General features: G+C 44.5%; 6 protein-coding genes, 3 long non-coding RNA genes and 1 other non-coding gene across 13 annotated transcripts; 6 read left to right on the forward strand and 4 right to left on the reverse strand.

Moving 5' to 3' along the window:
* The first annotated feature begins 23451 nt into the window (after positions 1-23451).
* SUSD5 (sushi domain containing 5) lies at positions 23452-61847 on the forward strand. The gene is made up of 5 exons (XM_033405536.2): positions 23452-23669; positions 32259-32436; positions 37534-37652; positions 47557-47745; positions 59030-61847. Exons 1-5 carry the CDS (start codon positions 23564-23566, stop codon positions 60322-60324), a joined length of 1887 nt encoding a protein of 628 aa, XP_033261427.1. The 5' UTR covers positions 23452-23563; the 3' UTR covers positions 60325-61847.
* Position 61848: 1 nt separating this feature from the next.
* Positions 61849-191755, reverse strand: LOC125965618 (uncharacterized). Its single transcript, XR_007479709.1, has 2 exons — positions 191552-191755; positions 61849-61981 (listed from the first exon to the last, which is right to left on the reverse strand). It is a non-coding gene; the product is annotated as an uncharacterized LOC125965618 (long non-coding RNA).
* On the reverse strand, positions 68166-101293 carry CRTAP (cartilage associated protein). Of its 2 annotated transcripts, XM_004279699.4 has the most exons (7): positions 100562-101287; positions 95149-95298; positions 88023-88194; positions 82931-83059; positions 76757-76902; positions 75502-75585; positions 68166-69067 (listed from the first exon to the last, which is right to left on the reverse strand). In XM_004279699.4, the coding sequence occupies exons 1-7, from the start codon at positions 101030-101032 to the stop codon at positions 69014-69016; spliced, it is 1206 nt and encodes a 401-aa protein (XP_004279747.1). In that variant the 5' UTR covers positions 101033-101287; the 3' UTR covers positions 68166-69013. The 2 variants fall into 2 exon arrangements, with proteins under 2 accessions (XP_004279747.1, XP_033261375.1); XM_033405484.2 differs by lacking the exons at positions 68166-69067; positions 75502-75585; positions 76757-76902 and adding an exon at positions 82061-82396 and having other exon boundaries at positions 100562-101293.
* Positions 108764-113153, reverse strand: LOC117196531 (uncharacterized). Of its 2 annotated transcripts, none has more exons than XR_007479694.1 (4): positions 112955-113153; positions 109938-110110; positions 109430-109499; positions 108764-109075 (listed from the first exon to the last, which is right to left on the reverse strand). It is a non-coding gene; the product is annotated as an uncharacterized LOC117196531 (long non-coding RNA). The 2 variants fall into 2 exon arrangements; XR_004476761.2 differs by having other exon boundaries at positions 109430-109588.
* On the forward strand, positions 112610-202467 carry GLB1 (galactosidase beta 1). 2 transcript variants are annotated; one of them, XM_033405480.2, is made up of 17 exons: positions 112612-112751; positions 123273-123414; positions 135051-135220; positions 137448-137598; positions 138137-138197; positions 139679-139773; positions 144644-144824; positions 147209-147267; positions 148691-148812; positions 148899-148939; positions 154337-154449; positions 170206-170280; positions 173003-173092; positions 176387-176500; positions 178116-178247; positions 180151-180390; positions 201895-202467. In XM_033405480.2, the coding sequence occupies exons 3-17, from the start codon at positions 135189-135191 to the stop codon at positions 202135-202137; spliced, it is 1749 nt and encodes a 582-aa protein (XP_033261371.1). In that variant the 5' UTR covers positions 112612-112751; positions 123273-123414; positions 135051-135188; the 3' UTR covers positions 202138-202467. The 2 variants fall into 2 exon arrangements, with proteins under 2 accessions (XP_004279745.1, XP_033261371.1); XM_004279697.3 differs by lacking the exon at positions 123273-123414 and having other exon boundaries at positions 112610-112751.
* On the forward strand, positions 112612-122673 carry TMPPE (transmembrane protein with metallophosphoesterase domain). Its single transcript, XM_004279698.3, has 2 exons — positions 112612-112751; positions 115141-122673. Exon 2 carries the CDS (start codon positions 115250-115252, stop codon positions 116591-116593), a length of 1344 nt encoding a protein of 447 aa, XP_004279746.1. The 5' UTR covers positions 112612-112751; positions 115141-115249; the 3' UTR covers positions 116594-122673.
* Positions 180399-187729, forward strand: LOC125965613 (uncharacterized). Its single transcript, XR_007479702.1, has 2 exons — positions 180399-181190; positions 185007-187729. It is a non-coding gene; the product is annotated as an uncharacterized LOC125965613 (long non-coding RNA).
* Positions 202468-219172: 16705 nt separating the features above from the next.
* LOC117196536 (U11 spliceosomal RNA) lies at positions 219173-219306 on the forward strand. Its single transcript, XR_004476773.1, has one exon. It is a non-coding gene; the product is annotated as a U11 spliceosomal RNA (small nuclear RNA).
* Positions 219307-220362: 1056 nt separating this feature from the next.
* On the reverse strand, positions 220363-222750 carry CCR4 (C-C motif chemokine receptor 4). The gene has a single exon (XM_004279695.3). It carries the CDS (start codon positions 222748-222750, stop codon positions 221671-221673), a length of 1080 nt encoding a protein of 359 aa, XP_004279743.1. The 3' UTR covers positions 220363-221670.
* Positions 222751-228789: 6039 nt separating this feature from the next.
* LOC101278351 (transcription elongation factor A protein-like 4) lies at positions 228790-229742 on the forward strand. The gene has a single exon (XM_033405478.2). It carries the CDS (start codon positions 228974-228976, stop codon positions 229535-229537), a length of 564 nt encoding a protein of 187 aa, XP_033261369.1. The 5' UTR covers positions 228790-228973; the 3' UTR covers positions 229538-229742.
* The last annotated feature ends 30376 nt before the right edge of the window (positions 229743-260118 follow it).

Below are 260118 nucleotides of genomic sequence, written 5' to 3' on the forward strand. Positions count from 1 at the left end.
AGTATCCTCAAGGTTCATCTATGTCACAAACAGCAGGACTTTCTTCTTTTTAAACACTGAATAACACTCCATTGTATAATATATAGATTTCCCTTTCTAAAAGTTTATATGAATGTATTCATACAATAATTAGAATTTTGAAACTGGCTTCTTTTACTTAGCACATTTTTAAGATTCATCCAAGTTGTAGCACGTACCAGTACTTCATTACTTTTTATGGTCAAATAATATTCCTTGAAAGGATATACCACAGTTTTGCTTATCCATTTGTTCACTGATGGTCATTTCCATCTTTTTGGCTGTCATGAATAATGCTGCTATGAATATTTATGAACACTTTTTTTTGACCGTGCCATGTGGCATACAGGATCTTCCCTGACCAGGGATCAAACCCATGCCCCCTTCATTGGGAGCACAGAGTCTTAACTACTGGACCTCCAGGGAAGTCCTGAATACATTTTCATACAGACACGTGTTCCTGTTTCTCTTGGGTGTATATCTAGGGTATATATCTAGAAGTAAAATTTCTGGGTCATAAGGTAACTCTGTTTCAGCATTTGAGGTACTGCCAGAGTGCTTTCCAAAGTGGCTGCACCATTTTATATTCCCACCAACAGTGTGTAAGGATACCAATTTCTCCACAGCCGTGTCATATGTTGAAGAAAAAAGTAGTAAAAATGAAGGCAGTTTAATTAAGACAATTAAAAAATAAGCCACAGATTGGGAGAATGTATCTGCAAAACACATATCTGATAAAGAACTTGTATCCAGAATATACAAAGCACTTTTAAAACTCAACAATAAGAAAACAAACAACCCAACTTAAAAATGATCAAAAGATCTGAACAGACACGTCATCAAAGAAGATATACAGATGGCAAATAGCATATGAAAAGATAATCAAGGGTGGCCAAGATGGCAAAGTAGGAAGACCCTGAGCTCACCTCCTCCCATGGGCAAACCAAAATCACAACTATTTACAGAGCAACTATCTATGAGAACTAAAGACCAGCAGAAAAGATTTTTCACAACTAAAGGTATGAAAAAAGAACCATAATGAGATGGATAGGAGGGGCAAAGATGCAATATAGCCAAGACCCATACCCTCAGGTAGGTAACCCACAAATGAGAGGATAATCATAATTACAGAGGTTCTCCCCAAGGAGTTAGGGATCCGAGCCTCAGATTGAGCTCACCAGCCTGGGGTCCTGCACCAGGAAAACGAGTTCCCAGAACATCTGGCTTTGAAGGCCAGTGGAGCTTGCGTAGGAGAGCCAGAGGGCTGTAGGAAACAAAGACTGTGCTCTTAAAGGGCACACACAAAATCTCACATACTCCAAGACTCAGCTGAGAGGCAGGAATTTCAAAGGAGCCTGGTTCAGATCCATTTGCTGACTTTGGAGAACCTCCCAAAGAGGCAGAAAGCAATTGAGACACCTCCTGGGGACACAGATGCTGCTAGTAGCCATTTGGGGGAGCTTGTCCTACCACAACGACACTGATGCAAGCACCATTCTGGAGTCCTCCCTCCAGCCCAGGGGTCCCTAACCCCTGGGCCACAGAACCGTAACAGTCCATGGCCTGTTAGGAATGGGGCCATGCAGCAGGAGGTGAGCGGCGGGTGAGCAAGCAAACCTTCATTTGTATTTACAGCTGCTCCCCATTGCTTGCATTACCACCTGAGCTCCACCTCCTGTCAGATCATCGGCAGCATTAGATTCTCATAGGAGCACGAACCCTGCGGTTAAATGCGCATGTGAGGGATGCAAACCCTACTGTGAAATGTGCATTCAAGGGATCTAGGTTGCACGCTCCTTATGAGAATCTAATGCCTGATGATCTGAGGTGGAGCTGAGGCAGTGATGCTAGCGCTGGGGAGCGGCTGCAAATACAGATTATCATTAGCAGAGAGGTTTGACTGCGTGTACATTAAAGTACATGCCCTTAACTCACATCTGTTTGTACAGCTCTGTGAGGAGATGGACGCAGAGCACACACATCTTCTCTTAAACACAGAAGTGAGATGGCTTTCTAAATGTAGACCACTGGCCAGAGTTTTTGAGTTATGAGAGCCGCTCCAGAGATTTCTTTTAGAAAAACAGTCACCACTGGCAGCACATTTCAGTGACACAGAATGGGTCACAAAACTTGCTTACTTATGTAACAAGTAAGGTTGGGGACCCTATTATCTCCAGGGGCTAACCCACCCACCAGCAGGCTGGCAACAGAGCCGGGGCCCCCTGGACTCCAAATAGCCAAAACAATCTTGAGAAAGAAGAACAAAGCTGTAGGAATCACGCTCCCTGATTTCAAACTACACTACAAAGCTACAGTGATCAAAACAGTATGGTACCAGAACAAATACAGACACATAGATCAATGGAACACAACAGAGAGCCCAGAAATGAACCCACACTTATACGGGAAATTAATAACTTGCCCTACAACAAAGGAGTCAAGAATATACAATGAGAAAATGAGAACTTCTTCAATAAATGGTGGTGGGGAAACTGGACAGATACATACAAAAGAATCAAACTGGACTACTCTCTCACATCATACAAAAAAAAAAAAACTCAAAATGGATTAAAGACTTAAGGGAATTCCCTAGCAGTCCAGTGGTTAGGACTCCATGCTCTCACTGCCAAGGGCCCGGGTTCAGTCCCTGGTTGGGAAACTAAAATCACACAAGCCACGCAGTGTGGCAAAGATAATTAATTAATTTTAAAAAAATTTTAAAAAGAACTTAAATATAAGACCTGAAACCATAAAACTCCTAGAGGAAAACATGGGCTGTAAGCTCTTAGTCATTGGTCTTAGTAATGGTTTTTTGGATATGTCTCCCTAGGCAAAGGAAACAAAGGCAAAAATAAACAAATGGGACTACATTAAACTGAAAAGCACACAGCAAAGGAGACTATCAACAAAATGAAAAGACCACCTATTGAATGGCAGAAGAGTTTCCAAAACATATATCTGATAAGGGGTTAATATCCAAAATATGCAAAGAACTTATACGACTCAACATCAACAAAACAAACAACCGAATTAAGACAAAACAAAACAAAACAAAAAAAACGGGCAGAGCACCTGAATAGACATTTTTCCAAATAACATATACAGACAGCCAACATGCACAGGAAAAGATGCTCAACATCACTACTCATCAGGAAAATATAAAGCAAAACCACAATGAGATATCACCTCACACCTGTCAGAATGGCTATTATCAAAAAGACAACAAATAACAAGTGCTGGCAAGGATGTGGAGAAAAGGGAACCCTTGTGCACTGTTAATGGGAATGTAAATTGGTACAGACACTGTGGAAAACAGTATGGAGGTTCCTCAAAAAATTAAAAATAGAACTACTATATGATCCAGCAATCCTACTTCTGGGTATTCTTCTGAAGGAAACAAAAACACTAATTTGAAAAGATATATGCACTCTTATGTTCACTGAAACATTATTTACAATAGCCAAGATATGGAAGCAATCTAAGTGTCCATCAACAGATGAACGGATAAAGAACATGTAGTATATAGAGAGAATAGAATATTACTCAGCTATTAAAAAAAAAAGAATGAAATCTTGCCATTTGGGACAACATGGATAGACCTGCAGAGTATTATGCTAAGTGAAACAATAAGTCAGACAGAAAAAGACAAATACTGTATGATATCACTTATATGAGGAATCTAATAAAACAGATTACCATAACCAAACAGAAGCAGAGTCATAGATACAGAGAACAAACTAGTGACTGCCAGAGGGGAGTGGTGTGGGGGGATGAGTGAAATAGGTGAGGGACATTAAGAGATACAAACTTCAAAAAAAAAAAAAAAAAGAGGTACAAACTTCAAGCTGTAAAATAAATAAATCACAGGAATATAATGTACAGCTTGGGGAATATAGTAACATTGTAATAACTTTGTATGGTAAGAGTAACTAGACTTATCATGGTGATTGCTTTGTAATATACAAAAAATATCGAATCACTATGTTGTACACCTGAGAACATAATATGGTAAGTAAGTTATACTTCAATAAAAAAGAAAAGAACAAACTCCACACAGTCAGGTAGCTGCCCACCCCTTAGAGAAGCCTGGAGATTTATTACCTGGAGAAGGTAAAACAGGATGGGGAGGAGTAGGAGGTAAGATAAAACAGGTAGGGATTCCTGAAAACAGAGGGATTAGATAAATGCTTACATGTTGAACAGTAAGTAATCACCTCTTTTTTTTTAATTTTTATTGGAGTATAGTTGATTTACAATGTTGTATTAGTTTCAGGTGTACAGCAAAGTGAATCTGTTATACATATACATATATCCACCCTTTTTTAAGATTCTTTTCCTATATAGCCCATTACAGAGTATTTAGTAGAGTCCCTGTGCTATACAGTAGGTCCTTATTAGTTATCTATTTTATATACAGTAGTGTGTATATGTCAATCTCAATCTTCCAATTTATCCCTCCTCCTCCCTTTACCCCCTGGTAACCATAAGTTTATTTTCTACATCTTTATTTCTGTTTTGTAGATAAGGTCATCTGTACCTTTTTTTTTTAATTCCACATATAAGTGATATCATATGATATTTGTCTTTCTCTGTCTGACTTACTTCTCTCAGTATGACAATCTCTAGGTCCATCCAGGTTGCTGCAAATGGCATTATTTCATTCTTTTCTATAGCTGAGTAATAGTCCCTTGTATATCTGTACCACATCTCCTTTATCCATTCCTCTGTTGATGGACATTTAGGTTGCTTCCACGTCCTGGCTATTGTAAACAGTGCTGCAATGAACATTGGGGTGTGTATATGCCTTTTTGTATTATATAAAATAATTATATCTTTTCGAATTATGGCTTTCTCTAGATATATGCCCAGGAGTGGGATTGCTGGATCATATGCTAACCCTACAAGACGACTACTAGAGCTCATCAATGAATTTGGTAAAGTTGCAAGATACAAAATTAATACACAGAAATCTCTTACATTCCTATACACTAACAATGAAAAATCAGAAAGAGAAATCAAGGAAACAATCCCATTTACCATCTCATCAAAAAGAATAAAATACCTAGGAATATACCTACCTAAGGAGGCAAAAGACCTGTACTCAGAAAACTATAAGATTCCGATGAAAGAAATAAAAGATAACACAAACAGATAGAGAGATATAAGATGTTCTTAGATTGGAAGAACCAATATTGTGAAAATGACTATACTACCCAAAGCAATATACAGATTCAATGCAATCCCTATCAAATTACCAATGGCATTTTTCACAGAATTAGAACAAAAAACTTCACAATTTGTATGGAAACACAAAAGACCCTGAATAGCCAAAGCAATCTTGAGAAAGAAAAACGGAGCTGGAGAAATCAGGCTCCTGGACTTAAGACTATACTACAAAGCTACAGTAATCAAGACAGTATGGTACTGGCACAAAAACAGAAATATAGATCAATGGAACAAGATAGAAAGCCCAGAGATAAACCCACGCACCTATGGTCACCTAATCTATGACAAAGGAGGCAAGAATATACAATGGAGAAAAGACAGTCTCTTCAATAAGTGGTTCTGGGAAAACTGGACAGCTACATGTAAAAGAATGAAATTAGAATGCTCCCTAATACCATACGTAAAAATAAACTCAAAATGGATTAAAGACCTAAATGTAAGGCCAGATACTATAAAACTCTTAGAGGAAAACATAGGCTGAACACTCTCTGATGTAAATCTCAGCAAGATCTTTTTTGATCCACTTCCTAGAGTAATGAAAATTAAAACAAAAATAAACAAATGGGACCTAATTAAACTTAAAAGCTTTTGCATAGCAAAGGAGACCATAAACAAAACGAAAAGACAACTCTTAGAATGGGAGAAAATATTTGCAAACAGAGCAACCGACAAGGGATTAATCTCCAAAATATACATCAACTCATTCAGCTCAATATCAAAACAAACAACCCAATCAAAAAATGGGTGAGAATCTAAATACACATTTCTCCAAAGACATACAGATGGTTAAAAAGCCCATGAAAAGAAGCTCAACATCACTAACTATTAGAGAAATGCAAATCAAAACTACGATGAGGTATCACCTCACACTGGTCAGAATGGCCATCATCAAAAAATCTACATACAAACAATAAATGCTTGAGAGGGTGTGGAGAAAAGGACATCCCCCTACACTTTTGGTGGGAATGTAAACTGGTACAGACACTATGGAGAACTGTATGGAGGTTCCTTAAATCACCTCTTAATTTATATTTTTTTAGATATGAATTTTCATATGTGAAGTTTGTTAACTATAACTAAACTAATACTTTTTGGAATTCAGAAAGTGTGTCTATGTTTATTTTTTTGTTTGTTGAAAGTATACTGTATGTATATATACATTCTGAGTGGGGTCTGCGGCAGCCCCCTGTAATTAAACAAATTAATATTTCTGCAGTGAAATATATGAATGGTCACAGTAAGTGTGATAAATGAGGAGTAAAATTACCCTGTCTGTCTGGGTCAAGTTTTGCTGCCAACTTAGTTTTCATGCTAAACATTTAAAAAACAAAAGTAAAGAAAAACAACATTTGGTTTTCAGAGCTTTTGGTATTTCAGAAATCTAGAAATGGAATTATGAATACATACTTGGATATAGGGGCTACTACCCTTCTATCATGATGAAATTTTAAACATAAGCTACTCAAGTTTTCTGTGCCTCATTTGCTTCTATAGACCAAGTTAAAGTATGGCAAACATCTCCGGAATTAGATAATAAAATGCTCAAGTTATTTTTTAAAAAAAGAAAGAAGAGCTGCTCAACATCATATATCATACAGGAATTGCAAATTAAAATAACAATGAAATAGGGACTTCCCTGGTGGCACAGTGGTGAAGAGTCCACCTGCCAATGCAGGGGACACGGCTTTGATCCCTGGTCTGGGAAGATCCCACATGCCACGGAGCAGCTAAGCCCGTGTGCCACAACTACTGAGCCTGCACTCTAGAGCCCACGAGCCACAAATACTGAGCCCGTGTGCCGCAACCACTGAAGCCTGCGCGCCTAGAGCTCTGCAACAAGAGAAGCCATCGCAATGAGAAGCCCGTGCATCGCAAGGAAGAGCAGCCCCCACTCGTCACAACTAGAGAAAGCCCATATGCAGCAATGAAGACCTAACACAGCCAAAAATAAATATAATTAATTAATTAATTTTTAAAAATAACAGTGAAATAACATTACATACCTATTAGAATGGCTAAAATCCGAAACACTGACAGTACCAAACACTGGTGAATTTGTAAAGCAAGAGGAACTGTTATTTTTTTGCTGGTGGGAATGCAAAATAGTAAAGCCACTTTGGAAGACAGGTTAGTAGTTTTTTATAAAACTAAACACACTCTTACCATATGACCCAGCATTTTGTGCTCCTTGGTATTTACTCAAATGAGTCAAGAACTTATGTCCACAGAAAAACCTGCATACAAAGTTTATAGCAGCTTTATTCATAATTGCCCAAATTTGGAAGCAAACAAGATGTACTTCAGTAGGTCAACAGATAAGCTGTGGTACATCCATTCAATGGAATATTGTTAGCATAAAAATAAATGAGTTAAAAATCATGAAAAGACATGGAGAAGCCTTAAATATCTATTCTAAGTAAAAGAAGCCAATCTGAAAAAGTTACATGCTATATTACTCCAGGTATACAACATTTTGCAAAAGGTAGAGACAGTAAAAAGATCAGTGGTTGCCAGGGACTCAAGAGGTGAAGGGAGAGAGAGGGGGGAGCACAGGGAATTATTAAAACAGTAACTATTCTGTATGATACTGTAATGGTGGATACATGACATACATTTGTCAAACCCATAGAACTATACAACACAAAGAGTGAACCCTAATGTAAGCTATGGACTTTAGTTAATAATAATACATTGGTTAATCAAGTGTAACAAATGAAGTGAATATTGAAATAGAGTCACATGAATTTTTTGGTTTCCCAATGTATATAAAAGTTATTTTTATGCTATACTGTAGTCTAAGTGTGCAATAGCAGTATGTCTAAAGAAACAATGTACATGCCTTAGTTTAAAAGTACTTTGTCATTAACAAATGCTAACCATAAGTTGAGCCTTCAGTGAGTCATAATCTTTTTGTTGGAGGGTTTGAGATATTTCGAGAATTACCAAAATGTAACACAGAAACATGAAGTGAGCAACTAGCTCAATGCAGGGTTGCCACAAAACTTCAATTGGTAAAAAATGCAGTATTTGTGAACACCTTCACAATAAAGCGAAGTGAAAATGAGGTATGTCTGTGTGTGTGCTAACCCATGTACTCTGTGTTACCTCTCTGTATATGTATAAAAAGAAACCGTGAGTTTATACTGATGCTTTGGATTTCAGTCTAGCACCACAGACATTCTTCCTTGGCATACAGTAAATACTTTCTCCAGCAGTGAGAAACTTGGTTATCATTATCTACAAGACATGTACTTATTTTTTTAACTCTAGTATACATGTAAAATAGTTTCAGGATTATGAATACACATCCCTGTAAGAAACAAATTTACCAACTAGAGTATAGTTTTTCCTACAGTTCTTTTTGTCTTTGAGTATTTCAGTATTCATTCAAAACACTGTTTTCCAAAGTTACGCAGGTAAGCAACTTTTTTTACCCACCCAATTCAGTGTGGTTATGTCGAATATAATAATTATGTTATACAGAATTAGATTCATTTGTCATACTCTGAATTCCATGTTGGTGGTTGACTTAAAATAATTGCCCACAGTAAAATTTTCTCCTCTTTGATTTCTAGTTCTATGGCTTTTGGCAAATACATAAAATTGTATATCTACCACAGAACCATATAAAACAGTTCCATCATCCCCCAAATTCCCTCGTTATACCCCTTTATAGTCAACCTCTTCTCCCACATCCACCCCCTAGCAACTACTGATCTATTTTCCATCCCTATAGTCTTGCCGTTTTAAGAATGTCATATAAATGGAATCATACAGTATATAGCCTTTTGGATTTTTCACTTAGCAGAGTGCATTTAAGATTCATCCACGTCATTATGTGAATCAATAATCCATTCCTTTTACTGCTGAGTAGTATTCCATTGTGTGGACATACCCCAGTTTTGTTTATCCATTCACCTGTTGGAGGACATCTGGGTTATTTCCAGTCTTTGACAATTCCGAATAAAGCTGCTAAAAGCATTCACATACAGATTTTTGTGTGAACATTAGTTTTCAACTCACTTGGACAGATAATCAGGACTGGGATTTCTGAGTTATAGGGAAAAGTATTCAATATCTCATCATTAAGCATGATGTTAGCTGTAGAGATTTTATAGCTTTATTTAGTTAATGAACTTTCCTTCTATTCCTAATTTGCTGGGAGGTTTTGGGGGTTTTTGTTTTGTCTTGTTTTACTAAATGTGTATTGAATTTTGTCCAGTGCTTTCCCAGAGTTCTCTGATACTTGCTTTTTCTATTCTGTCCACAGTATTTTTTTTTAGTTCTTATTTATTTATTTATTTGGCTGCGTTGGGTCTTAGTTGCAGCACACAGGATCTTTGCTACAGTGCGAGGGCTTCTCTCTAGCTATGGCATGGGGGTTTTCTCTCTCTCGTTGTGGCGCATGGGCTCCAGAGCGCGTGGGCTCTGTAGTTGCGGCGTGTGGGTTCCAGAGCACATGGGCTCTGTAGTTTTTGCCACACCCGGGCTCTGGTGTTGAGGCGCATGGGCTTAGTTGCCCCGCAGCATGTGGGTTCCCTGACCAGGGATCGAACCCGCATCCCTTGCATTGGAAGCCAGATTCTTTACCACTGGACCACTGGGGAAGTCCCTGTCCACAGTATTTTACTGCAATAAAACACAGGTAGACTGTAGGAGGCATACTCCATCTTGGTCAGCATCAGAAGTCCTCAAAGTCTTTGGACTTCCCTGGCAACACTCAGTGCAGGCAAAATAATAAGAAGAAGACAGAAAAGAAAGTAGTCCTCAAAGTCTAATTTTAGCTGATAGTTCCTCCTCCCCTCTGTCTTCTTCATCAGTTTGGGTGCGCTACAACAAAGTACTATAGACTGACTGGCTTATAAACAACAAAAATTTATTTCTCACAATTTATTTCTACTTATTCTAGTTGTGGAGGCTAGAAATCTGAGATCAGGGTGCCAGCACAGTCATGTTCTAGTGAGGGCTGTCTTCCAGGCTGCAGACTTCTGTCTTCTCACTGTATCCTCACATGGTGGGTAGAGGGTGAGAAAGCTCTCTGAGGTCCCTTTTATAAGGGCACTAATCCCACTAACACCATCACATTAGGAGTTAGGGTTAGGTTATAGCTTTCTTTGTGTTTATCCTGCATGGCTTTGTTTGTCCTCTAGGATCTGTGGCTTGATATCTTTTTTTTTTTTATTTCTTGGCCATGCCACACAGCATGTGGGACCTTAGTTCCCTGACCAGGGTTTGAACCCATGTCCTCTGCAGTGGAAGTGCAGAGTCTTAACCACTGGACTGCCAGGGAACTCCCCTTGATATCTTATCAACTGAGAAAAACTCTCAGCCATAATCTCTCTTTTTTTTTTTTTTATTTGGTTGTGCTGGGTCTTAGTTGCAGCAGGCAAGCTCCTTAGTTGCAGCTCACAGGCTTCTTAGTTGCAGCATGAGTGCTCCTTAGTTGTGGCATGCACACTCTTAGTTGTGGCATGCATGTGGGATCTAGTTCCCTGGCCAGGGATCGAACCTGGGCCCCCTGTATTGGGAGCTCGGAGTCTTAACCACTGCATCACCAGGCAAGTTCCCCATAATCTCTTAAAATATTTTTCTGCCCCATTCTTCCTCTCTTTTCCTTCTCTCACTTAAGGTATCATATGATTGATCTTCACACAGAATTCTCTGTATCTATTATTTTCTTTTTTATCTTATATTTTCTTCCTTTTGTCTCTTTATGCTTCATTCTAGATATTTTCTTCCAACATATCTTCCAGTTCACTAAATCTTTGTTCAGCAATGTTTACTCTTCTGTTGAAAATATTCATTATTTTTTTTTCAATTATAATTTTTAGTTGGAGACTTTACATTTTTATAGTTTCTAGTACTCTGCCATATTTCTCAGACTTGTCTTTTATCTCCCTGAATACAATGAATAGGTTTTTTAAAGTCTGAATCTGATAGCTCCAATATCTGGTTTCTCTGGGGGTCTCTTCTCATCATCTGTTGTTTCTGCTGGTTTTGTTTTTTTTTTCCTTTTTGTCTCTCATGTGCCTGTTTTAATTGTAGATCAGATATCTACTTGCAAAATTGTTTGTAGACTAATTTGTTCCCCAGAATGAAGTATTCTTCCTCCAGAGAACATATATTTATTTCTGGTAGGCACATGCATGCCCAAGTAACATGAGTTCACTTTAAACCAAATTCATGACTGAGATTATTCAAAGCTGAGTTGCAATTTCTGCAAGAACCAGCCTTTTTTTTTGTATAACCTTATCACTAATGTGAAGCATTGAGGTCCCAACACAAAGCAAAGAAACACCCCTTCATGGTTGCAGTGTGTCATTTTCCAGTTTCCTTAGCCTGACAAGGCTATGAAAACAACAATTCAGTTTCTCATCCTCTCAGCAGCCCCCTCTAAAATGAGTAAATAATTCCCCAGGGGGAAAAAGGTCTTAATCTCTATGATATCTCTGAGCACCTGCCCTTCCACAGATCAGAGTCTAACAATTATTCACTATCTTATTGGGTGCTTAATGCCTTTAAGTACATGTTATCAAATTTTGCACAGGTTTTTAAATGTCCCTTATCCTCAAGAAGAAACTAATCTATTTCACCATGACTAGAAGAGAAAATTCCTTTAAACCTTTTCTACTCACTAGATGTAGAGATTTAGATTTAGATTTAGATATAGATATAGATAGTATAGACATAAATAGAGAGAACTACATAGATATGTTGTAGATATATAGATACAATATAGTATTGTCTCGAGTGTATTTTATTTTTTACAAGAACAGTATAATGTATACTCAGTAACTTTGTTTTCTCAACAGTACGTTGAGACTTCTATATTAATAGAACATATAGATCTGCCTCATTCTTTTCTGAATAGTATCCACTGAACTCATAACAGAGAACTACATAGATATGTTGTAGATATATAGATACAATATAGTATTGTCTCGAGTGTATTTTATTTTTTACAAGAACAGTATAATGTATACTCAGTAACTTTGTTTTCTCAACAGTACGTTGAGACTTCTATATTAATAGAACATATAGATCTGCCTCATTCTTTTCTGAATAGTATCCACTGAACTCATAACAGTGGATATCTCTGGTTAGGGTGAGGGTTTGTCTTTCACAGAGTTGGCAGTCAAAGGATACTTTGGCTTTTATATAATGTTTTGATTTTTCATAAGTGAATGAACTTGTTTTGACTCGTGTAATCTTAAATTTCAAGAATTATCAGAGTTATACTGATGAAAAGGACATTTTGGAGTAAGAACAGAAGACCTCTGGATAAGCGCGTATCATTTTGCTAGACAACTTCTTTGGCATTTAGGGATTAGTTTTAACATACTGTGTTGATACGTAGCTTTTCCTCTGCAGTATTTCAAAAGATCCTACTACTACTCCATTTTTTTCCCTAATAATTTGGTCAATATCACCACCTAATCAATCCATACAATGCCCTCTATTCACATAACAGAACCTTTTCCCCTGAATACTGAGTCATTCTTTCCATCTTTTTCCCCTTTTTGCTTCTGCAGGCACACATTGTGCATTTTTGTTGAATCTGGAGAAGCTGAAGTTAAGAATTTATTTTTTCATCTGAAGGAAGATAAAGTTCCTTAAAAACCAAGTCCAAATAGCTACAGAGCAATCCTTTTATTTGTTCATTTACTCTTACACAGACTATTTGGCAGGGCCCTCTTAAAAGTCAGTAGACAGGAAAATATGCTGACAAATAACAGTGGGATTCTAATTATTCTCCCAAGGCTATTCCTACTTTTTAAAAATAAATTAAAGCAAGCTTGACCACCTTTTTTATGGATGACATAAAAAGTAAACAGGCACTAAGACAGCAGATGGCATGCCTAGCAACACAAGATGCAGATACTGCAAGTCTTCCCAGAGCAGGGATGCCCTTCTGGCATTAATTCAATGTCTGGTGGGTCCCTTAGTGGCTATATGGCTATATAGTATCTCCCATGTGCTCTGGCTGCCCTCTCTTGATCACAACCCAGCATCATCCCTAGATTTCAGCTGTCAACCTCCTCCAACTTGAATTTTCCTTGAGACTGCTTCTCAACTTCTTGTTTCCCCATCACTTGTCTGTTGAATGAATGAGAGCTAAGCAATTTGCCCACGTTCACAGTACTACCAAGTGGCAGAACCCACTTGTTTTTCTGTTCACCACCCGGATACCCACTGTAGGGAATGGAGGAGAAAGACTTAATATAACTCTCCCCTTTTCCCCACTACCTATCTGGGTCCAAGTCAATTCTAGTTAAGTGCCTGGAAAGTTGTCCTGTGTACATTCCTACTGTTATTTGTAGATGACTTAACCTAATTGCTGTTGATTTGCTAACTCTGCAGTGAGTGGTTTTAGCTTCCAGTACATAATATTAAAAAGGGAAAATATTTGCACACAGCTTGATATATATCTTCAGACAGTAAACTGAGGCTCCAGATGAATAAAAAAAATATATTTAAAGCATATGAGTCGGCATGTTGAACAAAGGTGATACATGGATTGCGATCAAAGCACAAGTTTGTTTTTACCTTCCACTGTTCCTTTGAACATTATTTCATGGGGATAATCATCCCTTTCCCCAAACTCCTAGTAGGTCCATGGATTTTCTTCCCACTTCAAGGTAATGGTCCCACTACCACTTAAATTTGCAAACACAGTTTTGTTTCAGAAATTGGCACTAGACACTTAGCAATCAAAATGCACAAATTTGCTTGGCATTAAGTCTTCTCCCCTCCACCTGTTTGAGCTCCCGTGTCCCTTGTGGATGCATTTCTATTTGGGGACCCTATATAGCTCTTTTCACAGCCCTTGGGCAGCTTACATAAACCTCTTTCCTCTTCCTGCTGGTGTCTCTTGCCCTTTCCAGAGAGCCTCATGTGGCAGGACCAAGACAACCCCATCCAACCCTCTTTCCAGCAGGGCCCACATTTGGTCCCATGCTCTGGCAAATTTGGAGTGTGAGGTAGAGACTCCAGTTTGGTCAACAGAAGGCATTCTAAACACAGAAAACAGCCATGCATGAGGAAAGGGGCCACTGGAGCCAAAGAGAATAATGGAAGTCTCCTTAGAAGCCATCTCTTCATTGCTGGGCTTTACTGAATGAGAAATGGAGGGCAAAGGAATGATTAGTCCAATAGGCTGATGACAGACTAAGAGAAGAAGCCAAGCATCTCGGGCCCTTCTATCACACTACTCCTCAAAGTAAATTTTTAAACGTCTGTGTCTTTGTTATACTTCAGTAAAAAGCAAAATCAACATATGGGCTAAGATGAGGGATATTTAACATGTCACATCATTGCGTTGGGTTTTTGTGCCTTCTCACCATGTCTCATGTACATGATGACCATTCTTCTGGAAATGAAGTTTTGGGTACATTGCCTGACAAGTACAAGTATACCAATGGGCACAACAGGACTGCCTACTATTAATACATGGGCTACCTGAGCAAGATCTAGGATGAACAGTCCCTGGAATAGCAGTCATCATGTTTAAGGGCTGAGAGTTCCACAGGGAATTCAGCAGAGATGGTCAGTTTGCCCTGCTTTCCCAAAGCAAAGGACAGAGTTCAGTGGTTACTCTGTGAGGTTTAAAGAAGTGAGGATCTTAAGGTTAGACATGATAGAAGACTGCAGTACACTTATCCCAAAAGCTGCAAGGTGTGGCCAAAAAAAAAACAAAAACAAAAAGAAAACAAAGTAATTCCAATCTCAAAAACCCGGTATGTTAGGTAGCACTTTCATCTGTATTTTATAGGTAAAGAAACCGAGGCCCAGAGATGTAAAGTGATGTATTCATAGGGTTATTAGTTGCAAAAGTCAGACTTAAACTCAGACTCCTTTCCAGAGTTGTCCCTCTCTGTGCATTTGCATCTCAACAAGGACCAAAGACTTCAGTGAATGATGCAGAATTCAAATCAGGGATTGCAGGAGATATCTGAGAGACTGGAGCCCTGGGGCCCTCCCAGGGTCCCTGAAAAGCCAGCACAGAAGGAAGCTGTGGATAACACCCACCTGGAAATCAGTCTTGTCCTGAGGGGTAGCACTGCAGCGCCACTCCTTGGCTGCCCTGAACTGCCTCCCAACCAAGTCCAAAGCCTGTCTTCCTTCAGAACCAGGTCTTCTGAATTGCTTTCTGAGGGCTCATTCCTACTCTTCAATAGATTAGGTGCAAACACTCTGAGTAAACAAAATAAAATTTCTCTACCACTGGCAGCCCACTGCTAACTGCTACACTGGATGGTTTTCTTTTAGTTAATAATTCAATTGCCGAAAAGAGGGGGGTACTTGGTAGAGACTTGGCTCCAGCTGCAAATCAAGTTCAGAACCCAGAGGAACTTGAAAGAACTCCCAGAGCCCACAGTGGCTTTTCAGTGTAGGCTGTGTTTACTCAGGACCCAGCCCACAACCTCCGTAGCCCTGAAGGCAGCCTGTGTGTAAATGCTACACTATGCAGTGACTTTTCAGTTATGTGGCTTCGGACTGGAGGCAGATGATTTGTGAGACTGCTTTGGATCCATCAGTGTTAAACCTACATTAGCTGGCATATATTGCTTTTGAGGCTCACTTATTCATCCTTCTGCTCATCGAAGCTTAATTAAATGCCCCCTATATGCTAGGCACTGTACCAGCTACCAAAGATAGAACATAAATGGACATGGTTGCCCTGAAAAGATGTTAAGAAGAGAACCATGCAATCCCTTGGCAAGTTCCTTATTTTACTGAGACCATCTCCATGGCCCTTGACACGCTCTCTACTTGGGGTCCTTGGATGAGCTAACCCCACAGGTCTGGTGTATGCTGAACTCATCAAACAGAGGTTGGGAACCTACCATGAACCAGGCACTTCTCAAGGCACCAGAGATAAAAACACAGAAAATACAAGGTCTTTGTCCTCAAGGACATTCAGACAAGTGGGAGAGACAGATCTGTAGAACAACTGTTCCATTAAAGAGCCATGATTACTGAGGCAACTCTTCAGGGTACATGGGGAGCACAAAGGAGAGAATCGTCAGTGGAGAGACTGGACTAGTCACAAAAAAGACTTCTCAGAGGGAGATGATGCTAGTATTGAGTCAAGAAAGATGAGTAAGCATTCAAGTACGTGGGCTGAGGGAAACAGAGTGCCCACAATACCATGGAAAGTATGCACTCATTCATTTATCAGACATTCATTGAGGACTTATTATGTGCCAGGCACTGGGATAGGGGCTGTGGTAGACGCTGGGATAAAGAGATGGTGAGACACTGCCCCTGCCCTCTGGAAACTTATTCTCCAGGAAAAGGAAAGAACCCATAAATATAATCACAACACAGTGACCTACACTGTATAGTCACAAGGTGTTCGAGAGGTTACTTATAGTTTCTTTCTCATACCCAGACATATAATGTAGCAAAAGCACTCAAACTACCTACTAAGTGCTCACTTTTCTCCCTGACCTGCTGACTGTTGGCCTCATGGATCTTACAGGCCACTGAAAAACTGCCTAGTAAATTGAGTGGTTGGCAAGGCTTTGAATACTTTTCCCACCAAGACCAGAGACCATAAGGAGTGAGCTGTCCCTAGCTCCTTGTGTCTGAGCACACTTGATTTATGTCACTGATCATTCTGCATACTGTCCTTCAAAGGGAGAAGTTGGTTACGTGGCATCAGAAAACGATCAGGGAAAATGAGATGGGTCACTGCTTATCGTTCATGTTTAATCATGTTTTCAAGCGAGAATTGCACATGCATCTCACCCACTACTAAATGAAAACATGCAGAAGCTAGGAGTGCAAAATTGAGGACCACCATTCTGGCTTATGTTAATTCTAGTGTTAAAAACACTTCTTTAGAAAATGAAAAATCTGAGTCAGGTATGAAAATGGATGGGACCCTGGGACAACAGGTGTAAACAGGAAGTATAAAACAGGATTTTTGGTCATTCAATGTTTCTTTCCTGTTTGCCAGAGCAAAAGCTGGAAAATATTATGGAATTATTGGAAAATATTAGTAGCTTATCTTCAAATTAATCAGGTGGTGATGCCAGTTGCAACTGCTCTTCCAGGTATATTGTCATTACTAGAATACATAAATACAGGCTTTGGCACCTGTTATGTTATTAACCCAGTAAATGGTTCATTTTTAATTCCTTCAGCCAGCAAGAATAGTAGCACATTTTCACTGTTTTATGTCAGGACTTTATCTAGAGAGAAACTGATAGCCACGTACTACCACCATGGATAAGAAGATACAACAGTTGTACAGCAAAGGAAACCATAAACAAAACAAAAAGACAACCTACCACCTGGGAGAAAATATTTGCAAATGATGCAACAAGGACTTAATTTCCAAAATAAACAAACAGCTCATCAACAAAAAACCCAATCGAAAAATGGGCAGAAGATTTAAATAGATATTTCTCCAAAGAAGATATACAGATGGCCAACAGGCATATGAAAAGATGCTCAACATCACTAATCATTAGAGAAATGAGGTACCACCTCGCATCAGTCAGAATGGCCATCATTAAAAAAGTCTACAAATGACAAATGCTAGAGAGGGTGTGGAGAAAAAGGAACCCTCCTACACTGTTGGTGGGAACGTAAGTTGGTACAGCCACTATGGAGAACAGTATGGAGGTTCCACATAAAACTAAAAATAGAGTTGCCATATGATCCAGCAATCCCACTCCTGGGCATACACTCAGAGAAAACTATAATTCAAAAAAGATACATGCATCCCTATGTTCATAGCAGCACTATACACAATAGTTAAGACATGGAAACAACCTAAATGTCCATCGACAGATGAATGGATAAAGAAGATATGGTACGGACTTCCCTGGTGGCCCAGTGGTTAAGACCCTGTGCTTTCACTACAGGGGGCAAGAGCTTGACCCCTGATGGGGAAAGTTTCACATGCTGTGCAGCGTGGCCCAAAAAAAAAAGGAACATGTGGTATATATACACAATGGAATACTACTCAGCCATAAAAAAGAATGAAATAATGCCATTTGCAGCAACATGGATGGCCTAGAGATTATCATACTAAGTGAATAAGTCAGAAAGAGAAAGACAAATATCATATGATATCACTTACAGGTGGAATCTAAAATATGACACTAACAAACTTATCTATGAAACAGACTCACAGACATAGAGAAAAGACTTGTGGCTGCTGGGGTGGGGGGTTGGGGGAGGGATGGAGTGGGAGGCTGGGATTAGCTGATGGAAACTATTATATATAGAATGGATAAACAACAAGGTCCTACTGCATAGCACCAGGAACTATATTCAATATCCTGTGATAAATCATAATGGAAAAGAATATTAAAAAGAATATATATATATATACGTATAACTGAATCCCTTTGCTATACACCAGAAACTAACACAACATTGTAAATCAACTATACTTCAGTAAAATAAATTTTGCAAAAAGAAGATACAATGGTTTAGGGACCATTTACTATGTGGAAACTCATAAGGCTTACAGTTTTGAAAGCAGTCCATAGCAATAGGGAACTCTGCAGTATCCAGGCTGCAGAGCAAACTGTGTTGCCACTTTGGCCTCATGCCATAAAAGACACAATACTTTAAATGTAGGTAGGGATGCCTTATGAAGCATGGGCAAACCACATAGTAGAATGGTGACATAGACCCCTAGAGTTTTAGAGTATAATCATCTATTCTCCATTTGATAAGCAGTTCCTACCTCGCAATTGGGCCCTGGCAGAGACTGACTGTTTGACCATGTGAGTATGAGACCTTACCTGAATGGGGCATTTTGAACTACAGAGCGGAATTCCACTGTCAAATGGAAATGGAGTATACAAGAGCAGGCCTGAAAGGAACAAGTAAATTACATGAGCAGGTGGCTCAGATTCCAGGGCACTTGCTTCTACTGCTTTGCTACCTGTACCTCAACCCACATCTATGGACTCATGGGGAGTTTTACTTAACACAGGAGGGAAAAACTTGGGCCTGCTCTGTACTTGAGTGTCCATGGCGTGGCACTAGCCATCTCCACTCTGGTATAGAACTAAAAAACTGTCGTGACATAAAAGGAGGAACACTGTATGATTCCACTTATATGAGGTACCTAGAATAGTCAAATTCATAGAGACAGAAGGTTGAACAGAAGTTACCAGGAGCTGGAGGGAGGGAACGGAGGAATGGGAGTTAGTGTTTAATGGGGGCAAAGTTTCCGTTGGGGATGATGAAAAAGTTCTGGAGACGGACAGGAGTGAAGGTTGCACAACAATGTGAATGTACTTAATGCCACAGAACCATACACTTACACATGGTTAAAGTGGTAAGTTTTATGTTATGTATATTTTACCACAATGAAAAAACCAGGAGCAAAAGAAAATCTTCCCAATGTGTGGAACTTTGGTTTACATGAAAGGAGAGATGGCCTTATTCATGGATCTGTACTAATTTATGGATAATGCCTAAAATAGCTGGTCAGAGACAGCTATTTCAACACTGAAAAACTGAGAATAAGATGTCAGTATGGGGGGACTTCCCTGGAGGTCCAGTGGTTAAGACTCCACGCTTCCACTGCAGGGGGCGCAGGTTCAATCCCTGGTCGGGGAACTAAGATCCCACATGCCACCCCGCAGCCAAAAAAAAAGTCAGTCTGGACATCTTGGAATGAGCAGCCTGGCAATGTGTATGTAGCCTACGCCACCCCCCCACAAGAGGAATTCAATGAAGAAGTTACCCCTAATAATCAGGTGGCACCTTGGAGGACTGGACCCATTCTCTGGCTGTCAGGTACCTCTGTCTCCAGCCACATCTGCACTTGTGTAATGGAACCATGTACGTAGGGGTCATGGTGGCAGAGATGGAGGCCATGCAGGAATGCAATAACACAAACTTCTCTTCTTCCTCAGAGTTGACCTGGTTACCACCACTGCTGAGCATCCAATGTGCCAACAGCAGAGGCCACCATGAGTCCCCAAGACATCATTCCCTAGCTGGCCCTTCCTGTTATGTGGGGGGAAGTTGTTTATATGGGATCCCTTTTTTTTCACAGGGGTCACAATTATTTGTCCTCATTGGAATAGATCCTTACTTTAGATATGATTTTGCCTTCTTTGCCTGCCTTGCTTCTACCAGCATGATATCGTGGACTCATAGAATGCCTCATCTATGGCCATGGAATCGCACATTACATCATCTATAACCAAGAAACTGATTTTGCAGCAAAGGCAGTATGGCAATGGCATCATGCCCATGAGTTTTACTCTATGCCCCATCACCCAGAAGCAGATGGCTTGATAGAAAGGTGAGGTCACAGGGTACTAGCTGAGCCAATACCCTGAGAGGTTAGGGCACTCGTCCAGGATACAGTATATGCCTTAAGCCAGCAGCCAATATATGGTGTCATTTCTCTTATAGACAGAATACACCGTCTAAGAACCAACGAGTGGAAGTGGGAATGACCTTCCTTCTATTACATATAATAACCCACCTACCAAAGTTTTGCATGCCATCCCTACAACCTTTAGATTGGTGAATTGGAAGGTTTGGGTGGGCAAGGGAGACACACTTCCACCAGTAAACACACAGGCATCTGCCAGTAAATTGGAAGCTAATATTGCTCTCCAACAGAAGAGAAGGTCACTCTACTGGCTGGTGACTGATCCTGATTTCCAAGGGGAAAGTGGGTTGCTTCTACAAAATGCACGTATGGATGACTATGTCTAGATCCCAGGAATCTGTCCAATAGCAACAGTCAATGAGAAACCATGGCAAACTAATAAAGATAGGTCCTCAGAAGGAATGAACGTTTGGATCCCTCGCACCCGTTAAAAAAAGTCATGTCGGCCAAGGTGCTCTGAGGGTGGAAGGGAAATATTGCAATGATTATCAAAAAATACCTCTTGGCCAGTTACGGGAGCAAGGATTGTGGTTTCTATATTTTATGATAAGGGTTTACTTTTCGCCGTTTCTCTTTATGTGAAACAGCACTTAAGTGAAAATAACCAGTGATAGTGGTTAATATTACTGTTTTAGCTCCAAGTGAGACTTTGAATTGACATATTCCCAGATCATACAGAAACTGACAGAACTTTGTGCTTCCCCTGTTTTGTTCCACATTATGTTCATCCAAATGAAAGAAGAGAATAAATGGACTGTGCTGGTTGTTTTCCAACTGCCTCTCCAGATCCACTCTCTACCCTCCCCTGCCTGACTCTGCGCCCTGGGAGAATGACCTCTGAGGACTGTGGCACCTGTGCTCCTTTGCCGTCCAGCTGTCAAATGGTTCAGCCACCAGGAGGCATCAGGAGGAATCTAAAGGGCAGAAGGAGAGAGAGACTGGGGTATTTCTTCCTCACTCCCTCCCTACCATACCACTGGCAGCAACTGTGTTCCTCTACCTGTGGTTAACCTCTCCTTTCAGGCAGCCCCTTTCATGACCATGCTCCGGCTGGATTTTGATAACACCTCCAACTCCCCTCATACCTTCAGGCCTCACAGTGGTAACCCTTCCTGCTGTTGACAGTCCCAAGGGCTTTACCATCCCTTATTGGTTCTCTCAACCCTGCCCGTGTTTCTGTCTGTGGTCCTTTCATTAAACTCTTTTCTGTTAAACTTATTTACTCTTCAGGGCAAGAACTGAACTCATTACTCTTGAAATATTTGTTATTAAGGTATAAATAGCATTCAACAAAATGCACAGATTTTAAGTGTACAGTTTAGTGAGGTCTGAGAAGTGTATACACTCGGGTGATGGCCATCCTCATCAAGATACAGAATGTTCTCATTATATCAGAAGTGTGTTCCCACCTCCTCAAAGGCAACCACGGTATGGTTTCCACCACAGATTAGTTCTGCCCCTTTGTGAACTTCATATAAAAATGGAATCATACAGGGACTTCCCTGGCACTTCCACTGCAGGGGGAGCGGGTTCCATCCCTGGTCAGGGAAGTTCTGCATGCCACGAGGTGTGGCAAAAAAAAAGAGAGAGAGAGAGAGAGAGAGAGAAAGGAAATCATACAGTATGAACTCTTTTACTAAAGCTTCTTTCACTCATCATATTTTTGAGATTCATCCACGTTATTGAGTGCATCAGTATTTCCTTCCTCTTATTGATGAAGAGTATTCTATTGCATAAACATGACAGCGTTTGTTTTTCTGTTCGTTGGTTGATGACATTTGGGTTGCTTCCAGTTTTTAATTATTGTGAATAAAGCTGCTATGAAAAAAAAAATTTGGGTATAAATCTTTTTGTGCACATATGTTTTCATTTCTTTTGGATATACACCCAGGAGCGGAATTCTGTGTCTTCAAGGAGGTGTATTTTAACTTTATATGAAACAGACAAACAGTTCTCTAAAACAATTGTACCAAATAAACCTTTAGAGCGTGCCATCTCCCCAAATCAGGACAGGGCAGGACGGGTCTGAATAAAGACAAACTTTAACATTTCATTAGAATTCGGTAGTAATATCCAATTGACTATTCTGAAAGCGATAGTAGGCACAGCTCCTGAAGGAATCAATGCATAGTTCCTGCAGGTGCCTTCTGCCCCCTCCCCTCCATTCTCAGCAATAACCAGGCTTTCAAAGGTCCCCTCCAGCCCAGACATGTGAATTCTCACTCCTCAGGTTACCAGCTAGCTGTTGCAAGATGAATAGTTAAGTAAATTAATTTACACTCACATGTGAATGATTGTCAGGCCTTTTAGGGAAGGGGAGTCTCGCTATTCCGTGCATTTCACTCCTCAGAGTGAGGCTGGCAAGTTAGAGCTTTCTTTTTCGTAAAAATGTTCTTCCTCTACAGGAGGACGCCAGCTGCAAAGTCAAGAGGCAGAGTACAGAGTTAGGCATCAGTTTTTCACGGTCCTCCCGGGGCGAGAGGGTGTGGGGTGGGTTGGCCTCTCAGACTGCGTCACCCTTTCGCAGAGGGTCCCCAGGCAGGCGGGGGTTCCCTGCAGCGGGCTCTCCGCTCTCCCCGCCTCCACGCGCCCTTCCGCTCTGCCCCGGAGGCACCCAGGGAGCTCGCCGTTCGTTCGGCTCAGCCTCTTTTGGCACCGAGGCCCCCAGGTGCCCAGCACGAAGGCGGAGCCCGGCTACAGCCGCCTCCCCGGCGCCGAGTACTGGACCCCCTGGGAGCTCGGGGCCCCAGCGTTGTGGATCTGGCATCCCCAGCCTCCCTGGCTCCCCGCGCTCCTCCCTGTCTGCGCTCCGGGCGCGAAGCCTGCGACGCGCGAACAGAGCACAGCACGCGGAGCTGAGTGGCGTGCGCGGCGCAGTGGCGCGGGCACCCCCGATTGCGGCACAGCCAGAGCCCGCGCTCCAGCCAGCGGCCCATGGACGTCCGGACCATGTCTGCCAAGGGACCCGGCTCCCGCACCCGGCTCTGGGCGGCGGCGCTGCTCCTGCTCGGCCTGCCAGGGCTCTCCGTGCGGGCGGAGGGTGAGTGTCTGGGGAGTGCCCGCGAGGCGGCGGGCCCGGGGTGGCGCGTGGGGAAAGTGAAGCTCGCCGGGGCTGCCCCCTCGGACGAGCCCGGAACACTACCAGCCTTGGAGGAAACAAGGAGCGCAGCTGTCCTGCGATCCCGCCTCCCTCTTGCAGCTCACCGAGTCCCCGCGCGCCCAAACGCCCCCACAGGGCCCCTGAACCACTCCTTAATGCACAAGAGAAAGCCTGTGCTTTGGTCCTGCAGGCCCACCTCTAGCTTTCCAAGATCTCCTTGAAAGGTCTTTAAAATGAAATCACGTCTAGGGTGCCCTGGAACCTCCTCTGCCGAGACATAATTTCCCACGTCTATTAAATGTGCTCCGAATGGCAAGGCCAGTGATTACAAGATTCCCTTGGCGTTTTGGCTTGGTCCGGGAAGATCTGAAAGATGAGTGGAAATCAGCTAGGCAAAAGAGAGAGGAGAGGGTCTTGGGGAGAGGAAATAGCACGTGCAAAGGTCCTGTGAGTCACAGGGGAAATGGGATAAATGACAGAGTGGCTGGAGCGGAAAGTTCAAGGTGAGGCTCTCCTTTGACAAGAAGCTAGACAGGGCTTCTCTGGTGGCGCAGTGGTTAAGAATCCGCCTGCCAATGCAGGGGACAGGGGTTCAAGCCCCGGTCCAGGGAGATCCCACATGTTGCGGAGCAACAAAGCCTGTGTGCCACAGCTACTGAGCCTGCGTTTTAGAGCCCGCAGGCCACAACTACTGAGCCCACGTGCCACAACTACTGAAGCCCACATGCCTAGAGCCCCGTGCTCTGTGACAAAGAGAATCCACCGCAATGAGAAGCCCGCGCACCACAACGAAGAGTAGCCCAGTAGCCCCCACTCGCAGCAACCAGAGAAAGCCCACGCACAGCAACGAAGACCCAACACAGCCAAATATAAATAAATGAAATAAATACATTTAAAATATAATAAAAATAAAAAACATTTTTAAAAAGCTAGAGGAAATAGGTAAGGACCAGATTTTTGTGGGTTCTGAGAACTGACCCATCTTTCGTTTGTTTTTTCAACCTGAATTCAGCTTTCAATACTTCCCTAAACTTAGCAGGATCACAGCCTTAGATCAGTTCAGTTTCAAAAAGCTAATTCAGCTGTGTTTTGATTTTGGAACAAAACCCCGTTGACTTGGTGCAGAAGGATGTAAAAGAAAAGAAGCTAGCATGTTCTCACATCCATGAGGGGTTACTAGTAAATCCAAGCTTGGGACAAATTAGATTGATGAAGGAGAAAAACCCTCAGCTGATTTAGGATGCTTTGTATATTTTAAAATGTCATCGCTATTTAGCAAACAATATTGGGTGCAGAGAGAAGATTTGACAAAAAGAACCATGATGGTTAGGGAAAGGAGAAAGCAAGGGAAAAACCTCCAGATAGTAGCTTAGAATTTTGGGTTCTCTTTGTTCTAAGTGCTAGCTTGTAGAACTCTTTGCTCCTAATTAAGGATGACTGTCTTATTGCTCCATATGCTCAGAGAGAGTGTTAGAGGGGAAAACACTGTTAACTTTAAAGGCTCCTAGTGATCACTGTTAATTTTTAATTGAGATAAAATTCATGTAAAATTTACCATTTTAAAATGCACGATCCAAGTGTTTTTAGTACAGTCATCAACCATCACCACTCTCTCATTTCTGAAAATTTTCATCACCCAAAAAGAAATCCCATACCTAGTAACAGCCAATCCACTGTTAATTCTTTTTGTTTTAATTCACTTATTTATTTATTTTTTGGCTGCACTGGGTCTTCGTTGATGTGCGAGGGCTTCCTCCAGTTGAGGCTAGCGGGGGCTACTTCGTCGTTGAGGTGCACAGGCTTCTCATTGCGGTGGCTTCTCTTTGTCGCGGAGCACTGGGCTCTAGGCGCACGGGCTTCAGTAGTAGTGGCACTCAGGCTCAGTAGTTGTGGCTCGCAGGCTCTAGAGCGCGGGCTCAGTAGTTGTGGCTCACGGGCTTAGCTGCTCCGCAGCATGCGGGATCTTCCCGGACCAGGGCTCGAACCCGTGTCCCCTACATTGGCAGGCAGATTCTTAACCACTGCACCACCAGGGAAGTCCCTGTTAATTCTTTACTGTAGTACTTTTTGGCCTGACATTGAGTCATGAAAATTAAGCTGATTTTAAAGAATGCAAGTAGAATAAATTGGAGCTAGTATTAACCTTTGAACAATGTATACTATTGTACCAATTTTAATTCCTTTTAAAGAAATATCTCTGCAACCCATGAGGCTTTAGAGTTTCACCCCACTATAACTGCTGAAGTGGAATGTCAGATGGGTATGGATCAATATTTTGTGCCTATCTGGCTTGATGTGGGTCATAGAAAATTTAAGACAGAAATATCATTGGATAAGGAGAAAGGAACGACAGCACCAGGCATATTTTCTTGTTAACACTTGCCAGAAGTGCCTCCGTTTCTCCCTTCTCCTTTCCTTCTCCCTTCTTCCGCAATGGAGAACTATAGGTAAATTTGCTTTCAAGAAATTCCATTTGCTGAGCTCCAACTTTTATAATAGAGCCATTGAAAAATTAGAACCTATTTATGAAAGGATTCTTTTCTTTACTAAATATATGCTTAACTACCACTTTTCACATTTACGTATTTATGTGCTACAGTGATGGAAGGAGGAAGAAGAAATGTGCAGCTAAACTAATGTGTTAAGACATTTGAAGAGAGAGAATTTGGAGTTATTAAAAATTCCATAGACTTATTCAAAAATAAGTCAAACTCAAATGAAAAACATTTAGTTTTACATTGGACTAATCAGATGTGTATCTTATACATAAAAGAGACCTGCTATTGTAATTTTAAAACGCTTTTGAAACAGAAAAATCTTCACATTAACTGAATGCAAATTAACTGTTTGAGTAAAGACTGCAGGAAAAGATTCATTAATTCAACAGATAATTTGAGTGTCTACCATATACTAGGTACTGTCCTTGCTGTTGAGGATAGAGCGGTGAGGAGAAACAGGTCCTTGCTATCAGGGAGCTTAAAATCCAATGGGGGAGAGAGTCATTAAGCAAATAATTATATGAATGAAAATGTGAACTTGCGATTTTGATAAGTGATAAGATTAAAGGATGGAGGTATTATGAGGGCATACATTAGGAGATTTTTGACTTGGCATAGGAGGATCTGAAAGATAAGAATAAACTAGGCAAAGGGGGGAAGACAGAGGATCTGGATAGAGAATAACATGTACAGAGAAACTATGAGTGGCAGAGAAAGTGGGACATGTGTTAAGAAACAGAGTGACTGGAGCCCAGAGTCCAAGGTAGAAGTAGTTTGAGATGATGCTGGGGAAACTGATATGGGGCCAAGTTTTGTTTTAATCAAAAAAAGAGAGACTGATCAGGTTTGCATTTTGAGAAGCTCACGCTGAGAGTAGGAAGAATGGATGGCACCAGGGCAGGATTGGATATGGAGAGACCACGTAGGGTGCTATTTCACTTGTGCAGGTGAGAGAGGGTGGGGGTGGAGAGGAGGATGGGGTGAATGGAAAGGGTCTGGACTGAAGAGAAAAATGTGAGTCATCCATGTCAAGATGGCCTTTGAAACCATGTGTGTAAATGGAATCCTAGGGAAAAGTTTTACAATGAGATGACCTACTTAATTTCTGTACAGATTTTTGTCACTTAAGTTAAAATGTTTTACTGCAACCTTGCTGAACTGTTCTAGTAGTTTTTCTAGTGGATTTCTTAGGATTTTCTATATGCAAGATCACGTCATTTGCAAATATAGTTTTACTTCTTTCCAATCTGGATGGATTTTATTTCATCTTCTTGCCTACTTGCCTTGGAGAGAATTGCCAGTACAATGTTGAACAGAAGTGGCAAGAGCAGACATCCTTGATCTTAGGGGAAGGTATTCAGTCTTTCACCACCAAGTGTGATGTTAGCTGTGGGATTTTTGTAGATGCTCTTTATCAGGTTGAAGATATTCCCCTCCCTTCTTAGTTTGTTGAATGTTTTTTTTATCATGAAAGGGTACTGAATTTTGTCAAGTGCCTTTCTGCATCTATTGAGATGATCATGTAGTTTTTGTCCTTTATTCTATTGATAAGTTGTATTATATTAATTGATTTTGGGATATAAACCAACCTTGTATTCCTGGGATAGATCCCACTTGGTCATGGTATATAATTTTTTTTTTATGCTGCTGGATTTAGTTTGCTAGTATTTTGTTGAGGGCTTTTGTGTCTATATTTATAAGAGATAATGGCCTGTAGTTTTCTTTTCTTGTGGTGTCTTTTGTCTGGTTTTGGCATTAGGGAAATGGTGGCCTCATAGAAAAAGCTGGGAGGTGTTGTTCCCTCCTGTTCTATTTTTTAGATGAGTTTATAGAGAATTGTTATCAAGTTCTTTTTAGCTATTTGGTAGAATTCATCAGTGAAGCCATCTGAACATGTGCGTTTCTTTGTGGGTAATTTTAAGTTACTAATTCAATCTCTTTACTTGTTAAAGGTCTATTCAGATTTTCTATTTCTTCTTGAGTCAATTTCAGTAGTTTGTGTCTTTTTAGGAATTTTTCCATTTCATACGAGTTACCTAATTTTTGGCATACAGTTATTTGGGGGTTTGGGGGAGGATTTTTGGCCATGCTATGCGGCATGTGGGATCCTAGTTCCCCAACCAGGGATGGAACCTGCGTCCCCTGCACCGTAAGCACGGAGTCCCAACCATTGGACTGCCAGGGAAGTCTGGCATACAGTTGCTTATAGTAGTCCTTTATAATCTTTGTATTTCCATAAGGTTGGAGTAATAACTGCCCTCTTATTCCTGTTTTAGTAATTCAAGTCTTCTTTTTTTTTCTTGGTCATTTTAGCTAAACGTTTGTCAATTCTGTTGACCTTCCCAAAAACCAACTTTTGGTTTTACTGATTTTCTTTATTGTTTTTCCTTCTCTATTTCATTAATTTTTGCTTTAATTCTTATTATTTCCTTCTTCTGCTTGCTTTGGGTTTAGTTTGCTCTTCTTTTCCGTGTTTTCCAACAGGTTAGGATTTTTTTTTTTTACATTTTTATTGGAGTATAATTGCTTTACAATGGTGTGTTAGTTTCTGCTTTATAACAAAGTGAATCAGTTATACATATACGTATATCCCCATATCTCTTCTCTCTTGCATCTCCCCCCCTCCCAACCTCCCTATCCCACCCTTCTAGCTGGTCACAAAGCACCGAGCTGATCTCCCTGTGCTATGCGACTGCTTCCCACTAGCTATCTATTTTACATTTGGTAGCGTATATATGTCCATATATACACTACCACTCTCTCACTTTGTCCCAGCTTACCCTTCCCCCTCCCTGTGTCCTCAAGTCCATTCTCTAGTAGGTCTGCATCTTTATTCCCGTCTTACCTCTAGGTTCTTCATGACCTTTTTTTTTTTTTTAGATTCCATATATATGTGTTAGCATACGGTATTTGTTTTTCTCTTTCTGACTGACTTCACTCTGTATGACAGACTCTAGGTCCACCCACCTCACTACAAGTAACTCAATTTCGTTTCTTTTTATGGCTGAGTAATATTCCATTGTATATATGTGCCACATCCTCTTTATCGATTCATTGTTGATAGACACTTAGGTTGCTTCCATGTCCTGGCTATTGTAAATACAGCTGCAGTGAACATTGTGGTACATGACTCTTTTTGAATTATGGTTTTCTCAGAGTATATGCCCAGTAGTGGGATTGCTGGGTCATATGGTAGTTCTATTTTTAGTTTTTTAAGGAACCTCCATACAGTTCTCCATAGTGGCTGTATCAATTTACATTCCAACCAACAGTGTATGAGGGTTCCCTTTTCTCCACACCCTCTCCAGCATTTATTGTTTGTAGATTTTTTGATGATGGCCATTCTGACTGGTGTGATAGGATTTTTGAGATAATTTTTCTTATTTTAATGTGGGCATTTATAGTTATAAATTCCCCTCTATGCAGTGTATTAACTGCATCCCATAAGGTTTAGCATGTTTTGCCTTCATTCATCTCAAAATATTTTCTAATTTTGTGATTTCTCCTTGTCTCATCAGTTATTTAGAAGTGCTTGGTTTCATTTCTATTTATTTATGAATTTCCCAATTTATGTTATTAATTTCTAATTCTACCCCATAGTAATTAGAGAAAATACTTTGTACAATTATAATCCTTTTAAATTTATTATGGCTTATTTTATTGCCTAGCATATGGTCTACCCTGAAGAGTGTTCCACGCGCACTTGAGAAGAATGTGTATTCTGCTGCTGTTGGGTGCCATTTTATGCAATCAATGTTCACTTTTATTTAACTGTGTATTGATTTTTTTCCCCCTTTCCATTCCATCTTGCCTCTCAAATAATTTTCTTTCTGCCTGAAATACTTCTTTTACTATTTCCTACAAGGAGGATCTGGTGGTGGCAAACCACCTTGATTTTGGCTTATCTGAAAAAATACATTTGTTTCATCTTTGTTCTTTGAAATATATTTTCAGCGAGTACAGAATTCTAAATTTGCAGCTATTTTTTGCTAGTAATTGTATTCTTGCTTCCATTGCTATTGTTTTAGAAGACAGCAGTCAAACTGCTGCTACTTTGAAAGTATTCTCTCCCTTCTCTCTATCTGCTTTGACAATATTTTCTTTGTCTTTTCCATTTTGCAGCATCACTGGTATATATGTATTTATAGATATTTTTCATATTGGGATTTGTTGTTGAACTTATTCAATCTATGTATTGGAATATTTATCAGTTCTATAAAACTCACAGGCATTTTGTCTTCAGATATCACTTCCACCTCATTTTTTTCTCTCCTCTCTGGGAATTCTGATTAAAATATATGTTAATCCTTATTCTTGGGACTCCCTGGTGGTGCAGTGGTTAAGAATCCACCTGCCAATGCAGGGGACATGGGTTTGAGCCCTGGTCTGGGAAGATCCCACATGCTGCAGAGCAACTAAGCCCATGCGTCACACTACTGAGCCTGTGCTCTACAGCCCACAAGCCTCAACTGCTGAGCCCACGTGCGACAACTAGTGACACCCGTGCGCCTAGAGCCCGTCTCCACAACACGAGAAGCTACTGCAATGAGAAGCCCATGCACTGCAACAAAGAGTAGCCCCTGCTCGCCACAACTAGAGAAAGCCCACACGCAGCAACAAAGACCCAACGTGGCCAAAAATTAATTAATTTTTTAAAAATCCTTATTCTTTCCTTCATGTCTCTTTATTATCTTAATATGTTCCATCTTTTCTTGTTTCTTTACTACATTTTGGATGATGTCTTCTGATTTCTTTTTTTTTTAAATATTTACTTATTTGGTTGCACTGGGTCTTAGTTGAGGCAAGTGGGCTCCTTAGTTGCAGCAGGTGGGCTCCTTAGTTGCAGCTCACAAGTTGCGGCTTGCCAGCTCCTTAGTTGCAGCACGCGGGCTCCTTAGTTGTGGCATGTGAACTCTTAGCTGCGGCATATGCATGTGGGATCTAGTTCCCTGACCAGTCATCGAACCTGGGCCCCCTGCATAGAGAGCATGGAGCCTTAACCACTGTACCACCAGGGAAGTCCCCTTCTGCTTTCTTTTTCAAGGTTAAGTTCTTTGTTTAAATGTGTCTGACATTCAGCCAAAAACATTTATTGCATTTTAAATTTATCATTGTATTTTTAATTTCTAGAAGTCCTATTTTGTGCTTTTTCACATCAGCTAAGCACTTTTTATCATTTCCTATTCTTCGCAGATATTTTCAAACTTGTCTTTTATTTCTTTAAATATAGTAATCATGACTGTTCTATAATCTGTGCCTGTTAATACCAGTATTGGACTTATTTTTAGGTCAGTTTCTGCTACATGTGGTATCTGTTGCTTCTCACTCATGGTGCCTTGTTTCCTTGTATACTTCACTGTTTTTTACATCAGTGGTCATAGCCTTTGAATAAGTATTTGTATGGGATTTCCTGAAGCATAAAATGGAAGGGTTTTTTTTCTCCAGAGAGGAGTTAGTTACAATTTTTCCTATCAGGTGTCTGGATAAATGTCAGTCTCAGGCCACTTTAAGCTAAATCCATGGCTTGAAGTGTCTTAGACATAAATTTTTGTTAGAACTACAATTCCAAATCAGGATTAGCACTTGGCCTCCTAACACCAAGACAGCTCATCCAACAGTTCTTGAGAATGAGGGAAGGGGATATTTTTTATCCTTGTTCACTCTTATCTTGAGACTATATATGTATACCGTATCTTCTTTATCCATTCATCTGTTGATGGACACTGAGGATGTTTCTATGTCTTGGCAATTGTAAATAATGCTGCTAAACATCTTTTTAAAAGGAAGATTTGACAGGCTTATCCAGATAAACATGCCAGAACAGGCAGTTAACAGGTAAAAATAGATTCAAACACCAGTGTAACTGTCATCACAGTCCGGGGACGAATGCAGTGAGGTAGTTGCTGCACTTGGATCTTTAGGCAAGTGGGAAACTACAGCTCTGATGGGCATCTGCCAGAGGGTGAGTTTGCTGAGACTAAATTCCCGTGGATCCTAGAGTCAGCCTGTGTCCATGCTTGTCCTCACACAGGGAAGCTCTTTGTGCTGGAGTCTCAGAATGGCTCTCAGGGCCTGGAACTAGAGGCCGCTCGGCTTTCCTGCAAGAGCAGAGGCGCTCACCTGGTGTCTGCGGACGAGCTGCGGAAGGTGGTGCGGGACTGTGCCTTCTCCGTGTGCACCACGGGCTGGCTGGCGGATGGCAGCCTGGGGTAAGTCAGGCCAGCTGGGGGCTCTCCTGCCAACTCACCCCACCTTGCCATCAGGGCTGATACGGGGCTCAATAGAGGTGCCAGGATAGACAGAGTGCAATGGGCTGTGGCTTCCAGTATATTCTTGTTTTGAGTTAAATATAAAAACAAAATGTTAAACAAAATATAAAAACAAAAATGTTAATAAAAACATTTTTCTGGGGTTCTGTCACAGTTTTTTCCTCTTTGTTATTCTGAATTTCCTTTTAAGTTACAAAAGAAAAAAATGCTTGTAAAAATTTCAAATAATACAGATATATATAAAGTGCAAAGTGAGTTTCTCTCTTCTTCCCCACCTCAGAGGTAATGATTCCTATTTGATATATATTCTTTATCTCTTTTTCTCTGTGGATATTCATCTGCATCCATAGGAAGAGGAAGACGGTATTGAGGTTTTAAAATATAACCACGAGGGACTTCCCTGGCAGTCCAGTGGTTAAGACTCCGCGCTTCCACTGCAGGGGGTACGGGTTCGATCCCTGGTCAGGAAACTAAGATCCTACATGCCCTGTGGCGCAGCCAAATAAATAAAAGTTGAGAGTCATCAGATCAATTTTAAAAAATGATAAATTTAAATAAATTTTAAAAAATAAAATAAAATATGGCCACAAATTCTTTCACATTGCTCCCATTGAGAAGTGGGGTTTATGTCCTCTCCCTGTGAATCAGGGACAGCATAGTCCTGCCTCGACCAGTAGAATACAGCAGGAGTGATACTGGGTGACTTCTGAGGGTAGGTCGGAAAAACCCATGGTCAGATTTCCGGGGACACTTACTTTTGAGATGCTATCTGTGAAGTCCTAGGAAGCCCAGGCCACATGGAAATGCCTTATGTATGTACTCTCACCAATAGCCCCAACTGATGTCCCAGCCAATAGCTAGCATTAACTACCAGAAATGTGAGCGCAGATGCCTCCAGGTGATTCTAGCCCCCAGCTATTGACTTAGGCAGCCTGTGAGTCTTTCCAGCTCAGCCTTAGACATTACAGAGCAGAGACAAGCCTTTCCCCGTTGTGCCCTATCTGAATTCCTGACCCATGGAATCCTTGTGGAGAAGTAATTCTGTGGCCAGCTAGGAGAAAACATCCCATTAGTGCTGTTAACTACTCCATCAGTCATAAACAGAGAAGGCAGGAGCCATTCCACGTTTTCCTTCATGCCACAGGAATGTGAAAGAACAAATGGGCTCCGAAAACTACTTTGCTTGATAATGACCCTGAAGGTGTCTGGCTGGGAGATGGCCATAGAAAACACATGCAACCATGTTGATTCACATCTCCAAAGGTGCCACATGTAAAGCAGCAATTGAATAAAGAGAACAAATGAGGTTACTTCCAAAGCGTTTCAGTGAATCTGGAATTGTAGCCTCTCTGCTTTATATTTCACATCCAAGTTCCTAAATAGACAAAGTATGTCCCACGTATGCATGTTTCCATAACGTAGTCAAGTGTGGATATTTTTCATAACTCTGTCACTATCATTATATCAGATAACCAGGGTATTCTAAAGATTCTAAAGAGCCAGCTTGGAGCCAGGCTTAGGTCTCCCAGGCATTACAAATTGAAACTGAGTCATTGGAAAGGTTTGTCCTCTCTGGGTTTCCTGTAAGGTGTTAAGACATGTTAGTGGATCTCTAACTTGCTTAGATGCTATTTTTGTTGTTGTTGTTGGCCACGCCGCACAGCTTATGGGATCTCAGTTCCCTGACCAGGGGTGGAAACCCAGCCCTCAGTAGTAAGAGCGTGGAGTCTCTAATTCCCTTAGATGCTATTTCTTTAAAGTAAACACACTTACTTGATATATTTACTACATGACATATTAAAATAGTTTTCCATGTTAATGTTTCTGGAACCAAGAAGTATCTGACCATTAGTATGGACAATTCACTGTGCATCTTTCCTGCACAGCCATCTCCCCTCCCCACCAAAAACTAATTATTAAATGCATGGCGCACCTTGCAATTGATGGCATAGTAGCTACATAGATCTGATCTGTATCTCCATGAATTTATATTCAGTCTATACATATATCTAGAAGATGGAGATCTAGAATGGTGAATCTAGAATTTGGGGCTATTTGTCTTCTGGGAGCTTTTACAGATTTCATAAAGCGTGTCTGAAAAGCTGAGAAGCGACTTATATAGCCTCATAGGACTAGGAGAACAGAGATTTGAATTCAGGTTTTATGTATGTGGGGACCAAGGGAATCCTTTTGCTTAGGGTTGGAACATTGAAGGGCTGTACCCTAGGAGTCATAGTAAACTGGAACAAGTACACAGGCCCTCAAAGGAGCTGCAGCATAGCGTCGAATCCTCTGAAGCCATGAGTTTGGATTGAGATGATACTAGAGTTCCAGTGTTCCAGATAGGTAGCAGAACTGATTTTAAAAATCTTCTCTGGAGGAAAATAATATTATCCTAGACAATTTATTTCCACAAACTATTTTAGCAAATATAGGATTTGTCAAGCAAAACAAAATAACCAGTCACGTGAGGAGACAAGGCAACAAGATAAAAATAGCCAATAGAAACTCTAGATGTTAACACTGGTAGATGCAAACTTTAAAAGAACTCTTTAAAATGTTCAAAGATACAAAAGACAAAAAGGAGAATTTTGGCAGAAGACTGAAAAGTATAAAAATAACCAAATGAAAACTCTAGAAATGAAAAATACAGTAGCTGAAATTAAGAACTTAATGGATGGATCTAACAGCTGATTTTAAGAGTCAAAGACAAAATTAATGAACTGGAAGGTATTTCAGAGGAAGATGTCCAGAATAAAGAACAGAAGAAAAAAGGATGAAAATATAGAAGAAAGAGTACAAGGCAAAGATGATGCATGTAACTGGAATTCCAAAAGGAAAAGAGAAAGAAGACGAAGCAAAAGCAATATGAGACTTAGCTACAACTGTGGAAAAACATCCACGCACAGATTCAAGAAGCCCTACAAAGCCCGAATACGATACATAAAATAATTTCACGACTTGGAACGACATGGTAAAACTGGTAAAAATCAAATATGAAGAAAAACTATTAAAAGTAATAATAAGAAAGAGTACCTTCAAAGGAGCAACAATAAACTGACAATGAAAGCCCCAAGACGACTGAATGAGGCCCTCAAAGTGCTGAAAGGTAATTACTGCCAACCTAGAATTCTATACCCAGCGAAAATATCTTCCAAGAATAAAGGTAAAATAAAGAATTTTCAGACAGACAAAAGGTGAGAGAATTCATCATACATGATCTGCAATTAAAAAAACCCAACACTGAAGGGTGTTCTTCAGGCAGGAGGAAAATAATTGCAGGTGGATGGCTGGAGATGCCAAAAGGGATGAGTGGAAAAAGTAAATGGGGGGGTGAATGTACAGATGGTCCCTGACTTATGGTGGTTCAACTTACATTTTTTTTTTAACTTTATGATGGTGCAAAAACATTATGCATTCAACAGAAACTGTTCTTCAAATTGTGAATTTTGATCTCTTCCCAGGCTAGTGATATACTGTCTGATACTCTCTCATGATGCTGGGCAGTGAAGTAAGCTGCAGCCCCCAGTCAGCCATGTGATCACGAGAGTAAACAACCGATACACTTATAACCATTCTGTACCAAGACAACCATTCTGCTTTTTCACTTTCAGTATAGCATTCAATAAATTACATGAGATATTCAATGCTTTATTGTAAAATAGACTTTGTGTTAGATGATTTTACCCAGCTGTAGGCTAAAGTAAGTGTTTTGAGCACATTTAAGGTAGGCTAGGCTAAGCTCTGGTGTTCAGTAGGTTTTGTGTGTTATGTGCATTTTTGACTTACCATATTTTCAACTTACAATGAGCTTTGGGAGATATAACCCCACTGTAAGTCGAGGAAGATCTATAATTATATAAAGCAGTAACAGTAATACTAAACACTAAAAAATGGTATATCAGTCAGGAAGTGTTTTAAGTATGTTAATACATAGTATTTTAAACTGTATTGTTGGGAAAGAGAGTAAAAGTAACATTAGGGCTTCCCTGGTGGCGCAGTGGTTGAGAGTCCGCCTGCCGATTCAGGGGACACGGGTTCGTGCCCCGGTCCGGGAAGATCCCACATGCCGCGGAGCAGCTGGGCCCGTGAGCCATGGCCGCTGAGCCTGCGCGTCCGGAGCCTGTGCTCCGCAACAGGAGAGGCCACAACAGTGAGAGGCCCATGTACCGCAAAAAAAAAAAAAGTAACATTAAATTTTAATAAGTCAAGGAAGAGTGTTATAACCTCTGTGGTAACCACTAAAAGAATAGTAAAAGAACATATAACTTCCAAACCAATACAGAAGAAAAAGAGATTGTCAAAAAGGAATTCAAACAATCAAAATACGGGAAAGAAAAGAGAGGAAGAAAGGAAGAAGAATGGGCAGAACTAATAGAAATATGGCAGATTTAAAATCAAAGAGGTCTGTTACTAAATTAAGCAGATGTGATGCTCTAATTAGAAAACAAGGACCATCAGGTGGATTTTTTAAAGTTCTACTATTTGCTGTTTACAAAAGATATCCTTAAATCATGGGGCGAAAATAAATTATAATGGAAAGTCACATATATGTAGAAATGAATGATATTAAAATATAACATACTCAAACTCATGGGATACCACTAGTGCTATACCTGGAGGAAAATGTAAAGTGTTAAATGCTTGTGTTAGAAAAGCAAAGAGGCTGAAGGTTCATGAACCAATGATCCATCTTAAGAAATCCAAAAATAACAGCAAAACAAACCCCCCAAAAAGAAGAGAACTAATAAAGAGAAGAGAATTTTATGAAATAAAAACCAAGCATATACTAAAAGAGATCAACAATGTATTGCCCCTTAATCTTTAATTGATATATGTGACCTCAACTCAAGCACCACCTATAACTTCCTGCTTTTAGACTTCTGGGGAGAGTATTGATACTTTATCATATTGGTACTTTCAGCCAAAACTCCTGAATCAGGAAAATCTCTGCTGATTCAGAGCTGACAGCAGAAAAGAATTCTTTCCCAGTTTTGGTTAGTTCTCCTAACCCAGTGTCTTCTTTGTCTGTTTTAGGACAACCATGTGTAGCAAGGGGAGTGGTGAACAGCAAATCATGAGAGCTGTCGATGTGCGAATTGAAAGCAACCCAGTTCCTGGTGGCACATACAATGCCCTGTGTATTAAGGATGAAGGTCAGTGCCAGAGCCTTTGTAAAGGTTTCAGAGGGTGTGCTCGTGGGGGTTGACCTCTTAGGTTGTGTTCTCTAGAAACTGACCTTAAGATGAGGATTCACTGAACATCATGAATCAGGAAGACTTCCAAAGAAAAGCCAACATGGCAGTGGGGAAGTGGACAGGGAAAGGAAGGGGGAAGGCAATGGTGCAGCACTAAGCAAAGTCCACAGTGGCTGTGAGGTGGGGGGGTAACTTTGGCTCAATCCTGCAGGGAATCTCTGGAGACAGTGACCACAGGTCACCACGGTTTCCTGATCAGGGGTGAGAGAACAGGGGTATTGATACCACTGAACTTGTCAGTCATTGTTTAAGGGCTTGCTTCAGGGAGATATAAATTCCCAGACTCTTCTGGTTTTCAGTGTGCTCAGACAAAGAGTTATGATAGCTGAGTCACCCTCCAACAAAGATGCACAGATGCTCACCCAGAGCCCCTGTGCATGGGAATGGTAAAGGGATCTAGGAAATATGGACAGACCCCTGACAGCATGTGCTGCAGCTGCTGATACCACTTACCCTTTGGTCTGTCTTCATGGTGGAAATTTTTCTAAAAAGAAAAAAAAATCCTTTTTTCCCGAAAGGAAATTTATAGGATTTAGGAAACTGCTCCTAGAAAGAAAAATACAACTTCCTTCTGGGAAATCAGCTGAGTAGTGAGGAGAAAACCATAAAGGAGTCTCCAGGGCAGCGTTTCATGTGCACTGGAAAAAGTACACCTTCATTATCAGAAATATATGCTGCTGAAAGGGAATGTCCGTGAAAATGGGGAGAAAGCGAGCTGCTTACTCATCAGTCATAGAAATCAGCACAGGTACTGCCAGGCTGCACACTGGTCTCATCTGGGAAGTTTTAAGAACTACTGATACCTGGGTGCCAACCCTAGAGATTCGGATATAAATGTTCTGGACATTGGGGTTTTTTTAAGCTGCTCAGTGACTATAACATGTAGCCCAGTTTGAGAATTAGTTCTCTAATGCAGAGTTTCCCAAAGCTCTCTGATGATGAGAAATACCAGATGAACTTATTAGAAATGCAAACCCTCAGGCTACATCCCAGAGGCACCAAATCCCAATCTCCAGGGAAGGGGTCAGAGGAGTTGGCAAATCAAAGAGCCACAGTGAACCCCACAGCCCTGGCTGGTGCTTGTTAGATGTTTATTGGCGGTAGGCTTCTCTGCTGCCATGGCATCTCCCTCCAGGAAGGGTTCTACATTTGCTGACTGCAGTCAAGCAACTGAAAGATGTGGCCATGGAAAGCCCTGGGGAGAACAACATCCATGGTTTGTTTTTTAAAAAAACCACATAAGTAAATGAAAACGATCCTTTGAATCTCAAACATAGGCAAAGGTTCAGATCCCTGAGGGAGACAGGACAGAGCCAGAGGAAAACCAGCATGACCTTCTTTCTTTAGTGATCTCAAATGGATACGTGGATCTTCTGAGTCTGATCTCTTTCCTCCCATGAACAAGAGGTAGCAGCTAGCTTTTGCTGTGTAACATACCACCCCCAAATGTAGTGGCTTAAAACAACTGTTTGTTTAGTTCACTATTTTGGGGGGAGGGCAAAAATTTGTGTTATTCTTCTGGCCTCAGCTGGGCTCATTCACGAGTCCGCAGTCAGCTGCTGGGTAGGGGCCTTGCTTCTGGGCATTGGCTGGATGTTGACTGGGGTGATGGGTGGGGGGCAGGCACTGAGCCATGTGTTCCTCATCATACAACAGGAGATCCTGGGCTTTCCACCTCACAGGCTTCAAACAGGTTGTTGTGTATGCAAGTGTGTGCCCCTTTGCCCACAACTGTAGTGCATGAAGCCAGAGGTTGGAAACATCTGTTCACATCCTATAGGGCACCAAGTTTAAAACCATGACAGTGACTCCAAAACTGAGTTATTGCCAAACCAATAAGAGGTGCCTCCTGATATACTGCACTCAGAGGAGCACAACTTCAGTTCAGTAGTATTCCTGCCAAAGATGTGCAACCTGAATCTAATCATGAGGAAGCTTTAGCCAAACTCAAGTTGAGAAACATCGTACAAAATGACTGGCCTATACTCTTAAAAATGTCAAGGAGGGCTTCCCTGGTGGTGCAGTGGTTAAGAATCCACTTGCCAGTGCAGGGGACAAAGGTTTGAGCCCTGGTCCGGGAAGATCCCACATGCCGTGGAGCAACTAAGCCCGCATGCCACAACTACTGAGCCTGCGCTCTAGAGCCCGCGAGCCACAACTACTGAAGCCCGTGCGCCTAGAGTCCATGCTCCGCAACAAGAGAAGCCACTACAATGAGAAGCCTGCATACCATAAGGAAGAAGAGCCCCCACTCACCGCAACTAGAGAAAGCCTGCATGCAGCAACGAAGACCCAATGCAGTCAAAAATAAATTAAATTAAAAAAAGAAAAGAAAAATGTCAAGGATAAGAAAGAGAAAGAGGGAATTCCCTGGCTGTCCAATGGTTAGGACTCCGCAATTCCACTGCAGGGGGCGCAGGTTCGATCCCTGGTTGGGGAACTAAGATCCTGTAAGCCTCGTGGTGCAGCAAAAAAAAACAAAGACAAAGAAAGGCAAGGCAACTGTTTTGGATTAAAATAGACTAAAAAGACTTGACAACTAAATGTAATTTGTGATCCTAGATTGTATTTTGGACCAGGAGAAAACAGCTATAATTGATGAAATCTGAATATGGATTTAAATTAGATAATAGTATTGTATCAATGCTTAAATTCCCTGATTTTGGTAACTACTGCAGTTATGTAAGACAATATCCTTGTTCTTGGAAATATATACCAAGGTTCTTAGGGACAAAGTGACATCATATCTACAACTCATTCTCAACTGGTTCAGAAAGGAATTACAGGGACTTCCCTGGTGGTCCAGTGGTTAAGAATCCACCTTCTAATGCAGGGGACATGGGTTTGATCCGTGGTTGGGGAACTAAGATCCCACATGCCGTGGGACAACTAAGCCCACACGCCGCAGCTAGAGAAGCCCGTGTGCCGCAATGAAGAGCCTGTGTGTTGCAATGAAGCAAAGACCCAGAGCAGACAAAATTAAAAAGAATTACAGATATAGATACACATATGTACATATTCGTATATGTATACATATACATGTGTTTATGTATGATATATATTTTCTCTCTATATATATACATATCTATATCTATCTAGAGAGAGAAAATGATAAAGCAAATGGGGCAAAATGAAAACACATTAGTAAATCTGGATAAAGGGTTTATGGGAGTTCCTTGTTTTTTAAATTTTTCTGTAACTTTGAAATTATATGAAAATGAAAATTTCCCCCCAAATGATCTACATACTCCTCCCAAAACAACAATAACAACAGGAAAGCACAAAACAAAACAAAGCAAAAACAAAAACATGAAGCAAATCCGTGATGCCTATCAGCTTATGTAAGGACTGATGCCATTTTAGCAAGTGAGCCCTGTGTGGGTGTCTTTGAGTCAAAGCGCTCAAGAGCCCCGCATCCAGGGCAATTTGCCTGAGCCTAGCTTGCCCCCCTCCCCTCCCCTCCAGGTCAACACGGAGAGGCTTGCGTGGGGAAAACTGGAGTCTTGGTCCAACAGGGCCTGACTTGTGAGGAGGCTTCAGATGGGTGATGAAGGGGCTCAGGAATGCATGCTGAGGTGGGATTAGGGTCAGAGGGCTGCTCTCTCTCTGACTTTCCAGAAAAGCAGGATGGATTCCCCATGATCCCTCAGAGAGAGAGCCCTGTCCCTGTTCCTCTGCCTTTCCTTCTTTAGAAAGAGCATGTAAATGGCTCCCAAATGGCTCTTCACTTTTCCTCAGGGGAGCCTTGTAGACAGTCAACAAGGGATTATCACAGTAAGTGAAGTAAGTCAGACAGAGAAAGACAAATACCATATGATATCACTTATATGTGGAATCTAAGATATGATATAAATGAACTAATTTACAAAAATAAAAACAGACTCACAGACTTAGGAAACAAACTTATGGTTACCAAACGGGAAGGGGGGTGGGGGAGGAGTAAATTAGAGATTATTAGCATATACAAACTACCATATATAAAATAGCAGATAAAAACTACTACATATAGGGATTTCCCTGGTGGTCCAATGGTTAAGAATCCGCCTTCCAATACAGGGGACTTGGGTTCGATCCCTGGTCAGGGAACTAAGACCCCCACATGCCGTGGGGCAACTTAAGCCCGCACGCTGCACCTACTGAGCCCACGTGCTCTGGAGCCCACACGCCACTAGAGAGAAGCCCACGCGCCACAATGAAAGATCCTGCATGCCGCAACTAAGGCCCAACACAACCAAATAAATAAATAAATATTTTTTAAAAACCTACTACATATAAAGTAGATAAACAACAAGGTCCTACTGTATGTGTATGTGTGTGTGTGTGTGTGTGTGTGTGTGTGTGTGTGTGTGTGTGTATACATGAATCACTTTGCTGTACACCAGAAACTAACATAACACTGTAAAGCAACTATACTTCACCAAGGGAAATCTGTGTGCCAAAGGAAGGTTAAGAAGCCAAGAAGAGGCTCCTGGGGAGTGCACGTGAGGTCTGGTTCAGTAGACACCCAGGTGCAGTATCACCTCTAAAGGTTGCCTTTTTCCTGATGATGCTTCATTGCACCTAGCCCTGGGCTGCTGCTTCTCTTTGGCAAGACAGGAAGAATGAAGGGTGCTAACTCCAAAAATGGCAGACATGTGCCTCATAAAGAGCCCAGAAGGAAAACAGTCTGTGGAATGTTCAGGAAGCTGCCTCCTGTGTTTCTCTTTTGAAATAAAGTTCATCGTGAATGCAGACGTTTCTCTGTTTCCTTTCAGTATTTTTGTTTCACTGACCGTGAATTTCCAGCCCTGTGGTGACCTCACTTTAATAAGTGAAATTCTTTTTAACCAACTGGATGCTGATGAAATGAGCTGCCTCCACTTGGGTTCTCTGGCTCTGCTTCTCTTGGCATCTTGTCTGTGGAGTCAACAGCGTGGGGTCTGGAGGCTTCAGGTGTCCTCTCACCTTCTCCCTGTAGCACCCAAGGCTCACTAAGGGTGTGCTTCTGTTTCCCCCCCCAAGCCAGGGCTGGCCTGGCTGCTCTCCCCGCCAGCCCACCTCACCTTCTTAGCACTGTATTTCACCTCCCCTGCATACGTTACTCCTACCTGTATCTACCTTAAAAATAGAAATGGAATGATTCCCTTCCTTTATGTCTTCAAGAAGAGAGCTGAGGGTCTTCCCTGGTGGTCCAGTGGTTAAGACCACACACTTCCACTGCAGGGGGCACAGGTTCGATCCCTGGTCAGGGAACTAAGATCCCCCAAGCTGCAGTGTGGCCAAAAATTAAAAGAGAACTGAATGCTCACCTCTCAGGTGAGCAGGAATTTTTGAGAATAGCCACCTCCCAGATCTGCTTGAGGAGGCGCTGTGCCTCAAGATCAGGTTTGGGGAAATTCCAGCAACGATGGGAGACTGGAACCAATGAACTGCAATGCTTTGAGCAGCTGATAGAACTTATCCAGTTCAGGGTCTCCCGAGGGAGTGTGGAAGAGTCTGCACTCATTACCATTGACCTGGCACTGGCCAATTTTTCATTTATTTGTCCAGGGTAATGCAAAGCAGGTCTCAGACTTGTGGGTGCTTCAGATAGAGAGAGAGAGAGAGAGAGAGAGAGAGAGAGAGAGAGAAGACTCCTCTCCACCCTCAAAGAGTTGACGGTGTATAAGGACAAGTAAGAGATGGGTGAGTTTCCATGGCACAGAGGAGGAAGGTAATTAGGGAGACTTCCTGAGGCAGTGGCAGCTGAGGTGGAATTTGAAGGATTTTGTTCTGTGGGGATAATGGTTAGAGAAAGGAGAAGAGGACACTGCAGAGAAAACAGCTGGAGCACGGGCTACAAATCTGAGATACCAGTGGTTCTGGGGAGACTAGCTCTGGGTGAGCCCTTGTCCTAGTGCTTCAGAGAATGAGTTGGGTTTGGAACATCCCTGGGGGCTCGAGTGGCTGCTGGGCAGCCCAGATAATCCCACTGCAGTTATTCCTAACTTGATCTATAGATTCAATGCAATCTCAGTCATAATTCCAGCAAGTGATTTTGTGGATATGAACTAATTCTATAGTTTATATGGAGAGACAAAGACCCAGAATAGCTAACTCATAATTCAAGAAGAACAAAGTTGGAGGACTGACATGACTCAACTTCAAGACTTACCTAGAGGGAGGGATAGATTGGGAGTTTGGGATCGACACATACACATATTTAAATTAGATAACCAACAAGGACCTACTGTGTAGCACAGGGAACTCTGCTCAATAATCTGTAATAACCTAAATGGGAAAAAAATCTGAAAAGGAATAGATACATGTACATGTATAACTGAGTCACTTTGCTGTACACCTGAAACTAACACAACATTGTTCATCAACTATGCTCCAATATAAAATAAAATCTTTTTAAAATTAAATTTTAAAAGACATAAAGATGCAAAAATCAATACAGTGTGGTATTGGTGAAAGTACAGACAAACATCAATGGAATCGAGTAGAGAGCCCAGAAATAGACACACATAAATATAGTTAACTGATCTTTGACAAAGGAGCAAAAGCAATACAATGGAGCAAAAATAGTCTTTTTAATATAGGTGCTGGGACAACTGAACATCCACATGCAAAAGAAAAGAATCTAGACACAGCCCTTACACCCCTCACAAAATTTAACTCAAAACGGATCACAGACCTAAATGTAAAATGCGAAACTACAAAAATCCTAGAAGATAATACAGGTGAAAACCTAGATGACCTTGTTTATGGTGATGACTTTCTTGATACAACACCAAAGGCACAATACATGAAAGAAGTAATTGTTAAGCTGGACTTACTTAAGATTGAAAACTTCTGCTCTGCAAAAGACAGTGTCAAGAGAATGAAAAGGCAAGCCCCGGACTGGCGAAAATATCTGCAAAAGACATATCTACTAAAGGACTATTATTCAAAATATACAAAGAACTCTTGAAATTCAACATTATGAAAATGAACAGCTCAATTTAAAAATAGGCAAAAGACCTGAACAGACACCTCACCAAAGATACACAGATGGCAAGTAAGCATACGAAAAAATGCTCCACATCATATGTCGTCAGGGAAATGCAAATTAAAACAACAATGAGGGACTTCCCTGGTGGTGCAGTGGTTAAGAATCTGCCTGCCAATGCCAGGGACACGGGTTCGAGCCCTGGCCCAGGAAGATCCCACATGCTGCGGAACAACTAAGCCCGTGCGCCACAGCTACTGATCCTATGCTCTAGGGCCCGCAAGCCACAACTACTGAAGCCCGCACACCTAGAGCCCGTGCTCCACAACAAGAGAAACCACCGTAGTGAAAAGCCCGTGCACCGCAACGAAGAGTAACTTCTGCTCGCCGCAACTAGAGAAAACCCACGTGCAGCAACAAAGACACAGCACAGCCAAATAAATTAATTAATTCAAAACAAAAAACAATGATTTACCACTACACATCTAGTAGAATGGCCAAAATCCAGAACACTGATGACACCAAATGCTGACAAGCATGTGGAACAGCAGGAACTCCCATTCATTGCTGGTGGGAGTGCAAAATGGTACAGCCACTTTGGAACACAGTCTGGCAGTTTCTTACCAAACTAAACATACTTTTACCATGCGATCCAGCAATCACAGTTCTTGATATTTACCCAAATTAGCTGAAAACTTAAGTTCACACAAAAACCTGTACATGAATGTTTATTAGCAGCTTATTTTCCTAATTGCCAAAACTTGGAAGCAACCATGATGTCTTTCAGTAGGTGAATGGATAAATAAACTGTAGCACTTCCAGACAATAGAATATTATTCAGTGCTAAAAAGAAATAAGCTATCAAGCCTTGAAAACACATGGAGGAAACAAATGCTTATTACTAAGTAAAAGAAGCCAGTCTGAGAAGGCTATGTACTGTATGATTCCAACTATATGACATTCTATAAAAAGCAAAACTATGGGACAGTAAAAGGATTAATGGTTGCCAGGAGTTAGGAGGAATGAATAAGTGTAGCACAAAGGATTTTTAGGGCAGTGAAACTATTTTGTATGATACTACAATGGCGGATGGATGTAATTATATATTCAAAACCCATAGATTGGGTTTATACAATCAAAACCCATAGACTGTAGAACATGAAGAGTGAACCCAAATGTAAACTGTGGCCTTTGAGAGATAATGACATGTCAATGTAGGCTCATGGATTGTAACAAATGTACCACTGTGGTACAGGATAGTGAGAAGGCTGTGCCTGGGTAGACACGGGAACATGGGAAATCTCTGTACCTTCCACTCAATTCTTCTGTGAACCTGAACCTGCTCCAAAACTTAGTTTATTAGTTTTTTAAAAAGCAGGTACTCGGTAATAAATATGATATAATCCTCTTTACGTTAACACACACACACAATATCATATATTATCGCTTATATGTGGAATCTAGAGAAATGGTAGAGATGAACTTATTTGCAAAGCAAAAACAGAGTCACAGATGTAGAGAACAAACTTACGGTTACCAAGGGGGGAAGAAGAGGGTGGGATAAGTTGGGAGATTGGGATTGACATATATACACTACTATGTATAAAACAGATAACTAATGAGAACCTACTGTAAGCACAGGGAACTCTACTGAATGCTCTGTGGTGACCTAAATGGGAAAGAAATCTAAAAAAGAGTGGATATATGTATATGTATGACCGATTCACCTTTCTGTACAGCAAGAAACTAACATATCATTGTAAAGCAACTCTACTCCAATAAAAAATAACACACACACACACACACACAGCTACATATGTAGTATACCTATGTGCATCTCCATCAGTATTTATTTGTAAATACCAAACCGGTAACAGTGTTACCATCAGGGTCGAGGTTGGGGGAGGGGAGAGGCATCCTCTACTCTACAGTCTGTAATTTTTCAGCATTTCACAAAGAGTACCACTTGCTGCTGGGCAGTGTCTCTGGGTCCGCCTTTCAAGGAGACATTAGAGGATAATATTGCCTGGCCATTTAAAAATACAAAGTTGTGGGACTTCCCTGGTGGTCCAGTGGTTAAGAATCCATCTTCCAATGCAGGGGACGTGGGTTCGATCCCTGGTCGGGGAACTAAGATCCCACATGCCGCAGGGCAACTAAGCCTGTGGGCCACAGCTAGAGAGCCTGTGTGCCGCAACTACTGAGCCCACACGCTCTGGAGCCCACATGCCACAACTAGAGAGAAACCCGAGCGCTGCAACGAAGGCCAATGCAGCTAAATAAATAAATAAATCTTTTTAAAAAATAAAAATAAAAACACAAAGTTGTAGCACTTTGTAGCACTTTTATTCATTCAACAAGTATTTTTTGAGTGCTTCATCTGCACCAGGCATTCTGCCAGGTCCTGGGGATGCCAGCGTGAAGGAGATCTCAGTTTAAGGTGCAGGCAACACCCATGGGGGAGAGGGGGTTGCTTTTTGTTTTTCGTCTTCTATTGTTCCGTTCCTTTTGGATTAACCCAATATTTTATATTATTCCATTTTACTTCCTCTACTGGCTTCTTTTTTTTCAGTATTTATTTACTTGGCTACAGCCGGTCTTAGTTGCAGCATGCAGGATCTTTGCAGTGCGTGGGCTCTAGAGCGCATGGGCTTAGTTGCCCCAAAACATGTGTGATGTTAGTTCCCCGACCAGGGATCGAACCCACGTCCCCTGCATTGGAAGGCGTATTCTTAACCACTGGACCACCAGGGAAGTCTCAAGGGGTTGTTTTTTAAGTTTGTTTTTTCCTCCCAGGCTGAAAAAGTTCTGCAGAGTTTGGGAAAACTTATTGTGATTCCTTGTCCTCAGAGAAGCCGTGTGGAGACCCACCTTCCTTCCCACACACCATCCTGCAGGGCCACACGGGCTTGGAGATGGGGGATGAGCTGCTGTACCTTTGTGCCCCCGGCCACGTGACGGGCCGGCGCGAAACAGCCTTCACCTTGCTGTGCAACAGCTGCGGGGAGTGGTATGGCCTGGTCCAGGCCTGCGGGAAAGGTAAGCAGGAAAATAACTCCAGGACAGCTGTATGGACTGCTCCTCCTGATGGGAATTTTCTGCTGCTGCCCTGCTGTCTTGCTCTACTCCTTGGGCTGCCCCGTGAGTCTGAATAAAATTATAGCTGAGGTTAAAAAGACTCCTGTTGGGCATTTAGCTCCCGAAACTTGATCTGATTCCCCCAGATGTCCCCATTCCATCATCATCGTATGCCTGGGGGCGAGGCTTCTGCATCCCACCCCTGCCCAGCCCCCTTGGGAATTCTCCCAATGGCAGAAATCACTCTCTCCTATGACTCCTACACCATGGACCTCATGCCAGACCCTGAATTGTTCCCTGACCTCACAGGGTTCCTTTCTCCCCAAGACTCCTTCAGAGCCCACCTTCCTGATCCCCCATGACCTCTGGGTCCCAAGTGGAGGTTGCCGCTATAGAGGGGGATGACTCCAGCACCACAATGTTACTGAATTTATAGGACGGTTGGTCCCCAGAATGTCCGGCAGATCCTATGGGAGAACCATGATGAGACTAGGGTGCTGTCTTGTCTGTGAGCTTCATCCATGTTGTTGCCTGAGCTGTGGTTTTTTGGGTTCATTGCAGTTTACTATCTATAGTGTGAATACACCACCCATTATTTCTGCTGGTGGTCATTTGGCTTGTTCTTGTGTTGTGACTGTCGAAAATTTACGCTGCGGTGATCGTTCTCCACATCATTCGTTTCACATGTGAACACATTTCTTTTGGTTCCTGGCAGTGGAGTTGCTGCCCATGGGGTAGGTGTGTGTCCAGCTTATGTGGAGAGTTTTCTAAAGTGTTTTGACCAGTTTACTCTCCCACCAGCTGTGTATAAGAGCTCTGTTCCAGCATCCTCACCAACCTTCAGGATTGTGAGACTTTTTATCTTTTCACCAATCTGGTGACTACTCCATGGTGACCTGTAAAACCCATGTCTCTACCCAAGCACTTATCTAATCAGATACTATTAGCATTTACTCAGTAAGTGTCTGTCCAAGATTTTTGCCCATTTCTCTAATTGATTTGATTATTTACGTTAATGTTGGATTTCTTTTTTACGAAAACTTTCTTAATGTGTTGAAATTTTCTCTCTCATTCTGTGGCTTATTTTTTCCTCTTGGAGTGTTTTTTGATGAATAGTGAGATTTTGTTGTCTCAAACTCTCTGTGCACAATTAAAAATTTGTTTTCTTGTTATTGATAGACTGACACGTTAGTAAAAATGCAATAAAAATGAGTTAGCATAAAACTAAAGGAAAGATATTCTAGATATAAATAAAAATTTTCCTTAAATAGACATAAAATTCCCCTGTCAAATTGTTACAAAAGCTTCTAAAAACTTCCTACTTGCTTGTCACATACTAATAACAAAGTTACAGAGTGGGACAAGTCCCTGAAACACAATTTGAGCCGTTTTCTAGAACTTTCCTCTGTTGCTGCCGCTTTGTGGCAGGCAGGAGCTGCTGCCAGTTCCGATGGATTCACCTGCCTGAGAAAAGAGGCATAAGACCTGACTTGCTGCTTGTGGCATGTGTCGCCTCAAAGCAGACCCAGGCTCACCCTGAGGTGTCAGTGGGCTGGCTGTGTTTCTGGCGAGGCACCGAGGCTGCACCATCCCACGAGGCACGTCCACCACTCAAAGGGGTTGTTTACTGGCCCCAGTAGAATGAGAACTAAATGAAGGTTTTGTGTGTCTGAAATGGTGTTTACTTTCTCACCGCAAAGCAGAGTCATTGGAGCTTTCAGCTGCTGGGCAGAAATTCTGGTTTCTACACTTAGCTGAATATACAGACTGTTATAGTTTTCATTACTCTATAGATTTAACGTTTAAAGTATCTGTGTTATTATAAATGTGTGTGTGTGTGTGTTACAAGAATATTGTCACCAGGTGTTTGATTCCACCTTACATGTATTTTTCCAGTGAACACCAACTTGTTTTGATTAAGGAACTGCTTCAGTTGGAGAAAAGTCATCTTGAGAGGGTGGGCCGAACAAGGGTTTTGGAGTTGGACCCATCTTGGTTTGGACAACAACATTCCTTCTACGGCCTATTGGCCATTCATTCATTCACTCTATCCCCCTCCCTTCATCTGGCAGGGTCCCAGGTACTGTGTAATCAACGTTGAGCAAAACTGTCCCAACCCTAAAGGAAACTAGTAAACTGAATACCTTAGGAGAGACAGAGAAGCAGTAGATGATGAGGTAAAAGGGAAAGCTGGAAAACGAGGTGTCCCAGGTGAAATTTTAAAGGAAGTGTGTGTTCCCAGGTGGGAAAAGTGCTCAAAGGCTGCACAGGTCCAGTCAATGGAAGCTAAAAAGTGTGCACTAGTTTCACAGCCTACGAAGGTTCTGGTAGCCTCATGTTTTCAGTGTGTAGCTGGGGAGTGGGATGCACCTGGGAGGAACTGCAGCGAGCACAGCAATGAGCTGGAGCTTAGGAGCTCAGGGCCACTAGGAAGACTGTTTCACTCAAATTTGTCACTGTTTGGGCATCTTGAAGACTGGCTAGATGACTTGGGTTAGATTCTCTAAAAGCGGAGCCTGTTCAGATGTCCATGGCTTGTTGGGGGAGAAAGGGAATAAGGGAGGCAGGGAAGGTGAGAGGGAGGAGTTAAGGATGTGGCCTTGGCTGGATCCTTGCTTTGCCTGATCCCTTGGGGAGCTGGGGAGCATGAATTGCACCACAGGGTTGGTCCCACTTGGAAGCAAGGGGACCGGCCTGAGTTCCTCCATATTAGTCTGTCGTTGGCTGCAGGCTGCTGTGCACGGAGGGCAAGGCGGGTTGCAACCGCCCTGAGGCTCCCATTCCTCCAAGGGCAGTCCTCCAGAGGAGTGGCAGCTGTGAACCCTCAGCTGCCGTCGCTCATAGCAGCTGGGGGATGGGTGCGCTGGTCTGGGAAAGGGGACATGAGCACTGACAGCATCCACTACAGTGGAGAACTTAGTTGCTTATTAAAGCATCAGTTCAGGAGAGCAGTGGTTTAAAGAAAAATTAGTAAAGTGGGAACTGCCTGAATGAGCATGATGAAATTTAAACTTTGAATGGTGAGCGGGCATGAATGCACAGGGGCACGCCCACCTGGGTGGTCAGTGAGTGGCCAGTGCAGGAGGGTGCCTCAGGCACGCACTGCCCACCCAGGTTGTATGTTCACCTTGACCTTATGGTCCAGCCTCAAGTGGTGCTGGTGAAATCTCTCACTTAGCACAGGGACTTTAGCCTTGACCATCAACCTGAATGGGTGGGGACTTCTTAAACTGCCATTTTCTCCCCTCTGCGTGTTGGTATTTCTCTAGCTTTGGTTCCTAGAGTCCAGGTCTGGGTCTGGCCATTTTGTTTTCCATTCTCCTACCTGAATCCACAGTTGGTTTCCATTCCCAGTTGGGTAGCACGAAACGTTTGTCATACCTCTCTAATGTTCTTGGTATCCAACTATGGTTGGTTGTTGCCCTAATTATAGAAAAGTCCTGGTGCTTTGCTCCTTACGCATGTGCACAGATTTCCATGCTATATTTGGTTTTCTTTGGGCTTCTTATTATACCAAGTCCCATATCTTCAAGGCCATATCCATCTCTGGCCACTTGTACCCTAGATAGTCTCTGACCTCCCAGCACTCCGAGTGGCCACCCCTGGCCACGTGACCATGGTGCCACACATGCTCCCCTGGGCACACTGACCATTCCCCTACTTGCTGTCCTGGGTGCTCACTGCCTTCAACAGCTCTGCCCTCTCCTGACTCAGCACCCAGTGGTCCTATGGCCTCTACCCTGGTCTGCAATTACCCCAGGAAGGGAGAGACTCATAGACCCTTGCTCTCTGATTTGCCCCTTGATCCTCCTTTAAAACTTGCCCTGGGGACTTCCCTGGCAGTCCAGTGGTTAAGATTCTGAGCTTCGACTGCAGGCGGCACAGGTTCAATCCCTGGTCAGGGAACTAACATCCCACATGCCACATGGCGTGGCCAAAAAAAAGACAACTTGCCCTGACAAAGGGTATCTGCTAAGACAGGCTCTGAAAAGCCGTTAAGATTTTCCACTCCAAGCTCCATGGTTCTGTTTGTGCTTTCTGGTCTGTAGTATCAGGAAAGTGAGTGACACCAAGCTTGACCTCGCTCTACCAGCCCTGCCACCTCTGAGTCCAACAACACATGGACAGCTACTCCTTTTCCCTTCCCTGGTCTGTTGCAGCTATGGAAACAAGACCCATTCCCCATTTGGGCACCGAGAAAAGAGCTGTCGTAAACCATGCCAAACCTGTTCCATGTCATCTCTGTTTTGGGAGTTGTTTTTTGTTCTTGTTTTGTTTTTTTAAACAACTTTCCTGAGGTTTAATTTGCATACAATAAACAGTAACCATTTAAAATATAAAAGTCTCTGAGTTGTCACAGATCTGTACACCCATGAAACCACCACCAGAACCAAAATACAGAACATTTTCATCTTCCCCAAGTCTCCTCATGTTCCTTTCTGTAAGAGGAGTTTTATATACTTTATTTCATTTCATCTTCACAAGTCTGAAAGTAGAAATGGCCAGCTCCAATTGATAGATGGGAAAACTGAGGGACAGAGAGGTTCAGTAACTTCCTGCGTCAGGCAGCCAGAAAGAAGCAGAGCCAAGGGACTTCCCTGGTGGCACAGCGGTTAATAATCTGCCTGCCAATGCAGGGGACACGGGTTCGAGCCCTGGTCCAGGAAGATCCCACATGCCGCAGAGCAACTAAGCCTGTGCGCCACAACTACTGAGCCTGCGCTCTAGAGCCCACGAGCCACAACTACTGAGCCCGCGTGCCACATCTACTAAAGCCCGCGCACCTAGAGCTTGTGCTCCACAACAAGAGAAGCCACCGCAATGAGAAGCCTGCGCACCAGGGCAAAGAGTAGCCCCCGCTCACTTCAACTAGAGAAAGCCCGCGCACAGCAACAAAGACTCAAGGCAGCCAAAAAAAAAAAAAAGAATTATTAAAAAAAAAAAAAAGCAGAGCCAAGATTAAAACCAGGCATGTCTCATTCCAACATCTTTATGATGGCTGTGTGCTTCTCCAGGGGCCTCTAAAAAGCATCAGGGCTTGCTTTGTAAACTAGCTGTTCCCTCACTAAGTTCCTTTGCTATTTTCCCTCATTTCTAAAGCCCATCTTTTGTTTTCTTAAATTAACTTCCATTTCTGTTTTTCTCCATCTTCTAGACTTCCTTCATAGAGTAAAAGCCAGAGACTGGACTGAATTTAGAATCTCTTTGTCAATATTGCCATATTTGTTCAGAGGTTCATTGAACCAGTGGTTATTTCTGGCTTGTCTGGTTGTCTTTTTCAAAATTACTATTTTTAAAGGCTGTGTAGCCAAGACCAGAGGGAAAAAGAAGGCATGCGTGGGCTTCCATTAATGCAACAACATGAAAAATGGCAGCCCTGGGAAAGCCCAGGGTTCTGGGCCCCGGCCTGTGTACTTCTGCCCCTGATAAAGGCACGACCTGGGCGACTCTTTTCTTTTTACTCCTGATTTCTATTGATGTGTAGTCTTTGGTTTTCCTAAAGTAACAATTAAATCTAAACACACAGGGAATGACTTGGTTTTTGCCAAGAGAGCCCATGGAGTTTACATTTCCTGGACCCGTTGGTCTAAATCAGGAGGCCCAGTGTTGTGCCAGCCCAGCTTTCAGGAGAGCGTGGGGGAGGGGAGGGCTGGAGGGTTGGTTAAGGAGAGCGCAGACTCAGGGGAGCAGAGGGAGGGGAGAGAAATTACACCTCAGCAGGCAAAGGGCTGATGTTCCCCACCTTGAGGCAGAGTGTAATTTTGGGTTGACGTTCAGTGAGCAACAAACTTTACTGTTACTCAAGAAGGGAAAAACAGGCTTGGGATATTTTGTCATGAGTAGACTCTTTGTAAACAGTTGGTGTGTGTGTCTTCATTTGAGGTTTTGGCGAAACTGTGACACAGTGAGAGCCTGTTTCTGAGCCAGACCTTGACCTGAGAACCTGGGCAGACAGGAAGAGCTTGGCTCTGGGCCCTGGGCTGCCATCCAGGGATGCTCTAGGCTCAGGGAGCTCTGAAGGCAGAACCTCCAGACACACACACACACACACACACACACACACACACACACACACACAGCTCAGACTGGCCATAAGGGTCCTGGTCAAGGCAGGCCCACCAGGCAAGAGTGGGCTGACCTAGCCCAAATCCCCAGCTCTAACATTATACGCTAGGCGAGTATCTCCTGCACAAGAAGGTATGGGGGAGGAGAAAATGGCTCACGTCCTGCCCATATTCCAGGTGCCTTTTGACTTCTGAAGCTCATGGGCTGGGTTACGTGGGAGAAGGAATTTAGCCCACATTGATTATGCTCAGTACTAGGACTAAGAGGTTGTTTACCATTCTTTGCTACTGTCATGCACCAAATAATGCCCTGGCTGACGGACTTCCAGACTGAACCAAGCTTGATCAAAACGGGCTTCCATCACTCACTTGTTCACCTCTTCATTCACGCGGTTATTCATTCAACAAATATTTCCAGAGTGTCTACTATGTGCCAAGCACCACGCTGAGTGCTGGGGACACAAAGGCAGAGAGGACTTGTCCACACACCAGAAGACAGAACTGTCACAAATACCCTGAGAGGATGACCAATATGGAGTCCCAAACAAACACTTCCCAACACAGACGGTCCTCAACCTCAGACACACGTCAGAACCAATTGGCAAAATGCCCAAATAGCACTTGGTGCTCAAAAGAGAAGCTTGCCGGGTGCGCACCAGTGAACTTACCTCGGTCTTGGAGCTCGTCAGCTCTTCCAGAGGCATCTTTCCATTCCACCAAGGGAAAGCGTACGCTGGCAGCCAATGCCAAGCTGGGAAGAAACAGGGAGAATCCCCGAAACAAATAGTTTCGACAGCTGCTATGAACGTCCCCGCAAACCCCCTCTCAGGGCCAGCGAGTCACGAGCAACCAGCTCCTCGCAGCCATCCCGGCGAGTCTTCATGGCGGCGGCTCTGGTCGGGAAAACCCGGGAGCCAGATATCGCGAGAGCCCAGCCTCAGGTTGGGCGCCAAATACTTAACCTAAAGTGGGTCCAGCTGCTCGCCGCTCAAAAGCCAATAAAGAGGCAAGGTTGACGGAAAGGAAAGTTTGCTTTATTTCAAAGGCCAGCAACCGACAGGGGAGGCCAGTCTCCTGTCCAAAGACCGACTCCCCCCACTGACAATCAGTGGGCAAGAGCTTTTATAGGCAGAGGGTGGGGACTACATGCAGGAACAGCACAGTCAGCTCTGACCGTCATCTTGAAATTGGTCAGGTGGTGGTCTGATCACCATCATCTTGATTGTTTTAGGTTCAGTTAATCTTCAGTTCCAGGGTCGGTTTGTTCCCATTTCTTTGAGGCCAGTTCTCAGAATTGTGGCAGCTTATGTCATGGCTACAGCCTGGTCACCATATAGTTAACTTCTTCCACCTGCTGGGGGTTTTAGTATCTACAAAGTAGCCTTCATCGAGTCATAGTAGTAACATCAAAGATCACAAATATAATAATGAGAAGTAAAATGAATGGGCTTAGCTTTTAGGAGCAGATCAGAAAGGATTTTTAAATGTGTTTATAACTCTGCAAGTCATTAAATAAGCAAGATAAGGAGACTTATTAGAAATAAACCAAATGCCCACTAATCCAGTTTCAGAGCCCAGGAACACACCACACCTCAGCATTCCATGCAGACCTTGGTGCTGGAGATCTTTGCATTTTGCCCTTTTTAAGGTGCAGAGTGAAGTAGGGGGAAACTCCTGAGCTTTGTTTCCACCTGCAGAACACGTCTGGCTCCAAATGTGGTGAGGTGGGGGGCAGTGGAGGGGGATCCCTCACACCAACAACCAATTTTGCAAATCTCTGGACACCAGCTGGGAGTCCTACAGTTCAATTCCATTCTAACATTACCTACCTGGAGTTAGTGCAGAACCCATGGATTACGGGCTCAGTCCCACAAGACTGCCTCTGCTTTACATGCCAATCACAAATCCAGATCACCTGGACTTGTGACCAACTGGCTATAAATTGGGGGTTTTTACGACCCCCTCCTCAGGTTTGACAATTTACTAGAACAGCTCACAGAACTCAGGAAAGGACTTTACTTATAGTTACCAGTTTATTATAAAGGATATTACAAGGATACAGGTTGAATAACCAGATGAAGAGGTACATAGGACAAGGTCTGGAAAGATCCCGAGGACGGGAGCTTCTGTCCCTTGAACCTGGGGTGTATTCCTCCCCAGCACGTTGGACACATTCACCAACCTGGAAGTTCTTGAAACCCTGTAGTTTAAGGGTTTTTATAGAGGTTTCATTATGTTGGTATGGTTGGTTACACCATTGGCCTTGGCGATCAGCTCAATCTCCAGCCCCTCTCCCTAGGTGGGGGTGGGGCTGAAAGGTCCAACCCTCTAATCACGTGGTTGGTTCCTCTGACAACCAGCCCCCAACCTGAAGCTCTCTAGGGGCCCACAGAGTCACCTCATTAACATAACTCAGGTATGGTCAAAGAAACTTGTTATGCATAACAAAAAATATTCCTGTCACCCCTATCACGCAGGAAATTCCAAGAGTTTTAGGAGCTCTGTGCCAGGAACCAAAGACCAAATATGTATGTTATTATATCACAAGAGCCTAAGAAACCTTTCTATTTAATAATTGTGTCTTGGACTTCCCTGGTGGCGCAGTGGTTAAGAATCTGCCTGCCAATGCAGGGGACACAGGTTTGAGACCTGGTCCGGGAAGATCCCAAATGCCGCAGAGCAACAAAGCCTGTGCGCCACAACTACTGAGCCCGAGCTTTGCCGCAACTACTGAAGCCCATGCGCTCTAGAGCCCGTGCTCTGCAACGAGAAGCCGCCGCAATGAGAAGCTCACACACCGCAACGAAGAGTAGCCCCTGCTCACCGCAACTTGAGAAAGCCCACGCACAGCAACGAAGACCCATTGTAGCCAAAAAATTTTAAAATAAATTTAAAATAAAATAATTGTGTCTTGTAGTAGGATGTAACTTTCAAAGACCATTGAGAGGGGCAAGCTCAGCGGGCTGCTCTCTTCTGAGGACACAGCTACTTGAGACCTTCCTAACCAGCATGGTTCCTACCTCACCAAGCTGTCCTTACATTCGGGGCTCCTGCCTGTGGGGCCCGTCTTCCTTCTCACTCAGCTGGATTCAGGATACTTCACAGCACATCTCACAACTCAGAAGTCTTACAAAGAGCAAATCAGAGTTTCAAAAGATACTTTTTTATTTAATTAAAACATACATTCAATGATATCACTTATATGTGGAATCTAAAAAATAAAACAAACTAGTGAATAAAACAAAAAAGAAGCTGACTCACAGATATCAAGAATAAACTAGTGGTTACCAGTGGGGAGAGGGAAGGGGGAGGGGCAACATAGGGGTAGGAGATAAAAATAAAAGGGTTATTATGAGATTATATGGAATCGTGTGTGAAACTGTTGAAAATTGTAAACCACTATAGAATTTAAAGATCTTTCATTCAATTTTTAGAAAGTTTGAAAAAACATACATATAAATCATAAGGGAACAGATTAATAAATTATCAAAAAATAAAGAAATTTGGCCACCACACAGGCCAAGAAGTAGAATGCTGCCAGTACCCCCAAAAGAATGTGCTCTTTTGTGCTCGGATTCTTTTGCACAATTTTTTATGGCTGTGAGATTCCATGTCGTGGGAAGCAGGGGTTGGTTCATTTTTATTGATGTCCAGATTTTCATTGTATGAATGTACAACAGTGTATGTGTCATTTCTGCAATTAATGGCCATTTGAAGTGTATCTAGTTTCTGGTTATTATAAACATGCTCGTGCATGTCTTTTGGTGACCGTGTCCACACGTTGCTGTTGGGTACATACTTAGGAGTGGAATTGCTGTGCTTTGCATCCTTGTTTACACTAGGGATTTTCGGTCTGTTTAATTTTAGCCATTCTGGTGCTATGTAAATGGCATTTCATTATGGCTGTAATTAGCATTTCTCTATTACTAATGAGGTTGAGCCTCTTTACACGTGTTAAATGACTATTTAGATATCCTTTTTGTGATGTTCTGATTCAAGTATCTTGCCAACTTTTCTATGGTTTGTCTGCCTATTTATTTATTTATTTTAAACTTATTTATTTATTTTTGGCTGCGTTGGGTCTCCGTTGCTGCGCGCGGGCTTTCTCTAGTTGTGGAGAGCAGGGGCTACTCCTCGTTGCAGTGCGCAGTCTTCTCATTGAGGTGGCTTCTCTTGTTGCGGAGCATGGTCTCTAGGTACACAGACTTCAGTAGTGGTGGCACGCGGGCTCAGTATTTGTGGCTCACGGGCTTAGTTGCTCCACAGCATGTGGGATCTTTCCAGACCAGGGATCGAACCCGTGTCCCCTGAATTGGCAAGTAGATTCTTAACCACTATGCCACCTGGGAAGTCCCTGCCTATTTATTATTGATTTGTAGGAGTTCTTTATAAATTCTGGAACCCTTTGGAGGCTATATGTGTTGCAATTATCTTCAACTCTGTGGCTTGCCTTTTAACTCTCTTCATGGTCGCTTTTGATGAACAGAAGTTCTTAAAGTTAATGTAATTCCATTGTCTGTCTTTGCGCCAATACCACACACAGTCTTAAAAAGTACTCCAGTTTTATAGTTAATCTTGAAATCTTGTAGTTTGCATGCTCCAGCTTTTCTTTTTCCTTGTCTATTCTTGGCCCTCTGCATTTCCATAAATTTTAGCATCAGCTTGTCAATGTCTGAGATATTTATTAGGATTGTATTAAATCTACATAGATCAATTTGGGCAGTATTGACAGCTTAACAATTACACTTCCATTGTACTAACATAGGATAGCCTTCACTACTTAAGTCTTCTTTAATTTTGCTCAGAAATACTTTGTACCATTCTATGTAGAAATCTTACCCATCTTTTGTTAGATTTATTCCTAGGAGTCTGGGGTTTTTTTATGCTATGGCAAATGGTATCTTTTAAATTTTTTGTTTTCTGTTTATTGCTGGTATATAGAGATACAGTTGATGTTTTATGTGGACTGTAGACCCAGTTTCCTTGATAAACTTGCCTGTTAATTTGTTTAACACTTTGTATATAGGTTCTTTGGGTTTATCTGTGATACAGTCATAGCATCTGAGAATAACAGTTTTATTTCATTTGTTCTAGTCCTTATGCTTTTGGTTTCCCTTTCTGTGTTCCACGCTGGTTCTGTGACCTCGGACTTAATGAGGCCTTTCCCTCTTTCCTTCCAGATGAGGGTGAGGTACATATTGACTATGAAGATAATTTTCCTGATGACAGATCTGTGTCATTCAGAGAGCTCATGGAGGATTCCCGGACAAAGGCAGAAGAGGACAGGGGTCAGGGAGAAGCCTCTGAGGAGGCTCCAAAGCAGGACCATCTGGTCTCTATTTCTGTGGGGAAAGAAGACACAGCCCAGGATACAGCTTTTGCGCCAACCACAGGTTTGCCCAGCACTGGGAGCGGTGTCCCCACAGACCTGCCAGGATCCCGACAAAACCAGAAGTACATGTTCTGGTTTCCTGATGAGACCTTCCACAAGCCTGAGTTGGAAAAGGAGATGGACGAGGACACCAAAAAGCAGTTTCCTGCTGGAGACAACCACAGTGGCACCACATCGGCCCCAGGTGAGCCAGAAACTAGGGTCATCTACAGCAGCACTGATGGTCCCTTGGGGCCATTTGTGGGCAGGAATGACAGGAAGGCAGGTGACCCAATGGTGAGCAGCAGCGATGAGTCCTGGTTAGATGGCTACCCTGTGACCAATGGGGCTTGGAGGAAGACAGAGGCAGAAGAGGAGGAAGAGAAGGACGAGGGCAATCGATCAGTAGGGCTGGAAGAAACCGTCCTAGTTACACCCAATCAGCCTGCTCTTGTGGAAGTTAAGAAGCCCAGGAGTACCACCCTCACACTCAGTGAGGACACAACCAACCGTTCAGTTCTTCCAACTCAAACTCTAGATGTAGAAGCTTTGGCTCTCAGACCCATGAGTGTGTCTGAAACTGAGAGTCCCAGCAAGGGGGATGGTGACTTGACCAGGGACCAGTCAACTGTTCCTTGGAGATATGCCACAGAGAAGCCTCCCATGTCCACCCTACCCTATGAGCTCACCAGCTCTATCCTGGAGACGGTGACAACCGCCATCCACAAGACGTCGAACCTCATTCCCTCAACTGTCACGGCGGCCACCCGGACTCCAGTGGAAATCACTGCCCCTGAGGTCCAGGATACCTTTCCATACCTGCTGTCTGAGGACTTCCTGGGACAGGAAGTCCCCGGCCCAGGTGCAAGCGAGGAGCTTCTTCCAACCTTGAAGTCCTGCGTAGGGGATAAGTGTCGCAGCCTCAGCAGAGGCCCCATCATTGCCACCATTGTCACGGTCCTGTGCCTGCTGCTGTTCCTGGCAGGCATGGGGGCCGTGTGGGGTTACCGCAGGTGCTGGCACAAGAGCTCCGTGTACAAGCTGAATGTTGGCCAGCGGCAGGTTGGTCACTACCACCAGCAGATTGAGATGGAGAAGGTCTAGCCACCTTGGGGGGCTCGCCTGAAGCCCCTTGGGAGGAAGATAAACTGTGACATATCACATTGAGAAACCCTGACAATTCACTAGCACACGAAACAAGTGGAGTAGGGCTCGTCTTCTTTTTCTCAGGTCTTTGTTTTCTAGGCTGAGAAGCATCTCTGGAGGCACCTGGCAGGGCAGGGAGGCTTTGGTGGCATCTTCACACACCTCAGCATCCCCTTGACCATCTGCCCTGGAACCTGTTGCACTAATCCCAGACCTGTGCTTCCTAATTCCAGTGAGAGGTCAAAACTCACCTCTTCATCATACAGTTGTCTTTTCTTTTTTTTTTAAGAAAGAAAATGACTGAGATTGCAACATGAAATTTTCGAAATAGATGTGATGTACAAAGCATTTGAGAGCGGTGTTATTTCGGATATAGATATTTAATTGCTGGGAGTGGGATATGGAAGAATAATGGGTTATTTCCTTTTAATGCTGTGACGTTGCTGAGGGCATATGAGCCAAGAACCAGGACATAGTCTAGAAGCGTTGAGATTTTTTAAAAATTGTTTGTTGAAATTGGAAAGAATTTATGACAGATGTTTGGTTGGGTGGGGAGGGGAGGAGTGGTGGGACACACATCCACCCTGTTCCCTCCATCCTGTGGGACAGCCCATCGTTTTTTTAAAAAACAAGATTTGTTTTGTACCGGTAAGCACCATTTCGTCTCAGAAGCAGTGGCCTGGTTGTCCTTGACCAGTCTGTGCCTAGGAATGTCTTAGAGTTTTTGCCAGGACTAACAAAACTCAGTCCTCGGTTTCCTTTCTCAGGATTAACCATTCCTCTGAACTCCAGGAAGAGAGAATGAGCTAGGAGGAAAAAAATGTTTCAAGAGGGCCAAGGGCTAGGATATCAAGCATGGGTACCTACCTGATAGAGAAGCAGAGGAATTGAAAAGGAATATGAAATGACCTGTGACAATCCGTACCTTACCCTGTTGTGGCGATTTTGAGCCCTCTAGAAACAGCCTGAGTGCAGGATGGACTCCGCATGGCTGCTGTGCACCCAGTTCACGGCATCTCGATCATCTTATGGTGACTCAGCACATCTCGCTTATGATGACAGAGCATGCGCCTCAGACCAGTGGCATCGACATCACCTGGGAACTTGCTAGAGGTGCAAATTCTCTGGTTCCACCCCAGATGAAGTGGAGACCCTGGGGGTGGGGCCCAGCTATCTGTGCTTTAACCAGCCCTCCAGGTGATTCTGATGCACGCTCAAGACTGAACCACAGGCTTACAAGCACATAAATTTTGAGCTTTGAGGCCAGCTGAGGCTCTGGAGGCACCGATGAGGAACACCTGAGGTCTGTCTTGCACGGAGGTCAGGCATCACTGTGCCCCTGGATAGCATTTGAGGCTGCCAAAACATCACTTCCAACTCAAAAATAGGTAATATTAATACAAATGTATTAATAAATTTATCACAAATAAATAATACATGCAAATGTATTATTTGATAGAACTGCAAAATAAAACCAACACATCAGTTTTTAAGTTTTTATTGATTTGGTGTCATCTAAATTAATGTTATAGGATCTAATAATGCACGTAGAAACGGAATGCTTAAAAACACTGTAAACCGGGCTTCCCTGGTGGTGCAGTGGTTGAGAGTCTGCCTGCCGATGCAGGGGACACGGGTTCGTGCCCCGGTCCAGGAAGATCCCACATGCTGCGGAGCGGCTGGGCCCGTGAGCCATGGCCACTGAGCCTGCGCGTCTGGAGCCTGTGCTCCGCAACGGGAGAGGCCACAACAGTGAGAGGCCCGTGTACCGCAAAAAACACACACACAAAAAAACAAAAATAAAAAACACTGTAAACCTAAATTGTATGTCATCATGTGTGTTTTGAGACTGGTAAATGTTTACTGCTCACAAAAATTTGGGGGTGGGGATCCATTAACACAAAGCTTCTGACATTTTTTAAATAAATAATTATTTCCCCAAACAGTTACTTAGTGTATTTTATATCTGCGTTACATCACAGTGGTTTTTTATAAAGGATTCCCTAGTAGTCTTGAAAGTAATGTCTTAATACTTGTTGGATCTAAGACCACCCTTTCTAAGCCTAACTCTCAGCCATGTGACCTCCCACAGCAGGATTCTGGGGAGTCTGCAGAGCTCCTGCCCCCTCCCTCCTCCTTCCATCTTCCTCACCCCAACCAGAGACCATGCCTCTCACTACAGCAAAAAGCCCAGGGCCTTGCTACTCAAAGTGTGGTTCCCAGGCCAGCAGCACAGACACCACTTAGGAGCTTGTTAGAAATGCAGCATCTCAAGCCCCTCCCCAGACCTGCTGACTCAGACTCTGTGTTTAACAAGATGCTCAGGTGATGGGTGTGCGCGGTCAAGTTTGAGAAGCACTGGCCTAAGAGACCAGAACCAATGGCCTCCCTTCTCCTAACTGATGGGACAGTCAAAGGAATCAATAGAGAGAGTTAGGAGTAGGTGGTCAGGAAAGCCTGGGGAGGGTTAAGAGAACCATCAAGGTGTGGTGGAGGGCTGTTAGAGGCCCAGATGAGAGCTTCAGCAACAGAAAAGCCCCCGAGGGACAAGGGCTCTGGCCTCAAGAAGAATACAGCCCCTGTCCAGCCGTGGCCCGGAGAGGCAGGCTTTTTAAAGACCTGGACCTCTTCTCTCAGCCTGCAGTCCCTTGCCAAGTCCCAGCTGCGGTCAGCGGCAGTCGAGGGTGAGGGAGCCCAGGCAATGTCTACCCAGGGGCACAGGGCAAGGTGGGCAACAGATCTGGAGGTGTGAGTGGAGTAACCCAGCTCAGAGACCATCAGCACCACTCCCATCTGCCTCACGTCCCTCTTCACCTCTGCGAACACCGGGTATGACCCCTCCCAAGCCACCCAACGTTGTGGACACTGTTGGTGCCCACCCAGATCCCCTTCACTGGGCAGGTGAACCCTCCTCCTCCTGCCCTGTTGGCTGCTAAAATGCTCATAAATGCATACGCGTACCCTTCTCACCCAGAGAACTGTCCTCAGCCTAATGGGAGTTCCCTCACCCAGGAATTAGCCCCTCACACCCCTCCACCCATGCGGCAGCCTGCACACAGCCAGTGAGTTATGGACACAAGCACACAGAAGGCCGGCCTCCTCGCCTCAAGGTGGGAGAGCTCCCATGGGATCATGCTGAGGCTGGTCTCCGAGACCACACCCTTTCCAGCTCCTTCCTGCTTCCCTTCTCCTGAGAGCACCCCATCACTCGCACAAGGCTTTACTTCAAGGGATCAGGACTTAAGACGTCCATTGATGGGTAAACTCTTACTGCCTACACCGCCACTCCTGCTCCGTCCAAACTTTTCCACTGTATCCTCCAGAATTCCCGGGCTGACATCAACAGAATCCGTGTCCTCCACCACCTCTTCCAATAGCCGATGTGTGTGAACTCTCTGGCCCATAGGTCTAGTTTTGCCCTGGCTGGTTCCTCACTCTTTCCACCTGCCTCCTTCTACACTTTTCTTTCTCCTTCCTGGTCCTTGGGTGATAGGCCTGGAGCACAGTAGCTATTGGCTGTCATGCCTGGAGGCTTTTGGTCCTCATTAAACAGTAAATACTTTATCACTTCTCAGACCTTGGCAGCCAGAGACCAGCTCATCAGATCCAAAGCAAGCCCTGGATTCCCAGTGTTTTCCTAGTGAGATCCCAGTTCTCTGAAAGAGAGTCTTCCTGGGGAGAGGAATGAGCCTGCATCTCCTGAAGGCTCTGGGCCCACCCATGGCTGGCAAGGACTCCCCCTCTGCGTGACAGCCAACAGTCCTTGGGGTGAGGGCTCTGCTTCACTAGATGCGCATCAGAAACCTCACAGACCTGAGAAAACAGCTCATTACAACACGCGTCCTAGAATGTCTGGGTCCGGTTAAGACAGCCCCACCACCAGACTGAGAAAGAAAGCAGTAAAGAACAAGCAAAGGGGCTTCCCTGGTGGCGCAGTTGTTGAGAGTCCGCCTGCCGATGCAGGGGACACGGGTTCATGCCCCGATCCGGGAAGATCCCACATGCCGCGGAGCGGCTGGGCCCGTGAGCCATGGCTGCTAAGCCTGTGAGTCCGGAGCACGGGAGAGGCCACAACAGTGAGAAGCCCACGTACTGCAAAAAAAAAAGAACAAGCAAAGTAAGGGACTTCCCTGCTGGTCCAGTGGTTAAGACCCCACGCTTCCACTGCAGGGGGCACGGGTTGGATCCCTGGTCAGGGAACTAAGATCCCGCATGCTGTGCGGTCAAAAAAAAAAAAAGCAGCAGCAAAGTAAAACATTTAATGTGATTCTAATTTCCCACAGAGTGAAATTGTACCCACTGCCCTGACCCAAGGAGAGGAGGTGGAAAAGATATCGGCAACAACCTTTGTAGTGTGGCCTGCTGACCACGACCCTAAAGTGGGCCCATCTTGTTTCTGTGGGTACAGTTAAGAAATTGCTTCATTTCTTCCCACTCTTTTTCTTGTAAAAGGAGGCACCATTAATCTTACGCTATCAGCTCCAAGAGGATGGCCAGTCGACTCACTCATTCAACAAGCCACCAAGGCCAGATTTGAGGTGGGGCGCAGTTTAGGCCTAGGGTATGCTCACTGTGCCCACCTCCGAGAGAGAACATTCTGCTACGGCACATTCCACGGCTGCTCCTGACTTGTTTCTGGGGTAGGAGTGGGTCAGTGAAGGCGAGGCTGGGCCATCCCGGTGAATTCCCTCTCAGGGAGATGCCCCGGGGACGGGCTGCAGGCACAGGAAGTCCTATGCACAAAACCTTTGGTTGAGGCTGACTTAAGGTCCCTTCCCTTCCCACCCCGCTCCTTGTATATAGTTTAAACTCTCCACACTAGGTCATTCAAGCCTGGAGTCACCAGAAAAAAGAAGTCGCTGTTTGGGAGATGGCAGATGGTCAAGAGTTCGGACAGCTGCGATGAAGGATTAGTTGTGGGTTTTTCTCAGAGCCTCGCTACAAACTGTGCTGCCGTTCCATGTGCAAACACTATTAAATGAGAATGTTTTCTCTGGCTCCAATCCACCTTCTCCCCACAGTTTAAGTATTGAATTTTTTTTAAAAAAACTGAAGTAGTTTAGGTTTACATCTCACATTTAAAACTTAAAAACGTTATTTCCATCAATGTTGGCAGAAACGGGCCACTGTTGATTCCACCAGCAGTCATAATAAACTCTTGCCCACTGACAATCTAACAAATCATTTTCTGTTTGCCACTGAGTTTGGTTCAATAAAATTTTTGTGCTCTTAACATTCCCTTAGTAAGAACTCCTAAAAGCAACGTTTCCGAAGGCGGCATTTGTGGGCAACGGACACGGTGGTTCTGGATCCCAGAGGTGAGTACAACAGGTTAGTGGCAGTAATTAGAAAGCCTCAAACTCAGAAAAATATTAGTACATTGAATAGCGTGGCATGTGCAACATTTCGGTCCATTAGTGGCTTTTAATCCTTTATGTACACACAAACCTGCCCCCAGCCCTTCCCTGCTAAGGTAAAGTGTGAACATTAACAGAGGCGCAGGGGGTGCCTTTAGACCCTCCCCAGTGTAGGCCCCTGCCTGGGCTGCCCGAGAGGCACTGGGGCTGGAGAGAACCCCCTGCCCCATGGTGGGCAGCCTCCCTGGGTGGAAACCTAACAGTACCCGTGGGGCTGCGTGCAGGTGGGTCAGAGGACAAGCAAGGCATCCTAGTCTCGGTCTGGAAGCTCCCACAAAGCTTACAAATGTGTTTTGTTTTGTTTTTCAAAAGACCCACGACGTCTCAATCCAGGATTCTTCTAGGTTCTTCCAAGAAAACCCGCTCAGGGAGGTACTGGGCTGAGGTCGCTGAATGCAGCCTGCGAGCTGGGGATTTTTCATGGTGGGTTTGGAAGAATCGCCCCACTTTTTTTTTTTTTCATTTAATTGGTTTGGCTTCTTTCGAAGTAAAAACTTAGTAATTTGGTTCCACAGCCTTCAAGCAAAGCAAAGTGCTGACAGTGTTGATCCTACTGTCCCCAGGGTTTATTTCCCAGGGGACACTGCTAGGATGGGGGTGGAGGCGCTCTCAGTCCCCAGTGAAAAGAGGCCAACCTCAGGCAGTGAAGGAGAACCTCTGCCCACCACCAGGCAACCCCGTGGGGAACATCCTCACCCACAGAAAGCTCTCCTGGGCTCCAAGGAGGAGGACCAGAGGGAAGCTCTGTGGGCACAGAGAGGTGGACAGGGTCAGGCCTCCTTGCATGTCCTCGTACAGCCGGGAAGAGCCGCAGCCTGGAGCTTCAAGGAGGCTCAGGTGTGTGCGGGTCCAGAGCCTCCACTGATGGGGTCCTGGGGCAGGGCACCCACGCACGGGCCCCGCCTGCCTTGCAGTCCCGCCCTGGGACCCACTCCCCACTGGATCCCTGACTTAGGCTCTGCTAATGACCTCACCTGAGAAAACGCTCCAATTCTATTTGCAGCCTGAACCTGGCATCCCAGCCTCAGACAGCTGCTTGGCACCGAATGCCTTACTTACCCACCCAGCCATCTTCCCCATCTCAGGAAATGGCAACTCCATCCTTTCCGTGCTTCCGGCCCAAAACCTCGAGGTCACCTCGAGCCTCTCTCTTTTTTCCTCTTACGCTCTACGGCCAATCTGTTAGCAAATCCTATTGGCCCCACTTTCAAAAAAATCCACAATCTGACCACTCCTCACCATGTCTCTCCTGCTACCGCCCGGGGACAAGCCCGCATCCCCCTTGCCTGGATTTTTGCAGCCATCCCCTAATTGGTATTCCTGCTTCTACCCTTGCTCGCTTCCAGGTTTCTCACAGGATGGCAGCTGGCGTGCTCCCTGTAAAACGCAAGTCAGCCCAGGCTCCGCTCTGCTCCACAGCTCCCACCCCACTCAGGGCAGAAGCCAGTGGCCTTACACTGGGCGGCAAGGCTGAGCCATCCACCCTCCCACCCACACACTTATCCTCACCTCCTTCCATTCTGCCCCTGGCCCACGCCTCCCCTGGGCCTCCTCACTGTTCCCGGACCACACAAGCGCATCCCCACTGTCGGGCACTGCACATGCTGCCCCCTCTGGCCTGGAATGCTCTGCCCTGAGACCCACTTCCCTAGGTCTCTGCTCTGCTGTCACCTTGCTGAGGCTTTCCCTGACCACGCTATTTAAAACTGCAGCCTTGGAACTTCCCTGGTGGTCCAGTGGTTAAGACTCCATGCTTCCACTGCAGGGGGCCCGGGTTTGATCCCTGGTCTGGGAACTATGATCCCACATGCGCCATGGCCAAAAAATTCAAAAAACAAAACAAAAACTGAAGCATCTCCAGGCCTCCTTACCGCCTTCCCTGCTTAATTTTTCTCCATAGCAATGATCACCCTCTGATGCCTTGTACATATTTATTTTTGTTTATCTGTTGTCTGTCTTTCCCTGAGGAATGTAGGCTCCATGAGGGCAGGGACTTTTTTTTTTCTGTTTTTCTGTGCAGCATCTCCAGTGCCCAGGTCAAAGCCTAGCACGTAGTAGGTGCTCAGTAAATATTTGTTGAAAGAGTGAATGAAACTAGCTTCCCTCTGCTTCCTTCCATTCCCAACTCTGAGAGTAATGGCTGAGCACTGTCCTCAGATGGGATCTACCAACCATTGTAAGACTTTGGACATGTGAAAGTGTTGGGCAAAAGCCACATTTCTGTACTCGACCCTGTCTACCCAACTTCTTTTTTCAATGGGCACCAGAAAAAATGCTGGTCAGACCGTGTACAGAGCATCATGAGAAGTTTAGCCTTTGTCCTCACCATTTTTGCTGGATCAGGGGATGGGGAGAAACAAAACCAAAATGTGGAAAAGCAGAAAGGCTAGAGTAGGTTTTTATAATTACCACCTTTTAGGAGTATTTTTCTTATTTAAAAAATAATACTGATTTTCTGGGAAAAGAAAAAAACTATCCATGGAAAAGTGTCCTTCTAACCAAAATGGTGAGAAGGCAGGTATAAAAATGGAGAAGGCAGGTGTGAAGATGAGGGCAGGTGTGAAGATGGGGAGACAGGTGTGAAGGGGGGAGACAGATGTGAAGAGGGGGAGACAGGTGTGAAGGGGGCAGGTGTGAAGATGGGAAGCAGGTGTGAAGGGGGGCAGGTGTGAAGATGGGAAGCAGGTGTGAAGGGGGCAGGTGTGAAGATGGGGGGCAAGTGTGGGGGTGTAGGTGTGAAGCTGGGGAGGCAGGTGTGAAGGGGAGGCAGGTGTGAAGATGGGGGGCAAGTGGGGGGGGCAGGTGTGAAGCTGGGGAGGCAGGTGTGAAGGGGGCAGGTGTGAAGATGGGGGCAGCTGTGAAGATGTGGAGGCAGGTGTGAAGGGGGGCAGGTGTGAAGATGGGGGCAAGTGTGGGGGGGCAGGTGTGAAGCTGGGGAGGCAGGTGTGAAGGGGCAGATGTGAAGATGGGGAGGCAGGTGTGAAGGGGGCAGGTGTGAAGATGGGGGGTAGGTGTGAAGAGCAGGGGCAGGTGTGAAGGGGGGGCAGGTGTGGACACGTGGAAACCAGGCTCAGCCCTGGTTAGCTGTAGTGAGAGATGGGGGCTTCCCTTTCACTTCACAGAGTAAAGAGAAGGCTCTGAGGTATCAACAACTTGTACTATTGGGAAAAGGAAGACAAAGAATCTGTGTTTCCTGAACATCGAGAGGAGGTCTCTCTGGCTGCTGGGGGCTATCTGGTCTCCTCCAGCTCCAAGAGGTCATCCACGTACTCCACAACCTCTCCCTGTAAGAGACAATAAGACACCCTGTTAAGCAGGTACCTGACCTTCAAAGTGCTGGTGAGCAGAGACTGTTTCCAAGAGGCAATTGCCAGCCACCCCTAGGCTGGAGCAGCCTTTCTTCCCTCGAGCCCAAAGGATCTGACTTCTCCCTGGGAGGGACCTGGCTTCCACACCATGTGAACTTGAAGTCAAGTGCTCCAAGACCCCCAGATAGCCTGTGTGAACTGAGCAGTCCAGCCCCTTCTGAAAGACCCTGTTTAGTGCCCTTCTTCTGTGCATCCCTCCCCCAGCCCTACTCCCCTCCCATTAGCAGTTACCCCACAGGAAGACTTTCTGTCTGTTCCCTTTCTGCCTTGATACCAGACCACGAGCTTTTCAAGGACCAGGACCTTCTTCTGCAGGCACACTGGTCTCAGTAAACCTGCTAGGGGATGGCTGACTGCGTGTAGGCGTGTTACTGCTGGTGCAACTGAAGCAATCAGGCCACTCAAACAAGAGATGCTTGGGTAGTACAGGAGCCCACCTGCTCCCTCCTTTTGCAATGAGCCTTAAGCCTCTACCTGAAACAGCCCAGCATACTTTCTGATTTCCTTCTCTGCGTTGATTCCACTCCCATGACACACCTGACCCACCAGCTGATGACACCCATTCCCTTTACTGCAGAGAATGAGTGAATCACCAAGAAGGCCAAGCCCCTTCCCCTGAGGTCAGTACAGGCAGCCCCACCGATGGTGACCACCCCCTGCTAAAGCCTGGCCCCCCTCACGGAGGCCTCCCTCCCAGGCCAAGAGCCAATTCGCTCCTTTTGATATTTTAACACAGACAGAGTCATAAGATCTCTCAGCATTTGAGAATAGTTAGAAAATCTATCAAGTACATGAGACACAAAAGGGATCTTATTATTTTTAACAAATGCTTCTACACATCATGCCTGCAATTAGGAACTCAAATGATGGGAGTGGAAGACCGCTGCTTGAATAAACAACATTCTTCAGTTGCTTTCTGGACCCCGAAAGGAAAACAGGGTATTGCAGAGGATTATATATATGTGGCCATGACATCTGTTCCCAGGGTTACTGTTTCCTGCTGTGGGGCTACTGTGAGGTGGGGATGATAGTATTGTTTGCTTTTAGCTCACTACTAAGTGACCCCGGCAATAGAGATGAAAGAAACACATCCTCCTATAAGGTCACTGGTGTCGCGCTCAGATCTATCGATATTTTCCAGGCACCCATCCGCCAGCTGCTGGGAGTGTCGTTGCTAATGGCTTATACCTATCCCTTCTCTGCATGACTGATCTTGGCCAAAATGAGCAGCCCTGCCAGGGAGCTTATACACCACCCGCTCCGGGCTGCCAACAACTAGTGAGGGACTGAGAAAGGGGATGACAAAAGGCAGAAGGAGCTCTGTGATACAATGCATGCCCTGGAGCTCCCCGCAGGATCAGGATAACCTGACTGCAGGCGAGACCACATGCGTGCGTAGCTCCTTCCCCTGCCCCTCACCTCCTTTCCTACCCAAGAGCATCTATTTCAGCTTGCTTTATAAACGTTCTGAAACTGTAACAGGGCCTCTGCAAAATTTTTAACCAGTGTGCAAACTCTCAGGAGTTCTTACACATATTTCAAGCCCAGAAAGATATAAAGAAGAATACCACAAATATCAGGAGACTATATTGACACTTTGTTTCGAAGTAGCATTTTGTCCTTTGGAAATTTTTAAGGATTAACTAAGAACTTTATTGTGTTGGTTACAGTTTATTTCAAATTATTACTTGCCATAATTTGATATATAATTTTAAAAATAGCTCATTCTTTAGAAATTCTTTTATAATTCTAAAGCTTTGATTAATAACCTAACTACTCTGGGAACTTCAATGGAGTCCTGTTATCTTGACAGGTCCAAGTCTAAGAATCCTAGGAATTTTAAAGCCTGGAATAAGCCTGGTCTATTCACTAGATGATTACTAAGCAGCTGTGTGACTTTGGGTAAGTCACTCTACCTTTCTTGAGTTTGTTTCCTCATCTGTGACATGAGACAGCTTTACTGAATCTCATAAAGGGTCTCTTCTTGTTCTAATATTTATGATTTTTTTTTCTAAATGCATTGTTCTTGTATGTTAAAAGTCTTCAAAGGGTTCATAGCCAGGAATTCCACCTCTGGGAATTTATCCTAAGGAAATGATCAGAGAAGAGGTAAAAGATTTAGTAACTGCTGTGTTATTGATAAAAGCAAAAAGTGGGAAGCAACCGAAACGCGTATAAAAAGCGCTTTACTTAAAAAATCCACACCATGGAATATTAGTCATTAAAAAATTGTCTTTAGGGCTTCCCTGGTGGCACAGTGGTTGAGAGTCTGCCTGCCGATGCAGGGGACACGGGTTCGTGCCTCGGTCTGGGAAGATCCCACATGCCGCGGAGCGGCTGGGCCCATGAGCCATGGCCACTGAGCCTACGTGTCCGGAGCCTGTGCTCCGCAACGGGAGAGGCCACGGCAGTGAGAGGCCCGTGTACCGCAAAAAAAAAAAAATTGTCTTTATAATGAACATTAACTAACAAGATTAACAAAAACCACAAAATCATCTCAACAGGTTCAGAAAAAACATTTGGCAAAATTCAACACCAAAACATTTGAAAACATTCCTCGTTTGTCAAACGATAAAAAACATTCAACTAACTAGGAATAGAAGAGGAACTTCCTCAACCTGATAAAGGGCCCTACCACAGCTAAGAATGTACTTAATGCTGAAACAGAAGGCTTTCCTTCTAAGATTAGGAACAAGACAAGGATTTCCACTCTCTCCATTTCTATTCAACATTGTACTAGAGGTTTTAGCCAGAAAAATAAACAAAAGACATCCAGACTGGAAAAGAAATAAAACCATGTCTATTCACAGATAACATGATCTTGTATACAGAGACTCCTTAGGAATCCATACACATCAAAAAAAAGTTTAGAACTGATAAACAAGTTCAATAAGTTTGCGAGATTACAGTATCAACATACAAAAATCAGCTGTATTTCTACACACCAGCAACGCACAACTAGAAAATCAAAATAAGAAAAACAATTCCATTTCCAATAGCACCAAGAATAACAAAACTTGGGGAAATATTATTGAAGGAAATTAAAGAAGACCTAAATAAGTAGAAAGGTATCCCATATTCATGGATTGGAATATTTAATATTGTTGAGATGTCAGTCAATCTTCAGATTCAGCACAATTCCTATAAAAATCCCAGCTGCCTTTTGCAGAATTTGGCAAGTTGATCCCATATTTCATATGGAAAGGCAAGGGGCCCAGAATAGCCAAAACAATCTAGAAGAAGAAGAAAGAAGTTGGAAGACTCACACTTCCCAATCTCAAAATGTAGTACAAAGCTACAGTATTCAAGACAATGCAGTACTGGCATAAGGATAGAAATCTAGATCAATGGAATAGAATTGAGAGTCCAGAGATAAACCTTCACATTTAAGGTCAATTGATTTCTTATAAGGGTACCCAGACAACTGAATAGGGAAAGAAAGTCTTTTCAACGAATGATGCTGGACAACAGTATTTCCACACACAAAAGAATGAAATTGGACCACTACCTTACATCATATGTTAAATTAACAAAAAAAAAGATTGTAGACCTAAATGTAAGTGTATAACACTATAAAAACCTTAGAAAAAACAGTAAATTTTAGTGATCTTGGATTAGACAATATTTTCTTTGATATGACAGCAAAAACACAAGCAACAAAAGAAAAAATAGATAAGTTGGATTTCATCAAATTTTAAAAGTTTTGAGCTTCAAGACACCGTTAACAAAGTGAAAAGATAATGCACAGATTGGGGGAAAAATTTTTAGAATTCATATATCTGACAGGGGACTTATAACCATAATATATAAAGAACTCTTACAACTCAACAATGAAAAGACAAGCAACCCAATTTAAAAATGGGCAAAGGACTTGAATAGAATCAACATTTCTCCAAAGAAGATATACAAATGGCTAATAGCCATGTGAAAAGATGCTCAACACCATTAGTCAATAGGGAAATGCAAGTCAAAACCATAATTAGGTACCACTTCACACCCACTAGGATAGCTATAATAAAAAAGACAGACACACACACACACCCAAAGAAAGACAGACACTATAAGTGTTGAGGAAGATGTAACAGATTAGAACTCTCATACATTGCTGGTGGGACTGTAAAATGATTCAGCCAGTTTGGAAAACAGTCTGGCAGCTCTTTAACAAGTTAAATATAGAGTAATAGGACCCAGAAATTCTACTCCTAAATATATACTCCTAGGTATAAGAGAATTGAAAATTTTTGCCCAAACAAAAATTTGTACCCAAACGTCCATAGTATCATTATTCAAAGTAGCCAAAAAGTGGAAACAACCCAAATGTCCATCAACCAAGGAATAAACAACAGGTGGTATATCCATACAGTAGAATATTATTCAGCAATGAGAAGGACTTTTTACATGTAACGTGATGCACGTTACAACATGGCTAAACCTGGAAAACATTACGCTCAGTGAAAGAAACTAGTCACAAAGACCAAAAACCATGATTCCTTTCACATGAAACATCCAGAACAGGTAAATCCAGAGACAGAAAGTAGGTCAGTGGTTGCCAGGGGCTGGGGGAAAGGGTCGGGGTGGGCAGAGGGGAAGGAATGGAAAGTGACTACTAATAGGTTTGGGCTTTCGTTTGGTTTTGTTTTTTTTTTTTTGGCTGCACTGTGCAGCTCGCGGGATCTTAGTTCCCCGACCAGGGACGGAACCCCGGCCCTCGGCAGTGAGAGCGCGGAGTTCTAACCACCAGACTGCCGGGGAAGTCCCTGGGCTTTCATTTGGGTGATGAAAATGTTCTCAAATTTGAATGCATAACTTTATGAATATACTAAAAAACCCCACTGAATTGTATACTTTAGAAAGGAGAATTGTACAATATGTGAATAATATCTCAATCAAACTGTTCTAGAAAAACATAACCAGGGAAATTGCTCAAACTACAGTGTTACAATGGAAAAGCCATGATATATAATTACAGTCAAGTTTATAGTGAATATATATTGGAAATATATAGAAAAAACTGGAGACATAAATACCAAAATATCAATAGTAGCTTGCCTCTAGATAATCAGGAACTCTACTGTCCCATTTTTCCTAAATACTTTTTTCTCAGGAATTCCCTGGCGGTCCAGTGGTTAAGACTCCATGCTTCCACTGCCTGGGACATGGGTTCGATCCCTGGTCAGGGAACTAAGATCCCGCATGCCGTGCTGTGCAGCCAATAAATAAGTAAATAAATATATTTTTCTCCACTTTACAAACCATAGCGGTCAACCTTGTTTGTGTCTGGTCAGCATTCCTTCCTGGTCAGCATTCTTGTAGTCATATCACAGGCTCTGCTTCAAGAGAACCCAAGCCAAGACATATGGCACATGGGTCACTTCCTAGTCTGTAAAGCACTTCGATGTGCAAAGTGGTATTTCATTCTTCCAACCCTGTGAGGTCAATGTCATTAGCTCCATTTTACAGACGAAGTACTGAGGCTCAGGGGAGCTAAATGCATGCTAGTGGTCGATCCATCTCATGCAAATTCATGCACAGAAAACAGATTCCACAATGATGTCTTATTTACAGGTGCTTCACTGAAAACTGGGGCAGTGGAAAGAGCAGACATGGAGGCTCAGGGCTCCCGGGTCTGGCCTAGCAGCTCCCGGAACCTTCCTGTCCAAGCTCCTCAGCTGTAAAGTGAGGGGTCAGACGAGAACAAACCCGCAGCTCTCTCCCAGCTCCGATGGCTGGCAAGTCCACAGCTGTCTTAGAAAGAGTTTGGTGGTTTGTTCCAAACGCATCTCTCTAAACGCTACCCCTAATGATGGCTTTTCTGTGACTAGGCCGCCCCACCACAGAATGACGGCTCCATAACCGGCAGTCTCCGCCGTCAATAAAGAAGTCAGCTAAGTAAGACTTAATCAGGAATTTCAAGCAACCCCAGAGAAGGATAAAATGCCTAATTTACAGAAAACAAAACAAACAAACGGACAGAAAAATTGGGATGTGGGCTTCCCAGTGTCTTCAGAGTGCTAAAATTCAGTGTGTTTTTATAATGTTAAAAAATGATGCTTGATGCCACACGGTGCAGGAAAAGGAAAAAAAAAAGACGCTCGGACGGCTCCTGTGATGGGTTCCTGGAGGATGGCTCTGTACTCTGTCAGGAAACGTGGTGCTTCAGCCTGGGTTTCCTAGAAAACCCTTCTTGCCCAGGCCAGTGCTCTGACACATAAAAACGCCCACAGAAACTCTGTTTCCCAAGGCCCCTTCTGTTTCTCATTTCGGGGGCGACTCGGCCTTCCAATGATTTTTAACAAAGCTGTGAGTAATATTTTCTCTTAGCCAGACGTGTGCTAAACAGGAAAACTTACCTCATCATCATCCATTATGTTTTCCTTAGCAAAGTCATGCAGCTCTTTCTGGAGTGTCGTCACGTTGAAGAACTGAACGGCTTCCTGTTCAGACACAAACAGAGAACAGTTTATATGACCAACCTTTTAAGGGGAGAACTGGGCTGGTGGCAGGCGGGGGAAGGGTATGAGCTTTCTTTGGGGGGTGATGAAAATGTTTAAAATTAAATAGTGGTAACGGTCGCACAGCTCTGTGACTATAATAAGACCACTGAATTGTGCACTTGCAAAGCATGAATTTGACAGTATATGAATTATATCTCAATTTGAAAAAAAGAGTGGCCAATCCTGAGTGAATGAAAGAGAAAGTGTGTGTGTGTGTGTGTGTGTGTGTGTGTGTGTGTGTGTTGGCTGGACAGTGAAGTTGAAGGAAGATGTATGTATGGCAAACCAGGACAGCATGCACAAATCTCAATGAAAATACAAGTTAAGGGCAAATTAGAAAAGATCTTCTGAAAGTGATATATAATCCATAGGTTTCCCTGAACACATGCAAAGCTGAGTGCACCCATCAAGGGAATTAAATGATGATTCATCCATAAACAAGCCTGCCACGGAGCTGTTAAAAAAAAAAAAAAAGTAGGTGGTATGGGTGCGACATGGGAAGTGTTCATGATGAAATTGTTAGAAAGACAAAGCAAGTTGCAAAACAGTAGGTAAGATCCCATTTTTGTAAAACTTAATAGTTACATGCTGCGTATACAGTAAATGCATAGCTATAGGGCAGGATGAGAAAGAGAAAATATGGGATTAAGAAGCAGTCTCGGGCTTCCCTGGTGGCGCAGTGGTTGAGAGTCCGCCTGCCGATGCAGGGGACATGGGTTCGTGCCCCGGTCCAGGAAGATCCCACATGCCGCGGAGCGGCTGGGCCCGTGAGCCGTGGCCGCTGAGCCTGCGCGTCCGGAGCCTGTGCTCCGCAGCGGAGAGGGCACAGCAGAGAGAGGCACGCGTACCGCAAAAAAAAAAAGAAAAAGAAAAAAAAGAAGCAGTCTCAATTCCTAAGTGAATCATTTCTGTAATGTTTAAAATTTGTAGAGTGCTTACTGATTTAGAAATGAGAACAAAGATGTAAAATGTTAAAAGATAAAAAAGCTACAAAATAACTGAGTTTCCCTTCATTTCTGAAATAACCCGTCTCTTAAGATGCAAAGCTGCTTCCTGAAAGTGGGATAAAGAAGAGAACAGGAAACGTGATGCCTGGTGCACTGGCACGTACTGGTCTGGGCTGGAAATGCTCCTCCAAGAGCCCCCACTTGTCCCTGTGGTACTGATAATACACCAGGTTCTGCTGCATGACCTTATCGTCCTGGTCAAAGAGCAGGTAGCTGACTGCACAGGGGGCTGCGTTCTTCAAGTCGTTCACTGAAGGCAAAGGAAACAAAAACAGGAAATCAGCCAACCTCTCCCGACCCACCCTCCATTGAATAACACCTTCAAAAAGAGAAAGATCACCAACAAGCCCCTTCTCCACAGACCCTCCTTCGGAATACCTGCAAAGACAAAAGAAATCTTCCCCGGGTGAAAAGGTCACAGATAGGGTATCCATGGGAACGTGGAGGCCAGTTTGGAAAACAGAAGAAGTTCCTCTTTAGGCAGAGACCTATGCAGAAATGCCTACTATATTCCCCTCAGGCCTTGGAGGCCTGGGCTGGTGTCACAGCCCTGGAACCTAAGCAGGCTTGGGTCCCAAGGCTGGACTGTCCTGAAGCTGAGGGAGCTGGGGAGAATGTACCAGCAAATGAGCCCTCCTTGGACTTGCAGTGCCTGGTCTCCTCTGGATGGGACCCATAATCTCCAGATCCAGGCAGGCCCTTCAAATGCTAAACCAAGCCTAGTTCACCCAAAAAAGGGTCCACCCTCTGGGCTGGAAGAGTTTTGAAAAGTCACCTGGTCTCCACGTCTCCTGGTGGGGAGGTTCCCACCTCCATCCTCCTTCCTTAGAATCGCCCCACCCAGGGATGACAGCGCCCTCAGTGCAGCGGTTTTGCTGGGGCTGCGATTCCTCCGTGGGGTGAAGGGTAAGGGGGAAGAAGGAATGAGACACAAGCCCTTGGGCCTTTCTTCTGGCACACTCCGCTCTCCTTGACAACCCAGGAACACGACTTTCCTAAGGCTCTGACTGCCCGAGTATCCAAGTTGGGCATGAAGAAATGCTGCCGCCTTGTGGCAGTTTCCCATAACAACAACTTTAAAACCGCTGTGTATGGGCACTTCCGAGTCACAAGGCCTGTGGGGTTGGAAATGACACCCGTCCTCAAGAAATGTCCTGGGGTGATTGAAAAAGATTTCAAAACAAGGCCGACTTTCAAGAAACCAATGTCAAGAGATAAATTTCACTCACACTGTTTTTAAAAATAAAAAAGAAGCACTGGAAAAGATGCTCCACATCGCTGGGACTTCCCTGTTGGTCCAGTGGTTAAGAATCCACCTTCCAGGACTTCCCTGGTGGTGCAGTGGTTAAGAATCTGCCTGCCAATGCAGGGGACACGGGTTCGAGCCCTGGTCTGGGAAGATCTCACATGCTGCAGAGCAACTAAGCCCATGTGCCACAACTACCAAGCCTGCACTCTACAGCCCCCGAGCCACAACTGCTGAAGCCCACGTGCCTAGAGCCCGTGCTCTGCAACAAGAGAAGCCACTGCAATGAGAAGCCCGCACACCACAACGAAGAGTAGCCCCCGCTCGCCACAAGTAGAGAAAGCCCATGCGCAGCAACGAAGACCCAACGCAGACAAAAATTTAAAATAAATAAATAAATTTATTTTTAAAAAAAGAATCTGCCTTCCAATTAAGGGGACGCAGGTTCAATCCCCGGTCGGAGAACTAAGATCCCACATGCCGCGGGGCAACTAAGCCCCTGAGCCACAACTACAGAGCCCACACACTCTGGAGCCCACACTGCCACAACTAGGGAGAAGCCCACACACCGCAACAAAGAGCCCGCATGCTGCAACTAAGATCCAACACAGCCAAAAATAAAATAAATATTTTTTAAAAAGATGCTCCACATCATTATTATTAGAGAAATGCAAATCAGAACTACAACGAGGTATCACCTCGCACCATTCAGAATGGCTATCATCGAAACATCTACAAACAATAAATGTGGAGACGGCGTGGAGAAAAGGGAACCCTCCTATGCTGTTGGTGGGATTATAAATTGGGAACAGCCACTACAGTGAACGGTGTGGAGGTTCCTTAAAAAACTAAAAACAGAGCTAGCATATGATCCGGCCATCCCACTCCTGGGTGTATATCTAGAGAAAACCAGAATTCGAAAAGACCCAGGAACCCCAACGTTCACTGCACCACTATTTACAACAGCCAAGACATGGAAGCCATCACAATGTCCATCAACAGACAAACGGAAAAGGAAGATGTGGTGCGTTTATACAATGGAATATTACTCAGCCATAAAAAAGAATGAAATGATGCCATTGGCAGCAACATGGATGGACCTAGAGTTGATCATACCAAGTGAAGTGAGTCAGACTGAAAAAGACAAATATCATATGATATCACTTACAGTTGGAATCTAAAAATTGATACAAATGAACTAATTTATAAAACAGAAAGACACTCACAGACTTAGAAAACAAACTTATGATTCCCAAAGGGGAAATTAGGGGGGGTAGAGATGAATTAGAAAGTTGTGATGAACAGATACACCCTCATATATATAAAATAGATAATCAAGAAGGACCTACTGTGTAGCACGGGGAACTCTACTTAACACTCTGTAATAACCTATATGGGAAAAAGATCCAAAAAAGAATAGCTCTATATGTTTGTATAACTGAATCAAGCTGCTGTACACCTAAAACAAACACAACATTGTAAATCAACTATAGTCCTTATAAAAGAAAAATTCAATTAAAAAAAGTAGTACCTGCCGTATTTCCCTCAGGGCTTGGTAACTGGGGCTGGGGTCACAGCCCTGAAGCCTAAGGAGGCTTGGGTCCCAAGGCTGCACTCTCGTGGGGCTGAGGGAGCTGGGGAGGATATGCCATCAAACGAGCCCCCCTTGGACCTGTAGTGCCGGGTCCCCTCTGGATGAGACTGCCATCTCCAGATCCAGGTGAGCCCTTCCAAAGCTAAGCCAAGCCTAGTGCACCCAAGAAAGGGTGGACCTCTGGTCTGGAGAAGCTCTGAAAAGTCACCTGGTCTCCACGTCTCCTGGTGGTGGGGTTCCCACCTCCATCCTCCTTCCTTAGAATCGCCCCACCCAGGGACGACAGCACCCTCAGTGCAGCGGTGTTGCTGGGGCTGCGATTTCTCTGTGGGGTGAAGGGTAAGGGGGAAGAAGGAATGAGACACAAGCCCTTGGGCCTTTCTTCTGGCACATTACACCCTCCTTGACAACCCAGGAACATGATTTTCCTAAGGTTCCGGTTACCCAAGTATCCAAGTTAGGCATGAAGAAATGCTGCCGCCTTGTGGCCGTTTCCCATAACAACAACTTTAAAACCACTGCTGATGGGCACTTCCTAGTCACAAGGCCTGTGGGGTTGGAAATGACACCTGTCCTCAAGAAACGTCCTGGGGTAGGTGATTGAAAAAGAATTCAAAACAGGGCCAAGAGGATTCAAGAGGCCAATTTCAAGATGTAAATTTTACTCACACTATTTACCTGTAATCCAGAAAGCAAAGATTTCTTGGGGAGCAGCAAGAAAAGCTGAAAATTTTGGTGTTTTATCCATTATGTCTTTGCCACATTTTCTGATATTCTGGTTGGTTTTTAGAGTTAGTCAGGATTTCAGAGGATTGACCAGTGAGCTTCCAGGGCCTGGAAGTGTCCGGAACACCTCTAAACTCCAGTGTCCTCGCGTGTTCCCACTGAACCAAGCCTACTTAGTGGCTGGAAGATCCATGTTTCAATGTCCATTCACGGGGTAGTTTAGTGAAGTGTCAGCACAGCTTCTCATGAAAATGAAAGAAAAACACGGGCTATATTTTCTTCCAACAGAACATCTGTAAACTGAATCCAAGATGAGCAATGTGTTGATAAAAGTTGAAACTGGGTGATGGGCACCCTAGAGGTCATTATACCAACCTCTCCAACATACGTTGTTGTTTTTATTAATTACCTTGGTTTTTCTTTTTTCTTTTCTTTTTTTTGGCTGTGTTGGATCTTCGCTGCTGCACACACGCTTTTTTCTACTTGTGGTCAACCGGGGGCTACTTTTCGTTGAGGTGCGCAGGCTCATCATTGCAGTGGCTTCTCTTGTTGCAGAGCACGGGCTCTAGGCACGTGGGCTTCAGTAGTTGTGGCACGCGGGTTCTGTAGTCGTGGCTCGTGGGCTCTAGAGCGCAGGCTCAGTAGTTGTGGTGCCCAGGCTTAGCTGCTCCGGGGATCTTCCCAGACCAGGGCTTGAACCCATGTCCCCTGCATTGGCAGGCAGATTCTTAACCACGACGCCACCAGGGAAGCCCCCAATATATGTTTTGAAATTTCCAGAAGTTAAATAAAACATGTACATAATTTTTTCATAATTCTCATTAAAAAAGGGTCCTTCCAAGTGTGGCTGAATATAAGCCAACAGTTAACACTGGGGTTGGGGGAGAGCAGGGAGGGGGATGGAGATGGGCTGTTGGCTTTTTTTTTGCGGTACGCGGGCCTCTCACCGCCGCGGCCTCTCCCGCCGCGGAGCACAGGCTCCAGACGCGCAGGCCCAGCGGCCACGGCCCACGGGCCCAGCCACTCCGCGGCACGCGGGATCCTCCCGGACCGGGGCACGTACCCGCGTCCCCTGCATCAGCAGGCGGACTCCCAACCACTGCGCCACCAGGGAAGCCCGGGTTGTTTGCTTTTGATGTTTCTCTGTACATCTCTGCGATGTTTGGTTCACTGCAATAAGCTTCTCTTATAAGCCTTTTTGAAAAAAAGCACTTACATTAAATCAGCTATTTATATTAGAAAAGAGGGCTCTTCATAAGCAAAGACACTGCCTAGTGGAAAACTGTCCCCTCCACACCAGAATGTGGTCAATAAATATTTGCTGGCATCATGCTGTGAGCTCAGTGCTGCCTCATAGGAAAGCATGTTCACACATAATATAAAACTAGACTCTCGTCCTCTATGCTAAATAATCCTTTACCAGACAGCTCACGCTGGAGTGACAGTAGCAAATAAAATCTCATCTTTCCTTCCATGAAAGGAGACTTCTGGGAAGGACACCTGTTAAAAACACACCTCAACCTCCTCTTGATCTCAGAAATGTCCCAACCAAGGGACATTTCAGTACATTTCATTGCATCCTTAGATGAGGTTCAGGCCGCTCTAGGATCAGGTTCACTGCTGAGAGAGGCCAGTTACCTTCCTCAGAAAAACATGGTATAAATGTCAGTATCTGAGACTTTTCAGGAACAAAGAAGCCATCTTGATTAACGGCAAAAGTTTAAATATTTTTCATTTAAAAACTAAAAAGAGAGAGAGAGAGGGAGAGAAGGAAAATATTTTTATTTTCTTTTTTTCCCTTTTTTAACCTTCAGCAGGCAAGGCTTTCAGTGTGTCCTGGAGAGGAGATGAGATGGGATTAAAAGGTAGGCAGGTTAGGTGGCTGCTGAGGCAGAGGGAACCCAACAAAGAACAGGATGGACACAGCGGGGAAGGGGGGCTGTGGAAGACAAGGTCACCTGGCACTCCTCCAGGACATCCCTGAGTCCCCAAGACCAGCCGCCCCTGAGTTTGAAGGGCAGCCTTGGGGAGGCTAGCCAGACACCTGCCAGCAGACCCAGACATTTCATCAGGAGGGTAGAGTTGTCGCTGCTGCAAATGACCCTAGTAACTTCCCGTGCTTGTCACCGAACTGCCAAGGTACACGCTGCTCACGCGAGTGGCACCCAGCAATCTTGGCTACAGAGAGAGGGGGGAAAGCCAGGAAATTCAGGCTCTGAAGTCTGAACTCCAAGTTCCTTTCTTTCTCCCATGTGTCCCCTTTGTCCACTTGGAAGGTTCTGATTGATAAGCTCCAATTTCAGGCCAAGGCAGGACCAACTGCAATGACCTTCTAAGAGTCTGAAAAGTAAAGCCAATGATGTGGAAGAAGGGAAATAATGATATTTTTTAAAAAAAGAAAAGAAAAAAGGGACTTGCCTGGCGGTCCATTGGTTAGTACTCTGCGCCTCCACTGCAAGGGGGCATGGGTTTGATCCCTGGTCGGGGAACTAAGATCACGCATGCCACACAGAGCGGCCAAAACAACAACAACAACCACCAAAAAAACGGTTATATAGAGTTTGCCATGTGCCAGTGCGTGAATTTCCTAAGCATTCCACGTCTATCAACTCATTTAATCCTCACAACGATCTTAGGAGGTTAGTACTCTCTGCAGATGTGGAAGCTAAGTCTTCGTACCTTGCTCAGATCTCCTAGAAGATGATTACTTACATTTATAATAAGCAAACTGCAAATAATGATACATGGTAGCCACAAATTTCTCGACTGGATATCCTCCTATGACTGGGGTGAGGTTCTCTTCACACTGTATTTTGCATTCCAGAACTTCCACATAATGATCTGAAAGAACACACAAATTTTCAGGCAGTGTATCCATTATCTTCTTTTTTTTTTTTTAACATCTTTATTGGGGTATAATTGCTTTACAATGGTGTGTTAGTTTCTGATTTATAACAAAGTGAATCAGTCATATATAAACATATGTTCCCATATGTCTTCCCTCTTGCATCTCCCTCCCTCCCACCCTCCCTATCCCACCCCTCCAGGCTGTCACAAAGCACCGAGCCAATATCCCTGTGCCATGCGGCTGCTTCCCACTAGCTATCTACCTTACTACGTTTGTTAGTGTGTATATGTCCATGACTCTCTCTCGCCCTGTCACAGCTCACCCTTCCCCCTCCCCATAACCTCAAGTCCGTTCTCTAGGAGGTCTGCATCGTATCCATTATTTTCTTAATGCCGCTTCTGCCCCACTGCCCCAAAAGATCAAGGTAAAAATGATAAATGATAAAATGATAAAAGTAAAATATTCACAACACTTATGATAAAGGGCTAAAATCTTTCACGCACAAAGTTTCCTAAATCAATAAGAAAAAGACGAATGTCCACTATAAAAATAGCCAAAAGGATGTTAATAGAAATTATAAAAAGGGCTAATAAACACTGTGAAAAGATCTAAACCACATTTGAAATTAAGAAATACAATTCTACCTAAAATAATGTAAGCTATTACATTGGCAAAATGTTTAAAATTTGATGATGTCCCGTGATAGGAAGAGAATAGTGAGACTCATGCTCTCATGTTCTGTTGGTAGGAGCAAAATAGGAACAAATGTTTTGGAGTACAATTTGGTAAAATTTATCAAAGGTTAAAATACACATATTCTCGGTGATTCCCTGGCAGTCCAGTGGTTAGGACTCTGCGCTTCCACTGCAGGGGACACAGGTTCGATCCCTTGTCAGGGAACTAGATCCCATATGCATGCCGCAACTAAGAGTTCTCATGCCACAACTAAAGATCCCAAGTGCCGCAACTAAGACCTGGTGCAGCCAAATAAATAAATAAAATAAAATAAAATTTTAAAAATACCTAAATATAGTCACATAGAAAGATGTCAAAGACTACATTTCCCAGCCTCCTTTGCAGTTAGGTTGGGGCCATGTGACTAAGTGAGCCATAAAATGTGGACAGTAACAACTGATGAATACTACTTCTGGGGCTGGTCCCTAACAACCTTCCAGGTGCCCCTTGGCCCCTCCCTTTTCTCCTTTCATTCAGCCAGAAGCGAAAGACTCCAGCATGATGATACACATTTTGCCAGCAAGACTGTAGGAACAGGCACTCTCCTACGTTACTGGTAGGAATGCAAAATGGTACCTTAAAATACCAAATAATTTATGTAAACCTTTACTCTGAACTATCAATCCCACTGATGTTGACTTTGCAAACACACTTCCATACTTAGCAAACAACAACAGCCCACTAAAATTCCCCATTGCAGTATTAGATGTAACAGCAAAAGATTGGAACAGCCCAAATATCTATCAGATAGTTGAATAAACTGGGGTACATCACTCCCCCAACCCTCAGTGGAGCACTTGGCAGTAATAAAAAGAATGACACAATCTCTACACACTAGTTAGGATATATTGTTAAGTGGAAAAAGCATAACATAGAATAGTGTTTAACGTATGGTACCTATTCTGTATGAAAGAAGCAGACACAAAAATAAAGGGAAAGTTGGGCTTCCCTGGTGGCGTAGTGGTTAAGAGTCCGCCTGTCGATACAGGGGACACGGTCCTGGTCCGGGAAGATCCCACATGCCGCGGAGCGGCTGGGCCCGTAAGCCATGGCCGCTGAGCCTGCGCGTCCGGAGCCTATGCTCCGCAACGGGAGAGGCCCCAACAGTGAGAGGCCCGTGTACCGCAAAATAAATAAATAAATAAAGGGAAAGTAGTTTTTTTTTCTTTTTTTTGCCTGCATTGCACAGCATGTGGGATCTTAGTTCCCCAATGAGGGATCAAACCCCTGCCCAGTGCAGTGGAAGTGTGAAGTCTTAACCACTGGACCACCAGGGAAATCCCTAGGGAAAGTAGTTTTATATTCACACAACCTTTATAGAAAAAAATGCTTCAGGCAAGAATTCTCAACAGTGTGCCAAATCAGTGGGGGTAGGGTGGGGAGGGTTTGATGGACAGCAAGTTGTCCTAGTCTCGAAGCACCTGTCCACAAATTATTAATTTAAAAAGGAAAAACAGTAATTATATTGTGGAGAAACTGGAAAGCACCTCAACCAAATGTTTAAAACTTAGTGTCACCACTTCCCTGGTGGTCCAATGGTAAAAAATCCGCCTTCCAATGCAGGGGACGTGGGTTTGATCCCTGGTCGGGGAAGTAAGATCCCGCGTGCCGCGGGGCAACTAAGCCCGTGAGCCACAGCTACTGAGCTCGTGCACCTCAACAAGAGAGCCCGTGTGCTGCAACTAGGTGCTCTAGAGCCCGGGTGCCACAACTAGCGAGGGAAAACCCTCACGCCACAACTAGAGAGAAGCCCGCGTGCCACAACGAAGAGTAGCCCCTACTCGCTGCAACTAGAGAAAGCCCACACGAAGCAACGAAGACCCAACACAGCCAAAAATAAATAAATAGATAATTTTTTAAAAATTAAAAAAATAAAAGATAACCAATTTGCTAGAATATGGATGAACCTTGAGGACATTACGCTAAGTGAAATAGGCCAGTCATAAGAGGACTAATACTGTATGATTCTGCTTATATGAGGTACCCAGAGTAATCAAATTCATAGACACAGAAGAAGAATGGTGGTTGCTAGGGACTGGGAAGGAGGAAGATGGAGAGTTAGTGTTTAATGGGTACAGAGTTTCAGTTTGGGAAGATGAAAAAGTTCTGGAGATGGATGGTGGTGAGGGCTGCACAACAATGTGAATGTACTTACTGCCAATGAACTGTACACTTACACACGGTTAAAATAGTAAAGTTTTGTTCAAAATAAAAATTTAAGAAGATAACCAAATGCGATGTGTGGAACTTATTTTGAACATGATTCAAACCAATAAATTGGGAATTCCCTGGCAGTGGTTAGGACTCCATACTTTCACTGCTGGGGACCCGGGTTCAATCCCTGGTCGGGTAACTAAGATCCCACAAGTCGCACAGTGGGGCCAAGAAGAAAAAAAAAAAAAAGAAAACACACAAAACCCCAACAAATTGTAAATTTAAGGAACACACATGTATGACATTTCTGAGATGACTGGGACACTGGATATTTGATGATGAGATCAAGGAACTGTTGTTAAAATTCTTTTAGGTGTGATGGTTCAGTGGTTGAAAAAAACGAGTTCTTATCTTTTAGAGGTACCTACTGAAACATTACAAATGAAGTGATAACAACATCTGGGATTTGCTTCAAAATAACATGAGGGATTTCCCTGGTGGTCCAGTGCTTAAGACTCCGAGCTCCTGATGCAGGTGCCCCGGATTCAATCCCTGGTCAGGGAACTAAATCCCGCATGCTGCAGCGAAGATCCCACCTGCCACAACTAAGACCTGGCACAGCCAAATAAATAAATAAATATATTTTTAAAATAATAGTAATAATATAAGAGGTAAGTGGGTGGGAATTAGATGACACCCAGGTGACCCTGAGTTGACAATAGTGAAGCTGCATCATGGTGACATGGGGTTTCTTTACACTCTTCTATTCTTCGTATATGTTTGAAATTTTCCACAATAAAAAGGTTTTGTTAAGAAAAATAAAGGTACTCTGTGGAAAAAGAGATCCATGAGCAAAACAGTGATTCAAAAACAAAAACAGGGCTTCCCTGGTGGTGCAGTGGTTGAGAATCTGCCTGCCAATGCAGGGGACACGGGTTGGAGCACTGGTCTGGGAAGATCCCACATGCTGCGGAGCAACTAGGCCCGTGAGCCACAACTACTGAGCCTGCGCGTCTGGAGCCTGTGCTCCACAACAAGAGAGGCCGCAATAGTGAGAGGCCCGCACACCACGATGAAGAGCGGCCCCCGCTTGCCGCAACTGGAGAAAGCCCTCGCACAGAAACGAAGACCCAACACAGCCAAAAATAAATTAATAAGTAAAAAACAAAAACAAAAACCATCCTGGATTCAATAACTGTAAAAGAGCTGCCTACCCCAGGGTTTCTGAGAGCCATTAACCATCACAGGGCACAGAGACTCCAAGAGGCAGACGGTGCTCAGGCCAATCTCAGACCTATCTGACCTGGGTCCCCTTCCTGCAAGGTGCAGTTTGAGCATCCGTGTTCCCAAACCACTTAGGGACATCTCTTGGCCATTTCCCATTCTCTGGAGCATTGCTGCCCACTACTGGTTAAGGAGAAACCCTAGGGCTATTTATGTGTTTTCAATTGTTTTTCTTTCTTTCTTTTTTTTTGGCTGCACCGTGAAGCATGTGGGAATCTTTGTTCCCCGACCAGGGATCGAACCCACGACCCCTGCAGTGGAAGCACAGAGTCTTAACCACTGGACTGCCAGGGAAGTCCTCAATTTTCTTCATTCTTTCCTGTGTTTTCTAGACTTCCTATAATAAGCATGAATTATTTTATAGTCAGAAAATTTTTTTCCCAAAAGTTATCTTAGTGATGACTAATTAGAGGTTCATTATACTCTTCATTTTACCTTGATGTGTGCTGAAAAACTGCCATAATCAAAGTTATCTCCCTAAGGTGAGGCATGAGTTGCTTTGGGGCCCAGTTTTATTTTTCCAAAAGCCTATGGGAATCTGTAATCAAGTAGGGCTGATTAGGCAGACCTTCTCTGCTGGCCTGTATCTAGACACCATACTCACTGTTTCTCCAGAAGCTCCCGCCAAATCAGAGGCTGATCCATACATGTGTCAGCCACCCCGGTTACCCTTTCTTATGTAAGCTCAAAAGTTCCTCAGAGGCCACTCAAGTACCCAGAAGGCATGTAGAACCCACAGGGGCAGCTATGCCATTTATGTCGAGGACACAACCCACCACTAACCTGCTATGGAAAGATAGAAATCCTTGAAGTCCTTGATCTCCCGGGAGCCCTCGCAGGCAGCAAGACACTCATAAAAGGCCTTGAAGAAGTCAGGAAGGGCCAGCTCCATGTCTGTGATGCACGTTCTCCAGTTCTCACCGTTGTACCCCCGCACGGCTCGGATGAACAGGCTCTGGAATCATCAGAAAGTCTACAAATAATAAATGATGGAGAGGATGTGGAGAAAAGGGAATCCTCCTACACTGTCGGTGGGAATGTAAATTTGTACAGCCACTATGGAGAACCGTAATGACGTTCCTCAAAAAACTACAACTAGAGCTACCATATGACCCAGCAACTCCACTCCTGGGCATATATCCAGAGAAAACTCTAAATTCAAAAAGATACATGCATCCCTATGTTCATAGCAGCACTATTTACAATAGCCAAGACATGGAAGCAACCTAAGTGTCCATCAACAGGTTGCATGGATAAAGAAGATGGAATATTACTCAGCCATAAAAAGAGTGAAATAATGCCATTTGCAGCAACATAGATGGACCTAGAGATTATCATACTAAGTGAAGTAAGCCAGACAGAGAAAGACAAATACCATATGATATCACTTATATGTGGAATCTAAAAAATGATGCAAATGAACTTGTATACAAAACAGAAATAGGCTCACAAAGTAGGAAAACAAACTTATGGTTATCAAAGGGGAAAGGGGTAGGGGAGGGATAAACTGGGAATTTGGGATTAACAGATACACACTACTATATATAAAATAGGTAAACAACAAGGACCTACTGCATAGCACAGGGAACTATATTCAATAGCTTGTAATAACTATAATAGAAAAGAATCTGAAAAATAATACATATATATATATTCTATGCGTAACTGAATCACTCTGCTATACACCTGAAACACTGTAAATCCACTATACTTCAATTTAAAAAAAACAAAAACAAACAAACAAACCAAAAGCAGGCTCTGGAAAGCAGAGAGAAGCCAAGGAAGGTCCAGACGTGAAGGGAGAGAGATCTGTCCTCCTGAAAGGAATCAGACCATCATCAAGCTCTACTCTCATTAGCTCTGGAGAAACCATGCTCACTCTTAATTATAAATAGGAAACCAATCAGTAACTTACCTATATCTAGACTTTTCTACCCTGTTCACAGTGGTACACTTATTTTATTTAATTCAAAAACTAGCAGGTGCAATCCACCAGAGGGCAGACAGCAGAAGCAAGAACTACAATCCTGCAACCTGCAGAGCGAAAACCACATTCACAGAAAGATAGACAAAATGAAAAGGCAGAGGGCTATGTACCAGATGAAGGAACAAGATAAAACCTCAGAAAAACAATTAAATGAAGTGGAGATAGGCAACATCCCAGAAAAAGAATTCAGAATAATAATAGTGAAGATGACCCAGGACCTCGGAAAAAAGAATGGAGACAAAGATCAAGATGTCATAAATGTTTAACAAAAACCTAGAAGAATTAAATAACAAACAAACAGAGATGAACAATACAATAACTGAAATGAAAAATACACCAGAAGGAATCAATAGCAGAATAACTGAGGCAGAACGGATAAGTGACCTGGAAGACAGAATGGTGGAATTCACTGCTGCGGAACAGAATAAAGAAAAAAGAATGAAAAGAAATGAAGACAGCCTAAGAGACCTCTGGGACAACATTAAACGCACCAACATTCACGTTATAGGGATCCCAGAAGGAGAAGAGAGAGAGAAAGGACCTGAGAAAATGTTTGAAGAGATTATAGTCGAAAACTTCCCTAACATGGGAAAGGAAATAGCCACCCAAGTCCAGGAAGCGCAAAGAGTCCCAGGCAGGATAAACCCAGGGAGAAACACACCAAGACACATAGCAACAAAACTGACAAAGAAAAATTATTAAAGGTAGCAAGTGAAAATGACAAATAACATTCAAGGAAACTCCCATAAGGTTAACAGCTGATTTCTCAGCAGAAACTCTACAAGCCAGAAGGGAGTGACATGATATATTTAAAGTGATGAAAGGGAAGAACCTACAACCAAGATTACTCTACCTAGCAAGGATCTCATTCAGATTCGATGGAGAAATCAGAAGTTTTACAGACAAGCGAAAGCTAAGAGAATTCAGCACCACCAAACCAGCTCTACAACAAATGCTAAAGGAACTTCTCTAAGTGGGAAACACAAGAGAAGAAAAGGCCCTATGAAAACAAACCCAAAACAATTAAGAAAATGGTAATAGGAACATACATATTGATAATTACCTTAAATGTGACTGGATTAAATGCTCCAATCAAAAAGACAAAGGCTCGCTGAATGGATACAAAAACAAGACCCATATATATGCTGTCTATAAGAGACCCACTTCAGACCTAAGGACACATACAGACTGAAAGTGAGGGGATGGAAAAAGATATTCCATGCAACTGGAAGTCAAAAGAAAGCTGGAGTAGTAATACTCATATCAGATAAAATAGACTTTAAAATAAAGAATGTTACAAGAGACAAGGAAGGACACTACATAATGATCAAGGGATCAATCCAAGAAGAAGATATAACAATTATAAATATATAGGCACCCAACATAGGAGCACCTCAATACATAAGGCAAATGCTAACAGCTATAAAAGAGGAAATCAACAGTAACACAATAATTGTTGCGGACTTTAACACCTCACTTACACCAGTGGACAGATCATCCAGAGAGAAAATTAATAAGGAAACACAAGCTTTAAATGACACAATAGACTAGATAGATTTAATTGATACTCATAGGACATTCCATCCAAAAACAGCAGATTACACTTTCTTCTCAAGTGCACATGGGACATTCTCCAGGATAGATCACATCTTGGGTCACACATCAAGCCTCAGTAAATTTAAGAAAATTGAAATCATATCAAGGATCTTTTCCAACCACAATGCTATGAGATTAGAAAAATTTACAGGGGAAAAAATGTAAAAACCACAAACACATGGAGGCTAAACAGTATGTTACTAAATAACCAAGAGATCACTGAAGAAATCAAAGAGGAAATCAAAAAATACCTAGAGACAAATGACAACGAAAACACGATCTAAAACCTATGGAATGTTTCTAGCAATACAATCCTACCTTAAGAAACATGAAAAATCTCAAATAAACAATCTAACCTTATACCTAAAGGAACTAGAGAAAGAAGAACAAACAAAACCCAAAGTTAGCTGAAGGAAGGAAATCATAAAGATCAGAGCAGAAATAAATGAAATAGAAACAAAGAAAACAATAGCAAAGATCAATAAAACTAAAAGGTGATTCTTTGAGAAGATAAATGAGATTGATAAACCTTTAGCCAGACTCATCAAGAAAAAGAGAGGACTCAAATCAATAAAATTAGAAATGAAACAGGAGAAGTTACAATGGACACCGCAGAAATACAAAGCATCATAAGAGACTACTACAAGCAACTCTATGCCAATAAAATAGACAAGCTGGAAGAAATGGACAAATTCTTAAAAAGATATAACCTTCCAAGACTGAACCGGGAAGAAATAGAAAATATGAACAGACCAATCACAAGTAATGAAATTGAAATTGTGATTAAAACTCTTCAAACAAACAAAAGTCCAGGACCAGGTGGCTTCACAGGTGAATTCTATCAAACATTTAGAGAAGAGCTAACACCCCATCCTTCTCAAACTCTTCCAAAATATTGCAGAGGAAGGAACACTCCCAAACTCATTCCACGAGGCCACCATCACCCTGATACAAAAACCAGACAAAGATACTACAAAAAAAGAAAATTACAGACCAATATCACTGATGAATACAGATGCAAAAATCCCCAACAAAACACTAGCAGACAGAATCCAACAACACATTAAAAGGATCATACCAGGCTTCCCTGGTGGCGCAGTGGTTGAGAGTCCGCCTGCCGATGCAGGGGACACGGGTTCGTGCCCCGGTCCGGGAAGATCCCACATGCCGCGGAGCGGCTGGGCCCGTGAGCCACGGCCGCTGAGCCTGCGTGTCCGGAGTCTGTGCTCCGCAACGGGAGAGGCCACAACAGTGAGAGGCCCGCGTACCACAACAACAACAACAAAAAAGGATTTACCATGATCAAGTGGGATTTATCCCAGGGATGCAAGGATTCTTCAATATATGCAAATCAATCAATGTGATACACCATATTAACAAACTGAAGAATAAAAACCATATGATCATCTCAATAGATGCAGAAAAAGCTTTTGACAAAATTCAACACCAATTTATGATAAAAACTCTCCAGAAAGTGGGCATAGAGGGAACCTACCTCAACATAATAAAGGCCATATACGACAACCCACAGCCAACATCATTCTCAATGGTGAAAAACTGAAAGCATTTCCTCTAAGATTAGGAACAAGACAAGATGTCCACTCTCGCCACTATTATTCAACATAGTTTTGGAAGTCCTAGCCACGGCAATCAGAGAAGAAAAAGAAATAAAAGGAATACAAAGTGGAAAAGAAGAAGTAAAACTGTCACTCTTTGCAGATGACATGATACTATACATAGAGAATCCTAAAGATGCCACCAGAAAACTACTAGAGCTAATCAATGAATCTGGTAAAGTTGCAGGATACAAAATTAATGCACAGAAGTCTCTTGCACACCTATACACGAATGATGAAAAATCAGAAAGAGAAACTAAGGAAACAATCCCATTCACCACTGCAACAAAAAGAATAAAATACCTAGGAATAAACCTACCTAAAGAGGTAAAACACCTGTACTCAGAAAACTATAAGACACTGATGAAAGAAAGCAAAGATGACACAAACTGATGGAGAGATATACCATGTTCTCTCTTTCGTTCAGATTATTTTCAAATCACTGTTTAGTAATGTGTGTCTTATCTTAATTAAAAAAAAAAGTAACAGGCACTTGATAATAAAATCAAGTTTGAATAAAGGAAAAAAAGAAAACTCTAGTGACAGAAACCAGAGCAGTGGCTGCCAGGAGTCAGGGGGTAGGGCAAAGCCTGGACTGCACAGGGGTATGAGGGAACTTTTTAGGGGAGAAGAAAATATTCTACATCATGATTGTGGTGGTACCTTTGACAAAACTCATCGAATTACACACTTAAAATTAGTAAATAAGTTTTAAATCGATTCAAGGAAAAGATAAAGCTTAAGCAAGTGTCAGATACCCCTCCCCCTAACAGTGAAGTATGAACTAGGAGTGCCACACATCAGTACAAGTTCCTGGGGAGGGCAGCCGCGTGCCAGATAGTGGAAACGTCAAGGAATTTCTGCTAACTGTTGCCTGGAGCAGGTAAAAGAAATAATTAGGGCTGAGGAAGCAGCCCGGTTTCACAAGAAATAAGTGGAGACCTTAGACGCATGCGGAAACCTGCCAAATTGGAGGGGCCAAGACAGGCCTTGAAATATGCATGGGGCTCTCCATTTGTAGTTTTGTTTTCAGTTGCTCTGGAATGGGGGTATTTGAGGGTCACCCCTGGGACCTGAAATTTTCACCCAACTAAAGGCCTCAGGTTAAGAAGGTGGGTCCCCTTATACCTCCTGGGCAGGCAGCATTTCCTGGAAACAAGACAGGCAGAGAGCTGAAGGGCCTTTGTCTGGAGATTGGGTACGAGAGCAGCAACACCAGGCCGCTGGCTCTGCAGAAATGGCAGTGTGGCAGCAGCAGGAAAGTCCTGCAGAGAGAGGAAGCCCCTGGGCACGGTGGGGATGGTGGGGAGGGGGCAGCCCGCCACACCCAGCAGGACTCCAAAGAGGGCAAGAAGGGTGCAGCTGCTTGCAGTGAAGCACAGTGCATTCTGCTCCCCAAACCCTACCCCAAAAATGACAGGGAAGAAAGTAAAAAGACTTCAGTCCTTTCATGGGAGAACTGGAAAGGAGCAAGCAGCAGACAAGAGATTTCAACAACTTTTGGAAAGACAAAAAAACAAATTATCAGAGAGGAGGGACCTCAGAGCAGGCGAGCTACACACTCGTAGGCACCTGCAGGCACCAGGGACCACAGAGGCTGGCACAAGGCATGGGAAAGAAAGCAGGGCTGAAAGTCTGAACAGAGCTGTTGGAACCCTGGGTTCCCCCACCAGCGCCCACCTGCTCACCTAAGGGACCACACCTCCCAAAGCCGCTCCTTGCCAGAGACTGGTGGTCTCTTCTAGAGACTCTACCCATAAAGGCTGAGGGGCCAGGGAGCAGGCATAGCAGAGCCTGCTATCAGTCCAGGCATGGGCTGAAAAACCAGGAATCAGGTAAGGTCTCAGACTCAGCTGTGAGACTCCCATCCCTCTCCCGAGACTGGCTCTCAGACACCAGTAGAGAAGCACGGACACCCCACCAGCCCTGCAGGAGGCTGGAGAATCCTTCCCTGGAAAACTGAAGGGCTCCAGGAAAGAGACTTCGCCCACTATGTTTGAGGGTCACCACCAGTGAAAAAGTGAGCTTGAGATCTGGTCCCACGATAGGAAACCCTGGAGTCAGACCTTAGGATCTAACGGCTCCCATGGGTACTTTCAACACATCCCTCTGTTTTCAACCCTCCACTGGTACCCACACCCCCAGAGCCCGAGCTCGACAGGGCCGGACAACAGTAAGTGCTCAAAGGGCTCAGATTCTTCCTCTTCTTATTATCCTCATTCATTCTCATCAGAATTCCGCGCTGCAGACGCAGAGACTTAAGTAGCCTCCAATCTGTCAAGTCAGTCCTCCTAGCGCCTCTATTTCCTTTCCAACTTAAGATATAAAGTTGTGTGTGTGTGTTAATATATATGTTTCCTAGCTTCATCAGAAATGGAGAATTATATTTCTGTTTCTCCTATTCTTGGTCATTTTCAGATGATTTCCAAGACACGTCTTTATTCTACCATCTTATTCTACCATCACATGACCATATTTCTAAAATGTAGCGTTTAAAAAAAAGTGGCTTTAAAATCATCATGGAAAGTAAAATTGCATTCTTAAATGGATCAGCTAGGTGTTAAAAAGGCAATCATTTCTATTGTCATAATATTCACTAAATGTCATCAAAAATCACTAGCAGTCCTTTGATGTCAATAGATGTTCACTGACATATGCTTCTTTGACAGCTCGCATTGCAAATAACCACTGTGTAAAAATGCAAATATACCTCATACAACTTGGTTTCCAAGTCTTTAATGTAGTCCTCGGCATCGGGCAGGCTCTTATAATAAGCCATGTTTCTCTTCATCATTTCATCATCAGGATGCTTCAGTAGATAGGTGTGAGCAGCCGCAATGGCTTTTGGAAGATTATTTGCCTAAAATACAAAGAAGAAAGAGAAAAGCTACTCAATGGGTGATGAGCGTGAACGTCTGTTCAGTCCTTCGGCAACTTTGTGTTTCTACACAATGTTGGAAGCGAAGGGTTCAGTGATTTCCAAGACCCAGCAAGACCTGGTCCAGCCACTCTGGAAGAGTGTTCCTTCGCTGCAGGTGAGTAGATGGCCTTTGTGTGCCTGTCCCGATCTACGCCCTGCAGTCTCCACCCTACCCTGCCCTGCCCAGGAGGCTGGTGTACAGGCTGTCACAGCGGACTCCCTTGCCCCCTAGCTTCCAGTGGGTTCATCAATGAGGAGCTCCAACAGGAACCCAACAGGAGACTGAAGGAAGGGAAGAGAATAAGGCTGGGCTGTTAGTGTCCTGGCTCCCTCCCTGCAAGGTCGCTCCCTTGACTGAAGGTCACAGCCCCTCTCAAAGGGGGCCTCTCCTTCTGGTATCTCTCCTTCTGGCTTCAGCAATTGGTCTCTCCCTTGCCCCTTCTGGCCTGGGTGGGGGAGTGTCACACCTCACTATCACTAGCCCATGTAAATACCTGCTTTATTAAAAGTTCCTCCAACTACCCAGTATGACTATATCACATCTTTTCTGCCAGAACCTTGACAGATGTACCAATACTTTCCAGAGTCTCTCACAGAATCTCCGCTTCACTGTTCTCAGTGATTCCCACCACCTCCTCACTTACTCATCCATTCACTCAGCAAATATTTGTTTCAAGCTTCCTACATGCCAGGCACTGTTCTAGGAAATGGGTCTGTAACAATGAGCAAAACAGGGAAAGAATCCCTGCCTTTACATACTGGACATGCAGGTGAGCCCTCCCTATTCCCATAACCTTGATCAAGAGCCTCTTTTTTTTTTGGTGGGGGGACATGCCTCCTTATGACCTGTTTATTTCAAGTAATTGACCCAACCTGTACCAAATGGATTCATTTCCTCTCTCTCTCCTCTATCTATATATATAGATACACACACACACACACACACACATCATATACATGGGTCTACAGGTGAATACTTGCAGATAGACATGTTGACATGTAACTTTACTATTTCATGGCTATATGTGTACTAATATATTTTATACACTATATAATGTAATATATGTAATACATTATAATTAAAAGGTATATAATTATTTTTGTAAATAAGTTCATTTGTATCTTTTTTCTTAGATTCTGCATATAAGTGATATCATATGATATTTCTCTGTCTGACTTACTTCACTCAGTATGACAGTCTCTAGCAACTCCATGTTGCTGCAAATGGCATTATTTCATTCTTTTTTATGGCTGAGTAATATTCCATTGTATATATGTTCCACATCTTCTTTATCCATTCATCTGTCGATGGACATTTAGGTTGCTTCCATGTCACAGCTATTGTAAACAATGCTGCAATGAACACTGAGGTGCATGCATCCTTTCAGACCGTGTTTTTCTCCAGATATATGCCCAGGAGTGGGTTTGTTGGGTCATATGGTAGCTCTATTTTTGTTTTTTTAAGGAACCTCCATACTGTTCTCCACAGTGGCTGTACCAATTTACACTCCCACTAACAGTATAGGAGGGCTCCCTTCTCTCCACACCCTCTCCAGCATTTATCGTTTGTGAATTTTTTGATGATAGCATCTTTTGTGTCATCCTGTGTTCTGTCTCCCTGCTTTTCGCACCTCTTTGTGGTCTCAGCTAATGTGTCTGTCTCCCCCTCCAGCCTCTGAGCCTTGAAGGACCCAGCAGTGTCATTCATGTCTGCACTCCTGGTACCTGGCACAGTTCCTGCAACAAAGCAGGACTTGGTAAGTACCAGTGATTTGGATGTAACATCACCACTGCATAATATTTTCATGAAATTAATTCATGTTTCCCTCTATTTCCCCCTCTCTCTCTTCTCCCCATTAGGTGGTGGTCAGCTGATTCTGAGTTTCACTGCCTCATGGGAGGTAGCTGTCTGGTCAGGACACAGAAACATGACAAAAGCCCCTGTACTCTTGAGAGAACTTGGCAAGTATGGGAAGAGGAGGAAATCGGGAGAGGGAGCTGCAGGAAGAAGCTGACTGGCCTGGAAGAAGAAGAGGGAGGAAGGGGAACCCTCTAGTCCAGAAGAAAGTCCCCCTTGGGGTCTGCAGGGGCAGCAAGGTCTGTGGCCCTTGAGCTTCAGGTTTGGCACCTGCAGGCGGAGCCCAGGAGAGCAGAAGTCCTTAGAGAGGAATGGGATGCTCTGGGGGCGGGAGGCTCAAGAGGTGGGCAGCCGAGGATAGGGACACCTCCCTGTGTGGACACGCAAGCAGCAAACAGAGGATCCCCCGCGATGTCCTGGCTCCTCGGTGCCCTGGAATCACAGCACAACCTGGTGGGGGGGAGGGGAGGCCCCCGGATCTCATGCACAGAGACTCCTTCAGCCAATCCAGAGGGACACTCGGGGGCAAGAATTAGGGAATTCAGTTTGGAGAGAGAAAAATAAAGGGATACTTGGCACACTCTGGATTTCCAAGAATCAAAGGATAGCACATACCTGTGCAAAATTGCCCCAGCATGGGAGCCCAGTCATTTGGAGACAATGGCAGTGGCTGCCCTGGAGGAGTGATGGGTGGCGATAACGACAGACTCCCAGAAGCCAGTGCTGATATTTGGAGAATGCCAGCTAGTGACCTGGAGTGCGACTGCCTTTTTTTTTTTTGGCTCTGCTGCCGGCTGCTTGTGGGATCTTAGCTCATGGACCAGGGATGGAACTCTGGGCTGGGGGGGGGGGCAGAAGGGGGATAGGGAAGCACAGAGTCCTAACCACTGGACCACCAGGGAATTCCCAGAACTGCCTTTGAAAGAGTTCTACAGACAGCTTTATACTCCTGGCTGGAAAAAGGCCAGTCTGGCAGCCAGAAGGAAGGGAAGAGTATGAATGCAGCCCTTTTTAAAGCATGTGCCAAGGAAATTAGATTCTCTGATTCTCAGAAGAGCACTTAGAAAGAGTGGCACAGGGTGGGATTTTTAAGGCCTCTCACTCAGGACCTGAGTTTTACAAAATGGAATCCCTTCCTGAAGGATGATTTTATTCATTTTTAACTCCAGCTCTGTCAGCTGGAGCATGGAGCCACACCTTGACAGCTAAACCTCTGACAGCCCCCAGGCAGGTTTTATAGAAGGAGGGGGTGGGGGAACCTACCCTGCCATGGGTTCCTGAGAGACAGCCACCTGCATGAGAGGCTCCCAGTCACCTGCCAAACCAGCCACCCCTCAACCAGGGGAGGACAGAGTCCAGGTCCAGGCAAAGAGGGGGTAAGCATGCCTGTGAGGCAGCCAGCTCTGTCAGCTCAGAGTTCAACAGTCATCAAGGATTTGATAAAGCGCTGGGGCCCAACTGTTCCTCGGCCTGTGGGGAAGATGAGCATTTCATGGAGATGGTGGCCACAGAGAGAACCCACAGCTCATGACATGAACCTAAGTCAGGCTGGGGGCATGAAACCTACCGTGGTTTCAGATCCTGCTTGGGCAGGAAGCACCATCCATCTCCAGTACCTGTCGCCAGCCGTCAGGTGCCAGGTAGAATGAATGTGCCTGTCACCAATTATTTCCTCTCTACCCAGAAACAGAGTTTGAAAATATAAACTCCATTAAGGAAAAAAAAAAATCAGCCATACAATATCATCACCCCAAATCACTTTTTCAGTGATTTTCAGTTGAAGCAATTAAGTGAAGGTTCTGGTTTATTTATAAAATTCTAAACTTCTCCCTGCCCTGTAAGTGATCTCAAAATACTAAGACAGATGGTATTATACTGACTTTTGTTTTTTGGCTGCACCCCACAGCTTGCAGGATCCTAGTTCCCTGACCTGGGATCGAACCCATGCCCCCTGCCGTGGAAGTGCGGAGCCTTAACCACTGGACCGCCAGGGAATTCCCTATACTGACTTATAAGTAAGTGATTGTTACAAGACCTACAAAGGGTTTTGAGAGAAGCTATGAACTTCCTAACCTTTGAGGATGTCAGGATGGAGGAAACCCCTGCCTTCCGGTCACATTGTAGCACTGCAGTCCCCTCCTCCCTGCAGCACTTGTTTCAAAGTCATCTGTATATTAGAGAAATCAGAGCTTCCACTATTCTCCAGGTTTAAAAATAAAACGTTTTCCCCTCGATTATGTGACTCAAATTTGGCTCAGACTGTATTTGCCAAAAGTTCTACAAAAAAGAGAGAGGATTAAAACGAGTCCTTTTTAGCGTAAAAAATACTGCTTGTATGAGTCAGCCATTATTTCTGCATTTCATACATTCTGGAAATGTATTAATCTTATCCCCGTTCTATTTTAAAATTGCCTTTTTATTGCCAGGACAAACATTCACAAATCTGATACTTACATAAAACTGTAATCAGGCATAGAAATAACCCAGCTTTTCTCCTATTTAGGGTTTCTGCTGTTTTATGGCTCATATGAATGCAACAGACACGCAGCTCCGTTTCAGGGAAATATGAAAAACAGATCTTGCAGCCCAAAGACTGAAAGCAAAGTTTAAAAACTCGTTTTCGGTTAGAGAAAGTAGAAACTGGACTTTGAGAGGGCTCTATTGGCAAAACCCGGTGAAGACCCACCAAGCTAAAACCTGTTTATCCAGTAACAGGGAATTCGGCCCCTCTTAAAACTTGTGGGTCCCCAGAGTAAGGACTTAAAGGATAGAGACTGCAATTTGTGGCTATTTTTAGCCAGCAATCACAGGCAGAATGTAAGCAGCCACAAAAAGGAGGAAGACAACTGTGTTACGTTCTAGATGAAAGACAGCCAGCCCAGAGCGCCAGCCCTGATGAATCACAGCGCTCAGCTGCTTCTCCTCCAGGCAGGGAAGTGTCCTTCCAAGGAGCCCTGCCCTTTCCTGGCCTTAATTTCCTCTTTAAAAGGGACCGGCCGGCTCCGCAGGTCCTCTTCCGCCCTATTACTGAAAGGCACCACTCACTTGAGAAATGGGATTTTAATCGTATATACCAAAAAAGGAGTCTGTCTTCAAATAACACTGTGCTAGGCGTTCTATGTATGTTCTCCGCCTCAGAACAACCCTTCAAGAAAAGTATTTTCATCTCTATTGAAGATGAAGAATAGGGGGAACAGGATTTGAAGGCGTCCTTTGGCAGCGCGGGGTGGGAAAGAACTAAGTCAAGAAAGAGCGTTGGGACGCGGCCCAGGACCGAGGGACAGAGCCTGGGCCTAAGGGGCGGGGCCTAGGCTTGGGGGGCGGGGCGAGGCGAGGCGGACTTGCCTTGAAGTAGGCGAACTGCAGGAACTTGTAGGGCTCTCGGCGCTGGAAGTCGGCCAGCACTTCGCGGCTGGGCTGCGACTGGCGGAAGGCCGGCAGGCCCTGCTTGCAGCGCTTGAGGCAGTGCGCGCGGCGCAGCAGGCCCCCGAAGAGGCGCAGCTCCGGGTGACGCGCGAGGCCGGCGGCGGGCTCGGGCTGCGGCGCCGCGCTGCAGTTGCGGTGGCAGAAGGCCTCGCTGTCGCGTAGCAGGCGGTGCAGCCGTAGGCTGATCTCCAGATAGACCACGCTCTCCGCCCAGTGCTCGCCGCTGTATTGGTCCAGCGCGTGCCGGTAGGCCGACTCGAGCGGCATCAGCTCGTCCCGAGGGAAGCTGCGGAAGCTGTAGCGCTCGTACTGGGCGCGCCCGCAGCGCAGCGCGCAGCCAGCGCACAGCAGCGCCAGCAGCGCCGCAGCCGCCCAGCGCCCCGGCTCCATCGCTCCCGACGGAAGGAAGGAAGGAAGGAGGGGTGCGAGAAGGAAAGGAAGCGGGAGGACTGAGCGACGCGGCGAGCCAAATGCTGGGGAGGCGGGGACGCCAGCCTCCGGCCCGCCCCGTCCGGCTGCCCCTCCCCACCCAATCCGGGGGTCCGGGCGAAGCTGCCCGCGCGGAGTGGGTGTCCTGGGGAGGGGCGCTGCCCTCTAGTTCCTGCACGATCTAACCCGTGATCCTGGGCTCCACGGTTAGCTCCTTTATAAAGAGGGCGGTCTGCAAGCCAGGCGCGGCCCTAATGGATCATAGATCAGCGCTGCTTACACTTTAGAATCTCTTAGAGGACTTGTGAAAACGCAAATTCCTGGACCGTAACCCCAGAGTTTCTCATTCAGCAAGTCTGGTTGGGATGGGGGTCTGAGGATCTGCGATTCTAACCAGCACCCTGGTGAGACTGATCCTGCGGGTCCACGGCCTATTTCAATGAGAAAGACAATGCATAAACAAAATTAATAAGGATGTCAGTGGCGCTTTGTAAACTGTTAAACTAATCAAGTTGAAGATGCACACACCTTATGACTGCCATTCCACTCCTCAGAATATGCTGAAGAGGGAATTCCATGGCGGTCCGGTGGTTAGGACTCGGCGCTTTCACTACTGAGGGCGTGGGTTCAATCCCTGGTGGGGGAACTAAGATCCCGGGAGCAGTGCGGTGCGGCCAAAATTTTTTTAAAATAAATAAAAGAATACGCTCGAGAAACTTATATGTGTGCATCAAAAGATGCGGAAAGGGCTTCCCTGGTGGCGCGGTGGTTGAGAGTCCGCCTGCCGATGCAGGGGACACAGGTTCGTGCCCGGTCCGGGAAGATCCCACGTGCCGCGGAGCGGCTAGGGCCATGAGCCATGGCCGCTGAGCCTGCGCGTCCGGAGCCCGTGCTCCGCGACGGGAGAGGCCACAGCAGAGAGAGGCCCGCGTACCGCAAAAAAAAAATAAAAAAGATGCGGATAGAGGGGCCTCCCTGGTGGTCCAGTGGCTAAGACTCCGTGCGCCCAATGCAGGGAGCCTGGGTTCCATCCCTGGTCAAGGAGCTAGATCCCATATGCTGCGACTGAGAGTTCGCATGCTGCAACTTAAGATCCTGCATGCTGCAACGAAGATCCTGTGGGCCGCAACTAAGACCCGGTGCAGCCAAATAAATAAATTAATATTTTTAAAACAAATAAATAATTTACAGAAAAATTAAAAGGATAGTAGAAACAATTCCTATATAGCCCTCATCCACATTCACAAATTGCTAAGTTATGTCACATTTACTTTCTCTATATTTATCTCTATGCTTTTTTCTGAATCATTTGAGAGTACATTGCATACATGAGGTCACTTCCCCCTTAATCTTTTAGTATTGATATGTATGTCCTAAGAACTAAACTACAGACAATGATCAAATTCAGGAAACTTAGCATTGATGGAGGACTAATCTATATTCCCTATTCCTGTTTTGTCAACTGTCCTAATAATGTCTTTTTTTTTTTTTGCGGTACGCGGGCTTCTCACTGGTGTGGCCTCTCCTGTTGCGGAGCACAGGCTCTGGACGCGCAGGCTCAGTAGCCATGGCTCACGGGCCTAGCCACTCCACGGCATTTGGGATCTTCCCGGACCGGGGCACGAACCCGTGTCCCCTGCATCGGCAGGCGGACTCTCAACCACTGCGTCACCAGGGAAGCCCCATAATAATGTCCTTTACAGCACTTTATTCCCCTGGGCAGGATGCGATCCAATATCCTGTGTTGAATCTAGCTGTCTCTTCTACTTAGTGTTCTGGAATCTGAACCTTCAGCTTTTCTTGTCATCCCATTGACACTGTATAAGAATACAGGCCAAAACAACAATGAGATCCACTACACACCTATTAGAATGGCCAAAATTCAAAATACTGACAACACCAAATGCTGACAAGGATGTAGAACAACAGGAACTCTTCATTCGTTGCTGGTGGGAATACAAAATGGTGCAGCCACTTTGGAAGACAGTGTGGCAGTTTCTTACCAAACTAAGCATACTCTGCCATACCATCCAGCAGTTACATTCATTGATATTTACTGAAATAAATTGAAAACTTATGTCCACACAGAAACCTGCACACAAATATTGATAGCAGCTTTTTACATAATTGCCAAAACTTGGAAGGAAACAAGATGTCCTTCAATAGGCGAATGAATAAATAAACGGTGGTACATCCAGACAATGGAATATTACTCAGCACTAAAAATAAATGAGCTATCAAGCCGCAAAAAAGACATAGAGGAAACAAACACATTTTACTAACTAAAAGAAGCCAATATAAAAAGGCTTTATACTTACTGTATGATTCCAACTATATGGCATTCTGGAAAAGGCAAAATTTTGAAGACAGTAAAAGGATCAGTGGCTGCCAGGTGTTGGGGGGAGAGAGGGATAAACAGGCACAGCACAGAGGATTTTTAGGGCAGTGAGACTATTCCGTGTGATACTATAATGGTGGATAGATGTCATTATACATTTGTCAAAACCCACAGAATGTGAAATACCAAGAGTGAACCCTAATGTAAGCCATGGATTTTGGGTGATTATGATGTGTCAAAGTAGCCTCATTTGTTGTACTCAATATACCACTCTGGTATGGGATTCTGATGGCGGGGAGGCTGTGTGTATGTAGTGATGGGAGATATGTGGAAAATCTCTGTACCTTTCACTCAGTCTTGCTGCAAACCTAAAACTGCTTTAAAAATTAAAGTCTATTTTTAAAAAGAACACAGTCCAGTTATTTTATAAAAAGCCCTTCACTGGGGCTTCTCTGATGTTTCCTCATGATTAGATTCAGATTAAGCTCTTTGGACTAGAATACCATCCTTCTCGGCTGTCACAGGAGGAACACACTGTCTTACCTTATCACCTTATCAGTGACATTAATTTTGTTTACCTTGTTAAGGTCGTATCCATTTTCTCCACTTCATTTTTTTTCTTTCGTAATTAATAAGTGTTTTGGCTATGACACAGCAGCACAGTTCCTAATAGCAGAAAGCAGAAATAACCTGTCTAAAAACAGAAGAGTGGATTTTTTTTTTAGAGAGAGAGGATGTGTGCAGAGGAAAATATTTTACAGCAGAGGATAATGAAAGAATTACAGCTACACATAACAACACAGTTCAACCTTAAAAAGAAAAAAAGAATGATTCCACTTGTCTAAAAGTTTAAAAATATGCTAAAGTACACAAAATATTATTTAGGAATGCAAGTAATACAGTCTTATTTCATACAAACACGCAGGGTAAAACTGTAATGAAAAACGAGCCATAAACAAAAACTTTGGAGAGTGGTTTCCTGTAAGGCGGAAAGAAGGACATGGAATTGGAAGAGGGTCGCAGGAGGGAGACAGGATGCAAGTGAATATGGGAACATTCACTGCATCATTTTTTTTATGCCATACATATATTTTAAAGATATTATTTTAGGGCTTCCCTGGTGGCGCAGTGGTTGAGAGTCCGCCTGCCAATGCAGGGGACACGGGTTCATGGTCCGGGAAGATCCCACATGCCTCAGAGCGGCTGGGCCCATGAGCCATGGCCGCTGAGCCTGCGCGTCTGGAGCCTGTGTTCGCAACAGGAGAGGCCACAACAGTGAGAGGCCCGCGTACCAAAAAAAAAAAAAAAGAATTGGGGAGAGAGTGTGGGGCAGCAAAGGTTAACTGGAATTGCCTTTGAGGAGACGGTCGTGGGTGGGCAGGTGGAGGTGGAGGGAACAGTTGCTTCCCGTGATAATTCAACACAATTTATAAATGGAAGTGAAACCAGACAATGTCTACGGTGGCTGACCCTTGCTGCGGGGGTCTGTTCTGCTTCACTAGAGCTGTGTCCAAGAGTGTCTCCTCCCTAAAGGAGCCAGCGTCCCCCAGGTGACTTTAATGACAAATTCTCTTTCATGAATTTATTCATTCTTTCAATACACTGTTCAGCATCTACCTTATACCAGGTCCTGCCCTTGGCACTGGAATGCAAACATGAATCAGACATATATCCTCGACTGAAAGGAACTTCCAGTCAAGTAGAGATAAGACATCTGTAGTTTTTTCATTTGTTCCATTAACCTATAGTGAACCTATAGGCACTGTATTAAATAAATATCACCTCTTTCCTAAGGGAGCTCAAAGTCTGGAGAAGACATAAGTAAACTTTCAATAACCCACCACCAGAGCTGGAAAGAGTGCTGTGTGGGCCCCAAAGAGAGCTGGGTAACTGTCTTAGTGGGTTCAGTCTGCTATAACAAAATTACCATAGACTGGATAACTTATAAACAGAAATTTATCTGTCACAGTTCTGGAGGCGGAGAAGCCCAAGATCAAGGTGCTGGCAGATTTGTGTCTGGTGAGAACCTGCTCTCTGGTTCATGGATGGCCGTCTTCTCACTGGGTCCTCACAGGATAGAAGGGGCAAGGAAGTTTTCTGGAGTCTCTCTCTTCCTTTTTTCTTTGGCTGGGTAGCTTGCGAGATTTTAGTTTCCTGACCAGGGATTGAACCCAGGCCACGGCAGTGAAAACGCCAAGTCCTAACCACTGGACCACCAGGGAATTCCCTGAAGTCTTTTTTTGGCCACGCATCATGAGGGATCTTAGTTCCCCAACCAGGAATCATACCTGGGCCCCTGCAGTGGTAGAGCAGAGTCCTAACCACTGGACTGCCAGGGAAGTCCCAGGGGTCTCTTTTTTAAAAGCACTAATCCCATTCATGAAGTCCCCGTCCTCATGAACTAATCACCCCAAAGACCTCAAAGACCTCACCTCCAAACACCATCACTTTGGGGATTAGGTTTCAACATATGAATTTGGTGGGGGCTGGGGGTGGGACATAAACATTCAGTCTATAGCACTAATCTAGTCTGAGTCTGGGAAAGTTTCTTGCAAGAGGCCACTCTTTTTTTCTTTTTTTTTAATTTATTTATTTTTGGCTGTGTTGGGTCTTCACTGCTGCGCGCAGGCTTTCTCTAGTTGAGGAGAGCAGGGGTTACTCTTCCTTGCGGTGGCTTCTCTTGTTGCGGAGCAGGGGCTCTAGGCACGCGGGCCTCAGTAGTTGCAGCACACAGACTCAATAGTTGTGGCTCGCAGGCTCTACAGCACAGGCTCAGTAGTTGTAGTGCACGGGCTTATTTGCTCTGCGGCATGTGGGATCTTCCCGGACCAGGGCTCGAACCCGTGTCCCCTGCATTAGCGGGTGGATTCTCAACCACTGCGCCACCAGGGAAGCCCCAAGAGGCCGTTGTTGAACTCCTTTAAAGGGCCTGAAAAAACGGAATAGAAGTTTGCTGGGGGCAAAAATGAACAAAGGAAGAAGATCCTGGGCGAAGAAAACACTACAAAGGAGAAGACAAGTGATGGGACTGGAGGCCAAATAACAGCATAGGAGACCCCTCAGTGTGATCTCCACAGGAAAAATGAGGGCCTGGGAATTCCCTGGCGGTCCAGTGGTTATGACTCCATGCTTCCACTGCTGGGGGCCTGGGTTCAATCCCTGGTCAGGGAACTAAGATCCCACAAGCTGTATGGCATGCCCCCTACAAAAAAATAAAATTAATTAATTAATTAATTAAATAAAGAAATATGAGGGCCTGAGTTAAGGCACAGACCATAAAGGGTCATAACACAGAGAAAGATAAATGTCATAAGTTAGATGTAGGTAGAGCGGTGTGGAAACTGTTAGAAGGAAAAAACTCCTTCAGCTAGTGCAAGCACTGATTACTTCATTACAAAAGAGGTATTAAATCTGGGACTTGAATTGGGATTGAGTTGTGACCTATGGTCCTAAAAGCAAAATCTAAGAGGACCTCCCCAAAACCCACGGTTAGAGAAAGTTCAAGAAATACGTACAGGCAACGGTAGGCTGCAGAGTAATTTCTTCATGTTCAACAAATAATTATCTTATCCTGGGCTAGAAAATAGAGGCTGAGGCAAGGACTAAGTGCTCATTCTTTATTTGGGAGGTAAACCCATGACAGTGGGAGAGACAGGAGAGGCAAAGAGGGAAAGGAAGGATGAGATGCAACACAAAGTAATGTGTTACCACACTGGCTACGGCTTCAGAGCCGCCTTGGCAGGTGGACCCGCTAGACTACGTGGAACGTCTGTGAACAGGCTATATACAGAGAAACCACTCCTTGAAATAGTTGATCCGAGGGAAGAAGGAGAGGCCATTTATTCACTGGCTCTTTTCCTCCTCTGATCTCTGTTGCACTATGGTTCTCTACAGGGGAGTGAACTTTCCTGCCCCTCTGGGTTGCACCACCCAGCCTCTGGCAGCCACGTAGGAAGCATGGTGCTTTGTTCCAGTGAGTGCAGAGGTGTGTAGAGGAGCCAGAAACTCCAGATAGTTGGTTTGGGGCAGCAGATGTGCTGCCAGGGCAGCTGGGTGAAACAGGAAGACTAGAGCTCTGGAGACAGGTGACTAGGGAATCTGAGGCATCACACAAATAATGTTTGATATAGCAGTCAGAGAGGTTGTGATCAAATTACCACAGAAACTCTCTGACCCAGAAGCTGCAAACTTAAATCTCTCATGGGGCCTGCAGGCCATGTCAAAAGAGCAGTGGACCAGATGGAGATTGTTGCCAACTGGAAGAACCTACCTGCCTAAAGAATGTCCCAGTGCATATCTCTGATCTACTGTTACCCTGCTATGGCCAGACCTTCTGATCTTTGAAGAGAAACTGGAAATCCAGATTATGTAAATTCCCCTGATTAAATATTGACAATTCCATTGATTATATAAAATTTAAGACACCAATGGGCCAACATGGTAACTGTCAAAACAAATAGCCCTTTGGCCATATCTAGTTGTAACCTTCGATTGAGCCAGAAAACTACTGTGATCGTTCAGAGACATGAACCACGGCTGCAGATGTGGATATAAAGACAGAGAGGGCTAAATCCGGGGGCCCAGACAAAGAAGAAACAACAGGCCTAGATCAAACACGAAGGGGAAAAAAACAACACTGCAAAGAAGCAGCTGGGAGACCCTAGGGAAGCAGATGCTTTTGCCAGATAGTGAAGGCAAAAGAAGATAGGAGAGAGAGTGTTTAAAACAAAGTCATTTTTCCCCCCCACTAAGGCCAGCCTCACTTGGGGCATTTGTTTTTAGATCTCAGACTCCTGAAAGGGAGTTCGAGGACATGGTGACAAGGGCATCCTAGTGCTCATGACTATCAAGAGCGATGGGCCAGTCCTGGGACACAGCTGCTAACTTTTATTGGGATTGTGGGGAAACTGTTGCCAATGATTTCACAATTTTATATTTTTATTGTTTCATAACCATATCCATCAGTTGGTTGCACAATTTAACCCCAGGATACAGGTCTTGGGACTTATTGTAACAGAAAACTCAAAGACTCGTGAGAAGCATGAGGAATTGCTGCACATCAGAATTGTCCACATCTGTTGGCAGTAGGCTTTATTATTTATTTTTAAATAACTTTTTATTTTCATATAAGAATTGCTATATGTCCTTTACCTAATTCATCAATTGTTAACATTTTGCCTTATTTGCCCTTATTTGCTCCATAATCACGTACATGTAATAATATGTATATTATGTATAATGTATACTTATATATATAAACATATACATATGATCATTGGGGAGGAAGTTGCAGACATTATGCCCCTTTACCCCTAAATGTTTCAGAGTGTATTACCTTTTTGTGTGTGTGTGATTTTTTTTAACAATTTTATTTATTTATTTTTATTTTTGGCTGTGTTGGGTCTTAGTTGCTGCACGTGGTCTTTCTCTAGTTGCAGCGAGCAGGGGCTACTCTTCGTTGTGGTGCACAGGCTTCTCATTGCGGTGGCTTCTCTTGTTGCGGAGCACAGGTTCTAGGCACGCAGGCTTCAGTAGTTGTGGCGCACGGGCTTAGTTGCTCCGCGACATGTGGGATCTTCCTGGACCAGGGATCGAACTCGTGTCCCCTGCATTGGCAGGCGGATTCTTAACCATTGCACCACCAGGGAAGTCCCAGAGTGTATTTCCTAAGAACATAACCACTGTATTGTTATCAAAATTAGAAAATTTAATCTTGATACAATATTATTTTCTAATCCATAGTCTATATTCAACTTTTGTTAATTGTCCCAATAATGTCTCCTGTAGCAACTTTTTTTCCTGGTTCACGATCCAATCTGGGATCATGCACTGCATTTACTTGTCATTTCTTTTTAGTGGAGGCCTTGTTTTTTCCTTGCTTTTAACATCTATCATTTAGTATTCCTAAAACCTATTGCAAATTACAATCATTTTAATAGAACTTTAAAAATATTAGAAATGTAAAGTTAGCTAAATTTTTACACTGAAATACAGATCATAACTGACACTGGGGGACTTACCTGGCGGTCCAGTGGTTAAGACTCTGAGCTTCCAGGGCAGAAGGCTCAGGTTCGTTCCGTGGTCAGGGAACTGAGATCCCACATGCCAAGCGGTGCAGGCCAGAAAAATAAAAAAAAGAAAGAAAAGAAAAGAACTGACACTGGAACCTGAGGAAAGCTCTGTAGGACCACAATGGAAAACAGGTCATTCAAAGGGAGATTGATTCTTGTTCTAAAACTTTATTTATTTATTTTTAATTTTTGTTCGAGTATAGTTGATGTACAATGTTCTGTTAGTTTCTGCTGTACAGCAAAGTGAATCAGTTATACATACACATATATCCACTCTTTTTTTAGATTCTATTCCCATATAGGTAATAACAGTATTGAGTAGAGCTCCCTGTGCTACACAGTAGGTCCTTATTAGTTATCTATTTTATATATAGTAGTGTGCATATGTCGATCCCAATCTCCCAATTTATCCTAACTTGTGCAAAGCCCTGTTAGGATAGAAAAACAAAGTTTTTACCTGTTATCGGGTCGCATATGTCTCTTCCCTTCATTGTTCTTAGGCTACTGATGAGGCCTCTGTGCTTCTCAAGCTACCTTTGGTGAAGGATCACTTTTGTTTCTGTGATTATCAGTGCTCTTTCCCATCCTTCAAGGACTGATCTGGTTGTACAAATCTATAACAATAAATTACTAGAAAAAAGAAATAAAAATAGACATAAAATTCACATCTAATTTTTTCATTATTAGATGCAACAGACAAGCTTTCTCAAATTGCTGTAAGTTTCCAAATACCTACTCTGAATTTCTGTACTTACCTTATGTCACTGGTCCTCGGACCACACTTAGAGTAGCACTGGTCTATATCAGAGCATGCCCCATATATAGTTGTGTATGTGGACATCTTTCTACTGAAAATGATTCCCTATGGGATGATAGCCTTCTCAAGATCACTTCATATTCCCCACAACCTGGAGCAGGAAGTTTACACACCAGCACACACTCTATATGCACACTTGGACAGGAACTATAAGTAAAGTAGGCACAGAAGCATGGCCTTGCAAAAGTAACTCAGGCTCTAATAAACTATAGTGGAAAAGAGTATGAAAAAGAATATATTTTGCTGTACACCGGAAACTAACACAACATTATAAATCAACTATAGTTCAATTAAAAAATAAAAAATAATTCGGGCTCTAAAGTCAGGCAATGAGGGACTTCCCTGGCTGTCCAGTGGTTAAGACTCCGTGCTACCAGTGCAGGGGCCTCCGGTTTGATCCCTGGTCGGGGAACTAAGATCCCGCAGGCTGCACGGCAAGGCCAAAAAAAACCCAGAAAGCAACACAAAACAAAAAAAGGACTAAATGGCGAATACCCTTGTAACCACCCTCTAGTTCAAGAAACAAAACTTTGTTGCCCTTCCATGGGGCCCCTCCCAATCTCAAGCCCTCACCCCCACAAGTAACCACTATTCTTGACTTTTATAATCATCGCTCACAGTGTTAAAAACCAGATTAAGTTTTAAAAAGATGCACAAGTTGTAAAAAATAGTGTTAAAGAAAAGAATTATTCTGACACTTGATAAAATGGTAAGGAAGATTTCCTTCAAGACTTTTTTGTAATAAGGGTCAACTCTACTGCCATAGGTGGGGAGGGATGGGTCTCAATTCTAAGTACAGCAAAGATAGCTGGGGATTTACAGCCAGCAGAGAGAAGGGCTTGTTGGTGAAAAATTGTAAGAGGAGATCTCAAGGGATTCTTGCTAAGGGGAGGTCAAGGACTTAGATGTCAAAGGGAGGTGGGGTGGGGATGAGGACCTTGATCAGATAACAAGAATTGGGGGATTGTTCCTAAACTGACTTAGCAGGATTCTTTGCTAAGACTGCACAATGCAGGGCAGGCAAGGACAGGACAGGCACAGAAGGCCGAGGTCCAGGTCTAGAAGAGTTTAAAAGAGTCTCTAGTCAGAGGAGCCTAATTAAAGTTTAGTCTAGGAGTCTGTCAATAGACCGCATAATTTAACCGTAATTTGTTTTTTTGTTTTGTTTTTGGCTGCACCCTGAGACTTGTGGGACCTTAGTTCCCCCACCAGGGATCAAACCCAGGCCACCGCAGTGAAAGCGCCGAGTCCTAACCACTGGACCACCAGGGAACCCCCTAACCCTACATTTTTATTTTTCAAAACTAAGTTAACAATATAAAAGTCAAAAATATTTAAAATGAGTGAATTTTGTGGAAAGTTAATTATAACTCAATAAAGCTGGAAAAATACATATATTTGAAATCGATTTCCCTAAAGGCTCCTTCCTCTGAGAAAGGGGGGATTTTCAGAGAGTTCGGGGAACTAGGTAGGAAAGACAACTTCAGACTCATATCTAGTGGTTAACCAGCGGTCCTGGACACGTTAACTCAAACAGTAGAGACTTCGTTTTCACGAGTGGAAAACTTGGATAAAACTTGTATTTTATGCCCAGTTGATAGATCTGCGGTATCGCAGGGATGTTGAGGGGCTCAAGGGCAAAACTGAAAGATGGGAGGTGTTGCTACTCTTGTCTCTCAAAACCCAACGATGAAATAAAAATTCCGCAGCCCCTGGTGCTTTGAGGGTTGGCATTCGGAAAGATTTCGCCACAGTTGAAACACACTTCTAAATGTATCAATAACCTGGAACAGTGGTTCTCAAACTTTAGCGTGCATCGGAACTACCTGGAGGGTTTGTAAAAATACAGGTTTCTGGATCCCACCCCTAGAATTTCTTGGGCCAGGACCTGCTATTTCCATTTCTAACACGTACCAGATACAGGATTGGTCTAGGGAACCACACTTTGCAGGCCCCTGGTTTAGTCTTCCGGACAGCCCCGTGGGCAGGGCTGAGAGTCCATCTAGTCCACTTAGGTTTATCTGGCCTCAACTTCCCTCTTCTGTCCTGTCAAGGGAGCCAGGGAGCAAGGAGACCCCTGTTAAAGTCCAACCCCGAGGCGCGTTATCAAGCTGTTGACAGCCAGGCCTCCTGAGGGCCTTTGCAAAAGGCCCCTCCCTCCGGCGGAGCCCTGCCAGTCAGTGCCAAATAACACCATCCTGCTGTCACGCGGCAGCGCTTGGCCCCAGGCTCCCGCCTCCCTGGGTTCCTGGCTCGGCGGCCGCTGGGCGGGGCGCGGGGCGGAGCCGGCGCGGGGCGGTGCCAGGCCGCGGGTCCTCAGTCAAGTGACACCCGGCGGCTGCCCGGGCGCTGACAGTGGAGCCAGGAGGCCGGAGGGTGGATATGCCGGGGGTCGTTCGCATCCTCTCCCTGCTGCTGGTGCCGCTGCTGCTGGGCTCTGCGCGTGGCTTGCACGTAAGTCCACAGGACCCCCGCGCAGGAATGATGGATAGGGGACAGGCTGGCGGGGGACCGGGCTGGTGCTGCGGCCACCTGGGGTCCCAAAGGGCGGAGGTCCTGGGACCCCAAGGCGCGCCCGGGCCCGCAAGGCAACGGGGGGAGCTCAGGCAGTGGGCTGAGCCGGCAGAGGGCCGGCCGGGCGGGGCGAGCTTCCTTACCGGTAGCTCTGTCGCTCGTGTGTTCCGCCCCTGCCGCCTCTTTTCGCTGGGACCTACTTCCTTATTGGTGCAATGAGGGGCTGAGATGAGGTGCTTTCCAGCTTTGCGGGTTTCCGGCAGGGGGATTCCAAGTAGCGCGCGTTCTTGGAGGGCGCCTTGGGCTCTGTCTGCTTGGCGCGCCCTTCCTTGCCAGCGCTCTGCGGAGCGCTCCGGAAGGAGAAAAATGGGGTCAAGAGAGGCCCCCGCAATGGGAACATTGGATTAATTACCTTCGAGGTGGTCTCTTTTCGGACATCTCGTGCCCTTCTCGGCCCTTCCCACCGCCTACTTTTTAAGGCTTGGATTTTCCAAACCTTTAGGGTTTGGCGGTGGGCAAGAGGCAGGCTGCAGGTAGCCGCCAGCGTTGCTGGAGGGAGGTCTGGCGGGACGAGGTGCTGGGCGGTGCGGGGCGTGCACGATTGCGGGAGAACTACAGCCTCAGTCCACCCGGCAGAGCTAAGGCAGGGGCCGAGGGAACTCCGAATCGCTCCTGGGAAGGTCAGCATCACGGCCTTGGAAAGGTGGGGTGGATCTGAGGGGAGAGGGACCGGGGGATTTAAACGGGCGCCTGTCTCTCTGCACGTTCAGGGAACCAACTTTGGTTTCTCCAGAGTTCGGGTGGGCTGAGTCTGGGACTTGTTTTATAAGTGGAAAATGGTGAACTTTGACTTGCAAATTACACCTTTGATAAAAGGCTTTCAGTAAAGTACGTAGGGCAGGGGAAAAAAATATATATATATATATATATTTTTATTTTAATTTATCTATCTTAAACCGAGGTTGAGAATCTTATTTGGAAAACAACTGCTGAAAATATTTTCATTTTGGATTCTTCTTGGGAAAAGGTCACCTCAAATGACTATTTGCTAACCTTTGTCTACCTGGGTCTGTGCTTCCCCTGCCCCAGTTTTTTGTCTGGGAGCCCTGGAGTGGGAACTAGCCAGCCATGAGAGCCACAAGAGAACAGTTCAAGGATTCAGTGGCAGAGAAAGATGGGGAGATGGCAGATCTTAACCGATGTCTAGGAGGGTTGTGAGACGGGAGGGATAAGGATTTATGGAGGAGGAGCTGGGGGACAGGGCAGCCTGCCATGTCGTGGTCGCTCATTATCCTTGTGCAGCATCATTCACAGGGGCTGCCCTGTGACTGCCAGGAGGCCGTCTTCACCCCAGGAATCCTTATGTTAGGTGTCTAGGTGTCCCTCCTGGGCCTAGAGCTGGAAAAGATACCAGCCAACTAGCTTTCCATGATTTCCTTCTTACATTTATTTACAACAGCGGTTCTCAAACATTAACTGTCCTAGAAGTTAAAACCGAACATTTAAAAGTATTTATTAACTTACTTAAGAAATCGTAAAATCGTTATATGTTAATAAACTTTACATATTTCTTGAAAAATAATAATTTCTTCCCAAATTGTAGGGCGAAGAGTGACATTGTACATTTTTGCAAATCTCTTTCATGTCTGTCTTAATAGATGATAGTTGGATTCTCATAGCTACTTCTGCATTCATTCTCGCTATATCACATGTCATGTAGCCTCTGGAAAACTTCACTGTACACTCATGAGAGAATGGTTATGGCTTAGTCCTGTTTTGTTTTGGTTTTTTTTGCGGTACCCGGGCCTCTCATTGCCGTGGCCTCTGCCGCTGCGGAGCACAGGCTCCGGACGCTCAGGCTCAGCGGCCATGGCTCACAGGCCCAGCCGCTCCGCGGCATGTGGGATCCTCCCAGACCGGGGCTCGAACCCGCGTCCCCTGCATCGGCAGGCAGACTCCCAACCACTGCGCCACCAGGGAAGCCCCTTAGTACTGTTTTTGAAAATAGTTTTGACTTAATGGACCCCCCCGAAAGGGTCTCCCTGGACCACACTTTGAGAACCGCTGGTTTAGAATGTTTTTGTTATTATAAAATTTCATACGCATTATGGAAATACCTGAAACATACAGAAAACGGTAAGAAAATGAAACTGCCCATCCTGTTATAATCCAGCATGTTTGTATTTCAATAATAAAATGTAGCAACTGACTGGTATTTGAGTGGCTTGGATTCAGGATGGGTTGGGCAGGTGTAAGTGGCCTTCAGGTTTTGACTGGGGACAAAGAAGCTCTCATATCCCACAAAGCTGACGCCGGTTCCTGGTTGCAGGCGGAGCTGACCTGGAAACCCGTCCTTGGCCACTGTCCTATCTAAGGAGCTCACCTTCCAGAGCCCGCCTGCACAGAACTGGCAGGGGACCCTCTTAGGAGCAGAGGTGATGGCGATCTTCAGGCAGCTGTCCCTGGGCGCAAAGGCCGCCCTGGCAGCCGGCACTGTCTTCGTGTCCATGGTCATCTCCCGCTCCTACCTGGCGGAGAGCCTCGAGCTCAGGGCCTGGCGGTGGCTGTTCCGCCTGCAGCTCGCCCTGTTTGCCAACTCGCTCATGCTCCTCGGTTCCCTCTACATCTGGCGAAGCACCGTCAGCAACCTCAGCCACTCCCCTGCTGCAGAGTCGGCCTGTTTCCAGCTTTGGAAGTTGGCCGTTGTGGCCTTCCTGGCCCTGGCCCATTCCAGTTTCTTCACCATGATCTTTCTAGTGGCCGAGGAGCCCTATCTCTTTTCCCTGACGGCCTACTCCTGCCTTGGGGCATACATCATCATGGTCTGCTTCCTCTGTACCCTCAGTGGCATGGAGCAGGCCTACCAGCTCCTGGCCTTGCGCGCCGGCAGGGTGGTGGGCAGCCTTGACAAGACAAGGAAGCTGGCACTCAGGCCAGCGCTGGCGGTGCTGGTGTCCGCCGTGCTCAGTGTGGTAGGGCTGCTGAACGCTGCCCAGCCCCCGGCTGTGAAAACCGTGGAGGTGCCCATCCATTGGCTGCCCGCCTCCATGGACAACCTCAAGATCGCGCTGCTCTCCGACATCCACTTGGGCCCCACGGTGGGCAGGACCAAGATGGAGATGTTCGTGAAGATGGTGAACACGCTGGAACCGGATGTCACAGTGATTGTGGGTGACCTGTGTGATGCCGAAGCCTCTGTCCTCCGGACAGCCGTCGCTCCTCTGGGCCAGCTTCGCTCACGCCTCGGCACCTACTTCGTCACGGGGAATCACGAGTACTACACATCAGATGTCAGCAACTGGTTTGCGCTGCTGGAATCCCTGAACGTCACGCCCCTTCACAATCAGAACGTGAAGATTTCTGCCACCCGGGCCCAGCCTGGCGGGGGTGAGGATGATGACTGGATCTGCTTGGCCGGGGTGGACGACATCGAAGCAGACATCCTGCACTACTCTGGCCACGGCATGGATCTCAAGAAGGCTCTGGGGGGCTGCAGCCCGGACCACACCACCATCTTGCTAGCTCATCAGCCCCTGGCTGCCAAGAGAGCTCTCCAGGCTCGGCCAGATATCAACTTGATCCTTTCTGGGCACACTCACGCTGGGCAGATCTTTCCCTTGAATGTGGCAGCCTATCTCCTGAACCCCTTCTTTGCTGGTCTGTACCAAGTGGCCCAGACTACATTTGTTTATGTGAGCCCAGGCACGGCCTACTATGGGATACCCATGCGACTGGGCAGCAGGGCGGAGATTACAGAGCTCGTCCTGCAGCGGGTTCCCTGAACCCACCCCTGCCCCGTGCGCCTCCTCATTGCCCTTGCCCTCCATCCCCGACCCTCTGCAGACCAGGCTGCCTGCTTTATCCCCTCCAGTCTCTCCTGCCAGCACACGCTTGTCACAAGACCGGCTTGCACCGTGATCAGTGGTGGGGCTGCCTGTTAACTCTGTAGGTGGCCATCTGCTTCTTTCTGTGCATTTGTGAGGCCACTAAAGTCACATGTGTAGGAACAGGCATCTATTTTCCAGATGATGTGGAGTAAGCCCTCCTCCTCTGCAGAACTCATGGGGATGAACTGAACCAGGGGGTTGCTTGAAGGGGATGCCTGTGGAAAGTGGAGTAGGGAGGGGGCTCTTGGTATTTTAAAAGCCTCTTTAGGACTTAAGCAGTTTTCAAAATCATTGATCCAGAGCTTTCTGGGGAAGGGGCAGTGTGGCTAGGTAATCTGGGAGAACTGGCGAGATGGAGGCCCCTCTGGCTGCTGGAGAAGAAGCTTTTCTTTTCCCCCTTGGTTCTATCAGAGTCCCCTTTACTGAGAGCATCAGCCAAGTCGGCTGGAATATAGGCTCATCCTGTTCCGGGCCTTGAGTGATGCTGTCTAATTGGCTGTGCTCCTGGGCCTTTGGGGTTGGGGGTGGGGCAGAAGGATGGGAACACTGGTCTGTGAATGAAGGTCAGAGTGCCGCTGCCTAGGAATTCAGAGGGTGTTTGCCAAACTTGGCTCCTTTTATACAACACCTGGATGAGGTGATTAGGGACAGGCGACTTTCCCCAACTGAGAGATGAGGGAACCGAGGCAAAGGGAGGTAGAGCACTGGCGGCAGCACAAGGGTTATGGGAGATTCTGGCTGGAAGCCAGGTTTTCTGCCTCCCAAGACCAGTGTTCTTCCCACTGCCTGATGGTAAGTAGCTGTACCCTTACAGGTGAGGATAGGGTTCAAACACAAGTAACATTGTAACGAGAACAAGCAAGGGCCTATAACCTGATGCCCTTTCGAAGTGGTCTGCTTGAGGCCGATTTCAGTTCATGGTAACTACGTGAGCAGGACCCGGAAGGGAGTCGGCCAGTTTCAGTGTAGGGTGGCTGTTACACTGGAGGGACAGTCAGGAAACTGGAGTGCACACCCCCCACCCCAGGTTTGGGTCAGAAACGGAGGTTCGCTCTCTACCGGTAGGGAGGTTGAGGCTTGCATGGGGAGTGGCAGGGCACTGAGCTCCTGCGGGCCCCAAGGCCTTCCCTTCGTGGGACCCCTGGCTCTGGGATGCTGGGCTGTCCTTCCTGCTGGTGGCTCACTGCCCCCTTCCCCCCCACCAGCCTGACCCCATCAGAGCTGTCCTAGCGCTCTGGCCACAGAACCAGACGGCCATCCCTAAGCTGGACCCTCAGAAAAAGAGGCAGGGGTTACCGTGTCTGGAGCAGCCCCAGCCTCGCTGGCCGGCCTCTGTGCCAGAGGTAGGATACCCTTTGACCCTGGGGTAGCAATAAGGCCTGATAGACAAGGCCTCACTGAGAATCTTTCTGCGACAGGGAACTCTGACTGGAGGGGCTCACCCTCCTGCTTTCTTGTCAGGCAGCATCGGGCAAATGACCTCACTGAGCCTCGGTTTCCCTCACCCTGAAATGGGGATAATTATCGTATCTACCTCAAGATTGTTTTGCAGGGAGGGTATTAAGACATGGCGCAGAAGTTGCTTGTAGCTCAGTCACAAGGAAGCAGTTGATGTTGCTAATTTTTAAACATCCCATGGGGCCTGCAAAGGGGCTGTGTTGGTCACAGGTGCACGGAGAATTTATGGAGCAGCCAGTCCTGGGAAACAGGAGTGGGTCCCATGCCGCCTGCCACTGGGGCCCAGTGATTTGTCACAGCAGCAACTGCTGGGGTTGCTTTCCTCTGTCTCTTGCCTGTGTTATTGTCTCCCTGTGCGCACTCAGCCTGGCCAGGGCAAGTCTCTCCATTTTCCCCCTTGTCCTCTTGGTTAGCGGAACCCTGGGGGCTCCTGGAGACCACCTTTCTTGTTTCCAGGCAACCAAAGTATTGACAGCGGGTCTTCCAGTCGAGTTTAAAATGTATCTGAGTTGAGATTTCAGTGGTTTCCTTATTACTTACCCCCTCGTGTTTAATCATCCTTACAGCCAGGAATAAGTTTGGAGAAAAACTTATCCAGAACCAAGGAAAGGACCCTGGAGAGGCTTTCTTTTAACACAGTTTGCGGGTGGTGGGGTTATAGGAGGGGGAAGTGCTTTGCCAAGGGCAGCGCCCAGCTCAGCTCAAGTTTCCTGACTGCATTCTTGGTGGCATCACTCAACCTCGCCACCTCAGGAAGGTCACTCTTCCAGACCCTCTCACATTCTCGTGCCCTGACCCCAGTTGGGATCACCCCCAGTCTACACTAGTTCTGCCATTTGTCTTCCACCTTGTGTGTCTCCTGCTCTACCAAGTATTATTTCACTGGTTTCTTGATTTGGGTTCTTTCTCATCAGTGCCCTGAGCTGGATGGAATTCACTTCCATCAGTCCTGCTTTTCATCTTGCACCTTCTTGTCTCTTCTCTTTCCCCGAGCATTTTTCAGTCTTTCAGCATTTTTCAGTCTTGAGCACCTGTCTGTCATCCCTGCTCTGAAGTCCTTGCTTGACTGATTCCTCTCTTAACAGAAACAAGACAGGTCCATCTTCTGTGCCCAAGGAATAGTCAGCAGCACCTTCTCACACTTGGTTTGTGTCCCATGACGTGGTGGAAGTTTTCCCAGCACAAATTTCTCCAATTGTGTCCAGATATGGTCCTGGTGGGCTGCTCTCCACGGCCCCCTTGGTACCTCTGTTCCCTGTTCTTCACTCATTTACCTTCTTTGATTTGTTTATTTATTGCCGGGGGAGGTGGTGAGAAACATTTACTTGAAGCTTGAAAATGCTTTCAGTTTCATTCTAGTTTCTTTTTAAAAATCTGTTAAATGCAAGTTAAAATGAAACATAAAGCTTTCTAAAAATTAACTATAGGGCTTCCCTGGTGGTGCAGTGGTTGAGAGTCCGCCTGCCGATGTGGGGGACACGGGTTCGCGCCCCGGTTCAGGAAGATCCCACATGCCGCGGAGCGGCTGGGGCCGTGAGCCACGGCCGCTGAGCCTGCGCGTCTGGAGCCTGTGCTCCGCAATGGGAGAGGCCACAACAGTGAGAGGCCCGCGTAGCACAAAAAAAAAAAAATTAACTATAGCCTGTGTACTGGGATACTATATATACATTTTTTTAAAAATTTTTATGTATTTATTTTTGGCTGTGTTGGGTCTTCGTTTCTGTGTGAGGGCTTTCTCTAGTTGCGGCAAGCGGGGGCCACTCTTCATCGCGGTGCACAGGCCTCTCACTATCGCGGCCTCTCTTGTTGCGGAGCGCAGGCTCAGTAGTTGTGGCTCACGGGCCTAGTTGCTCCGCGGCATGTGGGATCTTCCCAGACCAGGGCTCAAACCCGTGTCCCCTGCATTGGCAGGCAGATTCTCAACCACTGCACCACCAGGGAAGCCCTGGGATACTATTGTTGTAAAACCTCAATACATTAATCCTACTGCCATTCATTCCAAACATCCATCCATCCGACCATCCTTTTTTCCCCTTGTTTGTTCTTTTTAAAAGCTTTTTATTGTGAAAACTCGGAAGTATTCACAAACTAGGGAAAGCAGCAACAGAATCCCCATCACCCAGCTTCAACATTTGTGACTATTCTACTGTTCCTTCTCATCTACCCCAGCCCTTCACTCTTTCTTTTTTGTCAGGAGTATATTAAGGCAAATCTTAGAAAATATAATTTCACCCCCAAATGCTTCAGTATGAATCCTTTTTAAAAAAGCATATCCATAATGCTGTTATAGCTGATGAAATTCACAGTAATTCTTTAATATCATCTTATACCTAGTTAGGAGACTTGGGGCTAGAAGTTAGGTTTTCTACCTCTTAATAAAAGTATTTTTTCCACTGTCTGAGGATTAGGTGGCTGTATCTATTACAAGTAACTTTAGGATTCAAATGCAGTTAACTGTGTAAAGAGTTAGTTTTCAGTTTTTCCGATTATCTCAATTGTCTTTTGTGTGTGTGTGATAGAAAAACACATAGTGTGGAATTTATCATCTTAGTGATTTTTAAGTGTACAGTTCAATGGCGTTAAGTGTATTCACATTGATGTACAACAGATCTCCAGAGCTTTTTCATCTTGCAAATGTAAAACTCTATACCCATTAAACAACAACTCCCCTACCCACCCCCAGCCTCTGGTAACCACTACTTTACATTCTGTTTCTATGAATCTGACTACTCTGGGTACTTCATATAAGTGGAATTATATATTATTTGTCTTTTGTGGCTGGATTATTTCACTTAGCATAATGTCCTCAGTGTTCATCCCCACTGTAGCATGTGACAAGACTTCCTTTTTAAGGACGAATAATATTCCATTGCATGTATATACCACAGTTTGTTCATTCATCAGTGGACATTTGGGTTGCTTTCACGTCTTGCCTGTTGTGAATAGTGCTGCTGTGAACATGGGTGTGCAAATATCTCTTTGAGACCCTGCTTTCTATTCTTTTGGATATATACCCAGAAGTGGAATTGCTGGATCATATAGTAGTTCTATTTTTCATTTTTTGAGGAAACTCTATACTGTTTTCCATAGCAGTTGGACCACTTTATAATCCCATCAGCAGTACACAAGTGTTCCAGTTTCTCTATATCCTCACCAAATCTTATCTTCCATTTTTTTGTTTAATAAATTTATTTATTTATTTATTTATTTATTTATGGCTACACTGGGTCGCTGGTCTGCGCGGGCTTTCTCTTGTTGTGGCGAGCGGTGGCTACTCTTCGTTGCAGTGCATGGGCTTCTCATTGCAGTGGCTTCTCTTGTTGCGAGCATGGGCTCTAGGCACGCAGCTCAGTAGTTGTGGCTCGCGGGCTGTAGAGCACAGGCTCAGTAGTTCTGGTGCACAGGCTTAGTTGCTCCGTGGCATGTGGGATCTTCCTGGACTGGGGATCGAACCCGTGTCCCTTGTATTGACAGGCAGATTCTTTTTCTTTTTTTTAAATTTATTTTTGGCTGCATTGGGTCTTTGTTGCTGTGCGCAGGCTTTCTCTAGTTGCGGCGAGTGGGGCTTCTCTTGTTGCGGAGCATGGGCTCTAGGCGCTCAGGCTTCAGTAGTTGTGGCACGCGGGCTCAGTAGTTGTGGTTCCCAGGCTCTATAGCACAGGCTCAGTAGTTGTGGCACATGGGCTTAGTTGCTCCGCGGCATGTGGGATCTTCCCAGACTGGGGCTTGAACCCATGTCCTCTGCGTTGGCAGGCAGATTCTTAACCACTGCGCCACCAGGGAAGTCCCTGTTTGTTTGTTTTTGATAGTGGTGTGAGGTGATAACTTATTGTGGTGTTGATTTGCATTTCTCTGATGATTGGTAATGTTGAGCATCTTTTCATAGGCTTGTTGGCTATTTATATACCATCTTTGGAAGAATGTCTATTCAGGTCTTTTGCCCATTTTAAAATCATATTTGATTTTTTTGTTCTTGAGTTGTAGGTCTTTATTATTCTGGATATTAACCGCTTATCAGATATATGATTTGCAATTATTATCTCCCATTCCATAGATTGACTTTTCACTGTATTGTATTGTATTGATTGTATCCCTTGATGCGAAAAAGTTAAGTTTGATGTTCCATTTGTCTATTTTTGCTTTTGTTGCCAGTGCTTTTGGTGTCATAACCAAGCAGTCACTGCCAACCAAGCCCAATATCATAAAGCTTTCCCCCTATGTTTTCTTCGAGGAGTTTTAAATTTTGGGTTTTATGTTTCGGTCTTTGATCCATTTTGAGTTATTTTTGTATATGGTGTAAATTAAGGATCCAACTTCATTCTTCTGCATGTGGATATCCAGTTTTCCCAACACTTTTTGTTTAAGAGACTGTCCTTTCCCCATTGAGTGGTCTTGGCACCCTTACTGATGACCATGTGAACATTTGTGTGACAGTTTATTTTGAGGCCCCTCTATTCTATTCTATTGGTGTATTTGTCTGTCTTTATATCAGGAACTCATTGTTTTTTATTACAGTAGTTTTGAAATCAGGAAGTGTGAGTCTCCCAACTTTGTTCTTCTTTTCCAAAATTGTTTTAGCTATTGGGGGTTCCTTGAAATTCTGTATGAATTTTAGGATGAATTTTTCTGTTTCTGCAAAGAATGCTGTTGGGTTTCTGATAGAGATTACATTGACTCTATAGATCACATTGAGTAATATGGACATCTTCACAATACTAAGTATTTCGATCCATTAACATGGGATGTCTTTCCATTTATCTGTGTCTTTTAAAATCTCAGCAGTGTTTTGTAGTTTTCAGTGTATGAGTCTTTAACCTCCTCGGTTAGGTTTATTCCCAAGTATTTTATTCTCTTTGATGCTATTATAATTGGAATTGCTTAATTCCCTTTTTGGATTGTTCATTGTCAGTGTATAGAAATGCAACTGATTTTTGTATGTTGATTTTGTATCCTGCAACTTTGTTGAATTCATTTATTAGTTCTAACAATTTTGCGTGTGTGTGTATGTGTGAAATCTTTAGGGTGTTCTACATATAAGATCATGTCTGTGAATAGAGATAATTTTACTTCTTCCTTTCAAATTGAATGTCTTTTCTTTGCTTGTTGCTCTGGCTAGGACTCCCAACAGTATGTTGAATAGAAGTGGTGAGAGCGAGCATCCTTGCCTTGTTCCTGATCATGGAAGAAAAGCTTGCAATCTTTCACATCGAGTATGATGTTAACTATTGGTTTTCCTATACGGCCTTCATTGTGTTGAGGTAATTTTCTTCAATTCATAGTTTGTTAAGTGTTTTATCGTAAAAAGTTGTGGAATCTTACCAAATAAATTTCTGCCTCAATTGAAATGATCATGTTTTTGTCCTTCATTCTGTTAATGTGCGTTCCATTGATTGATTTTCATATGTTGAATCATTCTTGCATTCTGAATCTCACTTGGTCATGATGTATAATCCTCTTAAAGAGCTCTTGAGGGAATTCCCTGGTGCTCTAGTGGTTAGGACTCGGTGCTTTTACTGCCAAGGGCGCGGGTTCCATCCCTTGTCAGGGAACTAAGATCCCACAAGCCATGTAGCGTGGCCAAAAAAAAAAAAAAGTTGTTGAATTTAGTTTGCTGATATTTGTTGAGGATTTCTGCATCAATATTAATCAGGAATATTGATATTGGCTTGCAGTTTTCTTTTTTTGTTATGTCCTGTCTGGTGTTGGTGTTAGGGTTATGTTGTTCTCATAGGATGAGCTTACAAGTGTTCCCTCCTTTTTAATTTTTTGGAAGAGTTTCAGGAGGATTGGTGTTAATTCTTCTTTAAATGTTTGGTAGAATTCTCTAGCTGAAGCCATCTGATCCTTTGTTTTTCTTTGAGATTTTCAATGACTGATTCTATCTTCTTACTAGTTATTGGTTTGTGCAATTTTCTATTTTTTCATGATTCGGTCTTGGTAGGTTGTATGTTTCTAGACATTTATCTTTCTTTAGGTTTCGCAATTTATAGGTATACAATTGTTCATAGTAGTCTCATAATCCTTTTTGTGTGTGTGTGTGCCATCAGTTGTAGTATCTTCTCTTTCATTTCTGATTTTGAGGCTTCTTTCTTTTTTTCTTAGTTAATCTAGCTAAAGATTTATCAGTTTTGTTGATCTTTTCAAAAAATGAACTCTTGGGATTCCATGGTGGCGCAGTGGTTGAGAGTCCGCCTGCCGATGCAGGGGACACGGGTTCATGCCCCGGTCCAGGAAGATCCCACATGCCGCGGAGCGGCTGGGCCCGTGAGCCATGACCGCTGAGCCTGCGCGTCCGGAGCCTGTGCTCCGTCCGCAAAGGGAGAGGCCACAACAGTGAGAGGCCCGCATTACCGCCAAAAAAAAAAAAAAAAAAAAACTCCTACTTTCATTGATTTTTTTTTTTTCTATTCTGTATTTCACTTAATCCCTGCTCTAATTTTCATTATTTCCTCCCTTCTGCTAGCTTTAGTTTTTTTCTTTGATTTCTTGAGGAATTGTGTCACTTTACAGTTCTTTTGTTTGAATCAGGATCTAAAAACAAGGTCCATATATTGTATGTGATATATTTCTTAAGTCTCTCTAAGTCTATAAGATACCCTCTCTTCTTATTTTGTGCCATTTATTTGTTCAAGTTATCTGGATATTATATCTTGGTATTTCCTACATTTTGGATTTGTGGTGGTGTTTGACATGTACTATCCTTCATATTTTCTGTAAACTGGTAGAGGTGGACATCTATTAAAGTTAGAGCTAGAAGCTAGACAGATTCACGTTCAACTTTTCTCCTTTTTTGGTAGGAAGACTTCATTGCTTTCAGTGATGCTGAGATTGACCAGGTGTTGTCAGCTTGGCTCCTCCACTAGAAGGTTCCACATCATCTTTTCATCTAATGTTTCAGCAGTCATTGATGATTGTTGCCTAAAGTCATTAGTCCAGTAGGGATTGTAAAATGGTGATTTTTTTTTTAAGTTTGATACATTTAATAGAGAATTTAGCAGGCCAGAGTACTAAATAGACTTTCTGGGAGTATTTAGTTGGCTTTTATCTATTCAAGAGACAATGGAAACTTCTTTTACCTCAGTTCTGAATTTTGAAGGAGTTTTTGTGGAGCTTAGAAGTATAATCCTGGGAATTCACTGGTGGTCTAGTGGTTAGGACTCTGCACTCTTGCTGCCGAGGGCCTGGGTTCAATCCCTGGTCAAGGAGCTAAGATCCCACAAGCCGCATGGTGCGGCCAAAAAAAAAAAAAGAAAAAGAAGTGTAATTCTGCCTTCAGCCCCCAAAACGATGATTTTTAATCTCATTTCTTCTGCATTTACTAGCTGTGGTTCTTCTACAAAGAATTCTCTTCATCAATTGTTTGGTTATTCTGAAAAAGTCTGTACCAAAGGCAAGACGGATGCTGGATTCTTCCTCTTTATTCATTAGTTTTCAGAATAATTAGTTGATAGCCCAGCAGACTTCAGGGATGACCAATAAGCTTTTCTTTTAGGTGGGAGGGAGTATTATGAATTTGGCTATTTTTGCATATCTGACGTGTTTCAATCTAACGAAATGATAAATCTTTTAATGCTCAAAATATCCCATTTTCAGCCAGTTGGAGCTCCTTCAAATTGGCTTCTGTGTCATTTTGTGTGGCCCTAATAGTTGTTGATTGTTTTAGGCTTATTTTGTATATATTCTGCCCCAGACTTGGATTAAGTGATTTCTTAAGGAGCCCTGGTTCCTTTTTGTGGGAAATATTTAGAGACCATAATTTAAGTGCTAGAGGAGCTAAATGCTACTGGCTAGTGTCATTTCTTAGCTGTTTCTGTGGCTATTGCTGGGAAATAAATATTTTTTTAGAAAGAGAAAAAATTTTAAGTTACATTAGTTTTTAGAGCAGTTTTAGGTTCATAGCAAAATTGAGTGGACAGTACAGAGATTTCCTGATTGCAGGACTTTTACTTAACTTTCTTTGATTTTATGTTTGTTTCTATTTTATACTGAAATGTTTGGTTCCTGACAACCCGATGTAATTGCTTATTTATCCTATTATGTATTTTATAGATTCAGAATAGTAATGAAATATTATTAATAGGATGAAATCTACCGGATGCAGGTTTATTTCTTTTAATGCAGTTCAAGATGTATTTTTATCCTTAGTCTAAATATAGTCAAAATACTATTTCAAATTCACTTGAAATGATTCCTTCCTCTGTGGACAGTTAGGTCTGTTTTTCACTTTTAAGAATTATTTTATATTTTTAAATTTATTTTTTTAAAACTGTGTACTTACCTTTTCTCTGAGATGACGGAGCAGAATTAAATCTGTAAATGTCTGTGAGTCCTGGAGGATAGGGAACTGATCCTCAACTCATTTCTCCTCCATCTGCCATTTCCCCTTCCTCTTCCATTGAAATTTGCACTCTTTATCCACAGTCTTTTGGAATGCTGAACAAAAATCTTCTTGGAACAAGACAGGAATAAGTAAATAAAGTTAATAAATCTATAAGCCATGGCAGATCATTCACAAATTCCTCCAGATCCATATTGATTATCACCATTCATTCCGTGGGGTGGTTTTTCTTCTACAGCCTGTCTGATGTAATGGTGCTTCCATGACATTTGATGTTTGAAAGTCTCTAGCTCTGGCATTATCAATGTGTGTTTTATAGTCGTCTGCAATATTCCTTCCCTTTCTCTTTGCTCTGTGAACTGAGGGATCTGGGACGCCCATGTGTGTAAACACCCCTCCACCCCTGTCTTCTCCCCTTCTCTTAATCCCTTTTCCCTTAACACTAGGGTGCTAGCAGCCTGGGATGGTTGGGTTTCTGTCACCCTGGAGCTGAGCAGCTCATGTCAGGAATTCTCCAGGCTCTTGGGCCTCTGGGGTGAGTTGAGAAGGTATGTAGGGTGCTGGGGTTGGAGATCCATGGACTAGGTGCTTACCTGAGTTATTATGAGAGACTTGAAGACATTAGCATCTTCACGTAATCGGCATGACACATAACCTGGGATAGCACTGAGCTCCTTTTATTTCTTTATTCAGGTTGAGGAATGTGCACAAATAATGCAAATATAATTAATTTTAGTTCTGAGGATTAGGCAACTTGAGGCATGTTCACATTACCTGGTGATGTAAATACCAATGTTACATTGAATTTTTTTTAAAGAAAGCCTTATTCACCACTGAAATAATCTCAACAGCATCATTAACTTTAAACATGTTGTATCGGACAGTATTAGTTACCTGATATGTATTTGGTCTGGGGTTATTTCATTTGTACTGTGGTCTTTTTTCTCCAGTGTTATATGCATTATGTATAATACATTGGTTGGGGGTGGGGGCACGGCTTGGAAAGGTGTGGGCTTTGACTTGCTTGGAATTGCTTTTTATTCTGTAAGTTCTGTGACCTCATGCACTGTAAATATTGATGCTACCACACCCGAGCACATGTGAAATAAAACTGTGGCTCTTCAGTATTTGGTTCCAATGCGAATTAATTAAAAAGGGGTTGGGGAAGTAGGTGTCCAGTAGTTAAGAATCCGCCTGCCAATGCAGAGGACACGGGTTCCATCCCTGGTTGGGGAAGATCCCACATGCCATGGAGCAACTAAGCCCGTGCACCACAATTACTGAGACTGTGCTCTAGAGCCCGCGAGCCACAACTACTGAGCCTGCGAGCCACAGTTACTGAGCCCGTGTGCCACAAATACTGAAACCCGTGTGCCTAGAGCCTGCACTGCGCAACAAGAGAAGCCACCGCAATGAGAAGCCCGCGCACTGCAATGGAGAGTAGCCCCCACTCGCCGCAACTGGAGAAAGCCCGCGTGCAGCAGCGAAGACCCAGCGCAGCCAAAAAAAAAGGGGGTGGAATTTGCACACAGGGAAAATTTTCCATTATATGTATTTGGGGGGAATAAACTCTGAAGGCAGCTTTCCCTCTTTTCTCCTCCCCCCACATTTCTCGATGGCCCTACTTCCATCAGTGGTGCCACAGCTCAGAGATTAAGGAAGCTGACTCTTTTAGGCTGGGTCCTCTCAGGTCCTTCAACATTGAAAGGGGTCACTTTGGAGCCATGAAGTGGATTTTCCCTGTTTACCTTGGCCCTGACAGTCACCAGTTAGAGGCTGTCTCTTAGGTGATGCTGCTTCTGCATCTGTCTGTATCATCCCCTCTGCTGCTTTTCTAAGCTTCCGTTTCAGAGACTTGTCACTGCTCCCCAGGTCCAAATAACATGCTGTTGTTTGTATATCAGACCAGTGTGACAGCTCAGGGAGTGTCCTGACAGTCGAGGTGTCTCATGGGAGAGAGCGGGGCAGTTACCAGGTCCCTGGAGCAAGACAAAGAATGTGTCCTGCTGTCCTGCCCACTTAAAAACCAACTGCTTTTGACCCTTTTTATTGATAGTTTTGAAAAGATTAGCCACAGACCAAATGCCAGAGGCTGTGTTGACTGTCCCACAGCTGCCACTGGGGCTACCACTTGGTTAAACAAGTGGTCCACCACCATCCAGCACGATCTGTTTTTGGCAGGGGCTCCCCGGTGATCTGAATGGGGATGTGATGAGGATGTCCACTGAGTCTTTGTGGTAGAGGCATCAGTGTCTGCAATTCCAGGAGAACTGTGGGCTTGTTCAGAATTACCTTGGGTGGAGGTAGGCAGTGGGCAGTTCCAGGACATCTGTTTGGCCCTTCCCTCCACAGCGGCTGTTACTCATGGGGAGGCTTCTGGGGGCTGTTAAGTAGAACCATCCCAGTTTGCACTCAGAACCAGGGACATCGCCATAGGGTAGGTCCTCTGACTAGTGAGAAGGACGTGGGCCCTTTCCTGTGGCAACAAGGTGGGGGTGGTGGCATTCAGGAGCCCTGGTATATACATACCAGCCCAGATTGCATCCAACAGTCCTCATGAGGTCTGGGGGTGCACTTTCCTTAGGACACAGGTGTCCTAAGTCCCGCTGGGGAAGGAATATTTATTGTGTGTACTTAGGGTGGCATCACAGGGCCCTTCCTCAAGGGGATCCATCCAATCCTTCCTTCCATCAGCTGTTTGTTGTAGAACCACCTCAGAGCTGGGAACCAGATGAAGGAGTCATGATTTTCCACTGCAGGGGCTGACCTCAGCCTTTTGCTCACAAGTGATTGATTTTTTTCTTGCGAGATACATCAAGCAGCGCCCTCACTGGTTGGCCAACCATCTCGCCCTCTTGCCTGAAGTCACCTCTGTCAACACGCCCCAGCTGCCACTCTGGCCTAGCTGTTTGTGGTGGTGATTATGTCCATCTGCATCTGGCGGTTAAGGGGTACCTCTTTGGTTATGCCAGGATCTCATCACCCTCGAAGACACGAGGGAGCATCTTCTGTCACCCCCTGCTCACAGAGCACAGCCCTCAGGGGACTTCCGGAGGACACCAGGACCCTCCTCACTGCTGTGTTCCTTACTGAAGGGTGTGTTCTCTGGCCAGTTCTGGGGAGTATAGTCAGATGTTGGGGTGTCTGGTCACCGTTTTTACTTTCTCACTTCTTGGAACCATCTCATACCTTCCTCAGGATTCCATGGCAGTCCAGGCACCTCCACCTCATTTCCTGTGAGTCAATATCATGTCCAAGTTCCAAGGAACTGGGTTCCAACAGCACAGGGACTGGGTTGGGCACCTTTACCAAGATGACAGCTCACACATGGGAGAACGCACCATGTCCATACACTCCCCTCTATCTGCCTTGTGTTCTGCCCCCTCAAGATCCCCTCCCAGTGTCCCCCCTCCCCCTCCGCAATTAAGTCCTGGCCTTATCTTTCTGGCAGGAGATGTAGGTCTCTTTAAACATTGCCATGGAAGCCTCTGGCATTCACAGAATGCCCTGAGTGGATGGCTGATTTGAGCCTGTCAACCAGTCTCTTTCTTCAAAGCTTCCAATCTGTTAGTAAAAACCAGCCAACCTCACAATCCTTATAATTACCAGCACCCACCCCTCAGCCCCATTCCACGGGTAGAGCTAATGCAGATGCCCACTCCCCCCCTCTGCCCGTGCCCCCTCCCAGTCCTGCACAGGTGAGGGCCTTATCGTGTGTGTTTGCATACCATGGGCCGTCGCCACCCACTTAGCACCAGCTGTAGGGTTCTTCCTGCTGTTTGACGCACAGGAAATGAGAAATCCAGGTATTGACTCACATCCTGAGGATCTGCTGTTTAGGACAGTTCTGGTACCAAGTGTCTTAATTTGGGTTCCTCTAGAAGTAAAACATGAAACCAGGGCTGGAGTGCAGGTGATCTAGGAAGCGGCCCAAGAGGGACAGATTCTCACTCTGGGCAACAGGACCGTGATTCTGCCAAAGCCTCCTGGAGAGCAGACGGAACGTCTCCCGAATTGCCTGCCTAAAAGAGGAGGGTGGGGCTTCCCTGGTGGCGCAGTGGTTGAGAGTCCGCCTGCCGATGCAGGGGACACGGGTTCGTGCCCCGGTCCGGGAAGATCCCACATGCCGCGGAGCGGCTGGATCCGTGAGCCATGGCCGCTGAGCCTGCGCGTCCGGAGCCTGTGCTCCGCAACGGGAGAGGCCACAACAGTGAGAGGACCGCGTACCGCAAAAAAAAAAAAAAAAAAAAGAGGAGGGTACAGTTATCCACTCCCAGTGGTTGAGGGCTGCTCCGAGGTGCGTGGACTCCCCCCGACACCTGGGCTTCTGGGTGAGCAGGTGCCCGTGGCGTGTGGGTGGGAAGATACAAAGACTTGACTGGTGAGCTTGAGATGAGACACTGTCAGCACACTGTACACTGAACTCGCGCGGGACTATCCACAGCCCTGACATAGGTGTGTTTTTTTGAAGTTTCGTTTTTTTGTTTTTTTAATTTTTTGGCCGCACCTTGGGGCATGCGGGATCTTAGTTCCCCGACCAGAGATGGAACCCGCCCCCACTGCAGTGGAAGTGCGGAGTCTTAACCATTGGACCGCCAGGAAGTCCCCAGGTGTGTTTTAAAAAACACCTCTTGACCTTCTCTTTATTCTGTCTCAGAGATCTTACCACAGTGGCAAGAATAAGTCAGTACTCTCAGAATGTATATAATATTTCATCATGTGTGTGTATGTACATTCATATGCAATACACGTACCATAGAAACCGTAATTTATTCCATCCAGTTTTTTTTTTTTTTTTTTTTTTTTTTTGCGGTACGCGGGCCTCTCACTGTTGTGGCCTCTCCCGTCGCGGAGCACAGGCTCCGGACGCGCAGGCTCAGCGGCCATGGCTCACGGATCCAGCCGCTCCGCGGCATGTGGGATCTTCCCGGACCGGGGCACGAACCAGCGTCCCCTGCATCGGCAGGCGGACTCTCAACCACAGCGCCACCAGGGAAGCCCTCCATCCACTTTTTAAGTTTAACCTTTTTCCAGTTTTATTGAGAAATAATTGGCATACATCACTGGATAAGTTTAAGGCGAACAGCGTGATTTATTTACATGTTGTGAAATGATTACCACAATAGGTTCAGCTAACACCCATCTTCTCATACAGATAAAATAAAAAGGAAAGAAAGAAAGAAGAAAGGAAAAAATTTTCTTCTCCTTATGATGAGAACTCTTAGGATCTACTCTCTTAACAGCTTTCCTGTATATCCTACAGCAGTGTTAGCTATAGTCATCATGTTGTACCTTACATCCCTGGTATTTATTTATGATAACCGGAAGTTTGTACCTCTTTTATTTTTTTGGCTGTGCCACGCAGCATGTGGGATCATAGTGCCCCCACCAGGGATTGAACCTGCACCCCCTGCAGTGGGAGCGCAGAGTCTTAACCACTAGACTGTCAGGGAAGTCCCTGGAAGTTTGTGCCTTTTGACCACCTTTCTCCAATTCTCCCTGCCCCTGACTTTTTAATTTGTGTCAACATTTTACTAGGAAAAAATTCAAGAGGGTGGAGCCCCCTCCACCAGGGCTTACAGTTTCCTCTGCCTGTGTCGCCCATCCCCTTGGCTAACTCTTCCTCATCCTGGGGCTCAGCTTAGACCCATTCTTCTTCTTTTTTTTTTTTTTAGATGTCGGGGGTAGGAGTTTTTAATTAATTTATTTATTTTTGCTGTGTTGGGTCTTCGTTTCTGTGCGAGGGCTTTCTCTAGTTGTGGCAAGCGGGGGCCACTCTTCATCGCGGTGCGCGGGCCTCTCACTATCGCGGCCTCTCTTGTTGCGGAGCACAGGCTCCGGACGCACAGGCTTAGCAGCCATGGCTCATGGGCCCAGCTGCTCCGCGGCATGTGGAATCTTCCCGGACTGGGGCAAGAACCCGTGTCCCCTGCATCTGTAGGCGGACTCCCAACCACTGCGCCACCAGGGAAGCCCCAACCTGGTGGTTTTATCCTCATTTTACTCTGTAGGCCTCACTATGTCGAATCTTGGGTTTCTTCCTTGCTAGACAGAAGCTTCATGTGGTCTGTGGCTGCATCTATTGGTTCCCCTCTGTTATTACCCAGCACATAGTAGGTGTTTGTAATATTTGCAAGTGCTTGTTAGGTTGATGTTTGGGCTGGATTTTGAGGTTGTTTGAATGCAGGGGTGCTCTGCTCTGTGGGACAAAGGCCATATTCCACCATCTGCCCAGATCGTTTCTCTCCAACCTCATCTGCTTCTCCAAATCCCTTCCCTTAGACAAGCGAACTCCAAACAGCCCTTTCCTTTTCCCAGTTCTGCCTGAAGTTGCTCACTCCCTTTCTACCTGTACAAACAATTTCCCCAACATATGGGCCACCTTTGAACTCAAAGAACTTGTGGGAAACCCTTATTTGACATTTAATCATATACATGCTGTGAGATGTTTTCAAAGTCATCCATTGGGGCACCTAGTATAAGAAATCATGTGAGTTTCTTGCTTTTGAGTAGCAATTAAAGCGTTGTTTGGAGATACTAAATTGACACTCTGACCTTCTAAAAAATGATTCTTAAATTATTTGTTTATTTTTGGTTAGCTTTAGTAACTCACATACAGTAAAGCTTTCCAGTTGCCCCTAAGCAGTCTCCTGGCGGCATGCAAGATCTTTAGTTCCCCGACCAGGGCCTGAACCCGGGCCGCCTGCAGTGGAAGCTTGGAGTCCTAACCACTGGACCGCCAGGGAATTCCCACAGTCACAATACTTTATATTTGGATTTCAGGCCAAGTGTGATCTAGGACCCTTGCTCTCATTGATGTTTCCAGGTATGGCTTCAAGGGCAACCCCCAAAGCTCTCATGGACTGTGATGCTGCTATGAAAAAGATATTTAAAAAAAAACCCCTAAAGATGCACAAGGAATCTTACCAACAATGGAGGACACTAATTAAATGGTCTCTTCTAGCCCTTGTCCTGTTGGAACCTGAGGTCTATTGCTGCCTTTTTATATCCACCAGAGGGCAGTGTTCTATTCTACCTCACAGTCCGCCTCCCCTTTGAGGTCTCCCCTTTCTTTTCTTTTTCTTTTTTTTTTCCAATTAAAAAATTTTTTTTGGCCACGCTGCATGGCATGTGGGATTTTAGTTCCCTGACCAGGGATCCAACCCAAGCCCCTGCACTGGAAGTACAGAGTCTTAACCACTGGACCGCCAGGGAAGTCCCAGAGATCTTCCCTTTCAAATCCTAGCATTTCAGCTCCTGAAGTGATCCCCAAACTGTGTTTCTCAAACTTTGATTTGACTTCTAGAAATACATCTTGGGCGTCCCTGGTGGCGCAGTGGTTGAGAGTCCACCTGCCGATGCAGGGGACACGGGTTCATGCCGCGGTCCGGGAAGATCCCACATACCGCAGAGCGGCTGGGCCCGTGAGCCATGGCCGCTGAGCCTGCGCGTCCGGAGCCTGTGCTCCGCAACGGGAGAGGCCACAACAGTGAGAGGCCCGCGTACCGCAAAAAAAAAAAAAAAGCATCTTGATTAGTTGCTAATAGAAATACATCTTACATCTCAACCCCACAGAGACGTACAACCATATGCAACTCTATATATGTATATATAACAAAATTTCATAAAATGACACTTGTTTTCATAGAGAACAGACCTGTGGTTGCCAAGGGGGAGGGGGTTGGGAGAGGGATGGAGTGGGAGTTTGGGATTAGCAGATGCAAACTATTATATATAGAATGGATAAACAACAAGGTCCTACTGTGTAACACAGGGAACTATATTCAATATCCTGTGTAAACCATAATGGAAAAGAATATGAAAAAGAATGTATATATGTGTATAACAATCACTTTTCTGTACAGCAGAAATTAAGACAACATTGTAAATCGACTGTACTTCAATAAAATAAATTTTTAAAAAAACACTTGTCTTTACTATGTGCGATACACTGATATTTCTATTCTCTTCCATTAAAAAAAGTGCCAATCATCACCAAATTGAGTTCACAACCTACAAATTGGGTCGCACATATTGCCTTAGAGTTCATTTAGTCTGGCATCCTGCATACTTATGGATGAAGAGATGCAGGGTTAGAGAGGGATGCTCAGTCATTGTGGGACTCAGCGCAGCACCTAGGATAAGGCTTCAGGGCTTCGGACTTCTGATCTGTTGCTTTCAGCACAACGACATTCCTGTTGAGGGACACCCAGAGCTCTGGCAGGTCACAGCCATGGAGTCCAGGATATGTGTGTGTGTGTTCCAGCCCCAGCACACTGAGCTTCGCCACACCTTGTGAAGAGTCCCCTGCAGCAGGGTTTTCTCTTTGGGCATGTAAATTCTGCAGCTCACCCACTGATTGTCACATTGGTGCTGGCCTCTGGAATCCTGCACGTGGCTCCTCCATGCCCTGACTTAGCAGTGGGTTGCTTTATAGCCCAGAATCAAGAACGTACACAAACTAAGAGGGTAGGGAGTCAGTTGCCACTGTTGAAGCGTCTGCTTCTGAGATGCGGAGGGTGGAAGTTCTCATGTGGGTCCGTCCTTGCTCTGTAGAACGCCTCCCAGAGGACTTTCGAGATCGATTACGGCCACAACTGCTTCCTCAAGGATGGCCAGCCCTTCCGCTACATCTCGGGAAGCATTCACTATTTCCGCGTGCCCCGTTTCTACTGGAAGGATCGGCTGCTGAAGATGAAGATGGCTGGACTGAATGCCATCCAGATGTAAGTAGGAGGGCACTGGGCTCTCACCTGGGCCTGGACACCCACCCCTGGAGGGAGGGTCCAGCTGCATCTCTCGGTGCAGCTGTTTCATTGCTCAGAACGGGGAATAGCCTGGTCTGGGGTCCCGGGAGAGGCTAGTCATGGGCTTGAGTGTCCCTTCTTTAGACAATTAACTACTTCTTCCAACCTTGAACTTTGTCACCAGAAATCATACAATGGATATCAGCTTGAAAGGGCAAAGGGAAGTAACAATGGTTGAGCGTTTACTGTGTGCAGGGCACGTTACATGGATGATGCCATTTCTCCAAGGTCACCCTTCTTGTTTGCAGCTGGCGAAACTGAAATTTGCCCAGGCACATGTGTTTGGACAGAGGTTCCGCTGAGATTTGAAGATAAGGGTGTTGGTAGGCAACCATAGCTCCTCTCAGCTCCTAGAGGGATATGCCTTGTTGGGTAGATTCCTGAAACCTAGTTTGTCTTTGTGGTTCTGCTGGGGTGATTCCATGCCCAAGGTTACAGAATTTTACCCCAAAACTATCTCTCCTTATCTCTTCTGCTGTTGTAAAGTGACTAATTGAGAAGGAAGTTGGGGTGGCTGGCCACTTTGGTTTCTGATGTGGATTGCTGATAACTCTTCAAAGATAAAGGGTGAGAAAACCCAGCGGCAGATTCCTGGGACAGATAGTTAGGAAGAATCCCACTTGTTATTCTGGTTCTAGGGCCACTGGGACATATCTGTAGTTTCAACACTAAGTTCTGGGGGACCAAGACTGTTCCAGGGAACCCTGAAACCATGGGATTGTGGGAAAAAAACACAAGCCAGGGGTCATCAAAGACACCTTTGTGATGGCAGTGGGTGGCTTCATATTTAAAGTTGTGTCCCAGGGCTTCCCTGGTGGCACAGTGGTTAAGAATCCACCTGCCAATGCAGGGGATATAGGTTCGAGCCCTGGTCCGGGAAGATCCCACATGCCGCGGAGCAACTAAGCCCATGTGCCACAACTACTGAGCCTGTGCTCCAGAGCCCACGAACCACAACTAGTGAAGCCTGCACGCCTAGAGCCCGTGCTCCGCAACAAGAGAAGCCGCCGCAAGCAGAAGCCCGTGCACCACAACGAAGAGTAGGCCCCACTCGCTGCAACTAGAGAAAGCCCACACGCAGCAATGAAGACCCAACGCAGCCAAAAATCTAATTCAAAAAAATAAACTTTTAAAAATAAATAAATAAATAAGTTTGTGTCCCATGCTGCAGGCAGCCCAAGGAGCTGGTCGGAATTTTATTTTTTATAAATTTATTTATTCATTTTTGGCTGCATTGGGTCTTCATTGGTGCACACAGGCTTTCTCTAGTTGTGGCGAGCGGGGGCTACTCTTCATTGTGATGTGCGGGCTCCTTCTCATTGCGGTGGCTTCTCTTGTTGTGGAGCATGGGCTTTAGGCACGCGGGCTTCAGTAGTTGTGGCATGCGGGCTCAGTAATTGTGGCACGCAAGCTCTAGAGCGCAGGCTCAGTAGTTGTGGCGCCACCAGGGAAGTCCCAGAATTTTTGTTATTTTACCTCCTTCGGACTATTCCTGACAAAATCTTTTGTTAGGAGGACGCAGGGCTTGGAGGTTTTCCCATTTTTATTGAAAAATATTTTTCAAAAAATAAGTATGGGGCTTCCCTGGTGGCGCAGTGGTTGGGAGTCCGCCTGCCGATGCGGGGGACGCAGGTTCGTGCCCCGGTCTGGGAGGATCCCGCGTGCCGCGGGGTGGCTGGGCCCGTGGTCCGTGGCCGCTGAGCCTGCGCGTCTGGAGCCTGTGCTCCGCGATGGGAGAGGCCACGGCAGTGAGAGGCCCGCGTACCGCAAAAAAAAAAAAAAAATAAGTATGCCTCTTATTACTTTAGCACAGATATTTTCATTTTTCCTAAGCCCTTACATAGGCATAAGTAATTTTTCCATAGCAGTAATTTGTGTCCATGAACTCTGTCTTTTTTTTTAAGTCAAGCATTAAATAGGAATGGGCGTTCTTTGAGGGTCATACACTTAAAAGTGTTCCCCACAAGTTTGATTCTCTTGGTAGCTGCTGTGAAAGCTCAAAAGAAGGCTTCTTTTCTGCACGTCTGCCTTAGGAAGATGTCTGTGTGTCCCGCGGGTTTATAGTTCTGCAGACTGTTCAGAAATTCATGTAGGACACCTGGATTTTTGAGCTATTTCCAGGAAGGGGCTGTGTGTGTCTTGGCAGGTACGTGGCCTGGAACTTCCACGAGCCCCAGCCAGGACAGTACGAGTTCACTGGGGACCACGACGTGGAGCATTTTATTCAGCTGGCACATGAGCTGGGACTGCTGGTCATCCTGAGGCCTGGACCTTACATCTGTGCAGAGTGGGACATGGTGAGTGCGGCTAGGCCTGCCCTGCCTGCCTGGTGTGCGGTCAGGCAGGGATCTGGAGGCAAGTGAACTAAAGCAGCGTTGGTAAGTCTCTAATTCCAGGTAACACGGGCCTGTGACTGAGCAAACCCAGTTGTCTTTTACCTTGAGCAGTGCCCAGGTAGAGAGGAGCAGGGAGGGGTCACAAGGCATGGGTCCTCCTCTTGGTGGTCACGTACAGAAGTCAGTTTCCTCATCTGTAAAAACAAGTTCATGGTGTGGCCTCTGTCTGCCTCACAGGGTAGTTGTGAGGTTAAGTGGAGGAATCTGTAGAAAAGGCTTTGATTCTCAAAACATTGCATTCATGCCCAGTGATCTTATTTTTATTATGTTTACAATTTCTAATTGCCCTGAAAGTTACAACCCAGAAAGCCCAGCTCAAATACCCCTTCTCCATGACATTTTTCTTCTTTCCCCTCACTGCTAATAGTAATTTCTGTCTCCCCTAAGACCTTATCATTGCCTCGTCTTCCTTTTTTTTTTTTTTTTCCCCCTCTCCTAGGGAGGATTACCTGCTTGGCTACTAGAGAACGAATCTATTGTTCTCCGTTCTAGTGATCCAGGTAAGTTGTTACAGATATCGTAAGAGAATTTAAGAAAGCTTAGATAATTTATATCAAAAGAGTCAGGTATTTCGAAGGCTGGGGTACTCCTGGGCGAATGCTTCTGAAAGTTTAGCAAAAGTGTGAGCGTTCATCATGCTCCTCCAGGTACTGAATGTTTTAGGAAAGAAGGATTATTCGAACAACTTGACCAGATCTCGCTGATACCCTGGGAACTCTTTGAGTTGGCACTGGGCCCTGTTTGCGGTTCACTGGCTGAGTTTAATGCTTTCTCTGCCTCTGTTCTTAGAATACGACATGGCTGGTGCCGACTCCCAGCTAATCAGAATGGCAGATGTAGTTTCTGCGGTGGTGTCACTGGATTTCTCAGTAGCTGCGGTGTCTTCAGTTCCTTTGTCTACTTTTACAGAGTTAGATAACTAAATGATAGATAAAATGATAGGTTTTTTTCTTGTCTAGCTGTAAACCCTGATCGATCTGCAGGTCCCATTTAGCTGCTGTTCTTTTTTTTTTTTTTTAATTTTTATTGGAGTATAGTTGATTTACAATGTTGTGTTACTTTCTGCTGTACAGCAAAGTGAATCAGCTATACATATACATATCTCAACTCTTTTTTAGATTCATTTCCCATATAGGTCATTACAGAGAATTGAGTAGAGTTCTTAGCTGCATTTCTGTCTTCTGAAGGCTTCAGTTTCTCTTGGTGATGAAGCTGGTCATAAGAGCAGCTAACACTGATTAAATTTGCTGTGTAAAAGGCTAGTATATTATGTTCTATATGCATTTCCTTCTTAGTGTACTACCCTCACATTTTACGCTCTTAGTATATTAGTGTTTTTCCACATTTTATCTCAGTTAATCCTTACAACAACTTTATGACCTATGTACTCTGTTATCCCCATTTGACAATGTAAATGTATAATTGATTAGAACTTAATTTTAAAAAAACTCAACTGTGACAGAGAGGACACATCACTCAGTCATTCAACAAACATTGGTGGATGCCTCCTGTGCTGCAGGCTTTTTGTCCTAATGGCAGGGGCAGATACCAGGCATACTGGTCCTTGTCCTCTCAGAGCTCCACTGAGGAGACAACTCTCGGCAGGACAACTTTTTTTTTTTTTTTTTTTTTTGCGGTATGCGGGCCTCTCACTGTTGTGGCCTCTCCCGTTGCAGACGCGCAGGCTCAGCGGCCATGGCTCACAGGCCCAGCCGCTCCGCGGCATGCAGGATCTTCCCGGACCGGGGCACGAACCCGTGTCCCCTGCATCGGCAGGCGGACTCTCAACCACTGCGCCACCAGGGAAGCCCAGCAGGACAACTTTTAGCAGACTTTTAGTGCATGTAGCGCCACCCATTTCAGAAAGTGGTTGTTGAATCCAGTCTGTTCAATCTCTGCTGCCAGCCCCAGGGTAATAGGCTGTGTTGTGTCTCTTTGTAGAAAAAGGCGTGTGATGGTGTTAAACCTGGTTGTCTTCCAGATTACCTTGCAGCTGTGGACAAGTGGTTGGGAATCCTTCTGCCCAAGATGAGGCCCCTCCTCTATCAGAATGGAGGGCCGATTATAACAATGCAGGTAACTGCAGGGAGGAGCCTGGCCGGGTCAGGGGAGGTTTCCATCCATCCACATTATATATGGGAACGAAGCAAACATGAACCTCATATGTCTATTTCTTTCTTTTTGTTTTTCTTTTTAATTTTTAAAATTGAAGTATAGTTGATTTGCTATGTTGTGTTAGTTTCAGGTGTACAGCAAAGTGATTCAGTCATATACATATATACGTATATATATTCTCTTCCAGATTCTTTTCCACTCTAAGTTATTACAAGATATTGAATATAGTTCCCTGTGCTATACAGTAGGTCCTTGCTGTTTATCTTCATATGTCTGTTTCTTTAAGAGGCAATGCCACAGATGGTGCTTTGATTTAAATTGCATTCTGGGGAGGCATTACCATTTTTGAATGCTTGCTGTGTGAGACTCTCTGCTGGATACCCTACAAATGCTATTCAGTTATTCCAACCACCATCTTCAAAGAGGTTAAGTGACTTGGCCAAGGTCACGCAGCTGGCAGGTGTTGCAGCCTGGCTCCTCTCCGGTGCCACGTTGCCTTCTGGCCACAGGGATGCAGCATGGACTGACCCACTTTGGCGTCTGCACTGCCTAGGCCGTCAGTTTCCATGGGTGTGGAAAGAGGATGCAGTGAATTGGGGCCACTGTGTTTTCTCTCCCACTTCCTGCCCTCACTTTCCTTCTTCCATGTGTTTTTCACTTTGCAGTGACTGGTAGATTGTGAGGTATATCACGTGGCAAGAACTTTTCAAGTGAAAAATAGGTACACTTGACCTGCGATGATTTTTGATGTTTGTAAAAATACTTAGGTAAAACAAAACCATGTCTGTTGGTCATTTACCAAGGATGCTCTGATTGCAAAGAATACGTTATGTAAAACTGGCTGCATCCCGGACCAGCAAGGGGGTGCGTGCGGTGCTCCCTAGGGGAGCGTGGGCCAGATTTCCTTCTTGTGAACAGCACCGTGGAGTGTTTGCAGGGATGGTCATTGTGGGGAGGGAGCCTGGCTATTTCCATGCCCTTCAGATATGAGAGGGCTGGGCTGGCCAGGGTGCCCTGCGTGGTGGAGAGAGGCCAGGCTGCTACTCCCAGAGGGGTGTACTCATAGCACTCACTGCCCCTCACCTGTCCTGAGTCTGTACCAGTTAAGCTTACAGGAGCCCATTTTCCTGTATGAAGATTTCAAGGCTGAAACTGGGTGTATCTGCATAGCTGGGTCTTCTTCCTTTCTCTTGATCTCAGGTTTTCCTCAATTTCCCTTGCTTTTTAGTCTCTGCTTCTGCCGAAATCACTTTCAATTTTTGCTGAGGGCTTTTCTGTACCTTTTGGTTATGAAATGCACCACAACGTCAACAAATATGAACTGTGCAAGGGAGAGCAAAGTTGGCTGTCTTGGGGGGAATTTCCTCCCGTGTCCATCCCTGGCAACCTCAGATGACTTGAACTTGACTGTGGATCCTGCCGGAGGACTCAGCTTCCTTCCTCTCCCTTCCCCCCGTCACATCTCCACCCGCTAAAATCCCACCTAATCCTTTTGCCCCTTGATAATTAGGAGTGGGGGCCTTCCACCCACAAATTTGCTTCATCCAATTTGTGAGGTACTCATCATGAGGGATTAGCCCTGTTTATACCTGCTGTTTTGGAAGAGGTTTCAGTTTTCAGTCTGCAGTGAAAACGTCTGCAGTGTTTTGTTGCTTTATCAAGGAGCTTACAGGGTGAGATAATTATTCTAGAACAAAGACCTGCAACCTGCAAACCTGGCCCTCTGCCTGTTTTTGTACATAAAGGCCACTGGCACATGACCATGCCCGACCATTTATATATTGTCTGGGGCTGCTTGTGAACCACAATAGCATGGTTCAGTAGTTGAGACAGAGACATATGGCCAAAAAGCTCCAAATATTTACTCTCTGGCCCTTTATAGAAAAAGTTGGCAAACTCCTACTCTAGAAAAATCAGCTTTCCTCTGAGGCTAACTGCAACTTCGTCTATGAGTCTCAAGCCCTTTTCTGTGTGTTTCTCCTCTTACCTCCCCCGCCTCCACACACACCTCTGCTTTCCTCTCGTTGGCAATGATAGAGAACTTGACTGTATGCTTTATTGCCAGCTTTCTGAGCACTTACCAGGTGCCAGGTATTGTGCAAAAGCCCTATTCATGTATTGGCTCAGTGAATCCTCATACAACCCAGTGAGGTAGGTACACTCACCTCTTACAGGCAAAGAGACATTTGACGGGTGGAGCCACCTGGATAAGAAGAGGCAGAGCTGAGGTTTGCACAGGGACTCTTGGGCCTCTGATGCCTGTGACCGCAGCACGAAGCTGTCTTGCGAATGTTGAGCTTTTCTCTTTCTCTAAAAACCTAACCAAATTAGGTATATGCATTTATTACAGTCCTGTTTAAACTACAGTCCTGTATTTTATCTTAATACAATGATGATAATGGATAAATAAGATTTGAAAGAGTAAGTGAAAATCAATGACATTGGCTTGGGGCGTGGCCTGAAAAGAACGAGAGGTGCAGAGGCTCTGGGCCCTCTTAGTTGCTAAAGCCGACCCTTAAATTTAGCTCTGAACTTCTTGGCAGCCAGATGATGAAGGAAGACACAGCCATTTAAATAGCTCTTAATTAAAGAGGAGAAAAAAGAAAACGAGGGGGACAGTACCTTGCCAGTATTTGCAAAGCTTTTCTTAAGATTTATTTCAATTATTTCCAAAGGGACTTCTGAGGCACTAATCAGAGTATCAGGATCAGTCATCCAAGGGGAGTTTCCTGCTCTGTGTGAGTGGCAAACACCTTCTATTGCAGGATGGCTTCATGACCTGTGAAGCCCTTGATACTGGCCTACCACTACCTGTTTTGCTGCTTCTTTTTTTTTAAAATTTAATTTATTATTAGTATTTTTTTGGCTGCACCTCGCGGCATATGGGATCCTAGTTCCCCGACCAGGGATGGAACCTGCGTCCCCTGCACTGGAAGCGCAGTCTTAATCCCTGCACCTCCAGGGAAGTCCTTGTTTTGCTTCTTTTTAAAATTATTTATTTATTTATTTATTTTTGGCTGCATTGGGTCTTTGTTGCTGCACATAGGCTTTGTCTAGTTGCGGCGAGCAGGGGCTACCCTTCGTTGCAGAGCATAGGCTCTAGGTGCACAGGCTTCAGTAGTTGTGGCTTGCGGGTTCTAGAGCACAGGCTCAGTAGTTGTGGCACATGGGCTTAGTTGCTCCGCGACACGTGGGATCTTCCCGGACCAGGGCTTGAACCCGTGTCCCCTGCATTGGCAGGCAGATTCTTAACCACTGCGCCACCAGGGAAGCCCTGTTTTGCTTCTTGAACCCATAACATGAAAGTATAGTCAGAGGGATTCTCGCTGAGAAAACCATTGTGCGTTAAACCATTTGGGAGGAGGTGCTTTGCAGATGATGATGGTGGTGTCTAGTTCTTCTACATCACTCCCTACTCCCTTCTCACTCCCCGACTCTGTCCATAGGCTTCATGGAGCTACTAGCAATTTTGCCAACAGCATACTCCTTGCAGGAATACTCTCTACCTCTCCCGCTTCCCTGACCAGCGAGTGCCTTTCTGTCTAGAGCTGCCTCGGGCAATCCCTGCGGGGAAGCTTCCTTAACCATCTCTTCCAACCACTCTCAGACTGGGCACCTCGTTTCTGGAGGCTCACAGTTTCTTATGCTCATGTTCAAAGGCCACCTATCCCTAGGATCACAAAAATTTGTTTTGCGTTGTGTGCAGGTAGAAATTGTTATGTGTGGGAAATTTTTAAATTTTTGTAAAATTGTGAAGTATACCACACACACATTAATGTGCAATAATGAAGCATTATGACAAGAACAGCTACAGAATGACCACCAAGATGGAAAATGGTACGTGGCCAGGACCCTGGAAGCTTCCCAGGTGTCCTTCTTCATCACACCCCACTTCTTCTCACTGTTCTGACTTTCGTAGCCATCAGCTTCTTGCTTTTCTTTACACTTTTACCAATTATGTGCACACCAAGACTTGATAGTTTGGTTTTGACTGATTTCGATTTTCTATTCGGGAAATTGTACCGTGTGTATTTTTCAGTGTCATGCTTCTTTCACCAACCTCTATACCTCTAAGATTCTTTGGTGTATTGGATTTTCTGGTGTATCTGGTGTATTGGAAATAAATGAAGGTCATTCATTTTATTGCTTTAGAGCAATGTTGCTTAACCTTTTCTTCATTGTTGTCCATTAAAGATCCTCTCTAGACATATTTTTCTAATTGCCCCACATGAAATTTTAATACCTGAGATATACTGTATAATTGTACATATATCTATACTTTATATGAAAAATAAGGTTTTTTTTTTTTAAATCCTATAAAAATCGGCTCCCACCTCCTTGGGGATGCTCTCCACCTCATTGAGAATGGACACTTCAGAGCAGGGGTTACCACCCTCAGCACTACTGTCATTGTACCCAGTGATTCTTTGTGGTGGAGGCTGACAATGCAGGATCTCTAGCAACATCCTTTGGCCTCCACCCACTGAATTAACAGATGATTTTTCTTCATTTTTTAATATTTCTGCCATGGAAAGTTATTATTTATGTAATGTGTAAAGTATCGGTTACGTATTATAGGGGACAATATCACTACAACCTGAAAACTAACACATTGGTTGTTTTCCTTATTTCTGGGAGGTATTAGAAGGTAGGTTTTTATGCTGAGTTGCTTTTTGGAAAATGAGTTTTGAGGACTGAGTGTAGGAGATATTTGGGGATATTACTAAGCCTTGTCATCTCAGAGATGTGCAGGTAGTTTCTCTAAACAAAAGCTTGCCTTCGGACGTTGGAGTCTCCTGATTTCTTTCCCCTCCTCTCTTTAAATTTGCAGGTTGAAAATGAATATGGCAGCTACTATACCTGTGATTACAACTACCTGCGTTTCCTGCAGAAGCGTTTCCACTACCACTTGGGTGAGGACGTGCTTCTGTTCACCACCGACGGGGCGCATGAGAGCTTCCTGCAGTGCGGGGCACTGCAGGGGCTCTATGCCACCGTGGACTTCGGAGCAGGTTGGTGTCTACAGTCACAGAAACCCAGCTGAGCAGGCAGGTTCGGGCTTTTTACTCCATCGGTCATTCTAGACAGCTGTTGTTCAAGTGGCAAGGGCATATCGAGTGAGATTTCCCAGATTTTCCTGTATCTGGTAACGGGTAAAATAGAACACCTGATATTGCACCCCTCCATTGCAGAGATCATTTTGTGTCAGCTGAGCTGGCCCTTAGGTCAGGAGCTCCATTTCCAGCCCTGGCGGAGCTGGCTGCAGCCTGGAGTCCTGTTCTCTTAGGGGCTGCCTGCCAGGAGCAGTTCCAGGTTGAGGAGCTCCACCTTTCAGGCTCTGTCTGGGATGTGCTGCTCTTCCCTGCTCCCCCTGTCCCCCGAGTCGTGGCTGGATGCTCGGGCTGGGTCGTGGCCATCGTGAACTCTGAGGCCGGTCCTGGGTTTCGGGGAACTTACCTGGTACTTCCGTTTTCTTTCTACATAAACTCATAAGGCTGGGAACTATGATGGGCCGGAGGTGGTTTGTCAGATGCTACAAAAAATCGTCTTCCTGATGCATTAGTGCTGTGTAAGCTGCTGAGGTTCCACACATGAAAGGAGGGCTGGGATGCTTCGGGCTGTATGACATTAAGAAATCTTCATGTAGGTTGAGAGCAGCTTTCATAAAAGGCATGGCAGCTAAATGCAGTGTGTGATCCTGGACTTTTTTTTTCCGTGTTTTTTTTTTTTTCCTTTGTTGTTGTTATGAAGGACATTATTGAGACAATTGAAGTCTTTGAATAAACCCTTTAGATTAGATAATAGTATTCTATCCATGTTAATTTCCTGTTTTTTATCATTGCATTCTGTTTATTTAAAGAATGCCCTTGCCCTTAGGGGATACACACTGAAGTATCTAGGGGTAAGGGGCCATTCTGTCTGCAAATTATTCTCAAATGGCTCAGAAAAAAATATGTGTATTCATACAGAGAGGGAAACCTGATGAATGTGGGAAAATGTTAACAATTGGGGAACCTGGGTGAAGGGAAGATGAGCTCTTTGTACTATTCTCACAGCTTTTCTGTAAGTTTGAAATTATTCCAAAATGAAAAGTTACTGCCCCACCCAAAAAGACCAACTCTTCAAGTAGCAGAAAGATCCCGCTGTTCTCCCATCTGAGGGATGAGACACATACCCAGCGTTGCCTTCTTTTGAGAAGGATGTACAGAAAACTGAAGTTGCATTTTTAAAAAGATTCTTCTACCCTACCAACAAGGAAGTAACTGGCTCTGAGTGAATTGAGTGTTTCTAGAAACATGGTACGTTGCTCAGAGCATTTGGCGATGAAATAACTCATCTACAAAGAGCTGCACAGGAAGTGGCATGCTGGTTTCGTCCTGCTTTGGCACACTTCCCAACACAGTGATGAAAAAGCACAGTATTTTTCTGTTGGGAGGAACAAATTGAAGATTATTATGAGTTAGTTGTAAGCATTATTTGTATGTAGGGTGACAGCACATACAAATAATGCTTCTTCTGTGGGTTCAAGGACAGACACTCAAGACCAGTGTGCCTGAGGCAGGTGGGGCTGTGGTAGCTTTATTCATTTGTGTGCAAGAGGGGCAGTGCCTGGGGTCAGATCCCAGGAGAGGCGCCTGAGAGCAGCATTTAAAGATCTGGAAGCTACTGAATGCTTAATAGTGAGAAATTTACAGCCATAAAATAAATGAGATTCCATTCTTTCTTGATCAGCACATTCCCTCCTGAAAGCTGGCCTTACAGAGAAGCCCAAGGCTTGTCCAAGAGCAGGGGGGTTTTGGAGACTTGGCTGGTGTCCCTTTCACGCTGGGACACCCACTGCGGGAACTGGACTGTGCAATGTGGGGTCAGGGTGTCCTCTGCTCTGGCTGGGAAGCACTGTGCGTGTTCACTGATGTAAAGCAGCCCATTACCTCTCTGGGGAGAAACCCCTTCTCTCTTTAGAGGTGGAGGGGAGAACAGAGTCATGGGAAGCAAGATGAGATACAGGCATCCTAATGGAATATTTCAGAAGAAAAAATTGAGTTCACGAGTGGTCTGGAATGACAGAGAGAGAGAGAGAGAGAGAGAGAGAGAGACCAGCCGTGTGTCCAGGTGCCGGGGACACAGGAAGCACAAAGCCTGTGCCGTGATCTCCCAAAGGAAAGCAGTCAGGAGAGGCCCGAGCACTGTTCACAGAGGAAGCATCATTCTGTGGTCCCCACGGTCCATCAAATGGATGGCCTGAGTCCCCACCTAAAGCTAGCTTGGAGGTGTGCAAGCCCCTGGGGGTGTGGGGAAGGGCGGGGGCTTCAGGCGCAAGTCCTACGAAGGAATCTTTTTATTTAACTTCTTGTCATTCCCATGGCTGACCGTTCTTCTCCCTCTCATTTTTCAGGTGTCAACGTCACAGCTGCTTTCCTAATCCAGAGGAAGAGTGAACCCAAAGGACCCTTGGTAAGAATCAGGCGTGAGGCCTGGGGAGACTGTTTGCTTGTACTAACTTCATTACCGCTGCTGGGAGAGAGCGATTAACTGCTGCGGAGGGTGGGAATGGATCCTTGGTTTCTCTGAGTCTGAGGTCAGCAGCTGATGGGAGTGTAGAGACCCCCTTCTGGACACATGGGAAACAGCAGAAGCAGTGCTGCTACTTGACACTGAGGCCCTGCACTGGAGGGGGGCAGAATGGGGACCGAAGTGAACATCCCGCCTCCATCAGGCTCTGCGCTTTTGCATACCTCATCGTATTTGGTCATCGTGCCAGCTCTCATAGGTAGTATCATTGTCTCCATTTTCAGTGAAACTCAGAGGCCTTGTCACTTGCCCAGGGTCGTACAGCTGGTGAATGGCAGGCCCAGGATCTGTGTTCAGGTCTGTGTTTCTTGAAAGCTCTTTGTGACAGAGCTTCTCCACCTTTAGTGTGCTTACAAATCACGTGGGACTCTTGCTAAAACGCAAACGTTGATCTGTTGGGTCTGGGAGGGGATTGAGATTCTGCATTTCTGACAAGCAACCAGGTGACACGGGGAGGTAGGGTTGCTGACCACTCTGGGAGCCGCGGGGCTCTGTGACATGCCGTGTAGGCACCTGGGAGGTGGAGACGGAGGCCAGGTCCTGGCAGGTGTGCTCAGCCCATCAATGATGCAGCCCTCTCTGTGCTTCCCTTCTCCTTGCAGTTGTGGCAGTTGTCCTTGTCACTTGGCCCCGTGTAAGGGGGAATATCCTGTGCCTTCCGTGCAGCAAGTCAGGCTGCCCCGCCTGTGTACCCACCTTTGTACAAAGCAGCCTTTTCTGAACCTGGTCTCTGCTTCGTGAGCCATGCAGAACCCGAGTTCCCAGACTCCGGGTGGAGCTATTTCCTGGAGTCTGAGACAAGAAGTCCCCAGAACACGTCCAGATTTCTCTTTCCTTCTAAGATCAAGGGCTTGGCAGGGTCATGCCCAACAGAAACATGAAGCGCTTGGGGCCTGCCTGGCAGAATATTTGGACAAGTCTACCTCACTTTAAGTCAACCTGAGATCTGAAAATCTAGATTCACACAAAGGGTGAATTTGGAGCTAGTTATTTTATAAACATTTTGTCATCTGATTCTTTTGCCCAACAAACTTTCCTACCATATTCAAACTGAGGATTGGTTAACAAGATTTTGATGCAGGTACAACTTTTCAGGGACACCTGTATTGTCCACACCTGAGACCTGAGTTTAGGCAATGCTATATGGGATGTCCTCATTGGTCCCCCAGCTCCAGGTAAAGTAGTGAATGTCAGCTCCTCTCCCCACCTGTTCCTCGGTAGAGAACCTAGGGCAGTAGTTACTGAGAAGCCCAGCATGTAAAGGTCTTAAGTCTATCCTAAGCTCCATATTCCTTTCTCTTTTCAGGTCAATTCTGAATTCTACACTGGCTGGTTAGACCATTGGGGCCAACCTCACTCAACAGTCAAGACTAAAACGGTGGCTTCCTCCCTTCACGATATTCTCTCCCGAGGGGCCAGTGTGAACATGTGAGTGTTATTTTTCAGAGGGGAGGCTGTTCTCCATAGCTGTGGGCTCATGGTGAAGTACTGTCTGTTCTCTTGTTTCCTTGTAGGTACATGTTTATAGGTGGCACGAATTTTGCCTATTGGAATGGTAAGAGCAATTTAACATCTGTTTGTAGAATCTAATCCTAAAATGTTTTTGGTGCTTGATTTTTGGAGGGGTGTGCCTATGGACAATTGTTATTTTCTATTTTTGCTTGCTTTCTCCCAAATTTTCTAATATATAAGAATTGCATATATAATTTAAAAAATAATTTTTCTTTTATTTATTAAGAAGAGGAGAGAAATGTTGAATTTACTTTTCTATTGAGAACTGATTTAAAAAAATTGAGTATCCAGGTGTTATGAAATAATCAATGTTATATAAATGAGGAACTGCATTTGATGATTATAAATTACCCTTCTATACTTGTTTGAGATGCTCACAAATTACTTGTTCTTTTAAAATTTAATTCAGAATTTTCATTTAATTTACAAAAGTGTTATAGAATCATAGAAATGGAATATTTTTCTTATGTAAATACGAATCTTTCAAAGTTTTCTTTTCTTTTTTTATTTTATTGAAGTATAGTTGATTTACAGTGTTGTGGTAGTTTCAGATGTACAGCAAAGTGATTCAGATATAGATAGATATAAATATATAGATATGTATTGTTTTTCAGATTCTTTTCCCTAATTATTGTAAAATGTTGAGTATAGTTCTCTGGCTATACAGTAGGTCAAAAAATCATTCTTCCTTAAAAAAAAATTTAAGAGACATAACTTGTACATTTAGAAGCTATTGTTTTAAATCAAGCTAGTCGGGCAGGTCATAGTCTCTGGCTATAACTTACTTGTTCATATATTCTGGTCTTTTTCTTCTCTTTTTTTTAAAAAAAAACACTTTGTTTTGTTGAGATATAATTCACATACCATAAGATTCATGATTTGGGGAATTTCCTGGCTGTCCAGTGGTTAGGACTCCGCGCTCTCACTGCCGAAGACCTGGGTTTGATCCTTGGTCGGGAAACTAAGACCCCACAAGCCACATGGTGTGGCCAAAAAAATAAATAAATAAATTCATGATTTTAAAGTACACGATTCAGTGGTGTTTAGTTTATCACAAACTTGTGCAACCATTATCACCGTCTAATTCCAGAACATTTTCATTACCCCGAAAAGAAACCTCGTACCCAAGAAACGCCCCACTCTCCCTCCTCCCAGCCCCTGGCAACCACTAGTCTACTCTCTGTCTTTGTGGATTTGCTTATTCTGGACATTTCATACAAAGGGAACCATACAGTTTGTGGTGTTTTGTGTTTGACTTCTTTCATTCAGCATACTCTTCTCAAGGTTCATCTATATTGTACTGTGTATCAGGACTTCGTTCCTTTTTATTGCTGAATAATATTCTATTGTGTGGATATACCACATTTTGTTTATCCATTCATCAACTGATGGACATTTGGGAGGTTCCCTCTTTTGGGCCATTATGAATAATGTTCCTATGAACGTTATTACCTATGTGTAATATTACCTATGTGTAAGTATTTGTTTGAACCCCTGGTTCAGTTCTTTTGGCTGTACACCTAGGAGTGGGATTGCTGGTTCATATGGTAACTAACTCTATACTTAGAGTTAGAGGAACTGCCACAGTGTTTTCTAAAGCAGCTGCACCATTTTATATTCCTATATGGCCTATATGGTCATTTTTTTTTTAATAGGAAAAATTATGGTAAAATTCTCTTCATTGCCATTGACTTTTGCAAAGACAAACCATCCTATATTGCTTTTCTCTAAACCTCATTCCCCACATCTCTCCACATCTGCATTTTCCTCTAGGAGTCATTGAGGATGCTTTACGGTTGAGTTTTGGAAGCCTAATTGGACCTCAGTCTCCTGGTGTTAGTAATTGGACACTATCAGCTCTTAATGAAGTTTCTTCTTCAAACTGCTATCTTTTGTGCAGGGCAAGATGGTCAAGGAGAAGACTTTGGTTAAAGTATTACTAATATTATTTTTAGAGCCAAAAAATGGAGATAATGCAAAGTTCAAATGTCATTTCTTAAAAGATAGTAGAGTGCCAAGGTTGGTAATTGAAGTTAGATCAGCCCTGTGTCTGTCTTCCCCTTAGAAACACTTCAGATTTTGTGATGCCTTTTGCATTCAGAAAGTAGGGATTCCTCCTAGCTTCCATCCATGGAACCAAGACCAGTCACCAATCCAGGAATAAAGGCTGATATTGTTTGAGACTTTACAGTTCATGAAACAATTTTCTATATCCTATTATTTTATTGAAAACAATACATTCTTTTTTTTTAAAAATATATTTATTTATTTATTTTTGGCTGCATTGGGTCTTCGTCGTTGGGTCTTAGTTGCTGCGCATGGGCTTTCCCCAGTTGCGGCAAGCGGGGCCTACTCTTCGTTGCGGTGCACGGGCTTCTCATTGCGGTGGCCTCTCCCGCTGCAGACCTCGAGCTCTAGGTGTGTGGGCTTCAGTAGTTGTGGCACGCGGACTCAGTAGTTGTGGCTTGTGGGCTGTAGGGCGCAGGTCCAGTAGTTGTGGCACACTAGCTTAGTTGCTCCGCGGCATGTGGGATCTTCCCAGACCAGGGATCAAACCGGTGTCCCCTGCATTGGCAGGCAGATTCTCAACCACTGCGCCACCAGGGAAGTCCCAATACATTCTTTTTTAAAATTTACGTATAATAACTGATTCACTTTGCTGTACACCTGAAGCTAATACAACATTGTAAATCAACTATACTCCAATAAAAATTTTAAAAATAAATAAATAAAATTTACGTGTATAAAACTACCACTCAGAAGTTGTCCTTAATCCTGTCCCTTGCCCCTGACCCTGCCATAAACAATACAAGGCTCTTTTCTGCCTCTGTTTTCCCATTTAGTCCTCATAGCAGTCTCATCTGGGCTGGGGATTATGCACCCACTTTACAGATAAAAAAAGCAGGGTACCAAAAAAGTCCACAAGATTCCCATTCAGTTGGCAGAGAGTGGAGCCTAGGCTCAAACTCAGGCCTTGGAAAGCTGGTCACTGCTCTTTGGATAACTCCTTGCAGCCTGAAGCCTGTGTTTCCAACCCCCAAACCAGTCCCTCTGTGTTTGCGGGCCTCTCTCTCCTGCCCTGTTGCCCGGTCTCTTTGCAGGAGTTGGGCGAGGGGGTGAGCAGTCTGTGCTTTTGGCTGCAGTTCTTCGGGCCAGCTTCCCAGAGGACAGCATGGGAGAAAACCTCAGGTTTTCTGGCTCAGGTGCTCACTGCGTTCCTGCCCACAATAGCTGCCCATGCTGTGCAGATAGGCGCCCACTCTGTGCTCATGCATCCGCACGGGAGCCAGGCTGTCCTCTCCTCCTCACACACCCTGCAAAGCTGAGGAGCAGTACATCCTGCCAGTTCTCTTGTCTTCCTACCTCACACTCCCCAGCGTGGCCAGAGGAGGCTGAAGGCAGCACTGTTTCCCTAGGACACTGCCCTGTGGGGATCTGAAACATCCAGAGGAAGATTCTGCTGGTAGAACTGCACACACTTAGTTTTCCAGTCTGTCCTGTAACCCGTTGGCCAACTTCCCAGCCTGGGTTCCCTTGGCCCGTAAAGTATGTTTCTGGGTGTTCACACTTGTTGACACTCCTTCACAGAGCTCCTTCTCATGCATGGCTCTGCAGGGGCCTTGGGTAAACAAGGCCATGCCTACCACTAGGATGCCCTTGGTCTAGTCGAGCGAGGTCGCTGCCACACTGAGCGAGAGGAGGGACCATAAAGGAGAAGGTGAGCTCCTTGCAGCAAGGGATGTGGTTTTTCTTTTCTTTGCATCTCACAGCAAAGGATGTGTTTTAACATAGGTGTTCCCAGAGGCAGGAGAGTAAAAGTAATATGACTGGATCAATTCAATTGGTTGAGTGGTCCAGGTCTTTCAAAATGTAGATTCTGTGCATTGAACAGATTAGACAGTCTTTGGGGGAATGACCTGATCCTTGGCCTCCCTCATCTGTCAACCCCGCCACCAGTAGGATCACCCAGGGCGGCTCCATCATTCGTGAGCTGTGGGATCACTCCAAGGAATTTGTTACTAAATCATAGTGAACTGTCAGATTTTGTGCCTCATTTACTTAAAAATTAGATTGGATGTAAGATTATCCTAAAATAACTTTATTCTTTCACACACTTGCACTGCAAAATGCTCTCTGGAGTAGAAGAGAAAGGGGTGGCATGGAGCCTTGCTGGTCTGCAAAAGGCAGCGTCAGTGTCACCTGGGAGGCTTGCTTAGAAATGCAGAGTCTCAGGTCTGACCCTATCCCTGCTGAGTCAGAATCCCAGGTTGGGCTAAGGAGTGTGTTTTAACGAGCTCTCCACGTGACTCTCAGGCCAGGGCAAGTTGTACTGACACAGGGTCACTGCCCAAATTTGCAGAGTCTCCTATCTGTGAATATCACCTGTGACAAGGCTGGGGCCCACTGGTCTAGACTGTGCCCCTTGGACAATAATTGCAACGCTGTTTGCTTTTTGCATCCACAGTATTGCCATTATTTATTAGTCTCTGTGGCGGGTCACGTTCCCTGGGAAACGGACTCTGAGACTGCCTGGCACAAGTTTATTGGGGTGTGCTCCCAGCGGCAACACCAGAGTCAGGATTGGGCAGAAGGAGAAGCTGGGCAGTGATGCAGTCTCAAAAGTGGCTCAGCTGATTCTAGAGGGAGCTCTGGAGCTGGGATGGCCCTTTGAGGCAAGGGGACTGGGCTTTTATATCCCTGCACTGGTCAATCTTTGGATGTGGGCGATCCCAGAAGGGGTGTAATCTTGGGCAAGGCGGCCCAGCAGATGTCAAGGACCAGAGAGGGGCACATCTGAGAGCCGTCTTCAGCAAGCACTCCCGGTGACTGGGGGAATGAGTGAGTCAATGTGAGAGGCACACCACAGCACCCCCCCAACTCTTTGCAGACGTTACAAACGCCCAAGGTTACACTTGACTTTCAGTGGGCTGATGTGTGTCTGCAGTCATCTCCCAGTTTGTTTGGTCTGATAGCCCCTTAGTTGTTTGCTGCTGATCCTGGGCCCAGAAAACTGTGTGTCCACCATGGACCTTTTCTCAGCCACACATGAGGTGATGAACAAGATCACGGCTGCAGGGTTAACAGTCAGACGTGTGAGTCATGCCATAAGTCTTGCTGTTGCTGGTTGTGAGATGTCCAGGGGGGTTGTGGGGAGCTTCAGGGGCCCTGCTTGTCCAGTGACAGGGCTGTCTGCTGGGGTCGCTGAGAGAGTGGATGGAGAAGGTGCTCTGTAGGCTCTAAGAGCTTGGCGAGGGCCACTTGCAGGAAGAAACGCGTTTCTCTAAACCTTGCCTCCTGAGGGCCACCTCTGTGTCACTTAACAGTTGACTCTAATGTGTTCCTTATTTTCTCCCTCCACAATGCCAAGCCATGAATCCCAAAGAACTTTTCCCAGGGGAAGGCCTTCCGTAGTAGTTAGTGGCACGGTTTTGTCTTGCAGGGGCCAACACGCCCTACCAAGCACAGCCCACCAGCTATGACTACGATGCCCCCCTGAGCGAGGCCGGGGACCTCAGTGAGAAGTATTTTGCTGTGCGGGATGTTATTCAGCAGGTGAGTGCTTTGTACGGGCTGCAGGGGCTGGTCTGGGCCAGAGCCTGCCCGGAACTCACAATGCTCTGTAGACAACTTCCTGGAGCCTTTGTGTTTAAAAGGACGGATGAAGGGAAGCATGAGCAAGACTTGGCCTTGAGTCTTTGTCCCACCCGATTAAGAGTGAGCCTGAGGGCTTCCCTGGTGGCGCAGTGGTTGAGAGCCTGCCTGCCGATGCAGGGGACACGGGTTCGTGCCCCGTTCCGGGAGGATCCCACATGCCGCGGAGCGGCTGGGCCCATGAGCCATGGCCGCTGAGCCTGCACTTCCGGAGCCTGTGCTCCGCAACGGGAGAGGCCACAACAGTGAGAGGCCTGCGTACCGCAAAAAAAAAAAAAAAGTGAGCCTGTCAGCAAGGTGCTCCACAGTACGTTGTAAGGATTAAAAAGAACACAGGTAAGGCCTCCGGTACAGCCCTGACACATCTGTTGTCCAGTAAGCGGTGGCCATTTATACTATTATTCATACTAAACAGAAGAAAATGTGTGTCCACATAAGCAGCTGAAGTACGCAGGAAAGAAAATCCGTGGGCATTCTGAACACGGTACAAATGTGAGCTGTCAGCAATGCTTCATTTTTCTATTTGGGGCAAGTGATTGCTGTTTCCTCCGGGCCTGACACCTGAATGCTTAGTCCTTGCTAACGTTGTGACCTTTGAGGCATCTAACGCACCCAGGTGGGGTTTCCTGTCTCTGTGTGGCTTTAAAAAAAAACCCACAGTTTTTCTGCTCAGTCACCTGAGTTTTGAAGTTAAAAAAACAAAGATTTTCTGCCTATAAATGGTATGGACTTTTTTTTTTCTGTTAGTTTTAAGTATGCTGTAGTCTCCGTTTAAGCCTAAGTGTTAGTTATATTATGAAAAATTTTAAACATATTGAAAAATATGATCTATACTTAACTACTCTTAGAGTTTGTCCATTTGATCTACGTTTCCAGATGTGTGGTTAAAATGTTGCTCGTGTGATTTTTATTGTGGGTTTAATCTCTGTAGAATTTAGAGCGATGACTCCCAAGTTCTGTCTTGTACGTTTGTTCTCTGTTTCAGAGCTCTCTATTCCTATCTTTATTATTTCCTTCCTTTATTTGAAGCTTAGCTTTTTAAACTGGGCTTTCTTCTTTTCTTTTCTAATATAAATACTCAAGTCTGTACATTTCCTTCAAGTACTGCTATGGTACCATATCATAAGTTTTGATATGTAATATATTTATTATTGTTTGCTTTTAAACATGCCTATTTTGATTTCTCTTTGACCCTTCAGACGTTCAGAAGTGAGTTTTTAAATTATTAAACATAAATATTTTTCTAGTCTGTTGGTTTCTCACATATTTGCATTGTGGTTGGAGAATGTAGTGTGCATGATACCAATCCCTTGAAGTTTCTTGAACCTCTCGGTAGAGCCTGGCCTATACCAATATGAACAAATATACTGTGTATTCTCGAAAAGACTTCATGTTTTATAATTGTTGGCTATAATCTGTGTATGTGTTCATTAGATTAAGCTTATTAATGGTTCTGCTGATATCTTTGATATCCTTCCTAAATTTTTTGGTCAGTTTATTGTATTAGTTATTGAGAGAGTTGTGTTTATGTATTTCTTCTTGTAGTTCTGTCAGTTTTTGAGGCCATGTTATTAGTATGTAGATTGAGAATTAGATCTTTTAGTATCATTATATGGAAGTCATCTATCTCTGATGCTTTTTGCCTTAAAGTCTGTTTTGTCTGATACTAATACTACCTGCATTCTTTTGGTTAGTATTTATCTCGTATACCTTTCACAATGCTTTAATTTCAACCTTTTTATATCCTTTTTAGAAAAACACGTGTCCGGAAACAGACTCAACGGACGTAGAGAACAGACTTATGGTTGCCAAGGGGGAGGGAGGGATAGATTGGGAGTTTGAGATTAGCAGATGCAAACTGTTATATACAGAATGGATAAACAACAAGGTCCTGCTGTATAGCACAGGGAACTGTAGTCAATATCCTGTGATAAACCATAATGGAAATGAATATAAAAAAGAATGTGTATGTATAACTGAATCACTTTGCTGTACAGCAGAACTTAACACAACATTGTAAATCAACGTTACTTCAATTAAAAAAAAAATTAAAAACGTGTCCCTTGTAAACAGGATATAGCTGGATTTTTAAAAAATCTAGTTTGAACATTTTTGTCTTTTAACTGGTGCACTTGTTCATTGTCATTCATTATAATTCTTGATACACATCAATTCATTTCAACCATCTTATAATAATCTATTTGTCCAGCTCTTCTGTTTTGTCTTCCCTTATTACTTTCTTTTGAACTGTTTATTTTTGTTTCCTTATTTCATCTCCCTCCCACCCTAGTTTGGATGTTATTCACTATATTTTTATTCTTTTAGTGGTTACCTATTGAAGTGTGAAATATGTACCCCCCCAAAAATACAACTCAGTATAGAACAACGTGAGCCCCTGGAACCAGCACACAGCCCCCCAGAAGCTCCCCTCATGCTCCTTCTGGTCATTGACCTCCCATTGACCCCTATCACCATAGGTTAGCTGTGCTTGTTTTTTTTTTTGCGGTATGCGGGCCTCTCACTGTTGTGGCCTCTCCCGTTGCGGAGCACAGGCTCCGGACGCTCAGGCTCAGCAGCCATGGCTCACGGGCCCAGCCGCTCCGCGGCATGTGGGATCTTCCTGGACCGGGGCACGAACCTGTGTCCCCTGCATCGGCAGGCGGACTCTCAACCACTGCGCCACCAGGGAAGCCCAATGTTATTGGGTTTTTTTCTCTTTTATTATTAATTGTTACCTTTACAATGTTTTATTATCTGGTAGGATTAGTCTTCCATCTTTAGTCTTTCAGTATTTCCCCGGCTATTCCTGCAAGTTTACTTTTCTATGTAAACTTTCATATTATTCTATCAACTTCAAAACAAAACAAAAACTCGAGATACCTGTTGATGTTTTAAGTTTATACATCAAATTAGGGGTGATATTTACAATATTGAGTCTTAGCTAAGAAAATGCCTTTCTATCTATTCAAGTCTTCTCTGGTGTCCTTCTTGTTTTAAAGTTTTATTAAAATAGTCCCTGTCCAGTCCATTTCTTAATATGTTTATTCCCAAATATTCTATGTTTCTAATACTAATATCACTATAAAAGGAGTCTTTTATTTTCTTGTGAGAAATATTATGATATATATTTGTCTTTAAAATATAACCTACTTAAAAAATGTTAAATATATAAAATAAAGTCACACACATCCATGTACCTGGTACCTAGATTTAACACAGGTTATTATGAAATCTTTGCTTCTGATTTTTTAAGAAAATAATACATCACAGATAAAGTTGGGTTTATTTCCTATTTCTTCTCCTCCCTCCTCAGAGGGAGGAGGAGGAATAGTATTTATCTTTCACACACATTTTTGGGATTTTTTTACCACAAATGCATGCATCCACATACACTATATTTAATTTTTTTGTCTCTTTAAATTGTACATGAATATTCCATTGTACTTCCCTTTTTAAGTTCCTGATTTTTTTGATTTTATTGTAGTGCCTGTGGACTTATTTCTTTTACACTCTGTTGCCGCATCTCACAAACCACTTCAGGTTTGTTTATTTTTAAACAGATTTATTTAGATATAAATCACATACCATAGACTTCATCCATTTAAAGTACACAATTCAGTGGGTTTTGTATGTTAATTTTTTTTAATTGTGATAAAATATATATAACAAAATTTGTCATTTTAACCATTTTTAAGTGTACAGTTCAGTGGCATTAATTACATTCATAATGTTGTGTAACCATCGCCATTATCTATTTACAAAATCTTTTCATCCACCCAGACAGAAACGCTAACTATTATGCAATAACTCCCCATTTCCCCCTCCTTTCAGCCACCGGAAAGCGCTAGTCTACTTTCTGCCTCTGTGAATTTGCATATTGTAGATGTTTCACAAAAGTGGAACCATACAATATTTTCCTTTTGTGTCTGACTTATTTCACTTAGCATAATGTTTTCAAGGTTCATGTTATAGCATGTATCAGAAGTTCATTTCTTTTCATGGGTGAATAATACTTCATTGTATACATACAGACAGCCCTCCATATCTGTGGGTCCCACATCCTCAGACTCAACCCACTACAGATTGAAAATATTAAAAAAAAAAAAAAATTACAGGAAGTTCCAAAAAGCAAAACTTGAGTCTGTTGCACGCGGGCAATTTTTCACATAACATTTACATTGTATTTACGACTATTTACATAGCATTTACACTGTATTAGGTATTATAAGTAATGCAGAGCTGATGTGAAATATATGAGAGAATGTGCACGGAACATATGCAGATGTACTCAAGTCCCTTGAGCTTCCTGGAATGTTGGTATCTGTGGGGGTCCTGAAATCAATACTCTGCAGATACAGAGGGACGACTTGTATACCACAGTTTGTTTATCCACCTCATTCATCTCTTGATGAACACTTGGGTTGTTTCCGTCTTTTGGCTATTTTGAATTATACTACATTGAACATTGGGGCACAAGTATCTGTTCAAGTCCCTGCTTTCGATTCCTTTGGGTATATACCTCTCAGTGGTGTTGCTGGCAGGTTTATTTTTTTAATTTTTTTAATTTTTTGCGATACGCCGGCCTCTCACTGTTGTGGCCTCTCCCGTTGCGGAGCACAGGCTCCGGACGCGCAGGCTCAGCGGCCATGGCTCACAGGCCCAGCCGCTCCGCGGCATGTGGGATCTTCCCGGACCGGGGCAAGAACCCGTGTCCCCTGCATCGGCAGGCGGACTCTCAACCACTGCGCCACCAGGGAAGCCCGTGGCAGGTTTATTTTTAGAATCATTTGCCTTCTGAAATAATGAGCTTTTCTATGCTTAACATAGAAAAACAATCCAAGTCAAATTTAAAAGCAGATATTTACATGTGCTTTTCTTGCACAAAACATCATCTAATCTTTGGCCTCATCATAACCTCACGTTTTTATTCTCCCATATATTTAGCTACTTCTTTCTGCCCCCTCCCCCAACCCCTGCAACCCCTCACATCTTCTTGATCTTCCCTGGCTCTTAGGATTGATGGCTGTTAGAGTCTTTCACCATCACCCTCCATAGCCCTCTCTGCTGCTGTTCAAGGGCGCCTGCTCCACAATCCACCGGCCTGGACCATTCTGCTGTCACACTCTGGCCCTGAAACCAGGCAGGAGGACTGTGAACTTCAGTGTGGACTGGCTGGAACAGGGATTTGTACTTCCAACCTCAACTGGACCTTTAATTATCTGCACTTCTCTATTTACATCCTGGTCTCTTCTCCCCATCTAGTGGGAACCAGCACTGCCATGCTTTCTCCTTAAGGTATAGGTGATGCTATCTCCTCCTTCACCAAGAACATTAATGCTGCTGAATACACCATGTGACATAGTCAGATATACATTTCAGAAAGGGTACTGAGTGAGGCACCAAAAGCGAATGTATATTTAAATGAGTAAAAAAAAAAAATCATTACAAACTTACCGTTACCAGGGGTAAGTGGGGGGAGGGATAAATTGGGAGATTGGGATTGACATATACCCACTACTGTATATAAAATAGATAACTAATAAGAACCTGCTGTATGGCACAGGGAGCTCTACTCAATACTCTGTAATGGCCTATATGGGAAAAGAATCTAAAAAGAAAAAAGAGTGGATATATGTATATGTATAACTGATTCACTTTGCTGTACACCTGGAATTAACACAATATTAATCAACTATACCCCAACAAAAATTGTTTAAAAATCATTACAAATTTTAAATTTTTTAAATTAAAATAATTGCAAACATCACAAAACTTAAAAACATATTTTGGCTTTATTAACTGAAACACCTCTGCCATCCTTCTTTCCTTATATTCTTTTGGCTGCATGCTGTTTTATTGTCTCTTCGGATGATAACAATGTTTGTAATCTTCTTCTCTAGAGAGACTGGCAATCTCTCTCAAGTGTGACTGATTGAAATTTGTTTTTTAGTATTGATAGTTTAGAAAAACAGGAAAGCTTCACATTTTGTTACTGATAGCGTTATATGAATATTTAGGATTGTTATCTAAACTGGGGAGATCTCTCTCAATTCTTTCATGCGTGAGCTGTAATATTTGGAAGAAATTTCTGTAGACAGGTCCTGGCCCCATAACATTTTTTTTTTAACATCTTTATTGGAGTATAACTGCTTTACAATGGTGTGTTAGTTTCTGCTTTATAACAAAGTGAATCAGTTATACATATACATATATCCCCATATCTCTTCCCTCTTGCATCTCCCTCCCTCCCACCCTCCCTATCCCACCCCTCTAGGTGGCCACAAAGCACCGAGCTGATCACCCTGTGCTATGCGGCTGCTTCCCACTAGCTATCTATTTTACATTTGGTAGTGTATATATGGGCATGCCACTCTCTCACTTCGTCCCAGCTTACCCTTCCCCCTCCCCATGTCCTCAAGTCCATTCTCTGGTAGGTCTGCGTCTTTATTCCTGTCTTGCCCCTAGGTTCTTCATGACCATTTTTGTTTGTTTGTTTTTTAGATTCCATATAAATGTGTTAGCATACGGTATTTGTTTTTCTCTTTCTAACTTACTTCACTCTGTATGACAGACTCTAGGTCCATCCACCTCACTACAAATAATTCAATTTTGCTTCTTTTTATGGCTGAGTAATATTCCATTGTATATATGTGCCACATCTTCTTTATCCATTCATCTGTCGATGGACACTTAGGTTGCTTCCATGACCTGGCTATTGTAAATAGAGCTGCAGTGAACATTGTGGTACATGACTCTTTTTGAATTATGGTTTTCTCAGGGTGTATGCCCAGTAGTGGGATTGCTGGGTCGTATGGTAGTTCTATTTGTAGTTTTTTAAGGAACCTCCATACTGTTCTCCACAGTGGCTGTATCAATTTACATTCCCACCAACAGTGCAAGAGGATTCCCTTTTCTCCACACTCTTTCCAGCATTTATTGTTTGTAGATTTTTTGATGATCTGGCCCCATAACATTTTAAACCCTGTTTCCCCTCCACAACCCACATATTTCTGGAGCTGGATGCCTTAGAGCACAATCATATTGCGAGTCAGCATAATCTGTTAGCAATAATTTACCTCCTCATAGGAGTGACAGTGAACCTTGTAAATATATTCTGTGCCCAAATTAAATAAATCCCCACCTCAGCTCTCCTTTGGTTGAATCTCAAAGATGCCTGTAGCCACTCTAAAGCCTCCTGACCCAAGAGGATGTTTAACACAGGAAAGCTGGAGCAGAAAGAGGCGAGGGTCTTAGCCTTTTGTGGTTAAATTGCATTACTTCTGCAAATTTTACAAAAACCTATGACCATGAGAACGCACTGCTAGGACCCTCCCTTGGGGCACTTCTGGATGCAGAAGATGAGTTCAGCAGCTGCTGCAGTAACCTAGGAGTTAGATGATGGCAGGGCCAACGGGGAGTGGAGAGGAAGCAGTTGATTTGAAAAATATTCAGGAGGTAAAACTGGTGGAATTTGGCAACTGGCTGAATGCCGGTGTGAGGAAGAATGAGGAGTCATTGATTTGTCCAGGTTACAACCTTGGTTGGATAACTGGATTGGTATTGGGGTCAGCAGCTAACATTGAGGGTTGCAGAGAAGGCACAGGTGGGAAGGGGGAGGGAGAAGCAAGTTGAGCTCAGGATGCCTCTGAGGACATCCAGGTGGAAGTGTCTGTCTGGCAAGCACCTCACTTAAGAATGAGAAGCTCCAGGAAGAATCCGTTTGGCACGGATTCTGCACTCATTGTGGAGGTGGAGGCTAAAGTCCAGGAGAGGTTGAGATTGCACGCAGAAGCTGAGTGAGAAGGGCAGCGGGCCAAGCAAAAGACAAACCCAGAGGATCCCAGGCATTTAACCAGTGGCCACAGTAAAATGAACCCATGAAGGAGACAGAGTCTTCAGAAATTAATGTAATTCAGTAGCTTATGATACATTGCAGCTTAAGATGTGGTCATCTTTCCCCACTTCTCTTTTTTGATATTTCAGGTTTGGAAGAGAGAAATGAACGACTTTAAAAGTGAACTCTTTCTTATGAGCCTTTGTAGATGTTCACTTCGATGGTTTGTTAGATGGTATTCAAAGTATTTGTCTGCATCGAGGAAAAGAAATGGGATCATAAATACCCCCATATATAGCTCTTCCTGCCTCTTTCCTTCACCAAAGACTTAAAAAGTCGAATGGGTCTCTTCTTTAGTTCATGTCAAGAGTAAGCTGGGTGGAGATGGACAGTCTCTTTCACTGACATGGACTCCCAGAGATGGGAATTTCCCAGCAGACTGCATAAGCTTGTGCTCAGCGGTGAAGACTCCAGGCAGCCCTTACACAGGACTCTTCAAGGCGTGACAAAGCTTGTGACATTTGCATTTTTAAATGTATTCTCTTTGGTGTGGGTAAAACTCAGCCAGACGTGGTTAACACCTTGACCTCGAGGATGAAGCGTAAAACTATAGGGTAGCGCCCTCCTCCTTGGTAGCAATTCCTGAGAGGGGCAGTGGTGAGTTTATTTTTGTATGCTTTTGAATGAATTTCAGACCGATTTTTTAAAGAGTTTTGTTCCAATTCTTCATAGGGATTCCATCAAAGATGAGTCCAGCTGACTTTCTGAAGATGGGTCATTCTGCAGAAATTAAGTTGTAGTTGAGGACCTTGATGACTGGAGGGGATCTCGGAATTCCATGAGGGTGGTAGTGAAGCTGGGCGGGGACTGGCCATGAGAGAATGGCCATCGTGATTTTCAGTACCTCAGAAGCTTAATGAAGTTTGAAACTTGACCCAGGACCAGTCTACACTGGCTGATTGATAGTCCTTCTTGGTTTATGGCTGGAATGACATTAGCTCAATGGGTAGACACAGCTGTCTCTTGATGATCCATGTTGCTGGTGGACACAGTGTTTACGTCTGATAATTAAGCATTTCGATGTGAATATTACTTAATGAATGTTAGTCTTTTTTAAAAAAATTTATTGAAGTATAGTTGATTTACAACGTTGTGTTAATTTCTGCTACAGCAGAAGTGACTCAGTTATACATATATATATATATTCTTTTTCATATTCTTTTCCATTACGGTTTATCACAAGATATTGAATATAGTTCCCTGTGCTATACAGTAGGACCTTGTTGTTTATCCTTCCTATATATAATAGTTTGCATCTGCTAATCCAAATAGATAGTCTTTTAAAGCGTCACCTGTACTCTTGTGGCATTAGTCTATTCAGTTCCTACAGACCTGGCTTTTCTAGTCTGTCTTCCAGAGTGGTTTCTCTGAAATGCTGATCTGGTCAGGATGCCTTCCATGACTCTGCCCCTGTTTTCATCAAGCCTCATCTTTCAATTCTCCCCCTTTTTTTTTGGTACCACTTTAAAAATATTGAAGTGTGGTTAATTTACAATGTTGTGTCAGGTTCGGGGTGTACAGCAAAGTGATTCAGTACTTTTTCATTCTTTTTCAGATTCTTTTCCATTATAGGTTATTACAAGATATTGAATATAGTTCCCTGTGCTATTCAGTTCTCACTTTCTTATATGTGAGTCTCTAGCCTTAAAATGAAGGTACATAAAATTCTAGAATTTTACAGGAGGTGCAGTTTACAGCTCCTGGCCTCTGCACAAACTGGTCCCTCTGCCCTTATCCATCTGGAAAATGAGGACACATCTCTTTACCTTCTCTGGGGTTTGTCTTTGATTCGTCTCTCTAAAGATTTAGTCACACTTTGTTTTCTGTCACCACATTATACTGTGGAAATCTTGAAGACACAACTTCTCCTAGTTTGCTAATATAACTTGTTTATACATTCTCACTCTGGACTAGGGGCTGTTATTATCCTTAGTACCAAGCGTAAGACCTGACACAAAGTACTTTCCTTTTTTTTGCCACGGATTGTGGGATCTTAGTTCCCTGACCAGGGACTGAACCCGGGCCCTGGCAGTAAAAGCATGGAGTCCTAAAATCTGGCCAGGGAATTTCCCAAAGTACTTCCTAAGAGCTTGTTAGATGAATGAATGAAAACATTAGAGATCTTGGGAAAAGAAAAGTTGGTCACCATTGAATCTATTGTGTTACACTGGGAAAAGAGCTGCTTCCCATGTTGAATTGGTCCATCTAAACAGGTAGGATAAGAAGCAGTATTTATGACTGCTCTTAAAACTATATATGATTAAAGTACAAATTACTATGGAGAAATAGAGGTTCAGAAGTATAATATTTTGGCATATTTGTCTATTTCTTTTCTGACATATTAATTAGTTGGACAGAAGATTAGAATTTTGCTGTATGATAGTCAATGAAAATTCACTATAATTTTTTTTTTAAAGACAGAAGATTGTGGCAAGTGGAATAGTCACATGGAGGCTTAATAATGAGAATATATTGAGCTCATACCACTGATTAAAAATTCAAGATCCAATTAGATAATTGGGCAAAAGACATTAACAAGTATAGAAATTTGGTGAAAGCTTTGGCATACACTATATTAAGAATCATATAGGGCTTTCCCTGGTGGCGCAGTGGTTGGGGGTCCGCCTGCCGATGCAAGGGACACGGGTTCGTGCCCCGGTCTGGGAGGATCCCACATGCCGCGGAGCGGCTGGGCCCGTGAGCCATGGCCGCTGAGCCTGCACGTCCGGAGCCTGTGCTCCGCAACGGGAGAGGCCACAACAATGAGAGGCCCGCGTACCGCAAAAAAAAAAAAAAGAATCATATAAAATGCTTATATCATTTGACCTAATGACCCCTCACTTGGAACTTTATTAAAAAACATTCTGAACATGGAAAATGCTATAGACATGAAGTTGTTCATTGCAATATTATTTATAATATCAAAAATTGGAAATAATTCAACTCCTAATATTGAAAGGTTATGGTTATGTAAACCATACATAACCATAGGTAAATTCTGTCATATTCGTTTGACTGTAATATGCAAGTAAATAAAATTATTGTTACTATTTGGTCATGTCAAAAGTGCTTTTGGGGCTTCCCTGGTGGCGCTGTGGTTGAGAGTCCTCCTGCCGATGCAGGGGACACGGGTTCATGTCCCGGTCCGGGAAGATCCCACGTGCCGCGGAGCGGCTGGGCCCGTGAGCCATGGCCGCTGAGCCTGCGCGTCCGGAGCCTGTGCTCCGCAACGGGAGAGGCCACAACGGCGAGAGGCCCACGTACCGCAAAAAAAAAAAAAAGTGCTTTTGGTAAGTGGCAGTAGCAAATTACAAAATTACCTCCTATCTTTATGTGTGCTTAAGTGGGGAGGGGGTGTAGGAGGAAAACTAGAAGAGAGAAGGTTTTGTGGGATTTTTTGGTTTTGGAATTATGGGGTAAGACACTTTCTACTCTATTATTGTTCAGCAAAAAAGGAGTCAAGATGGAGCTGTAGAAACAACACTAGACTTGGAGTCAAAGTCCCAGCTCCCTCCCTTGCCCTCTTTAAAATCTTGAGCAAGTTCCTCAGTCTCAGCTCTAAAAAGGAAATATAATAACTAGCTATGAAGGTCTTTGTGAGATGAGAGAACTGGCTGAATGTAGGTTGAATAAAGGTGTCTGTGCGGTGACTCTTTCTCCCAATGTGGTAGAGGGATTGCAGTCCTGGCTCAGGAGGTAGATGTGCCATGGTCACTCCCATGTGCAGTGAATAGGGGACCTCAGAAAACGAGTTGTACAGCTGTCAGGTCTCCTCTGTGGATTTGTGTTTATTTATTTTACTGACCAGAATGGGGGTGGGGGGGAATGGAGTGGGTCAGCTTACAAAGAAGAAAGAATATGGTCTAGACTTCAGGGAAAGCTGGGAAGAGAGATCTTACATCTTCCTCTAAGATTAGCAGTAACTCTGGCCTCACATTCATGTTACTATGAGTCATGAAGATCATTTTTAATATGGTCTTTCAAAAAATTTTTCACAGAAATATAGACTCATAGAATATTAGAACTACAAAGGGTTCCCAGTTCAAGATGGCTGTCTGTCTACATATTTGTCTCTTCTCCCTTCCAAAATGTTACTAAATGATAAAAAAGGATTTTTTTTTTTCCTGATGAAGCCAACAAGAGGGGAGCTGTCCATGCATGAGAGATTTCAGCGGATTTCTGGGAAACAAAAATAGGTGGAGCAATGGTGACTGAAGAAGTAGGATGAGAAAATCTAGGTTCCCAGTGATGATGGAAAGGGAGTTGGTTATAGGAACAGGGAACAGGGAGAGATCGGCCCTAAAGAACCCTGGAGAACCAGGGCCCTGGAAATGCAGGCATGGAAATGAAAGGGTGGAAGTGAAAAGGATGAAAATGGGACGGCTGATGAAACTCTACATATTTCCTGTCATGTCCTTCATTTCTTCACCCCACTTTGAAAGAGACTATCCATCAGGGAAGCATCTTTCTATCAGTTAGAAAATCAGAGGATTTTTTTTTTGAAAAAAAAAAAAAAAAAAAAGAACAGCCCCAGAGCAAAGACCCCATATATTATGTCTGACTCCCTGCCAAGTCACCCTAAAACAAAGCTCCCAACTGCACAAGCCTGGCTCCTGTACCCAGAGCAAGACTGGCAGAGAGAAGCTGAGTGTGCAAATGCTAGCGCATTCATCTGCATTACCGTTAAATATGAATAGACAACGAAGGATGACGGCCAGACGTTTGAGCACATCCGTAAAACCTGCAAAGGGAAAGAGAAAGACCAAGATGAAATAAACAGAAAAATAACCCTAAAGGCAACAGAGAATTCAGGAGACAGGAGAGATCTTAAACAAAACAAAGCAAACTTTCTCAAATTTATATCCTTTAGAGAGATTTGAGAAGATATTGCATCCATAAAATAAGAACAGGATACTTGGATAAAGGAGACCAAGAAAAAGTTATTGGGAATTAAAAATAATATCCTAGAAATTAGAACCAGAAGACAGAGATGGAAACGAGAGAATATATGAGACATACAGAGGAAGAATCTAGGATGTGCAGGTTACTTACAAGGAAGGGGAAAAATGGAGAAAAAGAAAACATCAAAGAAACAGTACAGAATTTTTTTCCAAAACAGAAAAGGATATCTGAGTTGCCTAGCATAATGAATGTAAAAAATATATGTATCCAGACACATCCTTATAAAAATTTAGGACATCGAGCATAAACAGCCTACAAGCTTCTAGAGAGAAAAAGCTGGTCACCTTTTTCAGGAATGAGCCTGGCATGAGCCACAGCAGGTGATAGAGGACACAGAACAGTACCCTTGTCATTCTAAGGGAAAATGATTTTCAATATAGAATTCTATACTCATCCAAATTATTAATTAAATGTGACATATTCAGACATTGCAAAGATTCAGGAAGTTTACCTCCCATGTACCAGTCCTTAGGAAGTTACTTGAGATTTCTCTAGTGAAATGAGGAAGTCATAAGAGTCTAGAAACAGGAGGGAAAAGCCAGAAGAATAATGAAGGTGAATCCTGGACTCTCAGGGAATTTGCTGGTGGTCCAGTGGTTAGGACTTGGCGCTTTCACTGCTGTGGGCCCAGGTTCAATCCCTGGTCAGGGAATCAAGATACCACAAGCCATGCGGCGGGACAATAAATAAATAAATAAAATATAAAAGTTTAAAAAAAATCCTTGACTGTCAAGCCTTGGAGCAGGAAGACTGAGGGTTCCAGTAGGAAGTTTTCTAGGGGGGGAAAAGAGTGGTGGGAGAAACTTGATACCATCTCTGGAAATTTGGAACAACCTAAAGAGGTGTTAACCTAACGGCAGACAAGAAAAAAGAAAGCAATTAGAAACCCCAGGGAAAAGAAGAGAAAAAAATCATCTACAAGGAGAGAGAACATGCCATCCCAGTACATATCCGCCACTTAGCTGTGCAGAGAGCAATATTTATATAATTATAATAATGTGAGCATTGGTGATTTTTTTTTTTTTTTTTGGCTGTGTTGGGTCTTCGTTGCTGCATGCAGGCTTTCTTTTTAGTTGCAGCGAGTGGGGGCTACTCTTTGTTGTGGTGCACAGGCCTCTCATTAAGGTGGCTTCTCTTGTTTCAGAGCACAGGCTCTAGGTGCGAGGGCTTCAGTAGTTGTGGCCCATGGGCTCAGTAGTTGTGGTTCGCGGGCTCTAGAGCACAGGCTCAGTGGTTGTGGCACATGGGCTTAGTTGCTCCACGGCATGTGGGATCTTCCTGGACCAGGGCTTGAACCCGTGTCCCCTGCATTGGCAGGCGGATTCTTAACACTGTACCGCCAGGGAAGCCCTGATTTTTAATTTAGAGTCAATGTACACTTGAAGGGAGGACTTATGGCTATAGACTAGACCTTTAACCTTGACAATGTAAAAAGTAAAGTTGATGGTTTGGAGGTGGGAGTGGAGAGGAGAGCTCAGCAAAGCGTGCAAATGGCCTTATCTTTAAATGTGTGGACACAAGGGATGTCTTAGTTGGTTAGAACTGAGATATAAGTATATGATATTACTTAAAGCTACAAATTTAACCAGTAGAGAAAGTGAAAATGACATAACCACATTGGTAAGAAAGGGAGATACCCAGAAGAGTACAGCTGAGCTAAATCCCATGTATTAAAGAAATCAATAATCATGCTTTAAATTGATTGAACAAGAAATAGCAGATGAGTATATTATTTAGAGACTAAAAGAAGCAAAATATTGGAAGAATTAAATGATTTTAAAATGGTTTCCTCTGAAGAACAGAACTAAGAGAATAGTGAGTCAGGAGACTATCGCTTTTTACTATAGCAGTGTTTTAGCCTCTTCTTTTTTATTACTTTTAAAAAGGGAAGCAGAGAGAGCAAGAGAGAGGAAGGAAGGAAGGAAGGGAGAAAGGAGGAAAGAAAGAACTGTAAGGATCCTGACAGATCATAATACAACCTACTTGGAGATTCCAGATGGACATAGACGTTTTTAAGACCTGGGAATTACACCCATACCTTCTGATGTTAATATAAATTGTGTGTGTGACTCTGTGTGTGTACATATTTAATATTTTATTTAGAAAATAAAATATTTTTATTTTCTAAATTTTTTTATTGAAAAATAATTTCAAGCTTACAGAAAAGTTTCAAGACTAGGAATATTACAAAGAACACTTGTATATTCCACACCCAGATTCACCCCTGTCAACATTTCACTCTATTTGCGTCATCATTTGCCCCTCGCCAAGCCCGTGTGTTCCCTAAACCTCTGGAGCGTTGCAGACATCAGGACCCTTTACCCCTAAATACTTGAGTGTGTATTTTGTAAGAATAGGCAGGAATATGCTCTTATATAACCACAGCAAATTTAACATTGACACAAAACTTTAATCTACCAATGAGATTTAATCTGCAAATACCATCTTTTCCTACTGTAAACTCCCTCCCTTCAGAGTCCGTTTTACCATGTACCTTCTTCCTTTTCTCCTCCACTTCAATCTTCTGCTGTCACCTTTATTCTCTCTACTTGTTTTTGCTTTCGGTTTGAAGTCTTTTGTTCTATAATTATTTGAATGATTCCTGGAGCTTAAAGAACAGGCAAAGATACACACTTAGATTCTGTTTTGGGGAGAGTTTTTGGTTCCTTTGCCTTTCCAAAAATCACTGGCACTGTTGTTTGACTCTTTGACCCTCCTTTTGAAACATGAATTGTATAGATATGTTTCTGAGAGTTTAACAGCTGTTTTTCTTTTCTGTCTTTTTCCACTCTGGTTTATAGTTTGAGAAAGTACCGGAAGGCCCTATCCCTCCATCCACACCGAAGTTTGCATATGGAAAAGTTGGTCTGAAAAAGGTAAGAAAAAACAAAATGACAGAAACATTGAGAGTGAGGAAGTGGAATTCAGCAATCGTGAGTGAAAGTGTTATGCTGGGGAATCGGTTCGTTATTTTTCTGTGAACTTGTTTTCTGTGAGACTGATGGGGTGGATGATGTTTCTGGGAAAACAGGGACACGGGAGGTGAGAGACTCTGTGTGCATGTTGACAGGGTGAGCACATGGGGCACGAGCGGGCATTCTTAGATCATTTTGGTTCCATTATCCATGTCAAAAGCAGTACTAGGAGCCCTTGTGGGAATAACGTGCACCTTATTGTTATGGCTGGTGATGTTCTTTTCTATAATTCACCTTTCTCAGAGGGGGTTCTCAAAAGGCACAGGCATTAACCCTCAATTATACACTCCCCTCCATCTCAAAATTATGTCCTCGTGGCTTATATGGTAATTGGGAAATCAGGGGGGAAAGCTAGAAATGAATCATAAATATGAGTGAAGACCATTTTATTCTAGGGAAAGAGACAAAGAAGCGAGGTTTCATTTGATAGGAGTGACGTAGCCCAAATCAATTTGTTTTGACCATCTGTGTCTTCAGGTTTTCCCCTCTGATAATCCCTAACTCCTACATGGGTTAACTCACAAGGAAAAAAAAGTTACATATTTCTTAAGAATCTTGATAATTCTAAAATAGCATCATAAGTTTTTATCTTTAAGCAAAATACCAAACATGATTGTATAATTTTTCCATTCATGAAGCCCTTTGATGTATCATTGGTTGGTTGAGCTCTTGTAACATTTTCCACCTAGTGTCGGATGGGTGTGTTATGATCTACAAAGAATGTGGTCTCTCTGCCTGATAGGAATCTTGCTTTAGATTAACCAAACTTTAATCACACTTGTAAAGGGAGTATCTTCTACTTCTTCATTGCTACTACTACTTAAGGAAAGGGTTGGTTTGAGTCTTTTTGAAAATTTTTTTAATTTTTGGCTGTGCTGGGTCTTCATTGATGCGTGTGGGCTTTCTCTAGTTGTGGCGAGCAGGGGCTACTCTTCGTTGCGGAGCATGACCTTCTCATTGTGGTGGCTTCTCTTGTTGCGGAGCACGGGCTCTAGGGTGCATGGGCTTCAGTAGTTGTGGCGCATGGGCTTAGTTGCTCTGCGGCATGTGGGATCTTCCCGGACCAGGGATCAGACCTGTGTCCCCTGCATTAGCAGGCGATTCTTTTTTTTTTTTTTTTTGAGGTACGCAGGCCTCTCACTGTTGTGGCCTCTCCCGTTGCAGAGCACAGGCTCCGGACACGCAGGCTCAGCGGCCACGGCTCACGGGCCTAACCGCTCTGCGGCACGTGGGATCTTCCCAGACTGGGGCACGAACCCGTGTCCCCTGCATCGGCAGGCGGACTCTCAACCACTGCGCCACCAGGGAAGCCCTTGGCAGGTGATTCTTAACCACTGTGCCACCAGGAGAGTCCCGGTTTATGTCTTTACAGAGCTGTGAAAATTTTATTTTTATGCAACAGAAAATAACTGCAAATGTTTCAAACAACAACATTGCTAAAACATAGCTACCTTAGTACCAGAGCACATTTTGTTTACCAGGAAGGAAAATTGTGAGACCAGAAACTAAATATGTACAATTGAAGATAGCAAATAACTAAATGAAGTTTAAGTAGAACATAGTTATATAGGATAAAAGCTTTCACCATGAGTTGAGTTCCTTTAGTTGTCCAAGTGGGAGAGCACCCACTCAGCTGAATTGATGGATTCCTGACCGGGGCTTCCCTGGTGGCACAGTGGTTGAGAGTCCGCCTGTCGATGCAGGGGACGTGGGTTCGTGCCCCGGTCTGGGAAGATCCCACATGCTGAGGAGCGGCTGGGCCCTTGAGCCACGGCCACTGAGCCTGCACATCCAGAGCCTGTGCTCCGCAAAGGGAGAGGCCACAGCAGTGAGAGGCCTGCATACCAAAAAAAAAAAAAAAAATTCCTGACCAGTATCGTATTAGGGAAAGCCCTGGGTTTGGAGCCAAACCTAACTGCAAATCCTGTCTGCGCCTTGATTCAAGTGAGCTGCTCTGAGCCCCATTTCTTCTTTACTAAAAAGGGACCATAATGCCTGCTTTTCCCGGTGTTGTGAGGATTCAGTGAGGTATGCGGGTAAAGTGATGTCTCCCCTGGAGTTTGGTGAGGCAGCCAGAGCTCATAGCCATTATCATTGTTGTTATTGCATCAGAATAAACACCATGAGCTGCAAGAATACACAATCGTAAGTATGAATTGAGTGTCTTCCTTGTGCTGGCATTGGAGGTAAGCTCAGTACAGACCCTGCCCTTAAGAAGCTGACGGTCAGCAAGGACAGCAGTGGTATAAACAACTGGAAAGTGATACAGGCGTGGGAAACATGCTGCAGACCAATTCAGAGGAGGGCACAGTCGGAGCTACTTCATTGGGAGTGGTGGGAAGGCTTTACGGAGCTTTGGTTTTCATGCATTTTAAGGGCCTTTCATATACAGGAGGTTGTGTTTGCAGATAGGTATGTTTGAAACTATTTTTAAGTTTATCATCTGTTAATTTTCATCCAGAGTTAAGGAATAGATGGAATTGATTGAAGGTGACTGGGGGACAGCACTAAGTAGAATTTGAACCATTTCAATTTATTTAGGGGTTGGTCAATGACGTTATTCTCAACTGTGATTACCAGGGAGGGGTGACAGTGAGTGAATGCCGCTTTTGTTTCTTTTCAGTTAAAGACAGTGGAGGAAGCTCTCGACATTCTGTGTCCCTCTGGACCCGTAAAAAGCGTTTATCCCTTGACATTTATCCAGGTGAAACAGGTAGGCCTTCAAAGGTAATGCTTCACCTTTTTTCTACTTGCAAAATTGTGCTTTCTGCACTGCCTGTTCTGAACACAGAGACCAAAACGGTAAGTAGATAAATCAGACCCCACATAAATTAACCATGGATCTCCACGCTCTCTTTAGTTCTAAGTACTACATGGTGAGCTGATCTTTCCTGTGTTTTCCCCCCATTTCTTATTATCAGATAGGTCGTATCTCAACCTGCTTCAGCATAATTCTGTACAAGCTATAAATTGAGTATATTTAGGACATAATTAATCTTTCGCATAAGGTATCAGAGGAAAACCACTGTTTTATTACTCAAAAAAGACAATTATTTGTCCTTAGCTCAAAGGTAGAAGGACTGTGTACTTAATAGATTAGGTTATTAGAGATTCTTTTTCCTGCTTTTGAAGAGAACAAGAACAGTACATCGTGTGTGTGTGTGTGTCTGTGTGTGTGTTTAATCTCCAGGCCACAGCCCCATCTTTATTGTAAAAGTTTTCCCCAACTTTTTATTTTGGAAAACTTGCCAGAATAGTACAACACCCGTAGAACTTTCACCTGGATTCACCAAGTGTTAACAGTTACTTCACTTGCTTTATCTTTCTCTGTGTGTATACGCAGTCAACTGCTTTTTTTTTCCAGCAGTTTGAGGTAGTTGTCAACATCATGACACTTCACCTTTAAATATTACAGCATACATTTTTAAAAAGGACATTATCCTACACGACCATAAATAATGATCACCCTTAAGAAATTTAGCATTGGGACTTCCCTGGTGGCACAGCGGTTAAGAATCCGCCTGCCAATGCAGGGGACACGGGTTCTAGCCCTAGTCCGGGAAGATCCCACGTGCCACGGAGCAACTAAGCCCGTGAGCCACAACTACTGAGCCCGTGTGTCTAGAGCCTGTGCTCCACAACGAGAAGCCACCGCAACGAGAAGTCCGCGCACTGCAACAGAGAGTAGCCCCAGCTCACCACAACTAGAGAAAGCCCGTGCAGCAATGAAGACCCAACGCAGCCAAAATTTTTAAATAAATAAATAAATAAATTTATTTTAAAAAAAAGGAAGAAATTGAGCATTGATACAATCTTATTATCTAATACACATTCCAAAGTCAGGTAGCCCTGGTCATTACAATGGTGTCCTTTATAGCTTAACTTTTTTTCAGTCCAGTTTCCAGTTCATGATCACACATTGTCTTCTTTCAGTCCAGTTTCCAGTTCATGATCACACATTGTCTTCTTTCATCTGAAACGGTTCCTGAGTCTTTTTTTCTTTCTCTCATGACATGAACATGTCTGAAGAGGTCAGCCCAGTTTTGTATACGGCCCCTCACTGGTTAGATTCAGTGAAACATTTTTGGCGCAAATGTGACAGCGGTGATGTGTTCTTCTCAGGGCACCATTTCAGGATGCCCATGCCCATTTGCCTTTGGTTCAATGTTCAGTTTGATCACTTAGGATCTCAGCCCTGTTTTTTGAAATGGAAAGTTATCTCGGCCCTCCTTTCTGACTTCCCGGAGAGATCACCTTCTCGAGGGAATAATAGCACATCTGATCTCACTTTAACGTATTTTGCCTCCAGTTACTATTGTTATACTTGTGATTTCACTCCAACTGCACTGCTTTGTGATAAATAAGAATGAATAATTAAGCTCCCCACCCCACACTTTTTCATTAGGGTTGGGTAGATTCTTTCTCTGGTTCTAACACACACTGACTGTACGTCCACGTCTTCATCTACCTGTCTTCTCCACCTAGTAGGGTCTGAGCACATCAGACAAGACACGACACAGAGCAGTAGGAACCTGGGAAGTGAATCCCAGGTTCACGTGTAGACACCGGCAGCCCTTGTTCTTCCTCAGACCCCTTCTGCTCTCTCATCTTTGGCCAAGGCAGTGCTCTCAGATCGGGTGGGGCTCCTGGGCCCTGGCTGTTTCAGATCTGAGACAAGCCCATAGAAGATTTATTTCCAGCAAACCCTTTGGCGGGCACAGCTGCAGGGATTGGGGTGCAGCCCTGGTACCCCTGCAGCTGCCCCCCACCCCATCCCCAGAGGCCTCAGCTTTGCCTTTGCAGGGAGCATCTCAGCTTCTGCTCCCCTCCTGGAAACCCCTGGCTAAGTTTTCCTCGGCCTCTGAGTTAGGACTCACCACTTTGGTACTTTCAAAAGATAAAAACAAGAGAGAGATGGAGATTTGGAGTCTGGGAGGGAGGCATCCTTGCACTTGAAGGTTTGGCTGGCGACAGCAATAGCATTTCTTGAGTTCAGCACTTTCCTGCAACACACGAACGTGTGTTAGCGTTTTCCTTCCACTCCTGCAAGGCATCTCTCCACTTACCTGGGGTGCACTTTCTTTTGGGGCCCGAGGAATAGGGAACTTTGTCTCTGTTCCCTGCTGGATTTCCATTTGGGCTCTCTTGTATGACTCAGGATTTATCCACCTCCCCCAGCTAATGGCCACAGCAGGAAGCCACGAACCGAGGCTGACGGTTGGGGCCTTCCTTTCGGACCAGGGATCCCAGCTCTCAAAGTACTTACTGACTTAGCGACAGGTTACACCCCCATCCCTGTCGGTTTCCCTCGTGCCTCCACTTTAAACAGTTTCTGATTGACTCTTGTTTTGTATGTTAGAGCGGATTTGGCCCAAGAATCTGGAGAATGTTTTACCGAGCATTCTGTTGCCATTTGCCTTTTGTTGTTGTTGTCTTTGGTTCTGGTTTTTTTGTTTTTTTTTTTTTGCGGTACGCGGGCCTCTCACTGTTGTGGCCTCTCCCGTTGCGGAGCACAGGCTCCGGACGCGCAGGCTCAGCAGCCATGGCTCACGGGCCCAGCCGCTCCGCGGCCCAGACCGGGGCGCGAACCCGTGTCCCCTGCATCGGCAGGCGGACTCTCAACCACTGCACCACCAGGGAAGCCCGCGGTTCTGGTTTTTGAGGTAACAGAAATAACTTTGGGATATATAGGATGGGATCCCCCTGAGTGATTCTGGGCAAATCACTTAACACATTCCAGGGCCCAGTTCCCTCTTGTGGGAGGGGAGGTGACGTTTGACAAAACACTCTTCAGGCTTCTTTGCAGTTCGCTGCTGTGATAGTTTTATTCTATGACCCAAAGATGAAGCCGGTTCCCTTCTCTCAGATGGAATTTTTGCCGAGGCTGGGGAAGCATTTCATTCCTCTGGTTTTAGAAATGTCACTTTCACACAGATTGAGGGTGACCAAGTTCTCCTAACGTGAATGGCAAGAGTGATGTCTTTTTCTTGCATCCTTCTCTAACCAGTACTTTGGGTTTGTGCTGTACCGAACAACACTTCCTCAAGACTGCAGCGACCCAACACCCCTCTCTTCGCCCTTCAATGGCGTCCATGATCGGGCCTACGTCTCTGTGGATGGGGTAAGAATTCTCTCTGTACTTGTGGGTCTGCCCCCACGGGAGAGGGGGTTTGTGGGTTGCACTTGGTAACATGACAGTCAAGGCCGTTGCTGCCTTTCCATCCTCAGGCTCTACCCCTCCTCGTGATGCCCCTTAGCTCCGCCCCTTGCTTGCTGAGGTAGCCTCACCTGTGCTCTGTCTACCTGAGATACACCCCCTCACCCATCCGAACCGCAGGACTGTGCTTAAGGCCCCACCTCCTCGGAAAGCTTCCTGGTTGCCCCAAATGCAGGGCCATCCCCTCTGATTGACCATGTGTGTCACCCATGTCTTCTTTGCTCCTGGTTGTACACCCCGGATGACTCATGTAACTGTGGGTCTTCATTACATGAGAGATTATATTCTGTCGGCTTGTTCCTGATAATTAGAGCAAAAAGACACAAAGGCTTTGGTTTTGTAGCAAAGTAAAGATAAAATTTTAGGATTTCCCTTCCTCTCACTGAAACAATCATGTGAAAAAAAACACACGAAGAGATTTTTCCTAACCAAGAAAACTTGTTCAGAAAATTTTAAATGAAAGTATTTCCATTCTGTTGTCATTCGCGGCTTTAATTTCAGCGGCAGCAAGTGTCTAAGACATTATGTGTATACTGGCAGCAGTTCCTAAAATTTCAATCTGGGGGTTGTCTTAGTGAATTACGGTCATTTTTTTTTTTTAATCTTGCATTTAACAAAACCAGGAATATGTTGCTGCTAAAATACCTGTTGTTTCCCCTCATTTTATTATTTCATCTTTGTGGTTAATGCATCATGTCAGGTATTTTGAAGTGAGACTATTCCACCTAACTCACTGATTTTATCTCGTTTGTCTGATTTTGTCTCCTCTCTCCATGTTGTTTAGAAGCTACTTTTTGTGACTGCCTTTTTGCTGTGAGAACGTGAAGAGGTTCCTGTACTAGGAATCTTCCCCTGGAATTTTTGCCTCTATCCTCTTTCTGTTAAAAATAGATACACGGGCTACTCAACACTCTGTTATAACCTATATGGGAAAAGAATATGAAAAAGAATACATACGTATGTATGTATAACTGAACCACTTTGCTGTACACCTAAAATGAACACAATGTTGTAAATCAACTACACCCCAATACAAAATAAAAATTTAATTTAAAAAATAAAAAATAAAGGACTTTCCTGGTGGTCCAGTGGTTAGGACTCCGAGCTTCCACTGCAGCGGGCGCAGGTTCGATCCCTGGTCAGGGAACCAAGATCCCACATGCCGTGCAGTGGGGCCAAAATATTAAAAAAATAATAATAAGATAAAAATAAAAAATAATAATAAATACAAAATTTAAAAATAGAAATAGATGCACAACAAAACATCCCAGAGCTAAGGAAACCAGCCTTGCCCCTTCCTTGCTGGGAGCTGAGTCTGCTGACCTTCTTGTGTAGAAAGCAGTGATTTCTGGAACGTGGGCATCTGGCCAGTAACTTGGGCAAAGGAGCCATCAGAGCATTTCCTCCCAAGTCTGGTGACACTTCCAGGCAGGAAAACGAGTGCTGAACTAACTGAGCGGGCTGCCTCTCTGCTGACCCTCCCACCCTAGTTAACTCTCATTTGGCATTGAACTGACAGGTCCCCCACGGAGTCCTTGAGCGAAATATTGTGATCACCCTGAACATAACAGGGAAAGCTGGAGCCACCCTGGACCTCCTGGTGGAGAACATGGGGCGTGTGAACTACGGCAATTCTATCAACGATTTTAAGGTAGGCGTAGCTTCCCTGTAGGAGTGAGGTTCAAAGGTTGACCTGTGCCTAAGCCACTAGGGAAGTTTCTGTAAATGCATTTAAAAACTCTCCCACATACACTCTTTACCTCCAGCCCTGTTCACATAGAAGTAATTTTTAAAAGCACACCCACGTTTCCGTATTTGATGAGTGAACCTACCCTGATTTGTTTTGCAACCTAGAAGTTGGGTTATTTTGAAGAACTGTTTTCCTCTGCAGGTGATGAGAAAGTTGAGCTTTGCAAACAGAAGCCTTCCTTTGCGTTTGAATTCAGTCATCCTTTAGTAAGAAACAGGAGGAGAAAGCCACTGCACCATGCTTTTCCTTTGCTTAAAAAACCCACTGAGGTCGCAAAAGGCACTCCCTTGCCAACAAAGCCAGCTTAGCATTCGGTCTGCTCTGTTTTATGGATGTGGATGAACCAGGACAAACTCTTGAATTGCAGAGAACCTTCCCCTTGGTGCACTGCCTCTCACTTCTGTTGGTTAGTCTGTGCCTAGGTGTCTAGTGCAAATACATTTTTCTAATGTACATTTTGAGAGCATTATTCAGCAAACATTTGTGCAGTTCATAGTCTGTGCACATGCTCCGTGAGGCGCTTTGGGGGATGCAAGGATGTTGAGATATGGACGACCCCGTGGGTAGCTCACCATCTGCTAGAGGAGGGAAGTCTTCACTGAGGGAATGATGGTACCACCCACTCTAGGAGAGGACAGGTGTCTGGGGCTATTTCCTGACCCTCCTGGTGACACCTCGGAGGCAAGGCAGTGACACTCTTAGGGAATAGCTATACAGGGGCCACTTTTGTCTCCAGTAGAAATGTCCCTGTTACAGTCCTTGTGCTCAGGCTGTAATTAGTGGCCTTCCTGCTTGGCTGTCACAGGCCATGCTGACCTATAGAGTGATGGGGACTCTTATGAGGTGTCTAAGTCCCCAGGACCTAGCACCCAGCTGCCTTGTTAATGCCTATTGAATTACTAATTGGACAATTGAGGCTTGATATTGAGAAGTGTCCTGGGACTAATTTGGGATCCCACTGGGTTGGAGAAGTTCCCCTCATAAAAGGCTGGGAAGAGGGACTTCCCTGGTGGCACAGTGGTTAAGAACCTGCCTGCCAATGCAGAGGACACAGGTTCGAGCCCTGATCCGGGAAGATCCCACATGCTGTGGACCAACTTACCCGTGCACCACAACTGCTGAGCCTGTGCTCTACAGCCCGCGAGCCACAACTACTGAGCCCACGTGCCACAACTACTGAAGCCCGTGCACCTAGAGCCCGTGCTTCGCAATAAGAGAAGCCACCACAGTGAGAATCCTGCACACCACAATGAAAAGTAGCCCCCGCTCCCTGCAACTAGAGAGAGCCTGTGCACAGCAATGAAGACCCAACACAGCCAATAATTAATTAATTTTTTAAAAGGCTGGGAAGAGAAAGCCAGATAAACCATGAGCAAAGGCTTCGATGCAGTGGCTGGTGTCTTGGACACCCCAGGCCCCTGCCCCTGCTGGACAAATAGAGCAACTTCAGAATGTGAGTCTGAGGCTCCCTATCATCATCACGGCCCTTTCTATCCTTTTACAGTGGGCTGGATGTTCTTTTGCATCCCCCCCTCCACTCACTCTCTCATCCTCAAATTCCATCATTTCCTCCATTCTAGCAGTGTCTCTGAACCAAACACTGAAGATTGGGGATTTGGGATGAAAAGCTCTGGCCTCAAGCCAGATCTGTCCCTTTGATGTACACACCGTTTGAGTCTGCATATACTGTTTGTGTTTCATATCCCAGTTTGCTTTTCCCAGGAATTCAGGGCTGGAACACAGAGTCACTTCAAGCCAACCTCCACCCCCACCCCCAGCTCATTGCTCTGTTTCTCCTTTACAGGGTCTTATTTCTAACCTGACTCTTGATTCCAATATCCTCACCAACTGGGAGATCTTCCCACTGGACATGGAGGATGCAGTACGCAGCCACCTGGGGACCTGGGATGGCCATGACAGCAGCTGTGCCCACAGCCCATCTGACTACACACTCCCGGCCTTTTATGTGGCTAATTTCTCTATTCCCAGTGGGATCCCAGACTTGCCCCAGGACACCTTTATCCAGTTTTCCGGATGGACCAAGGTATGTGTCTTCATGGGAAGTGTTTGAATTCAGGCCTCAGACATCTGGTTTTCAGTCTCTGATTGAGAATCAAAAAGAGCTGCTAATGGGATGCTGTGTGAGTCTGAGAGTGGAGGGTTTTCTTTGGAAGTTTACCCATTTCTCAGGAGCAGGACCATGGCAGATCTTTGAAGATGCAATGGTCAGCATGAAGGTACACCATCTACCCCATTTTCATTGACTGACAACTTCCTTTAGAGACTTCCTCCTTCCTCTAAGAAAAATCATAGTCCCCTTGGAAAGTGCCTAGGAGGAGCCCTTCTTCTTTATCCTGAAGAAAATCTGGCCCAGGCAAAGGGGTGAATATCTGGGGAACCTGCTTTCTCTTGTTCATGCCTAACTCTATACTCTCAGAACACCCCCACCTCCGTGTGAAAGTGCCCCTGTGCCCTGGGGCATCCACCACTGTCGGTACGATCCTCAGCTCTCCCTTGGCCACTTTACTGCCTGCTCACTCTCCTTTATTCTTTGAAGACATCAGCATGTCTTCTTTCACCATTGTCTTCTCCACTTCCAAGTCCTGTTTTCATCCTAGATGCCCTTATCATGACTCAGTTATTCGTTCAACAAATATCTAGTGGCCACTGTTACCAAGAGTGGGTCCAGTTGCTTGCTGCTCTAAAGCCAAATAAAGAGGCAAGGTTGGTGGAAAGGATAGTTTGCTTTATTTTGGTTGCCAGCAATTGGGGGTGGGGAGGACAGACTCCTGCCCAAAGGCTGACTCCCCCCTGCCCCCAATCAGCAGGCAAGAGCTTTTATAGGTGGACGGAGGGGGCTCCATATAGAAACAGCACAGTCAGCCTGACAGTCATATTGAAATTGGCCCTGCGGTGGTCTGACCACCTTCATCTTGATTGTTTTAAATACAGTTAATCTTCAGCTCCAGGGTCAGTTTGTTACCATTTCCTTGAGGCCAATTCTCTGAATTGTGGCAGCTTATGTGATGGCTACAGTCTGGTCCTCGTGTAGTTAACTTCTTCCACCTGGTGGGGGTTTCAGTATCTATAAGACAGCTCACAGAACATGGCTCAGAATATTATCTATAGCCCTTGATGAGGAATTAAAGTCCTTGACTTTGCTTAATGACTAAAGTATTAATGTTTTGTCCTATTTGATTGTTTTCCTTTGCTTCTGTATTTTCCCACTTCTCTCATTAAACCTATCCTTTGGCTAAAGTTTTTCTACAAGACAAAAGGCAGGTGGAGGACATGGGGCGGGGACAATAGGGTCCTGCTCCATTTCAATCCCCCCTTTCCTTTGATACTCCCCAATCTTGATGAGGGACAGGTATAGAACAAGAAAGGGAATAAAGTTTTGGATAGAGAGATTAATCATAAACTTGGCAGAGGAACTTGGTTTTAGTTCCATTTCTGTTCCAATTTCCCCCAAATCTTTGAGGGAATGGGGTGACAACTGTTCTGGCTACTTCCTGCTGAAATAGGGCCTAGTGCTGCCTAATTTGGGGAATGGACACAGAGTTGGAAATAATTTCGTGTTCCAAGCTTAGCATCAATATTTTGTATTATGAAAACATTGCCTCTGTCTTTGATTGCCTTGTCATAGTACCTGGACAAACATTTGAAAATTAGTAGACATATTGCAATGAGGATAATAATCAAAATGTTTTTTTTTTAAACGATCAGCTTTTTAAATAAATTTATTCATTTTATTTATTTACTTTTGGCTGCTTTGGTTCTTTGTTGCTGTGCACGGCTTTCTCTAGTTGCAGCAAGTGGGGACTGCTCTTCGTTGTGGTGCACAGGTTTCTTATTGCGGTGGCTTCTCTTGTGGCAGAGCACGGGCTCTAAGCGTGCAGGCTTCAGTAGTTGTGGCATGTGGGCTCAGTAGTTGTGGCTCGCAGGCTCCAGAGCACAGGCTCAGTAGTTGTGACCCACGGGCTTAGTTGCTCTGCGGCATGAGGGATCTTCCCAGACCAGGGCTCGAACCTGTGTCCCCTGCATTGGCAGGCAGATTCTTAACCACTGTACCACGAGGGAAGCCCCAAAACATATTTTTGTACTATTCTCTGAATGTATTTTTTTCCTTAATGGTTAAAGTGGATGTACAGTGTATGTTTAATAGGCCATAAACAGGCTGTTTGGTTAGCCTAAAGTTCAAATTAAATCAGGTATAAGACAGAATGACTTCCCCATACCTCAATATGTGAAATTTCTTCTATCATTTTCCCCTTTCAATTGTAAATAGAAAACATTGATAATCAATGTATTTTTCCAAGTTGCCATAGTGGCTCAGTTGCCATAGTGGCTCAGTTGCCTACTCTGGGTCCATTCATGTCCCTCAGTGCTAGACCCACTTTTTGTTTATATATTTGTCTAGTCATCTACATTGGGGGAAAACTAATCAGACATAACAAACAAGTACAGAAAAGTGTGTTGATGGGGAAACAGTTTATAGGCTATACATTTTATCAGTTATACCCAGTCGTCACACAAACATTGTACACGTGCTTTAAGCAGTAAACTTAAAGCCAGCAGTGATACACATCATTAGTAGTTATACTCTGTGACAACTTCATTAAACTTTTTTTTCCATCCTGAACATTGGGGTCAGAAGTATAGTTAGAAGAAAAACAGTAGCTTTCCATTAGAATTCTTCAAATTCCTTATCAATATTTCTCTCTGAGTTTCCTCAGGGGCCCTCTGGAAAACTCAAAATTAGATAGATAAAGAAACTTACAATCTGTTTTCAAAAGCAGCTCAATATTCCAGGAAAACTTTGTTCTCTTAACAGAGAGAAAACCAGATTCCCACCTTGTACCAGCTTACTGTTAATAACAAAATTCATTTACATAATTAAATTCAATCTAATCTTAATCGATCTTAACAACGTACAAAATTCTTTTCTCAAAATACCTTCTTTTACAAAAACAGGATACTTTCTGTATCCATATTAATTTGTCCCTTATTTTTTTCCCATCCAGAAGCAACCAGCTTTAGGACAAAATTATTCTCCTCTTATCCCTCAACAAAGATATCTCCAGGGAATTCCCTGGCAGTCCAGTGATTAGGACTCCACACTTCCACTGCGGGGGGCATAGGTTCGATCCCTGGTTGGGGAACTAAGATCCAGCGTGCCACATGGCATGGCCAAAGGAAAAAAAAAAACAGAAAACAAAAATATCTCCATTTTTTATATTTTCTCTTGCCAACAACACACATCCTACTTGCTTTACATACTGAAATGTTTCCCTTATCATTTTTACATATTACAATTTTTAACCCTTTAAAACCTTAATAAAACTAAGAAACAAGTAATTGAACTGTTATACCAGCATTTTCTGATTGGCAAACTTAAGAACGTATTCCATAACCTCTAAAAACATACATTTTTTTCATGCACAATTTCTCTTTAATGTGGTACCAGATGTATGTTTAATACACCTAAGTCCTCTTTCCTCTCCTTTTTTTTCTTTTTTTCTTTTTTTTTTGGCTTGAAGTTCTATTAATTAACCCAAGGCTGAAGTCTCAGGCAAAGTGAGCTGTGTTTGTATTTCAAGGATGTGGTAAGAGTTAACTTCAAACTTTCTCCTAAGCATATTTTTGTTCTCTCAGGGTCAGAATTCTGAGAAAAAAAAAAGTATTTATCAAGCTAGCTTTCTCTAACTACATATACAAAAATAACCAGTTTTGGAATTTCAAAAGAATTTCATCTTAACCAATTTTTTTCGGAGTTTGAAGAATACTGTTGGTGGCCACACGGTGTTTTAAGAAATCATCTTTCTTTTTATTTAGTCACAGTGTCATAGCTAAAATCTTTCTAATGAACTGAACCTGAATTTCTCATTTTACAAAAGGCAACAAGAATACCAAAGACACAAATGGAATACACACTCACACACCAGAAGACAGAACTGTCACAGATCCTCTGAGAGAATGCCCAATACGGAGTCCCAAACAAACACTTTCCAACACAAACGGTCTTCAATGGTAGATACACATCAGAACCAATTGACAAAATGCCCAAATGACACTCAGTGCTCACATATGGTTCTCAACATCAGACACACATCAGAACCAATTGGCAAAATGCCCAAATAGCACCTCATGCTCAAAAGAGAAGTTTGCCCAGGTGCACACCAGTGAACTTACCTTGGTCTTGGAGCTCGTCAGCTCGTCCAGAGGCATCTTTCTGTTCCACCAAGGAAAAGCGTACGTTGGCAGCCAGCGGCGAGCAGGGGAGAAACAGGGAGGAGCCCCGAAACAAATGGTTTTGGCAGCTGCTAGGAACACCCCGAAATCCCCCTCTCAGGGCCAGCGAACCATGAGCAGTGGGCTCCTTGCAGCCATCCCAGTGCATCGTCATGGTGGCAGCTGTGCTGGAGAAAACTCCAAGGAGCCAGATATTGTGAGAGTGCAGCTTCACATTGGGAGCCAAAATCTGTTAGCAAAGGTGGGCCCAGCTGCTCACTGCTCAAAAGCCAATAAAGAGGCAAGGTTGGTGGAAAGGAAAGTTTACTTTATTTCCAAGGCTGGCAAGTGGTGGGGAGGGCAGACTCCTGTCCAAAGCCGACTTCCCCCACACTCCAACTGACAATCAGGGGGCAAGAGCTTTTATAGGTGGACGGAGGGGGCTACATATAGAAACAGCACAGTCAGCTCTGACAGTTGTCTTGAAATTGGTCCTGTGGTGGTCTGACCACCATCATCTTGATTGTTTTAAGTACAGTTAATCTTCAGCTCCAGGGTCGGTTTGTAACCATTTCCTTGAGGCCAATTCTCTGAATTGTGACAGCTTATGTGATGGCTACAGTCTGGTCCTCGTGTAGTTAACCTCTTCCACCTGGTGGAGATTTCAGTATCTATAAGACAGCTCACAGGACATGGCTTAGAATATTATCTATAGCCCTTGAGGAGGAACTAAAGGTCCTTTTTTTAACATTTTTTTAAGATTTATTTATTATTTTTAAATTTATTTTTGGCTTGTGTTGGGTCTTAGTTGCAGTGCACAGGCTCTTCCTTGCTGCACGTGGGCTTCTGTCTAGTTGTGGCGCGCAGGCTCCAAGGCACGTGGGCTCTGTAGTTTGTGGCACACAGGCTCTCTAGTTGAGGCAAGTGAGCTCAGTAGTTGTGGCGCGTGGGCTTATTTGCCCTGTGGCATGTGGGATTTTAGTTCCCTGACAGATATCGAACCCGCTTCCCCTGCATTGTAAGGCGGATTCTTTACCGTTAGACCACCAGGGAAGTCCCAAACTAAAGGTCCTTGATTTTGCTTAATGACTAAACTATTATTGTTTTGTCCTATTTGATTGTTTTCCTTTGCTTCTGTATTTTTCTCACTTCTCTGATTAACCTTATCCTTTGGCTAAAATTTTTCTAGAGACAAAAGGCAGGCTGAGGACATGGTGGGGAAGGACCATAGGGTCTTGCTCCATTTCACTACTGTGTGCCCAAACTTTGTGCCAGGTGCTAATTATACAATAATGAATAGAACCAGATATGGTTCTTGCCCTCATGGAACTTAAAGTCTTGTTGGGGCAGCCAACCCAAATCATATAATCACCCAAATTAAATGATAGAACTGCAGCTGCAATGGGTGCTAAGAAGAAATATGGAGGTTGATAATAATTGGGCATTTGACCTTGTCAGGGAGGTCAGGGAAGCCTTACCTGGGATCATGATGCTTGACAGAGGTAGGAGTGTTGAATAGGAATTAACGTGGCAGAAAGGGGAGGGAAACATGCTCCAGGCAGAGGAGACAGCATGTGCAAAGGCCATGTGGTTAGAGGGGAAAGTGGCCAGTGTGAGGAACTGATAAAGACTGAAATGTATGGAACACAGAGAAAAGGGAGTGTGGTTCAGAGAAGAGGCTAGAAAGCGGGTAGAGACCAGATCAGGACAGGCCAATTAAACCATATTAAGGTTTGGTCTTTCTGTTGAGAATCACTGAAGCAGCAGAGAGACATGGCACGATTGTGATGTGATGAGCCTCTGTGACCCCAGGATAGGTTGGTTGAGGGTGCATGTGGATTCAGGGAAACTGTCTAGGAGGCTGGACCATAGTTTCATTGAGAGACTAAAGTTAAATCAATAAGATGTAATGACAGATCGGATATAGGGATTTAAAAAGAAGGATGTATCAGATGACTCTGAGGTTCTAGGCTTGCATCTGGGCAGATGGTACCATTTACTGAAAGAAGAAATTTCAGAAGAGGACTTGGGCTGGAAGAGCAAAATCATGAGTCTGGATGTGGACAGCTGAGTTAGAGATGCCTTGGAGAACAGTGGAGAGAAGGTACACAAGGAGGCTGTTGGATTTATGGGTGGGGATTCAGAGGAGGGATCTGGGCTGGGAACATACATATGAGATCATTTGTGTATGGATGGTTGTTGAAGACATGGAATAAGGAGAGAGGATGAAGAAGGAAGAAAGCAAGACCTCAGACTGATCTTTGAGAGACACAAGCATGACAGAAAGTGAGGAGGAGAGACCAAAAAATGAGAGGAGAACAACATTTATGCTGCCAAGAGGACAAGTGAGATGAAGACAGAAGCATCTCTGCTGGATTTAGCACCAGGGGGTCATGGGGACCCTCAGTAAGGGCTAAGCCAGCAGAGTGAAGCATTGCAAGCCAGATGGCCTTCTACTGAGGAGTGTAGGGGGAGGACATGAACACATGAATAAATACAGATACTTGAAGATAAACATTCTTCTTGAGAAGTTTAACTCTGAAGGAGAAGAAGAAAAAAATACTGGAAAAAAAGCTGGAAGAGACGAGGCACATGGCATGTGTTTAATAAATGCCCTTTTATAATGTTTGCTTTTTACATGTTTATGGACATATATTTTCATTATGTTTGAAATATTTTCTAATTTCCCTTATTATCTCTTTGAACCATGGATTATTTAGAAGTGTGTTGTTTAATTTTCATATATTTGTGCATTTTTTAAAGCATATCTTATTTTTGATTTCTAATTTAATTCCTCTATAAAACTTCTGGAAGAAGGAGGAAAATCTTCATGATCTTGGGTGAGGCAAAGATGTCTTATATTTGACACCTAATACATGATCCTTAAAGGAAAAAATGGATAAATTGGACTTCATCAAAATTGAAAATGTTGGGCTTCCCTGGTGGCGCAGTGGTTGAGAGTCCGCCTGCCGATGCAGAGGACGCTGGTTTGTGCCCTGGTCCGGGAAGATCCCACATGCCGCGGAGCGGCTGGGCTCCTGAGCCATGGCCGCTGAGCCTGCGCGTCCGGAGCCTGTGCTCCGCAACGGGAGAGGCCACAACAGTGAGAGGCCTGCGTACCGCAAAAAAAAAAAAAAAAAAAAAATTGAAAATGTTTTCCCTTCAAAAAACATTATTAAGAAAATGAAAATCCAAGCCACAGACTGGCAGAAAATGTTTTCAAATCATATATCTGACAAAGGACTTGATTTTAGAATATATAAAAATTCGTATAACTCAATAATAGGAAGACAACCAACCCAATCAAAAAATGGGCAAAGGACTTGCATGGATAGTTCAACAAAGAAGATATACAAATGGCTGATAAGTACATGAAAAGATGCTTAATATTCAACATCATTAAGGAAGTACAAATCAACCACAATGAAATACCACTTTATACCCACTAGAATTGCTATAATAATGAAAGATGGACAAGAACAAATGTTGACAAGGATGTAGAGAAATGGGAAACCTCCTACATTGCTAGTGGAAATGTAAAATGGTACAAACACTTTGGAACACAGTGTGACAGCTTCTTCAAGGGTTAAATATAAAACTACCATAGGATTCATCAATTCTGCTCCTAGGTAGAGACATAAAACATATGTGCACACAAAGACTTACATGCAAATATTCATAGTAGCATTATCAAAATAACCAAGAATTGGAAATAATTCAAAATGTCCATCAACCGATGAATGGATAAATAAACTGTGCAATATTCATACAATGGAATGGTATTCCACAGTAACAAGGAGCAGACTACTGATACAGGCTACAACATGGATGAATCTGAAAAACATTATGCTAAGTAAAAGAAGCCATCATAGAAGGCCACATATTGTATGATCCCATTTGCATGAATCGGTTCAGAAAAGGCAAATCTGTAGAGACAGAAAGTAAGTGAATGGTCACCTACGACTGAGGGTGGGAATAGAGAATGACTGCAGATGGGTATGGGATTTCTTTTTGGGGTGATGGAAATGTCCCAAAATTAAATTGTGGTGATGGTTGCAAAATCTTCTTAAGTTTATTGAGACTTGGTTTATGGCTGAAGCATATGGTATTTCTTTTTTTTTTTTTTTAATTAATTTATTTATTTATGGCTGTGTTGGGTCTTTGTTGCTGTGCATGGGCTTTCTCTAGTTGCGGTGAGCGGGGGCTACTCTTCATTGCAGTGTGCCGGCTTCTCACTGCGGTGGCTTCTCTTGTTGCAGAGCACAGGCTCTAGTAGTGTGGGCTTCAGTAGCTGTGGCACACAGGCTCAGTAGTTGTGGCTCACGAGCTCTAGAGCGCCGGCTCAGTAGTTGTGGCGCACGGGCTTAGTTGCTCCGTGGCATGTGGGATCTTCCCGGACCAGGGCTCGAACCCGCGTCCCCTGCATTGGCAGGCGGATTCTTAACCACTGCGCCACCAGGGAAGCCCCCATATTGTATTTCTTGATGAATATAACTCCGGAATTTTAAGCTCTACCATCCTCTCTCTGGCCACATATTTCTATCCCTCAAACTCTCATGCCTCCCAAGCCTACTCTTGGATCTTATGGATGACCTGAAGCTCCACCATTAAGGCCGCAGTTCTTCCCTATCCTGCGTAGACATCACCACCATTTTTTTTTTTTTTTCCGGTACGCGGGCCTCTCACTGCTGTGGCCTCTCCCGTTGCGGAGCACAGGCTCCGGACGCGCAGGCTCAGCGGCCATGGCTCACGGGCCCAACTGCTCCGCGGCACGTGGGATCTTCCCGGACCGGGGCACGAACCCGTGTCCCCTGCATTGGCAGGCAGACTCTCAACCACTGCGCCACCAGGGAAGCCCAACCACCATTTTTTTAAGGGCCATCAATGCACTGACCCCCTTGCCCTTCCACTCTGTCTCCTTGATCATCCTCCACTGGGAGTGGGTCCACCATTGGCCTCCGCTGGTTCACCAGTAACTGAGCAGCCCTGGGGGAGCCACTCTGGCACATTTGTCAGGGCCACGTTCCCCTCACTCTCTCCAAACTCTGGAGGTCCCAAGTTGCCCAGCAGTCCTGGGCCTCTCTCTTCCCTGTCCCCAGCTGGCCTTTATGACCCTCATCATCCCCCTTAAACCACCTTCCTCTTCCCCACCCCCTCCGCTGAGGACTCACCCTCCTTGACACTATCAGGTGGGGCTCCTTTGTTCCTCAGCTTCCTGTCAGACTTACCTCTCCGCCTCCACCCTCGCTTCCTGCCCAGTGGCCTCTAGGAGGAAGTCTAAGCTCCAAATCCCCCTCCCACCTCTTTCCTCCAAGCCGAGGTCCTGTTCTCTTTCTCCTGCTGCATTTTGTCAGCCTTTCTGTCTTCTCTGCCAACTCCCGTGTTGCAGCCCAGAAGCGATATCCAGGGCCTCTGCGACCCAGAAACAAAACAAAGCCCTCCCCGGATCTTCCCACTGGAGCACAAGCAGGCTCGTTCTTGTTCTCGTGCTCCCTGCCCACCCCCGGTCCTTCCCCCCTTTTCCTCTTGGTGTCCTCTGTTCACGCTTTTTCATTCCCTCCCTCTGCCCACCGGGTCTTCACGACGTCAGGACTGGCATTAACTCCTCTCTGAAACCTTCCTAGACCCTTAGTCTCCCTTGATCCACCTCGTGCCCCGCCTGGACTCAGCTCCGTGACGTTTCATCACTCAGGCTGGCACCCTGGTTTCACCCACTGAGTCATAAGTTTCACGAGGGGCATTTCTTTAAGTGCCCAGTTTATTCTGTGTCCTCCCTGGGCCCGGCTGCTCTGTAACTGCTTTCAGGTGGAAAGGGGGAACTGCCTGTGTTGCTGGGTCCCTTGAAAGAAAGCACGTGAGAGGAGTGTAGGCCCTTGGGTGGTCCTGTTGGTGAAGCGGGGCTTGGCTGGTGCTCTGGGTACAGGGCCAAGGCCAATGAGAAGACCCAGCACAAACCATTGCTCACCAGGTGGTGTCAGTTTAGTGCCTTAAGAGAAACAACCTTCAGGAGATGCAAAGTAGAAAGAGAACATTGTCTGTCACAGGGGTTATGAACAGGGCTAGGGGGCTCAGATGGAGCTTGAAACACACCTGAAGGATGGATGGTCCTTCATCGGAATGGGAGGCTTTGTCAAGGAGGGAATTTCAGGTGAAAGAATAGTAGATGCAAAAATGAAGAAATGGGGCCTCCCTGGTGGCACAATGGTTGAGAGTCCACCTGCCGATGCAGGGGACACGGGTTCGTGCCCCGGTCCGGGAGGATCCCACGTGCCGCGGAGCGGCTGGGCCCGTGAGCCATGGCCGCTGGGCCTGCGCGCCATGGCCGCTGGGCCTGCACATCCGAAGCCTGTGCTCCGCAGCAGGAGAGGCCACAGCGGTGAGAGGCCCACATACCACACACAAAAAAAAATTTTAATTAAAAAAATTTAAAAATGAAGAAATGGAGAAGCATAGGATGTTTTTGAGGTCAAGGGGTTTTGCCTTGGCCAGGTCATAGAAGTGTCACACCCAGGAGTTACTGACCCAGGAGTTTTGCTCGGCACTTAAGAGACACTATCTTCCTAATCATCAAAGGAGGCCCCTGTGGTAGGATGTCCTGATAGTGTCTCCAGTTTGCAGATGAGCAGGTAGAGGCTCAGAGACCTCAGTATCGTGTGTGAGGTACAGACATGGTGGTGGAAAGGCTCCCCAGCCCCAGGTCTGTCTGACTTGAAGGCCCACACGAAAAGGCAGGCAGCATGTACAGGGCCTCGAGGGCCAGCTGGGAGATTGTGCTAATTATCCAGGCAGAAGCTCTGTACTTACTTAGTCAGTCTGATGGATTTTCTGCACCGTCATGCTTGAAAAGTACGTGTACACACAATATTTATGAATGTGTCAAGGGGTTTGGAACCCCAGAAGCCCATCTAATTTATATGTCCGATCAAAAATGAGTACACAGGGCTTCCCTGGTGGCACAGTGGTTGAGGGTCCACCTGCCGATGCAGGGGACGCGGGTTCGTGCCCCGGTCCGGGAAGATCCCACATGCCACAGAGCGGCTGGGCCCGTGAGTCATGGCCGCTGAGCCTGCGTGTCCGGAGCCTGCGCCCTGCAGCGGGAGAGGCCACAGCAGTGAGAGGCCCGCGCACCGCAAAAAAAAAAAAAATGAGTACACAAATGTTCACAGCAGTAGTATCCAAAATTATCCAAAATCAACCAAAAGTTCGAAAAACCCAAATGCCCATCAGCTAATGAATGCATAAACAAAATCTGGTCTACTCACATAATGGAAAATTATTTGGCAATGAAAATAAATAAATAAATAAAATACTTATCCATGTTACAACATGGATGAGCCTTGAAAACATGTGCAGTGAAAAAAGCTAGTCACAAACCATACATACAGTATAATCGCATGTATATGAAATGTCCAGAACAGGGACTTTCCTGGAGGTTCAGTGGTCAGGACTCCACGCTTCCACTGCAGGGGGCACAGGTTCCATCCCTGGTCGCAGAACTAAGATCCTGCATGCTGCACAACACAGCCAAAAAAAAAAAGAAAAGAAAAAAAGAAATGTCCAGAACAGGCAGATCTCTAGATATGGGAAGATCAGTGGTTGCCTAGAGCAGGGAGAAGGGGGTATTGGGGGGAGATGGGGAGTAAATACTAAAGAGTGCAGCGTTTCTCTTCGGAGTGATAGTTGCGTAGCTCTGTAGTAAACTAATAACCACTGAATTGTACACTTGAAATGAGGGAATTATGTGAATTATAACTCAATAAAGCTTTACACACCTGCAAAAAGGCCCATCCACAGGCTTTGTGGACCTGGGTTGCACGGGTCTGAAGGTCAGAGGATATACGTGTATCATACATAGGACAGAGCATGTGTGTTTTCTGTTATTTTCCAGCGAGCAGTGGTCCCTGTTGCCAAGGACAGTCCTGGGCCAGCTCTGGGGTGCGTTGGGGATGGACTGCCTGAAGCCTGGGCCGTTTCCAAGGCTCCAGGCCTTTCCAAGTGCCTCCAGGCACTAACCCCGCTCCATCCATCTCCAGCAGGGAGTCCCTGTCAGGCCCCTGTCCCAGCCTCTTGACTTATGCTATTCACTTGCTGTAGAGAAACTACCTTGATGGAGTGAATGAAGTCACTGATAAGGGTGATTCAGGAGATTAAAAAACTCACTTCTGATTACTCAGCCTTTCTTAAGTCAGATGTGGCTTTCTCGTTAAATGCCCCAATGTCAACCGGGATTTCAGTGGGAAGCGGTCAGGCATGTTTTGCTCCATCCCAGAGACACAGGCCAGCGCTTTGTCCGCACAGAGCTCTCGTCTGATGCAAACTCCCTGCAGTAGGCACTGTTCTTCAGTGCTCCAGCTGGGTCAGATGTGCCAGACCTAAGATGTCGTGCTCTGCCGCTGCAGTGACGTGTGTGCTGTTTATCTCTCCTTCAGATGCGTGTGGATAATCTCACATGAATATCCTGTGTAGCCTTCCTGCATTTTTTTACCACTCGCAGTACATCTGGGTGCCTAGCAAAGCCTGGCAATGAGAGGGGTGGGATAACTTCCCGCTTTTCCTCTACCAGAATTAAGCTTTGAATGTTAAGAATCAACATAGAATACGGACAAAAAGCAATTTTATTCTTTAAAGGCAAACATTCCCTCTTTGAAGATGTAAAAAAAAATCACGAAATAAAAGAATTTATAACAAAGAGCTGACAGAAATCCCTTCTATTTTGAGACTCTTTTTTTGCATCTTGCCTTTGAAATTTCCAGCTCTCTAATCAATTGGTCTTTCTGGTGACCAGGCCTATCCGGAGGCCTGGTCACCAGAAAGATGATGTGATTAGAGGGTTGGAACTTTCAGCCCCACCCCCAATCTCTAAAGCCAACATGGGGGACTGGAGATGGAATTCTATAAAAACTCTAGAACAACAAGATTCGGGGAGCTTCTGGGTTGGTGAAAACATTCAAGTGCTGGGTGGTACACCTGGGTGGGAGGTACACCTGGACAGGAGGTGTACCTGGAGAGGGCTAGGAGCTCAGCCACCCTCCTACCTTGCCCTATGAATCTTTTCCATCTGGCCATTCCTGAGTTGTAGCCTTTATAATAAGCCCATAAATATCTGTAAAATGTTTTTCTGTGTTCTGTGAGCCATTCTAGCAAACTATTGAACCTGAGGAGGGGTGCGTGGGAACCCCCAGCTTACAGCTGGTTGTTCAGAAGCAGGATTCCAGAGTTTGGAGCCTACACAACTGGAGGGATGGAGCTGTCAGCCTCTGAGAGGGGTGACTGAGCAGCACAGGTGGGGACCGGAGGCCCTATGTTGAGCATGTTCAGTCTCAAGTACTTCCTGTTCATCCAAGAGGAGCTGTCTGCTCTTGGCCACCAAAGCCCGCAACACAGCAAAAAGGAAAGCTTCACTCAGTACAATGGAATATTGTCATCTCTGTTTCCAGACCCGATGGCCATACTCTAGAAGACCTGTCAGTCTTGAGTCTATATGGATAATTCTGTACAGATGGGGAGGTGGGGTACAATGTAAGTTAAAGGTGTGCTTTTGGTGCCTGTCCCAGGCTTGGGGCTGTTAGGAAAGGACCCAACCTGTAGAACTGACTCTGAGCGGAGGATGATGGGGAGGAACTCTGCTCCCACACTCCTCGGAAACTGTCCCCGCCGAGGCCACCGACACGCACATAGTGACACCCCAGACATCTCTCACTTAACGTCTTGGCAAGTAACGTCTGACATAGGTAACCACTCCCTCCCTTGAAGCTATCCTGACGTCTGTGACCAAACTTCTGGTTTTCCTCCCCATCTTCATTCCTCCTCAGGCTTCCCTTTCTGTGTCTGTGTTTCAGTTCTCAGGACTTGATCCTGGGCCCTCTTCTTACATTTTCGTGGGAGGTCATCCTCACAGATGTGCTGGTAACACCCAAATTTTCAGCTCCAACTCACCACTTTTGAGGACCGGGAACACCACATCCAAGCACCAGGGTGGACCAGCTACCGGAGGCCTCAGAGGCATCTCCCACCCGATACATATAAGACAGACCCTTCCTCCTCATTCCCCTGAAACCTACTCTTCTGCAGGAGAAGTGGTCCAAGGACAAGGAAGGAAGCTGGACTTTAGTGCAGCAGTGGTGGGTGGTGGGGGGAATGGAGAGGGGGCCCAGCTGTGGGAAATAATACCAGCCGACTCATCATGGAGCACTCCCTGCACACCAGCCACTGTGCTGAGTGCTCACCTGTGTCCTCTCACTATGACTTAACAACAACCCTGAGAGAGGCACGGACACGACAGAGGTAGCCCTAACGGGATTTGGTGACTGATTAGTGAAAGAGGAACTGACTAGTAGAGGATGATCCTACTCTTGCTAAATCGGGTTCAGTGACATCATTTACTTTACTAAAAAGCAGCATGCTACTGTACCTTGAGGCCGTGGAGCTGTGTATCAGTTAGCTTTTGCTGCTTAACAAACCACCCCAAACTTAGTGGTTTCAAACCAAAACCATTTATTTAGGTCCTGATTTGGAGTGTTGGTAGACTGGGTGGTGGTTCTTCTGCTGGTCTCAGATGGGCAGGGCCTTCTAGTCAGGGAGGAGGCCCTCCTCCTGGGGGCTGGCTGGCCGTCTGCTGAGGCCACAGAGATTGGTCCACATCTCTCTCATCACCCACCAAGCCAGCCCTGGCTTGTTCATATGGTGACTGGCAGGGTTCAAAGAAAGAAGGCAGATGTGCAGGGTTTCTTAAGACCCAAGTCAGAATTCACATGTCACTTCTTCCATGTTCTTTGCCCAAAACAAGTCACTAGGCCAGCCCCATCCAAGGGATGGAGAAACAGACTCTACCTCCTGATAGGAGAAGCTGCACAGAATTGTGGCTATTTCTGCAGTCTGCCATAAAGTCTTAGCAAGGTTTGACCCTACTTTCATTCTGAATTTGATATTTTTTTTCAACTTTTTTTGGCCTGATTTACAGTTGTTCTTACCCCCGACAAAATCTACTATTTCCACCTCATTCGTTGTTTCTAGTCACAAGTCCTGTGAACTTGGAAACTACATGATCAGACTCCTTTGCACAAATATATATTAATTTAGTAACAAAACTTGTAAGAATTGTGTGTAAACAGGAGTAAATAGGCTCTGAGTGAAGGAGGGTCTCCTACAAATTTTAGTGCATGGACTTTGTAACAAATAGCATATGGCTGCCTGGAGGTGGTTTTCACTCACCAGTTCCTAGCCTCATTCCAGGCGCGTGAGAACGCGTGATGACTGTCGTTAGGTGAGATGCTCCATAAAAAGATCAAGCAATGGTGGCACTCTGGGGGAGTTGAAAAGGAAGGAATTTATCTCTGGGGTTTGCTGAGAGGAGGAAGTGACTCATCTTTTAGGCTAATATGCTATGTTTTCATGGCTTCGATTCTATCTGGGTCCGTCCCAAAATACAGAGAAACCATAAAGTTCTTTAACATTTTTACTCTTAAGACCAAGGAGGAAGCAAAGGATTTGCATCAGCTACAGACCCCCTTGGGGTCTGAAGGAAGGGGAGATTTTGTTTTTCCCCTGTGCACTTCATGGATGTTTATTTAATGTCTTATCTCTCACTATTTTACCCTTTTTTTTTCCGTTTTTTTTCCCTCCCAAGTTAGCACCATAAATACTCATGAATTGTGTGTGGTGAGAGCCTTCTAACCTTGAGAAATGAAACTTTGTCTTTTCCATGTTAAGTCCTCCAAGTGTCTAAATATCTTTTTCCAGAGTAGGACAGAGTCGACATTCAACCCGAGTTTGGTGTTGCTAAAGGAACTCCTGACCACATCTGAGAACTTTAAAGCTATGACTTAAACCAGGATTGACTCTTTTATTTATTTATTTATTTTTGGCTGTGTTGGGTCTTCGTTTCTGTGCGAGGGCTTTCTCTAGTTGCGGTGAGCGGGGGCCATTCTTCATCGCGGTGCACGGGCCTCTCACTGTCGCGGCCCCCTGTTGCGGAGCCCAGGCTCCAGACACGCAGGCTCAGTAGCTGTGGTGCACGGGCCTGGTTGGTCCGCGGCATGTGGGATCCTCCCAGACCAGGGCTCAAACCCGTGTCCCCTGCATTGGCAGGCAGATTCTCAACCACTGAGCCACCAGGGAAGCCCCAGGATTGACTCTTTTGCTTTGCGTTCTTATCAGAGGGTTCTATTAATCTAGAGAATTTAAAACAGACAAGCAGACACATGTCTGTCTGACAACACAGAGTGGGTCAGGCACTTCCTATCCGTCATTGGAACTATTACCACCTTGGTGATAATAGCAGAGAGCTGGAGTCAGCCAGGGGTCAAGCCGTGGTCAGAGAAAGTCAGCCTTTGTCACGGAGATATTTCAGCTGGGACAACCACGGGAAGCCCCAGAAGCCACTGGGTTCACTCTACAGATGCTCCACCTCAGTGAGGCTCCCTGTATTAATTAAGAGCATGTCTACTTTTAGGGAGTCCCCTGGCAGTCCAGTGGTTAGGACTCCGTGCGTCCACTGCAGGGGGCATGGATTTGATCCCTGGTCGGGGAACTAGGATCCCACAAGCTGCATGGAGCGGCCAAAAGAAAAAAAAAAAGAGTGTGTCTACTTCTAGATCACATGTGCCTACTCTCCTCTCCACCAATAATTTCAACATTACTTTTAAAAGAGAAACAAAAATCAGAGTGTAGGGCTTCCCTGGTGGCTCAGTGGTTGAGAGTCCACCTACCGATGCAGGGGACATGAGTTCGTGCCCCAGTCCGGGAAGATCCCACATGCTGCGGAGTGGCTGGGCCCGTGAGCCGTGGTCGCTGAGCCTGCGTGTCTGGAGCCTGTGCTCCACAATGGGAGAGGCCACAACAGTGAGAGCCCCGCATACTGCAAAAAAAAAAAAAAAAATCAGAGTGTATATGTTTGTTTGTTTTATAAGTTCATTTATTTCATTTATTTATTTTTGGCTGCACTGGGTCTTCGTTGCTGTGCACGGCTTTCTCTAGTTATGCGAGCAGGGGTACACTTCATTGCGGTGCACTGGCTTCTCATTGCAGTGGCTTCTCTTGTTGCGGAGCATGGGCTCTAGGCACATGGGCTCAGTAGTTGTGGCTTGTGGGCTGTAGAGCGCAGGCTCAGGAGTTGTGGCACACGGACTTAGTTGTTCCGGGGCATGTGGGATCTTCCTGGACCAGGGCTCAAACCCGTGTCCTCTACATTGGTACGTGGATTCTTAACCACTGTGCCACCAGGGAAGTCCCAGAGTGTATATGTTTTTTAAAATCGATTTTTTTTTAAGTTTGACTCTTTTAAAGTGTTAATCAAGGGGGAAAGCAAATATTGCATTGTTCTTCCAGTAAGCAGTATTCTCTAAAATTCTTAAGCTGAGAGTGGAGGGGCATGAAGTATCTTTGAGTAGGGCTGAGTCTCTCCCCAGGCAGAATTATCCTCCAGTGTTATTTACTGAGTCAACACTGGTGTATATTGAATGTCTCTCTGCTAGGTGCTGAGAAGCTCTCCCTGAACAAGACAGACTCAGCCTTTTCCTTCATAGAGTCTCTGCTGGAAATAGCTGATAAACCAGTAATGAGACAAATGACCAAAATTTCAAACACTGACAGTAACTAGAAGAAAGAAATTAAAGGGAGAGTGAGTGATGGAATGGAAGGCCCAGAATTGAGGGGATGACATGCTCCTTCTCTCCGAGGAGGTGATGATGGGGTGGAGACTTGAGGGATCTGAAGGCTTCAGGTGTGAGGGACAGTCTTGCAGGCGCAGGGGATGCTTGGTGCACAGGTGAGCAAGCTTGGCGTGCGGAGTGGGGAAGTGGGGAGCTGGGAGCAAGGGTGAGAGGATATGCCTGTTGGCCACTAAGGAGATCAGAAGCAGAAACGTGTGAAAATTGTCTTATTTTTATGTGGTTGCTGTGTGCAGCCTGGTATCTAGAGTTAGAGGAAGCCCGGGGGCCAACCTGGGGGGGCAGCTGCAGGAGGCTGGGTCAGCGCTGCCTGGGACGTGCTCTGGAGGACTGGCCATGAGGGTGGAGAGGAGCGGGGACACCGGACTGATGATGGAGTGATGGCCGTTCGCTCAGCTCAGCTGTGCTGCCCAGCACGGCAGCCACTGACCACGTGTGGCTCTTTTACGCTTACATTTGAATTAATGCAAAGTGAAGATTCGGTTCCTTACACCAGCCACACCGCAGGTGCTCAGGAGCCGCTGTCAGGGCACGCAGCTGGCGTCGCCGAGCTCTCCATCTCTGCAGACAGTTCCGTTGACTAGCGATGCCTCGGAGCTGTGTACCACAACCTGTGCTTTCCCAATCCTTCATTCCTCTCTCTTGGAAGGGCAACCAAGCCATCACAGGCTTCATCGAATGTCCATTCTGTTAAGGACTGAGAGTAGAGGGGAAGTTTGTCCTGAAGACTTTCATAGCTTTGGAGAATTAACCAAAACCAAAGACAGTGTAACCCTGGGTTTTGGGAAAGTTGGGGGGAAGGTGCCAGGCAGGATGCCTACGTGTTGGAGTCACTTGGGCAAGTTAAAAGACAGAGTCCAGGGACTTCCCTGGCAGTCCAGTGATTAAGACTCCACGCTTTCACTGCAGAGGGCACGAAATTGATCCCTGGTCAGGGAACTAAGGTCCCGCACGCTGCGGCACGCAGCCAATAAAAGAGTCCACGTGGGAGCTGAAGGCTTAAAATAGGCCACAGGTGATAATTTGCTGGAGAAAAGAATAACTAGAACAGGGCTTCCCTGATGGCTCCGTGGTTGAGAGTCCGCCTGCCGATGCAGGGGATGCGGGTTCGTGCCCCGGTCCGGGGGGATCCCACATGCCACGGAGCTGCTGGGCCCGTGAGCCATGGCCACTGAGCCTGCATGTCCGGAGCCTGTGCTCCGCAACGGGAGAGGCCACAACAGGGAGAGGACCGTATACCGCAAAAAAAAAATAACTAGAACAGATCGTGCAAATGAAGGAGAATCAGGAGAAAAATTGTATCACCTTTGATGTGCAGCTAGGAGTGACAATTGCGGGTTACATCCCTTGGTCACAGAGTAGTCTGGGAAGTGGGACCACCACGAGTGTTCGCTAGTGGGAGTTGAACCTTCCAGAAACATGCGGGTAGCTGGAGAAGTGAAAGTTGGAAGAAGGACCAGACAATCAAAGGCAGAAACGCTCATCACCCTCCCGATTTGGTCCAGTCGACTTCTCTGGGGACTCCCAGAAGCAAGTGGTACCCTGGGAAGCTCACGGGAGGCCTTTGGGGCTGTTGTCTGTGCAGTTACTGCACTGTTGGTTGGCAGGGCAGCGTTTAGGAGGATGAGCTGGACCTGGACCAAGGGTGAGCTGAGCCCACAGGTGCCTGGTTCTGTCAGTTCCTCGTTTAACCGTGAAAACCCCCAGCAGTGTCCCGGCTCCCTTCCACCTTCCAGTGTCAAGCAAGTTACTCCTTGCTCGGGGAGCGTTCTGCTCCCAGGGCCCCTGCTCGCCGCACCCTGTCTCCTTGCCCGGGTGAATTGCATCCCCTAACCCTGGAGGGAGCCAGGGGAGCCTATTTCCACCCTGCACTCCCAGGTCCCAATAACCGACACAGGGGACTCAGGACCCGGTCCCCAGCTTCCAGGTGGACATGCCCGGTACAGCACGAGGGATGTGAGGGGGTAGCATCTCAGAAGGGACTGACCCTCAGCATGGCCGTGGCTGGGATGCAGTGTGGAGCCCCTGTCGCCCAGGCCAGCCCTTGTGTGCTACTCACCGAGCCCTCTTGCACTCCCCCTTGGAGCCCATCGTTCCCCCTCGACCGCAAAAGTCAAGTTCTGCTGTTCTCTAATACTGCGGAAACAGAGCGCTGCCAGATCTTCAACTGATAAAACCTGGTGAGGCTGTCGTTGCGTGTACCTTCAGGATGGATCGAGATAGCATATCCCGTGGTAAAAACAAGAGTAAAATAATTCTGAGAATTGTGAATCTGTCACCCTTTTTCTAAATTACTTATCCCAACAGACAGGTGGCTTTCCATCACTGGCCTCCTTTCATGGACCTGTGGAGGCCAAGGTCTTTTCACTGTGGTGGCGTGAGGGGTGCTGCCACGCCACGCTGACCACGGGCCGGGCACTGCCTCCTCCCACCCTCACTGTCCCCGAGTACCAGAGTGGGGACCCGCCCAGTGTCACACAGCCAGTAAGTGGCAGGAGTAAGGTTTGAACCCAGGTAGGAAGCTGACATTGAGGGGACACCTGGGGTTAACCAGGTGAGAACTGAGTAGCTCTGCAGCTGGGTCAGGGCTGCAGGTGGCAGCCAGGACTGGGCCTCCTCCAGGGTGTCCCCCAATACATGTGGGCCACCGTGGGAGCGATTTTTATACTTCTCCCTCCCTCCCTTCCTTCTTCCTTCCTTCCCCCATCCTCTCCCATGTATTCTCTCTCTCCCCACTTGCTCTGTCGTGTGTGTGAGATCTCCCCTCCTTTGCTCTCTTTCTGTGTAACAGAAGGTGCCATCTATTCATCCAACTGCTAAGTCCCACCTGTGAGCAAATCCTAGCTCCTGCCTAGAGGCTGTGCAGACACACCTGCACCTGGTCCCTATTCCTGAGGACTTTCTCCTCCCTCTCAGTTTTGTGGTGGAAGCAGCTTCTCCTACTCACGGAAGTCGTCTTTGCAGCATGTAGGATCCCCTCTGCTCCTTGAAGCCAGTCCCCACTCTCACTCTGATGCTGGTGTGAAAACTGCCAAAACACAGCAGGAACACAGACACCCTCCTGGGCGGCCCCCATCTCTCCCTCCGCGACCTTCACATCCTTCTAGAGGACCTGTGTGTCCCAAGCTGCAGGCCCCGTGCTTATCTCGTGCACAGAGGCAGCGAGGTCACCACCTGCCTGGAGGAGGGGAGAATAAAGAGAGAAAGCTCGTCTCCTTGAGGAGGCAGGGAGGCAGCTGCCTACAGAGGCGCCAGGCAGAGGCTGGTGTGTGCCGACAGGCACCTGACCCCTGCCCCGCCCTGGACCCAGGACGAAATCCAGTAACTTGGTGCATCTGCCACAGTGTCATCCAGTGCTGATATGTGTGGTGCTGAAGCCAGAGACCAGACACATCTCTTCCTGAAGCAGGGTGGGTACCAGGGGCAGCTTTTGTGGCTTCTCCCACCCAGCCCCTGCCCGACTTGGCTGGACATCTCAGCAGGATGCTGGACCCCACGCTGGCCTGGCCTGGCTCTGGGCCTGACCTGTGGCAGGAGAATTCCTTTCTGGGGACACTACCCACCTCCCCGCCCTGGCCCCCTTGCACCAAGGCTCTCGCACTCCCCAGGGTGGTCAGTGCAGCTGGGTTGATGGTTTTCTCTCTCTCCAGGGTCAGGTGTGGATTAATGGCTTTAACCTTGGCCGCTACTGGCCAGCACGGGGCCCCCAGATGACCTTGTTCGTGCCGCAGCACATCCTGGTGACCTCGGCCCCAAACACCATCATCGTGCTGGAGCTAGAGCGTGCGCCCTGTGGGGACGGTGGCCCAGAACTGTGCACTGTGGAGTTCGTGGACAGGCCGGTGCTCGGGGCAGCCAAGACCCACAGCCGTGTCCCTGCAGACCAACACTAAGACTCGTGGCTGGACCATGTGTGATGACAAGGACTGTGACCCTTTGGAATTCTAGCCTTGCTCATACCTCACATGCCCCTTGGAAGGTCAGCATTCACTGGAGAGTTTGACTGGAAAATAGGTTAGGTGTGTTCTCACCTGAGGTTTCCCTACAGCCTGGCGGTGCCTGACGCACCCCCGTCTGGCTGCGTGGATGTAGGGTGAGGGTGGTAGCCCAGCAACACACAGAGGCATTTGCAGAGTTGGAATGGAAGCGTTCAAGGTGTTCCCGATTTTTATTTTGTACAAATCATGTAGTCTTTTTATTAAATAAAATTTGTATTCAAATGATCTTACTGTTTTTAATGTTGAGCGGGTATTAAATTATAGGTTCTGATTTAAATCATAACTAGACTTGAGTGGGCTGAATAAGCCACTTCACTAACTTGAGGTTGGTTCAAAGGAGTAGAAAATAGTCTTGTTTTGATCTAGTGGACTGTTGCTTTTCTGATCTTTATTTGACTTCCTTTCAAATCTCTGTGATATCTACTAGGTGAGCCTTTAAACACAACTCCAAATAATTATGCAAAGGATTGACAGTTGGAGAGCGTAGATAGGATGGTGCATCTGTACAGTAGGAGACCCCAGAGCCACTAAAATGGTGATGCAGATCATGGTAAGTGGTGTTAAAGAAGCAGGTTGCCTTAAGTTGGACCCCATTTTGTGTGTTTAGACATAAGAGCTGCATGTATGCACACATTCAGCCCAGGCCTGTTCAACGTCAGTAGACACGTGAACACACGTGGACATGCAGAGACCAGGCGTTGTGTGAGATGCATGTCCTGCCCGGGGCATCCTGCTCTCAGACCTTGGGCACTGTCCTCCACTACGCCCAGTTCTGAGCATACTGTATATTTAATCCACTCCTCCCCCACAAGGACTCAGAGGAACGTATTGTCCTCTTCCCCGATTTACCAGGTCACACGTCTACAAGTGGTAGAGATACGGTTTGAACCCCGGTTGTCTGGCTCTGGTGTCTAGACACACATTGCATTCGTCATATATCGACACATGCTCATGTTCCCACAGGAGAGGACCACGGCAACATAAACAGAATTGTCAGTATGAGCATATCTGGGTGGTGGGTGTTTGAGCGATTGTTTACCTTTTCTTTTTTGCTTACCTGTATTTTAAATCCTGTACAGAGAAGATGTACATTTTTTTAAGGGAGGAAGAAAGGAAAAATTTCTGATGCTCATCTACAACACCTTTTACGGGAGTGTGTTTTTCTCTGTCTCCTAGACATCAGTGATGACTGTCTGGGATTCAACAGGGAGTTTGGAAACTCTGGTTGAGCCACTGCCAGAGGCAAGTATGAGTTGAGACAGACCAGAACTTAACTCAGGACTGTCTTCCATAGCATCTTCTGCTGGATGTCCTGCATCCTTTGGATACTGGGCAGACCACAGGGTGAAGGGGTTGCTACCTGCACACACAGCCTCACTGCATCACTCTTTCTTCCACTACTAAGTTACTGAAAACTTAGAAAACGATACTCAAGAACTGTGCCTAGTGACACGTTTTGGGAAGATGTGAGACCATTCCTTTTAAAGCCTTACGTACATTGGTACATTTCACGTCCCCTTCCCAGAGATTCCCTGTCGTGGAGTCTCCAGAGGCTCAGGCAGTGGAGTGAAACCACCGCGTCAGAGCGTAATTTCCCTTCCATTCTCTCATCCGATATTCAGAACTGCACCCTACGATAGGCAGCGGTAAACCCGCTTCACAGATGAAAACATTTAAACGTCAGCGAGAGCTGGAGTTGGATTCCAATCTGGTCTGTCTCTGTCCAAAGCCAGAGTGTTTTGTCTGGTTCATGTGAGGGAATCTTTTAGGGTTCTCACCCTTGTCCAGGATGTCATGTTCTAGAAAACAGAATCTTGATACACACAAATGGTACCACCGTGGACTCTTACCCAAACCTATCCAACTCTCTGTACTGCCTCTCAGGGGCATACATTTCATCTTCTATAATGTTGTTCTTAAAATACAATGCCCCTTCCATCATTCCTGATTTCTTAACTCTGTGGAAGGGTGCTACCTCTGAAAATAATAAGGGCAGCACCTTTATTGCCTGCTGTGTAAACCTTTTATATTAAATGTATCTTAAGCTGGTTTTAATATGTCAAAGCTTTCTGAGCAGGCCTGAGCTAACCCAACCATAACACTGACGTTCCTGGAACGTTACCGTATTTTCAGCCATCCTTGTGAACATCGTGGCCTTTTCCTTGGTACCCCTGGCTTAGATGTTCCCCCGATCTGCACAACCTGCAGAACCTCTTGTTTTGAACAGAGTTATTGAAGTGTGATTTACATACCGTAAAATTCACTCAGTTTGATGAGTTTTACTAAACTTATACAGGTGTAAACCACCATCACAATCCAGTTTTAGAACACTTCTTTCACCCCAGAAGGTTCTCTAGTGCAGAAGATCTTCATTTCCACCCTACTCCAGGGAACCGCGAATCTGTTTTCCATCACTGTCATTTTGCCTTTTGTCAGGATTTCATGGAACTGGGATCACAATATGAAGTCTTCCGCGTCTGACTCCTTTCCCTCAGCATAATGTGTTTGAGGTTTGCCCATGTTGTAGCGTGATCAGAAAGTTCTTCCTTTTTTCTGCTGAGGAGCATTCCATGCATGGACATCCATGTGTCGGTTATGGGCATTTGGATTGTTTCCAGTTCGGGGCTCTTATGAATAATGCTGACCTGAGCTTCCATGCACAGCTCTTCGTGTGGTCAACTGTTTTCCTTTCCCTTGGGTAGGCACCTAGGGGTAGAATTGTTTAGTCACATGATAAATATATGTCCAACTTTTTAAGAAACTGCTAAACAATTTCAGAAGATCTCGTCTGAGGCAAGGAAGGGATGAAGAAGGGACAGAGTCCCCCTGGGTGGAGCGCTGTGGCACTGGAGTTTGTGCCCTCTGTCTCTTTATCCTGCTCTGTGTCAGGCTACTCAGTGTCTCTCTCTTTTTGTCTTTCAGTCAGTCCATTGTTATTTCTCAGCAAATCCAGTTTATTCAGAATGAAATTGTTTCGTGTTCATCCGGGTTTGGGTTTTTTTCATTGTTTCCCCAACAAGCGATAGGTCTTCTGTCAGATGACACACATAGGAAATGATCTTGTGTGGTCTTTGTTTCTTGCCTTATGAGCATAAAAAAGTCATTTCCTGAAATCACTTTTTCAGTCAGTGCTCTGAGGGAGTCTGTCTGGTCTGTGGCAGAAGAGACGGCTCGGGTGGCCTAGTAGCTCGTGGGCTGTGAGGAAAGTCCAGTCGGTGTCCAGATACAGGCTGAGGCAGTTCTGGGTTAAGCCCAGCCTCTGCTCTTGGTCTGACTGAGCACGTTCCCAGGAGGGAACCTCCCAGGTTGTCCCCTGCCCTTCAGCCTTCGGGTCCTGAGGTTTGCTAACTAGACACCCTGCAGCCCTCTGTTGTCTATAAAAGCCCAGGGAAGATTCTCAACTGATTCCTCAGCAGACAGCTGCTCTGTACCCCCAGGGGTTTTCCACATGTGAGGAACCCTCAGGCCGGCAACACTGTCCCACCCCACCCCCGCCCCAGTGAAACAGGACAGGCTGGGGGCAGAAACGCAGGTGCGTGCGCCCGCGCCATCACTCACCATCGATGTGGTCTCAAGGAAGTGATTCGCTTACTAAGCCCCCATTTCCTCACCTCCTATGTGGGGTCCCCACTTGTGGAGTTTTTACATCAAAGGCAATAATCATAAAAGCGCCTCATAGGGCACTTGCCATGGAGCAGGGGCTTCCTGAAGGCTAATTGCATTCTTTGCCATCACATTCCTCCACAGAAGCAGGTAACCGATCATCTGGAAACCTGAGGGATGGGCAGGGAAGAAAAGCCACCAGGAGACACCATCCTTTCCCTGGAGCTCCTTGTGTTCAGTTCAACAGCTTGGCTCTTCTGACCGGGCGCCGTGCTTGGCTGAAGGACGCAAAGCCAAGGAGACAGTCTAGTATCAAACATGGACCCAGACCAGAAAAGAGGGGGGAGGCTCCACAGAAAGGGTGAAGGTGCTTCATCCATCAGGACCCTCCAGCACTAGCCTGGCCTTGCTGGGAGCAGCCTGTGCCTACAGAAAACACTTGAAATCCAGCATGGACTTCAGAAACCTCAGTGTAGACCTCAGGGTCCTCCACTTCCTTAAGGCCTCTGTTCACCTGTTCTCAAAACTTAAGCAACTTTCTGGTGCCAACACCTTGAATTCCTAATCCAAAGGGCATTTCCCATCACTGCATGCCACACTGGTCGTGGTCTGTTGCTACACATCAAACTGCTTCAATACATTTGCATAAGTGGCATAAAAAACTATTTTGTGATGTACATGATTCCATGGATCAGGAATTGGGACAGGCACAGCAGGATGGCTTGTCTCTTCCATGACATCTGCGACCTCTGCTGGGTCCTGGAATCGTCTGGAGGTTCCTTCACTCCAGACGGCATTTGGGCTGGGATGTCTGAAGGCTGAGCTCAGCTAGGATTGTCAACCAAAGCTTCCATCCATGGCCTTCTCTATGCCTTCAGTAGCCAGGTTCCGAGAGGGCGTGTTCCAGGAAGGAATTCTAGAGCGTCCTTTTTGTGGATTTACGTCCATCCCACTAAAGTCTGAGAAGCCGGTGAGCATGAATTGAATCCCTTCACCCTTGGTCCGAGGTCCCGTTGGCAAAGCACTGTGCTTGCTCCAGAGTGGGTATGTTTAGCCTGTGTTCATGAGTTGGATTCTTTTGTCTCTTTTGCAGATTACTGGCCTTTAGGGGTCCCACCAGGTATTACCGAAAGGGGAATTGTGACTCTGAACATAGACTAGAAATCCACTGTGCGACCCTCCACCGGCAAGAGTATATGGCAGGGTGAGGTGATGGGAGTGTATACTGCACTTAAAGTCTGGTTTCCTTCTTTGTTATCTTTGGATTTAGATTCCTGAGCAAGACGTGCACTCTGTCCAATTTACTTCACTTTGGCTTTAATTTTTACTAAGCAATGGGATTTTTATCTAGGTAATTGGGCCGTTCTGGATCATCTGTCCTCTTTTCCATGGCCTTTGAAGTCATGAAGTGTCCCAAGAAGTGTCAGTGAGGACTCCCCGGGGGTTCAGGTCGTGTCCCTTTTAGGGTGGGTGTGCTCTTCACCTTTAACTATGAGTGGAGTGTTTTCATTTATACAATAAATGTTCATTCAGTACTTACTCTGAACCCCATGCTACTGAGTAGGACGTATTTCTTGCCCCTCAAGGAGCACACAGATGTGTGAATGGACGATGCAGTGTTTGTGGGGAAGACAATTCGAAGGACAAGACAAGCGTGCTGTGAACATTCTGGATCTAGTCCTGGACCTGTTGCGGAGCTGGGATTGGTCAGGGTAAGCCTCCTGGAGTGGAGCCATGTGGAGAATAAGAGAAGGAGAAAGGAATAGAAATGAAGAGAACAGAAGGTACTTCAGGGGGGAAGCAGCAACTACAAAGATCCAACGTCCAGACAGACAATAGAGAATTCCAGAAATATTCAGACCCCAACCAATCTTAACAAGCACCCTTACTTCTCACTAGCTCCAATTCTAATTCTCGATAAACAACTCTAGTAACTGACAGTAACCTTGTGGGTTTTGCCTTTATCAGCCTCCCCCATTTTGTAGTCCGGCGGAACAAATTCAGGTGCTTCTTGAGTCTGTGTCTCCCAGGCTACAGTCCTAACAACCCCCAAATAAACACCTTTTTATTTCAGTCGGGTCTCAGTTTCTAAAAATTTTGGTTAAAGCTCTTGTTTCATAGTCCGGTGAATTCTTCTGTTGCAGGAGTCTGCAATACAAGAACTTATTTTCCTCCTCAACTCTTGAAACTTAGATAATTTGTTTTCTTTCTTTCTTCTTTCTTTTCTTGATTGCTGTTATTATGGAAAATGGTAGGGGAGAATTTTTCTTTTCGACTCACACTTGAAGAAAACATGTCCCACACAATCCCTCCATCTCTATCATGTCTCATAAAATCTATCTTCACACTAAATGTGCTAAGAATCTCATCTGTCTCTTTGGGACAAATGCCCACCTCCAAAAAGAGCCTTTTGTTTTTCGTGCTAACTATGGACATTAAGGCAATTATCTCACCCAAAGGTTTTTGTGATAATGGGCGATTTCCTGTTTTGTTGACACTTGCTGTTAATACTATACTCTCCCATCACCTTAACTGCAATATGTGGTTATCATGGAGCTTCTGCAGAGTAGTCTTATGCTTATGAAGCAATAGCCAATGATAATAACAATCACAGAAGAAGAGGAATTTCCATCATTTAATTAGGCAAAGGACACATAAGTAAATATCCTGGGCACTGTGTCAGAAATTCAGACTTGCGGATTAGGACCAGGCTGGCAAACATTCTGTGAGCCTTGGGGGCAGACGAGGAAATGGAAGAGCTAGGTTGCCCTGATAATTACTAGTGGAGGGACTGTTAATCCTTGCTCAGGTTACATCTCCTTCTGTGGGACTTAGCTCATAATATTGTTATTTGTTTACTGCTGACCCGAGAGCCTTCATGACAAGTACCATGTGACTTTCATTCTTGTATCCTTGGTACCCAGTACAGCACATCTAGCCCTCAATCAATGCTTCCTGGATGAAAAAATACTTCTGTGTCTACATTCACAGACTGGGAGTGGGTCCATGTGTTTTCAGTGTTCCTTTAGCCGTGTCTAACACAGATGCTAGCTGAGGTGTCCTTCTCTTTAAAAAATTTAGATGAGATTTGTCTTTAAAACCTTCCCAAGATTTCTGTGAACCCCAGGAGAGCTTCCTTTCTCATGGTTTCCTCTGGCTACACATTGTGCTTCCACTGAATTAGTTCAATTCATGAACGAGCTCATCATCCCACACAGTCTTTTGCAGTATCTTGACTCAAATGTGGAACTGAGTCCCTTGAGTTTCACCAAAACCTCACCCACATTGGGCCTTTCATCTTTAGAACTTTACAGAAGTTTTAAGAGATGTGGGTGAGGGACAGTCTACAGAGCAACAGCATAAGCTTGATAGTACTAAATATCAGACACTCCAGTTTTTACAAGACATTCTACCATGCTCCATATTCCTTGGCCATCCTTGTTTATCTTCGCTTCTCTTCTCTGTCCACTCCCACCTCTGAGTTTCTAATAACTTAAAAATTACACATGTCCCATCTGTATTCCTGAAATGACACATTCTCACCTTTCTCCTTCAGGTCCAGTTTCTTAGGTAGGGCCCCTGAGAAGGCTTCCATGCACTAAGAGAGAGGAGTCAAAAGGAAAGCCAAGTCAGATGCCAGGGAGCATTCCTGGGAAGGGTTCTGGCATGGCCACCTCCCATGGCCAAGCCCTTGGAGTTGGAAACCACAAGAGAAGCCCCACCAAAGTTTTGAGATCTGAGCAAATGGGGCTTTGCGGGGAGGAAGCAAGATCCCTGAGCTCCCCATCATGGCTCAAGTGTGGAGGCAGCATGGCATGGGTGTCTGCACGTGGACCAAGGCCCCTTCAAGGGTTCCTATGAGCAAGACATGCAGTGGAGAGCAGAAGGATGGTCTCATGCCAGCCAGAGCAGCATGAAGTAGCAAAGCCTCCAGAAATCCCTGCTAAGTCTTCTGAGGCCACAGAGGAATAAAGGAGAAAATGGAGCATTTCCAGTGTTGCAAGAGGAATGCCAAAGGATCAGTGGATCAACTCAGGAGGTCAGTTCATGGGTTGATGGTTGAGGCCCAGACAGGATGAGGTGCATTTCAGCAGGTGCTGACAGCAACAGATGACAAAGACCAGAGTCCCTTTCCCAAAACTGTTGACACTGAATGCCACTGAAGGAAGGGGGGTGGGTTAAATGCTGAATTGACTAAGATTAAGTCTCCGCCTTTTGGAGGAACTGGGGTCTCAAAACAGAAGTTAAGTTCAGTTCTAGATGGAAGTTTAGTGTTGACACCCACATACATCTCTCCTAACACCTTTGGGTAGGATCAGCCCTATCTGGTGCCGGTAAATGTTTTAGAATCGTTTGTTCTTTGTTAGTAGGTGTTATTACTTCCTCAGAATGGATCAGCATATTTATTTAGAAGTATTTCCTCCTCTACTTTATTATATTGAGTTCATCTCAAGTGAGCTCGTTTGGATTGTTGATCTTGTTCATTGTTGTAGAATTATATTTCTTCCTTGGACTAAGGAGTGTTGGATTGCAGGCTCATTTTGAATGGGAGATTTCCTATTTGTTTATAAAGATTTGTTTCTCTCTCTCTCTCTGCTCCTCCATCCCTATACAGGAATTTTGAGGTTGCCTCTGTATTGGAGGCTGTTGGTACCCTACCCAGAAGCCTTTGCCCACTGCTGCACCCCTCCTTTACCTGCTGTGAGCGTTGGTTGTTCTTTTTTTTTTGTTTGTTTTGTTTGTTTGTTTGTTTGTTTTTTTGCAGTATGCGGGCCTCTCACTGTTGTGGCCTCTCCCGTTGCGGAGCACAGGCTCCAGACGCGCAGGCTCAGCGGCCATGGCCCATGGGCCCAGCCGCTCCGCAGCACGTGGGATCCTCCCGGACTGGGGCACGAACCCACGTCCCCTGCATCGGCAGGTGGACCCTCAACCACTGCGCCACCAGGGAAGCCCTGGTTGTTCTTTACCCCAGAGAACTACTCCTGGCTTAATTAGGAAGTGCCTCACTAACATGAGAATACAAAAGGCCATACTCTTTGCCTCAAAATGGGCTTAATTCTATGAAACAATTCATGCCCCAGAGCCCCTGTGAAATCAAGCCAATGCAGCCAACTTGTAATGGTTAATTTTATGTGTCAACTTGGCTAAGCCACAGACATTTGGTTAAACATTATTCTGGGTGTGTCCGTGAGGGTTTCTGGATGAGATTAAATTTGAATAGAAATATAACTGATTTCTTTATATTGATCTTGTACCCTGTAATCTGCTGAACTCATTTATTAGCTCTAAGAGTGTTCCTTATGGATTCCTTAGAATTTTCCACATAAAAGATCATATTGTCTGCAGAGAGATGTAGTTTTACTTGTTCCTTTCCAATCTGAATCTGGATGCATTTTATTTCTTTTTCTTGCCTTTTTTATTTTTTCCTGACCAGAACCTCCACTATGATAGAAATGGCGAGAGCAGACATCCTTGTCTTGTTCCTGATCTTAAGGGGAAAGCATTCAGTCTTTCACCATCAAGTATGATGTGGTGAACATTCTTGAACAAGTCTTTTAAGGACTGAAGTCTTCATTTGTATTGAGTAAATACCTTGGACTAGAATTCCTGGATCACAGGGTACGTATACATTCAACTTTACAAAGAATTGTCAAGCTATTTTCCAAAGTGGCTTTTGTATCCAACCATCTTTTTTTTTTTTTTTTACAAAGAATAGGTTTGGGGTTTTTTGTTTGTTTTTTTGGCGGTACGCAGGCCTCTCACTGTTGTGGCCTCTCCTGTTGCGGAGCACAGGCTCCAGTCGCGCAGGCTCATCGGCCATGGCTCACGGGCCCAGCCGCTCCGCGGCATGTGGGATCTTCCCGGACCGGGGCACGAACCTGTGTCCCCTGCATCGGCAGGCGGACTGTCAACCACTGCACCACCAGGGAAGCCCTGTATCCAACCATCTTTTAAATTTTTCTTGTTACATGTTATGTATCATCTCAGTGAGTTTTGGAAAACAGGAAGGCCCCCAGACTGTGGGCTTCTTGTTGCACCTTAATTGGAAGTCTTCTCAGTGATAGACTCAACACATCTGCAACCCTCAAGAAGTTTCCAAGGGGGAACTTCCCTGGTGGCGCAGTGGTTAAGAATCCACCTGCCAATGCAGGGGACACGTGTTCGAGCCCTGGTCCGGGAAGATCCAACATGCCACGGAGCAACTAAGCCCATGTGCCACAACTATTGAGCCTGAGCTCTAGAGCCCATGAGCCACAACTACTGAAGCCCACGCGCCTAGAGCCCGTGCTCCACAACAAGAGAAGCCACCGCAATGAGAAGCCCACGTACCGCAGCAAAGAGTAGCCCCTGCTCGCCTCAACTAGAAGAAGGCTGCACGCAACAACGAAGACCCAGCTCAGCCAAAAACAAATAAATAAATAAACTTAAAAAAAAAGAGAGAAGTTTCCAAAGGACAGTTCTTTTATTTTCAACTTAAATCCATTCCCTCATAAGCTCACTCTTTGTCGACTGTACAAACCCTCTCAAACTCCTCCTTAGTCATTCCCCCAAGAGAAGCCCAGCTAGACCACAAAACCTGCTGCTTGAACCACCATTCACTTTATTTGCATGTGATGTTTTTGTGGCAATGTCATTACAATTAGGAGGAATCCCTCTAACCAAGGCAACCATGGAGAGGTGGTTGTACAGTCCAGTCTTGGTGCAGATCTTTTTCCTGCCTGGCAGGGCTCCAGTTATAGGCTTGGCTTATCTCCTGTGTGATCAAAAGAATGCAAACATTCTGCAGGCTCCCACGTGCTATCTTGTAACCATCTCATACCGCAAACTCTGCTTCCCATCCCAGGACTGACAGCATCTTCTTCAAAGCACCGCGCATCTCCATAGGCAGGTATATCAGGATGAGCAATCACCTGCTCACCTCACTTGCGAGCCCTGCTTTTTAGATTCTCTCTCTGCGGTTCATTAGTCAGTTTTCCTTAATCACAAGCTCTCCCTCTTTTTATTTTTCTAAAATGGAGGATATTGATTGTTTTGGCAGAATATGAAAATAATGCATGTTTGTTTAAAGAAATAAAGAAGCCCTGAAATTATATTTTTAATTTTTGTTTTTTATTTTTGCGGCACGTGGGCCGCTCACTGCTGTGGCCTCTCCCGCCGCAGAGCACAGGCTCTGGACGCACAGGCTCAGCGGCCATGGCTCACGGGCCCAGCCACTCCGCGGCATGTGGGATCCTCCCGGACCTGGCACGAACCCGCGTCCCCTGCATTGTCAGGCGGACCCCCAACCACTGCGCCACCAGGGAAGCCCAGCCCTGAAATTATAAAGCATAATTCTTCCCTCTATAAAAATGGCTAACATCAATAATATCTCAATAAATCTGGAAACGTTTTAAATGACTAATAGTTTGGGGTTGAAGTTTGAGGTTTATCTTTCCAGGTTTTTAAAATGCACTTAAGGGAATTCCCTGGTGGTCCAGTAGTTAGTGGTTAGTACTCAAAGCTATCCCTGCCGGGGCCCAGGTTCCATCCCGCAAGCCATGCAGCCAAAAACAACAACAAAAAAATAGAAGCACTTAATATATACATCATGAACATTTCTGCATGGTAGTAAGTTTATAGCTGGACATGATTCTTTTTAATGGCATATTCCATAATATGGATATACATTAATTAATTTTTATTATTAAATGTTTTAACCATACAGAAGAGTACTAAGAATAATGTAATAAACATCCATGTGCCATTTAATCATCAGAAAAATAGTTCAGTCATGTATACATATTTTCTGCAGTTTGTCATTTGTCTTCTGATTTTTCTTTTGGTGATGTTTCGTCATGCATATTTTTGTATTCACATAGATGAATTTATTACTCATTTCTTTTATGGCTTCTGAATTTTGAGAATGTTCTTGCCTGTGCCAAAATTCTGAAGAAATTCTCCCATGTTTCCATTTAGAACTTTGATTGCTCCAACTTTTACATTTAAATATTTTATCTATTTGTAATTTAACCATGTATGGTGTGAGGTATGAATCAAGCTTCATTTTTTTCCCAGATGATGGTCCATTTTGGTCTCCTCCTTAAATAAACAATTCATTGTGTCCCTCCTTTGATTTAAGATGCCATCTTTATTTTTTTAATTGAAGTATAGTTGATATTGTTCGTTTCAGGTGTACAGCAAAGTGATTCAGTTATATATATATAAGCATTCTTTTTTAGAAGACGTGGTATATACGTATTATATATATATAATGTGATATTACTCAGCCACAAAAAAGAATGAAATCTTGTCATTTGTGACAACATGGATGAAGCTAGAAGGCATTATGCTCAGTGAAATAAGTCAGACATAGAAGGACAAATACTGTATGTTATCACTTATATGTGGAATCTAAAAAACAAAATAAATGAACAAACGTAAAAAGAAAAACAGAAACAGTCATAGATACAGAGAGCAAACAGGTGGGTATCAGAAGGGAGGGGGTGGCGGATGAGTAACATAGGTGAGGGAGTTTAAGAGGTACATCTTTCTAGTTACAAAATAAATGAGTAACAGGTATGAAATGTACAGGGTGGGAAATCTATCCAATAATTATGTAATATCTTTGGTGACATTTTTTCTTTTTCTTTTATTTCATATCTATATGAGATGATGGATGTTCACTAAACTTACGTGATGATCATTTCATGATGTATATAAGTCAAATCATTATGCTGTACACCTTAAACTTATACAGTGCTATATGCCAATTATACGTCAATAAAACTGGAAGAGGAAAAAAAATAAAATTATGAAGAAAGTACAGAGAGTTCCTATATATTCCATTTCCCCTATTACTAATATCTTACCTTAGCATGATGCATTTGTTATACTTGATGAACCAATATTGATGCATTATTATCAACTAATGTCCACATTTTATTCAGATGACCTTAGTTTTTAGCTAATGTCCTTTTCTGTTCCACAACTAACTACATTTAATTGTCATGTCTCCTCAGGCTCCTCCTGGGACAGTTTCTCAGACTTTCCTTGTTTTTGCTGATGTTCACAGTTTTGAGAGGTACTGGTCAGATACTTTGTAGAATGTCCCTCTTTTCCAGTTTTTATAGCTCTAGTTTATTCCGCTTACAGCAAGGAACTAGTATCTCCAGCACGAGGGCGTGTAGCAGTGATGATAGCAGGCATTCTTGTCGTCTTTTGCTTTTAGCCAAAATACCTCAAGAGTGCCCTGTTAAGCATTTTGAACTGAGATAAATATATTTGATCATGATAATAAAATATTATATTCCTATACTTCTGTCATATTCCTATCCTGGTTATAGTCAATATTATTTTTCTTAGTGTCTATCTTTGAATTGTTTTTTTTTCAATTGATTAGTTTATTGTTTGTTTTTATTTTGAGCTGTTTTGGGTTGAGCTTCTCATCGTTGTGGCTTCTCTTGTTGCGGAGCGCAGGCTTCAGTAGTTGTGGCACGTGGGCTCAGTATTTGTGGCTTGCGGGCTCTTGAGTACAGGCTCAGTAGTTGTGGCGCACGGACTGAGTTACTCCGCGGCATGTGGGATCTTCCCAGACCAGGCCTTGAACCTGTGTCCCCTTCATTGGCCGGCGGATTCTTAACCACTGCGCCACCAGGAAAACCCTATCTTTGAATTGTTAAATATGATTATATTTGTATTTGTGTGTGTCTGTGTGTGTGTTTGGGGCAGGGTGTTGGTAATTTTCCAGGAGGCAAGCTGTTTTCACAACCCAATGACTCTCTTCTACTGCCTCAGAGAGAGATTGCCTCCTGCAAATCTGAAATTTAACAAATCTGCCTTGTCTGCTCTTCTGAACCGAACTGGGACTCGGAGGGCTTCTGACTGAAGCCTTTCTCCTGGAGGTGTGCCCCTCCCTTTGGGAAGTGGATTCTTTCAGTGCTTTGTGAGGTCCGTCACTGCTGCACCCTCTCCCCACCCTTCTCTTCACCTTTCCCCACAATTTGCGCCTGACGTCGGCTGCTTTTAGCAGACCTTTCATATATTTTGGAGTCTGAAAAGTATCTCTCTCTCCAAGTTTGATTGAAAATAGAGTTCGTGGGTTTTTTCATTCTTTCTTCTTGCTGTTATTTTACAATTTCCCAGAGAAGATGAAAATGCAGACTTCTGCAGCTCTGTTCATACCAGAAGTCTTAATGAAGTCATTTTTGACCCAAGGACCACAATTTCTGGAACTAGGAGGCAATTCAATCAACCTTTGAGCTCTGTCACACAAAGTTTTATTAGAAACATAATGGGGATTTTGGAGAGAGGACTGGTGACCTTTGTGTAGTGAAATAGAAACTTGAATTGCCAGCATAGAGTACTTAATTAAGAGATAAGGAAACTCACTCATTCACGAAAAAATAATTGAACAACTGCTCTGCGCTAGGCATTTTACTAAGCAGTGAGGTGATGATTATTGTTGGTAGGGTTTGTCTAATTCATTATTAGAATATTGTTTCCCCTGAACTCAGTTGCTTGGGGATAATAAAACCAACCTTATCTACTTTAAGAAGAGGCTGAAATGAGTTTCAATATGTGAAAACAGTTGGTGGAGTTCTGGTATACTGAAAGGGGAATTTGGAGCCATTATAAGCTTTTAAGGAGTGAAGTATTTTATTTTTATTGAAATTAGTTGGTTTACAATGTTGTCCTGGTTTCTGGTGTACAGCAAAGTGATTCAGTTATACATATATGTATCTATACTTGTTCTGATTCTTTTCCATTATAGGTTATTACAAGGTACTGAACATAGTTCCCTGTGCTACAGAGTAGGTCCTTGTTGGTTATCTATTTTATATATAGTAGTGTGTATATTTTGATCCCAAGCTCCTAATTTATCCCTTCCACCCTTCCTCTTTGGTAAACGTAAGTTTGTCTTCTATGTCTGTGAGTCTATTTCTGTTTTATAAATAAGTTCATTTGTATCATTTTTATTAGATTCCACGTGTAAGTGATATCATATGATATTTGTCTTTCTCTGTCTGACCTACTTCACTTAATAAGATAATCTCTAGGTCCACCCATGTTGCTGCCGATGGCATTCTTTCTTTTTTTTTTTTTTTTTGGTGGCTGATTAATATTCCATTGTACTTATGTACCACACCTTCTTTATCCATTCATCTGTTGATGGACACTTAGGTTGCTTCCATGTCTTGGCTATTGTAAATAGTGCTGCTGTGAACATTGGGCTGCATGTGTCTTTTTGAGTTAGAGTTTTCTCCAGATATATGCTCACGAGTGGGATTGCTGGATCATATGGTAGCTCTATTTTTAGTTTTTCAAAGAACCTCCATACTATTTTCCATAGTGGCTGCACCAATTTACATTCCCACCAACAGTGTAGGAGGGTTCCCTTTTCTCCACGACCTCCCTAGCATTTTTTTTTTGTTTTTGATTTGTTGTTGTTGTTGCTGTTGGCTGGGCCACGTGGCTTGTGGGATCTTAGTTCCTTGACCAGGGATTGAACCCAGGCCCTTGGCAGTGAAAGCATGGAGTCCTAACCACTGGACCTCCAGGGAATTCCCTTCAGCATTTATTATTTGTAGACTTTTTGATGATGGCCATTCAGGAGTAAAGTATTGTGATCACAGAAATGGGTGGAGCTTGTGTCTGGTTCCTTTGAGCGCAGGAAGCCACTGACCGGTACAGAACACAGGACGTCAGGTGGCCGCAACACGGCCAAGGGTAGAGTTGGCCTATGACTATAATAGAAACAGAGTGTAGGGACAATGCCTCAGGGCTTAAGGCAGGCAAATTATGGCAGCAAAGGTGAGGTTGACTAATGGAATTGCATGAACCAAGAGTCAAATGAGGGCCGGAAGGCAATGAATGGACAGCCCTGATGCAAACTCAGTGCTTCCTCATTTTCCCACAGTGGAAATGGGGTCAATTTCCATTTATATTAGGTGCTGATCCAGAAGTCCCCATTTTAGACCTGAGTTCCTGGAAACAGACTCTGAAACCCTGAGATTAGCATACAGGAGATTTAATGGGGAGTCCTCTTGGGAACAACACCTGTAAGGGCATGAAGGAAGCAGGAGTGGGCAGTAGGAAAAGTTGGTCCACAATGTACCTGCAGCAGAGGCCCCAGCTAATCTTATGGGGAGCTCTGCAGTTGTAATGGCCTATCAGCGTTGTCCCAAATTAAAGCAAGGGGGCAAGTGTTTCTTTCTCCTCAGTATCCAGGCGCTGGATATGAGCTGGCCCAGGAAGGACAGTCCTGAAAGGAGACCAGCTGAGAGCCCCAGATGTCCGGCCTCCTGGTAGATGGTGCAGTGAGCGGCCCTCCATCCTGCATGGGGTGTGTGGACGGCATCCCACAGCACCCATTAACAGTCTCCTCCAGCCCAATGCAGGATGGCCACTGGCTCAGGAGCTCCAAACTGCTGCCTCTTAGGTCTATAATTTTTCTTTTGTCTCATCTTTTCCTACTTTGCTCCTCTCCCCTACCTGCAACGTTCACTTTAACTACGAAAACCTCCTCACCACTACCTGACCACACAGTGTGCTCTTGACACCACACCTGCCTTTTCATGTGTGATTTCATCAGCATAGAATGTCCTTCCTCCCTTCCATTCATCCAAATCATGCTCTTCTTATAAAGCTGACTTCAAAAGCTACTTGTATTATAAAATTTGACATTGAATTGATTTCTCCTTCATTTGGGGTCCTGAAGCATTTTGTTTGTGACTTTGTTATCCTATCTGTCCTGCTTGCACTATAGTCGATCTTGTGCTTGTGTTTTCCCTTCTCAGATTATAAATTCCATACATATAGAGCTCACTCCTTTATCCTATATTCTATCCATTACCTAGCATCCGGTTTGGCACAAAACAGACTCTCAACAAATAGGAATTAATTGCATCAAATGTCCCAAAGTGTTATGAGAGTTTCTTAGGAATAACCTACCTAAAGATCTGAAGACCTTTTGCCATCACCCTGTATTCTTCCTTCTCATGGGAAGCAGGTAACACATCTATTTAATAGAATTTGAGTACCAACTACGGGACAGATCCTGACAGGGCTATTTCTTATTATTCTTTTTGTTGTTGTTGTTGAGGTAAAATTCACATACTATAAAACTAATCATTTAAAAATGTGCAATTCAGTAACATTCAGTACATTCACAATGCTGTGCAGCCATCACCTCTATCTAGTTCCAAAACATTTACATCACCTCCAAAGCAAACCTGCTTCTTTTGTTCTTAAAGAAATTACACCTAGCCTGTGTTCCCCAGAAGCGAGGCATATTGCAACAAGAAAAGGATGGGTCTAATGTCTGAAAACTTATCGTTAAACCCACCTTAAAAAGGGCTTCTGTTGTGAGTGGCACACATAGGGCAGCTTGCTTGTTCTTTGTGCGGAATCAACATCAAGAGATTTTGGAAGCATAATTTTTTGGTACTTGGGCAGCTGGTGATCATTGGTCCTGATGCCCTCAAAAAAAAAACCTTTGTGTAGAAATCAAGCTGGCTTGCTTTCTATGTTTCTGTTACTGAAGGGGAAGAAGGAACTTTCTTTTCAGTGTTCTGAGAGGATTATGTTTGGGTATCACCAGAGGTTTTAAATTCCCATCCTGAGGGGACTCCCCCCAACTTTGGAACAAGGGAGGCCCTGAGTGACTGGGGGTGATAAGTGACCCTACCCTCAGGTGGAGGGGTGGTAGCTGTGTGGTCTGCACTGCAGCCTTGCTTAGCATTGCATGCGATGGACAAGGAAGGGACAGTAAAACCCCTTTGGCCAGTCTTTGTCTTTTGGTGTCCTTACTGGGGTTTGGGGGGTTTTTTTGTTTTGGCCATGCTGTGTGCCATGTGGGATCTTAGTTCCCCAACCAGGGATCGAACCCGTGCCCCCTGCAGTGAAAGCTCGGCGTCTTAACCACTGGACTGCCAGGGAACTCCCTCGGTGTCCTTAAATTTCTGTCTCCTTGTGATTAAATGAATGAAATTACAAGCTCCCTCAGGAAAGGGGAGGCAGTCACTGGCTGGGAAGTTCAAAACCACACTTTATCTATGACTAAGGAACATAGATTCTTTCAGTAATCATCTTATTTCTTTTTTTCAATCACTCTGAACTATATTCTGCTTTACAGATGCGAGGAAACTGAGGCTAAGAGAGGAAAGTAATGTGGTCAGACTCACAAGGAAACACAGAGGTAGGATTTGCAGACCTTGCCATATGGTGCGGAGGTTTTCTAAGGAAACACTGCCTAGGAACCCGGCCCACCCCCACTCCTTATCCATTCTAACCTCCAAGCGTTGTTGTGACAACACATAGCGACTCCTTTCCCCATCCCAAGTGGTGATCTTAACAGTGAACCCTTTAATTCTTCCTCTCGGGGACATCCATCTCATCTATGACATGTAGCAAAGATGATTAATCGAGACAATTGGAATATTAGTGGCTCAGATTCTCATCCCCATCAGGAGACCAAACACACACATACCAAGGAGAAACCATACACAGGTTTATTTTATTGTATTTTATTGTATTTCTACAAAGGCAACATCAACTTACCCTGTTAAAATCACTTCTGAAAATAAATTTTCTGGAAATGCATTCTTTATAAATGTAAAGCATGCAATAATGTGTAAATTTACAGAAACATTTTAAACTGGTTAACTCAGGTAATAGTCTGTAAAATAGGTTTTGTTTCTGGAGATAGTACAGGTATCCCTAGACTTTCTTAAAGTCTTTACTTAATTCTGATTAAGGCTGTACGAACAGAGATTTATCTTAATGGTGTAAAATGATTAATTACATAATTTAAATGACCTGTAAGAACTTTTGAGTCATCCAAAAGTTAAAAAGCAGGGCCAGTATTTTAAAAGAGAGGATGACACCTTGGAAAGTCATTTTTATGCCACATCAGCGATAACTTTTAGTGGATTATTCTTGCCTCACTTGACGGCAGGCACTTCAAAATGATTAAGGAAAAATTGTCATACTTGATTAGTCCTCATCATTTTTGGTTTTGAAGGAAATGTTTGTAAATGAGTAAAAGACCCCAAATAAATGTGTCTGGGCCTATGTATTATTTTTTAATTTGAATATTCATCTGTTATAATTAAAACAAAACATGTCCACAAGCATATGAAGCTGTGTTTGGATTTCCACAAGTATGTTTAGATTTGTTAATGCCTTGTATTTCATGTTTGGAAATCAGACCATGCTAATGCCTTTTTCTCCTTATGATTGTAATCAGCATTGAAAGCTTGGCTTCCATTAACAGATAAGCCTTTACAATAAAAGAATCAAGATCTAAGTTCATTACTTCACTATTCGTTTCTGCAGACACCTGGCTACGTGGAGTACACCATGCTTCAGATATATTCTTAGGAAAACACTGGGACAGCATGCCGAAGTTTTCTATATTGTTTCACAAAAAGCTAGAAGTTAATGAAAGGGCTCATTTTCACAACAAGAAGTAGAGATTTACTCCCCCAGTCAATTCTCTACAGTCCCCTCTAGAGAATCCCATGAGTTCAGGTTAGAAGGGACTGGTCTTCCCTTTCCAAAATCATCCAATTCCTCATTGAAACACTGCTCAGAATCCTCCTCGGGTTTACTCATCCCTGCAGGAAAGCCTGGTGCGAGGAAGGACACCTTGGTCCGGGTGAACTCTGGTCACACTGAACTTGTACTTGGCAGGAAGTAAAGCTGACTGCAGGGTGAGAAGCCCTACTTTTTGCAGTGGATATAATTCTTCCCGGTACTTGTTCAGGAAACTCTTACTACAATACAATTTTAAATAAGCTCTTAATTTGAGAAGCTTATTAACTCTGCTTTTCACATTTTCATCTTTTACAGAGCATCGTGGAGATCGTGGTCCACCGTGGACTGTGTGTAAGATGAGCTGGGGGTGTCGGGGTAAATCGGGAGGAACCTACAGTACTGGCAGAGCACCAAAGTGCCCCGGCAGGTTTTGAAGAGCTGTACGATGTACTTGCGAAATTTCTGCCCCAGGAAAAAGTAGATGACCGGATTAAGGCAGCAGTGAACAAAAGCCAAGGTCTCTGTGGCCTGAATGGCATAGTCCAGGTGCCTCTCAAAGGTGCAGTCTTGAAGGACCTCCAGCTCCACCAGGGTGTTCAGGAAGAGCACCACGTTGTAAGGGGTCCAGAACCCCAGGAAGAGGACCACCACAGCAAAGATCATCTTCACTGCCTTGTTCTTCTTCTCATTTTTGCAATGCTGCAAGGTCCTAATGATCATGGAGTAGCAGAACAGCATGATCCCCAAGGGGATCACCAGCCCTAGAACGTTGATTTCCAGGGAGCTCAGAACCTTCCACCTTGTGGAGTTGAAAGAATACTTGGTTTTGCAGTAGGTGTGGTTGTGCTCAGTATAACACGTGCTGAACACAAGGCCTGGGAGGGAGGCGAGCACAGCCACTGCCCACGTGGCCACGCTGGTGATGACCCCGTAAGTCAAGGTCCTCGCTCTCAGGGAGAAGACCGCGTGCACAATGGCCAGGTACCTGTCGATGCTCATGAGTGTGATGAAGAATATGCCACTGTAGAAGCCCACCGGGTACATCCAGGAAACTAGCTTGCAGAGGCCGAGCCCGAACACCCACTGGTCTGCGGCATAGTAGCCCCAGAAAGGGAGCGAGAGCACAAAGAGCAGGTCCGAGATGGCAAGGTTGAGCAGGTACACGTCGGTCATGGACTTGAGCCGCTTGTACTTGAACAGGACCAGAACCACCACAGAATTTCCAAGCAGACCAAACAGAAAGACCAAGGAGTAGAGGGGGGGCAGGAAGAGCTCCCCAAATGCCTTGATACCTTCCTTGGTGCAAGGTTCGGGGATGCTTTCATGAAGATAATAATTGTTATAGATGCTTTCATCCAGGGTGGTGTCTGCTATACCCGTGGGGTTCATTTTCAGATTTACAGGCTTCTCACGGCAGGTCTGAGCCCAACCAGAAGAACCTAATGAGTGGAAAAGCCAACAAGATTTCTATCAGAACAAAAGCAAATCAGAACGGTGCTGCGTACAGAGCACAACTGCTTCGTATTTTGCCCAGATCACCATACAGTTTTCCCAGCCTTCCCACATTGAAGGGCTCAGGTCCTTGAACTGAAGGGCAGTACAGCCAAAGTGAAATAATCCTGCCCTTTGGAGGCAGATTCCAAATTACAGCTCTGTCACCTTTTCTACCCCTCTGCTGGGAGCTCTGGTTCTCCTGTTTGTAAGCGGGGGTAGTAAAACCTCTTTATCAACAAGAGGTTTTTCTTTTTTTTTTTTTGAAGATTTTTTTTTTCAATACAGGGACCATTTTTAAAGTCTTTATTGAATTTTGTTACAATATTGCTTCTGTTTTATGTTTTTTGGCCGTGAGGCATATGGGATATTAGCTCCCCGACCAGAGATTGAACCCGCATCCCCTGCACCAGAAGGCGAAGTCTTAACCACTGGACTGCCAGGGAAGTCCCAATGATGAGGTGTTTTTCAAAAATATATTTCTGAAAGTTAGTCTGGCATTACTGAAATCACTCGCAAGAATGACAAGACTAGCTGACGTGCCCAACAGAACTTTATCCAGGGCCTTTCTAACATGAAAGCCAAAAACAAAAAATTAAAAAAAGATTTAAAAATCTATGCATGTTTCCCCTTCAGACTGTAACACCAAAAATTCAGTGATGACTTAGGTAAATCATCAGGCTAGAAGGGAACCAGGTTGGCCTCTTGCCTTTATATAAAAATTCTGGGGGCTTCCCTGGTGGCACAGTGGTTAAGAATCCGCCTGCCAATAAAGGGGGCACGGGTACGAGCCCTGGTCCAGGAAGATCCCACATGCCGCAGAGCAACTAAGCCCGTGTGCCACAACTACTGAGCCTGCGCTCTAGAGCCCAAGAGCCACAACTACTGAGCCCACGCGCCACCGCTACTGAAGCCCACGCGCCTACAGCCCGTGCTCCGCAACAAGAGAGGCCACCGCAATGAGAAGCCCACGCACCGCAATGAAGAGCAGCCCCCGCTGGCCGCAACTAGAGGAAGCCCGCGGGCAGCAACGAAGACCCAACGCAGCCAAAAATAAATAAATTAATAAATAAATCTATTTTAAAAAAAAAAATTCTGGGACTTCCCTGGTGGTCCAGTGGTTAAGAATCCACCTTCTGATGCAGGGGATGTGAGTTCGATCCCTGGTCAGGGAACTGAGATCCCATATGCCGCTGGGCAACTGAGCCTGTGCGCCACAACTAGATTGCCCACATGCCACAATGAAGCTCCTGCGTGCCACAACTAAGACCCAATGCAGCCAAATAAATAAATAAATTTTTTTTAAAAAAAGAATAAAAGAAAAGGGGGCAAGGAACAAGAAAATATTTCTTTTTAAAAATTCTAGGGGCTTCCCTGGTGGCGCAGTGGTTGAGAGTTCGCCTGCCGATGCAGGGGACACGGGTTCGTTCCCCAGTCCAGGAAGATCCCACGTGCCGCGGAGCGGCTGGGCCCGTGCACCACGGCCGCTGAGCCTGCGCGTCCGGAGCCTGTGCTCCCCAACAGGAGAGGCCACAGCAGTGAGAGGACCGCGTACCGCAAAAAAAAAAAAAAAAAAAAAAAAAAAAATCAATCTTACACACTGAATCCTATCAGAGTGGGAATTAGCAGGACAGATCTAGAAAAGGCACATCATAGCCAGAAATAAAATCTCTACCTCGCCAACCACCCTCATTTCTTATCTAAATTGGCAGATGAAGAGGTTACCTTCTTAAAGTTATTCACACGTCCACATGTGAATCGGAGCAATGCAGGAGGCTTTCCAACTCAAGGCCACCTCCTCTTGCATCCTTCTTAGTGGAACCCTGATATTCCTTATCAAAACCCTTTCACATTGTTCGATAATTCACATCTATTCCCCATCTCCCACCCTGACCTCCACACACCCAAACACCCAAGCTACGTGTTTCTCAAGAGAGAGGTTTTGGTTTATTCCTGCAAACAGATGCTGAAGACCTGGGGCATCTCAGGGTCTCAAAAAAAAAAAAACTGTGTTAAATGATTATCAAGTCTAGTTAAATGAATAACAATTCTAGCCTTCCTCCATAATTTTACCAGTGAAAATGAAAGGAATAAGAGAGACTGAGGTGTTAGGAAATTATCAGGAGAAGAAACGAAAGTCAACACAGCTGGTAAATGTCTGGAATTATTCTGCAGGCCTTATTTGGCAGGTGTTTCTTGACCTGGGGGTCTTGATAGAAGCCAGAAGCGGAAAAGTGTATATGCTGAATGAAAATTAGCTGTGTGTTCTGAGCCTGTGGCTTAGACCACATGTGTGCAGGAGGAGAGCCCTGTATGTATGTGAGAGCCAGTCAGATGAGGGCTGGGAGGGTGGGTTGTGTGTGAGCTGCAGGACAGGTGCCAACAGAACGACCAGCAGGATGACCAGGATGCCTGAGTGATAGGGTTAGCTGTGTGGCTGGGCAGCTTTCAGCGCTTCCAAAGTCCACACACCTGTGGACAAAGCAATGCAGGGCCTGAGGCCCTGGGAACGTGTCCCCTCACCCGCACCCCCCTACCCCCCCGGCCACACCGGCCCCTTACCTTGTGTTTCTGAAAGTAGCTCCAAGGCAGGTCTGCGAGGCAGTGCCTGGCTTGCTCAAGAAGCACGGCGCTAAGAACGACAGGAGCCTTTGAAGGGCTCGTGGCTTCCTGTGAGCACCAGCTCTGTTCCTCATCCATTTATGCTGAGTTCAAGTGGGGTTTTTTGATAGAAGTAAGAAGCAGAAAATGAGTGACTCTTAGCTTGGGTTCAGGTTAAACTCTTAGTCACTCATTTCCCCAAACTGAAAGCTGGGAAGGTTTGCTCTCTGCAAGATGAGGGAAGTTAAGTTTTTCAAGAGAGAAACTTTTAAATGTTTTAAAATTTATTTGTTGGATTTTTAATTTAAATTTTTTCATTTTAGCTGGCTATGTGCTGTAGAAGTGATCTTTATACTCTGGATCAGTGGGCTGTTTGTTATTTCCCCATCATGGATGTACAGTGGCCAGCAATCAAGATATTCAGTGTTCTCTAAACAGTGGGATCTGAGGAGGTCGGAGTGAGAGGCCAGATTTATTTAAGAATAAGGATAGTCAGGAGGAGAGAAAAGTGTATCCAAATGTCTGGCAGTGATGTGGAGGCCCTAGTCAACCACATTCAATAAACATCCTCAGCCTGGTGTAAAGTGACATGACAACAAAGCTCTAAGCCCTTTTCCCAACAGGAAGAGCCCTCCCCCAAGCCCCTTCCACTGAGAAACAGCAGAGCTTCCCCTGACAGTGCTCCTGGCTGAGAGCTTCTTCAGGTTCATGTACCCATCGTAGCCAAGGAGCTGACATCAGTCCTGAGTCTTTTCTATATGGTATCCTGCCAGCTTCTGCCAGCTCCCAGCCATTTCCTTCTATGTGTCCACAGTTGCTTGGCTCTTTGGTTCAGCTTACAAGAGCCACAAATGTCATTTTTCCTGAGGAATTTGCATAAATAAGAACTGAAAAATTGAGCTAGAGTGGTGTTTATCAACCTTTTTTTTTCCATTATCACCCCTCCCAAGGAGTCTTTTTGGATTTTTTTTTCCTAGTCACCTCCCCATGATATATTTTAATACCACAGATAAATAGGGAAGTTCCCTGGTGGTCTAGTGGTTATGATTCAGTGGCCCGGGTTCGATCTCTCGTCTGGGTACTGAGATCCCACAAGCTGCTTGGTGCAGCCAAATTAATAATAATAATAATACCACAGATAAATAGTAAATCTGCTTATGTTTCATATATATATGCAAATATATATGCTTTATATATATATAAAAGAGTAAGGTTTGTTTAGGGTGGGGGGAGTTGCTTCTGGCTTCTAACGGGAAAAGACCAGAAATGCTGCTTAAAATCCTACCGCACACAGGCCAGCCCTCCACAATACAGTCATCCAGCCCAGAAGGCCAGCAGTGCTGAGGCTGAGGACTCCTCAGCTAGAGTAATATTCCCACCTGTGAACTGTGGAACCAGATTCATAGAAATCCAGTGAAAAGGAAATAGACAAATAACCTTAGGGAATGCTGGCCTTGGATTCAGGTTAAATACAGTTCCTTACGGCAGTGCTTTCCAGTGCTAATAGTATCATGAACTCTGGAAGCAGATGTAGAGTAAAAATGTCCCAGATATATTTTGTTGCCAGAGCTGACACCAGATCCTTGCTCAAAACCCGCCAACCCCTCCCTTGGACAGGAACTAACATGTATCTTTAAGTCATAGGGTCTGGAGACAAAAAAGCGGAGTTATAGGAAGAGAAAAACGAAAGCCCAGATAGAACCAGCTGGAACCAAGATGAATCTGACCTCCAGCAACCCCTGAGCCTCATTCTATGCTGATTTCACTACATCAGCTACTAAATGACACCCCTGCTCTAGGCTATGACCCAAAGTTGATCCACGTGTGCGAGAAGCTCATCCGTAAACAAAGTTCCCGCTTCTCCATTCTCAGGCCATTTAATAAAGCTTGCACTGCATCAATCTCAGCTTCGTTTTTGCACGAACCTGAAACTTCCCTGCTGAGGCAGGGGGCCTCGGCTGGGCTAGGGCCCGAGCAGGGGTCCATACGACCTGATTCGGTAACAATTTGACCAGTAAATCCATGCCCATTATACAGAGTAACTTATTTTTAGAAATGCAGAGCCTGAGGAAGGTTCCACCATGGAATTAGAGGCCTTGAGGGACGAGTTACCCTGGGCAAGGCCATCTGAGCATGTTGCGTAAGTCTCCATGGACCCTCCATGGAGGGGGGAGAAGTGGTAAGGTCTAGAATTGCGTAAGTCTCCATGGACCCTCCATGGAGGGGGGAGAAGTGGTAAGGTCTAGAACAGATGATATCTGGATGTCCAAATTGTCATCAGTGGTAGTTGGTCGTTGTGGGTCTGGAGATGGTCCCTTAAAGCTAGTTGGTGCTCCCTTGACTGACTGGCCATGTGACAGACACCTGGCCCCATGAGTGGGGATAAGCCCAAGCTCCAGGGTCCATGTTAGCTAAGGGCACTTGCTTTTTGAGACCTGCTCAGTCTGGGTTTGGATCTCAGGGCCACCATGTACTAGCTATATGAACCTCAATTTTCTCATCTGTAAAAAAGGGTGATAAAGCCTGAGGATTGTGGGAGGATTAATGACCTAATGTTTGTAAAACACTTAGCATGGTGCCTGGTACAGATATGTGCTCAAAATGGCACCAGCTGTGAAAATTAGTAGGATAAATAAAACACACAGGAATAGCTTTCTCTCTTGAAATGGGTGAGCCTGGCATGTTGCCCTTAGCCATAACTAGGAATCCAGGAAATATTTTGATTTAGACGCAGCGGGCCACAATCAATTTCTGAGTTGCTGTTCAGGTTAAAAGCAGGTTTCAGGGCTTCCCTGATGGTGCAGTGGTTAAGAATCCGCCTGCCAATGCAGGGGACACGGGTTCGAGCCCTGGTCCAGGAAGATCCCACATGCCGCGGAGCAACTAAGCCCGTGAGCCACAACTACTGAGCCTGAGCTCTAGAGCCCGCAAGCCACAACTATTGAGCCCACGTGCCACAACTACTGAAGCCCGCACACCTAGAGCCTGTGCTCTGCAACAAGAGAAGCCACAACAATGAGAAGCCGGCACACCGCAACGAAGAGTAGTCTCTGCTCACTGCAACTAAAGAAAGCTCGTGCACAGCAACGAAGACCCAACACAGCCAAAAATAAATTAATTAATTAATTAATTTAAAAAAAAAAAAAAGCAGGTTTCAGATTTCCAACTTGCAAAGGTTACTGCCCTGGAGAAAGTTGGTCTTCAGGTTTGCAAAGTAATAATGATAGTGTCCTGGAGAAACACTAAATAGGTTTTCCCTCCAGTAAGGGATTCAAAACTAAACAATATCCCCACCCACCAAAAAAAAAAAAAAAAAAAAAGAATAAAGGTTGAAATTTTAAGAATCCAGAGAAGCCTGCTGTCGGACCCAGAGCCATCTGGGAGCCCCTAATTGTTGCTCCAGGTTCTTTCAGGTGTACGTGTCTGTTGTTCCCAGTGCTCTACTGGGCTAGAGAAAGAGGAGGAACCTGTCCTGAATCCTCGCAGTGAAAATGAAGGAAAGCCTGAGAACCAAGGCAAGATGGAAAACAAAGAACAGCCACTGGTTGCGGGAAAGCCGGGAGTAGCTTGTACTGTGGAAGACAAGGAAAAGTTAGAAAACAAGAGAAGGACAGATCTCAGGGGAAAGACAGAAGATGAGGAAGTACTAAAGGATAAGGAAAAGCCAGAGAGTGAGGCAAAGCCAAAAGAAGGAAATCCAGAGAGTGAGGGAAAGCCAGTGAGCGAGGGAAAGCCAGTAAGTGAGGGAAAGCCAGTGAGCGAGGGAAAGCCAAAAGAAGAAAAGCCAGCCAGCAAACCAAGGGCTGCAGGAAAGCGCCCAGCTGGGGATGATGTACCCAGGAAGGCCAAAAGAAAAACCAACAAGGGGCTGGCTCAGTGTCTCAAGGAATACAAGGAGGCCATACACGATATGCATTTGAGCAATGAAGCGATGATAAGAGAATTTGACGAGATGGCCAGGGTGGAGGATGAGGTGAAGAAAACCAGACAGAAATTGGATGCAAAAAAGTTTACAGGACCCCTTCCACCCGAGGGGCCCAAGGGAACTCAGGGGTGGCTGCAGGGCCCCACAAAGGGGCTTTGAAGACATTCCTTTTGTGTAGTGCCCCTGGCAGGCATTTGCAAGGCCCTATGCTTTATTTAACCTTATGCTAATACTATGCTTTAGGTGTCACTCTCTTTATCCAACTGCAGCCCTGTGTGTTTCAGTAGCAGATTTTCATCCATTGCATGGAAAAATGTTTATGGTGCATTGTAAAATGTTTAAAAAACCAGTTTTCAGAACCATATATACGGCATCAGTCCATTTTTGTAAAACTACAAAGATACTTACCTAGTGATCCATGTACAGAAAAAACTCGGAAAGCTGTGTCTACTAAAAGATTAACAGTGGTTTAAAAAAAAAGAAAAATCCAGAGAAGGGAGGTGGTGCACTCAAAGGCAACACAGCCAGAGACACAGTCAGGGCTAACGCCTACCCTCCTGACATTTTCATGGACAATATCTTTTATTGAGCTAAGTTTCTGAAACCTGACCAGAGAGAAGGTGACCAACAAAAAAATACCCAGAGCAAACCCACCCCCAAAGCAAGGTGGTATGTCATATGCTGCACAGCACAGACCTTCAGCAAGAAACAAAGCGATAGCGTGAGCCTACAGCGCCCCCTAGTGGACCAAATCTTATTTCACGACCAAAGACATCAAAATACAATCCCCGGGCCACAGGTACCGTAGCCACCCAGCGTGTCTGACACTGGAAGGCAAAAACTCCCAAGGCCTTCAGGAGGCGCTCCATGGACCTCTGCTGCACAGCAGAGGTGATAAAGCATCCAGAATTTGGTGTCAGACCTGTTACTTACAGCTTAAAATGAGAGAAGGCTGTGAGGCAGGCCACACAGGGGTTGCACCCAAGGACAGTAACAGCAAGCGAGAGCTGTAGGGGGCAACTTATGTATGGCAAGCAGGGTGGGGTTAATTAGTTTTCAAGAGTTCTCTGTTGATTGGCTAAGTTGAAAAACTTTGTAGGCTTGGAGCAGAGGAGCTGTCCCTAGTCATCTATTCCCAGTCCCCAGGACAATTAGGGCTGGTTCCTAGTGATCCCAGAGTACACACAAGAGGCTAATGGGGGAAGTGACTGGGGTATGGACCTAACTCCTCAAAAAGGGGAACTGACCGGTCCTCAAAACTGGGTCAAGAAAGCATTTGAACAAACTATATTACAGGGGAGGTCTGAAGAAACAGAAAAAACTTTGGAAAGGAAATAAAAGATTGCAAACAGTTAAATTACAAATGGGCTGTTTCGTTTTGTTTTTTGACAATAACTAAAAATTACTGCACATTTGAAAACTAGAAAACACATTTTCATGTAACCTGGATGTCAAAGGAAATACTATAGAAAATAGAAAACACTTATAACTGAATGATAATAAAATATCATTTATCCAATATTGTGGTCTGGGACTTCTCTGGCAGTCCAGTGATTAAGACTCCAAGCTTACACTACAGGGGGTGTGGGTGGGGGAACTAAGATCCTAACATGCTGTGCAGTGCGACCAAAAAAAACAAACAACAACAACAAAAATTGTGGTCGGCAGCTAAAGAGGCTCTTAGAGGATAATTTAGACCTTAAATGTTTATACCAGAAAAGAAGAAAGGCTACAAATTGGTAAGAAGTGTTTAACTTGAAAAAGAAACTGCAGAAAAAGGAAGAGTAGAAGAAACTCAAAAAGGGTATAAGGAAGGACTTTTCTGGTGGCCTAGTGGTTAGGATTCCAGGCTTTCCCTGAGGCGGCCCAGGTTCAATCCCTGGTCGGGGAAGATCCCGCAAGCTGTGCGGTGTGGCAAAAAAAAAAAAAGAAGAAGAAGAAGAAGAAAAAAAAGAGTTTAAGGAAAAAATAATAAACATAAGAGAGAAATTAGTTAAACAGAAATTGAAAGTGGGGCTTCCATGGTGGCGCAGTGGTTAAGAATCCGCCTGCCAATGCAGGGGACACAGGTTTGATGCCTGGTCCGGGAAGATCCCACACGCCGTGGAGCAACTAAGCCCGTGTGCCACAACTACTGAGCCTGCGCTCTAGAGCCCGTGAGCCACAACTACTGAGCCCACATGCCACAACTACTGAAGCCCGTGCGCCTAGAGCCCATGCTCCGCAACAAGAGAAGCCACCGCAATGAGAAGCCTGTGCACCGCAATGAAGAGTAGCCCCCAGGGATTCCCTGGTGGCACAGTGGTTGAGAGTCCGCCTGCTGATGCAGGGGACACGGGTTCGTGCCCGGTCCAGGAAGATCCCACATGCCGCGGAGCGGCTAGGCCCATGAGCCATGGCTGGTGAGCCTGTGCGTCCAGAGCCTGTGCTCCGCAACGGGAGAGGCCACAACAGTGAGAGGCCTGCGTACCGAAAAAAAAAAAAAAAGAGTAGCCCCCACTTGTTGCAACTAGAGAAAGCCCGAGCGCAGCGACGAAGACCCAATGCAGCCAAACATAAATAAATAAATTAATAAATAAATGTATAAAAAAAAAAGAAATTGAAAGTAAAATAGACCCATAAAAGTATTTGAAAACAATAACAAAATTCACAAACCTCTAGGAAGATAAGTAAAGAAAAAATAGGAAAGAATCTTGGGAATGTAAAGGGAGAAATAAATACAGAGCAGAGACTTAAAAGATAATAAATATTATGAATGATTTTATTACAATGGATTTGAAAACTTAAATGAAATGGATAAATTCCTAGAAAAATCTACCTACCAAAATTGTCTCAAAAAGAAGTATAAATCAGTCAAAAATTAAATAAAAATTGACATAATCTTTCAAAACTTGAATCAGTAGTTTAAATGCTTTGCACAAAAACAAAGTTAAAATAAAAAAACCCTCAGGATGGTTTTATAGGAAAATTCTACCAAACATGCAAGGATTTTTTTTTTTATTGGCATATAGCTGCTTTACAATGTTGTGTTAGTTTCTGCTGTACAGCAAGGTGAATCAGTTACACACATACATATATCCCCTCCTTTTTGGATTTCCTTTACATTTAGGTCACCACAGAGCACTGAGTAGAGTTCCCTGTGCTATACAGTAGGTTCTCATTAGTTATCTATTTTAGGTTCTCATTAGTTATCTATTTTATACATAGTAGTATATATATGTCAACCCCAATCTCCCAATTCATCCCACTCCCACCCCTTCCCCCCTTAGTATCCATACGTTTGTTCTCTACGTGTCTCTATTTCTGCTTTGCAAGTAGATCTATCTGTACCATTTTTCTAAATTTCACATATATGCATTAATATATAACATCTGTTTTTCTCTGACTTACTTCAGTTAGTATGGTAACCTCTAAGTCCATCCATGTTGCTGAAAATAGCATTCTTTCATTCTTTTTTATGGCTGTGTAATATTCCATTGTATATATGTACCACATCTTCTTTATCCATTCCCCTGTTGATGGACATTTAGGTTGCCATGCAAGGATTTTTGTTTCTTTGCTAACTACACATCTCTAGCACCTAAAACAATGTCACACATGGGATATGCTCAAAATTATTCACTGAATGAATATCTTATACAAATTACTTTATATGACATAACCAAGAAACTTAAGACTTCAGTAATGGGCAAAAAGTATAAAAGTAACAACCCACCAAATAGAAAATACAATTAGTAATAAATGATAATGGAATAATGTGCAATCTTCCTAGCAAACAACAACAAAAGCAAGAGATTTTTTCCTAAGAATTTAAGTTGTGACCAATTCTCCTAGGTGAAAATTAATTCAATGATTCAACAAGATTTCCTGAACATCTCCTACATACTGGACAATGGTGATTTCAAGAGGAAGTGTCCATGTTTCAGGGCACCAGTTCACAATCAAGTGGAGGAGATGACAATATAAGAAGATAGCTATGATAGAATATTATGTAAAATAAGATTGAAAAAAAAAGATTGAACAGAACTGTATAATAAAATAAAGAGATAATTTTATAAAGTATAATACTGAGTAAGTGAGATATGAGCACAATTCTATAACAGAACAGAAATCATACCTGGCTCTGCTTGTTAGAATGAAGGAAGGCTCCTAAGAAGAGTTGATATTTGCCAACCATATTTGCCAAATGAAGGCATGATGTAAGGACTGACTGGCAAGGCTAAGGAAACAGTGGGGTCAGAGGCAAGGAATAGAGAAAGGGCAGGAAACCTGTTTGGGATGGTGATGCTCAGTGTAGTAGGCAGGGAGGGACACTAATGGTAACTGAGATCAGACACAGGCTGACATCATCACTGGCATCAGCATTCTTTGAAATAAGAGAAACCATAATCTCATCAATGCTCTTCTTTCTAATCGAACGTTAGCTCTACCTCTGAGCACAGTGATGCGGATGTGTCGTAGGCTCCACCCAGTAGGTAGCTCTTGGGAACACCCCATGGGATAGTCACCTTCCACTTCCTTGCTTTCTTTTGAGCTCCTGATGGTTTTCTTCTGCCCCAAAGCACACCAGGGCCAGCTTAGCCAGTGTGCAGCACCCCTTCTTTGGATTTAACCCTGACAATTTTCCTTCCCGTTAGGTGAGGATAGGAGACAACAGCTAATTTCCTCTTTGCATCCAAGGAACTAAATATAACACACAAGTACTGCCAAATTCTGAATAATAAAATATGCATTATTCTCTTTTTATGAACAAATGTATTAGTGTGAAGTCAAGTGGAGGCCAGCGTTCATGAAGGAACAAATCCAATCATCTCAAACAGATCAATGGTTGATTACACACCTTACTCCTCCCAGGGGTCATGCTTGACGCCAGAAGGGAGCTGGAGCCCAGAGTCCAATGACCTCATTCCCACCCAGCCGGTCCCCATGTTACAGTTACTCACTGAGGGGAAAAAACTGCCCAGGGTCATTGGCCAGAGGGTATTTCGATCCCCTGAGGTAGATTTTTTTTCTGGGTGAGGCTCGGACACCTCAGAGCCTGCCCCCCAGTGCGGGCCCTCGTGCTCTGAGGAGAGTGGGGCCCAGCCCTCCCACCAACCTCTGAGCTTCTGAACCCTAACTTCCGACACCCCTACCCCTATACAAAACCCACCAGTGGCCCAGAGAGGAGAAAGTGAGAGAAATATGGTAGGCAGCGGATAAAGCCTGAAAGGCTTCGCTCCAGCCTGGCTCAGGCTCACAAGGGTCTTGTCTGTAGGGCACAAGGAGGGGTGGTGCCTCACAGCCTACCAGCCAAGGGAGCAGCATGGGGGCATGGCTTCAGATGAGTTGGTCATGGCTACCTGCCCCCTAACTGCTCAACACTGACCAGCAGGAGACACCAAACACCTACTGCCACTCCCAGCAGCCGCTTCGGCAGCACAGCTCTTCAACCCGTTCCCTTTGCTTCTGCTTGGGAGAGGCTGCAAGAAGCTGTATGGTTGATCTAAGAACCTTGCTCATCTCTTTCCTCAAATTCACACAATAAAGAATGCCAAACACTGGCAGGCTGGGGCAACACTCCTGCCTTTTCACCTTTGCTGTACCTAATCAAAAGAAACATATACATAACCGTATGATTTATGAGTTTATTTGCTGAATCATTCCTCAGTTATGGAGGCCAATTTCAATGACTTTCTTCCAGAGATAGACTTTTTACATTATTAGGAAGCCCCCCGAATATTGTCTACCACCCCCCCACCCCCGGCGACTATAGCCCACTGGTGAAATTGCAGTTGTTTGACCCTGAGAAATAGTATGAAAAAAACAATGGGAGACTGTTGATGAGCAGCAGAGTCTCCAGGGAACAGCGCCTAGACCCTAGAGAGGTCCCTTCCACACTGTTAGATACCAACATGTTCCATCAGTTCTTCAGGACATATACTCCACACATAGCAACGATCACCTTTCCTCCTCCAGAGCAACTACCACCCAACACACCTGCAATCCACCAGATCCTGTCTCTGGAATAACCAACTGCCTCCAATCCTGACTTTCTACCTGTAAATCAGCCCTGTGAGGTTCTTCCTCCCATCTTAACCCAAGGTTCTACTCCTTCCTTGTTAAACACAGTTGAAGACACAAAATATAAAATACAGCTCTGCATATTCAAAGAATATATTTTTATTTTACCATGTAAATAATTTTGGAAATATGACAGTACATTCAATATGAGGAATTTTAATACTGCCATCTTATATGTGAGAGAGGCAGTAGAGAAGAGTATCACAGGCATTTTTACTACAGAGAAACAGTTTACCACAGCCCTCAAGAGGGTACATGAGGAGTCACCATGAGGAAAGAAGTTGGAAAAAAATCTCATTCCTGCAGCTCTGAGAATCCTTGGGTGGGACCTGTGGAGGCAGAAGGTGGCTGTGGAGACTGGAAAACAGACTGCAGAGGTACACCATGGTCTGCTGCCATCTTTTTTTGGTCTAGGGTAAAAAGAGGAGAAAAATCTCTCGGAAAATAATGGCTCCATGATGTGCTAAATAATGAAGCCCTGAACTGCAAAACCCAGGGCTTTCAACAAAGAAAAACAAAACTGCTTAGAAGCAGTTGGGAGAAACCCTGGGCCATATTCCCTTAGGGGTTACTCCCTCCTCAGTGTTCCCAGGTGTCAGACACTGTCTCTCCCATCTCTTAGGAATAGATATCCCTATCCTCCCTCTTCTCTTTCCTCTGGCCTCCTCCGGCCCTGCCATTTCCCTGACACTCCCACGTCAACACTTAGTCCCAGAAGCTGCTTAAACATTAGCACCAAGGGTTAAAGAGCTGGGATATACCAAGCCTTCCTAAGTGCCAGAAGTCAATGTGGAGAGGGAGATGAAGTAGGAAAGACTGAATATTTACCTTATATCCACATAGCCACTGTGATTCTCTCATGCTATGATATTTGAGAACATTCCAAGATAAGAAGTGATACTTAATATAAAATAAAATGTATTTTTAATCAGAAAACATTTTTTATATATTATCTATGGTACTTAAAAATGTCATGTAGAGAAAATTAACTTTTGCTCTTTTCTGAAAATATTTAAAGTTTATATAATAAAACACAAAATGATACTGTGAATATGTTATCAAACAAGAATGTGTGTGTGTGTAAGCTTGTGTGTGTGTGTCCCTGTATACATACACTTTTGGGTGCAAATATTATATAAGCAGTACTCACACCTACACAATGACGTGATGTAATAAAAAGCTCATGTACTAAAATGTACCCACGGTACAATGGTATATCTGCATTACAAAAGCCCTCCTCCCTCATACTTTTTTTGAAACGGGGCTCATTTTACTTTATGGGACATGCACACATTGTTAGCAGTTCCAAGATATATTTATTTTAATGTCTTGGTTTATTTAAGGAAAAAAGGAAGAGATGTTGTGATCAATAACTGAGTGCTGGAAAAGGATCATTCTTGCATATAATTGAGAAGTGGGACTGACTTGGTCAAAAGTGTCAGCCAAGCTACATTAAACATATTTTAACATACAAAACTGATTTTAGAATTATGAGAGTGAAACAAAGAAATGCATTTTCCATGTTGAATGTAACTTACATCATTCATTCATGAGCAAAATCTTCTAATCAACTAAGTTTTGCAACTAAGGGAATAACTATAGTATTTAAACTCACCCATTTAGTATGTTTTTAAATGCTTTAGCTTCTTTCAGCTTCTCTAAGAGTTTCTGCTTGATGCTTCTATTACCTCCAGAGTTGAATGCCACTCCAAATTCACTGTCACATCCTCATCTGCATACTAGGGCCTCTCATGGGTCATGTGCTATGAAGTAATGTAACCAGCTTTTCAATTCAATCTAATTTTATAGCTAACATTTAAATTCAGCTCAGAATTAATTTGGAGGATCCAAAGAATATTATCATTCTTAAACATGTGGAAAATTTACATGTGAAAAAATATCCCTTCTCAAGAAATTGAGAGTTAAGTTTCAGAACTCTTACCTATGAATGTGATCAAGACGATCATCAACAATATCATTCCCACCCACCTTATGGTTTAGCAGTCATAGTTTATTACAGAGCTTGGAATAGTTGGGGAGAAATATTACTGTAGGCTAAAACCTAGAAAAATTCACATAATTAGTTTAATGATAAAGATATTACCCCAGCTGTTATGTCATATGACAGATCTTGACTATTGTTCTTGCACCCAAACTAGGATTCAGTGCTTCATTTTGGCAGTTATTTTAAGGGCCACAATCTGATTATATGCATGTGCAGCCTTTTCATCACAGAATTTAGAAAAAAAAAGTTAAGAACAGAAATAATGTCCTAATTTAAAATATACTTACAGTCACATACAAAAACTAAATTAAATATTAATATTTAGACTCTTGCCTTCTGAGATGGCCCACACTCTGTCCATGGAGTGTGTTTTTCCCAGGGCCGCTCTCACTTTTTGAGATGGACCGCATTCTGTCTATGGAATGTGTACCTCTCTAAATAAAGCCACTTCTTACCGATCACTTTGTCTCTCAGTGGATTCTTTCTGTGACAAGGCATAAAGAACCTGAGCTTCAGTAAGTCCTGACACCAGTTCTGCAGGAACTAATACGACCCCCACTCAGGTGGAGGATGGAATGATGGTGTTGACCCTCCTGACTTCAACCAACTAAAGCTTGGACTCTGTCGACCTTTGCCCCAATTCTATGCTGAATTCTCCTCAGCTCAAGCCCCCTCCTGAATATGCACATACCCTTAGTTTAAAACTTCCCCAGTTTTGCAGTTCGGGGAGACACCTCTTTGGGAAAAGATCCCCAGTATTCTCCTTACTTGCTGCAAGGAGAATCCTTCCTTCTCCCCAACCCCCCCCCAAATTAATATTTAATTAGATCAAAGATTCCTCAATATATAAGTGATACTGGTAGAAATTTAAAGTGCATTTCAAATAATTCTTCCATCAAAGGATCTATTATGGCAATACAGTGGTTCTTGGAGTGTTGTCCTTGGACCCCTAAAGGGGCTTCAGGATTGTTTCAAGGGGCCTATGAGGTCAAAACTATTTTTGTAATACTACTACTAATACCAAAGTAAATAATTTTAACTTCTAAAGAATTTCTAGAATTACAGTTGACCCTTGAACAACGTCGAGGTTAGAGACACCCACCGTCCATGTGGTCAAAAATCCGACTATAAATTAAGTTGGCCCTCCAAGTATGCAGTTCCATGTCCGTGGATTCAACCAACCACGGATCAGATCGTGTAGTGATGTAGTATTTACTATTGAAAAAAATCCACCTATAAGTGGACCCGTGCAGTTCAAACCCATGTTGTTCAAGGGTCAACTATATATCTGTTTTTAACTTTTTTCTTCTATATCCTAAAGAATGTACAAAGAGGGGACTTCCCTGGTGGCACACTGGTTAAGACTCCGCACTCCCAATGCAGGGGGCCCGGATTTGATCCCTGGTCAGGGAACTAGATCGCACATGTATGCTGCAACTAAGGAGCCCACGTGCCACAACTAAGGCCCGGTGCAACCAAATAAATAAATATATATATATATACTTTTTTTTGTAAATAAATAAAGAATGTACAATGAAATTTCCCAGAGGCTACAATGTCATGATGCTGCCAGTGGTTTTACCTGCCAATGCTTTTGCACCATTAGTGCAAATATCAACACAGTGAAAAAGGCAAATAACATCTTATTATTATGAAAATAGTTTTGGACTTGCAAACACTCTAAAAGAATCTCTGGTTCCCACCAGAGGGCTCCACATTCCACACTTTGAAAACTGCAGTATTAGGGTAATGAATCTTGCCAACAGGTGACAGAAGGTATAGTTTAGTATCTTCAAATTAATCCTAGCCACAAGTTAAGATATTGTGAGTTATAAAATGTAATCCAGGATTAGGCAAAGCCTTCTTAGATATATAACAAAAGCACAACAACAACAAAAAAAGTAAATTAGACTTACAAAAACTTTTATGCTTCAAAGGATACCATCAAGTAAAAAGACAACCCACAAAATGGGGGAAAAATATATATATATCTGATAAGCGACTTGTATCCAGAATATATAAAAACCCTTACAACTTAATAAGACAAATAACCAAATTTAAAATGAAGAAAGGAGCTGAATAGACATTTCTTCAAAGAAGAGATACAAACAGCTAATAAGCACATGTAAAAATGGTGAACATCATTAACTATCAGGGAAATGTAAATCAAAACCCCAATGATATACAACTTCACATCCACTAGGATGGCTATAACCCAAAAGACAGATAGTAACAAGTGTTGACAAGAACATAAAGAAACTGGAACCCTCACACATTACTGTGGGAATGTAAAATGGTGCAGCCACTTTGGAAAAGTTTTCCAAAGTGGTGCAGCCACTTTGGAAGACTGATGACTGGATAAACAAAATGTAATATAGCCATACAATGAACTATTATTCAGCTATAAGAAGGAATGAAGTACTAGTACATGCTACATCATGTATAAACCTAGGAAACATTATGGTAAGTGAAAGAAACCAGTCACAAAGAACAGATATTATTTCATTTACATGAGATGCTCTGAATAGACAAATCTATAAAGATAGAACGTAGATTAATGGTTACATAGGGCTGGGGGAGAGGAGGATGAGAAAATGGAATGGTGAGCGACTACTAATGAGTATGGGGTTTCTTTTTGGGGTGATGAAAATGTTCTAAAATTGATTATGATAATGGTTGCAAAACTCTGTGAATATACAAAAAGCCACTGGATTGTACCCTTTAAAAAGGTGAATTTTATGGTATGCGAATTATATCTAAATGAAACTGTTACATGTATACATAAGTCAGTGCCCTTATTATGACTTTAAGACACTACATGATCTTAATATTCTTAATATTCTAACCTCATTTCCTACCATCTCTTCCTTTCTCCCTCAACACTAGCCTTTGCCTCAGAGATGCCACCAGGCATGCTGCCACCTCAGGTCATTTACATTTGGTTTTTCCTCTGCTTCGAATATTCTTCTTTCAGATATGTACAGTAAATTCTCCCATTCCTTTCAAGTTTTTACCAAAAAAATTACTTTCTGAATGAGGTCTTCAATTGTTATCCAAATGAAAATTTCAACACTCTCTGACATATTCTTTTAATCCCCATTCTGCTTTTTTCTCCCTAGCATTTCCTATTACCTAAAATACCAAATATTCTATTTTCTTGTTTCTTTTCTTATATCTTTATTATTTTTTATTCCAAAAGTTGATTTACAATATTATATTAGTTTCAGGTATACAGCACAGTGATTCAGCATTTTTCAAGATTATACTCCATTAAAAGTTATTATAAGATAATGGCTATAATTCCCTTGCTATACAGTATATCATTGTTGTTTATCTATTTTATACATAGTAGTTTGTATCTGTTAATCCTGTACCCCTAATTTGTCCCTTCTCCCCTTCCTCCCCCGTTTGGTAACCACAAGTTTGTTTTCTATGAGTCTGAAAACATTGGTATTATTTTTTAGATTCCACATATAAGTGATATCATACAGTATTTGTCTTTGTCTGACATTTTGCTAAGCATAATATTCTCTAGGTCCATCCATATTGCTGCAAATGGCAGAATTTCATTCTTTTTTAATGACTATATAATATTCCATTGTGTATATATGCCACATCTTACTAATCCATTGTCTGTTAATGGGCACTTGGATTGCTTCCATGTCTTGGCTATTGTAAATAGTGTGGCTGTGAACATTGGGGTGCAGGTATCTTTTTGATTTAGACTTTTTGTTTTTTCTGGATATATAGCCAAGAGTACAATTTTTAGTTTTTTGGGAACCTCCATACTGTTTTCCAGTGACTGTGCCAATTTACATTCCTACCAACACTGTACAAGGGTTCTCTTTTCACCACATCCTCTCCAACATTTGTTATTTGTAGACTTTTTGATGACAGCCAGTCTGACAGATGTGAGGTGATATCTTGTTGTGGTTTTGATTTGCATTTCTCTGATGATTAGCAAAGTTGAGCATCTTTTCATGTGCCTTTTCATGTACCTGTTAGCCATCTTCTTTGGAAAAATGTCTGTTTAGGTCTTCTGTTCATTTTTGATTGGGTTGTTTGTTTTTTGATATTGAGTTGTATGAGCTATTTATATATTTTGAATATTAACCCCTTGTTACATCATTTGCAAATATTTTCTCCCATTCCGTAGGTTTTTTTTAGTTTTGTCAATGGTTTCCTTTGCTGTGCAAAAGCTTTTAAGTTTAATCAGGTCTCATTCATTTATTTTTGCTTTTATTTCTTTTGCCTTAGAAGACTGATCCAAAAAAATATTGCTATGACTTATGTCAAAGAGTGTTCTATGTTTTCTTCTAGGAGTTTTATCGTTTCTGGTCTTACATGTAGGTCTTTAAATCATTTCGAGTTTATTTTTGCATACGGTATGAGGGACTATTCTAATCTCATTGTTTTACATATAGCTATCCAGTTTTCCCAGCACCACTTGTTGAAGAGACTGTCTTTTCTCCATTGTATATTCTTGATTCCTTTGTCATATACAATTGAACATAGGTGTATGGGTTCATTTCTGGACTCTCTATTCTGTTCCATTGACCCATGAGTCTGTTTTTGTGCCAGCACCACACTGTTTTGATTACTGTACCTTAGTAGTATAGTCTGAAGTCTAGGAGGATTATACCACCAGCTGTCTGAAGATGGTAAAAGGTTTAGTGTGGTAGATCATAATATTAATGGTAATGGATATTAGACATAGGCTGAAGTAATCACGGGCCTTTTCAAATATGAAAAGCCATAATTCAATCAATCTTATTCTCTCACATGGACATGAGTAAAATGGATAATAAGAGAACTCTAAAAGATGAACTACTGAATGTTTACTTCGTAATATACACTCTACTGAATATATATCTATCCATTTAAATCCTCACAATTACTCTATGAAGTAGGTTTTTTCATTATCTTCCATATGTGGATGAGGAAATTGAGATACACACACATTAGTAGCCATGCCAACATCATAAAGTTGGTAAGTGATGGAGCCTAGATTAACATCCAGTGTCAGAGCTCTGAGCCATCTTTTCTTGACATTAGATCTGGCTAAGAGGAGTCAGCCCATATCACTTCATGGGTCCACAAAGAACCCCAACCTTTCCTAAAAACAAGTGTCAAGCTACACACAAGAACTTGGATGGGGATTTCCCTGGTGGTCCAGTGGCTAAGACTCTGTGCTCCCAATGCAGGGGGCCTGGGTTTGGTCCCTGGTCAGGGAACTAGATCCCACATGCATGCTGCAACTAAGAGTCCACATGCCACAGCGAAGATCCTGCATGTGGCAACGAAGATCCCACGTGCCGCAACTAAGACCCAGTGCAGCCAAATAAATAAATATTAAAAAAAAAAAAAAGAACTTGGATGGATTGCAAGGTAATTATGCTGAATGAAAAATGCAATCTCAAAAGGTTACAAACTGTAAGATTCCATTTTTATAACATTCTCAACAAAATTATAGAGATTGAGAACAGATTAGTGGTTGCTAGGTATTGGGTGCAAGGCTTTATCTCATAGGTAAACCTTAGGAATACCCCCATGAGGTGGTCAATTCCCATCTCCTTGCTTTCTTTTGCACCCCGAAGACCAGTCTTCCTTTTCTTTCAAGCTCACTACAACTGCTATAGCTCCTTCCTAAGGCTTAGCCCTGACAATTCTTCCTTCCAATCAAGTGAGGATTGGAGCCAACAGGTAGTTTTCTCTTTTTTGCAAACTCCAAAGAACGAAATATGCATTATTTTCTAATTATGAACAAATGTATCAGCGTGAAGTCAAGAAGAGGCCAACATGTTCATCAAAGAGCAAATCCAGTCACTGCAAAGGGGACTGACAGTTGATGAATCATTTTCGTCCTCCCGGCCCCTCGCGAGCCTTCGACACCAAGTAAGACCTTGGCCCCAATGGCCTGTCCTCACCCCCCAGTCTGTCCCCATGTCACAGAGGCTCACTGAGGGGAGGAAACGGCCCAGGGTCGCCCGCCAGGGGGACTGCTATGCCCTGAGGCAGATTTGTGGGGAGATGGGGCCCAGTCACCCCACAGCCTGGCCCTCACCTGGGCGGCTCCCCCGCCTTCCAGTGCTCCAAGGTGGGTGGGAGCCGCTTCTCTGGTTCCACAGCCTCCCCTTCCCCACTTCCTGGAGCCCGGTCCCTCCCCCGCTCCCCAGTCAAATTACCTGTCAGGGACCAGCGAGTCTGTGAAGAAACGACACGGCAGCGAAGAGCGGTTGACGGCCGCCCCAGCTCTGAGGTTGTGGCTCAGGGCGTGTCTGAGCATGCGCTTCTCCCAGCCAATCAGAGGCAAGGGGGAACTGGCGGGCGCCTCTGAGTGGCTAGCCTGGAGGCGCGAGTCTCGCAGCCAATCAGAGCCAAATGAGCCCAGAGGCTGTGGCTCCAAGGAGTGTGTTCTTTCGTTCCAGGCTCAAAGTGTATCCACGCCCAGGCGGCCTCAAGAGCCCGGTAGGAGTAACCCGTCTAGGGGAGGCCGCCTCTCGGCCAGTCAAGGCAAACAAAAGGACTCATGTCTTGTGAGTTCCTATGGGGCGAGATCCACGGGAACATCTAGACGTCTCACTGTTGCGCTGTCAAGGCTCAGCGCTGTGAGTAATAGGAGACTGAGAGCTACTGCATATCCAAGCCTGAATTCACACTGGTTCCTCTGCCATAAATGCCCTTCTCGCTTTCCTTCCCAGTTGACTCCGGTTCTTCCTTCAGAGGCCGACGCAATGCCATCTTCTCCTCTAAGCCTCCTCCAACCTGGGAGAATCTTATCTCAGGCGGACCAGCCCTGGTCATCCTGCATTGAGACTGCCCTGCCTTTGTGCCGCCCACCCCGCACCCCACCCCATCAGACTAGGAGCTTGTCTCGGCCCCGGGAAGTGGAGGCAGATTGCATACTAACAACTTGCAAGGGCTGAGTCCGAGGCCAAGCTTCACTCACAGCAGGTTTCACAACCGCCAAGCTTTGTGGCCTCAGGGAAGGGAATTAACCCCTCTGAGATCAGCTTTCTCATCTACGAAAGGGAGGAAGATGGAAAAGCCTCCCTTTAAATTGTTGGATGATTAGAACTGTAAGTAAAGGGACAGATAAACCTAGCGCAGGCTCTTGTCATTTCCCTAACTAGTTGTCTGAAGAATGTGAGGAGTTCAGGGGCTGAGGAGTGGAAGGGGGATTAGTAGCACCTTCTGGTATCTAAATTTAGGCTTCTTTAGGAAAAGGCATTTCTAGATTGGAGGCCCCTCAGGATGACATCGGCAGATATGGGTCCAACAGTTGGAAGCCCCAGGAAAATGGCTTGGCTAGGGGTGAGGTCCCCCTGCAAGGAGGGGTCCAGAGGGAAGAGGCTGTGTCTGGAGCTGGACCAAAAGACCCCTCAAACTTTACCCCAGCCTTGGAACCTATGACTGAGAAAGGAAGAAGTTCGGCAGCATTTTCCCCTCTGGACCCCAAGCCTCCTTGCCTTTAACATGAGAGGACTGGGACTTCCCTGGTGGAGAGTGGTTAAGAATCCGCCTGCCAGTGCAGGGGACAATGGTTCAAGCCCTGGTCCGGGAGGATCCCACATGCCGCAGAGCAACCAAACCTGTGCGCCACAACTACTGAGCCTGTGCTCTAGAGCCTGCGAGCCACAACTACTGAGCCCATGTGCCACAACTACTGAAGCCCATGCACCTAGAGCCCGTGCTCCACAACTAGAGAAGCCACCACAATGAGAAGCCCGCGCACCGCAATGAAGAGTAGCCCCCGCTCACTGCAACTAGAGAAAGCCCATGCGCAGCAACGAAGACCCAACACAGCCAAAAATAAATAATATAAATTAAAATAAATTAAAAATGAGAGGACTGGGCTGAACATCTCTAGGGTTAGGGAGGGCAGCTCAACCTTGGAAAAAAGCCTACCACCCCCAAACCCTTCCACTGTACATCCTTGACCTCATGGCCTTTCATCAGGAATGCCTTCTCCCACACCACTCCAATATCCTCTACCATCTCTCACAGTGTTTCCTCCACGTTCAACATACTAAGTACTAAATACTAAAATCTGGTCGTCCCCTGAGGACACTGATTTTTCTCTAACGTTCTCTAGAGCAGCTGCTCTTTCTCAAACACTCCTGGTTCTAAAAAGATTTGGAGGAGAAAAAGATCAAGAAGGTGCAGTGTCCTAGCACGGAGGAGATGAGAAATGTGAGCCCAAAGGTAAGACAGCTTCACTTGTGAGGAGGCAGCAGTGCCTGAATTAGGGGCCTCTGAAAGCTGGGATTTCTGGTCTGGTGCCCACAAAGGTCTTTCCCCAAGTCTGGATGACAAAATCTGGGGGAGAAGAGAGAGAAGCTCTCCCTTTACTCACCAGAACCAAAATATAGAAAGGTCTTGAGCCTGGGGTTGGAACCACTCACTGGGTTTGGGCTCCTGTCTGACACAGGAGAAGCCACTGAACCTCTGAATGAACCTCCAATCCCACCTGTCACCAAGCCTTCCAGGTCTCCACTAACATGTTTTCCCTCAAGTTTTCTTCGCTTCAGCTCTTCCCACCTATTTCCAGTCCCCACTCTGGGCTTGCCTCTTGCTTCTCATCCCTCCCCCTGGCCTCCTGCACCTGCCATAGAACCAGCTCCCCAAGTCTCAGCCATCCTTACACCCATATCATCCTGCCCACCAAAGCCAAACCACCGAGCTGAGCTCCAAGGCCCCTCTCCCCTCTGGGCAGTGTGGCAATAGGACACAGGAGGAAGTGGGCACTGGGACTGTGAGGCCAGGAGAGTAGAGAGAGCAGGGAGCAAAGAGGCTGTGGTTCTACATATAAAGGGAGAAGCACAGTGAGAGAGGAAGTAAAGAGGAATGGGATCATTTCAGGAGAAATGACAGGAACTAGTGAGAGATTGGAAGCAGGGCATGCAGTATGTGAGCTGCACGAGGGCAGGACTTTGGTCCACATTGTTCACTGCAGTATCCCCAGCACCTGGAACAGTGCCTGGGTCATAGAGGCGTCCAAGAAATATGTGTTCCAGAGCAGATGATTCATAGAGTGAAGTGATGACTGATGAAACAAAAAACATAATTAGTTGGAATTAATACTGCTTACAAAATTCTAAAGACCTTACATAGATCTGTCATTCTTTTTTTTTTTTTTTTTTTTTTTTTTTGCCGCACCGTGGGGCTTGTGGGATCTTAGCTCCCTGACCAGAGATCGAACCCAGGCCCCCGGCAGTGGGAGCACGGAGTCCTAACCACTGGACCACCAGGGAAGTCCCCATTCTTTTTTTTTTTTAATGTATTTATGTATTTATTTATTTATGGCTGTATTAGGTCTTCTTTGCTGCGCGCAGGCTTTCTCTAGTTGTGGCGAGTGGGGGCTACTATTCGTTGCGGTGCACGGGCTTCTCATTGCAGTGGCGTCACTCCTGGCTTCTCTCGTTGAGGAGCACGGGCTCTAGGCACCCAGGCTTCAGTAGTTGTGGCTCGCGGGCTCTAGAGCGCAGGCTCAGTAGTTGTGGTGCACAGGCTTAGTTGCTCCGTGGCATGTGGGATCTTCCCAGACCAGGGCTCGAACCCATGTCCCCTGCATTGGCAGGCAGACTCTTAACCACTGCGCCACCAGGCAAGTCCCCCATTCATTTTTCAAATATGTATTGAGTGTTTATTCCATGCTGGACACTATCTAGGCCCTGGGAATACAACAGCAAGTGAGCTAAACAGAGAGGGAGGGGATAAAAATGACAAATCAATAAACAAGGTAAGGGCTTCCCTGGTGGCGCAGTGGTTGAGAGTCCGCCTGCCGATGCAGGGGACACGGGTTTGTGCCCCGGTCCGGGAAGATCCCACGTGCCGCAGAGTGGCTGGGCCCGTGAGCCATGGCCGCTGAGCCTGTGCGTCCAGAGCCTGTGCTCCGCAACGGCAGAGGCCACAACAGTGAGAGGCCCAAGTACCGCAAAATAAATAAATAAATAAATAAAAATAAGGTAAAATAAGCTAGTCATAAATGCTAGTAAAAAATGAGAAAGAAAACAAAGAGAGTTGAAATATTTGACTATAGAATATACTAATGAATAAACGAAAGGGCATTGCCAGAACTCTAGTCTGAGAGTGTGACAACGGAGGTCCTCCTGGCAGGTGTGAGGAAGTTGATGAAGGAAGCCAGCTGGCAGGGAAGACACAAGATGGGCTCAGTTTCACAGCTTGTTACGGGTGGCATTGGCAGAGATTCCTGGAGAACTGACAAATATGAAAATGAACTCTTCGGTTCATAGTCATACCTACACACACACACACAAACACACACACACACACACACACCTGCATATCTGATACGATCAAGAATAAAAAGATTTAAGAAAAAAATATATACATATAAAGAAAAAAAGAAAGAATAAAAATATTTTAAAAATATATACAAAGAAAAAAAGAATAAAAATATTTAAAGCAGAAAGGAACCCAAATGAGTAAGGAGTGGCTCCTTAACACTGGAGAGTGCTACCTGGCCTCTGTCACAAATGGGCAAACTGCCCCACCCAGAAAAGGCCATTCCTCTGTCTCCAGTGGTTTCCTGCTCCTCCAAAGTGGGCTTCTGCCTGCATCTCGGTCTCTCTTGTTTTAGAAAAAACGTCCTGGAGGGAGATCTTGTTGGGAGAGAGTATGTTGCTATGTGGAAGGTGCAGCAATACTAGTGGTGCTGGAGTCACGACAGAGCCTGTTTCCTGGGGATTCTGCCGGACTTGGCTGGGAACCTTGACATTCTGGCACCTGCCCAGCCCTCCCCGCATGAGGGCAGTGGGACAGCGTGTTCTGGGTGGATCCCTCCCCCTTTCTCTCCTCATTCCCATCCCAGACCCTAATGTTACAGGCACATTCCTAAACTGAGTTCCCAAACCTGATGAGATCTCTCAGTCCAGATTAGAGACTGTATTGCAGTCCCCAGCCCACCCTATTCTTACTAAGAATTTGTCCTGGTGCCAGCTCCTCGAAGATAACCCTGGCTCATCTGGGAGAAGGTGGTCCAGGCTGCTGTTGAACTCTCCTCAGGCAGTAGGGTCTCTCCCTGGAAATGGTGAGCTAACTGAGAACACAGTGTAAAAAAATTAAAAGTTTTGGGAATTCCCTGGTGGTCCAGTTGTTAGGACTGCACACTTCCACTGCAAGGGGCACGGGTTTGATCCTTGGTCAGGGAACTAAGATCCCACATGCTGAGCGGCGCGGCCAAAAAAAAAAAAAAAAGTTAAAAGTTTCCAATTCAATGATAGTTAGCTCGGTCCAGTGAAAATACTGTCTTTAGCCTTTTGTAGCAAGGATAGCACATATTACTAGAAATAGAATTCTGAGTGTTATATATGATAGCCATCTTAAAACATGTTATCAACTACACTTCAATAACATTTTTAAAAAAACATTGGGAATGCTTGACTGTAAAAGTTGCCAAGATAAGTCTCCAATCACTAAAATCAAAGTTGACATCTTTTGAGTAAAACACTAGGAAATTACCCCACCCAAGGGAACAAAGCTGTTTTCAGGCCACCTGTCCCAGCAGTCCCTAGAAGGGCTTGGTTGAGCAGAAAGTACATTCACGTCATGGAACCCACGAGGTAAAAGTGGGTGAATACCCAGCCAAAATCATGCATCTGTCTGACTGGACTAACAAGGTCATGTTCACATTTGTCAGTCAGTGTTGCAGGAATATTCACCTCCAAACCCAGTTCCAAAACCCACACATCTTCTTCCCCACCAAAGGGCTACATTCCACACCTCCTCATTTCTTCTAGGAAAGCCTTCATTCCAGCACTAGGCTAGGCCTGGGGGATCAAGAGTAAGTGTAAGTCATAACACAACCTTAAAACAAAAAAAGAAAAAAAAAGTCTTTTTTTTGGCTGCGTTGGGTCTTAGTTGTGGCACACGGGATCTTTTGTTGTGGTGCGTGGGCTCCAGAGCGTGTGGGCTCAGTAGTTGTGGTACATGGGCTTACTTGCCCCGTGACATGTGGGATCTTAGTTCCCCAACCAGGGATCGAACCCACATCTCCTGCATTGGAAGGCGGATTCTTAACCACTGAACCACCAGGGAAGCCCCAAAATCAGTCTTGTTGGGGAAAAAAAAAGATCAACAATGGAAATGGTGAGCTAACTGAGAAGACTGTCATTTTTTTTTAAGACAACACATTTAAAAAATTTATTTATTATTGGCTGCGCCACACAGCTTGCGGGATTTTAGTTCCCCGACCAGGGATCAAAACTGTGCCCCCTGCAGTAGAAGTGGAATCCTAACCACTGGACCGCCAGGGAATTCCCTGTAACTGGTTTTAAGTCATCCTAGACAATGCCCAAACTAAACGACCACTCCCTGGATATGAAGAATTAGAAGGAATGAGGCAACACAGCCCAAATCCTTTTGTAGAAGGGAACATGGTCCTTAGTTGTAAGGCTAAAGATGAAAAGAACTGTACACCAATATGGTATTTTAGGTAGCAAATTTGTTTTACATAAGACTATGGGTGAAGCATTTCTGAAACTAGTATATATGTATTCTAGGACTGGGCAAATAAGTAAGTATATTTTAGATAATGAGTCCCAGGTCTCTCTCTGTGAAGAAACTTACAAATAATGAAAGGAAGGAGACTGGAATAAAGCCTGTGATGTTGGGCTAGAATCAGAAGTATCAGTATGAACTCAAGGTTTTTAGTATATTACAGATAGATATGTGTGTGGGTGCATCTATGTACATAAATATATGTCCTAGTGCTGTCTGCCGAGAGGGCCTAAGAGCAATGACACTCCAGCAGAAGTGAGTCCACTCTGCACCCAGATTTTTGTTTCTAAATACCAGTTTGTAATACAAGGAACCAGGGTTTCTTGGAGAAATGGCTGTCCCCACCGTAGTGAGCCATATTGTGGGACTGCCCTGTGGTCCAGTGGTTAAGACTCTGCACTCCCAATGCCGGGGCCCCGGGTTGGATCTCTGGTCAGGGAACTAGATCCCACATGCTGCAACTAAAAATCCCTCATGCCACAACTAAAGATTCCACACGAGACAATGAAGATCCTATGTGCCGCAACTAAAACCCAGCACAGCCAAATAAATAAATATATTTTAAAAATGAGCCATATTCTTACAATATATGGGTGCTTCAGCCCACATCCTAGCTCCCTATCCCCCAATCCTGCAAACAGCCATGCCTTGGCCACACCTGGCTCCGTCTGCCCTAGGAAGGCAGTTCTAGGGAAGGGACCTGTGCAGGCCTTAGAAGCAGCATTAAGGTAATTTGAGCTGCGGCCCCAGGTTTTGCAGCATGGTCTAGAAGGGACAGCCCTTGGCCACTGGGACTCCTTGCCCAGTGGTGTGGGACACAGCTGGAGGAGAGCCAGAGTGGAGACTGCTGAAATGTGGGACCCAGGACAGAGGCACCTTTTAAGAGAATAATAAGTGAACTTAGTATTTCAAAGGATTTTCTTTAATTTTTAGGCCCTAAGGGTCATGTGATGCTCTAGAGAAACGTAACAAATTTTTTTTTTTTTTTTGCAGTACGCGGGCCTCTCACTGTTGTGGCCTCTCCCGTTGCGGAGCACAGGCTCTGGACGCGCAGGCTCAGCGGCCATGGCTCACGGGCCCAGCCGCTCCGTGGCATGTGGGATCTTCCCAGACCGGGGCACGAACCCATGTCCCCTGCATCGGCAGGCAGACTCTCAACCACTGCACCACCAGGGAAGCCCGTAACTTAAATTTGACTATTTACTATTGAGTAGGCCCAAGCTCTCTCTCTAGAGTTAGATGTTAACTTGGGGAAGAGTGAAAACGATTTCTGTCCAATAGGAAAGATAACCCCAAAGATCTCACTGCCCTGAAGGACAATAAGTGGATTTGTAACTCACTTTGCAATCTTATGCCAGTATTCCCTTTTCTGCTGACACGTGTTCGCCCCTCTTTATATTCTCTTTGAACCAGCTTTAACACTGCCATTCCCTCATTGATGAGCTGAACATGTCTTTGACACATGCACACTCTATATTGTGTGCATCATTTTACTTTTCAAAATTTATACTTGGTAGGTTCATCCTCAAAGAGTATGAAAACAATTTAGGTCACCATCGCCTAAACTCTTATGACTCTTGTGGGCCTACCATTAATTCAGAAGTGCTAGTCCTGAATCAAATGACTCTATTTAGGTGACATTTTGAAAAAGGAAAAAAAAAAAAAAACAAATTAAAAGCCCAGTGACTGGCTGGGCTAAGGGTGCTGTAGAGGTTGACTACAGAGACACTGGAGGAATTTGAGGGGGATGGTACTGGCCTCTATCTTGCTTGTGGTGTTGGTTACATGACTATGTACGTTTGTCAAAATTCACAGAAATGTAAACCAAAAAGAGTGAAATTTATTGTATGTAAATTATACCTCAATTTTTGAAATAAAAAGGTTAGTCTCTAAAATTTGATTTTCTAAATATCCCACCAGATTATATGTTTACTGTGATTTGTTCTGGTGCTCATTATTAAATTTTAATAACTAGTACTGTTGCCTAGGAGACATAAAACTCACTTTTAAGCACGAGTAAGTCTAGCACTATACACTTAGGGAGAAAGAATAGATGTCAAAGGTAGAGAAAACAAAACTTACAACATGTCTGAGGAGAATGGAGGGATGGTAGGGAGTCATTTATCACTCATGGAAAGGAAATTTCTTAATAGCTATATACTCCATTTTATTTATCTATCTATTTATTTATTTATTTTTGGCTGCATTGGGTCTTAGTTGTGGCACACAGGATCCTTCATTGTGGCATGTGGGCTCGTCGTTTCGGCGTGCAGGCTTCTCTCTAGTCGTGGCACATGGGCTCCAGAGCACATGGGCTGTGTAGTTGCTTCATGGGGGCTTAGTTGCCCCACAGTATGTGGGATCTTAGTTCCCTGACCAGGGATCGAACCCGCGTCCTCTGCATTGGAAGGCAGATTCTTAACCACTGGACCACCAGGGAAGCCCCAAAATCAGTCTTGTTGGGGAAAAAAAAAGATCAACAATGGAAATGGTGAGCTAACTGAGAAGACTGTCATTTTTTTTTAAGACAACACATTTAAAAAATTTATTTATTATTGGCTGCGCCACACAGCTTGCGGGATTTTAGTTCCCCGACCAGGGATCAAAACTGTGCCCCCTGCAGTAGAAGTGGAATCCTAACCACTGGACCGCCAGGGAATTCCCTGTAACTGGTTTTAAGTCATCCTAGACAATGCCCAAACTAAACGACCACTCCCTGGATATGAAGAATTAGAAGGAATGAGGCAACACAGCCCAAATCCTTTTGTAGAAGGGAACATGGTCCTTAGTTGTAAGGCTAAAGATGAAAAGAACTGTACACCAATATGGTATTTTAGGTAGCAAATTTGTTTTACATAAGACTATGGGTGAAGCATTTCTGAAACTAGTATATATGTATTCTAGGACTGGGCAAATAAGTAAGTATATTTTAGATAATGAGTCCCAGGTCTCTCTCTGTGAAGAAACTTACAAATAATGAAAGGAAGGAGACTGGAATAAAGCCTGTGATGTTGGGCTAGAATCAGAAGTATCAGTATGAACTCAAGGTTTTTAGTATATTACAGATAGATATGTGTGTGGGTGCATCTATGTACATAAATATATGTCCTAGTGCTGTCTGCCGAGAGGGCCTAAGAGCAATGACACTCCAGCAGAAGTGAGTCCACTCTGCACCCAGATTTTTGTTTCTAAATACCAGTTTGTAATACAAGGAACCAGGGTTTCTTGGAGAAATGGCTGTCCCCACCGTAGTGAGCCATATTGTGGGACTGCCCTGTGGTCCAGTGGTTAAGACTCTGCACTCCCAATGCCGGGGCCCCGGGTTGGATCTCTGGTCAGGGAACTAGATCCCACATGCTGCAACTAAAAATCCCTCATGCCACAACTAAAGATTCCACACGAGACAATGAAGATCCTATGTGCCGCAACTAAAACCCAGCACAGCCAAATAAATAAATATATTTTAAAAATGAGCCATATTCTTACAATATATGGGTGCTTCAGCCCACATCCTAGCTCCCTATCCCCCAATCCTGCAAACAGCCATGCCTTGGCCACACCTGGCTCCGTCTGCCCTAGGAAGGCAGTTCTAGGGAAGGGACCTGTGCAGGCCTTAGAAGCAGCATTAAGGTAATTTGAGCTGCGGCCCCAGGTTTTGCAGCATGGTCTAGAAGGGACAGCCCTTGGCCACTGGGACTCCTTGCCCAGTGGTGTGGGACACAGCTGGAGGAGAGCCAGAGTGGAGACTGCTGAAATGTGGGACCCAGGACAGAGGCACCTTTTAAGAGAATAATAAGTGAACTTAGTATTTCAAAGGATTTTCTTTAATTTTTAGGCCCTAAGGGTCATGTGATGCTCTAGAGAAACGTAACAAATTTTTTTTTTTTTTTTGCAGTACGCGGGCCTCTCACTGTTGTGGCCTCTCCCGTTGCGGAGCACAGGCTCTGGACGCGCAGGCTCAGCGGCCATGGCTCACGGGCCCAGCCGCTCCGTGGCATGTGGGATCTTCCCAGACCGGGGCACGAACCCATGTCCCCTGCATCGGCAGGCAGACTCTCAACCACTGCACCACCAGGGAAGCCCGTAACTTAAATTTGACTATTTACTATTGAGTAGGCCCAAGCTCTCTCTCTAGAGTTAGATGTTAACTTGGGGAAGAGTGAAAACGATTTCTGTCCAATAGGAAAGATAACCCCAAAGATCTCACTGCCCTGAAGGACAATAAGTGGATTTGTAACTCACTTTGCAATCTTATGCCAGTATTCCCTTTTCTGCTGACACGTGTTCGCCCCTCTTTATATTCTCTTTGAACCAGCTTTAACACTGCCATTCCCTCATTGATGAGCTGAACATGTCTTTGACACATGCACACTCTATATTGTGTGCATCATTTTACTTTTCAAAATTTATACTTGGTAGGTTCATCCTCAAAGAGTATGAAAACAATTTAGGTCACCATCGCCTAAACTCTTATGACTCTTGTGGGCCTACCATTAATTCAGAAGTGCTAGTCCTGAATCAAATGACTCTATTTAGGTGACATTTTGAAAAAGGAAAAAAAAAAAAAAACAAATTAAAAGCCCAGTGACTGGCTGGGCTAAGGGTGCTGTAGAGGTTGACTACAGAGACACTGGAGGAATTTGAGGGGGATGGTACTGGCCTCTATCTTGCTTGTGGTGTTGGTTACATGACTATGTACGTTTGTCAAAATTCACAGAAATGTAAACCAAAAAGAGTGAAATTTATTGTATGTAAATTATACCTCAATTTTTGAAATAAAAAGGTTAGTCTCTAAAATTTGATTTTCTAAATATCCCACCAGATTATATGTTTACTGTGATTTGTTCTGGTGCTCATTATTAAATTTTAATAACTAGTACTGTTGCCTAGGAGACATAAAACTCACTTTTAAGCACGAGTAAGTCTAGCACTATACACTTAGGGAGAAAGAATAGATGTCAAAGGTAGAGAAAACAAAACTTACAACATGTCTGAGGAGAATGGAGGGATGGTAGGGAGTCATATATCACTCATGGAAAGGAAATTTCTTAATAGCTATATACTCCATTTTATTTATCTATCTATTTATTTATTTATTTTTGGCTGCATTGGGTCTTAGTTGTGGCACACAGGATCCTTCATTGTGGCATGTGGGCTCGTCGTTTCGGCGTGCAGGCTTCTCTCTAGTCGTGGCACATGGGCTCCAGAGCACATGGGCTGTGTAGTTGCTGCATGGGGGCTTAGTTGCCCCACAGTATGTGGGATCTTAGCTCCCTGACCAGGGATTGAACCCGCGTCCTCTGCATTGGAAGGCAGATTCTTAACCACTGGACCACCAGGTAAGTCCCTATATACCACATTTTACCCCATTTTATACCCCATTCTATTCTTTCTAGAAATGCAAAGTTCTGCCATTATTGTTCTCATATTTCTTCTTCTTTTTTTTTTTTTTTTTGCGGTACGCAGGCCTCTCACTGTTGTAGCCTGTCCCGTTGCAGAGCACAGGCTCCGGACGCTCAGGCTCAGCGGCCATGGCTCACGGGCCCAGCCGCTCCGCGGCATGTGGGATCTTCCCGGACCAGGGCACGAACCCGTGTCCCCTGCATCGGCAGGCGGACTCTCAACCACTGCGCCACCAGGGAAGCCCTATTTCTGCTTTTTATTGTCATGTTTTATGAGCAAGTCAGGATCTATACTGGAGGAAAAGGGAAAACAGAAGTTCTGAGGTTTTCTTCATCTTCTTGGTCACTCTCCCTTTTTAGTAACCATAAGGGGATTAGTTGCTTTCAATTTTACAACTTGCTCATCCAGCAAGAAATCCATCTTGTAACCCAGCGGTCTCCAATATTTTTGGCACCAGGGACCAGTTTCGTGGAAGACAACTTTTCCAGGGACCGGGGTGGGGGAGGGGTGGGATGTGGTTCAGGCGGTAATGCAAAAGATGGGGAGAAGCAGATGAAGCTTCGATCACTCGCCCACCACTCACTTCCTGCTGTGCAGCCCGGTTCCTAACAGGCTGCAGACCAGTACCGGTCCACACCCGGTGGTTGGCGGCCCCTGTTGTAACCCACCAAGCCACATAATGCTGCCTGAACAAAACCCAGATCTGTAACAAATATGCAGTATTGTTTTGAGCTTTTTTCAAACATGTAAAAGGTGTACTGTAAAGTCACCCTGGAACTAGCTCCTTTGACTTTTAAACATACCCACAGTTAGCTCCTGGTCATTCATTTTGGCTTCCATTGAATAAATATATTGCATGTACTCTTCTCATGTTCTGTGCTAGAATCTCTCCACAACACACTCTTGCAGGTGAAAGTACTGGGTCTTAGTGCACACCCACATCTCCCATTTTACTAGATATTGACAAATTCCCCTACTAAGTAAGGGTTGTACACTCCCACCAGCTATGTAGTTCTTATTTCTCACCAACACTTGCTATGAGACTTTTACATTTTTATCAAAGTTATGGGTGTGAAATGGTATCTTATTTTTGTTTAGTGTGTTATTTGTCTGAGCTCTACTGCAGTTGAACTCTGTAAATTACTTTTTAAAAAAAATTTATTTATTTATTCGGTTCTGCCGGGACTTAGTTTGGCAAGTGGGCTCCTTAGCTGCGGCATGCAAACTCTCAGTTGCGGAACACATGTGGGATCTAGTTTCCTGACCAGGGATTGAACCGTGGCCCTCTGCATTCGGAGTGCAGAGTCTTAACCACTGCACCACCAGGGAAGTCCCTGAACCCTGTCCATTACTTAATTACTTAATCACATCCTTTGCCTGTTTTTTTTAATTGGGCTATATTTTCCTTATTGTAGTTCTTTAAATATTCTGGATATTATTTGTTGTTACTTATACCTTCTTTTATTAATTAATTAATTAATTATTATTTATTTTTGGCTGTGTTGGGTCTTTGTTGCTGCACGCTGGCTTTCTCTAGTTGCAGCGAGCGGGGGCTACTCTTTATTGCAGTGCTCAGGCTTCTCATTGTGGTGGCTTCTCTCATTGCAGAGCACGGGCTCTAGGCACATGGGCTTCAGTAGTTGTTGCATGTGGGCTCCGTAGTTGTGGCACATGGGCTCTAGAGTGCAGGCTCAGTAGTTGTGGCACACGGGCTTAGTTGCTCCACGGCATGTGGGATCTTCCCGGACCAGGATTCGAACGTGTGTCCCCTGCATTGGCAGGTGGATTCTTAACCACTGTGCCACCGGGTAAGTCCTATACCCTCTTACACCATTATAGATATCTTCTTCCAGAAGAAAATGCTTTCAATTTTTTATGTTGTTCATTGGATAGATTTTTTTTTTTTTTTTGGGCATGCCATGCAGTATGTAGGATCTTCAGTTCCCAACCAGGGATCAATCCTGGACAGATTTTTTAAAAAGATTTTTAAAATAACAACTGTACACATTTTGATCACATGTACATCCATGGTTGTTCACTGGATGTGTCTGCCTCACTCCCAGATACTGGCTGGTGATGCTGCCTTCCTTAGGATATTGCCTGTGGCCCTGGGAGAGGGACCAGAGCTCAGCAAGGGCTCACCCTACTGATGAAATACTCCACTTAGGAAGTGGCACCATATCATTGCCGCTCACAACCTTTGGGACAGGCTAGTCACATGACCTTCCCAATGCAAGTACAGAAAAGGCAATCAGACCTTTTCATTTAAACAGAAGGGTTTTTTTTTTTTTTTTTAAGCTTTTCTTTTTCTTTTTTTTTGGCCTCACCGTGCATCTTGTGGTATCTTAGTTCCCAGAGCAGGGATAGAACCTGGTCCCTGGCAGTGAAAGAACTGAGTCCTAACCACTGGACCGCCAGGGAATTCCTTAAACAGGTTTTCAATGTAGTCAGATGTATTGATTGGTTTCCTGTGCCTTTTCATATTGAGATTATTCATATACCATAGAATTCACCCACATAGTTGTAAAACCATCCCCCCACTGCCTAATTCTAGAACATTTCCAGCATCCCCAAAAGAAATCCCAGGAGGATGTGGATCACGGGGGACGGTTACGCTTGCCTGTGGAGGTAGGAGGCCTATGGGAAATCTCTGTACCTTCCTCTCAATTTTGCTATGAACTTAAAACTGCTCTTAAAAAGAAAAAAAACTCTTGGGGATTCCGTGGCGGTCCAGTGGTTAGGACTCGGCACGCTCATTGCTGGGGCCCAGTTTCGATCCCTGGTTGGGGAACTAAGATCCTGCAAGCCACACAGTGCGGCCAAGAATAAAACAAAAACAAAAAGTCTTACCAGAAAAAGTAAACGTAATAGCAGTCATTGCCAATCTCCCCCAACCTTCCAGCCCTTGGCAACAACTTCCTGACGCTATGTATTTGCCTGCTTTGAATCTTTCATGTATATGAAATCATGTATGGTACCTGGCTTCTTTCACTTACGTTTTCAAGGTTCACATGTATCACTATTCCATTCCTTTTTGAGGCTGAATAATATTCCACTGTAATAATAATATTTCATTTTGTTTAGTCATCAGGTGAGGGACATTTAAAGGGTTGTTTCCACTTTTTGGCTATTATTGTTACTATGAACATTCCTGTACTAGTTTTTGTGAGGACATGTCTTCAGTTTTGTTTTTTTTTTCCTGTCTTCAGTTTTTGTGGATATATACCTTGAAATGGCATTGCTGTGTCCTGAGGAGCCTTGAAGAACTGCCAAATTGTGTTTCAAAGTGTTTGTAGTACCAGCAATGTATGAGGGTTCCCATTACTCCATATATTCTGATTACTGGCAGCCCCACGGCCAGCTGCAGAGGGCTGTAGTCACCCTTAGAAGGTTTAGGTCCCTCAAAACTCACCTGAATCTCCTGGAAGAGACTGGAGGAACCAGGGAGGGCTGAAGATCAAGCACCAATTCTTTCTAGAATTTTCCTTCTCTGCACTTCCCTCCTAAGTGGGTTCTGCCTCTTTTTTTTTTTTTAATTTGTTTTTATTTTTGGTTGTATTGGGTCTTTGCTGCTGTGCACAGGCCTTCTCCAGCTGCGGTGAGCAGGGGCTACTCTTTATTGCAGTGCGTGGGCTTCTCATTGTGGTGGCTTCTCTTGTTGCAGAGCACAGGCTCTAGGCACGTGGGCTTCAGTAGTTGTGGAACGTGGGCTCTAGAGCGCAGGCTCAGTAGGTGTGGCGCACGGGCTGAGTTGCTCCGTGGCATGTGGGATCTTCCCGGACCAGGGCTCGAACCCATGTCCCCTGCATTGGCAGGCGGATTCTTAACCATTGTGCCACCAGGGAAGCCCTGCCTCATTTTATTGGCAGCTTCTCCTGGGGCTTCCAGAGGATTAAAGATCTCTTCCGTTAAAAAAAACACAAAAGTGCGTCCATCCAGCTTTCTATGTTCAAAAGTCTCCCATTGTGTTCAGCTAGGAGTAAAAGGGAAATAAAAGCGAGAGGCCTGAAAAAGGAAATGGGGAATGGAGTCCAGAGTTCATGAAGTCATACACCCCTATCTTGAGTCTCTGAGGAAACTGCTACTCAGGATGGGTCACAATTTTGAAGCTGAAGCGACCAGTGGGCACAAAGCACTTTAAATGCTCAATGCCAACATAGGCTGAAGTGGAGAGGTTCCCTATGCCAGGTGCTGACACCTGGCACTTTAGGAAGGAGGGTCCTGTACAGCAGGGGTAGGACCTACCACCACTGGAACGTCTGTACACGCTATCACAGCTGGGAAGGGACATACAACAGGGGAAAACGTGCCGGGGGTGGAGAGTGGAATCCAGTGTGGTGGCTTGCCAGACGCTCCATTCAGAGGTTAAACCTAAGACTGATCAGACACAGAAAGCAGGTGAGCAAAGTTCGGGAAAATTTCCCAGTGAAAAATGAATTTTCCAGGGAAAAATGAGGTCTCCTAGTAAGCTGTGAACACACAGAGCGCAAGAGAAGAGTCTTCTTCATCCTCCTGGCATCTGTGGTACCCTGCCAGCAAAGAGGCACTTGGGCAAGTTGCTCACGTCCCCTTGGCTGGAGTTCACATCCAAGTAGTTCCTCCCAACCCAGACAGAGTAATAGTTATTAGGCCAGTGCCCACCTGAGGGGTGGCATCTGTGGGAAAACAGGGTGGGGGGCTGTGGTAATTGGGAAATCACATACTTGTCCCTCTAAAGGGACATCTGCTACTCAGCTTCTTGGGAGAA

The sequence above is a fragment of the Orcinus orca genome, chromosome 10 (genome assembly GCF_937001465.1).
Source record: "Orcinus orca chromosome 10, mOrcOrc1.1, whole genome shotgun sequence".
NCBI classification, from domain to species: Eukaryota; Metazoa; Chordata; class Mammalia; order Artiodactyla; family Delphinidae; genus Orcinus; species Orcinus orca.

Coding starts and splice junctions, on each gene's coding strand:
- TMPPE (XM_004279698.3), top strand. CDS start 115,250: ATGGCGATCTTCAGGCAGCTGTCCCTGGGCGCAAAGGCCGCCCTGGCA.
- GLB1 (XM_004279697.3), top strand. CDS start 112,680: ATGCCGGGGGTCGTTCGCATCCTCTCCCTGCTGCTGGTGCCGCTGCTG. Junction 139,774..144,643: donor GGCCGATTATAACAATGCAG/GTAACTGCAGGG, acceptor TTAAATTTGCAG/GTTGAAAATGAATATGGCAG. Junction 148,940..154,336: donor GAATTTTGCCTATTGGAATG/GTAAGAGCAATT, acceptor TTTGTCTTGCAG/GGGCCAACACGCCCTACCAA.
- CRTAP (XM_004279699.4), bottom strand. CDS start 101,032: ATGGAGCCGGGGCGCTGGGCGGCTGCGGCGCTGCTGGCGCTGCTGTGC. Junction 95,299..100,561: donor TGCAGTTCGCCTACTTCAAG/GCAAGTCCGCCT, acceptor TTTGTATTTTAG/GCAAATAATCTTCCAAAAGC. Junction 88,195..95,148: donor TGGAAACCAAGTTGTATGAG/GTATATTTGCAT, acceptor TGATGATTCCAG/AGCCTGTTCATCCGAGCCGT.
- CCR4 (XM_004279695.3), bottom strand. CDS start 222,750: ATGAACCCCACGGGTATAGCAGACACCACCCTGGATGAAAGCATCTAT.
- SUSD5 (XM_033405536.2), top strand. CDS start 23,564: ATGGACGTCCGGACCATGTCTGCCAAGGGACCCGGCTCCCGCACCCGG. Junction 32,437..37,533: donor CTGGCGGATGGCAGCCTGGG/GTAAGTCAGGCC, acceptor TGTCTGTTTTAG/GACAACCATGTGTAGCAAGG. Junction 37,653..47,556: donor CCTGTGTATTAAGGATGAAG/GTCAGTGCCAGA, acceptor CCTTGTCCTCAG/AGAAGCCGTGTGGAGACCCA.
- LOC101278351 (XM_033405478.2), top strand. CDS start 228,974: ATGGAAAACAAAGAACAGCCACTGGTTGCGGGAAAGCCGGGAGTAGCT.